The sequence below is a fragment of the Nyctereutes procyonoides genome, unplaced genomic scaffold (genome assembly GCF_905146905.1).
Source record: "Nyctereutes procyonoides isolate TBG_1078 unplaced genomic scaffold, NYPRO_anot_genome, whole genome shotgun sequence".
Classification (NCBI taxonomy): Eukaryota; Metazoa; Chordata; class Mammalia; order Carnivora; family Canidae; genus Nyctereutes; species Nyctereutes procyonoides.
The window spans coordinates 4,696,406-4,976,599 of NW_026575052.1; the positions used below are offsets into that span (position 1 = coordinate 4,696,406).

Consider the following 280,194-nt stretch of genomic DNA (forward strand, 5'->3'; position numbering starts at 1 on the left):
TTGTTCGGGCCTCTCAAGCCTAACCTGTTTTGGCCTCCTTGAATTGAACTCTTCCTGAATCAGGCTACCTACCCATCTCACAATGCAGAGCACCTCCTCCAGGAAGCCTTCCTGGACTGCCCAGGCGTGGTCAGGTTATTTCTCCTGAGCCTGTGCTTACCCCTCTCACTAATAGTCCATTTCCTTCCTATGCAGGGACTGTGAGCCCAAGGGGGGAAGGGGTGAGGTCTTAGCTGGTTGCTCAGCATCCTCAGTCCTCCCGGTGTCCTTTCCACTGAGGTCAGCAGATGGCGCCTCAGCTCCACGATTCAGCCTTTGAGGGTGCAGAGCCCCCACCTCCTGCCCTCAGGACGCCTCTGGACAAAGGCAGGGCTTCCCTGCCCCTTAGGAGCCCAGGACTTGGCCCAAACATTCCTAATTGCATGACCTGCGCTTGGTGATTTGCCCATCAGACCCTCAATTTTTCTCTTCTATAAATTGGCTGTAATAATGCCTCTCAGGAGTTTGCGTTTAATAAAGTGATCACGTGAAAGGCTTAGCCCAGGCTGGCCCAGGATTCGTGTGCCCACCCCGGACTAGCTGGGTGACCGTGAACCAGGGATCTCACCTCCCCGTGCCTCAGTTTCCTCCTCTGTGAAATGGGAGATAATTTTAACCACTTCCTCACAGGGCTGCTGTGAAAACTGAGTTGGTATGTACAGGACACCAGGAAGAGTGTCCCGCAGGGTCGCGCCCTATGATCGTTTCCCTTTATTGTGATTATTACTTGGCGATGATGATAATGATCAAGCTCCGGTTTTCACCTGTCACGTTCTGGCCGAGTGTGGGTCCACCCTGCATTCCCAAGCTCCCCCTGGCTCCCCCAGAGCCCAGGCTCCTGGTGGGGCTGGGATCTGTGCCCCAACTTTGTTTTGGGGAAAGGGTCAGTTTAGGCTTTTGGCCCGAGCTGGGGTGCCAGGTGGCATCTGGAAACTTGGCTGCCCCTGAGCCAGGCTGCAGCTTACTGCAGGAGTGGGGGTCTGCAGTGTCCCCAGGACGCCCCCACGCATTCCCCCCCAAAACCGAGGCTGCTCTGGATCCCTGAGCAAGCCCTACTCTCTGTGATGGGAGAGGAGGGCAACGGGGCGGCAGGGAGGCTGGTGGCCAGGTCAGCCTCATAAGCCAAACTGGGGAACGGCGGTGGGGCCGGACTACTGCTCTCTCTCCATCTACATAATGGGGACCAAAAAACCCCCCTATTTCGTTTTTCCCCCTCAGTGCAGGCTGGTTGAGCAACATCTCAGCCCCATCCATTACAGGCAGGGGAAAGGCCATGTTCTAGAGCCTGACGGTCTGGCTGTGAACCCTGACTTGACTTCCTACCAGCTGTGTGACATCGGGCGAGTGACTGAACCTCCCTGAACCTCAGTGATGCAGGGGGCATTGAAAACGTGATATACAAAAAAAAAAAAAAAAAAAAAAGAAAGAAAGAAAAAGAAAAAAAGAAAACGTGATATACATGCATGTTTTACTCTTGCTCTTGTTTTTGGTGTTGGAAACAAAATGCATTTCTGTGTCATCTTCAGTTAAGCAATACGAGGCCATGGCTGACCCTTGAGCCATGCAGGGGTTAGGGGTGCTGACTTCCCTCCCTGCACAGGGGAAAATCTGCCTATAACTTTTAACTCCCCCCAGACTTAACTACTAACCTCCTACAGTTAACCAGAAGCCTTACTGATAATATAAACAGTCGCCTAGCACATACTTCGTGTGTGCTATGTACTGTACACTGCGCTCTTACAGTGCACCAGAGAAGAGGGAAAGTGAAGGAAATCACAAGGAGGTGGAGGGGCCGAGGGCAGGCCGCCCCGGGACGGGCCACTTTGGCATGAAGCGTATTTTGAGCCGAAGGCAACTGAGTCTCAAGAGAAACTTTTGCCCCTCCCTTACTACATAGTAGAATCTAAATTGGGCGTCTTTCCAGAAGAAGGGCTGTTATCAGAGATCAATTTTATCCAAGTGACCCGTCTATACAGCGGGACAGACACCTACTTACCAAACACCTGCTCTTCTCATTGGCCTGTGAAATGCATTCCTTTCCTCTGAAATCCCAGACCCCGGCTCCCTTCTCCATAGTTCAGAACCCCATGGATACCTCATTTTGCCTGTCTTTGGAATTTCCATGTCCGTGTGGATTCCCTGTACATGCTCTATTAAATTCGGTTTTCTCCCGTTCATCTGTCTCATGTCAATTTGATTCTTCCCGTCCAACTGGAAGGACTCTTTCCTTTTTTTTTTTTTTTTAAGATTTTATTTATTTATTCATGAGAGACACAGAGAGACAGAGGCAGAGACACAGGCAGAGGGAGAAGCAGGCTCTGTGCAGGGAGCCGGATGCGGGACTCAATCCCAGGACCCCAGGGTCATGGCCTGAGCCAAAGGCAGACACTCAACCACTGAGCCACCCAGGTGCCCCTGGAAGGACTCTTGAAGAAGGACAGGGGTTCTTGCTCCTTGACGGAAGAAAAACACAGTTCTAGTGCCAGACTGTATTTATTGAAAAAAATATCCACCTGTAAGTAGATACATGCAGTTCAAAGCCTTGTTGTTCAAGAGTCAATCGCACGCTCTCCAGGCCAGCGCCGCGACACTAGCTGTGGACCTGACCCTGAGCTTCGTGTGTGACCTGACCCTGAGGCTGCTTGGATGACTAGTCCTTTACCTCTGTGGCTTCAGCAATGCCACATAGCAACAGGGAGAGATGGCTGCATCTTCCCAATTTAGAGGTAATAAAGCTGAGGCCCCAGGAGGTGGCAGGACTTGGTCAAGTCTACATCTGCAAGAACAGGTGGCTCAGAAGCTGCCCCTGGGATGGAGGAGGGGGCACAAGAATATGAGCGAAGTCTTGCCCTTGACAGTCCTGACACGCTGCTCAGTCAGTGCACGACGCCAGGGGGTGCTGTGTGCATCTCAGAACTCTCCTGTGGATCCCGGCCCCCCTCCCCCCAGCCCCCCAGGGCTGTCCTGAGCTGCTGCTGCATCTGACTACTGATTTCCGTGAAGACAGTTCCGTGAGGACAGCACTGTAGCTGGTAATGACCAATTATGCCCATCACTGGCCTCTTGGGAACTGGGCCCCCCCCACAAGCCTGTGGCTCCAGCACCACCCCCCCAGCTTGCTTCCTGTTTCTGCAATGTCTTAAGTGTGTCCCAGCTGTTTGTGCTATGAATTTAATCCCCAGGGTGGCCCTGAGCTTGGCAGAAGACAGGCATGTTAGGAATCTAATAAATGTGTGGCTGGCCCGGCAAATCGATGTAAGTAAGCTGTTTCTCGGAACCTCTCGGTGGGGCACCTCAACCTTAGAATCCTGTTGAAGGGTCTGAACATGAAGAGCCTCAAGTTCAATCCCAAACAAGTGTCAGTGATTCGAGCTGGGACAAGCGGTGAGGAGGACAGAATAGCGACGTGACAGGCCTGTGTTCAAATCCTGATCCAACCACTGTATAAGTGACAGGAACAGCTGTTGTGCTTCATTTCTCCCAGTGATGTGGAGTCTGGTTTTCTTTCTTTCTTTCTTTCTTTCTTTCTTTCTTTCTTTCTTTCTTTCTTTCTTTCTTTCTTTCTTCTTTCTTCTTTTTTTTAAGATTTTATTTATTCATTCATGAGAGGCATAGAGAGAGAGAGAGAGGCAGAGACACAGGCAGAGGGAGAAGCAGGCTCCATGCAGGGAGCCCGACATGGGATTTGATCCTGGGACCCCGGAGATCATGCCCTGAACCAAAGGCAGACGCTCAACCGCTGAGCCACCCAGGTGCCTGGAGTCTATTTTTCCACTGTTTTGCTTCGACTGATAGAACATGCTGGAAGGATGGACATGTGACTTCTACATCAGGGTGTCAGGAGGCCTTGCCCACTGGCAGGTTCTCTCCTGGAACTTTGTAGCCATCACATGCCATGAGCCTGTGCTAGAGCACTGGTGGCTGAGCACCACGTGGAGGACATTTTTTTGTCCCCATTTTTTTTATTCATGAGAGACACAGAGAGAGAGAGGCAGAGACACAGGCAGAGGGAGAAGCAGGGTCCCCAGGAAGCCCATCCTACTCCAGCAGACAGCAGCCTCGTGAACAAGCCAAGTCCAGTCGAGATTGACTTAGTGTGGTCCTGGCCAGAGGAGCCACACGACTGACCATGAGCTATAATTGAGGCATATTGCCTTAAGTCCCTAAGTTTGGGTTTGTTTATTATGCAGCAATAACTTGTTGATAGAGCCATATGTAGTTAGATGATCTCGGTCAGATTGCTTCTCCTCTGAGTCTCACTTTCTTTATCTGTGAAATGGGCATGATAACAGCCTTCGTCCCAGAGGACGGACATGGGGAGCGAATATACATCCAATACATCAAGGACCTGGCCCGATGCCTGACGTGGAGAGGTCGGCTGGAACAGAGGCTGTTCTGCTGCCATAGAAGCAACTCCCAAATCTTTTTTTTTTTTTTTAAAGTAGGCTCAGTCCAACACCAGAGTTGAACTCACAACCCTGAGATCAAGACCTGAGCTGAGATCAAGAGTCAGACTCTTAACTGACTGAGCCAGCCGGGTGCCCATCAACTCCCCAATCTTGATGAGGAGTGAAACAACAGAGGTCTGCTTCTGGCCCTTGCTACCTGTTGCTGGCAGCGGGGAGCGGGGGCGCCGCTCATCGAGGCTGGGTGGAGTCTCGGGCTGGTGAGGAGGTTCCCCACCCTGAGGGCTGTGCCGGTGCACCAGGGAGACCGGGCAGGGTCTTCTTCTGGCAACTGAACCCTCTGCCGAGAAGTGACACACGTGGCACTCGTGTTCACAGCTTGCTGCCTCCACCTGCCCGGGGCATCAGGACGCTCCATCCTTCATACCGGAGAGCGCCTGGGAACGGCAGGTGTACCTGTTACCTGTTCTGCTGCTCAAGCCCAGAGGCAGGAAAACCAAACCAATCACAAAAGCAGTGCGGATAGAAGGAATACAGCAGGTCCACTTACTGAGCACCTACTATGTGTCATTGAGCCCTTAGCTCCCTCCACCTGCCAGGGGATGGGGCTGAGAGCCCCAGGACCTGCCCAGCGTGACCAGGTTGGTGGCGGAGCCAGAGCCAGACTGGGCTTTCCATAAACAGGGCCCGCCAGTCAAGGCTGTGCCTGGACTCCTGTCAGCTGCGATCAGAAAAGCTGCCTGTCCTTGGCCTTTTAATCCCCTGTCCCCTCGGGTTTCATAACAGAACTTTCCCTTGAGGGATTCCAGGGTGGTGTGAGGTGAGCCGGGAGATTCGGGATCTCTTACCCCGGAGGACTGGACGTGGGCTCCTCCCCTTTGCACAGCCATTGGAGACCATCGCTGCCACTGACCGCACCCTCGCCGGAGCGGACGCACCCGTGGGCGCTAGGTGCTTCATGGGCAAGGCCTTGCGGAGTCCCATCCTAGGCCCTCTGCTGTCACCCGCATTTTACTCAAGTGAGAACAGATGCACAGAGAAGTTAAATGTCCCCTCCAAGGTTACGCAGCTGGTGAGGAACTGGGCCTGGACCCAGAGAGCGACACAGAGAGCTCGGCCCTGGGTCTGCACTTGTCATCTCTGTGCTATAAAGGGCTTTCACAGGGACGCCTGGGTGGCTCAGTGGTTGAGTGTCTGCCTTCGGCTCAGGGCGTGATCCCGGGGTCCTGGGATCGAGTCTTGCATCGGGCTCCCTGCGTGGAGCCTGCTTCTCCCTCTGCCTCTCTCTCCGTGTCTCTCATGAATAAATATATGGAATCTTAAAAAAATAAAATAAAATAAAGGGCTTGTCTGATCTTCCCCTAAACACCCACCTGTGTGCCTCCACACCCCCGCCTCCCCACCCCCCAACAAACGCAAGGGATGGGCAGGGCGGACTTACTACTCTAACTCTACAGGTGTGGAATTTGGGGTCTGGGGACAAGTTCCAACTCACAGGACTGGTCACCTGGTTTTAAGAGCAGTGCCCTTTCCACACCCCGGGGCTCAGGGGTGTGTGGTATGGGCAATCACCTCTTGCTGCCTCACCAACCACCCGGAAGCTTCTACTTTGGGAGGCTAACCGACTCTGGAATTGGACGAGGTGCAGCAGGGCTGCTCATCTCTGCTCCGTCATGTCTGGGGCCTCAGGGCTGGAAGACACAAAGCTGGAGGTGACTCAACGGCCCGGCCCGGGAATCCCTTGGAAGCATCTTTGCTTCCCAGCCTGGCCATTGACCAGAGCACCTGCACACGGCCCCTCCGCGTAGCCTGGGCTTCCTCACGTCCCGGTGGCCTGGGGGTCATCGGTGTTTAGACAGCGGCTCCCAGATGAGCATCCCAGCCGACAAGACAGGGTCACTGGGCCTGAGAGTGTGGGGCCCTAATGGGAACTGATGGAGGCTCCTGTTAGCACTGACCTCTGCCAGCCTCCCCACCCCTCCCCTTAGTAAAACTGGGTGTTGGGGATCTCAGAGCTTCCCGTCCTCATCTTGGAGGACGTGCTCCTGGTGGTCAGCAGGGGATGCCCAGTACCCCTTGGCGTCTGTGAGTGAGGAGGGGCCGAGGCAGGGGGACACCGGTGACCTCTGTGGACACAGTCACCCTCCACAGCCCAGCGAGGAGCCATCCAGGGGACCCCGGCTCTGTCCACACTGCTCGGTCCCGCCACCAGTCTCCCCAGCGGCCTGCTGCTGGCGTGCTGGCCTTTCACGGGCTGTGACAGCCCTACAGCACCCCCTGGGGGAGCGCGTGGGCCCAGCGGGACAGACTGCCAGTCTGGACAAACCCCGCTCTGCACTTGGGATCTCCCAGGCACGAGTCGGAGGGGGCTGGACCGCAGGAGCCCCGAGTTTCCAGAACTCCAACGAGCACCTGAATATCTCGAGAAGTGAGGCTCCTGAAGATACCCCTTGTCTGTACACAGTGCCCCGCTGGACTGGGGCCTGTGCCCCGGCTCCCCGTCGGCCGTGTGGGCGCCGTGTTGGTTGCAGCCCTAGGCGGCCCTCCGGCCTGGGCCTGGGCTCCTCCGGTGGCTCGGAGACCCAGGGGATAGGCCGCGACTTCTCACAGGAGCGGCCACCGCAACCCCTCCTGGGAGGGAACAGCGACTGTGGGCCAAGCTCCTCACTCTCCAGGCGGGGAGGGCACAGCTGTCTGGCAGCAAGAAGTTGAGTTTATCCACCTCTCCTGTTGCCTCTCTGCTCTTCACCACTTGGCCACACAGGAGCTGCCATCACTCCCGCCTTGTCCCTGCACTTCCCAGCCCGCTCCCCAGCGGGGACCCCACCAGGCCAGCCTTACTCACCCTCCTCTGGCTGGCTGACATTTGTCTAGATTGGGCAGGGGAGCAGGTAGGGTGTCATGGGGCCCCATCTAAAGAACTTTCTTGGCAATAGCAATCACTTAATCCTTTTTATTTATTTTTAAAGTTTGTATTTATTTATTTATTTATTTATTTATTTATTTATTTATTTATTTATTCATGAGAGACACACACAGACAGGGAGAGGCAGAGACACAGGCAGAGGGAGAAGCAGGCTCCATGCAGGGAGCCCAACATGGGACTCGATCCCGGGTCTCCAGGATCACGCTCTGGGCTGAAGGCAATGCTAAACCGCTGAGCCACCGGGGCTGCCCCACTTAATCCTTTTAAACATTCCTTCCTCTCAGGTTTGATCTGTGATCCTGGGCCCTGATTGTGTTTGAAGAAGGAACATTACCTCTGCCATCAGGACACATGGATTCAGAGGGCAGGGGTGAGGAGGGGAGGGGGACCTCTGGAAGGAATTAATTTTCAGTGAAACAGCATTTAAGTGGTCCAGGGCTCTGGGGAGTGTTGCCTTTGGTGCAGTCAGGGTGTCTGATGACAGGGAGGCCCCTACATTTGGGCTCCTGGGCCAGGCGCTGTGTGACACCAGGGACACTGTCGACAGGCTACACAAGGTGGGACCCCTCAGGATGTGCACTGTGCTCTGCTCCATGACCTCAGGCCGGCGGGTCTGACCCATGTGGGTCGGCAAGTCTCTGCTTCCCACCGACAGGGAGGAAAGACCCTCCGTGTCTCCCTTGCCCTAACGGTCCTATGTACCTGGGTACCTGCCTCAGTTTCTCTGGGCCAGGCCTAATACCCTGCTCATCTCTTACAGCAGAGAGGGACTGTATCCTCTTTCCTGGGCCCCCAGCAGCTAGAGAGATGGCCCCAAATCAGAGTGCCGCTGGCCTCCTAAGGCTGAGTCATGTGGCCACCTGGAGATCCCAGGTCTGGGATGGACCTCTAATGGGCTGATGTTTGCCCCAGTCAGGTCCAAGCTAGAACAGAACAGAAGCTTCAAATCCCAGCTCTGCCTCTTTCTCTCTGTGTGATCACAGGCATGCCTCTCAAATCCTTCTGACCCTCAATTTTCCATCTGCAAAATGGGCATAATGCTAATACACCTCTATTGAATCTGTGGGTGAATCCCGGGGGCTGTGCCATCGAACAGACAGATGGCAGTTGTCCAAATCTCTTGCCCTTGGAGCACTATCCTTCGAAGTAAGTTTTCCTCGCCTCTGAGCCAACCCAGACCTTAATGTCTCTCTCCCTCACCTCCGGACAGTCGGTGCAGACGGGGCCCCTGAAATCCTGAGCTCCAGGGGGATGGCTTAATCTCTGCTGTGCTTTTTATTTTTTATTTATGTTTTATTTTTTTCTGCTGTGCTTTTTAATTTTTTTTTAAAGATGTTACTTATTTGACAGAGAGAGAGAGAGGAAGAGAGAGCACAAGCAGAGGGAGTGACAGAGGGAGAGGGAGAAGCAGACTTCCCGCCCGGGGGACTCCATCCCAGGACCCTGGGATCATGACCTGAGCTGAAGACAGATGCTTAACCCACTGAGCCACCCAGGCGCCCCTCTGCTGTGCATTTTTTTTTAATTTTTAGTTAATTAATTTATTTTTTGCTGTGCATTTTTTAAGAATGGATTTGGCCTGGTAGAGGTTTTCAGTGGATGCATTTAAACGACAGATAAGATCACTTGACATCAGCCCGGCCATCATTTATGTAAATGGGGCTTTCATGGTGTTCGCTTTTGTTCTCTTAAATTTCTGACATTTATTTATTCATTCGGTACATGTCAGTTAAAAGCCTACTATGTGCTGGGTCCTGGGTTGGGTCCTGAAGATACTGGAGAATCAGGCAGGCAGGTTCCGCGTTGGTGCAGTTTATACACACTTGAGGGCACAGATAAGATCCAAGTAAATGCACCGACATGTTACATAAATTCAAATTGCATAAATGCTTTAGAGGAAACAAACTCATTCACTTATTCAAGCTTCACTGATACGAAGGTAAGTTTCCGCCTAAGCCCGTGGAATCTGAGGTTTTTCGAGGAGAATATGATGAACATGAAGCCACGGGACAGTCTCCCCAGGTCGCAGTGTCCTGCCGAGGCTACGTTTATAAACGAGCGCCTTGGAGAAATGAGCTCATTCACTCCTTTCAACAGTGCTCGTGGCTGAGTATCATTATCTCCATTTTACAGATGAGCACACAGAGGTCAAGGGGTCAAGCGAACTTGCCCGAGGTCACAGGGCTTGCTAAGGAAGCTGGATTTGAATTTGGGTTTGTTTGATCTGTGCAGCTGTAATTACAGACCCAGGCGGAGCAGCGTGGCTGGGCTCAGCTGCAGTGTTCCTCACGTTGGTAAGGCCGGGCAGGGAGTTCTTGAAGCTGGTGGCGGGAGGGCCCAGGGAGAGCTGGAGCAGAGAACCCCTGGGGACCAGGCCTCCCATCAGAGCCGGAAGAGGGGATGGGGGTCCTTGAGACCCGGAGCTGGAGGAGCTAAGGCCAATGCCCAGGGCAGAGGCCTGTCTCACAACAGATGGAGGCGAACGGGGTCCGTCTCCAGGATGCACTGTAGGCCGCCTTGGGAAAGGGCCTCTTGCCTCCACCTGCTTGCCTAAGCTGAATGCAGGTGATGCGGATGTGGATGGGGGCTCCCCTCTGTCTCCACAGAGCACCTGACGGCCAACCTGTCTCGTGGTCTTGACTGTCAGTACTTTCAGGGCTGTAGGCAGGTGGGTTAGGAGGTTGGGAGGAGCCCCGTGCCCGGGATCTGGACGCTGCTCCGGGACCACTTGCTACTGGCAGCCCCAGGCCTGTTCTCCCCGTGGGTATAAGCCTAGACTCTGGAAGTGAAAGGACCCAGATCCCAATTCCAGCTGTTCCACTCTCTAGCTGTGTGGCTTTGGACAAGTTATTTCTCCGATCCTCAGTTCCTCATCTTTCCAGTGGGTGTGATAAGATCCGCTTCTCAGATCTCGGGAGAGGAAATAAGATGATGTATTACAGGTGCACCTGGTTCCCAGGTGATCGTTCAGTGTCAGCTGACGAGCATAAAGCCAAATCCTCTTCTTCCCAGAACTTGGGGTGTCTCCATCTCCCCAGCTGATGGACAGAGTCTGCAAAACAAAGTATGACCCGCAAATGTGCTCTCTCTGGTTTTGGTCTAATGGCGTGGGTGCTTATCTGCGAGACTGTTGTCCCTTTGAAGTAGTCACCAGTCGGGAGGCTCTTCCTGGAACTTGGCTTTGCATGTGCTCAGTGGAAGTACTGCATCTTCTGAAGGTGGATCTGGCGTCTGGAATTAGCATGGAAACTTCTGGACCCGAGGCTGCTGACATGGGGTGGGGGTTTCCGCCGGGCAGTGCCGGCAAAGCAGAGAGGACGACAAGGCAACCGGGAGGGTGGGGAAAGGTTTTCTACTGTGGAGGGCTTCAGAGCAGTTTTCAAATCCATGTGTGGAGCACAGTGTTATTATGGGCCAGGAGGAGAAGCTCGGGGCACTGAGGAAGCAAGCCTCATTGGGCCCCCAGAAGCTGGAGAGATGGCCCCAAATGGCAGAGGGTGATACCCTCCCAGAAATAACTGTCCCCAGACATCCCATTTGAGATTATTTCCTTGGCAAGTGCGGGGCCCTGCTTGAGTTCATGTAGGCCAAACAGGGAATCTATTTGGAGGATTCAGGGGGATCTCAGAAACCCGGGGAGCGGCCCTGGCCTCAGGAGCGATCCCAGGAGCTGAGCATGGGATGGGGACCCAGGCATTGATTGCCTGCCCGTCTTTCCTATTCCCTATGGCCTGTCTCTATTTTTAATCGCCGTTACATAAAATCTATTACTGTAACCATTTTTAAGCTACAGTTCAGTGCCATTCGGGTGCATTTTATGTGTCTGTCCCCACCATCCGTCTCCGTTTTCATCACCCCAAACAAACTCTGCATGTGGATTATGCACATGCACCCCATGACCCCTGCTTCAGGTGGAGCCGACTCCGCTGGTAAAGTGTGGTGCATGGGGGCTCTTTGGGGCACAGGCTCAGCGAGTCAATGAACATGTGGCCTTGGGGGAGCCGCAGCCCCTGTTGGCAAACAGGTGCTTCCAAAATGCTTGGGGGAAGTGCTGCCCTGCAGCCTCACCCAGCAGAGCGATGTTGGGCCACCACATAGCATTGGGATGTGGGAAAAGTGGGAAAAGCGGGCGGCCCTGACCTCCCGGAGGGACCGATGGTTTGCGCGCAAGGAATGGAGGCCGATTTAGCGAGACTTTTCTGAACTTGTGGCTTCTTCTCAGCTAGTCTTTGCCTCCTGTGTCACCCGGGTTTGGGGGGGGGTGAGAAAAGGAGGGGCCAGAGAAGGGAAGACCCCAGAGAGCCAGAGAGGAAATTCCGGAGGGCTTTATATGCTGTAGAGGAGGGGAGTGGGTGGGTGCTGGTCTGGATTTCCAAAAGAAAACACCAAGGGTGACTCTGGCCCCTCCTGCCCTCATCTGACCTTGGGTGCAGCTTTCCTGGGGGTGGAAAGCCCAGGCCAGCCCTTCTGGGTGGGTGAGGTGGGCAAGGCCACGGCCAGCTGGGGTGGGGCTTTGGGAACGAGGCTGCGGCCTCCGCATTGTGGCAGCCTCTTCCCTGGTTGGGACGAAGGGAAGGTGCTGGAATGAAGGCGAGGGTGGCCTTAGTGGACAGCACTTCTTGCAAGGTCCCTGGAACCAGAACCCAGCCATCCTGGCCCGGCACCGGGCTCCCTAAAGGGAAGCGCTCTCCCCACTGCTACTTCTGCAGGTGGAGGTGCCGCTTCTCTGCCCTCCTGCCTCTCTGTTCTCACTTCACGTCCTAATAGTAAAGACAAGGAAGCTCTAGCTACGAGGAGGGCTTCCTGCCAGCGTCAGTGACGCTGTTCTAGGTGCTTTTCATCTCATCTGATTCTTCTGCACTCCTCCCGTCCCCCCTCCCTGCTGACTCTTGCTCAGCTGCCTCCCAGGTGGGAACCCAGTGAACCCAGGCCTATGTTTACTTTCTCCCGTGGTCCAGAACCTTTGGTCCTACCAGGGCTCGCTGAACCCTGCGTGCCTGGGGCCTGGGTGCTCCCTTGGGTAACCACTGGAACCAGAGGGGTTTGGTTTCCCTCAGCCCTTAACTCAAACTGGCCATCTTGTGCATGCTCAGTATGGCCTGGGCAAGTGTCTTATCTCTCTGAAAACTGTTTCCCTCTTTGCAAAACGGCGGTCACCTTGTTGTGAGGCTTCTGTGAAGTTATGCACAAAGAATTTTTAGATAAGGCCTGTAAGAGCCCAAACCCAGGATTATCACCACCGCCACCATCATCATCTTCATCATCCCAGGCAGGGCTCAGCCAACTGCCTCTGTAAGGCCAGAGAGCAAATATTTTTGGCTTTGCAACCCCCTAATGTGGACTGAATTCTGCTATTTTTCTCTCCAAAGCAGGCATGGACAATAAGCAAATGAGAGTGTTTGTGTTTCAATAAAACTTTATTTGCAAAAACAAGCGACGGGCCACATTTGGCCCGAGGACTGCCGGTTTGCTGACCCCTGGTCTAAGACCTTGCTTGTCTGCCAGTGTCCCCATAGCAGAATGTAGAGCAGGGCCCAGGCAAGGTTGGACGTGACATCCAAGTGTCCACGCGCAAACAACTGCCCGTGAGTGTTTTCAGGGCAGGGGCTCATCTACTCTTGAGACCGTGTCCTGGGTTTTCAGGGGCGCATGGTAAGGGCAGAGTGTTTGTGGGTACATCGCTTTTCCCGATGACCAGGCACTCACGCTCTTAATGAACTCAGCAGGTATGTGGCTAAAATCTAGGGGCGATTAACACGGGCAGTAAGAATCCAAATGGGGCCAGGCTTCTGAGTGTGCCATCCCGCTTCCCTGAACAGGTGTCCTTGTAATCAGAGCCACCCTTATCGTGTACCCCCCAGGAGCCAGGATGCCAGGGCCCTTTCCCTTTGTGCATTTAATTCCCACAAGAACCCCGAATTATGGGGACGATCGTTGTGACAGTAGGAACAAGGGGGATACCGAGGCTTGGAGACACGAGGTCATGTGGCTGGAGAGGGCAGGCATTCAAACCTGAAGCTTTCCAACTTCAAAGCATGTTCTTTTCCACCTTCCCTGGTGAAAAGAATCCCATCCCCTGGAAGAACCTGGAATCCTTCCTTTTACCATGCCCTGTGCTCCGTCCTGGGCCAGGCGGGCAGCTGTCTGTGGTTAACCCCTCTGCTGGCACCCCTGAGAGGCCCCCACCTTTGTTCACACTTCTCCTCCCTTCCCCACCCTGGCAACTTCCTGGTTCTCCGAGGCGGCTGACGGATTGCTTGGCCTGGCCTGGCCCGGCCCTGCCCAGCCTGCTGGGTCTGACTCAGGCTAGTCCTTCCTCGTGAGCTGCTGGGGCCGCCTCCTGTCCTCCTGCCTGCCCGCCTGGCAGGTCTGGCAGGTGAGTGACTCACAAGCCTGGGCCTTCTGCACGCCTGGCGCAGGGAGCTAGTGTACCCGACCCCTGGGCTCCTGCCTGCCCTGCCAGCTGCTGTGACCGACGGGACCTTTTCCTGGCAGCAGGGCCTGACCCTACCACCTGTGTGCGCCTTTCCCAAAGGGCCAGATTTGGACTGCACAGAATCCAGGTCAGATTTGGGGGGTTTTAAACATCTCTGTCCCTCCCAGAGGTGGAGGAGGATCCTTTAGAGGTCATAGGGTGTGTGTGGGGCTTCTGCTCCTGTTGACACCCTCAGGCCCCGGGCCCAGGGACACCTTGCTCCCTCCCTGTTGGTGGTAGGGCCCGGGGACACCTTGTGCCAGGCTCCGCAAGGGGAGCTCTGCTGGGAGCCTCGGTGGACCCGGCCCTGACCCTGGCGGCCACCTATGGGGCAGGTCAGAGCGATGTGGGGATGAGGAGCGCAGAGGGAGCCTGGCAGGGGTGTGGGTGCCGCGGAGGCTTTCCCTGCCTCCCTGCTCAGGGGTCACAGAGTTGACCCTTGCAGCCCGCTGTGGCCTTACAGGACTCCTAGTGCAATGGCATCATTTCAAAGCTGGGGAAGCTGAGGCTCTGGGTGCAGGGAGTAGTTCGAGGTCACACAGCAAATCGGTGGCAGAGCAGGGGCCTGGGAGCTGGACCCGGCTGCCTCCTCCCTGCCCTGGGTCCGTCCTCTCCCCCCAGTGCTTGCTCCCATGTTGCTGCCCCTGGGCCACCCGGTAGCCTTCTCCTGCCTCCTGCACAGGCAGGATGTTTACAGGCTTACAGGTGGCAGCGTTTTAAAGGTCACCCCGGCGGTCCTGGCCCGGAGTCCCCGACAGGTGGCTGTTTAGCCACAGCTTGGGTATCCAAGCTTGCTGCTCTCGGAGGCAGCCTCTTCCCTCTGCATGGCCAGTGTCCGGCCGCGATGACATGATGCTCACTTTGTGCCCTGCGCTCTGCTAACCGACGCACGTCACTTGTGTTAACTCGTTGGGTCCTCCCAACACCCCTGCGGGGTATTAGGATTATTATTATCAGTCTTGTTCACAGCTGAGGACGCAGGCACAGAGAGGTTAAGGAAGTTACGATTTCACAGCTTGGAAGAGGGGAGCTGAGATTTGCGGCCAGACAAGTCTGGCTCTGGAGCCGGCCTGAGCCCTTGGCCGCCTCGCTCTCTGCCGCCAGGGGCCCATGAGGCTTAGCAGGTGGGGGTCTGGGGGGCACGGCCGGGCCAGGCTTGGGAGGGGGCTGTGTGTCCCTTTGGTGGCCTCCCCGGCTCCTGGGGCTGCAAATGTCACTGCCCCAGCTTGTCTCCCCTCCCCTGCTTCAGCTCTGTGGGAGTCACTGCCCCGCGCGGTGTCCAGCACAAATGACTCTAGGGGCCCAGGGTGGGCTGTGCTGAGCCAAGAGCAGGGGTTGAAAGCAGCCGGTCCAGGACTTCAGCGCCAGACACCGCTGTCACGGGGTTGCCTGGAGCCGGGGCAACGGGAGGCAGGGGGCGCGGAGGGCCCCGGGTCAGCCTCCTTCTCTCCGCATCACCCCTGGGGCGGCCTCCGCTGGGCTCCCCCGGCTTTGTCTGTCTCCGGAGTGGCCTTCGGTGACTAACCAGGGCTGCGCCTCATCCTAAAGTGTTGGATGGTTTACAAATTGAGTCTGTGTCTGTTGTCCCCACGGGTCTCACGCCGGCCCGGGGTGCCGGGCGGGGCAGGAATGACGACCGAGACTGAGGGCAGAGGCTCAGAGAGCTGCTGCGACCGAGGCCACACAGCTGCGAGAGGGCAGAGCGGCCTGCTGTCCCCTGGGGGACGCTGGTGTGGCCCAGGCGGGAGCTTCCCAGGCAACGCTGCCCCCAGCTCTTGGCCCAGGGACCAGGGGCTCCTGAGGCCCGGGCTACTCCTCCTCTGCCCCTTTGAGGGCTGAGTTCCTCCAGGAGCGATGGCAGCCGTCCCTCCCCCGGGTCTGCTCCCTTCGTGGGACTTTGAGGTCTTCAGCGGGGGTGACTGGTCTGGCCTCATGCACATCCCTACCACCTGGAGGCAAGAAGAGTCCCTGACGCCTCCGTCCGGCTCGTCCCCTTTAGGACAGTCACGTGGGTGGCAGGTTCCCAGGCTGATGCCATTCCGTCCTCTTCTCCTCCTCCTAGTAATAAATCATCATCATCATCATAATAATAATAACAGCAACGTTGCCTATCAGTAGTGCCACCGTGACTATGCTTCCATTTATCGGGCCCAGCTCTGTGCCAGGTGTCCTGCACCCCGTAGCTCACTGCATCCTCCTGACAGCCCGCATTTCACCGATGAGAAAGCTGAGGCTCAGAGAGGTGGAGTAACTGGCGTGGGGTCACACAGCTGGCCAATGGCACGGAAGACACCACTCAGAAAGTAGAAAGCACCTGTCACCCAGAGTCACCACCCAAAGTCGTGTGCTAAGTTCCTGGTGCAGCCACCACCTGGGCCTGGCGTGGTTGCCTCTGGATTGTAAACTTCCCATCTGTGCCTCTGGCTGTGTGGGGACTTGAGACCCGTGGGGTCTGGTTGCTCTGCTTCTCCATGCTATGGGACTCTGCGCCCGCCACTCACCCTCTTGGGGCCTTGGTCACCCCATCTGGCTGCAGGGGCTAATTTCTTTCCTGTGGTCTATCCGAGGGCTGTGAATGATAGTCGTGGCCAGGAATGCCTGTAAAACGTCGCCACAGTACGCGTGCAGAGAATTAGCTCCAGGAGGGTAATTACCGAAGCAGCCTCTCCAAGTCCCCTCTGTGCCTGGGACAGCCTTGACCTTTAATCCCAGCAATTACCTTGGGATGAAGGAACTGGAGCTGAGCTCTGCAGCGGGAAGCTGAGACTTGAGACGCGACTCGGGGAAGCAAAGTCGCTGGCTCAAGGTCACAGGACTAGCAGGTGGGGAGGCAGGGATCTGAACTCGGTCTGTGTGTGCCCCAAAGTGAGCACCCCGACCCCTGAGGAGAGACAGCCTCCTGGGCATGGCCCGAGGGGGGATCTCAGGGTTTCAGAGCTAATTCAAGGTGGGGATGCTCCTGGGGGCAGCTCCCCAGGAGCTCAGCAGGTGGGCCCAGGCAGGTGGGGTGGTGATGCCGTGATGTGAGTTCCTCGCTGCCCTGGTCAAGCCTCCTCCCACTTTGCCCTTCAGCGGAATGAGGGAGGACCTCCTCCCCCAGCATTCCTTGTCTCAAAGACAGAGGTGGCTCTTGTACCAGGAGGACCTGGAAAATAGGGAGGTCTCCTGGCTGTGCTGGGACCTGCTCTGCAGGTAACCCTGACTCTCGTCTTGGACCAGCCAACTCCAGCTCAGCCACCAGACAGAGATGCCCCCGGCAGAGGGAGGGAGGCTACGGGCACCCCTGCCCCGCTCGCCCCTCCCCTCTCCCGTCTTATCCTATCCCCTGGATCTTCAGAGCATTGTCATAATTAAATCTGACAACCATTCATTCTATCTGATATAAGGGCTTCCAAAGTCATGGTTTGAGGCAGGCAGAGGGTGGGAAGGGGACCTTGGGCCACAGCCAGGAGGCTGCCTCTGCCCTTGTTCCATTTTTCACGCCCCGTATGACCTTGAGCAAATCCTTTGTCCTCCTGGGCCTCAGTTACCCCGCTGTGGATGGAGCGGATTGGCTTGGATCATTCCTAAGGGCCCTTTCAGCTCTGAAAGTCTCCGAATTGCTCAGGCGGAAGGCCCCAAGGTGCCCTCTGGGCTCTTTGCCAGCCATCCCTCCTCCCCAGTGGCCACAAGGCCCGGGAGCATAGGAATGCGGGGAGGCTCGAGTTCACTTCTGATGCGTGGCGGACTGGCAAGGACTGGACTGACCGCCATAAAAACCTGTTCCTATTGGGTCTGGCCAATCCCGGAATAAATCCGGGATGCCTGTTTGCCCAGCTGCAGAGAGAGCCCTCCCATGGTCCTTTCCACCTTGTTGGGGGCGGGGACTATGGACTTTGGAGTCAGATTGAGTTCAAGTCCCGGATCTGTCCCCTCTGATGTGTGAGCTTGGGTGATTCACTTGGTCTTGGTTTGTACATCTGAAATGGCAGGTAATAACACTGAGCTCACTGCGGTGTTGTGCAGGCCGTGTAGGCCGTGTGTCATCCCCGGCTGAGCACTTGGCCTGGAAGGGCATGTCGCTGACCTCAGTGCCATCCCAGTCCCTGATGTCCCACAAACAAATAAAGCTCCAGAATGGCAGGATGCCTCACCGAGCTGCCCAGAACCGTAATGCCATGTTCCACGCAGATGAGCAGATGTGTCCGGGCGTGCTTTATGATGGTGATGCAGTGCTTTATGGTCTTTTCTCTTTCTCTTTCTCAAAATTTCTCTGGAAACTACAAAACTGGGCCACATGTCTCAGTAGCTGCTCTCCTGAAACTTCTGGGTTCTTCATCTGTAAGCCTTGCTTTCCAAACCACAGGAAACTGGAAACCCTAGGCTCCGGCCAGGGCATAGGGGGCAGGAGAGCAGCCTGGTGCCCATGGATCTCTCCCTAGAATCCAGCTGAAGGGCTCTAGCCACGGAGCAGAACTCACAAGAGATGGGGGCTGGCGGGTCAGCCTGAGATCTCTTAAATTAACTGCAGAACATGAGCCCTAAAGCTCAGGGCTCCTGGTGGGTGCTCCACGATTCTGAGGTAGCACCCAGGGACTAGATTGGGGTTGACTGACCAGACCCCAGGTCTGGCACAGCTCTGTTCCTAGGCCCAGTCCTGGAGCCACAGGCCGGGGAGTTTGCTACACTGGGCACATTTTGCGGTTGCCCCTGATTCAGAGACATGTGGTTTGGGGATGGAGCAGATGAAATTCCCTGCAAAGTGGTGATTTCTGGGAAGGGAGAACATGCTTGATCAGACTACACACTCCTGATTTTATTAAACTGTCCAAAGCTCGTCAACTGGCACTTCTTTTTCCTTTTCCCTAAAAATCAGCATACCGTTCTCTGCTTTCCCTGGAGTCCTGGCCAGGGGATTTTCCAGTTAGCAGAGAAACTGTATCCGGCTTCCTCCTGCTTCACTGAGTGGGGGTGGTATTGTCCCCTAGCCCCTTTTTATCTTGTTTTTGTTTGTTTTAATATTTTATTTATTTACTCATGAGAGACACACAGAGAGATAGAGAGGCAGAGACACAGGCAGAGGGAGAAGCAGGCTCCATGCAGGGAGCCCGATGCGGGACTTGATCCCAGGTCCCCAGGGTCACGCCCTGGGCCGAAGGTGTGCTAAACCCGCTGAGCCACCCGGGCTGCCCTTATCTTGTTTTTAAATTATATTTGTCCATCCCTCCATCATTCATCCATCTATCCACCTCTCCATCATTCATCCATCCGTGTGTCCATCCATCCATCACCTATCCATCCATCTGTCCATCTATCATCCAATGGTCCATCGAACCATTTGTCCATTTATCTATTATCTATCCATCCATCTATCCAACCATTCATCTATCAAGCAATGGTCCACCCATCTCTCCATTATCCAATGAGCCACCCATCATTCATGCATTTATGTGTCCATCCACCCATCTATTCACGTGTCCATCCAACCATCATCCATCATTCAACAATCTATCCATCCATTTATCTGTCCATCCACTCTTCCAACCATATATCCATCCATTTACCTACAGACTGTGCATTGAGTATCTACTCTGTTCTTGGCACTGTATCCTAGGGATAACAACTTTGTGCAAAACAGACATGATCCTGCCCTCAGACAGGTTGTAGGATAGCAAGGGAGACAGACAATTTAAGAAGCAAAAGAATACTTTGTGCTCCAGCCTTATTGTCTCTGTTTATCAGTTTTCTTAGGTGCTGCATGGGATGATGGCAGTACCTGTTTCATGGGATTATTGTGAAGATTTGATGAGGTTATATGGGTAAAGTGTTGGCTCAGTGCCTGGCATGTAATAAGTGCTCAATAAATGTTAGCTATGATGATAATGTTGACCAGGGTCACAAAGAAGATGATGATGATTAAGGTCACCTAAGCAGTGCCTGGCACTAACCAAGCAACCACATGTATGCTTGAGCTGTTCTGGGCAGGCCGACATTCTTAGCAGCCACAGAAGGTAATAGGGGAAGGGTAATGAAGGACAGGCCCCATGCCAGCTTCTCAGGGTGGGGCATGGGTGCTGGCTGTGCCTTCTGGAGGCAGGAAATGTGGGTCTGAGGGCTCCCCGGGGAGTCTGAGCCAAAAATAGCTGCCTGGCTGGTTCACCCAGTTAGGAATTGGTAGTGAAGCTTCTCAGGGCAAAATAAGCCATGACACTAGGAACTGTAGTTTGCCTTTGCAGGGGCTGGGGTAGGCTGTCTGGAAGCTCCCAGAAGCGAAGGAAACCAGCAGAAGTAGGGATGCTCCCCTGCCCTGGAGTTCTAGGCGGGGGGTGGGTAGTCAAAAGTGGTCATGCCCCTGGGGCTGATGGGGGCCAGGGCACATCAGTCTTACTTGTCACTATGCCTCCAGCTCCTGCAATGGTGACAGGCACATCTCAGGCACTTATTTGGAGGCACATCTGGGAGTATTTGTCCAATGCACACCGGGACTCCATTGGGATCATCTGATTTAACAATCATGCTGGCTTACCTGGAAGAAGCAGTGATTCTGGTACCAGAGAGAAGTGGGTCATAGCCTGACACCCCCACTTACCAGCTCTGGGGGACCATTGATAAGACACTAACCCTGTCTGAGCCCAATTTCCCCATCTGCAAAATAGGAATTGCAATATTGGCATTGAGGGTTGTTGCGTAGGTGGGAGATGGTGAAGGGCTTGGAACGCCCCCAGTAAGAAGCACCTGCTGTGGTCATCATCCATGCATCTGGTGTGACACTCAGAGTTGTGAGCCAGGACTGGTGCAGCTTGAGTATCTGCTGAACCCCACATTTGAAGTTTTGGGAAGGGGTGGTGGGATAGAGTCGGATAGACCGGGGATCCATTGCTTACTTGTGTGACCTTAGGTAAGCTATTTACTTCCCAAGCTTCTGTTCCATCTGTCAGAAAGGGGATCTTTTTTTTTTTTTAAGTATTTAATTTACTTATTTGAAAGAGAAAGCCAGAGACAGAGCATGAGCAGAGGGGGAGAGGGAGAGGGAGAGGGAAAAGCAGACCCACTGCTGAGCATGGAGCCAGACACGATGCTGGGCTCAATCCCAGAACCCTGAGATCATGACCTGAGCCGAAGGCGGATGCTTAACTGACTGAGCCACCCGGACGCCCCAGAAAGGGGATCGTGAGAGCAGCCATTCTATAGAGTACCTGCAAGAGTAAATGGGATCGTGCATGAAGAAGAGCACAGGGAAAAAGAAGAAGAAGAAGAAGAAGAAGAAGAAGAAGAAGAAGAAGAAGAAGAAGAAGAAGAAGAAGAAGAAGAAGAAGGGGAGGAGGAGGAGGAGGAGCACAGGGCCTGGCGTGTTGTATGTGCTCAGGAAAGGGGGGCTGTGGTCACCAAGGGAAGGGGCTCTGGTCCCTCCCTGATAGGCTGGGGCTCCCTTCCAAAGTGGCCTACACCCACCGCAGCGTATCTCTGCTGACACATTGGGCAGGTCTCCGAAGGTGCTGATTTCCAGGAAAAAAACCTAAGGAAACCATTTGCCTTAACCTCTTGGGTTCCATGGGGGCAGGTCTCCAGTGATCATAACTGGGGGCAACGCGCTATGGGGGAAGGAACAGGGACGTTAGATTTAAATCCCAGCTTCTCCACTCTCCCACTGTGTGACCGTGGGCACGTCACCTCACTTCTCTGGGGTTTTTTTCTTTATTCATAAAATGACAAAGCTTGCAGGGTTTCCTGGAGGCCGAGCCCACAGCGGGCCTCTGTAATGGGGGTGATCTGTGCAGGCTCCTTGGAAGGCGAGGGAGTAGATGTTAATGAACGCTGGGGCTGGCCCAACAATCCAGTCTATAAACCTCCTGCCTGCAGCTTCTGGTGCGTTGCTAATGGGAGTTTATGTGAAGGACACAGTGGGATAAGGGCCCATTGTTCTGTGTGGGGACGGTTTTATGACTCTTAGAAAGCGTCTTTCATCTGGGAGACCGGGGAGCTTATGGAACCTCCCAGCCCTGGGCGGTGAAACTGGGGGACGCTGAAGGTTTCTGGGGCTGGTGCCAGGCTGCAGCCAGGGCCAGGCCCTCTTGCTGCAGCCGGGGCAGCTGGCGGGGGCTGAGGGCCCCCTTGGAGTGGCACTGCAGCGCCTCCCTGTCCCCAGGCCCGCAGGACCTTCCCTCCTGCAGATCTTCTTTCTGGCCTGGCCAGGTGTGCTTGGCGAGGCTGGAGGCTCCCTGTGTCCCCCGGGGGTTCCCTCCCTGCTCCCCCTCCTCACAGCCAATTTTTATCCTTATGGATGAAGATCCTTCCAGAATGGGCCTTGGGCCCTGTGTGCTGTCAGCTGACCAGCAACTCTCATGCCCAGATGCCTGGCCTGGCACCCTGAGCCTTGGGTAGGGGCAGTAACCTGATGCCAGGAAGCTAAGACCTTGTCTCCTTGTCCTCTCTGGCTCCTTGGCCAGGCCCCAAGCAGAGAAATCCAACCTCCCCTGGCTCAGCAGATGGCCCCAGGCCTTCTGTCTGTTTATCCCGGTGGAGGCGACAGATGCCCCGAGGTATGGGTGAGGCTGGCTTCCTCCTGTAGACCAGGCTTGTGCACCACGCCCCTGGGGTCTGGGCTGATGGGCAGGTATGGGGGTCACCCTTGCCTTGGATGCCTCAGGCTGGGACTCCCCTCCTCCCCTTTTCTACTTTGGGAGGTACAGGAAGGCTAAAGCAGGGCATTGGGGTATCTCGTGCCTGAAGTGGCCCCAGAATCCCCTTCACCCCGCTGCAAGGCCCTGCCTGAATAGCAAACCCTCACTGACTTCTCTGCTTTCAAGGGGGACAAAATCCTTCGGGCAAATACAAGTGAGGGGGCTTTGTCAGAACACAGGAGGCCACTCTGATGGACATTCAGGGCTTTGTGCCTCAGTTTCCTCATCTCAAAAATGAGGATAAAAGTAGCTGCCTTTTTTTTTTTAATTTTTAAAATTTATTTATGATAGTCACACACACACAGAGAGAGAGAGAGAGAGAGAGAGAGAGAGGCAGAGACACAGGCAGAGGGAGAAGCAGGCTCCATGCACCCGGAGCCCGACGTGGGATTCGATCCCGGGTCTCCAGGATCGCGCCCTGGGCCAAAGGCAGGCGCCAAACTGCTGCACCACCCAGGGATCCCTAGCTGCCTTTTTTTAATTTAACTTTTTGTTTATTTATTTATTCAGAGAAAATGAGCAGGGGGAGGGGGAGAGGGAGAGGGAGGAAGAGAATCTCCAGCAGACTCCGTGCTGAGCAGGGAGCCCGACGCAGGGGCTCCATCTCACCACCCTGAGATCGTGGCCTGAGCTGAAATCAAGAGTCGGATGCTCAACTGACTGAGCCACCCAGGCGCCCCTGAAAGTACTTACTTTATAAGGTTGCTGTGAGGATAAAATGAGTAAGGTGTAAGGTAACACACCGAGCCTGCTGTAGAAAGTGCTATGCAAGCGTTTGCTCTTATTTTTATTGTGAACACCGTCCAGGGCTGTATGGTCTCTGCCGCACTATCTTTTACTCTATACTCCTGATTTTTTTGTTTTTGCTTTTTGTTTTTTGGCTTTCCTATGACATTTCTGATCCCCCTCATTTCAACCCCCCCCTGGGTTTGAACACATGGCTGTCATTCCTTGCAGCATGAATGCTGGCTCTGGCCCTGCACGATTTTTCAGGGCTCAGCATCCATGCTCATTTGACTGACTCAGTCTCTCACCTCTCCCATTTCAAATTCCTGGGAGGAACGAGCTGAGTGGCCGGGCTTCAGTCAGATGTTCATCCTCTCACCCAATCAGCCGTGCTGGGCAGGAGAGCGCTGCCAGGACCCATGGGGGTGTAGGGAGGCACATCCTGGCATGTCTACCCCAGCCTCTTTGGAGGCTCTATCAGAGCAGCAGAAGAACTTTGGACAGTGGTTTTGGTTTTTTTCTCTTTTTTCTTTTTTTCCTGCCAACTCACAGGGGCGTTCCCGGGGGTGTTTCTAGGTGATCAGGACAAGCTTTCAGAACTCCTGCAGCTGGCACTTGGATCCTGTCTGGCTCACAAATTATCGGCCAATTTACAATTTGACATTGTCATCAGTATTAAAAATCAAGGGATAGGGATGACTGGGTGGCTCAGGGGTTGAGCATCTGCCTTTGGCCCAGGGCGTGATCCTGGAGTTCCGGGATCGAGTCCCACCTCGGGCTCCCCACGGGGAGCCTGCTTCTCCCTCTGCTGTGTCTCTGCCTCTCTCTCTCTCTCTCTGTGTCTCCCATGAATAAATAAAATCTTAAAAAATAAATAAATAAATAAAAATCAAGGGATTTGATATAGAAATCTGGACTTCTGGCTTCTCTTGGGGGAAAAAAAAAATAAAGAGAAAACTCTGGGGACACCGAGCATAGACACACAGCATCAATTAGAATTGCAATTGCCAGGGCAGCCCCGGTGGCGCAGTGGTTTAGCACCTCCTGCAGCCCAGGGCGTGATCCTGGAGACCCTGGATCGAGTCCCACGCCAGGCTCTCTGTATGATGCCTGCTTCTCCCTCTGCCTGTGTCTCTGCCTCTCTCTCTGTGTCTCTATGAATAAATAAATAAATAAAAAATCTTAAAAAAAATGAATTGGAATTGCCCCTTCCATTGGGGGCATGTGCTTTCCAGGCACTCGGGGTCCCCCCTTCACCCTGAGGTGTCTCCAGTCTTGAAGCTTAGTTGTTGGGGCACGTCCAGTCTGCTTCTCCCATTGCCGCATTGCCATTCCCTACCTGGCTCCCCCCCGGGGCGCTGGAATTTGCCACTTTACTCTATACTCCAGAAAGGAGAATTGCACAAAGAAAAAGAATTACCTAGCTCTCCGAAACTTGGGAACACAAGTATGAGCCCAGTTCTGTGCCAAACAGCCCACAAATAGGATCTCATTTATTCCACTCCACGACCATGAGGCAGGTATCAGTACTTTCACTCACTCCCACTCTACAGATGGTGAAACTGAGACCTTAAGAAGACACGATGTGCTAGAGATCGGCCCAGGCCATCTGGCTGTGGAAACAACTGTAAAGTGACAGACAGGCTGCGGGTACAGTGCATTTCATTTCCCTCGGAGGCATCTGAGAGGAAACTGCTAACTTGTCACTCCTTTGGGTATTTGGTGTGTATTTCCTACAGCCAAGGACATGCCCCTCCACCACCGTGCTACAACCGGCCACATCAGGAAATGCACACGACGCATTCCCACCATGTCATCCTCAGTCCCTGCTGAGTCTCACCAGCTGTCCCAGTAATGGCCTTTATGCTGAAACGCTCCAGTTCAGAACGACACATGACATTTAGTGGTCCCGTCTCTGATTTCCTTCAGTCTAGAAAAGTTCCTTGGTCTTTCCTTGACTTTTGTGACCTGCGCATTTTGGGAGACGTTTAGAGGAACGTCCCTCAATCTGGGTTTGTGTGATGTTCGCTCAGCATTGTGTCGCGTCCTTCTCCAACCACGGAAGGACGCTCACGGTGTCCAAAAATCCCCCTGCTGGTCATGTTCCCAGTTTGACCACTTGGGTGATGAAGGATCTGGGAAGCCACTCTTTTTCCATAAAAAAAAAAAAAAAAAAAAGTTGTGAAGAAGTATTTTGTGGGGAAGTGCTTTGAGACAGGGTAAATAGCCATTCCTAGCCTTCCGTGTGCTCATTTGCTTAGTTACTTGTCACATCAGTATGGACTCTTGGTTTCCCATTATATTCAATGGGAGGTAAATCCTAATCATCATTATTTTTTCTAATGGTCCAACTGCCCTCGGTTTGGTGAGTGGGAGCCTCTGTGAGCTGGTTTCTTTGTCATTCTGTTATGCTCCTGTCACTTCTTGAGCAATTTATCAGTTTCGGGCCCCCCCGCTATATTACTGGCTCAAATGTCCTTCCTCTGGGGATGAGCCATTTCTCCAAGAAGCTCTGGATCCCTTGAGTGGAGAATGGTATTTAGGAACCACGATCTGGCTGCTGAGTGTGCTCATTGCTCCCAGGCCTTCGTGGTGGACAGACCGAGGAGCTCACGCCAATGCTTCCCATTCCAGCCCAACACCACACAGGTCATTGGACTTTTCTTCCTTTCTATATATGTAATTTGCTTCTCGAACAAGGAGAATCCCAACAGTTGAAGCTCTTGACCACTGCTATATTAGGTTGCCTCTCATTAATAAGAGTTGGTATCAAATAGCTTATTTATCTAATTTTGTCAGTGGGAAGTTGAAAACTCTCTGCTAGGCTGTATTCATTTGATCCTTCAAAGTTCTGTGAAGATAGAAGAAGGCACTAGTAGGATTATTGTTCCTACTTTACGGGCAGTGGGACAGAGAGAAAGAGGTTGAGGACTGCTTTCCAGAGATCTTAGGGTGGGAGAGCTCTGTATCACATTTGTGTCCAGCCCCCTGGACATGAGCATCCATCCCCTTCCTGTGGGTGTTTTGGGAGAACTTTGAGAACACATCCCCAAGACAAGGAGCTGCCCAGACTGATCTGTCCCTGACACTCAAGCCCCATAAAGTGATAGCTCAGAGAAGTCAAGTTTCCTTCTTCACCTGGGTTCCCAGACCCCTTCTGCCTGTGGCTGTGCACCTTTGACCTCAGCTTGCTTCCCCACAAATGCAGGTCTTGGGTTGGGGAGGAACCTGGAAGGCTTGAAGAGGAGGTGGTTGCTCAGTGCATCCCAGCCCCTTTCAGGATGCCAGTCCTACCGAACAGGGGCAGGAGTCATGGGAAGGGAGTTTCATCTCGGTAAGGTAGATTGTATTGCCTTTTTTCATAATCAAAGTGTAACCCAGTCTCTCTTCGATAATAGCCTGGTCATGATTGGTTTGATGGTGTAGTACATAAGGACTGACCTCTTCCTGCACGCTCTCCATTCATACTTCCTGGGTGAGCGTGGTGTCTGGGCTTGGAAAGTCCGCTTTCCTATCTGCTCACTTCCTTTTTGACGTGCTATGGGGTTGGGCTGGTGGAAGAGGGGCCTGGGCTGGAAGGCAGAGGCAGGAACCCTGGGTTCCCACCCTGATTTTGCTACCGACTTGCTAGGCAACCTTGGGCATGTCACTTAGCCTCCCTGGCCAGTGGCAAACACCACCCCTGTCCTCCCTGCTTCCCTCTTCCCCAGGTCAACGGTGGAGACAAGGCCAAAGGGAGTCCTAGTCCCATCCAGATGTATCATTAATGGATATGCTTATACAATAAACCCTGCACCCACCAGAATGTTCAGCGAGTGGGAAATTCTGGTTAATTGAATATTCTGGGACATGGAAATGTTCCCAGAAATTCTTTTTGTTCCTTTTGTGGCCATTGAAAACCATTCACTGGTCTATTTAGCAAATATTTGTCTCGTGCCTGTGCTCTACCAGGCTCTGTCCCAGGTGGCGGGGAGGCACCGTGAATGAGACAGCAGAGTCCCAGCCTGCGAGGACTCACAGTCTGGGAGGAGACGTGCCCAAACTCAGTGGACCCTGGAACAGCACAGGGGTTAGGGACTCCGATCCCCTGTACGGTAGAAAATCTGCATACAACTTTTTAAAAGAGATTTTATTTATTTATTTGAGAGACAGTGAGTGAGAGAAAGCAGAGGGAGGGAGAGGAAGAAGCAGGCTCCCGCTGAGCAGGGAGCCGGATGCAGGGCTCCATCCCAGGACCCTGGGGTCACGACCCAAGCAGAAGGCAGAAGGCTCAATGACTGGGCCATCCGGGCATCCCCTGCATCTGACTTTCGACTCCCCCAAAACAACGGCCAACAGCCTACCATTGACCAGGGAACAGTCTTACTGATGACATGAACAGTCAACGTATTTGGTACCTTTTATGCATTATATACTGCCTTCTTAAAATTACGGAGGCTAGAGAAAAGAAATTTTTTTTTAAGATTTTATGTATTTATTCATGAGAGAGGCAGAGACAGGCAGAGGGAGAAGCAGGCTCCATGCAGGGAGCCGATGTGGGACTCGATCCCGGGTCTCCAGGATCACACCCTGGGCCGAAGGCAGGCACTAAACCACTGAGCCACCCAGGGATCCCCAAGAAAAGAAAATGTTAATGGAAAATCATAAAGAAAAGATATTTTTACTGAAAAAATTCATGTATAAGTAAACTTGCCCAATTCAAACCTGTGTTTCGCAAGAGTCGCAAGAGTCAACTGTACACCATGGACACGGTAGGATGGTTGCCCTGAGGGGACTGTAGGATGCTGTGGGAGGCCTGGAGTCCAGCCTGGGGCCCCTAGAGAAGAGATACTTGACCCAGAGAAGGTGTTATTGGTTGAGAGCCTCAGACAGCTTTAGCCAGTGTGTCCAGGTGGGGGTGGGGGGGGTGGGGGCGGGCGGTGGGAACACCATGGGCAAAGCTTAGAACACGAAGCTGGGGAGGAGAGAGAAGGGGCGTGTGTGTGTTGGGAAGCGAGATGGTGGAGAGAGCAGGGATGCAGGAAGGTGAGGCCTGCAGGCTCACGTAGGCTCCAGTACGTGTTTCTTGATGCAGTTCTCTCTCCTAAAAGTAGAATGCAGAGGAAAAACCATATAAAAACACTATTTCCAAAAAAAACAAAACAAAAACAAAAACAAAAAACCACTATTTCCCAGAGGAGGGGCCTCCAAGTTGGAGGGGGTACCCCAGGGCTGGGGGGGGGGGCGGGTAGCAAGCAGAGAAACACAGCTCTGTGTAAAGGGCCACGACTCCCTAGGGCTCGCGGGGTGTGGTCCTGGGGATGGGGGCCATCGAGGGCCTGGCATTATCAGATCTTCGGGTGTTTTGAGAAGCTAGCAATCTGTTTTTTTATGGGAAATCTCCCAGTTGTGAAATATCGGTGGCCAGCGACCAAAAACAAAACCACTGTGGGCAAAACACCACGCTTCTGCAGGCTCCGTTTGCTCTATGAGCTGGGGGGTTGCGACCCTGCGTCCAGAGGGGTCTATCTGATGAGGTTGAAGGTGTCCACTTAGAGTCTCTTAGGATCCTCTGATGTCGAGTGTGTCCCTCACTGGGGTGGGGGAGTATAATAGGGCCCTAAGGTATGACCCCGGCCCTCAGGCCATCAAGCTGAAGACAGCCCGAGTTAGAATATGTGTCCAGAGCTAACAAAACAACGGAAGCACCAACCAAAGCCCCAAGTGCCGTAGAGCTCAGAGGAGAGGCGGTCAGGGGACAGGGTCCACGTGGAGAGGTTTCCCCAGGGGATTCTGGGCCTTCTGATGGTTCCAGGAGGGAGGGCAAACCTTAGTGCAACCAGAGAGGGGGACGGCATTTCCAGGTTGGAGGATTTGGGGGTGGGGGCGGGGAGGGCTCAGGCCCAGGAAGCAAATAAGACAGAAGAGGGGAGAGGTTGGAGCAGATCCGAAAGGCTGCGAATGCGGGTCCAGGAACTTGTACTTGGCTCTGGCTGCGCCAGCAGGACCCAAAAGTCTCAAGTCTGGCCCAAGGCTTTTTTTTTTTTTTTTTTTTTTTAAGATTTTATTTATTTATTCATGAAAGACACACAGAGAGAAAGGCAGTGACTAGGCAGAGGGAGAAGCAGGCTCCAGGGAGGGAGCCTGATGTGGGACTCGATCCCGATCCCAAGACCCCGGATCACGCCCTGAGCCAGGGGCAGGTGCCCAACCGCTGAGCCACCTAGGCATCCCTGGCCCAAGGCTTTTTTTTTTTGCCCAAGGCTTTTAATGCTATGTCACTCACTGGACACCTGAAGATGTTCTAGCTGCTTCTCTGGTGTAGGGAAGGAAAAAAATCCTTGCGCTGTTCTTTGAGCTCTAACACCAGGACTAAGAATTAAATTCACGTGAGGCAGATTAACAGGAGAAAAAAACCCCAAAGTTCTTTAAATTAATGTTTAAAAAATATTATTTATTTATTTATTCATGAGAGGCAGAGACACAGGCAGAGGGAGAAGCAGGCTCCCTGTGGGGAGCCCCATGCAGGAACTCTGGGATCATGTCCTGAGCTGGAGGCAGATACTCAACCACTGAGCCACCCAGGCGTCCCTTTAATTTTATTTTTTATTTTATTTTTTAAAAAAGATTTATTTATTTATTCATGAGAGACACACACAGAGAGAAAGGCAGAGACACAGGCAGAGGGAGAAGCAGGCTCCACGAAGGAAGCCCGATGTAGGACTCGATCCCAAGACTCCAGGATCAGGCCCTGGGCTTAAAATCAGCAGCGCTAAACCGCTGAGCCACCTGGGGTGCCTTAATTTAATTTAATTTAATTTTATTATTTTTATTTTATTTATTTATTTATTTTATTTATATTTTATATTTTTATATTTTATTTTATTTTATTATTTAAAGAAATCTCTGCACCCAATGTGGGGTTTGAACTTATGCTCCTGACATCAACAGTCGGGGCCCTACCGACTGAGCCAGCCAGGCACCCCGAAACTAAAGTTTTATTACGTGCCTGTAGAGGCCCAGTCATGAAACTGAGACCTAAAGAAATGACCAATGCAGGCACTTTTTATACTTTTAGGTAAAGGGACAAAAAACAAAACAAAACAAACAAGCAAACAACCCCAACCAAACCCAACCACCCCAAAACAATAAAAACTGTGAAGAATTGACTGGACAAAGAAAACTTGATTTGGGAGGGCTTCCATTAGTAAGCAATTCTAAACAGAAATTGGGATGCGGTAATACAAATTGGTAAAAAAAAATAAGTTTGTAAAAAAATAAAATTAGTAACAAGGATTGTTTATACAACCTTCTTAGCTCTCCATTTTCCGTCTCTGGTGAGAGGGAAGTCTCTTTACCTCCCATATAGGGAGGGCACCTTTTCACACAGGAGATTTGTTTCCTGCTTTCAAGGGGGCCGAGAAGGGTCTGAGCGTCTTTCTTAAACAGGTTCTCCTTATAAGTAAATTATTTAAAATAATCAATATGGGGCACCTGGGTGGCTCCGTGGTTGAGCACCTGCCTTCAGCTCAGGGTGTGATCCCGGGGTCCTGGGATCGAGTCCCGCATCGGGCTCCCCGCAGGGAGCCTGCTTCTCCCTCTGCCTGTGTCTCTTCTGCCCCTTTCTCTCTGTGCCTCTCATGAACAAATAAATAAAATCTTGAAAAAAAAAATAATCAACATGCCTAAGTAGCACATTTTGGGTTGGCCTGCCCTGAGCGCCTACCGTGGCACTCCAGAAAACTTTCCCGTCTTGCTGTCACGGCCGCTATTTTTTTCACGCCTGGAGTGGGAGATCCAGCGGGGCGGAGGGCAGGCCCGTTTTGTTCACCGATGTCTCGGGAGTGCCTAGAATGGGACGTAGTAAGTGCTCAACCAAGAGTCACCAGCTGCTCACTATGAGCCTAGTGTTACCCCAGGCCCGGCGCCGCGGACACTCTATGAGCCACTCTTAGGACGGGCTCTATGGGGCTTATGTCCTTGTGTGGAGGAGACAGACAATTAACAAACACATCCACGAATAAGATGATTTCAGAGAGCGGGGGGCCTGAGTGTGGTTTGTGTCACTGCACTGTAGTGGCCTGTTTATTGCTGCGACCTCCTAGGCCGGGAGCCCCGAGGGGGGCAGGACTGGGGGCCGCCCCGCTCCTTGTCTCATTGCTAACCCCTAAGCTGGTGCCTGGCAGAGGAAGAGGGAGCAACGCGACACAATGTGTTTGCTGGCGCTGTTGCACGAGGCAAGGCTGACAAAGATCCCAGTGTACACACACCTGTGCCCTCTGGAGGCTGCAGGACTCCTAATTACCAGGCGGGGAGTCGGGAGCCGGGGAGCCGGCGCCGCCGATAAGCCCGCCCCGGTGTGTGCCTTTCTGGTGGCAAACAGAGAGGTTGCAGGGCACGGTTTAGTAACAACAGGGATAATCTTAATTAAGGACCTGATAACCACAATTAATCGCCTCGTATCCGGAGGCCCTCTGTGGGACTCTGGGAGGGGGTACCTCGTTTGCTTTGCGGGCTCTGGGAAGGGAGGCGGGTGGGTGGATGGGATGAGAGGGTGTGTGTGTGGGGGGGCGCTGGGATCTCCCGTGCTCCGCTTCCTTGCTGGGCGAGCTTCGGCCCCATCAGTCACTCCCAGCTGGGGGAGCCTCAGTGTTCTCATCAGGAAGGTGGGGCTACACGGCTGGGGGCGTGACCTCAAGGTCTCCCCGCCCCCAAGGGGGTCACTGGAGCCTCCGACAGGGGCCGGGGGGGCCCCCCTCTCCCCGCCCCGGGGAATGGCTCGGCCTCCCGCGGGCGCCCTGGCAGCCGAGCCCTGGAGGGGGCCTGGGGGGAGCAGCGAGGGCGGGGTGCGCGCGGGGGCGGGGGCGGGGGCGGGGGCGGGAGGGCGCGCGGCCCCGCCCCCGCGGGCCTCGGTTTCCCCTCCTGCGCCGCGCGCGCGGCCCGGCCGCCAGGGGTTAAGCGGTGACTTCAGCCGCGGGAGCGGGGAGCGGGGAGCGGGGAGCGGGGACCGGGCGGGCGGGGGCGGCGCCGCGAGGCGCTGAGCGCGGCGGCGGGACCAGGCCGCTCGGAGGCGGCGGCGGGCGCTCTCCCGGCGGGGCCGCGACCTCGCGGGGCGGCGGGGGCGCGGGGGCGCGGGGCCGGGGCCGGGGCCGGGGCTGGGGCTGGGGCCGCCCGGCCCTCCCTGGGCGCCCGGGCCGCCGGGGCAGCAGGGCGCGGAGCGGCCGCCGGCGCCGTGCGAGCGGCGCGGACAACAAAGGCGCGGCCGGAGCCGGTGAGTCGGGCCGCGGGCCGCGGGGCGCGGGAGGCCGGGGGGCGCACTGCGCAAGGCGGCTCGGAGGCGCTGGGGCCCCGCGGCGCGTCCCTGGCAGCGGGGCGGGTGTGTGTGTGTGTGTGTGTGTGTGTCCGGGCCCCTCCCCGCCGCCCCGGGTGCGGCTGCGGGTGGGCCAGGCGGGCCCTGGGGTGCGTGTGGGTCCCTTCGTCCCGGAGCCTGCGCGCCGTGGCCGGGACCTTGGAGTGTGAGAGGCCCCCAGCCTGGGCTGCCCTGCGCGTGCGAGTGTGACTCTGTCCCCCCCCCCCCCAGCAGGCTCCCTCCTCCCTCCCTCCTTCCCGGGGACTCCTGTGTCCTCTTTGTGCAGCAGCCTGAGAGGCAGAGACAGAGGGAGGGACAGGCCGAGGGACAGGCCGTTCCCCGGCCTTCAGGTCCTGCTGCTGCGGTGGGGCCACCTCTCCCTGCTGCACCCTGGGGGTCCCTGGGATTCCACGGAGTCTGGGGACACTCCCATCACCTCTCTTCTGGGCTGGGCTCTCCCGCCCTGGACCTCAGCCCAGAGGTGGAACAGGGTCACCCTCACAAAGGAGCGGGCGTGGGAGGAGAGGATGCCCCGGTCAGCCGGAAGGCCACGGCCAGCGGGACGAGGTCAGGCCTGCACACCCCTGAGGCAGGGTAGTGAGGCCGGGGTGGGCCTGGCTGAGGATGAAGGCGAGCCTCCTGGACCCCAGGGGTGGCCCCCGACAGGGAGCCCCCAGGCCTAAGGTAGAGTGTGGGGATGCTATCTCCTCTCTCTCCCGGGGCAGCGGTCGGGAATCTTCCTTCCTTTGGCTTCCTTAGCCTGAGGACCCGGTCTTGGGCCGCAGCAGGGGTGGCCGTACTTCCCACTGGCCCTGGAGCTGAGACGTCACCTCAGAGTCCTTGGCCTTCCCCGAGGGATTCAACTGGGGGAAGGCATGCCCTGCCTGCCTGGGGCCCCATCTGTTCCCCCGCGGATGCTGGGGCGAGAGGACAGGCTGTGTGGGCTCATTAAAATGTTCAGCCCTTGCCTGCAGGCTCTGCCCGGATGGCCATCAGCTGCGGCGTCCACCCACCCGTCCCTCCATCTGTCCGTCCAGCGTGACACCCCCACGGTGTCCGGGCCTCAGGCACACAGACTAGAAAGGGAGCTACAGCCTGGAGATCTCCAGGGGTGATCGTGGGGTGGGGCTAGCGCTCCCCTTCCTCAGGGTCTCAGGGTGATGCTCAGAGCCCTCCTGGTGCCTGTGACCCCCCCTTTGTGCCTGTGTCTCTCACTCTGCTCTGTCGTCACGCTTACCTTCCTGAGGTCCCCTGCCCTCCTTCTTCCCCCCCACCCCCCCACTTCCCTCCTTCCAGTAAGTTGGCCTCATCCTTCACCTCTTCATTCCTCATTCAGGAGCTTCTTCTGTGGTCAGCCAGGCTGGCTCAAGAATTCTGAATTCTGGTTCCTGGGGCGCCTGGCTGGCTCAGTCGGCAAAGCCTGTGACTCTTGATCTCAGGGTCATGAGTTCCAGCCCCACATTGGGCGTGGAGGCTACTTAAAAAAAAAAAAAAAAGGAATTATCATTCATGATGCTCTTAGAACCCTCATGTCAGTGGGGATGGTTTGTTTATACCCCCCCCCCCCCAGAGGGCTGATGCCTTCAGGAGCAGGGACCGTGCTTGTCCTTGATCGCCAGCCTAGTACAGTGGGTACCCAATAGATCACTGCCAGTTGAGTGGATATTGGTGTCTAATGGTTCCTAAATATTGCTGTTTCAGGTTTTCTGTTGGGAAGAGTCTAGGGAGGAGGGAAAGCTAGTGAGCTCCCTGGGGCCTGGGTACCAGGTTAGTGTAAGGGGGAGGCCTCCTGTTCATTAGACAAACTCTAAATTATTTGACAGATATTTTATATTTGGTAAATGCCAGATGCTGGGCCAGCTCCTTCACCACTGCACTCAGCGGAAAGAATATAATCTTCTTAGATCAAGTTTGAAAAGATAAAGGAGGTGAGAGTTATATACGTGTATAACATAAACACATGCCACATAAAAATATATACGTCCTACGTAAGCGTGATGACGGTATATTGTTCTTTCACATCCACTCTCTGTTTCTACGACAGCCCTGTTAATTATTGGGCAGGGAAGATGGGTTTGTACCCATTTCACAGATGGCACTTAAGTGACTGCCTCAGGTCAGTGAGTGGAGCACTCAAGCCTCCGTCTCCCTGAATGCCCAGTCCTTCTTTCTTCTGCAAGCTTGTCCTCAGTGCCCTTGTATTCTGGTCACTGGGCTTGACAGGGGCGAGTAAGCCCCTGTCCTTACCCTCAAAGGGTCCGAAGACCAGAAACGAGAATCAGAGTCATCCGTAGGGCGGCAGAGTGGGCCAGCGTTCTCTTTCCATCCCACTGTGCCTCCTGGGCCCCAGCCCCGCTTCTTTGCCTCGGGGGAGGGCCTCAGAGCCACCACCTTCCTTTGGGGTCCTGTTCCCCAGAGTGACCTATCCTTGCAGAGCCGGTGCAGGGCGCTGAGCACCGGTGTCAGCCAGCTTGTACTGAAGCACGAGAGCTGATGGCTAAAATTTAGGAATTTTGCGAGCCGCCCATTAAACGCAGCCGTTATAAAAATTGGTAATAAATAAATTTATAATTAAATTATACTAAAAACAAGGGTAATAAATAGTCAAGATATGGTACCTCCGTTGTTTTGCTTTTTGTTTCCTTCTCCAGTAAATGGTAGCGTTTTGCTCTTTTAAAAAAAAATATGGTACCTCCTAGTTATTTTACATATTTTGCCATCACCTGTGTGTTTGTGGCTGTGTCTTTTGTACGTTTGTATATCATATGCACATTACACACGAGTATGTGTCTACGTACGTACGTACCTGTATTTATGTATGCACCGTGCACACGGGTGTGCTCCTGCACATGCCTTCCCATCTGTGTTCACTGATGTCACCTTAGTAGCTTGAAACTGGCCACAGGGAGACTATTTATACCACAGGAATCGGCGTCCTGCAAGTCTGAGGTTTTTTCCTCTGCCAGAGAGCCAATTGTTAAACATTTTCCAGCAGGCCACGGGGATCTAGCAGTGAGCAGCGGGGGCACAGCCTTTCCCTGGGGCCTGCATTCTGGTGGGACACCTCCCTAGGGTGAGTTTAGGGTCCTCATGGTACAGGGTAAGAGGGGCAGCTGCTGGGCTGGGCCAGCCCTGGTCGTAGGGATCATAGGGATCGTAATTTGCCCTCCAGTGAGCTCTCCACTCCGGAAACTGAGTTGTTGTATTACAGTGCTTCGCGAGAGGGGAGACGGGATGAGGGTAGGATTCAGTTAATTGAGGGCCTGCTTTGCCATTGATTGAATAATTACACTTCAGGGTGACCCAGGCATTTGGGAGGCAAAGTGGCGGTGGTGCCCCGGGACCGTGGACAGGTCAAATGGCTCGGGGCTGATGAAGGTGTCATGTCCAGGGCACGGGTGGCTAGAACTGTCTGGGTCTGGTGTAGACACCAGTAGGCGTGACCCATCTGTATGGGTTCACTGACAGCGTGAGAGAGAGAGTCAGACTGTTGAAGGGACAGGCTGTGGCTCTTGTACGATCTCAGAGCTCTTACCTGCCGTGGAGGCGTGTGCGCGCCTAGCGGGAGAATGGGGTGGGGTGAGGGGAAGGGTCTGGATAGCAGGAACAGCACGTGCAAAGGCTCAGAGGTGCAGGCCGCTGGGAGGTGAGCCGGGCTCAGGCGTCAGGTGAACCCGAAGTGTGCAGGGTGGTGGCAGAGCACGGGAAGGGGGGGGAGCCCCGAGTCACAGAGCCCTGCGTCACCTGGGAACTGGCAAGGGCGCCCCGCCACACCTGCCAGGGGTGTCGTGCTCAGTGGACTGGAGCTGTGAGGTGTCTCGGTAGCTCCTCGCTATCCTCGGACCTTGCTGCTGCTCCAGCCTGGTATCTGTGGCTCGTGGAGCCTTCAGGAAGGTTTTCGTTTTGATACCAGGCGAAACAAAACGGGATGGAGAAGGTGAGTGTGCTGCTCATTCCCCACCCTCCATCATACCAGAAAAGCCAAAGATAAAAGTAACCGATCTTTCCAGAATCTCTGGTTGCCTCTGCTGCTTCTACCCTTTAGATAGAAGTTAATGGAGAGTTTATTTGTTTAAAGACCACTCGTGTTTATGCCTAAACGTGCCGGACATCCGTTCCTTTAATTCCCATACCGATGCTGCCGGTGGGTGCTTTTATCCCCCCTTACAGATGAGGAAACTGAGTCCTAGAGAGGTGGCTTGACTTTCTCAAGGCCACCGTGTCTTGAGTGACAGGATCGGAGCAGGTAGGCCGTGAGGTCAATGGATTTCCTCCTCTGTCCTGTTTTCTTCTTCCCTTTGAGGAGGGCGGGGAGGGAATGCACCGCAGGTCTGCAATCCCAACACACTTTACTGCTCTTTGTTTGAAGTTACTGCGTGTTTTTTAACCCCTGCAGTTGGGTTCGTCACCCTGTGGCTTCAGGGCAGGGCTTAGAACAGAATCGGGGCCTGGTGTCCGGAAGGAGCAAATAATAAAGGCTTGTATTTACGGAGGGAGCTGGTGCGGATGGCTCAGAGGGATGGAGAGCCAGGCCTGGGGCTCCGGGAGCTTGTGGCGCCCTCAGCCACGTCACAGGGGGCGGGGGGGGGGGGCTGTACCATCAACTCCGCTTGCTCCCAGCTCACAACCCCCCCGCCCCTTGTCCAGGCCCTGGCCTGGCCGTACCTTGAGGTCTCCGGGCAGCGGGGCCCACCTGCTGCGGGGAAATAGGGACGCGGAGCTGACCACCTGGCCCGAAGCATGGGTTGTGCCCACCTCTAGGGTAAGCCTGGCACTGAGCACCCCCCCCCCCCGGGATTTAGCTTCCCACGGACCTTTCTGTCGAGAGGGTGGTCTTGACCCAGGCCCACCTCCCACTTCTTTGCAGGTACAAGCCTGTTCCGGGCAGGGCAGGTGGTAGGGGTGGCTCCTCCCCAGGACGTTGTGTGGGACGCCGTGGGGCGGCAGGTCTGCGTCTGGCCTCCTCCTCCTCCTCCTGGAGAGCCCAGCCTCCCCCTCCCGTCGGTGTCCCCCTGGCAGTGGCTGCTGATTGGTATGCATCCCGCAACTCCAGCCATTAGCACACAAGGCGGGGACCTGCTCCCGATACTTCCCGCTCTTCATTGTTTGAAGTGGGCAGGCTTGGAAGCCGCTTTAAAAATGCGGGCTTTTTATTCAATTTCCCTAGAAAAACAATGGTTTAAATTAAGTAGAGGAGTAACAGTCTCTGGAAATTGAAGAAAAAGGATTCCTGAACCCGGACACTACCCAGAACCTTTGAATTTCTTTTGAAGCATGGGTTTATTTTACGTTAAGTGATGCATGCCTCGCATGACCAGCGAGGAGAACTTGGGAAACACAGAAGGGAATTAGGGTCACCCTTTGCTCCACCACCCAGAGACACCCTGTCTCTACACCGCGGCGCACACCGCTCATTTCTCCGGGGACTGGTTTGCTCATTCGGAAAGCCCTGGGTTTTCAGAGGTCAGGCCCGTGTTGGCCATGGGGTGTAGACAGCGTATAGACAGGACCCTGCTCCTGTCACGCCTCCTTCTGTGCCAGATGTCGGACAGCTCACCTGCCCCCTCTCTGTTCCAACCTCCTCATCTGTGAGATGGGCCAACCTGGCAGCTGTGGCCCAGGGTGGGAGGACCCAATGAGAGGGCGCTGGCAGGCCGCTGGGGACCTCAGCGGGGAGCTCAGCCTCTTTGGCTGTTGTTTCTATGGTGACCAGGCGGTAGCCTTGTCCTCTTCGGCCTTTCACAGTAGGGAGGAGACCCGTCCCCAACAGATCCAACAAATGAATGAAGTAACTGCACGTCCTGTTCTGTCGTTAAGTCCAAGGGAGCAAGCTCATGTGATGTGATGGGAATCACTGGGGGATCGCGTTGGTGGTGGAGGGGGTGTGTCTGGGGGGAAGTGGTGCAAGATTGTTGGGGGGGGGCAGTGGGCCTCTCTTAAGAGACACCTTTAAGCTGAGACTGAATGACAAAGAACAGAGGGAGCAGTATTGTAGGCAGGGACACAGCAGATGCAAAGGGCCTGAGGCCAGGATGATCCAGGCCTGTTTGAGCAGCACAGAGCCCAGAGCCTGCAGCGGGCACAGGGGCGAGGGCAGTGTTGGAAGGCAAGCAGGCAGGGCGGTTACTCTAGGTGCCACGGGAAGCCACTGGAAGTTTGTGTTCTTCGTTTCACACAGATCCCTTTATTAATAGGCTGCAAATCCAAGATTCCAGCTGTTAGTAACTCTGGTAGGAAATTTGCCTTTTTTCCAGATAATTTAGCAAAAAATGATGTACTCAGTGCCTATTATGTGGGAGCACTTGAGTAGGTGCTGTGAGCCGAGGGATAGTCACAAAGAGGAGCAAGATGAAGGAAGCCTGGCTTGCAGGTATCCTGTGGGGCCTGCATTCCATCTCCCTGAACCACCGCGATCAGGCTCTGATTTGGGCAGGGTGCTCTGGCTGGAGGGGGGAGCCGGACGCACGGGCCGGGCCGCCCACAGGCGCAGGTGCTGGCGGGTGGAATAAGAGGAGTGGAGTGTGTTCTAGAATCTTCTTCTTTTTTTTTTTAAGGACTTTATTTATTCATGAGACAGAGAGAGAGAGAGAGAGAGAGAGAGAGAGAGAGAGAGAGAGGTAGACACACAGGCAGAGGGAGAAGCAGGCTCCATGCAGGGAGCCCGATGTGGGACTTGATGATCCCGGGTCTCCAGGATCAGGCCCTGGGTGGAAGGTGGCCCAGAAGGCCCTGAGCCACCTGGGCTGTCCTGGCCTAGAATCTTCATTTGAGTATGTAGGTCGGTGCTGGTGGTCAAGAATAAGATGGTTAAGAGAGGGTGGGGAGCGCGGGGTTTTGAGGAAGCCAGAATCCAGTCGAGGACAGGTACAGGTGCTTTGCAGTCCGAGTGCCCGCCCCCCCCCCCCCCCAGAAGCGGTGGGGGTGCCATTAACACCTAGTGGAGGCAGGTGGGACCACCTGAGGGGAGGTGTGGAGGCACATCTGGTCCTGTGCATGGCAGGGAGCCAGGAGGGGAGCCGAGAAGGGGAGTCGGGAGGAGAAGGGACAGTGGGGTGTCTGGGAAGCCGGTGAGGGTGATGCTTTCAGAAAAGAGCCAGTGGTCAACGGGGCTGCGGGCCCCCGGGATCCACGTGGAACGAGACAGAGAGTGGCCACTGGGTTTGGCACCAGGGAGGCAGCGCAGGTCTTCTGTAAGCGCAGCTCCAGGGGACATGGGCTGATTCCCAAGTGACAGACAAGTTTGACAGCCTGTGTAGCATTTGGAGCGCTGGCGGGGTGAAGGGGAGTCAGGAAAGGCGTCTCGTTGCAGGGAAGGGCGGACCCGGGGCAATAGTTTGTGCTGCTGGCCAGGATGGCTCCCGGGGGTCAGAGGGGACGAGACACAGGGGCAGCTAGGGGCGCTGGCCCTGTGGGCTCACGAGAGGGTGGTACTGGTGTGATGGTGGGGGGCGGCGGGGGGCGCCAGCAGGAACGCTTCTCGGGAGATGGGAGACCATGGGGTAGGTGTGAGTCTGGGGACAGTCCCATCTGATGGCCTCATGCTTCTCAATGAAACCTGGACCTGGGGGGCTGGGGTGCACAAGACTGCCTGCCCCGGGGGTGTCATTGGGAGCCACGACAGGACAGGCTGAGGTTGCTGGGCCCCAGGAGGAGGGATGCAGGTGCTCTGCAGCTGGCCTTCGTGTAGAGGGGGAGATGGGACAGGAGCAGAGGGCTCGGGGTCTGAGGTGGCACAGCCGGGCCGAGTCCTCACTGCCCTGCTCTGGGGACCTCACACTCCCCAGGGCTCTGGGCTGCGGGGGCTGGGGCTGGTGCCGGTGGGAGGGGGGAGCATTGGAGCCATCAGAATGGGGAGTGTTGGAGCCGATCGGAGTGGGGAGCACCCGAGCTGGTGGGAGGGGGGAGCACCGGAGCTGGCCAGAGGGGAGAGCACTGGAGCACCTGGGAGGGGGGAGCAGTGGAGCTGGTAGAAGTGGGAAGCATCGGGCCAGCAGGAAGGGGGAGCATCGGAGCCAGTTGGTATGGGGAGCACTAGAGCACGTGGGAGTGGGGAGCATCTGGGCTGGTCGGGACTATGGTGCCGGGAGAACTCGGCCCCTGCAGCAGAAGCTCCCGAGGCAGGCCGTCTGTCCGTGGGCCCCTGCCCCAGTCATGCTCACCTCCCAGGTTCCCCCGGGGCACGGGCAAGGCAGCCCTCTCTACCTGTCAGGCCCAGAACTGAACACTCCGGAGGAGGAGCGCGCTGAGCCCTGGCCCCGAGTGCGGTGCAGGGGCTACCCTCACATCGCGGAGGGAGAGAGGCCCGAGAGGTGGGCAGGGTGCGGGGTGCGGTCCGAGCCCGGGCTGCCGGCCCCTCGGGCTACATTCCCATTTGGCAGAGGAGGCCTCCAGGGCGTGGAGGAGACCTCATGTTCTCACCCACCTGCCCTCGTGTTCCTCCTCACACATCTTTATGGAGCACCTCCCGGGCTACGTGAGTAAAACGTGGTCACCCTCCTCCTGGTGGGGGAGGCACAGGTAACAGGGAACGACGGCAGGTCTCGTGCCTAACCAGGTGTGGGGGCTCCGAGGGCTGTGCCGGGGGAGCGTCTGGGCCAAGCAGCCGGGGAGGGAAAGCTTCTAGGCGATGGAGGCTGGGGATGAGCATATAGGAGGGTCCCGTCCTGCCGGGAGGGAGCTCTGGAAGTTGCCTGGGCCGCTCTGTGTATCTCACTAGGCGGTTCCCTTTATCTTGAGCACCCAGGGAGCCAGTCAAGTGTTTCAGGCTTGGGAGGGACCCGACCAGAACTTTTTGTTCTGGGTGGAGACTGGGCTGGAAGGGACAGGAGACATCAGGGAGGCCTTAGGAGGCCGTCACAGGCCCTCTGATTCCTAGATCATTCTGTGAACCCTGCTGTTTCTTTTTTTTTTTTAAGATTTTATTTATTTATTAATGAGAGACACACACAGAGAGAGAGAGAGAGAGAGAGAGAGGCAGAGACACAGGCAGAGGGAGAAGCAGGCTCCATGCAGGGAGCCTGACGTGGGGCTCGATCCTGGGTCTCCAGGATCACGCCGTGGGCCGAAGGCAGCACCAAACCACTGAGCCACCCAGGCTGCCCTGTTTCTTTTTTTCAAAAAAAGATTTTCTTTTTAAGTAATCTCTGCCCCCACCATGGGACTTAAACTCAGGACCCCGAGATCGGGAGTCACACACTGCACTGACTGAGCCCGCCGGGCGCCCCAACCCTGCTGCTCCTTTAGTGCTCCCCAAACTTTGCTCATTTCTCTTTCCTGAGAAGGTTCCAGAGGCTCAGGGAGGTTGAGCAACTTGCCTGAGGTCACTGCATAACAGGGCATCCAGGCTGGGGGCCTGGTCCCTTGAGTGAAACAACCAGAGTCTGGGGGGGGGTGGGGGTGGAGGGGAAGCAGGCGGCGAGTAACATCCGGGAGGGGTTCTCTGGAGGCTCCTGCTCTGTGTCACCATCCACACATTCCCTTGTGCCTTCGGATCTTGCCCTTTTGCAGTCTCAGAGAATGGGCGGTGCCTCTGGGAGGGAGGAGCTGGCTTGTTGCTGGGAACTGGGAGTTGGCCTTCGGAGTCAGAGCCCCATGGGCCGTCTTAGCAGTTTCTGGGGACTGGCGTCTTCCCCAGCAAAAAAACTGGAAAACCCTCTGGGGCCGGGCCAGGTCATGCGCAGCCAGCCAGGGAGGTGGTCCCCGCGAGGGGGGGGGGGCAGCTGTGGCTTACAGCTGCAGGCAGAGGCCTCATCCTTGGGGGGGCCCCGGGAGAGATGGGGAGCCGTTAGCAGGGCCTGTCCCTTGTGGGCCCCAACCCTCTGGGCAAGTGTCTGTCCTCCCCGGAGTCTTGGTTAGGTCGGCGGTGAAGCCGGGGATGGTGTTAAATGTGATCGCCAAGGCCTGAGAAAATGCGCAGTGTTTGCTGAGGGCCCAGAGGATGCCACGCACCACGTGGTGGTCTTCTTTCGGTTCTTTGTGAGGTTCCTTGTGGGGTGTGCGTCGCTGTCATCGTCGTTTGACAGATGGAGCAGCTGAGGAACAGAGAGGGCAAGTAATCTGCCCCAAACCACATGGCTAATAAATGGCAAAACTTGAACCCCGACCCACCTGACTCTGGAGCCCTCCCCTGAGCCCCCTCCGGTCCCGTCAGACTCTGTTCAGCCGAGCCCTTCCTTGGTGCATCACCTGATAGAATCTTGTGGGGCTCCAGCATTCTTCCCACCCCCCCCCGGGGCACCCAGTCTGGTCCCTCCCCTTAAGTGTCATCACGGAGCCTTGGCCCCTTGCTCACCATCTCACCCCCACTGGTGGTGGACGTGGGATGGGAGCCCCAGCATCCCAGGCCACTTAGCCTGCTGCTCCTTCTACTACCCCAGGACCTGATGAAGAGCCCCCAGCCGGAAGCCGGGCACCCACCTCTTCCTCGAACCAGTCGGGACAGCTTGGGCTACGCCTCACCCTGTCCCTGACTTCACCCTGAGCCTTCATATTTCCCTCCTGCAAAACGGGCACGTTGAGAACCTGGAGTCTCTGCGGATTCTGATAACCCACGAGTCTAAGATTTCAGGTTTCTAGGAATCCACGAGTCAGACGTCGGCCCCTGTTCCTACTTCCTGTCCTCTGTCGCCTGGGGAACCAGGGGGAGATTGAAGGAAGAGACTGCGCAGCCCCAGTGAGAGCGGCTCCTGATGCAAGCACTGATTGAGCGCCAGTGTGTGCGCGGCAGGGAGGCAGGTGCCGTGCGGTAGATGTGAGGAGGGGGGTGCAGGGAGGCGGGCCCACCCTCCCGAGGGCCCAGTGACGGGGTTACCTGTGGGTGAGGCGGGGCTGAGGGTTTGGGCGTGGGATGCTTCCTCCTCCACGTGCCCTCTCGTGGGGCTCTCTGCAAAGCCGTCTCGCTGGGCTCCGGATGGAAGGATCCAGCCCGTCCATCCATGCTTGAGACACGGCCACGAGGGGCCCATCTGGAAAGGCAGGGTGGCTGTGGGGACCAGCGAAGGGACGGCGGCAGGGAGAGCGAAGACACTGCTTCGTCCACTGTTGGCCGCAGCTCGGGCCTGCCTGGCAGGTGGCCCGGAGAGTGGCCTCGGCTGTTTACAGAGAAAGGGACTTGGGAGCCCGGGGAGGTTGTGGTTGGCGGGCAGGGAAACAGGAGCTGAGGTAGGACGATGGAGTCAGAGACTCATTTAGGGCCGGAAGGGCCTTCTGGGATCATGTCTTCCAAGCTCCTGATTTTGTGCGTGGAGACGTCTTAGTCTGGAGACGGGCTGTGACTTGCCTCAGGTCTCACAGCCAATGGCAGCAGACCCGGGAACAGAAGAGGGAAGCTGGATCGTCAGCCTCTACTCCCGGCTGCTCTCATGGGCTTGACTTCCTGCAGGTCCTGCCCACCCCCCTCCCTCCCATCGGAACAAACACACCAACAACACTAGTCAGCGAAAGGAGCCATCTCGCCGAACACGAAGCACCTTGGGCTCTGGAACGGACTCATCCCCGAGTACGAGTTACCTTATCACGGTGGGCGGAGGCTTCTGTGATCGGAGCTACCCATGTCCTCCTTGGGCAGCAAGACCGGCTGGGAGGTCCTGGCCTGGCGGCCTGTGCCCCGCTGAAGGCTCTTCCCAGGGATCCTGGCTCACCTGGGGGCAGGTGCCGAGGATGCCAGGGAGGAGCAGGGCCCCCTGTGCCGACCCGGGCAGCCTGGGACCATGGAGGAGCCTGGGACCCGGCCACGTGGCCACTATCCTGGCCCCAGAACTCACTATTTCATGGCTTTGGGCAAGACACAGCCCTCTGTGGGCCTCGGTTTCCTCATCTGTGGGATGAGAGGCCGGCCTCAGTGATCTCTTGGTTCCTCTCAAGGCTGACATTCTGAGGGATGGGCATGTTCGGGACCTTAGCCGCCTCCTGCGGTTTGCTGGGGTTCTCGGTGTCATTGAAGATGTCCTATCAGGAACTTCCCTTCCTCCGAAGGCGAGGTGTGCGTGGAGGCGCGTATCAGGTGGCCTTAGCACCCTGGGGAGCCCATGAGCCAGTGATTCTCATACATTTGTGTACGTCAGGCTCGTCCAGACAGCCAGCTGAGAATGCAGATTCTTGGGCCCCACCCCCAAGAGTTCATAGATTGGGGTCGGACTTTAAAACCTACATTTTTTTTTTTTTAAAATAAAGATTTGTTTATTAGAGGGGGGAAGCATGGGCACGTGCACATGAGCATGGCCGGGGGGGGGGCAGGGGGTGGCGGGGAGAGGGAGAGGGGCTGGATCTCACGACCCTGAGATCACGACCTGACCCGAAACCAGGAGTCAGATGCTCCACCAACTGCACCACCCAGGTGCCCCCAAATCTACGTTTTTAAAAAGCCTCCCCACTCAAGTGGTTCTCAAGTTGTAGTTCAAGGGCCACACTTTGAAAAAGGCTGTTAGACTCTCTTTCAACCAAACAGGGTTTAGGACAATGGCTGCTTGGCCCTGTTCGGAGACATCCTCATCCGGGGCCACAGCCTTTAGTAGCTGGTGTTCCCTAAGCTAGTGTTCCCCAAACCTGGAATGCAGGAAGCTTTTGAACAAAATAGGAATTCTTGAGTCTCGCCCTTCCAGATTTTTGGAACCAGTTAGATCTCAACTGGGACCCAGAAATCCCTATGTTGAAAAACTCCCTGGGTCTTTGTGCATTTGTGTGTCATTCATTCATGTGTCGAGGCTTGCGATGGCCCGGCCCAGGGCAGGGCGTTGAGGACATAATTGTTAGGCCAGACGCAGTCTCGGACATTAGGTCACCTATGTTGCAGCCTGGTGAAGGAGATACACAGTGATTACATGGGGATGCCTGGCCAGATTGGGGAAATGTGTCTAGAAAATGGTTGGGCTGGACTAAATACCCGGGGCAAGGCGGCAAAGCTGGGATTCCTGGTAGCTGAGCTCCAGTAATTTCCAGATTGAAGTAGGGCCCTGAGCCCAGTGGCTTCTGGTCACTACTTATGGATTCCTGTCATTTTGTCACCACTTAGTCATTTGTTTATCCATCTATCCGTCCGTCCACCCATCCACCCATCTACACATCCACCCACCCATTCATCCATCATCATGCACCCACCTTTCCACCCATTTATCCATCTGACCATCCACCCACCCATTCATCCTTCATGCATCCATCCATCCATCTACCCATCTATCCATCTGTCTCTCCATCCGCCCACTCACCCATTCATCCACCTTCCATCCACCTACCCATTTTTCCATCATCTACCCGTCTGTCTGTCCACCCACCCACCCATCCATCCATCCACCCATCAATCCATTCATCATCTCTTGAATCTCTACCATGTGCTCTGTACTGTCCTGGGTACAGTTGGGACTGAAATGAAAGGCATTGTTTCTGTCCTCAAGGAAGTCACATTCCTCATTGGTCAATGGGGAGGCAAGGGTGGCCTTGTGCACCATGCTGAGTTGCTTGTGGCTGTGGGGTTCCGGACAGCATGCAGGCAGGGGGATGACACCCTCATGGGGGCTCCCTCTGCTGGGTGGGGGAGAATGGGGCTGGGGACTGAGGGGCCTCCCCAGCTCTCACCCTTCCTTGGCCTCCTCAGGCCAGGGCCATTGCACTTGGGAAACCGTGGTGAGCCCCTGACAGCTTTCCAGCAGTGGGTCTCCTGCAGCTCAGGGGCTCCGCCTCCATTTGGGATGGGGGGTGGGGGGTGGTGAGGGGACAGCATAATGGGGGGGTGAGTAGATGCAGGCACCGCTAAGAGCCTTGGCTCCTGGGGATCCCTGGGTGGCGCAGCGGTTTGGCGCCTGCCTTTGGCCCAGGGCACGATCCTGGAGACCCGGGATCGAATCCCACGTCGGGCTCCCGGTGCATGGAGCCTGCTTCTCCCTCTGCCTGTGTCTCTGCCTCTCTCTCTCTCTCTCTGTGACTATCATAAATAAATAAAAATTAAAAAAAATAAAAAAAAAGAGCCTTGGTTCCTGGGTTTGATTCCCACTTCTGCCTCTTATTCTCTGGGTGTCCTGTGTGTCCCTGGGTTCGGCTGCTTACCAGCCTCTCAAATGGGGATAGAGCAGCCTCTCCCTCGTCTGGTTCTTGGGCTGATCTGGAGAGTGGTCACACGTACAGCACTTAGAACAGTGCCTGGTGCACAGGAAGCATCCAACGAGCACTAGCTGAGATGTGGAGCCTTGGGGGCAGTCGCGCTGGGTGGCTTGAGTGGCTGGATATTTATTCTTCTTGCAGCTGGAAGACCTGGTTAGAAACCCATCTCCACCTCTGAGTAGCTGCGGGGATCTTGGCAAGCTGACTCAGGCTCTGAGCTCAGTCTTCTCATCTGTGAAATGGGGATGGACGCGCCACCGGGCTGCTGGCAGGAGCGCTCTATCTGACAGCCCCATCTCTGCATTGGGCTTATTGAAAATCAGAGAACCCAGGTCTAAACAGGTAGAGCGAAATCTCCATTTGATGAGGGTGGTGTGGACAGCCCACAGACTCGGGGGGCCTCTGTTGGGCTGCCTCTCAGCACTGGCCTTCCCCTTCACATGCCCTCTCCTTGGTTTCTGGGGTCGTCCTATGACTGGGGGTCTGGGTCTTCTGAGTAGGGTGCGACGGGGCAGAGGGTAGCACTTGGTCTGTGGGGGCGCTGGGTGCAGGGACTGTCCTCCCCCGGCCAGGCTGGATCTGGGTGCCCTGGAGAGACCAGGTTTTCTGATCCTTGCCAGGGGCTCAGCACCCTGCCCTCCCACCTCATGTTCCTGCTTCCTTCGAAATCTCAGGGCTGAGGGACTCCGTCCTGCTGAGGCCCCGGGAGATTTGGGTCTCAAGCAGGTAAATATTAACCTTACAAATCTAGGTCTGAATGTAAACCTCTCGGGCCTGGCTGCTTGGGGAGCTGCGGGGTCCTGAGTCCCCCACCCCCGCTGATGGCCAGGAGCAGTGGGCACCCTGCAGGGGGAGAGAGGGCACTGCTCTAAGCCAGGTGACTGCCTTCAATGGCCATTGCTGTCCAGTGGTCAGGAGCTGCCCTGTTTTACAGTGAGGAGGAAACGGAAGCACAGGGCAGGCAGGTGCTCAGGTTTCCACAGCTTAAAGGGATGGACCTGGGGTTGTCTGCCTGCAGAGCCCCTGCCCCACACCCTTGGTTTCTCCCCACCCCCAGTGGTCCCCTGGCTGCTGTTAGGACCACGCCAGCATGCTGGTGTGTCACAGGTGCGGAGATTTGCTCTCTGGCTCCCCTGAACTCGCACCTCAGATTCCCTGTTTGCGAAGCAGGGACATGGTTTGGGGTCCCCGGCGGGAGGGACCAAGCCCAGGACACCTGAGTGCAGCGATGCTGAAGGCACCCAAGGAGCTTTCTCTGCTCGCAGCCTGTGAGGCTCTCCTTGGGCCTGGGCTGGGGTTTCAGAGTAACCCTCCCCAGGCAACCAACCAAGCCTTCTCTTGAAGACCATGTATGATGCACTGCGGGGACACCCGGGGTCCAACCACAGTTTCTGTCCTCCTGGAGCTGTCACATGAGCAAGAAGGAGGATACGGATTTGGGTCTCCAGAACCTGAATTTGAATCCTGTGTCTTATTAGCTGTGGGATCTTGGGCAGGTGCCTTGGTCTGCCTGCATCTATGGCTCCCTGTGAGCCATAGGAATTCTAAGTCCTACTTCATAGGGCCATTGTGAGGATGATGCGAGATAGCATTTGCAAAGCCCCTAGCACAGTGAGCACGTAGTAGGTGCTCGGTAAGGCCCTTGCATGATTGTCTTCAGAGGCTGATGGTGACCAGCAGGTCTGCAGGGTGAGCGGAGGCTGCCTCCCCCGTGAGGCCAGCAGCCAGGAATAGCACGGGGTGGTTCTGCGGGCAGAAAGGGGCATCAGGTCCACAGTGTCGGGGGCTGGGATGTGGGGCTGAGCTTGGCTGGGGAGAGAGGGAGATGCTGGCTTGCATTCATTCTCCCCACCCTGCCCCCAGCCAGTAGGCGGAGGCCGCCCCAGGGGACTTTTCCTTGTTTGCCCACTGACGTGTCCCATACTCACCCCTCCAGAACCCTGGGAGGGGAGATGACTTGCTCCGTGTCAGTGGGACTTGGTGGAAGCACCAGGCTGACCCCAGCCCAAGGCCCACCCGATGCTGCGTCTTCAGCTGCCTGGGGCAGGTCCCTGGGGCTGTCAGGCTTCCTGGCCTCCCTGGCCTGCCCTGGAGTCTGCTCTGAACAGAATATTCTGTGTCACGTGATTCACTAGACTGGTCCTTCCTCTGCCAGGAGACTTTTCGTTTTCCTTTCTTTCACTTTTCCCTAATAAGGTCGCGTGTGGCTCTCTTATTTCTCCTTTCTGAGGGCCGGGAGGGCCTGTGACTTTGCTTTGGGAAGGCTGTCCCAGCTCCGTTAACAGCTGCCAGGCTGCAAGGGCCCAAATGTGGGAGAGTTCAAAGGGAGGCCGAGTGCAGGCCTCAGAGCTGCACAGACCTGGCTGGCCTGCTCTCCAGCTGTGTGACCTTGGGCGAGTCACTTTGCCTCTCTGAGCCTCAGTTTGCTTACTCAGTTCAATCCAACCCGGACTTACTAGGGCCTGTCAGATGCCAGGTGATGGCGCGAGCCACGTCAGGCAGAGCAATGAACAGACTCAGCCGCTGGCCTCTGGCTTGAGGCCTCAGGATCGAGTGGAGGATTTCCATGGGGACCTGGGTCTGCGTCTTGAAGTGTTGGAGACACGTGAATCACCACGCAGGGCTCCAGGTTTGAATGGAAGCTAAGAAATGGTGGTGAGTGAGAGTCGAGGCCGGGCTCTCGGGCGAATGACTGCCACGTGGATCTCGTGCTCGCCAGCAGGAGAGCGGGGAGGCTATTTCTAGAGACGCAGTGTTGATATTTTGTGTATGTTGCTCACACGAGCAGCGTCCCCGGTTGTCTGCTGGGGCTGCTGTGTTCCCGCGTGCGTGCCCTGAACTGTGCCAGGAGGAAATGCAGCCTGGGTGATGTCCCAGGGCAGCCCGCCCCCGGCACGCGGTGGGCGCCCAAGAGGTGTTGGTTGAGGTTAGCTCAGCGGTGGCACCTGGGGCACATCCTAGCGGGGGTGGGGGAGGGATGGCGCACGCAGGAGGGTGTCCTATGTGGGAGGGTGCCGGCCTTATTCTGAGCGACTCCAGGGGAAGAACGAGGGCAGGTTTTAGACCTTGTAATGTGGGACAAAGGAGGACCCAGGGATGAGCGTGTGATGTGGACAGTGACTCAGCTCAGCGTAGGGGCCCGAGCAGGTGGGGTACCCACTGTGTTCCAGGCCCAGTGCTGGGCTCGGCGAGCCCCGCCAGGGGCAGGGGGGCTTTTCCTTGCTTGTCCGCTGATGGATCCCAAACACTCGGAACAGCGCTTGGTTCACGGAGGCGCCTCATGAGCATGGGTTGAACGAATGAAGGAGCGTATTAGTTCACTGGGTCGCAGCAGTGGCGTTACGTCCAGTTTGCAGATGAGTAAACCGCCGTGTAGGGAGGTCAAGTCACACGTGGGTCAGGATTCCGAGTCCGGGCTGTCCGATTCCAAAGCCCGTGCTCTGAGTCACCCACTTGCCAGAGCCCTCAGGGAAAGGACTCCTGCGCCGGCTGGCGGGTTGCATTTCACCCTCGCAGAGACCCCTCTCTTGAGAGTGGCGGAGTGTGGGAGAACAGAACGCTTGATGCAGAGACAGTAGTGGGTTCGTGCTGCGGGTCCCCGTGGGTAACCCCAGCCATGAGTTTCTGCTTGGACCGGCGGGCGCTCTTTCAAGGAGCCAGGTCAGGAGGGGAATCGCTGCTGCCCATCCTCAGGTCCTTCCAGGCGTGGTCTGACGTCACGGTCATCCCGGGCCAGGGAGCAGGGTCGGAGGGCCTTGGCTCGGGCAGCAGCGGGCACACAGCCTTGCCTGCCCCGGTCTGCCCAGCGGGGCCTGCATCTGAGGCTGCCTGAGCCCCGGCGCCTTCTCCAGGGTGGTGGCTGGATTGGTCTGGATGAACCCAGGCATTCGTAGGAACACGTCCCTGCCCTCAGCTTCCGGGTGGATCCAGACGGGAATGCCCGGTGAGACTTAACGTGTTTGCATCCAGCTGCTCCGGGAACCCGGGTTTGGGACCTGGACAGAGGGGGCTGCTTGCTGGGGTCCTGCTGGGGGCAGAGCACTTAATCTGCTGGCCTCCAGGGTCTCCTCTTGATGTGCTGCCCCGCCGGCTCCCCAGGGTCCTTGGGGTCCCCTCTGCTCACCTGGCTGTTGCCCCAGGCAGCCCAGGGGCCCAGATGACTGGCTGGTGGCTGAGCAGTGAAGGAGCAGATGTTGTAGGGCTCCGAGGCACAGCCCCTGGGTTCGGACCCCAGCCCTCCCGCCTGCTGACCACGTGACCGTGAGCAATCTTCTTACCGCCTCTGTGCCTCTGGTTCCTGACCTGTACACGAGGATGCTCGTGGTTCGTCTCTCCAGGGGGTGGTTGTAAAGATTAAGTAATGATAGGAGCGAAGGGCTTGGGATAGGTCCGGGCACTTAGTGTGCGGTTAGTAGATGGGAGGTGTGGGGATGCTGATTTTGGCACTCCTTGGGGGCACGGGACAACCCGACGAGCAGTTGCCTTTTGTCTGCACCCAGTGCCTGCACCCTGACCCCCGCCCGTGCAGTGCTGCTGGTCGTGGGTGCATGAGCGCCTGGGCCTGGTCGCTGGGGAGAAGGAGCAATCCCTTGACCTCGCTGGAGGCTCCCTTCCTGCCTCCCTCCCTCCCTCCCTCCCTCCCTCCCTCCCTCCCTCCCTCCCTCTGTCCTGCTCAGGTGAGCCCACTGTCATGTGTCCCATGCTTCCATTCACTGTTTGAGGCGTGTTGACTGATGGATGACCCCCCTCCACCCCCCCGTCTACCTTCAGGCCTCTCTCAGGAGTTCCCAGAGCCCCCCACGGAAGCACTGCTGGTATCTATTGTAGGTACCCATTCCCTCCTCTTTCACCGGCCAGACTGAGCTCCACGGGGCAGGGACCCACGAATAAGTGTCAAGGGTTGAGCCATGTGCTAGACTAGGCTCGGGGACACCTCGGGATGGGGCACAGCCCCTGGCCTCAGAAAGCCCACAGTCTGGTTGCTAATTCATTAATGCAGAGACAGCTGCTCGGTGCCAACCACGGTGCCGGGTGCCCAGGGCAGGAGAGGCATCAGATGTGGTCCGTGCTCGCCGAGGTCAGGGTCCTGCCTCGCCCTCTGTCCCCACCTTCCATGTTGCAGAGGCTGGGCCGGGTGGCGGCGGCACACGGAGAAGCAGGTGTGTCTGCACCCCCTGGCCGGGTGGTGGGGGAGAGCCACAGAACCCAGTAAGCAACCCCAGCGAAGCGCAGTTTCTTTAGACTTGTAGCCTGGCGTTACCTGCCGTGGAAACCAGTGGCAGCAGCTTTGGTTTCCGTGTCCCCACGACTATTGACGGCTGCGTTAACAGGCCAGTATCCGCTCTAGATCCTCCAAGGACTTGACCAGACGCCCTAAGACCGGGGGCCTCCACCTGGGCACCATTGATGCAGAGCCAGGTAATTCGGGGTTGTGGGGTCGCCCTGTGCCCTGTAGGATGTTGGGCAGCATCCTGCCTCCACCCACCAGGCACCAGTAGCATCCTCCCTCCCCTGCTGAGTGTGACAACTGAAATGTCTCTAGCCAAAACTCCCTGGAGCGGGGGTGGGGGGGTGGGGGGGGGCAGGAGACAAATCACCCGCAGTTGAGAACCGTGGCCTTAAATGGATCAAACTAACTGCCCGATTCAAGGTGGGATGGAAATTTTGAAATCCAATACTGCCTCCCCCACAAAAAGAAGCAAAAGAGGAAAAAAGAGCCCACAACATCCTGTATTCCTTGGATGCACGGATGATCTGGTTTGGCTCAAAGAGCAAACATCCGCTGGAAGGTGGGAAGGCCCTCGGTGGCCGGAGCAGCTGTGCCTTGGCCCAGGCCACCTAGAGGCGGAGCCCCTGGCCGAAGTGACCTGGTCATTGCCAGGCCTTTGTGTGCCCTGCTCTGTGGTTATGACCGAGGGCAGGTCATCAAAGGAGCACGTGGAGTACACGGGACCAGCGTGGGTCCTGGGAGACGAGAGTCGGAATGGGCGACTGTCCCCTGGAGTTTCTGTCAAGCTCGCTGTCCCCTTACCTCATGGTGCATGACCTGGTTTGCGGTGATGTGCGTGTTCGCATAGTGTAGTGTATGCCCCCTTGCAGGACCGCGGCCTTCAGGAGGGCGGGAACCCAGCCTGTCTTGCTCATCAGCAAATCTCCAGAACTTTCCATGGCGCCTGGCATACAGAATGCTCAGTGAATATTTGTGGAATGATCAAGGGCTGTTTTTGGATGGCAGAGGGATCGAGAGATATGAAGACTGGCTTTTCTGGCCCCTGCCCCTCCCCCTAGAATGCCGTTGATCTGAAAGGCTCCCAGAGCGAGGGAGCGGGGCCTGGGGACCTCGGTTCTAACGCAGACGGGACATGTGTAGATGTGCAACCTCCGTCACTCACTTCCTGGTTTGCACCCTGATTTGGAAGGAGATGGTGTCCCTGTCCTCTGACCAGCCCCCAGGCCACTGGGACAGACCTTGGATGGACCTGGCAAAGGCTCAGTCTTGGCACGGAGTGGCCCGGTGTCCCGGCGTGCGTCTGCCCCCCGCCGGCCAGCCGTGAGCACCTGGTTGGTATTCCAGCCGCCAGCAGGAAACAGGGCCCCGGATCCCATTTTCCCAGGCCTGTTCCCTTTCCGTCGGTCACTTGAGGATACTCCTGATACGGTGTGAGTGACAGCCCCGGGCATGCTGGGCGTCACTGCAAGTTCCTGGCCTGGAGACGGACCGTGGTCCCTGAATTTAGCAGAATACATTTGAGGTCCAGCAAGCGAATGGAAGCATCCTGACGCTTGCAGCTCTCCCCGGATCTCCAGCCCGGGGGCTCTACAGAAACGGTACAGCTGTAGCCGGCCCGAGGCCCCGCCTCGGCTTGACCACACGAATTCGGGGAATTGGCACGCCTCCCTGGCACCACACGCTGAATTTCGGTTGTTTCCATGTTTCGCACCAACTAAGGGAACTTAGCATTGCTGTCTGGTTGGAATCCTTCCCCTTTTCTGACTTTCACCCCGTTTCCTGGAATCTTCACTTTCAAAGCAGCAGGAGGCGGTGGAGGCTTTGGGGAGCTTCCAGAGCTGAGTGTCAGCCTCAGGCTGGCTGCCCCAGAGCAAGTCACCGGTCATCCTTTGCCCCCCGTGAGGGCTCCGGGCCAGACACCGCGGGAGAGGCTGCGCCCCGGAGCCTTGCTTGCACCCCAGCTCTACGGCGGCACCACCCTTGTTGGCCAGGTCTGCTGTCCGGGCTGAAGGGAGTCGCTGTCCAATAATTCGCTCAACGGACGGTTCTCGAGCGCCTCCTCTGTTCCAGCCTCTCAGCGGGGCGCTTTGTGTGCACCACCACCTCACGTGATCCTTACAACAGCCCCATGCGGTGGGGATGCTTGGGGTGCTCCTGCGGGGACCCGGGGCCAGGCAGTGGAATCAATCTTACTGTCACGGCGAGGAAACGGAGAGTCGGGACCCAGGCAGGCTTGATCCCAGAGGTCCCTCTCCTCTAAACAATGCCTGGGGCATGATGGTGGCAAAAAGGGGCCCCCTGAGGACCCCCACCCACCACTGCAGGACCAGAGAGTGCTTTGGAGCAGGGGCTGCCCCCGAGTACCGCGGGGTCCCCCCATTTCCCACCGGGCAAGTGGCTGCCTCCCTGGGAGCGGGAAGGAGGTGGGGTGGGCTCGCAGCTCGGGGCGCCCTGCCTGGCTCCAATGTCAAGGGCGGGAGCAGTGGGAAGAGGGAGTTTGGGAATTCTCTGTGGGGCCAGGCTGGGGGCTGCATCGGAGTTACCCGTCCCTGCGTGGGTGAGCACCTGTCTGGGTCCTAATCACGCTGGTAACGGGTGCTTGGAACCAGCTCCCCTGTGGGTCAGCGTCCCGGCTCGGACTCCACCCCGGGACAGGGCCCGTTCACGGTTGACGCCTCCCCCAGTCTCTCTGCTCCCTTTCCACACCCCTTCTCCCTGGGGTGAGAGACCAGCCTGCTGGGGGTGGCAGCCAGCCTGTCTCTGGGGAGAAGGTCCGCACAGACCTCGGGTCTAATCGTGAAGCTTCTGGACCTCACACACATCTCTGTCTGTCTCTGAGCCTCAGTTTCCTCACCTGTAGGAGAGGCTGATCCCGCCCCCACCCCCAGGATGGGCCGCCCCTGGGGGCTGGCAGGAAGACTCGAATTTCTGCAGCCCCCTTGCAGGTTGGGGGGATGAGAGAGCAGCTGGGGGGCAGCTCGCTGTGGGGGTTGGATCCAAGTGCTGGCTGCTTTGAGAGCTCAGCCACCAGAGCTATCGTGGGCCGCGTGGCTGAGGCCTCCGGGTCCCCTGGGACGCCTGCAGGGCTCGTGTTTCAGGAGGGCTCCGACTGCCTGGCCTGCTCGCCCTGCCTTCGTTGGGTGGGCTGAGTATTTTTAACTCTGAGTCTGCAAAGGTTTTTTTTTTTTTTTTTTTTTTTCCCTGCCCGGACCTCTCTTGTGGGACGAAACAGACGGTGCCGTCCCTGACAGACAGAGCTTGGGCCTGAAGAAAGGGACCGGGGCCAGACTGGACCCCAGTGGCTCCGAAAGGGAGGCCTCCTGCGCTCTCCGTGCCTGCCCGCCTCTGCAGCAGCGCTGGGCCTTGCCCTCTGTGGCCACAGCTGGAAGGTGCCGGCCCCTTCCTTGGAAAGCTGAGTGTGTGCCAGGGCCTGTCACCTCCCTGCGTGGGGAAGGCCCGTGCGTGCACCTGCCCGCCAGAGCGGCTGAGGGGGGCGGCCCTTGCGGCCCTGGCGTCCTGTCCCCTCTCCTGGCCACATGCTTCTGACTCATCAGAACCAGAACGTGGATTTTTTTTGGGAGTGAGTTTTTAAAAATAGTCCAAGTCCTTCCTCCAGCCCTGCCCCACCCCTCTTCTGATCATACCCGGTGTTGGTCCCAGACCTCGTCCCACACTGGTTTTGGGGAACTGCCTCTTGCACAGCTTGGCAGTGGATCTGTTTGTGAAGCTCTCCTGGGAGGAACTGTCCTGGCCACAGGCTGATTTTGAAGAGGAGGCGGCACAGTGCTGGGAGTTGGGGCCCCACCGGCCGGCCGTGGCCACCTTCTCCCCGCCCCTGATGGTGGTGCTGGGACTGCCCCCAGGGCCGGCGTGGGACCAGGGATCCCTTCATTCATTCAGCAGGTGTGTGTGGAGGTGTGCTGTGTGCCAGGCACTGTTCCTGGGCTGTGGTTGGAGCAGTGAACAAAATGCTAAGGCTCCTGCCTTTGTCGAGTGCACATCCTGGTAGGAGGAAACTGGTAGAAACAACTCAAACAGCCAGGTGTCCAGAGGTGTCACATGCTGTGAAGATGGGGCAGCAGTGGGATGGGGATGTATGTGCGGTATTTCAGAGGATGGATGGGGAAAGCCTTTCTGAGCAGAGCCCTGAAGCGGGTGACAGAGCTGTCTATGGGTATGTCTGGGGGGTGAGCGTTCCAGGCAGAGGAACAGCAAGTGCAAAGGCCCTGAGGTAGGAGCATGTGCGGGCGTTTGAGGGGTCAAGTTGAGGCGGAGGCTTTAGCCCCAGCCCCTGGCAGGCTGGCGCTGCCCTCAGGTGAGCTGGGAGGCTGGGAGGAGTCGGGGAGCAGTCAGGACTCGGTGTGGATGCTGACTTCAGGATGCCCGGCAGACCACGGAGCGGACGTGCTGAGCAGGCCTGTGGGGAGAAGCCTGGATGGAGTTCAAGGGAAGGTCGGGCGGAGGTGTCACTGTAGAGAAGGAGTCCAGACAGGCGAGGACCTGGGAGGCAGCTGCAGTGGGCCAGAGTCACGAGGCCGGGAGTGGCCCAGTGGTTTGGCAGGGCAGGGGGAGGGAAGGGGGGAGTAGGAGCCTCCGGGAGGGCGGAGGGCAGACAGACGGCCGCGGGAAGGGAGATGGGGCCCAGGCACGTCCACGGGCTTTGGCATCTTGGAGCAGCGGGGGTGGACTCTCCCGGCCTTGATAGTTCGGCAGAGAATGGGGGGGTCCAGGACTGGGGTGCGGGCAGCGTTTGCCCAAGGGAAGCAGGGAATCTGGTGCTGGCTAGAGCTGATGTGGGGTTGGTGAGGTTTTTGGGGTTTTGATCTTTATATCGGCTGGGAATGATCCAGGAGCGGGGAGCTGACGTGTCCCTTGGCTGCCTCCAGAGAGACCCCCTCCTCACATCCTCCTCCTTCCCCAGCCCCCAGGTCCCTTGCATTCTGGCATCAGCTCCGAGTCCCAGGTCCTTTCTGTGGTCTAAGTGGGGCCCGTGTGTGTGTGTGTGTGTGTGTGTGTGTGTGTGTGTGTGTGTGTGTAGGGTGCAGGGGTTTCCCCATTTGAAGGCGCGTGGCCTGAAGAGATGTGGGTCCGTGAGCCCCTGGGTGGGACAGGCCAGGGGAGCCGCCGGCGTCACTCCCCACAGAAGGGTGGGAGGCACATGGCCTGTAGGGGGCCCCGCTGGAATCCAGGACCAGAAACCATCTCCCTGAACCGAACCCCGAAATCTTTGCTTGTGGAAGCCCATCCGCACAGCCTGGGGTGGGGTGGGGGCAGCATGCAGGGCCCGACAGAGGGGTGCTTGCCGGGTGCAGCTGGGAGCCTGGCACCTCCGTGGGAGGGTCAGGGCCGAGAGCCGGGCATGGCAGTGTGGAGGGGGTCGTGGCTGGAGGTCGCCTGCCCCTGTGACATCTGGGGAGCACAGTGCTTTGCTTCCTTGCAGCTGCCTGTTGTGTGGTGACGAGCTGCGCCTTCTGGTGAGTTCCTGCCCCTACCAGGCAGTGCTCATTGCCTTATTCATCCCTCATCCTAACCCGAGATACCTCCCTCCCTCCAGTGCAGACTCAGCGAAGCAAGTTCTAGCAAGTAGTGAGGCCAGGATTGGAATACGGTTTGACCCCAAAAACCCTGCCCTAGGCTCTGATCTGGAATGGAACGCGGGCCCAGAGTCCACTGGGCTCCTGTGGGGTCTCTGCCCGGTAGGCAAAGCACGTCCCTGCTCCCGCCGAGTCCCGTGGGCCACCCCTGCTGTGCGGGACTGGTGCGGACTCTCCGAGGACAGGAACGTGGGCCTCTCCCTTGTTCCTTTGTGCCCAGACCCGAGCTGGGGTCCTGCAGGGAGTCGGGGCGCGAACAAATGTTTCTCGAGTGGGGCAAGCACCGGCGGCACCATCACCGTGGAAGCTGCTGGAGGTGGGCCTGACTTGGGATCCCAGAGAAGCTGGGGGCCACTCAGGGACCTTGGGTGCTCCTGCGGCAGCAGCTTGATACCTGGGCATTTGGGGGTGAAGGGTCCTGCCCCGGCCCCCCCCCCTTGAGGCTTTAGGTCAGCTTGCTGAGTGGCCGGGAGCCACCCTGGCGATCTCGGCCCCTGCCCTTGGCTTCACTTGCGTGCTTGGGGTGGGTGGGTGGCTGGGACGTGCCCCCTGCCTGCGCCCCCACCCCCTTCCACCTGCAGGCTTCTCTGCCTTCCTGGGGAGGTGCCCGTGCCTGGGAGGCCTGGCTCTTCTGGCCCCTCTGCCTCCGCCTGGGCCCTTGCTGCAGCCTGGGCGATCCGTGCTCCCCCTCCTGCGTCAGCTCTGTCGAGGTGCAGGGAGCCACACACGCCTTCCTTTCCTGCTCCTGCCTTGGGCTTCCGGGGACTTGAGGCAAAAGCTTGGCCCGTCTGAGCCCCAGCTTCCTGAAAGGGAGGGAAGGAAGCCCGCCACTCAGGTTTGGTTCCAGCATGGAAATGCCCTGGTGCTAGAATGAGCGGATCGGAGCCTCGCTGACGCTAAGTTGCCTGAGACGGAGGCTTCAGGGGAAACTGAGGCTCGGGAGGGTGAAGGGGTGACACAAAGTTGATGCTGCCCCCTTCCGGCCTCCTGGCTGTGGGCCGCGGGGCCCCATCACGTGGACCACCCAGGACGTGGAGGAGGGTCCAGGACCCTCCAGGGGTGAGGGCAGGACAGTTCAGCCCAGAGTAGGAGGCTCTGCACCTGGCCCTTCAGCCTGGCGCCTCTTGCCTGGGCTGGGTCACTGCAGAGAGGACGGGTGGGACGGGGCCGGTCTGGGGCAGCCCTGTTGGTCCACATGGTTAGGCAGCTTCTCCAGGCTGGCGCTGGTCCACCCCCCCCCCGCCAGAGGGGTGCCGCACAGGTGGGCTCCTCTGGCCGGAGGCCTCCTCCTGGGGGCTGCTCCCCACCTGTCCTGCCTGGACGCCTAGGAAGTCAATGGGAGACGCGGGTTAGGGGGTGGGGACGCCTACTCTGGGCTGGGACAGAGCCTCCATTGTCTGAGGCTTCGGCCTTTGACCAAGCCTCACCCCTGCCTGTAGGCTGGAGGGTGCTCCTCTCAGCTCCCTCCTCCCCCTTCTTGCAGGAAGCCCATCGAGTGGCCCGGTGCCTAGTGGGTGAGAGAGCTGGCCTCCTTGTCCCTCTGGCATTTGGAGGCTGGGGCGGGGCAGGGGACAAGCTCCCCCACTCACCATGCGCTCACCCACCACTTGTTGCTCGCGGGGACCCTGGGCTGCGGATCCTGCCCTGGCTCTCCCGGCTCTCCCACCGCCCGGGACTCCCCGCTCAGCTCAGGGGCCGCGTGGGCACGTCCCTCAGTCTCCACCTCGTCGGTTAGGGGGACTAAATGAACAAAACTGAACTGCTCGGCATGCTCGGTGCACGGCTGCGGAGTGGCATCCGGAGGTGTCAGCTGTCATTTGAAGACGATCATTTCGTGACCTCAGGGGTGATGAGGGCCACGAAGGACAGGGCCGCTAAGTCTGGTGGGCGGTCTGCAGAAGGGGACGACTGTCTGTCCTCAAAGAGCAGCAGGACCTCTGGGCTGGAACTAGCAGGTGTCAGCAACCACCGGCGCTGTCAGATGTCATTTCACTTGCACCTGCGCTTGACAGTTGGGGCCAGAGGCGCAGAGGGTGAGCGGCGTCCTGCGGTGTGGCGGCCCGAGAGCTGGTCCAAAGCTTGCGTCCCCACCGCTCCCCCCGGGGTCTGGTCTCTGGGCAGAGCAGAGGATACCGAGGGGGCTGAGGTTTCCACCTGGGTCGCCCCCCTCTTTCCACCCAGCAGGAAGCCGAGCACCCACAGCTGCTCTAGGCCCTGCGACACGCCAGCCTTACTGGTTCCAGAGAGGGTAGGTCCCAGGCAGGTGAAGGTTCTCAGCCCCTGGGCTTAACTCAGCGGCTGTTGTCCTGTGTGTGGGCTGGTGCTCCGGACGCGGAGATGAAAAGAAGTCCCAGTCCACTGAGGGGGGCCGTTATAAGAGGGGCGGTACGTGTCCCAGAATCACTGTGCCCTTTGAAAATAGACTTTCCCTGGCTGCATCCCTGAACCATCAGAATTGTGGGCTTGGGACGTGTGTGTGTGTGTATATATATATATATATATTTTTTTTTTTTTCTTTTAAAGCTTCATGAGATGGGGCTGGGAAGGAGAGACTAGGTGTGGGTTTTGAAGGTTAAGTAGGAGTTTGCTTGCTGGTTGTGAGTGGGAGTTCTACTCAGAGGGAATAAACAGTCTGAGCAAAAGGCTCAGAAATATAAAAATATTTCTATTTTATAGAAATATAATACAGGTTGGCAAGGTCATGGGCCAGAAAACCCTTCCTGAGGGCTGGAGCCGAGTTTCCAACCAGACAGGGCCTGGGAGCTGCTGAGCCCCCAGAGAGGCCAGTGGAGGGGGAAGGCGCGAGTCATTGAGGCCCTTGCTTGGGTCCTAGACTTCGTCCTGAAGGCGACAAAGAGGCTGAGGGTGTGTGCTGTGGAATGGTCCCCGTGGCAGCAGGGGGCCAGGGGGCGGGTCAGCAGAGGGTACGCCTGACAAAAGGCCAAAAGCCACAGAAACCTCTTGGAGGGCCCGGAGGAGCCGTGGTCCTGACCAGCCCACTCACCCCGTCTTGCTCCGACGTCCCACACATTTCTCCCGGCTCCCAGGAGACACATACGGGTGCCTCCAGGCTTGAGGTGGGTGCACGGGCCAGAACCTACTTCTTGTTTGCCTCCAACCAAGGCTGGGCGGCCGTCACCTTTCCTGTAACAAGGCTGCCTGACTCCGTGATGCCAACATCTGCTGCTTCCCCAGCTTCTGGGACTGGGTTTCTTTTCTTTTTTTTCTTTTTTCTAAATTTATTTTTCATTGGTGTTCAATTTGCCAACATATAGAATAACACCCAGTGCTCATCCCATCAGTGCCCGTCACTGGGTTTCTGCCTCTCCGGACCCCTGCCCCCCCTCCCCTCCCCTCTCCCACGGGCCTCTCTCCCAGAGGCCAGCCCTTCCTGTCCTCCAGCTGCTGGCCCTGCTTCTACAGCCTCCCTGACTGTCAGGAGCCCTCCCGGGGACATTTCTGTAGGCCCCATCCAGGAAAGAGGGGTGGGGCCTCTCTCTTGATTGGGGTGGGGGTTGGCTCAGAGTCAGCTGAGCTAGTGAGGAGGGGCAGGGTTTCCTATTGGGCCTCTGGATGGACCTTGAACTCTAGAGGATGGAGGCACCGGGTAAGCTCTTTGATTAAATCAGAGCCACTGGGACACCTGTTTTAGTGACAGGGCTGCCGAGGGGGGAGGGAGGCGCTCACACTGGCTGCTCTGAGCAAGCTGGGTGGTCGGGTCCCTGAGCTTACCCTGCTGGGCCCACCTGCTGCCCTGGCGGGAGCCCCCCCCAACTCCTCTGTATCTCCCGCTGCCCCAGGGTGGCCCATGAAGGGCACAGCCTCCCGCCAGCCATTCTGCACACGGTGGCAGGAGAGAGCCCCGTTCAGGGGGCCTGCCCGCCCGCCCAGTCTTGGCTGTCGTTGTCAACGAGCTGGCCCCCAAGAGAACACAGTCCTCCAAGACCCTGCCGCCCAAGCTCAGGCCAGCGAATGTCCCAGCGATTGCGGCAGCCAGTGTTTCCCGGGAGCTCACTCTGGGGGCAATGCCTCATCTCCCTGGCTCAGGACCTCTGCGCGACAGGTGCTTGTGAGGTTATCAGCCGCCCTGCTCCGGGGAAGTGGCGGAGCCGGGATTGGAACTCAGATCTGGCAACACGTCCCACGCCCTTTACCCGCCTTTACCTCTGCAGCGCAGCAGTGCCGCGGGCCCTTCCCTCCGTGGCCCGGCTTCCACCCCTGAAAAGCCGGAGCGGTGCCCTGTTTAGGGTAGAGGCTTCCTGGTTCCGACCCGCTATGATGTTTTTGCCTCAATGTTCTTTTTTAGAAAGCGGGAATGGTTATTTTGTCGTCCCTTCTTATAATGCTCACCTGAGCCTAACAGCGTTACTGTCTACGTGGGTCTCCTCTCGGGCCTCTGCCTCTGTGCAGTTCTCAAGCACAATCCGAATCGCTTCTATACTCTGCTGGGCTGCTTTTGGTTTTTCCCCTGGCTCGCCTTCACCAGCCAGATGGCCTCTTTTGCCAGAGACTGTCATGGCAGGAAGGTTCTGGAGCCCTATTCAGAGAGAGGCTCACTTCAGGGACATCACAGCACCTTTCTTCCGGCTCAGGCTCCCACCTCAAGAGCTCCCAGACCATGTACAACTCAAGGAAGACTTAAAAAAAAAATTAAACAAGGGAAATAGTCAAATGACTCCACCTGTTTGCCTAAGCACGTTCACTCCCAATGACCTGGCTCCTTGCCTGTAGCAGCCTGGAAAATAGCCTGCACGGGAGCTTCATGCCCATTTTACAGAGGGGAAGCCTGAGGCTCTCAGAGGCTGAGGACAGGCCTGCGGTCACACGGAGAGGAGAGACAGAGCCCAGCCTGCAGGTGGCTCTGGCTGCCTCAGGCCACTTTCTCCAGATCCCCAGAGTGAGCCTCCCCCAGGGGCCCTACACTCCTGGGGTATGGAATCCAGACACAGGGTACGGTTTGCTGCCTCCCATCTTGGTGGCGACAGCTCCAAGTGTGAGCATCTTGGCACTGGGTGAGCCTGCTGCATTGTGTGCTTGGCCTCAGGTATGCTGCCGGGAGCCCCGAGGGGCAGGTAGTGGGACCCCCTTTGTACAGATGCGGACACTCACCAGGCTCACATCATCCCCTGGTGGAGATGCGACTCCAGCCCGAGTCCCCAGCTCCCAAGGCAGAGCTGTGCTCACTGCAGCCTGTGCTGTATTAATAAGAGCCACGTACCAGTGGGTCCCAGGGACCCTTCCACAAGCTTTACCCATATTTACTCCTAATTATCTTAATAACCTGGGGAGGTGCTACTTTTTAGCCCCCATTTTGCAGATGAGTACACCGAGGCTCTGAGATGGGGGCTAAGTAACTCATCCAAGGTGTCCTAGCTACCGAGTGGTGGGACCCCGGTGGTGTCAGATAGCCTGAACCTTTTCCTAACTGTGGCCCCATGAAGGTCTCTGGTGTCAGCAATGGGAGACACCCCTACTCCCTCACCTGCATCCTCCTGAGGCTAGGGGCACCTGTGTACAAATGGTGGCCACAGGGCTGTGGGCGTGCATGGGGCTTGTGGGTCCGTGTCCTTGCCTGGGGACCTCACTGCCCCAGATTAGTCTGTAGCAGATGCCCCCAGATTCCAGCCCCAAAGTCCAGAGAGCCATTGTGGTTGGAGGAGGGAGAGGAGGGTTTGGGGCTCAGCCCTAGTGTTGTCACCTGTCCCCTTGCCTCTGTGGCCTGGGCAGATCTCTCCTCCTCTCTGTGCCTTGGTTTCCTCATCTGTAAATGTACTAATGCAGATCAAGCTTTGGGCTTGGAGCGGAGCTCAGGGATCACCTCTGCTGGGTGAGGAGAAAGGGGAGGACAGCTTTCTGGCCTGGACGGAAAGGATCCTAGGTTTCTGCATCATCAAAAAATTGTATTTGAGCAGCAGTTTGCATAGGGCATGGGGCTAACTAAGCTCCTCTCCTTTCCCTCCTGTACACGGGGTGTCAGTGTTCCTGCTCTTTCCTGAGGGGTTCTGGGTGAACCCCAGGGAGGAGGCACCTGCCTCAGGGCTGTGGGGCTGTTGTTGGGTCTTTCCACTGGCAAGGGAATTTGCAAGCATTTTAGTTTGTTTCCCAAAGCCCTTTGCTGAAGTAACGTTTCTGTCTTGATGGCTTTGAGTGTGGGGCTCCCGGGCACAGCCACCGCCTAGGGGACACCGCCTAGGGGAGAGCAGTTTGCATTGAACCGAGTGAAAGTTGCCGTCCTCCTGGACGCAGCAGCTCCTAGAAGGCCTGGGCTTCTAGGCCCACGTACGGGCTCACGTACGCACTTGCTCGAGGCCCTCCACATGTCAGTTGCTGCTGCGTTCATAAGGCCAAAACCCCAGGAGCTCCTCAGTGTCCCCTGTAGAGAGTATATGTTCCACCCCTGCCCCCAACCCCCACACGACGCAGCCATTCAGAAAAGTGAGGCTGACCTCTGTGTCCTGGTGTGAAAGGTCACCAGGGTTCTTAAGCTTTAAAAAAAGGTGGTGCAGTGTGCTTCCCCCCCCCTCGCGTGAAACAGGACACGTGAACAGGCACAGGGATAAGCAGCACACCCGTGGGCCTTTTAGAAGGATCCCAAGGACCTAGTGAAGGCAGTTGCTTCGGGGTGGGACTGGGGGGACAGAGGTGGACGGGGGTGGGCTGGGGGGACGGAGGTGGGAGGGGGTGGGACTGGGGAGATGGGTGGATGGGGGTGGGCTGGGGGGATGGAGGTGGGTGGGGGTGGACTAGGGGGATGGAGGTGGGTGGCGGTGGGACTAGGGCAATGGGGGTGGATGAGGATGTTGGCGGTGGGAATGGGGAGACATGTGGATGGGGGTGGACTAGGGGGTTAGAGGTGGGTGGGGGTGGGACCCGGGGGATAGGGGTGGATGGGGGTGTTTGGGGGTGGGACTGGGGGGATGGAGACTTTGCTCTGCACCCTTACGTTGTCTGGGTTTTGAGAGGCAGTGGGGTGTGGTTACCTAATGGGCACGGCCTCCGGGGCCCACGGCCTGGCTTCAAACCCTGGCTCTGCCACTTAGTAGATGTGTGATCTCGGGCAACTTACTTACGCATTCTGGGCCTCGTTTTCTCATAGTTTGTCTGATTTCTAATAGTTGGATTAAATCTGTTAATATTTGTAGAGTGCTTAGAATAGCATCTGAGACATGGTAGGCACTATGGGAATGTTTGCTGTTATTAATTAATTGCCATTTACATGCGTTCTGTGCTTATTGGGGAAGCCGGTTAGTAAAAAGTAAAGGCTTTAGGATTGCAGAGGAAAGCAGGCACGCAGCCAGGGGGTGGCAGGGGCTGATTGGACTGTAGGGCTCGTGCTTCCCTCCAGGATCGATTCTCCCCTCCACAGAAAGGTCTAGAAGGACAGCACCCAGCTCAGAATCGGGGGTGCCAGTATGGAGTGGGGAGAGCCCTGTCCCTCACTGCCTGGACTTGTGGCAAGGTTGGCTGCAGGCCCTGGGAAGCCCAGGGAGCCCCCGCTTTGAGGCCAGGGAAAACTGCTCCGAGCTCTGAGCGTTTGGGATTCTCTCCCTATGTCTGGCCATCTGCCTCTCTGCATCCCTTTACTTCCCTCACGGCCATGTGCCAAGGCCAGTGGCCCCTCGCCAGCTGGCCAACTCCGTGGGGGCAGGACAGGGAGAGACAAAGAGTGAATGGCCTTCAGCGGGGCCGCAGGCGGGGCTGGTGCGAGGGGCCGGACTCCAGGGAGCTGCGGTCACTGGGCGGCCCGGAGGAGGAAGTGTCCGGCCACGTCCATGACAGTTCAGGCGTGATCCAGCTTCTGGAACACAGGAGCCCCAGCATGATCCTGGCCTCTGGGGCTGGGGTTCACCTGCAAGCCAGAAGGGATGAAGGGGGGTTGTCTAGCTGGACCTGCCGGGCTCCCCAGGGTCGCTGGGCACTGAGCAGAAGGAAGGTCTGTGGTGGCCTGGCTTTTCTGGGAAGATGGGGCGATAGCTCTGCAGCTGCTGCCTTTCTGGGTTAATGATTTATGGTGGGTGGGGGCTGGGCCCTTTCTGGCACCATCCTGTGCTCTGGGAGCTGCTGGGGAAGGAGAAGGCGAGCTGGCGGGCTGGAGTGCACAGGTGGTAAGCCAGTGACCCCTTTCTGCTTGATGAAACTTTGCCCTTGAACCCCATCTAATTAGATTTTTGGCCTTTTTTTCACAGGCGAGCGGCTGGGACGGTGCTGGTCTGAGCTGGACTTTGTCTGATGGCTTCCTCCAACCCTCCACCACAGGCTGCCATAGGTACCGTACCCCAGGCTTCCTGCTCGTCCCTCCTCGGAACGGGCCTCGGGGCTGGCGGAGGGATGCTAGCTTTGGAGCAGGCTGACCCTGGGTGAGAACCCTACTCTGCTGGGGGTTAGCAGTGTGCCCTGGGGCAAGTGACTGCACCCCTGTGCCTCAGTTTCCTGGTCTGCAACATGGAAGTCATAATCTGCTTCTCAACAGAGTAGGCTCCAGACGAGGGGTGATTCACCTAAGATCCCCTGGAGATTTTAGACTTTTTTTTTTTTTTTTAGATTTTAAACTTTTAGGACACTGTCCACCTGACACCAGGAGCGTGATGTGCTTGGGGGTGAAGCTCATGGATTGAGGGCGGTGACCCTGGAGGTGGAGGGGAAGGGCCTTGGGCCGTCCACCTACATCCGCCAACCTACGGGGGTCGGGTCATCTAGCAGTGGCAGGGTTGCCAGAGTTTCAGGGCGGGGGGTGGGTGTGGGGAGAAGAAGATGAGGAAAAATAGACACACGTGTGGAAACATTATTTGTTGTTAATCTGAAATTCAATTCACTGTCCAGCAGTTTACCTGGGAACCCTAGCAGTGGGGCCTCGGACACTGCAGGTGGAGTCCAGGCTCCCCCCCCCCCCGCCCACAGAGGAGCTGGACACCCTTCACCCACTGGGCCCAGCTGCCTGTCTTTGTACCTTCCTCTGAGAGAGGCCGGTGGCAGAGAGGTCCCATGTGAGGGCTTCTTCGCCAACCCTACCCTGCCACCGACACTGTGCGCTGAGTTGAGCCACTTGGTGTCTCTGTGGCTCCGCCTCATCACCGTACACGTGAGGACAGTAACGACACCTGCTCTGGTGCTGTTGCCAGGTTTAAATATACAGAGAGCCCTGGCTCGGGTGATCAGTTGCTCAATGAACGGAAACTATTATCCCCTTGCGAGGTGGACCACCAGGGACCAGGGAGGGGTCCCTTCCTCCCCGAGCCTTCGTGTTCTCCTCCGAAGGGTGGGAGACCAGCCCAGCGAGTCCACCTCGTGGCACACGGTGGCTGCTGGGGTCTCCTGCCTCCCGGGCTTGCTGGGGCTGGCTCTCCCAGGGCTGGGGTGTGTCCAGGAACGTCACGGGCAGCAGGGGCCGGCTCCGGTCATGCCACCTGCCCAGATGGGTGGGAAGGGCTCAGTTCCGGGAGGGGCCTCCTGATTCTTCCTTCTGATAAGGAGCCACGTCTGGCTGCCTGGGTCTCAGGAGCAGGGGAGCGGGGCTCCGGGGACGGGGCATCTCCTGAGGCCTGACGGTGCCTTGGGCCCCAGGATGCTCCCTGCTCTGGCTTCTGCTGCCAGGGGCATTTTGCACCTTCTCCTATTCACCAGAAAATATGAACAAAATGATTTTATGATTGAATCAATTCAGTTCCTTTCACCAAACGTTTGACAGACATTTACTATCCCAAGTATACCCCATATTGCCAGCCGGTGTCATATGGTTGAAACAGGCTCTTTGCTGTTTGCTGATTCTTTGAGAGCTTCCTGTTGTCTTTTTTTTTTTTTTTTAAAGATTTTATTTATTTATTCATGAGAGACACAGAGAGAGAGAGACAGAGAGAGAGAGAGAGAGAGAGGCAGAGACACAGGCAGAGGGAGAGGCAGGCTCCATGCAGGGAGCCCGACATGGGACTCGATCCCGGGACTCCAGGATCATGCCCTGGGCCAAAGGCAGGTGCTAAACCTCTGAGCCCCCCAGGGATCCCCAGCTTCCTGTTGTGTTAATTATAAAATTCAAATTCCCCCAAACACCTCTTCACGGTCCTCTAGTTCCGTCCCCCTTGCTCAGGTCTTGGGGGGTCCACTGGGTCTCATGCTGTTCGTTTCCACTCCTGCTACGGCTGCAGCCTGGGACACTAGCCCCACTCATCCTGCGAGGCTCTGTGCAGGGGTGGCCCGTGCCTGAAGCCACACCAGCGTCTGGCCAGCGTGAGCCCCTTGCTGTCCCTGGGCGCTGGCTCGGGCCCTGGGGTTCTGTGCTCACCTCTTGTGTGCAGTGAGCTCCTTGACACTGAGTGGGCGCGTCTTACTCCTCTTTGAACCTCCCAGGCCCGGGAGCTGCTGGGAACAGTCCCCTGCATGCAGGTGTGACCGTACTAATTGGTGTCCCTGCACAGGGCCTGTGGCCGGTTGTTCCACGGGCCTGGCCTGTGACTGGAAAGGCCTGCACATCTCCCCCAGGGCCTGGGGCTGGGCTCTGACTCAAGGCAATAATCATAATCATCATAATCATCATGGAGATAATGGTCATGATGCAATGGCCCTGATGATAAGCAGGACCAGTATCAGCAGTGAGCACGTGCCCTCACACCAGGCGGCTTCACACGGGCAGGTTCATTCCGCCCTCTCATCCAGTGTCCCGTCCTGCCCGATGGCCCGAAAGCTGCTCGCTGTTCTTGTCCTTGTCATAGGTCAGGGAGCTGCAGCCTGGGGGGTATAGTGACCCCCCCCCCATTCATACAGTCAACATCGAGGAGAGTTGTGGTTGGAGCCCGGGGGTCTGACTGTGACACCCTAGTCGTCACTCAGTACCAGCCATGCGCACAGTATCCCCACTGCCTCTCAGGTGGATTCAAGTGGGAGGGGCCACGGGCACTGAGTCCGGGGGTCAGGGTGGGGCTGTATCTGGTCGCCCTCAAATAGTTGGGGGGGGGCTTTGAAGTCATTTATCCCAGCATTTAAAACTTTTATTTTACTTTATTTATTTTTTTAAAGATTTATTTTTTTGAGGTGGGAGAGGGACAGAGGGAGTAGGAGAGAGAATCTCAAGCAGATGCCCTGCTGAACATGGAGCCCAACACAGGGGTTCGATCCCACAACTCCGAGATCGTGACCCGAGTCGAAACCAAGGGTTTCAGATGCTCAACTGACCGAGCCACCCAGGCACCCCAGTATTTTGAAACTTTTATTTTTTATTTATTTTTATTTTTTTTATTTTTTTATTTTTAAACTTTTAAAACCACAGCCCATAGACCTGAGTACAGGTGTGTGTGTGTGTGTGTGTGTGTGTTTAGAGGATACTTATTGTGTGCCTGCTGTGTGCTGTGCGCGGGGCACTACACCAGATGCCGGGGTGTAACAGTGAGCAAAACAGACTGGAATCCCTCATGAGCTTACGTTCTGGTTAGGACACAGTAAAATAAAAGCATCGGACATCACTGCTGATGAGGGCGATAGAGAAAAGTAAGGCAGGCAGGGTCATCAGGGAGTCCCAGGGTGTCTCTGTGGGCGGTTTTGGAGATGGCCTAGAGTAAGGACCTGAAGGAGGCGAGAGAGGGAGAAGATACCTGGGGAAGAACATTCTGGACCCCAGGATGGAAGGTGCCAAAGTCCCGAGGCAAGAGCACGTGGGGCACATTCATGGTGCAGCACAGAGCCCCGTGTGGCTGCAGTGGTGAGCGAGGGGAGAGCAGTAGAAGATTCTATACCACCTGTGTGTGTGTACACCTGTGTCAGCAAGCAAACAGAACTGTCAAACCATGGCAAAAGTCATACCGAATGTGACTTTATTAATATCATGATAAAATATTTAAAAATATCTCAAGCAGTTCATAAACAAAGCAAAATACTGCCTGGGGAATCCCCTAATTGATTTTGTGACCCACCAGCGGGTTGAGAACTGTCATTTGAAAACCATCGATCCAGCTTCCAACTCAGCCCCTGGACTTCCTTTGTTAATTCATCATGTCAAGTGTCCAACGGCCACTTCAGCGAACTTCCAGAAGGCAGCAGGGCTCAGTGGAGAATGTAGGAGGGGACTAAGATGGAACAGGTTCAGATCCGGCTCCCCGCCTCCCAGCCGCATGACGGGGGCTGCTTCGCTTTGCTGCTCGAACCTCTGTGGCCTCGTCGTGTCCAGTGGGGGTGGTCGAGAGGCTTTACACCAGGAGCGGCGCCAGCCAGGCTCTCAACCAGGAGAAGGAGCTTGTGCCATGGGCCACATCATAGCCCGGAGGAGTCCACCCCTGCCCATGTTGACCCAAGCTGTCCCCAAGGCTCCCAGGAGGAGAGGTGGGTCCCCACCTCTGGGGCCTCCGTTTGGTGGGGAGGGAGGCTGAGCTCTGGGCTTCAGCTGCACCCCAGCACCGGAGGAAGGGGCTCCGTGGATTTGGTACATTGGCACCTGGAATGTTCTGCTCTGCAAACTCCGAGGTCACTGTAGGGGAGGGACTGGATTTTTCTAGTCGTCAAGAGACTGCTGGAGTTGGATATGCTCGTCAGCCCCTGTGCTGCTCCATAGAGCCGTCTCTCTGCTCCATCCACCTTCCTGCCTGCCTACGCATCCTTCCACCTCTGAGCACCTGTTGGGGCTGAGTCCACAAACACGGGCTGGGCAATCCTGTCTTCAAGGATCTCAGGCTGGGAGGGGCCGTACTTATGACAGGTGCTGTTGTGTAATGTGTCTACACACTAGGCCAAGTATTACCCTGGCAGTTCCCAACTAGGGGTGATTTTGTCCCCCAGGGAACATTTAGCAATGTCTGGAGACCTTGTTGGTGTCGCAACTGGAGGGTGATATTCGTTTCTAACTGGTAGAGGCCAGGGATGCTGCTGCAGGTCCTGCAGTGGCCCCAGCATGAAGGCCCCGGGGAGCCAGCGCCAGTTGATAGTGGCAAGGCAGGGAAACCCTGACCTACTTCTTAGTTCACACTCACCTCGGCCTAATGGGGTGGGTGCTGTTTTTATTCTCCTGTTTACGGAGGGAGAAACCAAATTCCAAGAGGTGAAGAGACTTGCTCGGAACCACACAGCCGGTCTGGGTCCCAGGCAGGACCAGAGCTCGTGCTCTACCTTGTGTGGTGTGAGCTACAGCAGGACTGGAGGGGGAGTCCGCTTTGCAGACTTTTTCCCCCCAAGATTTTATTTATCTGAGAGAGAGACAGACAGCAAGCGAGCACGTGCGCACAAGCAGGGGGAGGAGCAGACTCCTGGCTGAGCAGGGAGCCGGATGCTGGCTTGATCCCCGGATCCAGGACCCCTGGATCGTGACCTGAGCAGAAGGCAGGTGCTTAACCGACTGAGCCACCAGACGCCCCAGCTTTGCAGACTTTTAAAACCAGACCACATTGCCCTTTGATTTTGGAGCAGGTTTGCGTGAAGTAGGGGGTTGGCGTAGCGAGCCTCCGGTGGTCCGTCCAGCCCCAGGTGCGAGGAAGGGAGTCCTCCCTGGAAGAAAACTGGGGACCTAAGCCTGGTGGGGCGGGTGGAAAGGTAGAGGGCCCGTTAAGCTCTTTAGGAGAGAGAACCCGTTCCTTTTCTTGTTTAACAGAAGTTGCTGAGCTTCTACCCTGGGCCAGGCCACCCTCTGTCCCCTTAAAGGGGACAGTTAAGAGGACTCTTAGGGATCTGAGATCGGCTGGGGAATACAAAGGAGCACAAAACACATCTCTGCAGGTTAAACGGGAGTGGATGGATGGAGAAAACACGGGCTAAGAGGGGGCATGTGGCGGTGGGGGGGGCTCTGCTTCAGTTGAGCTTTGCTGGATGGCAGGAGGACGTGGCCCCACGGGGGCCTGGGGGTGCAGGCTCCTCACCTTGGTCCCTGCACGCTGCTTCCCTTTGGGCTCCAGATACTTCCAGGCAGCTGCGTGCGGTGTGCAGGACAGGGGGGTGTGCTCACTTGCATGTGGTGAAAGCACACAGGCACACACGTACCGAACCACACATGAACCACATGCACGTGCATTTTAGAGGCCCCCTTGCAGGGCACCTGGGTGGCTCAGCAGTTGAGCGTCTGCCTTCAGCTCAGGCTGTGATCCCGGGGTCCTGGGATCGAGTTCCGCCTCGGGCTCCCTGCATGGAGCCTGCTTCTCCCTCTGCCTGTGTCTCTGCCTCTCTCTCTCTGTCTCTCATGAATAAATTAAGTATTTTAAAAAATAAACAAATAAAAAATAAAAAGCCCCCTTTCTTACAAAACGGGGAAATAGGAAACAAGAACATGAAAGGTGTAGGTCTGGGTGCAGATGCACGCCTGCTCGCCCTTTAGCCTTGCTCCCTCCCCTCTGTCCACTGCCTACCTGCTTGGAGCCCTCACCGATGACGGGTCACCTTGGGAGCCCAGGGGGGCCAGCTGGCCTGGGCAGGGGTTTACTGAGTCCCTGGGAACTGCCCTCCTGCCCTCACTCAGGCCCGCAGCAGCTCCCCCGTGGTAGCCGGTAGCCTTTTCCCTTGACCAAAACCCAGGCCCTGAGTCCGCTAACTCCTCCTCCCTTCCAGAAGATCAGCTGGTTCCCGGAGGCCCCGGCCCCTCCCCCGAGGCGGAGGACGACCCTGGAGAGGCTTTTGAGTTTGACGACAGTGATGATGACGAGGACACCAGCGCCGGCCTGGGTGTCCCAGGCCTTGCCCCAGAGAAGGACATCGAGGATGCCCCACTGATCCACTTGGACTCCGCCCCCACCACTGGTAAGGTGTTTTTGGGAGCCTTGGGTCCTCCCACTCCCCCGGCCTCTGGGGCTCTAGGCTCCCAGGGATGCCTCCCAGACCCTCCACTGTCCCCAGAAGCAGGAAGGGAAAAACCATTGAGAAGTTGCATTCCGTTGCTTCCCCTGGGAACTGGAGATTCCAAGCATTCCTGCAGCATCTGGTGCACTTTGACATGGGGTCATGGAAGTGGTTGGTTCCGGGTCCTGCTTGGATACAGTTGCTGCCCAGGGCTCGTGTCTCCGAAGCCCCTCTTCCCCAGCAGCTTCTCCCAGGGAGTCACACAGCCAGGGGAGCCACCTCCCGGAGCGGTGGGAGGGCCCTGATAAGGCCGTGTTAAATGGCAGCTTCTGGGCTCTTGTATTGTGTCATCTGGGAGAGACTGGGGACTGGACTAGCAGGAACTTCCTGCAGGCTTGGGGACTAGGGGCTCTCCTTGAGGAGCTGGGGGTGGGAGGCAGGCCCAGAGCTGGCAGGGCGGCTGTTCTGATCGGAGCTGGGATGTGGGCCATGGAGGTGGGAGCGGGCTGGTACAGGTAGGACAGGTAGGGAGCTTAATGACAGTGCGGTGGCTGGGGGAAGGGAGGCAGGAAGCCAGCAGGCACCCAGGTTGGCCAGGCTCCGTCTCTGGCACCCCGGGGAGGCTGGGAAAGGGGGCGGGGATGGACTGAGTCCGTAGGGACCAGCCTCAGGCCTGACAGGCTCTCCTCTGCTCTCTTCCCACAGACCCAGACCCAGCAGCCTCACCACCCCAGACAGAGTAAGTGCTTGAGTCTTGTTCCTTTGCTTTGGTGGTTGGAGAAAGAAGGGACGCTGGTCAGGAGGTGTCGGGAGGGTGGTGCTGGGCCCAGGACTGCTCAGACTTCGCCTAAGGATCCAGCAGCCGTTCCCTCCTGTGGCCTCCTAAGCCAGCTCGGGGGAGGGGGGGTGTGAGCGTCGGGGCGGGGGTTGGCTGCACAGCTGGGTTTGGGGGCTCTTAAAGCAGAGGCCTTTCAGGGTTTTGCTCACTGCTGCTTGCTGCCGGGCTTTGGGGACCTGGGTGCTTAGAGAGTCCTCCTCTAAGGGAATCCTTAGTGGTGGATCTAGGCCCTGGGGTCCTGGCTTTAAATCCTGGCCACCATGGCAGGAGGAGGGGCGTTTGAGTGTCCCTTTCTCTTCCTGGTGTGCAGACCCAGGGGGCCTGATTCTCAGGTGGGTGTCACCCAGCTGGAGAGCTCAGAGATGCAGCTTGCCGCCCTGGGCCCCTGGGGGGGCCATCCGGAATGGGTGGGCCCTGGAGGGTTTCTGCTGGGCCCGAGGTCGGGGGTCGGCCTCTCCTCCCTGCCCGGGGACCTGAAATGAATCAGCAGCCCTGCACCTGTGCGGGGGAGTTCTGATCCCCCAGGGGTTAGAGCCCTCCGGGGTGGGCCCGGAAGGAAGCTAGCCAGAAACTGGGCCTAGTGGGGGATGCAGATGCAGGAGAGTGGCCCAGAGAAGAATGCCAGGGTGCTGAGACACCACCGATGGGAAGAGGCCTGGGGGGAGAGCTCAGAGAGAGGGGAGGGGTGGGAAGGGGTGGGAGGAAGCTACTGGCAGGGGCAGGAGGGTGGGAAGGGGAGTGGGCCGTGAGCAAGCGCACCACTGCCCTCCAGGTCTGGTGCTCTTGTTTCTCTCAGGCCACCCTCCTGGAGAACCCCGTTGCCCACTCAGGGTCGGGATCTCGGCAGCCTGGCCCGTCCCTGCCCGCCTGCTCTCTGTGAGCCCTGGAAGCCGGGTTGGGTGTCTGGCTGGTGCCGGGGCAGTGCTGAGGTGGTGACCAGTGGCCCAGAGGGCTGGTGCCGCACCATGTCGTCTTCAGCAGCCCGCTGGTGGGGTAGCTCAGAGAGTGTTTCAGGGAGAGGGGCCTGCCTCTGCCCTGAACCCGCTGCCCACCGCTCCGCAGCTCCCTTACCTGTCCTAGGACTCACCCTGGAGCAGCCCCAGCCCCCTCAAACACCATCTCCTGGCGGCACCAGGGTGTGAGCTCTGGAGGTTTGAATCCCTACTCAGCCCGGCACTAGCTGGGTGGCTTTGGGCCGCCCGGCAACCTCTCTGAGCCTCAGTTTCTCTGTCTGTACAATGGGAGTAATACCCATGTAGGAGCATCGTGGGGACTAGGAGAGGCTGGTAGAAGGACACACCAAATATGCACCTGTGTTCGCTTCTCCGCCGCCTCCTGTCGGGGCTGGGTGTGTCCAGTGATGGGGCGGGAGGGACAGTGACTGTGCTGGGAGCCTCGGCCTCTCGGGCTGGACCAGGGCTGCCAGGTGAGTCTCGCCAACACCTGGCTTGAATAAATGTCACTTCTGAGTTCCCTTCTGGGCAAACAGTCATGGGACATGAGCTCCCTGCAGAGCACGGATCGTGGCAGGAGCCCTCAGGGACTTTACTGCTCTTGGTTTCACAGAAGCGGAGATTGGGAGCAGGACTTGTCCAGGGCTACGCTGTGAGACGCCGGCAGCCTCGGACTCGTTGTCCAGTGCTCTGTGCTCCCAGCTGCACCCTTCCTTGCAGATCTCTGTTTGCTTCAGTTCCAGCTCCTTCCCTGGGTGGTGATTTTCCACTCTGGAGTCCTCGGGGAGAAGAATCCATTCAGATCATTGTCCTTCTCTTTGTTATCCAAGAGAAAGGGGGGAAAAATGTTCTATCTTATTTATTTATTTATTTATTTATTTATTTATTTATTTATTTATTTATTTATTTATTTATTTATTTAGAGCCCTTCCTAAAGGTAGTCACTAAGCAAACACGGCTTTCAAAAAGCAAATCGCCAAGGGGAGGACACTTTACGGATCCTCACGGGGTTTCCTCCGTGGCCCCTGCCTGGAGGTTCAGAAATGGCCCCGGGCTTTGCCTGGCTGCCCACCTGGCCTCTAGAGGCTCCTGACGACAGGGGTAGTAACTGCCCAGATGCTGGGAGAGCTGCAGCCTCAGGGTTACCTCGCCCCCATCAGGGCCCTGGCCCACCGCTAGGGAGGGAAGCAGGGCCCATCCTCATCCCGCCTCCCCGCTGGTGAGCCGCCAGGTGGGAGCGTGTGGTGGTTAAGCAAGGGCTGGAGTGGGGTCCCGGGACACCTGGGAGCTTGGGCTCGGAGCCACATGGAGCTGGCTTCAAGTCTTTCTTGGCACTGGCTGTGCGTCTCTGTGCAAGCGGCTTCTTGTCTGGAGCCTCACTTCTGATCCGTAAGATGGGGAGGACTCTGGGGAGGACTCTGAGGCATCATAAGTTAACAGGTATCCTGTGCTCAGGCTGCTGGCATGTGCCCGCTGCTCCAAAGGTATTTGCTGTTGTTATTGGGGGTCCTGGTTTAGATGTGGTTTTGTTATTTTATTTTAAAAAAGATTTTATTTATTTATTTGAGAGAGAAAGAGAGAGAATGAGCAAGAGAGAGGGAGTACAAGTGGGAGGAGGAGCAGAGGGAGAGGGAGAAGCAGACCCCCCTCCCTCAGCAGGGAGCCCAATGTGGGGCTCGATCCCAGGACCCTGGGATCATGACATAAGCCCAAGGCAGATGCTTAACGAACTGTGTCCTCGGGGAGCCCTGAGGATGTGGTTTTGGAGGGAGGTGGTTGGGCTCTGTTCCCCAAGAGTCAGACAGACCTGGGTTTGACCCTCCTCCCTCGGGCCAGCCACCCCACCCCCCACCTGCCCCACCTCTCTGGGTCTGCCCAGGGGAGAGAATCATGCTTGCCAGGTGGGTGATGGTGGGGCTGACTGAAGCGGATTGGCCGTCCAGGTACCTTGGCAGGGGCATTGAGGCCCGTGGACTTCCTGGTCCCTCTACCTGCTTGGTCCCTCTGGGGGAGGCAGCCGGGCTGCTGTGCGTTGCTGGGTCGTCTGTGCCGAGGCCCCTGGGGTGGTTCGAGGGTCAGGCCACTCTGGTCAACAATCCAAGGCGTGAGAATGGCTGGGGGGTCTCGTCCATCCTCGCTGCTGGGCAAGAGCTACCTCCTCAGTGCTCAGCTTTGGTGCTACTTTCTCTTCTTGCAACGAGAGGCATCTGCTACCAGACAGCAACAACAACGGCAAAAATAAAAGTCACGCGAGTGGTTGTGTTTACTGGGTGCCACGCACGGGGCTAAAGGCCCAGTCCCATTGATGCCTCCCAGCCTCCCACCCCCCGGGAGTGGCTGTCCTTACCCATGACACAGGTGGGGAAGTGGAGGCTCGGGGAAGCCGCGTGGCCAGGGTTACATACAGGTAGTACGTGTTCATTCCGAATAGGGGCCGGAGCCTGGGCCTCTTCCCCCGGGGGCTGGGTGTTTGACCCCTGCACTGCCCTCCAGGGATGTGCTGGGGACTCCAGGTCCAGAACCTCAGACTGGTGGTGGCGCGGGGTGGGTGGCTGATGGAGGTGGTGGCGGCTGCATATGGACGATCAACTGTGTGTTTATTGGGGTGCGAATTGTGCCTCCTGAGAGATCTACCTTTGCCTCTGGGATCTTAGGAGAGTAGTTTGCAAGCGGTCGGTTCCATAGACTCCGCCCTGGGGAGCCCCACAGAGTGGCCTGGGCTCCTGCCTGTGTGTGATTGTGGGCAAGGCCCCTTCCGGGAACAAGCGGGAGCAGAGTCAGGGCAGCCCCTTCTGACTGGGGGAAGGGTGTGGAGGCATGTCTCCCCCTCCCCCCAGGGACCCACCCCCAGGCCAGCCCCCTAGGGCGTGGGTGTTTAAAGTGGGGACTGCCAGGCCTCAGGGGAGCCCTTAAGGCCTCCTATTGCATGAATGATGAGCACTGGACGACAGGACACGTTCAGTGTCTCCGTGAAGAAGAGGAGGAGGAAGAGTGTGGAAATGGGGTCTCTGAGCCTGGGCTCTAAGGGCCGGGAGGGAGGCCAGTGGGAGGCAGGCTCTGGGTGGCTGGGTGGCTGGTCCCTGGCAGTAATGACGAGCTAAGTGAGCCCCACATGTGATCTCTCCTGGATCCATAGCCCCAGGAGGTGGGGTGATTGGATTCACCCACTTTTTTTTTTTTTAAGATTATTTATTTATTCATGAGAGACACACAGAGAGAGGCAGAGACACAGGGAGAGGGAGAGGCAGGGTCCCCGCAGGGAGCCCAGTGTGGGACTCGAGCCAGGCATTCTGGGATCATGCCCTGAGCTGGAGGCAGACGCCCAGCTGAGCCCCCCAGGCGCCCCTGGGCTTGCCCACTTTTTAGGAGTTGAAGTGGCTTACCCGAGGACTTGGGGAGCTGCAGTGTGGCCGTCTGTTGGAGCCTATGGGGTTGGCCCTTCCTGGGAGACTTTGAAGCCCATGGGCTCAAGTACCCCGACCTCTCGCGGGGGGCGTCTGGCTGAAGAAGCAGCTCAGAGCACAGTGATTGCAGGAACAAGGGCGTGTGGGTCGCTGGCTTCCTGTGTTTTCCCTGGCCTCAGGCCCGCACCTCTTCCCTCCGAGGGCACTGGCCCCCTCTGGAGTTGTTTGCTTTTTCTGCCCAGCTTTGCTGCCATTCCCACAGGGCCCCCTGCAGCCTTAGTATTTCCTGCTGGGTCAGGCTTTTGGCTCCTGTCTGGGCCACAGGGATTCTTAGTGGCTCCCTGGAGGTACCTGTCCAGCCCCTTCCTGGGTATCCAGACAAGATGGACTGGGTCTCTCACCTGGGCCTGGCCTCTGGGGAAGCAGTTGGGCAGCTCGATTCCTGGAAGTGCCAAGGAGCCCCGTCCTCTCTGGGCACATCAGGTGCTGGGAGGGTCAGGCCAGGCACTGGAAGCAGCGTTCGAGCAGAATGGAAATGGTGCTCGAGGCCTGTGGCTTCTGAGGTCCATGGGCGTGGGGAGCGTGGGGGGGGGGGTCTTGGGAGGGTCAGCAGGACAGAACTGGAATGCCCCCAGCCCCAGAGGAACTTCTCCGTGGCAAAGTCCGTCACTGGGTTATCACTCAGGGCTTTCCAGATTGCTGAGCCCCAGCGTGGGGTTGTTTGCAATCCCACCCAGGCTTGCCCTTACTCTCACTGTTTCTCCAAATCCGGAGCATTGCCAGCCTCCTGTGTCCTATCCTGAGGGGTCCATGTGGGACCTGAGGCCTGGCGGAGATCAGCTCCCCACACTGGATTCCCTCGTGAGAGGGTTCTGGGGACCAGACCCCTTTACCATTAGAGTCCTCTCTGACTCCTTGCTAGTCCTGAAATGGGAAAAGCTGTATTTGTTTTTGTTTTTCTTTCCTCTCCACCTGTGGTTATGAGGGGGTTTCCGCATCTGAGCTGTGGCCTTTGGGTCGCAGTATAAAAATACCAGCACAAAAGCATCCAGGATAAAAGCCATACAGTCTCTCCTGGAAGAGGTACCTGTGTGCCCATTCGTTGCACCGAGTGCCCCGGTCAGCAACCTCGTGACGTCCGGCCCTGGCTCTCTGCAGCCATAGGATGCTGCTTTATCCGACTCTCATCCCTGATGGGGGGCACAAAGTAGGCCCAGTACTAATAGTTTACACGTGCACACGCGTTATAGTTCCTGTATATCTCACTATCTCACTGTGGTTCTCACGGCTGTGGTGGGGAGGATAATGCCACCCCCCCACCACCCCAAGAGCGCCAAGTCCTGATCCCCAGCACCTGTGAACACGTTACCCTTCTATGGCAAAGGGACCTGGCAAATGTAAGTTAAGGATCTGAGATGGGGAGAGTCTCCTGGATTCTCCGGGTGGGTCCAGTGCGATCACAAGGGTCCTTAGGAGAGAGGCAGGAGGGCCCAGGTCAGAGAGAGGTTACAGGGTGCCACGCTGTGGGCTTTGAAGATGGAGGAGGGACCGTAGGCCAGCGGATCCAGACTGCTTCCAGAGGCTAGAAAAAGCGAGGGGTACGATCCTCCCCAGCGCCCCTAAGGGAGGAGAGCCCTGCTCACACTTTGCTTATACCCCAGCGAATCCCATTTTAGACGCTTGACCCGTGCAACTGTAAGACAATACATCTGGGTTGTTTCAAGTTACTAAGTTGGTGGTAAATTGGCACAGCAGCAGCAAGAGGAGGCTAACACACCTGGAAAGAGGCAATGTTAGGGGTCCCACTGTGCAGACCCCGGCCCAGGGGTGGTGGTGCCTGAGCTCAAAGCCAGAGGGCGGGGCTCGGTTGGCGCTTCCCCCACTGGCCCAGGACGGTGCCAGGGTGACCTTGGCCAGTACCCCGCTGGCTGGCTGGCTGCCTGGGCGCCCCCTGCCCTTCCCCTCCACCCCCATCCTTCCATCCCACACACCATCACGGAGTGCCTCTGATGTGCAGTGACCCAGGCGCCGGTCCCTGCCCTTGGGGAGGGGGCGCTGACATTCTATGCCAGGCTGTATCATTTTCCTGTGCCAGACGCTGTTGCACGGGGCTACCTGCCTTATCTCGTTAATCCTGACGCCCTCGGAGGCGGCCGCGGTGAGAGTGCCCACTTTATGGATGTGGAAGCAGGGCAGAGGGGACACGGCATCAGCCTCACGTCGTCGCAGAGCTGAGATGACGCAGAGCCCGGGCTGATTCCCATTGGCTTCCAGAGCTGGTGTTTAGCCCGCCGAGGTCTGCCGCACGGATCCGGTTTGGGTCCTTCCCACCCTACACGTGGGCTCCATGACCTGGGACCCCCTTCTTCTTCCCTGTAAAGCGGGACGACGGACCAGCTGCTGGAGCCGTGGGGGGGGGGGGGGGAAGGAGACCCAGGGATCGAAGCTCAGTTGGAGAGCAGCTGCCCGCTGCTGTCCCCAAAGGGTGCTGGTCTGTCTGGGGCCGACCCAAGGGCACGCAGGGCCCACCCTGGCCAGCGCACAGCGTAAAGTATCCAGAAATACGTGTCCTTCCTCTTTTTCTTTCTTATAGTGGGCACACGTGTGTACTGTAGAAAAACAAGCATATAGAAGGGTGACAGGGCAGCCCGGGTGGCTCAGCGGTTTAGTGCCACCTTCGGCCCAGGGTGTAATCCTGGAGACCTGGGATCGAGTCCCGCGTTGGGCTCCCTGCATGGGGCCTGCTTCTCCCTCTGCCTGTGTCTCTGCCTCTCTCTCTCTCTCTCTCTCTTTCTCTCTCTCTGTCTCTGTCTTTCATGAATAAATAAGTGAAATCTTTTTTTTTTTTTAAAAGAGGGTGATAGACTAATGTGACCTTTAACCCCCCACCCCCCACCATGCGTCCCTGTCTGGCCTCTTCACTGCATAGATCTGCAAGTATATATATATATATTTTTTGAATTTTTTTATTTTTATAGAACTGTGGTTTTATTGCACCTGCTGCTTCTTGGCTCATTTTCTGCCCTAATTGCAGATCGTGAGCATTTTCCTGTGAGAACCTGTATTCTTTTGCCCCCCAGACTCTTGATAAGTTACTGCTGGGGGTGCAGTGCCTGCCCCCAGCTGCCCTGACCGCCGCACCCAGGGCCCTGCAGGTGTCAGGGAGGCGCGCGCACCCCGGAGCAGAAGGCCAGCGGCGGGGTCCCCGTGGGCATCCTCGGCTGTGTGTCGGGAGGGTGTCCCCGGGGGGCCTTGTCGCTCGCTCTGCAGGGAGGGCTGTGCTGTGGATACCCAGCTTCCCCTGGCGCCTCCCCTGGAAGTGGGTTTGTGACCATGCAGGAGGTGGCATGGGACAGACGGACTGGGTCCTGGCACCCTTCTGTAGGAGAGTGACGGCCAGGCTGTGGCTGCGAGGAGGCACATGAGTGCAGGTTGGGGGCGCTGGCCTGTGACCCACCGTCCGGGGTCCTGTAACTGGACCAGGGATGGAGGGGAGAGCTGGGGATGGGAGGCAGCACACCAGGAGCATTTATCAAGTGCCAGGCCTTCTGCTAAGTGTTTCGGGTTCTTTCTTTATTCCGTCCTTCCCAGCACCCCGAGAGGGAGGCATTGTTGCCCTGTTTCCCAGAGAAGTTATCTGGTTAATCCTCGCTGCGGGGAGCAGCGGCTGTTACTGCCCCCTCCGCGGTAGCTGTCCTGGCACGCCAAGCCAGGCGGCGGAGCTGTGGTTTGGTCCCCGGCCTGTCGCCTCCGGAGCAAAGGCTCCTTCACCCCTGAAGCCCGTGAGCCTGGTTCTCGACGCTGGCTGCACGCAGGAAGCAGCAGGGAGTTTAGGAACGCGGGTGCCCGGCCTCCTCCAGCCCAGCGGCTGGGTGTCCCCAGCAGGGGCGCCGGCCGGTACCTGCTGCGAGCTTCCCGGGAAGGCAGGGCAGCTGCTCCGAGTCATCTGACCAGACCATCTTTCACGCGTTACATAAACTGGAAAGTGGCCAGGGCCGAAAAGAAATCTGGCAGTGGGGTTAATCTGGGTTTAATATTTTGTCTTTCTTTTGTGGCTCTTGGACTTAGGGGCAGTGGCCATGGTGGTGGTAGATTTCTGGGGGTGGGGGTGGGGGGGTAACACTGTGACTAGGACCGTCCTGGGCAAGCCCTGCTGTCAGGGCCTCATAAGGCGGTTGTTATTCGGGTCCTTTCTCTTCCCCAAAGGTGGGATTCTTTCCTCCTTTGCATTTTCCATATGTTGTCCTGGAAAAGGCCCTGGAATGCCCCATGTGTGCACGTGGGTGCACGTGTGTGCGTGCGCAGGGGTGTGACCCACCCACCCCAGCCTGCCAGGAAATCCTCAGGCAGTTATGGTTCGGGTGGTTTCCCCCACCGTGTAGCCCCTGGGAAAGAGACCCTGTGGGATCTGCTGTCCCTAGAGATTCACTGAGAACCTCGGGGCTGGACCAGCAGCTGCAGGGGTGGGGGCACTGCCGTTCTCTGCAGTGGGGCTTTCGTCTAACACAGGCCGGGTGGGCATCGCTCATCACTGGGCGGGGCCCCCGGGCGCAGGGGCTAAGGGAGCAGGGCAGCCAGGACAGGGCGGGACCCTGCTGTCCCGGGGCACCCACTGCCTCGCCATCCCTGACTTTTCTCTGGAGATCGAGGAGGTGGGCATAGCAGGCGCTTGGAGCTGCGTGGTGGCCTTCTTGACCGCGGTCTGGCAGACGGTGGACACTGGCTTTGGGGGACCAGGAGGTGTAATTTCTTTTATCTCCCACCCGCTAGTTTTCAGCGAACTCCCTGTTCTCTGCTCCTCTCCGAGGACTTGGCTCCTTTCCCCTGCATTCGGTGGCAGTGGGTTCACCTTGTGAGACTTGTCACCTGTGTCGTCTTGGTGGTGGGCTTTTTTCTTAGGTGTGAGCTGAGAGGCATTGAAAGTGCAGGAAGCTCAGATAAGCCTGAGATAAACGGCCTCTTACTGCTTTTTATGGCTCTTTGATTATCTGGAAGCTTTGGGGAGGTCCCCGGAGGAGTGTGTGCTCTCGGGGGGTGGGGGTGGGGGGGAGTTCTGGCCAGGCAGCAGCTGGGAGAAGCTACCTCCTGTGGCTGCAGAATGGGGCGGTGGCCTCGCGCTTGGCAACTGGAGGGGACAAGGAGGAGGAGGCACCTGCCGCCCCATTGCCATGCGTCCTCCTTTTCCCTTGCCTGGGAGGTGCCTTTCCCCTCTCCTGTCTGCTGAGGACACCTGCTACATCTGGCGGGCAGCAGAGCGGGTGTGGAGAGCAGGGCTCGGCGGGCACATTGCAGCTCTGCCTCCTGCTGGCCAGGTGGCTTGGGGCGAGGCAGCCTCCTGGACCTCCATTTTCCCATCTATAAAATGGTCCTGATAATACACGTGCTTGTGCTCCAGGGGCCTTGCTCACGCATTCAACACGGCACAGGGCAGAGAGTAGGTCCCAGCCAAGTGCAGGCCAGGGGTGGGTGGTGGTCCCCAGCGGAGCCTAGGAAGACCTGTCCACGCACAGGCCCGGGCCTTTCCCCGCCCTCGGGGCTCCCAGTCTCTCTGCTTGCCTCAGCCGTGGAGGCAGTGGGGGTCGGCACGAGGGTGACTTCTCCACGCTGTAAGATTCCCCGCTCCCCGGCCCAGGAGGGCAGAGACTAGCTCCTCTCATCGTGTAGGTGGCTTGGATCTACACTGTCCTCTTACGGAGACCATTAGCTACAGGTGGCTGTTTAAAATTAAATTACTTAAATAAAATTAAAACATGAAGTTCACTGTGTTTTGGTGACGCTTAGCCCGGAGGCTCATGTTTCAGCCACTCCTGGCTTTTGGTGTGCCATAAATTATTTCCAGATCCTTTCTAAAGCTGCCTGACCTCACCCAAAAATACCCACTGCCCTTGACGTCACCTTCAGAGTTCACCCAGGGCCTTCTCGTGTGTTCTCTGGTGGAACTGCCCTGCAGCCTTGGAGCTGGCGCTGGCTGTGATTATTTCTCCTGGACAGAGACCTGAGCTTGCGTATGGCCGGTGCTATTTCTCTCCTTGCCTTTAAAAGAAGGATGTCTGAATAGTCAGGCGAGGTTCAGAGGCCTGATGACACAGCAAGTCTGGGATGTAGTAGAGTATCTAAGTGCCACTCCCCTCCCCCAAGTGGTCTGGTGTGAGAAGACGAGCTTTGTAGGCAGACAGCCCGGCCCGAGAGCCCAGCTCCTAATGCACCCAGCGAGCGACTTCGGGGAAGTATAACCGAGTCTCTGTGGAGTCTGTTTCTCCACCTGTGGAATGAGGGTAATGCAGCCCCTTCCCCGTCTGTGTTCCCGTGAAGTCTGAAAATACAACGCACGACAGGTGGCACGCAACAGGTGCTTCGTAATGGTCCCCGATCGTCATAGACGACAGGTCACGGCGAAGAGAGCCTGTGCTTGGGACCCTTTCAAGCCCAGCCGCCAAGCTCACGCTCACTTGGCCTGGAGTGAGCCAGGCTTTGGATCTGTCCTGGCTAGAGGACGTGGGGGCCCAGGGAAGCCGTTGTTAGGGGTGGGAGCTTAGGCGACTCCCTTCAGCCCAGCACACCCTCCCGGTCTCGCCCCGTCCTGTCCCTAGTTGGCTTGGGCACAGCGTAACTGGAACACGCTGTCGTCCTCACCCCGGGGTGACACTGCTGGCTTCCAGCAGGAAGACCGGAGCAGGGGATTTGCTCCTCAGTAGGGCAGGTCGCCTAGACCTGCGCTGTCCTGTACGGTGGCCACTACTAGCCAGAGGTGGCTCTTGAAAATTCAATGACTTAAGGTGACACAAAACTCAAAGTTAAATTCTTTAGTCATATCCTCTCCGGTAACTAACTTCCACAGGTCACATTCCTGGTGCGCAGGAGCCACAGGTGGCTCACAGGCTGGCTGATAGGACGTTCCCGTCGTCGTCATCGCCGCATCTGTGCTCTGCCACCTGAGCAGCAGTGCAGGAGGCCACTCAGGGGCCAGGCAGGCTGGCTCCGCGGTCTGGCTCTGCCACTCGGGCAGTGTGATCTGGGGCAGGATCCTCTGCCCAGGGCCCTCGAGGATGCAGGATCCACATCTCGGCCGCTCACGGGAGGTGCTCCCCGCCCCGTCCTCCCTCCAGGCCCCCCCCCCCCACGTCCTGGCGTGTGCCTCCCCTCCTCCTCCGGGACTCCAGGGTGCTCCAGCCGGCTCCTGGCAGCAGTGGTGGCTGGCTGTCTTGGGCTGTTCAAGTTGTCTCCCCTCCGATTGGCAGGTGTGGCCTTTGGTTTCTTGAGGCTGGACTTAAAAAAGTAAGCAACACCACGCTCATTCTGGAATAGTCTGAGATTTACAGAAAGGTCGTAAGGAGTTGCGTACACCCACCAGCCGGGTTTCCCCAAGGCTCACATCTTACACGACCACGGGACATTGCTCAAAACGGAGAGAGCAGGCTGGGCGCCGAAACTCCAGGCTTTATCCACATTCCACCAGTTTTTCTTCTTACCCCCTTTTCTGTTTTGGGATCGTTTAGTCTCCCCTCGCTTTTCATGGTGTTGGGAGTGTTGGGGAGTAACGGCCGGGTTTGCAGAGTGTCTGGGTCTGTCTGGTGCTCTCCCCATGATCAGACTGGGGATGTGGGTGTGGGGTTATAGCGCTGCCGAGGAGAGACGCCCTCTCATCACGTCCTGTCGGGCGCACGATGTCTGCACGACGCCGCTGGAGATGCTCAGTTGACCGCTTGGCCGGGCTGGTGTGTCGCCTCACTAGTTGTCCCTGTGTCTCTGCCGCTGGGCCTGTAGGTCCAGCCCATCCTCGCGTGTGGCGGGGACAAAGCTCTGCCTCCCTGTCTGGTCTAGTGAAGCTTTGCGTGACCTTGTTTCTCACAAGAGACAGGGGTCCCCCAATCCTCACCCCTATTTTGCATGGGGAGAATGGGAGATGGAGAGCCCACTGAGGCTGCCTGCCTGGGCAGAGGGACGGGCACCCTTGCTGGGAAGACCCCTGACTCTCATCACTGGTCTTCCGGTGCCTTCTCAGGATGGGGAAACTGAGAGGGGGAGAGCTGGCCTCCCCAGGTCTCCTGACTCGTGGCTTTGGGGGCAAGTGGCTCCTGGCCCTCCGCCCACCCTTGTGCCTCACGTTCCCTGTCACCCTGTGAGGGGCTGCCTGAGGCTTCACAGAGCCAGCTGGCCTGTCCCTCCCCGCTCAGCAGCACCATCCCGGTCCCTGCTGGCTCACTGACACCGTTTCTTGGCCCACACGCAGGGTGCCACCAGTGGTGAGCAACGGGGATGCTGCTTTCTCCGGGGTCCGGCGCTCCAGCTGGAAGCGGAAGAGCTCCCGCCGGAGTAAGTGCCCCCTGACCCCGTCTTAGCCCAGGAGGGTGGCACGGGGATAACCTCAGAGCCCCTTCTTCAGGCCCAGAGGGCCGACGTGGGCTCACACGTGCCACGGGGTCATCCTCACTGGATGGGCTGCTCTGGGCTCGGTGGCAGCTCTGGGGTGGACCGGCCACTGCCCATGTGGGGGAGCTGCCCCCATTTGTTGCCTGATGAGAGCCGTGGTCCAGGAGCTGATCATGTATTTGACCGTTTATCTGTTCCTCAAATACTCAGAAGCTCCTCCAGCAGCGCTGATGGGCTGGGGGTGGAGTGCCCTGGTGCCCAAGATGAGGTCCCTCTGGGAGCAGAACCAGCCACAGAGGCAGGCAGTTTCCTCGCAGAGGGCAAGGTGCGGGGTGAGGGGAGGGGGAGGGGGAGGTGGGAGTGAGGTGAGGAGAACCCATGAGTCCTGAAGCAGAGCGGAGGGAGCAGGGGTCAGGAAGAGAGCATCCAGGCAGGGGCCACCTGTGCAAGAGCCTGAGGCCCAGCCCCAGAGTGGAGAAGGGACACCTGGCACCTTGGGGAACAGCTGGTGGAGGGTAGCCCCTAAGGGGGGAACGGGGTGAGGGACGCTGCCTTGTTCCCAGCTCCCTCCGGGCCTCCCAGCCATGCTCTTCTGAAGGCAACGGGGAACCATGAGAGCCAGAGATGCTGTGGGGTGGGGGTGAAGCGGGGTGGGCTGCAGCCCAGTGAGGAGGCTGTCCAGGAGAGGAGGCTGATGGCCCGAACCAGGGACCCGGAGAGAGGGGAGCATGTGGGGGAGGGACGGGGCTGGGGGGAGGATTCACAGGGCTCGCAGTGGGGATTCCAGTGCTCATCGGCCTGTAGGGTGAAGACAGGCTCCCATCTGGGTGGGGACTGGTTTTCCAAACCCTAGCTCTGGGCAGGGTGTGCGGTGGCACATCCCTAAAGAGGGGCAGAGGTTGGGCACACGGTTTTGAGGGGTTGCACATCCTGGTAACCACTAACTGGGGGGCAGAGTGAGCACCCTGCCCTGCTCGTTGCCCACCCAGCAAAATGTTGGCTGAGGGATGTGTTCATTTGCTGAATTTTTCACCAGTCAGGACCCTGCTGGCTGAGTTTTGGGGAGCTTCTCCTTAACCCCACTTTCCAAATCTAACCCCCCCATTCTCTGTACTCTGTAGGGCTGCTGTGCCCGGTCCACCTCTGGGTGGGAGGTAGCTCCTTTGGGGGTAATCCTGAGGGTCTGGGCCGCTGAAGATGCTCCGGGGGCCAGGGCACAGGTGCTGGGTGGGCTCCATGCCCCCTGCAGGTGCCGGGAGCCTGTGCAGCATCAGCCAGCAGGGAGGCGGGTGGGGGTCTGCCATCCTCCCTGGGAGGATGCACTGGAGGGCGCCCTGGAGGGTGCGCTGGAGGGTGTCCTGGGAGGGTGCCCGGGAGGGTGCGCTGGAGGGTGCCCTGGAGGGTGCGCTGGAGGGTGTCCTGGAGGGTGTCTTGGGAGGGTGCGCTGGAGGGTGTCCTGGAGGGTGTCTTGGGAGGGTGCCCTGGAGGGTGCGCTGGAGGGTGTCCTGGGAGGGTGCCCGGGAGGGTGCGCTGGAGGGTGCCCTGGAGGGTGCGCCGGAGGGTGTCCTGGGAGGGTGCCCGGGAGGGTGCGCTGGAGGGTGCCCTGGAGGGTGCGCTGGAGGGTGTCCTGTAGGGTGTCTTGGGAGGGTGCCCTGGAGGGTGCGCTGGAGGGTGTCCTGGGAGGGTGCCCGGGAGGGTGTGCTGGAGGGTGCGCTGGAGGGTGCCCTGGAGGGTGTCCTGGGAGGGTGCCCTGGAGGGTGCGCTGGAGGGTGCCCTGGAGGGTGCGCTGGAGGGTGTCCTGGGAGGGTGCCCGGGAGGGTGCGCTGGAGGGTGCCCTGGAGGGTGCGCTGGAGGGTGTCCTGGAGGGTGTCTTGGGAGGGTGCGCTGGAGGGTGTCCTGGAGGGTGTCTTGGGAGGGTGCCCTGGAGGGTGCGCTGGAGGGTGTCCTGGGAGGGTGCCCGGGAGGGTGCGCTGGAGGGTGCCCTGGAGGGTGCGCCGGAGGGTGTCCTGGGAGGGTGCCCGGGAGGGTGCGCTGGAGGGTGCCCTGGAGGGTGCGCTGGAGGGTGCCCTGGGAGGGTGCCCTGGAGGGTGCGCGGAGGGCTGGGGGCGGGGAGGCGCCGCGGAGCCGCGTTCCGTTCCGGGAGAGCGGCCGCGGGCGGCGGGCGGGATGGCGGCTGGTGCGGCCCTGCGGTCCGCGGCCACCGCCGCCGCCTGAGCGCCCCGTCCCCTCCCTCGCTCGCAGTCGACCGGTTCACCTTCCCGGCCCTGGAAGAGGATGTGATTTACGACGACGTGCCCTGCGAGACCCTGGACGCCCATCAGCCCGGTAGGCGGATCCGCGCCGGGGCCTTGGGGGGGCGGGGGGCGGGGGGGGGGCCTGGGAGGGTCTGCTCCTCCGCCCCCCCCCGCCCCTCCCTGCCCCTGCCCCTTACCCCTGCTCCTCCCCCCTGCCCCTCCCTCCCTCCCCCTGCGCCCTCCCCCCTCCCCCTCCCCCGCCCCCTGCGCCCTCCCCCCTCCCCCCGCCCCCTGCGCCCTCGCCCCTCCCTCCCTCCCTCCTGCTTTCACCAACCGTTGCGGCGCCCTGGGCCGGTCCAGAGCCGGTGCGGGGGGAGGGGGGGGAGATTGTGGCTGCAGAGGAGGGGGTGGGGCAAACCTGCCTGCGCTGGGCGCACCCCCAGCCCCCATAGTCACCCAGCCCCAGAGCGCATCACCCGGCCCCAGGGGGGAGGCTAGGTCCGTGACTGTCCCCAGGGACAGCGGCCTTTGCCTGAACACATCAGGCCAGCGACGCTTCAGGTTTTGTTTGCTGGAATCTGCAGGTATCCTGGCCCCATTGTCCAGGAAAGGAGACTAGAGGCAGAGCTGGGATCTGAGCCTGGTTATTCAGACTCCCAAGTGTGCCGCTCTGTCCCCTGCCCCAGGAGGATTCGGGTGGCATCCTGTGACCCATGATGCCTATTTGCTCCCACTGTTCAGCCAACCCCTTGAGGTCTGCAGGGCAGGGCTGATGGCTCCGGGTGACAGTTGCATTGAGAAGTTAAGGCACCAGCTGCAGATCACACGGCCTGTTTTTGAGGAGCTTCTAGTCCGATAGGGGCGGCCGTCACCATCCTTGGGCTGTGCACAGTCCAGTGGGAGAGACGTGCAGACAACATCACAAGGCCCCAGGGCCCTCAGAGCCGCACGCCTGACTCCTGTTCCTGGAACAGGGACGGGTGGGCTGACGATAAGCACATCCCTTTAGCAAGCCCCAGAGGTTCCGGGAACATCCCTGCTTGTTGCTAGTTTGAATCCAGGCAGAGGAGGGGCAAGGGCACAGTGCCTTGGGGCAGTGGGGTCTGGTCGGAAGGTCCCAGATCTCAGAGATCTGAGTGGCTTGGATTTAGCTCCCTTAGGAGCTCCCCCCCTCGCCCCAAAATCAAGTCAAACAACTTATCCCTAGGCCCCAGGCTTCACTGGACACTGATATGTCATCCTGCAGTTGCTAAAGGAGGTGGCCGGGATGTCGGCTCTGAGCTTTCAAACTCAGGACGGTGACCCCCATCCCAGGGCCCCCGCCCTCAGGGCTGTGGGAGGGCTGGGAGCCTGAGGCTGCGGCTGGCCCTCAGTGGGTACACTGCACAAGCAAGACTGGTGCTATTTGTTCTAGACCTGCCAGGGCCCAACACCGACCTTCATGAACTGCTGTGGGCTCAGGGGGTGCTCGGAGAGGAGGCCATCAGGCAGGGAGCAGGGCCCCCCATACAGCCCTGGCTTCAAATCCCAGCTCTGCCATTGGTTAGGGCATAGGGCTTGGTTCCCTTGGGCCTTGGCTTCTTCATATAAATCAGAATATCATCCTGACCTTATGGAATATCATTCTGATGCTTTGGGGGGTGTCATACCAGAGAACTTCAGCCTCGTCTCTCTGGACCTCAGTCAGTTACATCTGTACAATCGGGGCAGTAGTGGGGACCTCCATGGCTTGGGAGGATGCCGTGAGATAACTGGCACAGAGCACTGAGCCGGTGGCCACGGTGTGCGCTTGGGGAAGGGGAGCCATTAGTGAAGCCTGAGGCCCCAGGAAGCAGAGGGTGGGAACCAGGACCCCTGTGAGGCCCCTGAAGGCTGAGGATTTGGCTCAGATTTGGAATCTGGTGACACTTTCTTTATTGGAGATAGTCTTTCATTCATTCATTCACTCATTCATTTAAGAGAAAGAGAGAGTTTACAGAAGCAAGGTGGGGAGGGACCAAGGGGGAGGGACAAGCAGACTTCACTCTGAGTGCAGAGCCTGACATGGGGCTCGATCTCAGGACCCTGAAATCATAACCTGAGCCAAAACCAAGAGTCAGTTGCTTAACCACCTGAGCCGCCCAGGCGCCCGGGGAGAGAGTATTTCTAAATGGGCCCAGGCGATGATCGGGCTGGGAGGCCTCAGCAGAAGGCGGTGTGGTGACTGGTTGGAGCCTGGCCTAGGAGTCTGCAGCCCCTTCTCCGTACTGTCTGACCTTGGGCCAGCCACCTGCCTTCTCCAGGCCCCTGTGTTCTTGTTTTTCTAATGAGGTGATTACTTGCACCCTATCGACCTTTCGGGCTGCAGGAAAATCCAGCAGGAGACGCGGCACCTGCAGATGTAGGCCGGGGTCATGGAAGTGTAGGGAGGTAGGCACTGGAGATGCTGCCTGGGTTCTTCCTCAGAAGGAGCCCCAGGAACTGGGCTCTGCTCCTCTGCTTATGGGTCAGACAGTCAGCCCAGGCTTGCAAAGGTCACAGCCTGGTCACCAGCTGTTCCAGTCCCTGGAGACATTCATTAGTCACTATTATTTTTGGCTTAAAAATAACCTTATGCTCCCTCCTCATCCTGAGACCTAAGTCCCCAGCTAAGCCTCATCGTGTCTGTTTGTTCATTGGGTGCCAACCTCCCAGACCCCCACTCCCTGGCTTTCATGTGGGGTGGACGTGGGGGCCCTGGGTCAGTGGGATGACACTTGGGCTCCCCCAGAGACCCCATGATCAAGGACCAGCTGCTCTTTGCTGAGTGCCTGCCATGTGCTAGGCTCTTTGCTACAGCTTTTGGTTCATATTTTATTTACTCGACCTTATGGCTTGCTATTATCACCATCTTGCAGAGAGGTCTCCGATAACCAAAGCTCCCTGTTCTGAGCAGATTTTTTTTTAACCCCTCATGCTATATTTCTTGTGCATGGACAAAAGCATCTTCATCTTTGCGTGCCTTTTGGGGTCTGGCCTCACTTTTGTGGGACCTGCAGTTCGGTTCTTCGGTGACAGGCCAGGAGGTGGAGCCCAGGGGGGTGAGAGTGAAGCCCGTCTCTGGATGGAGCTGGGGCTACCTGGACAGCGGCTTTTCTGCTTCTGCTTTAAAGCAGCCTCACTCCAGAGGTGACAGGGACCATGGGAGTGGCCTGACCCTGGGGGGGGGACCTGTCCCTCCTGGCCAGTGGACCTTTAGCTCTTGTCCCTACTTCCCCTGTGGGGCTTCGGAAGACAAGGGGACACTCCAGGATGCTGGGTCAGGCACGCCCCCTGCTGGACCATCCTGGACCCACATGGGAAACTTAGATTTGGGGTGAGGGGTCCTTCCTTCATCATTTAATGCTCCTGACAATTTCCATTTCGCCCCTGAGGATGCTGGGGCCAGAGCCCAGGGCCCGAGGCAGGACTTGGTTTTAGGTCTTCTCTTTCCTGCTAACACATTCTCAGAGGCCAGGATGAGCATTCAGATCCCAGAAGTGCAAGACTGAGGAGTAGCGGGAGGGAATTAAGGAGGTTTTTGTGTGCCCGACTCATTTCTTGTGCCTTTCCGCATTTTCTCGTGTCCTCCTCACTTACCGGGTGGATGTTGTGTGGTCATCACCTCTGTTTAATGGACAAGGAAGCAGAGACGGAGCCGCAGGGCCGAACCGCGACCACCCCCAACCTCCCACCCCCCACCCGCCTGCCTGGGGTAGAAATTGGGTCTGGTGGGCTTGTCACTGGAGCCTCGGCTCATGAGGTCTGTCCCTTGGCCCCGCAGGGGTGGAGAGGAACCTGCTCTATGAGGATGTGCACCGGGACGGAGGGCCCAGGGAGGCGGAGGACCTAGGCTGGAGCTCCAGTGAGTTCGAGAGCTACAGTGAGGACTCGGGGGAGGAGACCAAGCCAGAGGCAGAGCCTACCAAGCACCGAGTGTCCTTCCAGCCCAAGGTAAGGGGGTGGGCTTCTCTCACCCCATCAGGGCGCTGGGATGCCCTGGGGAGGGGATAAGGAGGGTGGTGAGGGCAGGCGCAGACTCCTACCCAATTAGTGACCCCCAGGAATGTGCAGTGATAGAGGACGCAGCCCAAGTTTCCTGAAAACGGGAAATGATCCCATCAGCATTGCTGTTTGACCTTGGAGAGCCCTACACCTGGAATGGGCGTGGCTACTACCTGGCACAGGTGCTCCCCCACCGGGTTCCCATGGCAAGGGACCATGATGCTCATGGGCTCAGGTCTGGCTGCAGAATCACAGGCTCAACACAGGCTTCAGGCAGCCCAGCCAACCGATGAGAGTTGGCTCTTAGATCAAGTCAGCTTGGTCTCCCTGCCCCGCGGGGTGCATTCTGAGAAAGGTCCTCGACCCGTACAGTCCTCCGCCCTGGGCAAGTGAGCAAGGGGGCAGGAGCTGCTGTGGTTAAGACACAGTTGCCCAGAAGGCCTCTTTCCGAGGTCTTTTAAAATGCCATCCGTGCATTGGTTTCTGCCTGGAACAAGGTTCATTCTGCTGGTTTGGATGATCCAAGGATGGATCGTCGGCTTCCTCCTGAGACAGGCTGCTCCTCCCATCTGTCCTGTAGAAGCCACCAGAAAGCAGATTCTGTTGAGGCTGAGAGTTGGGGTTTAATGAGAGCACTTACAGGCAGGCCCTGCCCAACCAGAGGTGACGGGGTCCCACCCAGCCTCCTTTTAAAAGAAACAGGCAGGCAGACACCCAAAGGAGGTACAGGGTTAGAAGGCAGGGGCCCCAGGACTAGGCTGGGGTTATGGGCACCTCCTGTCCGTTTCTGAGTTTGGGGATCCCCCCTGGAGGAGGATGCTGGCCAGAGCAGCACTCACACCTGAATCTTCAGGCAGACTTTCCTGAGCCCAGGGGGGCCTCCCAAGGCCTTGAGAAGCCTGGGAGTCGAGCACGTCTCTCTTGAACCAGTCTTAGGGCTGAGCCTCTGTGGACGGGGCCCTGGAAAACGGCTTTGGTGTCTTGCTGGGATGAAGTCAAGCATCCACGATACCTACTGTGTGCCCAGGCATTTCTTAGGGTGTGGGCGGGGGTGCATGGGAACCGGAAGACCCAGCCCAGGCCAGGCAAACCGGCATGGCCTAGGAAGAGATACCACATATGAAGCAGTTTGTCGAAAACAAAGCCCAAACCGCCTTTCTGTAAACGTGAGCCCAAGGATCTAGGGCCACATGCCTGACACGGGTGGGATCTAACAGTCCTGGTCAGAGCCGGGCTTCTCTGGCTCAGAAGCTGGAGGAGCTGGGAAAGCTGGCCCCAGCTGGAGTCATGGCCTGGGCGGAAGCCGAGGAAGGGCCCTGTTCCTTTCCTGTCCTGGGAAGAAGGGGCAGCCTGCACTGCTTTAGGGGGAAAGGGCTCTGGTTATGAAGCCAGCATGGCACTGGGTCACCCCTCAAGGTGAGGGCAGGACCCGCGCCTCTTGGCTTGGTTGGGGATAGTGGGCGCAGGAAGTGCTTGAGGCGGGGGCCATGCCTTATTCTCAGCCTCTTGGGTCCTCCTTAGTCCCTTCTTGGAGGCTTTCCCGGCCCCTGGCCTTCTTGCTGGGTCCCGGGAGGGAGCCATAGACGTCTCCCAGGGGGCAGGGGGCATGGAGATGCTGAATTTGGGCTCCCCAGTGCTGGTCCTCCGACTTGCACGGGCATCAGGATCACGAGGGTAGCCTTGTCTGCGGTGCTCTGCCCTCCTGAGCTGCTTGGGACCCACCTGCTTCCGTGCCTCGCACTGCAGCGGCTGCGTGTTTGGGGGCTACCTCCGCTTGGCTGTGCCTTGTGTGTGCTGTGGGGCCGCGGGCAGCAGAGATCTGGTGGTGTTTTACCCTGTCCTTGGGAGTCTGACGGGGGGCCTGGCCCCCCATCCAGCTGCAAGAGAGCTAGTGTAGTCCCTCCTTCAGGTGTCTTGGAGGCCAGGCCTCAGCAGGTGGATTTTTGCCAAAGGAGGTGCCTGAGGGGTCTGCAGAGGGACCTCCTGGGAAGCGCCTGACCTCCATGTAGGCAGGCGCCCGATCCTGTTATGTTAATAAATACCTGCTGGTTGCAACCCATGGTCAGTGGGATTTTTTTTTTTCCAGTTATGGAATGGACTGCATCGGACTTTTCCTTTTTCTGACTATGACCTCTTTGTAATTAAGGTTACTGTGATGCAGCTGGCCAGGGCTCTGGGCAGAAACACCAGCTCTGACCCCAGCCTTGCTCACTCCCCTGCTTGGATCTGGCCAGTCTGCAGCTGACCTCTGACCCTGGTTCTTCTAATCCTGAGCGAGGCAGAGGGGCAGTGCAAAGCCAGGGACTTTATGATTTTATTGTATCAATTTACAGATGGAACAAGACTCAGTTTGAACCCCAGACTCTCCAGTGTTGGGGCGCCTGAGTAACTCTCCGAAGGACCTCTGTCCTGCTGTTTCTTTGCATTAACAGTAGTGAGCATCTGCTTAGTGTGGCCAGTGTATAAAGCAGTTCATATGACTTTCCTAATACCCCAGAGTGGTTGGTTATTATTTGCGTTAAAAGTCATTTTACTCATCAGAGGTCAGAGAGGATAAACGATAAGGTTAGGGCCACATAACCAGTAAGCAGTAGAGCTAAGACTCAATGTCACATCTGATTTGAAAGAAGACACATTGTCCTTACATCCATGCATGCATGCATCTGTCCATCCACCCCCCCATCCATCTACTCACCCATCTATCCATCCATCCATTTGACCAACTATCCATTCACTCATTCATTTATTAAGATTCTGTGTATTTATTCACGAGAAACACACAGAGAGAGAGAGGCAGAGACACAGGCAGAGGGAGAAGCAGGCTCCATGTGGGGAGCCCGACGTGGGACTCGATCCCGGGTCTCCAGGATCACACCCTGGGCTGAAGGTGGCACTAAACCGCTGAGCCACCGGGGCTGCCCCAACTATCCACTTATTTGACAAATATTGAGCAGTTATAATTTGTAAGGTAGTGTAATAATAGCTTCCATTTTTTGGAGCACTTACTAAGTCCTGGACCCTACATGTATCGCCCATTTAACCTTCTCAGTAACTCTGTGAAGTAAGTTATCATCCTGGCAACTTTGCCGGTGAGGAAGGTGTCCCTCAGAGAGGTAAAGACATTTTTCCAGCTAGTGACTCGCGTGCGTGGGGCGATTTGAACGTAGGCCTGCCTGCCTCCAGAGTTCATGCTCTAGGGCCCTTTACTCGTCTGCTCTGGAAGTAGTACTGTCTTGGCTTTCTGTATGCTTTGCCAAATATCACTATTGCTCATGCTGCTGACGCATTTCAATGTCTATGTGTTTGTCTCTCCATCTATCCACCCATCCCTCCATCCACCCATCCATCCATCCACCCATCCACCCATCCATCCACCCACCCATTCATCCATTCATCCATCCATCCATCCACCCATCCATCCAGCCATCCATCCATCCATCCATCCACCCATCCATCCATCCATTCACCCGTCCATCCATCCACCCATCCATCCATCCATCCATCCATGCATCCATCCATCCACCCATTCACCCGTCCATCCATCCACCCATCCATCCATCCATCCATCCATCCATCCATCCATCCACCCACCCACCCATCCATCCATTCACCCATCCATCCACCCATCCATCCATCCATCCATCCATCCATCCATCCACCCACCCATCCATCCATTCACCCACCCATCCATCCACCCATCCTCCATCCACCCATCCATCCATCCATTCATCCATCCATCCATCCATCCATCCACCCACCCATCCATCCATCCATTCACCCATCCATCCATCTACCCATCCATCCATCCATCCATCCATCCATCCATCCATCCATTCACCCATCCATCCATCCATCCATCCATCCACCCATCCATCCATCCATCCATCCATCTTCCCAGATAGTATGTAAATTAGCCAGCCACCCATCCTTCCATCCAGTTGTCCACCTGCACTCCCCTATCCCCCCCACCCCGCCCCCATTTACTGGTTCCTTCCTCCAGTGGTGTGCCAGAGCCGGCTCTTCCCAGCTCCCAAGATCTAGGAACCAACTGTGTACTCTCTTTCCAACTCCACATTCCGTGATGTCACACTGGTAGTTTGAAGTTTGCCACGGCAGGAGTGTTCACACCATGGAAATACTACAAAGCAGGGCTCTTCCTCCCGGGGAAGCCCACGTCAAGTATTTACCAGCGCAGCCCCGCTTCCATCCGTCCGTCCACCAGTCCCAGTCATTCATCTGACTGTTCGTCTGCCCATCCGTTTACCCAGCTCTGCAGTCTTCCGACCAACTTTATCCATTTGCTCACCTATCCATTTATCTGTCCGTCTATCCGCCCATCCCTCTATTGTCCATCTGTCTGTCCAACCATCCCTCTGTACACCCAGCCACCTTCCTATGCATTTGCCCACCATCCCCCTGTCACCCATCCATCTCGTGACTCACCGAGGACCTCCTGTGTCACCAGCCCCACGCTGGCCCCTGGGATGGGGGGATGCCTGAGACATAGTCCTTGTCTCCAAGCACTCTTCTCTCTCCCTGAGCAGGGCCTGGTCAGTCCCTTCCCCCTGTCCTTCCAGCAGCTGGGACCCAGCCCCCCGCTGCCTACTGTGTGTTGGGGTGGGACGCTGCTGGAGCCGATCCCCGGCAGGGAGCCCTCTCCACACCCCACACCCCACACCCCACCTCACCTGGTCTCCTTTCTCCTCTGTTGCCCTGTTTGTCTTCTGCCGTCCCGCCTGCTCCTCGCACCCGCTCTCCCTCTGCCTGGCTGCTTGGGGGCTCCAGCTTTCTCCAGACCTGACTAGGCTAAAGGAGAGATGCGCCAGGACTAAGAAAGACATCTTGGCTTTAAGAGCTGGGGGGAGAGACATGCAGGCGCTGAAGCACAAGTACGATTGCAAGGTATTGTCTGTCCCCCCCACCCCCGTGTCCCGGCTGGGGCCCTGCAGGGGGGTTGCTGAGCCCCTGGCTGCATCGCACATCGGTGCTGGGGCCGGGGGTGCTGGGAGTCGGCACGTGTGCCCCTGCTCCCCCACTTCTTGTCTCTCTCTCTGGGCCAAACCTTAGCTGTCTTCTGGAGTTCCTGGGTGGGTCTGTGGACCCGAGGGCCTGCAGAATCACCAGGGTGCTCTGGAGCGTGCAGACTCCCGAGCTCCGTCCCCAGAGATGCTGGTTCTGGAGGTCCGGACTAAGGCCCAGGGATCTGCCAATTTGATAACCATGGCGGGGGCGTTAGGGTCACAGTCTGGAAACATTGGAGCAGTGAGCGATGCTGGACGTTCCTGCCCCTCTGAACCTTTCAGAGAGATCCAGGGTAAGGAAGTCTGTAGAGAAATCACAGCACCTTCTGCTCAGAGGGGCCTCAGACTTGTGGGTAATGATGACCTCGACAGCAGGAACTTCCCTTAATCGAGCACCTACTGTGTACTATGGGCTTTGGAGGCCTGCAGGCCTGGCTTTGAATCCCAGTCCCACCACTTCCTGTCTGTGTGATCCTGGGCAGGCCTCTTGACCTTTCTGAGCCTTGGTTTCCTCACCTGTGAAATGGGGGCATTGACAGTACCAGCCCCCCAGCTGGGTGGAAGAATTAGGTGAGCTCAGACCTGTAAGGTGCTCAGTGCTGCGCTTGGCACCACTGAAGAGCTCAGTGGCTGGTGGCCACTGTGGTCTGTGCATCTGACGGTTCTGTCCCTGGGTGTCCGGGAGGCAGCCGTCCTACTGCTGTCACTTGGCATCAGTGAGGCTGGTGAGTGAAGTACCTGGCTGGCGGTCGTGGCGCTGGGCAGCGGCAGAGCTGGGATTCAAACCCAGGTCCGTGCATGCCAAAGCCCAGTAGGCTCCATCCTGCACCACTGCCCGGTTTGTCAGAACCCACGCCCTCCCCAGAGGAGGGGCAGAGACACTTTCTAGTTTGCACGGCCTTTGTATGGACACACCACGGGGGCCCTGTGACCCGAGGCAGGCAGGCTTCACTTCTCAGAAGGCCAAGGCCCACAGAGGAGCAGGGAGCACGTGAAGCTCAGCGTCTCCCACCAGGGTTCTCGCCCTGGCCACCGCCCCTGGAATCAGACCCCGGCCCAGCCTCTGCGCTGTGAGGATAGGTGGAGGCTGCGGGCTGACTTGGGGGCCCCTTCCGGGGTGTTCAGTGGTTGCTCTTTCTTGCCCGGGGAAATGCCAAGGGAAGACCACTTGGGAGTTTGTAGGATAGCTTTCTGCCAGGAAAGGACTGGGGTCAGAGCAGAGGTTTCAAATCTGGGGGTTGTGGACCCCCCCCCCCCAGCTCCCCAGAGGAGGGCGAGCGTCTTTGTGCAGTCTCTGGGGTTGTCATCTGTCCTTCTCCCTAGGTTATCACGGGTGGTTATGACCCCCCCCCCTTCCCCACCCCAAGATGCGAAGAATCACTGCTGAAGAATTGTACCATTTAGATGCAGGGAGGCCCTGAGGACTTCCCCTTGCCCCTGCTGTTTCCAGAAGTCAGCATTGTTCCTGAAAAGCCACCACCCTGTGCCCTAGGCCTAATACCCAGTGGGTTTTTTTTTGCAAGCCAGAGGCCCAAGGGGTGCCAGGAGTGGGGCCCCGGGGCTTGTTTGGAGGACGGTGATAGCAAGGGCAGTGACCGGAGCCCCCCAGAGGAGTGCACCCACCTTCCTCAGGGAGCCTCAGGAAGGAGAAGAGTGTTCCAGAGAGCTGCAGGGGCCATTCCGACGGCCATGTGGCCATTTAAATTTAAGTCAATCACAATGAAATACAGTCAGGACTCTGGGTCCTCAGTTGTACCAGCTGCTTTTCAAGTGCCAGGGGTTCCTGTGGCTGGTGGACCCCAAGTGCACACAGACGGGAGGCATTTCCATCACTGTAGGAAGTTCCGACCCGTGGCACTGACCCTGTGTCGGGGAAGATCCGGAGGCTGGGGCTGGGGGCTGTGGGGTGCAGGAACCACCTAGGGGTCAGCGGCTCTGTTTGCAGGCCCTGGCTCCCCCCGGCGCTCGGGGGACCGGCCTCCCCGCGCCGGGCCCGCTGACCTCCCACGCCTCCCATGCTACTTTGCTTGCCGCTTGGTGTCTGTGGGTCCCTCCCCACATAGGGGCAGCTGTTCCCCACCCAGTGGCCGCTTCAGCCTCCTCTTCGCCTTCCCAGGCCTTGGCTCAGTAAGAAACTTGGCTGTTTGGGGGGCAAGGGAGGGAGGGTTCCTCACTTGGGTTTGGCAGATGGGATAGGGGTGTGTACTCACTTCCCCTAAAGTAACCACTGACATTTGCACCGGTCACTTTACTGCTCAGCATGCTTCCCTGGACCCTGTCCATTAGTCCTACAGACCCTGGCACAGCTCGGTAGGGAAACTGAGGCTCAGTGACGTTAAGTGACTTGTCCCGAGAGGTGTAGCTGGGATCTGAACCCAGGCCTCGAGTCTTTCCCCGAAAGGGAGATAGTCGGGTGAAGGCCCCTTCTTGCCGATAAAGAGGTTCCTCCAGGGTGATCCCTGGGGGCACAGATGCCCCTTCTCACCTTGTCCCGGGGTGTCTGAGCCTGGCTGTCCCTCTTGGCTTCTGCTGCCACCTCCTGGGAAGTGAAAGGGCCCTGGGGTCTTGATGTGGGCAGCTCCGGCTGGGAGGCCTGGGCGGGGCTGGTGGCCCTTGGTGGCAGATGTCCCGGGCCTCTCTCGGCTTCTCTGATGAGCCCCTCTGCCTTTGCTCAGATGACCCAGCTCATGAAGGCTGCCAAGAGCGGGACCAAGGATGGGCTGGAGAAGACGAGGATCGCCGTCATGCGCAAAGTATCCTTTCTGCACAGGAAAGACGTGCTCGGTGAGGCGCTGTGGGGCTGGCTGGCAGGAGGCTCGGGGCTCAGCTCTGTGACCCCAGGGACGGGTGGGCAAAGTCACTTGGGGTCTGAGATCCTCTGATGGTAGGGGTTGGGGACTGACCTCCCAAATATCACCGGCTGGTCCCAGCGCATTTCCCATCCTCTGGCAGGTATGACCCACCTCTTTTTGGGGGCGGTGGAGCGTCCCTGCCCCTGGTCTCTGTCCTGGCAATCTTGGCCTCCTGCCTCTCATGCTGCTCGGCTCACCCGGCCTCCTCTTTGAAGGCTCCCACTCTTCCCTTCCTTTATCCACTGTCCATCTGTCCACCGGCCAATATTTATTGAACACCCACTAAGGGCCGTACCCCGTGCTGGGTGCAGGGCCACCGAGATGAACGAAGCGGCTTTTCCTCTGGGACTTCCTGGCTCAGTGGGGGGCAGGCCTATAAACAGGAAGTGACCACAGTGGCTGACGAGCAGCGGTGAGGAACCATGGCAGGAGCATGGAGGAGCCCAGTGCACGTGAAGGGTCAGGGAAGGGCTGAGAGCAGGAGGACGAGGAGACGCAGGTCAGCCAGGTGGCAGGGAGGGGGGCAGGGACCGGGTGCCCCTGGCGGAGGAGCAAGCCTGTGCAAAGGCCCGGGAGCGGAGCAGTAGGAGACATTCGAGAGATGATCTTCGCATATGTCAACATTTATCGAGGATTCACCGTGTGCTGGGCGCTCTCTCGTGATCTTTACAGCTCCTTGCTTCATCCTTGTAAACACCAGACCGTGCATAGGACTGTCCCGATCCCATTGGGAGATGAGCCAGTAGACACAGGGAGGTTCAGTGTCACGCAGGCATGGAAAGGATGGCAGAGGCTCCAGGTGGCTGGAGTGAGGGGTGGGGGCGAGAGATCAGTGCCAGGCCAGCCCAGATATTCAAGCCAGGGAGAACTTTGAGACTCGGTGCCCTCCGTTTTCTCATCTGTACAATGGGGCTACTATGGCACCTCTCTCCGCGGCGGTGGTGCGAAGGCCCGAGGTAGTGCGTGGAAAGACCCTGGCGTGGCTCCTGGCTGCTGTGTGGCAGATGTCATCCTCCGTAGGCGGTCACTCAGTGGAGGTGTTTGGTGCTAGGACAGCCCCTTGCGGTGTGGGTTCAGACCCCGGCTCCAGGGCCCCCTGGCTACGTGACCTTGCTTAGTCCTTTCCTTCTCAGAGCGTCTGGTTCTTCATCTGTGAAACGGGTTTAACCCCACCCTTGCAGGCACTTGATGCAGCACTAAACCTCTGGGGGAGCCCTGGCCCCCGACGAGGGAGGGGACAGGCCGAGGAGCCCTTCCAGACTTGGTGGAGCGGCCCGGAGGCAGGACAGGGTGGCCAGGCTGGTTGGCTGGGAGCTGTTCCTGGTCACCGTCCCCACCCCCAGACGGGCCGGGCTGCCAGCAGGCTCTCCCTAAGCCCTCCCCACCCCGCCCGCCAGCCCGGAGCCTTGCCTAAAGTGACCCTCCCACCAGAGGCGTTATTAATAGCCACGGCAGGGCTCGGATCACTGGCCAAGAATGTTACCCAGTGGCGCATGGGCGAAGAGGAAGCCGCGGTGCCGGCGGCTGGGGTGGGTGCGGAGTGATGCCCGGGGTACCATGTGGGCCGGGCAGGAGGGCCTTCACCACCCCCACCCCCACACTGTCGTCCGCTGTCCCTCCTCCTCCTCCTCTTCTGTCTCCTGCTCAGGTAAGGGCCTGCCTGGGTGTCCCTGCCCCCGGGCCCTTGCTCAAGGGTCACCGTCACTTCTTTCTTCCTGGCTCCCCCTGCAGCACCCTGCTGGCCGCCACCACTGGGTTTCAGAGCACGAGCAGCTAGGGTCCCGTCTCCCTGCGCCTGCGTCTGTCTTGTGGGGACAGAGCCCTGCACTCACTCTCCCTGACCTCCGTCTTCCTGTCTGCCCCAGGCTCTGTCTCCTGCCCTCCGTCCCAGAGCTGCCCCCAGTCTTGTCTGCATTGTCTAGTTGAACTTTTTCCCTTTGGGTCGATCTACTTTTTTTTTTTTTTTTTTTTAGATAAAAACACACAGCCAAACACCCCGTTCTCTTGGGGCTTTCTTCCCCCTTTGGGCATCCAGAAGAACACTATTTTTAGTGCATAGTGATGGAGACACGGACGGCCTGGCTTTCTCTGGGCCAGAAGCGGGCGGGTCTGAGCAGGGACAGTGACTTTGGCAGAGTCCTTCCTGAGAGCTGGAGCGCCAAGGCATGCTGCTTTGTGCTCCCTTGCTCGCCCCCCTTTATTTTTTTAGTTTATTTTTTAGAAGATTTTATTTATTTATTCATGAGAGACACAGAGGGAGGCAGAGACACAGGCAGAGGGAGAAGGAGGCTCCCTGCGGGGAGCCTGATACAGGACTCGATCCCAGGACTCCGGGATCATGAGCTGAGCAGAAGGCAGATGCTCAACCGCTGAGCCCCCCAGGTGCCCCTTCCCTTTATTTATGGTCAGAGGAGCACAGCAGTGAGTGACCCTCTGTGGCCCCAGGACCCTGGCCCAGGGTGGTTCCCAGCTCCTGGGGTCTGAGCAGGGTATGTTATCCTTGCTTTTGTATGTGTCACCAGCCTGTCTGTCTTTCCAGGTGACTCGGAGGAGGAGGACATGGGGCTCCTGGAGGTCAGCGTCACGGACATCAAGCCCCCGGCCCCGGAGCTGGGCCCCATGCCAGACGGCCTGAGCCCTCAGCAGGTCTGTGGGCAGAGCCGGGGGTGGGGGTCTTTAGGGGAAGGGGTGGTTGGGGTCCCGCGAGTCCGGGCCTTGAAGGGGGAAGTGCCAAGCGGGGCCTCCACCAGCGTCTTCTCTCCTCACCAGCTGCACAGACTTCCAGATTAGACCCTGCAGGTCCCAAGCTCTTGTCCCCGGGGATGGTGGGCCTAGCACTTGGAGTGCTTGCTTCCCACCCCAGGGTGACCAGAGAACTCCCAGCTTAGCGTTTCACACGAAGGTGTCGTTTGCAGGAAGGGGCTGCAGTGACAGAAGGAGCACTGAGCTAACCCAGCTGGGGAGACTCGGGAGGGGCCGGCCCGCCCTCCGTCCACGAGCTTCTCCCGGGCGCTGGGGCCTGTGGGCGAGGCATGGGGACCCGGTGGCTGGGCTCTGGGCCCACGCAGAGGCATGTCGTCAGGTCGGCTGTGCCAGCCATGAAACGGGGTGGGGAAACCCCTGACTTGCCGCAGCTGCGGGGACGCTGAGCAAGTGGTGGCCGGGCAGCAAGCGCCAAGAAGGGATTTGCCCCTCCTGTGGTTGGCAGAAAATCCTGATGTTTGGCCTTTTTTGGAAAACCAGGGGGATGAGATGTGGCCACACCTCGTGGTCCCTCTGCCTGGCCACCCCTCCCCCGGCACTGAGGTGTGACCCCTGCCCCCGCGCCGCCAGCCCCTCGGAGCTGTTGGAGCCGGCGTGAGCTCCTCTTCCTGGCCTTGCCAGGTCCCTCTCCTCAGGAGCCTCTTGGTCTCCTGATCGGGCAATAGACACTGTAGGCCGGTGGCTCCCAGAGGGGAGTGTCCCCGCCGGGGTGTTCGCCGTGTCTGGTGAGGCTTGTGGCTGTCACAACTGGAGGCGGTCCTGGAGGCCTGTGGGCAGTGCACAGGACAGTGTCCTTCAGTGCACAGGACAGTCCCCACAACAGGGAGTTGCCCGGCCCGAGTGTCCGCGTGCTGGGGTCAGGAACTCTGCTCTGGGAGTAGCTTGGGCACCTGGGGACCGTTGACAACGCACCCGCCGGTGGGGGTGGCGGGAAGGCTGGTGGCCTGGCCCGTCCCAGAGCCACCGGGCTGTGTGGGCCGTGGGCAAGCCTGGGGGACAGTGGGGATTGCTGGGAAGGGCGTGCCGGGGGCAGGATGGAGGCGTCTGGGAGGAGCAGGGGGACGTAGTGGTGGGGACCTGGACCGATGCTCAGGGCGGCTGTCGGGGTGCAGCGGGGTCGGTCACCCTCCCAGCCACGGACCAAGTGGACAGGCTCCTGCCTCTGACACCTCTCCACGGCGCCGTTTGTGAGCTCTGTCCTGGCTCTGGGGGACAGCGGAATCACCTGGGATGCTCTAAAAACCCCGATCCCCAGGCAGTGCCCCAGACGGACTCAGTCAGGTTGTCTGGGGTGGCAGCTGGGTGACAGGAGTTTTAAAGATGCCCACATGCCCCCCCCGCCCCTGCCCCCTCGGCGCTGCCCACCTGTGCTGGTCAGGTGTGCTGGGTGGGCTGCACCTGAGGGTATGTGGGTTTGGGCAGAGGAGAGAAGGGGCCAGCGGGAGGGAGCGGGGAGGGGCGGGGTGTGTGGCTTGCGGCGGAGCCCCCTCGGTGGGTGGGAGGGCGCCCAGCCTGCCTGGGGCACAGGGGTTGGTGGAGGGGGGATCTACTCATCTACTCGCAGTGGGAGCTGAGATCTCTGTTCTACCTCAGAAAGGATTTTCTCCTCGAGTTGTCCAAGGGTGGGGGTGCCGCCTGGCCCCGTGGTTCCCTGTCCCTGGATGTACATGAGCAGAGGCCTGGTGGGGCACTCGAGCCCCGGCACCCCACAGCCCCCTCTGCGGCTGCCCGGGCTCTGGAGGGAAATAGGCACCTGTGGGTCCCAGGGGTCCCAGGGGCCGGCTCTGGGAGGGACGGGTCCCTTCTGTCGCTGTCAGCTCGCCTTCCCGCCGCACCCGGGCTCTGCACACATCGGGTGCGGGCACTGACCGTGCTTTCTGGCCCGAGCAGGTGGTCCGGAGGCACATCCTCGGCTCCATCGTGCAGAGCGAAGGCAGCTACGTGGAGTCTCTGAAGCGGGTGCTCCAGGTACCAGTCCAGGGGCCTCTGGGGGACAGTGGAGACGACCCCAGAGGGACACTTTATAAGGGGTGCTGGGGACTGCGAGCGGTTTTAAAGGGAAGGGGCCACAGGCCAGCACTTTTGTGAGGACAGCAGGAATTCCCGATGGGGGACATTTCAGAAGCAAAGCTGGGGGGCTGCCAAGTGAGGTGCACCCTGTAGAGCGGAGTGTGCCCCTCCGTTGTCCTCCCCTCTCCGGGAGCCCCGGGGCAGGTCATGTCTCCCGTCCTCCTGCGCCCCCACCCCAGGCCCTGAGGCTGGAGCTGAGGCTACCCCCCCGCCCCCCCGCCGGCTGCAGGATGCCCAGGCGTTGCCACGTCCATGCGTGCGTGACCCGGCTAACCGTGCCCACCTGGGCTGCGGTCTGCACTCCCGACGTGCTGAATCGTCTGGGATGCCGCGGCTCAGGGAGAGGCCCCCGCGGCCGTTGTTGGGGTGCTGGCGTGTGCGACACCCTCCTCTCCCCCTCCTGAGTTTGGGTCCACAGCAGGGGAACTCGGGGGGCAGGCAGGGAGAGATGGAAATGTCGCTGTGTTCCTGCTTGTGGCTCTGGGCCCGGGGGCCGAGGGAGCGGGCTGTGACCTCGCCGCCACCGCTCCGGTCTGCAGGCTGGCTCGGTCGGAGGCAGAGCTGGACGCAGCCAGCGGGGCCTCGGGGCCGCCTCCATGGGGCTCCTTGCAGGCGTCTTCCTCCCAACCCCGCTCAGCACCCACGTCATGGGGTGGGTTGTGGGTGGGCAAAGGCTGGGCCGGGAGTGGTATGTTCACGGAGATCCTTCCAGAAGGACAGGTGACCAGTGAGGGATAAGTGCCCCCCACAAAGGTCTACCCGTGGCCTGCCGAGTTCTGATGGGCCTTTCCAGGGTGCCATAGGGCAGGGGTGGGAGGGGCTGTGGCCTGCCTTTGGGGCGCTCACCCCGCTGGCCCCGCAGGATTACCGCAACCCCCTGATGGAGATGGAGCCCAAGGTGCTGAGCGCCCGCAAGTGCCAGGTGGTCTTCTTCCGCGTGAAGGAGATCCTGCACTGCCACTCCATGTTCCAGATAGCCCTGTCCTCCCGCGTGGCTGAGTGGGACTCCACCGAGAAGATTGGGGACCTCTTCGTGGCTTCAGTAGGTATCCCCACACTCTCCCTCCCCACTGCGCCCCCCCACAGGTGAAAACCACAGCTCTGACCTGGGTGTCCTTTGGGCCGCTTCCTGCCACCTCTTGGTCACCTGTCCAGGCCAGCGGGGTCGGGGGTAGCGGGGCCTGAGTGCCTGGCCGCAGCTGGGGTGGGCATCACACCCTCTAGTCGGTCCTTGGAGATGTCCCCGGGTGTGGTGCTGGTGAAGCCAACTGGCTGTCCTGGCCCTGCCTGGGGGGAGGGGGGCAGCACTGCACCCCCAGGAGGCCAGACACTGTGGGCAGTCCCAGCCGGTCTGCAGCCTCCCTGCTGAGCACTCGCACGGTGGCCACCATTGGAGCTGCTCACCCAGACCGAGGCCTTGGCCCCCAGGGGATGCTGCAGGGCATCGGGCAAGCGCACTGGATTGTGCTCCAGGAGGCCCGGCCGGGTCCCAGCTCACTTTTGTAACCTCGGGCAGCTCCAGGGCTCTCTCTGGGCTCAGGTCCCCATCCGAAGGGACTCTTGGGGTTTCCAAACTGATGTCTGTGAGCCCCAGAGAGACTCAGGGAGTGTGGGGGGTTATGTGAGTGGAACGCCACTTTGATCTGTTTTGGGTAGTTGGGTTCCCCTAAAAGAAAAAAATAATAGTGTTTGGAAAATCTCAGCCCTTGGCAGATCTGGGGCCCTGGTCAGTGTGCCCGGGGCCTGGGGGTGGAGGGCCAGGGCACTTTATTTCCTGGGGGTGGTGAGGAAGGGCATGTGGGACAGGGGGTCATGCCTGCCCCTGCCCCTTCTCCGTCCACTGTCCAGGGCTGCTCTGCTGCAGGAGGAGGGGGGTCCCCTGTCCCCTGGCTCCACCTCTTCTTCCCTGGGACCACGGGCGTCTCCCGCCTCTCGGAGCCCGGTTTCCTCCCCTCAGTGGGGTGATGGGTTTCCTCACCTCCGGGCCAGGCCGGCTGTGACCCTCTGGGGAGCCAGTAATCCCCTCCCCTTGCATTGAAGTGACCCTCCCTCCCTGCGCCCGCGTCCATTTCAGTTCTCCAAGTCCATGGTGCTAGATGTGTACAGCGACTACGTGAACAACTTCACCAACGCCATGTCCATCATCAAGAAGGCCTGTCTCACCAAGCCCGCCTTCCTCGAGTTCCTCAAGGTGGGCCAGCGGGGGTCCGGGGCCCCTCTCGGTGGCTTTTTCAGGGGACAGAGGGCACTGTGGCCCAGCCTTGGGTGTCAGTCACATCATTGCTTTGGCCTGGAAGCCTCCTCTCTTTTGTTTGGGGACATCCCCTGTCCCGTGGGAAAAGGATCCCTCTTACCCCCCAACCCCCAGGACGAGGGTAATAATGAGTCAGAGGGTCTGTGAGCAGCTTGGGAAGCTGGAGCTGTGCCAGGTGGAAGGGGGGGCTGGTGACCTCTTGGATGGGTGAGGTGACAGCAGGTGGGCCTTGCGGTGTTGGGGCTGTGTCCCTCTGTCAGCCTGGGCCTGGGTGGGTCTTCAGGTATGGCTCAGGTGGTCACCGGGCTGATCCCTCTTCCTCATCTGTGAAAGGGCGAGGGAAATCCCTCAGGGGGGTATCTTGGGGACTCTGTGGGAGAATGGAGGTAAAAGGACCAAGGTGTCAGGTAGCCATCAGGTGAGTTAGACTCAGACCTTGCTGTGCTCAAGAAGCGTGCTGCCTAGGGAGGGTGTGGGTGGGCGAGGTGCAGGGGGAGCCAGAGCCTCAGCCGAGGGACCCACTGCCCCAGGCCAAGAAGGTCAGGGGGCTTTCTCAGTGGAGTGTCCTCTAACATGGGTCCTGGTGGGGGTGGGGGGAGTGGAGGGGAGGGGACCATGGGGTTGTAACAGGTAGAGACCAAAAAGGGCGTTCCACGTCCAAGGGTCGGGGACAAAGGTTAGAGGCAGGAGGGTGGGGATGGGCAAGTCTGGTTGATCCTGGGAGCCCCGGGTGCCTATCAGGGAGTCCCAGGGGAGAAGGCCCAGACGCAGCTGAGTCAGTTTGGATGGTCCTGGGTTCTGAGGCCCCAGGGCTAGGCCCTTGTATTTCAGGTGGTGGGAGCCACTGAGGAGTGTGGGGCCTGGGCAGCTGGAAGTGGAGGCCGGGAGGGAAGCTGAGGCAGCAGCCTGGGTGGCAGGGCATGAGGGCTGGAATCAAGGTGGCAGGTGTGTGGCTGGGGCACTGGCCTGGGCTCCTTCCAGAGCTCCGGGCTCTTGGATAAACTGCTCAATCTCCCAGTTATGCTTTTGTCCAGAGGCCTTAGCATGACTGCTCCAGCCTCCCCAGGCCTAGGGGGCTGTGCGGGGGACCCTGGTGGTGGCAGAGAGCCCTGGCTGGGGAACCAGGGACGCTCGGGGGCTCTTCTCTCAGGCCTGAGGCTCAGCAGGGTCCTGGGTCCCGGGGAGAGCCCAGGACGGGCGGCGTCTGCCCTCTGGGCTGCTCAGCGCCCCGGCAGACGGGGGTGGGGGGGTCCGTGAATGATGCTGCTTCCCCTCCAACAGCGGCGGCAGGTGTGCAGCCCGGACCGCGTCACGCTCTACGGGCTCATGGTGAAGCCCATCCAGAGGTTCCCACAGTTCATCCTCCTGCTTCAGGTACCACACGGGATTCCAGCAGCCGCGGACCTGCAGGGTGTGGGCTGGGCTGGCGCAGGCCTCCTGGGGTGGGGGCTTCTCATCCGTCGTCCACAGCCGCCCATCTGCCGTGAACCGTGCGCAGGACCCACAGTCCCCTCTCCCTCTGCTCCTGGGGTGGAACGGGTCATGTTGGCTCCCCAGAGTGGACGGCTGGGTGACTGGTGATGGCAGGAGCCCAGCTTACAGGACGGGAGCCAGGGCCCATGGACACCCAGGCCCTTGGGGGTCCTGGCAGTGGGGAGATGCTCAGTAAGTGAGCTGACTTTGACCCCCTTCAGGCTTCCTGAAGGAAGCGTTAGTTAGAGGGAGCGTTAGTCCCGTCCCAGGTCCCCAAGAGCTTGGGACACCTCCCCTGATTGCCAAGGGCCCTCAGTGGGGGTGAGGCCCCCCTCCAAGCTGGGCAGGGGCCCTGCCAGGCCGGGGACCCCCGCCGCACTTCCCTCTGTCCTCAGAGCTGCCGGCTGCAGGAGGGGGCTCTCACCTCAGCACACTGCTGATCAGTGAATTAGAGCTGGATCCGCATATTTATTTTATTTTTTCGTTCTTTAGCTGTTTCTTGCGGCCTTGCTCTCTGCCAGGTACCATGTGTCCTGGCCCTTCAGCCCGGGTCTCTGCGGGAGGCGGGAGGGTGAGGCCTTGATTCCCAGGCCAGGGGAGGGCCTGCTGGGGTGGGGTTCTCAGCCCTGGCTGTCTCGGGTCCCGGCAGGACATGCTGAAGAACACGCCCAGGGGCCACCCCGACAGGCTCTCCCTGCAGCTCGCCCTCACCGAGCTGGAGACGCTGGCCGAGAAGCTCAATGAGCAGAAGCGGCTGGCCGACCAGGTGGCCGAGATCCAGCAGCTGACCAAGAGCGTCAGCGACCGCAGCAGCCTCAACAAGGTGAGTGCCGGGGGGTGGGGGCCCACCTGCCAGCCTTCACCTGCCCTGGCAGCCTGTGGCACCTGTCGCTCCGCCTCCTCCCACCTGGCGGTGCTCTCCGAGGGCGGGGACTCCTGGACTCTCAGGCCGCACACCTTGCCTTGACGGTTAGAGTCCCCACTGCGCCCCGGCGGTCATTACGATTCATGGTATTTTCGGATAAAAGCCAATTTTGTCCATCGGTGTCATTGCCAGGAAAGGCACCAGAAGTGACAGTCTAGCACTGTGCTTACACACGTAGGCTCTGGGCTCGGGATCTGGGTTTGAATCCGGATTTTGCCAGTGGTGCTCACTGTGTGGCCTCAGGGGAATCACCCAACCTCTCTGAACCTCACTTGTTCTCTCGGAAACGAGGAGAGCTCAGCGGTGCCCACCCCAGGGCTGCTCCGAGGCCAACGGGGGAGTCCTTGAGATAAGGGGACTGTCGTCGTCACCAGAAGAAAGAGGAAAACTTTCATGCCGTGTTTTGTCTGGGGTTGCAACTCAGAACATTCTAGTACAAAAAAAAAAAAAATCTTGCAACACTTTCAAACGAGTCCGTAGAGAACCTTGTTTTCAAAACACAAGGCCCGTGCCCAAAAACATCGTCACCTCGAGCCACCTGTTGGTCCCCGTGATGTGAGGCGCTTGAAGCCGTACCCAGACCTGGAAGGCCGTGTACCCTGGGTCCCTCCTGTTTTCACCTGCCGGAGGGCGGAGGTTGGTGGGGATGGCTCAGGATGAGGCACGGAGGCAGGGACAGTGGCTGTTCTCTGGGGCAGAGACATTGTACGGGGTCATCAGTGGCAGGTGTCCACATCTTTTGGGGGAAAACCGAGGGCCTCCTGGTTCTATGGGCCTCAAAAACAGAAGTAAGGCCAGTGACTAAGGCCAGTGAGATTTCAGCCACGTGGGCTGGAACTTTCTAAGAGTACAGGAAGCTCTGCCCAGAGGACAACAACCTTCCCAGGTGGACTGCACTTCACAGTGTTTAGTACTAATCTGTTCCGGGATCTTTGATCTTCACCACATGCCTGCCAAGTTGGATGGGCTCGTCTGCAGGGTCCCTTGCAGTTCTAAGCTTCAGGGGTCCTACAGCTTATTTGTTTTGTTTTAAGGTTTTATTTCTTAGAGAGAGAGAGTGAGTGTGTATGTGTGCATGAGTGGGGGGCGGAGGGAGAGAGGGAAGCAGACACCCTGCGGAGCAGGGAGCCTGATGGATGTGGGACTCGATCCCAGGACCCCAAGATCATGACCTGGGCCGGAGGCAGATGCATAACCGACTGAGCCACCCAGGTGCCCCCAAGAGTCCTACATCTTAAGACTGTCCCTCCTCAGGCCAAATTCAGGCTGTACACGTGCCTTTTGGCCCACACAGTATTTCTAAGAAGCTGCAATCAATTGCCATCCCTTAAAACTGGAAAGCTGTCCCATAAGATCCAGACCGGTAGGTCTTCTTAAAGGGTTGGGAGAGCTGGCACGCTGGTCCACCTTCCCGCAGGCCACTGGTCACCTGGGTAGCAGCTGCCCACGTCCCTTGGTCCCAGTCCCTCCTCGCCTCCAGGCAGACCTCCTAACCAGCCCCACACCAGCCCTCTATTGCATAATGTCTCTAGAAAAACAACCTTCGGGCCAATCTGGCACCTGCACGGATACCCCATGGTCTCTGCACTGGGGATGTGTCTCCTGTCCTGTCCTGTGGCCCCCTTCTCTGTAGCCGAGAGGGTTTCTCTTGCTTCAGCTCGCACACCTGTGCCGTGGCCAGGGGAAGAGCTGGCTCGGCAGGAGGAAATCCTTCTCCGCGGCCCCCGCTCCGGGCAGATCCACTGTTCTCTTCTGCTCTGTCCCCCACGGGCACCTGGGCAGTAAGGAGCCGTAGTCACTGGCTGGAGGTCAGGAAGCCCTGTTTGATGTTGGGCAAGGAACCAAAAGCTCTGAGCCTCAGTTTCTCCACCTGTCAGGTCGGTGTGCGGGGGGGCATTTCCTAGACATGTGGGGTGTGATGGTGGCAGCGAGGTGGCTGCACGCTGCACCCACTCCTGGCCACCCCCGTCCCTTGGGCAATCTCGGCCTCTTCTGAGACCAGTCCGGTGATTTTCCTCTTGCTGTCCGTCACCCAGGGGAAAGCGGAATTGAAACTGGGTGCGCCCCAAACGGAACCCTGCCGGCTGTTTCAAAATGTGCCTGCTCAGGACCCTCCAGGGAGGTGTTTGTGCAATATCCGTTTTTTTTTTTTTTCCCTTTTATCTGCCTATGGGGCAGGGACATGGTTGCCAGAAGCCCAGGGGACTTTCCTTCCAAGTTTTAGGTCATGGCACACTTGGCAATCTTCGACGGGGCCTGCTGTCCAGGGTTCCAGTCTTGTTTTCATGAGCTGGCGTCTGCTTGTTGGTGGAGGCGGTGGCGTGGGGCAGCCCGGCTTTAGCAGTCACGAGAGGCCTCCTGAGGGACCCTGAGTCATTTTTGTGTTGGGAGCAGTGGGGCCTCCCGACCCCTATCACACCCAGCTGGGTGCCCAGTGCTGGGACAGCGCGTGCGCCGCCGCTTGGCAAGCCACTCTGCCTCTGGAACCTTGGCTTCCTCCCCTGGGAATGGGGGTGACCTCCCATGGGGGCTGCAGAGCTGGTTAAATGGAAAGTGGGGTACCTAGTGCCAAGTGCAGTGCCCGACATGCCGTGGGCATTGGTGCCATTCAGGTTTCTGTATCAATCTGGGGAACATGGTTCTAGAAGAATGACAGGGCAGTGTCTCGGGGGAAGGGGAGGAGGCTTGGGGTGAGAAGGGAGGGGAGGATGCCTCTTGTCATTGGAGTCATGGGTTTTGGGAATGACTCTTGCTGAAAATTCTCTTCTCCTTTGTTTAAAAAAAAAATAAATCACTGTCAGTAAAAAGCTGTTTTCCCGGGAGGTCCCTGGGTGGGATGCTGGTCCCGGTGCTGGCAGGGGGGTTCTTGGTGTCCAGCCTGAGATCGGCAAACGCCTGCTCAGATGCCTGAGGCTTGAAGGTCTTCTGCGTCCTCAGAGGGTCACCTGGTTGAGTGGCGGCCGATCTGTGCGACCCCCCGTCGTGAGGCCAGGCTGCCCGGGGCTGTCCAGCTGAGGGTGCGGAGATGGGACGTCCTCCAGGCCCTCAGTGGCCCTGGGCAAGGCTGTCACAGGCAGCACAGCCACGGGCAGGGCCCGCTTGCTGGGCCTGTGAGCAGGGCCACCGCCCGGGGCTGGTGCTCAGGAGGGCCCCAGATGTGGCTGGATGTTCCGCTGTCACTGTCATGAAATCCTTAATGACATTTGAACGAGGGCTGCATTTTCGCCTTGCTCTGGGCTCGGAAAATGAACGTCGCCAGGCTCGGTCAGGCGTTACCTGGGTGATCTGAGCGGCGGATACCGCCCCACTTGACAGCTGAGGAAGCTGGGCTGTGGGCAAGTGCAGGGACCTGCCCGACGGCTTTGTCGCAGGCGAGAGAGGAGCCAGGGTGGGAGCCTGTGTCTGTGGCTCCGGAGCCTGCACCGCGGGGGGGAGGGTCGCCAGGCTGGCTCACCTGAGGGGGGTGCTGGCCGCGGGCGAGGGGCACGGTCAGAGAAGCCCCTGCGTGCGGCCCTCTGGCCTCCTCCCCGGGGCCCCTCATCATGCCGGGGGGGACCCCGTCCTCCGCCTCCCCCAGTCCTGGTCCCTTCTGCGCACAGCGAGAGGATGCGGGCTCTCGGGCACGGTGACGTCCGCGGAGCGGCCCGTGCGCGGGGCCGGCGTTGACTCGGCTCCGTCTCCCCCTCGCAGCTGTTGACCTCGGGTCAGCGGCAGCTGCTCCTGTGTGAGACGCTGACCGAGACCGTGTACGGTGACCGCGGGCAGCTGATCAAGTCCAAGGAGCGCAGGGTCTTCTTGCTCAACGACATGCTGGTCTGCGCCAACATCAATTTCAAGTAAGTGCGGTAGGGACCCCCCCGTTGCGCCGCGGCTCCTGGCCTGGCCTCTTGCCAGGGGGACCCACGTTTCAGACATTCCAGCTTCCACCTCCGTCCCTCTCGGCCTGCTCTGTCCCTAGTCCCCAGAGCTGGAGAGCACCCCGGGGGCTCGCGGGGAGCCAGCCCCGGCCTTTGGGCCAGCAGCTGCCCGTTGTGCAGGGTGATCTGTTCTGGAACGCCGCCGCCCTTGGTACCTGAACAGCTCCCGGGTTTCAGCCACACTGAGATTCAGGGGATTGGGCTCCCACGGCCCAGAGCATTGTGTCCCCCCCAGAGCCTGGCTTCCTGGTTCTGAGACCGAGACAGTAGAAATGCCCAGAGCTGGCCTTCCAGGCTGTGCATGAAAGCACTGGAGCCCGGACGGGTGAGGGTGATTGTGCTGTGTGGGTTTTGCACGAGGCCCCCAGAAATCTTTGATTTGGCCTCACCGGGAGTTCACGCAAACATGGAGGCGTGCGCGACTTCTCTGAAAAAGCGCAGGTCCAGCATTCTGGGCCCACGTTGCCCAGGGCTGCCGGGCCCGGAGCCGGGTCTCGTGGCCTCCTTCCGAGGGCTCGCGCTCTGCTGTTCCCCACGGTCCCCTCCGGGCCCCGCTCACTCACTTGTGTCCCCTGCTTGGGCCTGTGGCCAAGGGCTTGTGCCCAAACGAACTTCAGCTGTGACCCGTCCAGCTGTGACTCTTAGCCACTCGAGTGGAGGGGACCCTCTGCTCTCAACATTTGACGGCGCTTAAAAAATCGTGGCGGAAACACCAGTATGGCGACAATAACCGAGACCCAGAGGGATGTCACCTGCACCCCTTGGCGGGAGCATCTATGCGGTCGGGGATGCTTGCAGGGATTGATGTAAGCTCTGCACCCCACATTGGCTGGTGCGGGCACTGCCATGATCTGGGGACAGTCCCCACGGCTGTGGCTCAGGCTCCCCGTCCGGGGATGCGCATGCTCCCTCACCCCCCATCCACCCATCCATCCATCTATTAGTTCAGCAAATACTTCCTGGGCCCTTCCTGCCAGCTCACGGGTCTGGAGGGGACCCAGCACTGGCCGGGGACTTGGGCGAGGAAGCTTCTGCCCCAGATCAGTGTGGTGCTGTCTCCTTCCTCCGTCCCACCCTGATTCCAACACTGTGGTTTTTAAGGCACCATATCTGATGAGCACCTGCTCTGCCCTCCCCTGTTGCTCGGGGCCCAGCCCGGTGTGACGGGGATGCTAGTGGCCCACCTTGGGGGAAGCGGAAGATCAGCTTAGGTGATTTGGGGTGAGTCACGTGACGTGTCTGAGCATCGGCGTCTTTGTCTGGAAAATACAAGCTTCCTAGCAGGGCCGTTGTGGGAATCACAGGGGATTGGAGGCCAGCAGCCAGCTTGGGGAGACGGCCGTCCTGTGGTCCCCGATGCCCACGCCTGGCCCAGCCCAGGGGCTGGCCCCCACTGCCTCAGTCCCCTAGAAATCACTCAATAACAGGAATGACCTTCCCTTCTGTCTTGTCTTTTTCCTCAGGCCTGCCAACCACAGGTAGGGGTCTGGGGACTCGGGGCCTTGGGGCGTGTGATTCTGGATCTGGGCTGGGGCCTGGGCACGCCGGGGCTTCTGCCTCCTTGACGGCTCCCTGCTCTGCCGAGCTTGTTGTGCTTGCGTGGCGAGGTGCCTGGCTGAGCTGGTGTGCTGAGGAGCGTGCTCTGGGCTGGCCCTGGGCCTGGGGTGCGGCGGGCTCTCCAGGGCTTCCTCCTCTCTGTCCTGGCAGGGGCCAGCTGGAGATCAGCAGCCTGGTGCCCCTGGGGCCCAAGTACGTGGTGAAGTGGAACACGGCGCTGCCCCAGGTGCAGGTGGTGGAGGTGGGCCAGGACGGCGGCTCGTACGACAAGGACAACGTGCTCATCCAGCACGCTGGCGCCAAGAAGGCCTCTGCCGTGGGCCAGGCCCAGAGTGAGTACCCGACGGGCAGCCCCCCAGGCCTGTGGGCCCCATCAGGGAAGCCCAGCCCGACGCACCACGCGGCCAAGAGGCTCTTGCTGGTTTGCAGCCTCACACTACACGCAGATGCACACTCAGAACCCCACCTGCTCATGCGCATTCCAGAGTCCCACCTCCATCTCACACACCGGACACTGGCCCTGCCCACCCCACCCCTACCCCCTCCTGCATGTATGTGCCTACCTGAGCACGTGTGCACGATGCTTTTGAGTTTGCCTCTTTTTTTTTTTAATTTTTATTTAGTTATGATAGTCACAGAGAGATAGAGAGGCAGAGACACAGGCAGAGGGAGAAGCAGGCTCCATGCACCGGGAGCCCAACATGGGATTCGATCCCGGGTCTCCAGGATCGCGCCCTAGGCCAAAGGCAGGCGCCAAACCGCTGTGCCACCCAGGGATCCCATGCTTTTGAGTTTGAAAGCAGGACTTCCACCCCTGCCTGACAGTTGCCTGCCTCCACTCTGTGTCTCAGTTCGCCCTTCTGCACGGTGAGGGGCCCAGGTGACACCCCCTAGGCCCCTAAGCCCTCAGGGACCAGGCTCAGGGCTGTCTGGCTCCGACTTTATGGGCACGAGAGGAATGAGAACTCAGAGCGGCATCGGGCAGCCTCTCAGCCGTGCTCCTCTGTCCATCTCCATGTGGCCGCCACCATCACGCCCGGCGAGAGGGTGCTCTGCTCTGGCTCCCCTGCCTACCGGCCAAGCTCTGCCCAGGGCCTGACCTGGGAGGTTGCCTCACTGGGCTGCCAGCAATTCTGGGAACTGTGACGGAGGGATTGCGCCAGCCAGCTGTGCCCACTCCCAGATGTCCTGCCTCTTCCTCTGGGCTATTTTGAGGTTCCCAGGAGCTCCCCAGCAAAGGGCCCTGTTTGTCTTCCCCAGAGGCACTTCCAGGCCTAGCTTTGCCCCTACCACCCCAGTCCCTCCTTCACTGCCACGTATCCCAAACTAGAGGGCTATGTGGCCCTGATACCCTTCAAGGGCGAAAAATAAGAGATCTGGTTGAACCCTAGTTGGCCTTGAATGATTTTTTTTTTATCCTGTTGTTATTCACGTCTGTGCAGGTATAAGAAAGACGAGGTAGGATGAACTCCTCATGTTTACATCCCTTGAACCACTGTTAAACCAAAACAAAATCACGAGTGGGATGAAAATGAAGCTACAAAACAAAAAGTTAAAATTAACAGCGTTGATTTGATGTGATGGATGATGTTGTTTTGCTGGAACCAAATTGCTCACGATGTGGACGGGAGCGTCTGCTGGGGCAGGTTCTGAGGTCTCTGTACCCACACCATAGGGTGCCTTCCGGGGACCCGCGTTCCCCACTGGCTTACCCATGGGGGGGGCGCCCCAGGGTCTGTCTTTGCTCTTCTTTGGTGTGAGAGCATCACTTACCTGCCACGCCCACCTTGCTCCCTGCTCGTTACCTGGTGGCCATTCGGGCACTCCTGCTCATTACCTGCTCGTTACCAGGGTCCACAGAAGCCCTGACACCATGCAGCAAAACATGGCCTGAAAGTCCAGGTATCCAGGTGACTCAGGATGTACATCTGGCTTCCAGATGGTCATCACAGTGAAAACCCCAAATAAGCCCTCACTTGGGATTCCATAAGACCTCAGCCTGAGAGACCATGGCCTGAGAACACAGCAACAAACTCCCTAGCACGGCATTCGAGGACTCCTCCTTCCGGCCACTGCTCCTTCCTGCTCTGTCTCATGCCCCCAGTACTACATTTGTGACGTCACGAGAGATCTGGGCACCCTTACTGGCCCCTCGCCCTGATATCTTTCTCCCTGGCCTTTCATCAGTTGTGGTTGTTAACTGACTGCAGCCCCTATGCCCCCCCACTCAGGCCAGAAGCTCCATGAGAACAGGGATCCCGTCTGTCTTGTTTACAGCTGTCTCTCCAATGCCTGGCTTAGAACCTGGCGCATAGTAGGTCCTCAGTACATCCTCGAACACCTAGCTGCTTGTGGGCTTCAAGCCACAGTGCCTTTGCACATGCTGTTCTCCTTTATGGCAGTCCCCACCACGCTGCTGGCCCTGTGAAGGTTCCTCACTTCTTGCGGGCACAGTGGGCTCTTAGTCTTCTGGCCTCCTCTGACCCTTTGAGTGTGGCCCTGACCCCAGGCGCTAGACCACCTGTGATTGGCTCTGTCCCCCACTCCCGTAGACCGGGAACTCCACCAGGGCGAGAGCCTGGTAATGTTTCCTGCTGTGTCTGTGGTGCCATATCTCCAGGGCCACAGGTCTTTTTTGCAGTGACTGGATGCTCGGGTCCTTGTTAGCCCTTCCTCCACCCCTGAAGTTGAGTTGGGTCTCTTCTCTGCCCAGATAAGGTGTATTTCGGGCCCCCGCGCCTCTTCCAGGAGCTGCAGGACCTGCAGAAGGACCTGGCTGTGGTAGAGCAGATCACCTTCCTCATCAGCACGCTGCATGGCACCTACCAGGTACACAGCGCTGGCCTGGCTTTGTCGGGCTCCAGCTCCTCCCTCGGGCAGCGCCTGGACGCAGCGGGCAGAGCGGGAGAGGGCTCCTGTCCTAGCCCAGCCCCAGCCATGCTCCTGGCCTCTGAACCCCACAGGCAGAAGCAGCGGCTAACGTTCCCCATGGCTACCTAGAGCTCTGGTATGCAGCGTCTGGTTCGGGGTGAAGCTCCGGTTTGGGTTGAGCGGGGTCTGGCTGCATGGCGATTTGTCCTCTGCACAGTGACCTGTCTAGAAGCCCCTTCCTGGACCTCACCCCGAGGCTGGAGAGGAAGCTGGCTGGGAGGTTGTGTCCCTTGCAAATGAGGGATGCCACATGGGGTCTGAGTGAGGGCCTGCAGCCCAGGGAGCCGGCGCCTGCCGTGGCTGAGCACCTCCCCAGCTCCTCTCCCCTGGGGCGCCCCGAGTGCTCTGGGAGCCCGTGTGGCTCTGGGGGAGCCAGCAGGCTGGTGGTGATCTCGCCGGTCTCCTCACCCCTAGAACCTGAACATGACCGTGGCTCAGGACTGGTGCCTGGCCCTGCAGAGGCTAATGCGGGTGAAGGAGGAGGAGATCCACTCGGCCAACAAGTGTCGTCTCAGGCTCCTGCTTCCTGGAAAACCTGACAAGTGAGATGGGGGTGGCCACTGCTGAAGGAGGGGATGTGGAGAGGGAGCGCCTGGAGCCCACCTGTTCCTCAGTGTGGTCATGGGCGTGGGTGTGTACACACTGCGGGCCCTGCCCGGCACAGCACTTGGTGTGGAGTGAGTGCTCCTTGTCCAAGGAATGAGTGAATGAATGAATGAATGAATGACCAGTTCACACCCAGCTTCAGCCCATCCTGTTAGGAGACCCAGAACTCCTCTGATGCTCTGCTGTCAGTTGGTTCCTTTTGTTCCATGACCTTTTCCCTCCAGACCATGCGGAGCCCTGGGACCAGCCCAGGGCCCATCTCCTCATGGACCCAGGCTCCCCCCAGCATGTCCCCTGCTCCCAAATGCCCACCCTGGCGCTTGTGCTCCGTAGACGCTCAGCTCATGTTTGTGGAATTGATGACAGATTTCGCAGAGACGGGGAGAGCTGAGCCCCATTTTGCAGATGAGGATGGTGAGGCTCAAGGAGTAGTCGGATAGGCCCACGGCCACAGTTTGGGGGTGGAGCTGGGCTCTGACCTGAAGCCCAGGCTGGTGCAGCGCGGGGCTCACAGCCCAAGCCTGACCTCGAGGATGAGGGGACCCGGGGGACCAGGGTGTTACAGGCACATGGGCCGCAGGACCAGGAAGATTGGAGCGCCGTTGTTTGCAGCAGGGCCACGAGCCCAGGAGCCCCAGATACAAGGCTCCAGGCTCGAGTCTCAGAGGCAGAGACGCAGGGCTCTGAGCTGTCATCCCAAGCTGCCACTCCCCTGCTGAGTGGCCTCCCGTGGCCCCTTCCCACACCCGCACCCCCTTCTCCCGTGGGAGAGTTAGTGACACTAGCCCTGTCCCCCCCACCCCCTGCCCCATGGCCCCAGAGGACTCTGAGAGGCCTTGCTGCTCCTGGGTGAGAGGACAGTATTGTGACAACAGTGACCTCTGGCTGCCCAAGCCTGTCACAGCCTCAGCCACTCCCGGCGTCCTTCAGTCGTGTGTCTGTTCCGCAGACAGTTGCTGAGCACCTGCCCTGCTCCGGGTGCTGGGAGCAGGCCCGAGTGAGCCCGTTCCTCCCTGCGGAGGGCCCCGGTCGGATGTGGACGCGTGTCTGACAAGGCCCGTGGAAAGCTGGCCGGGGAGCCCTGGGCGGGGCCTCCCGAGTCGCTAGGCACCTGAGCCCAGGTGCCGGGGGTGGGCTGAGGAGCGTGGCCTGGTCAGTCTCGGGGGAGGCACCTTGGGCCACGGTGGGTGGAGGGACTCTTCCCCCAGGGGCCGAGGCTTCGGCGGGCCACCGGCCTCTCTGGCCCCGCTTTGCTGCCCTGAGCAGAGCTGGTGCTACAGCAGGTGCGTGCAGGTGGACGAGGGACCAGGCGCTTGCCCTCGGCGCTCAGCTCCTCGCCCTCTCGCCACAGGTCCGGCCGCCCCATCAGCTTCATGGTGGTCTTCATCACCCCCAACCCGCTGAGCAAGATCTCCTGGGTCAACAGGTTGCACTTGGCCAAGATCGGACTCCGTGAGTAAAGCGCTGGGGAGAGTGCCTCGGGACAGGGGTGCGGAGCTGGGAGGCTTGGGGTGTGCACATGTGGGTGCGTGGGGGCAGGGGGGGGCTTCTGATTGGGAGGGACAACCCCGGACAAGTCCCAGCCCCTGCCTGAGCCTCGGTGTCCCTGTCTGTAAGGTGGTGATATAAATATCAGGGCCCCCCCTCACTCCTGTAACCCGGCCTGGGGGAGGGTGGGAGCGCATGGCTGCTGGGGGGCTTTCTTTGCTGGGGGTGATGAAAATGTGCTAAAAGTAGATCGTGGTGGGGACGCCTGGGTGGCTCAGCGGCTGAGCATCTGCCTTTGGTTCAGGTCATGACCGTGGGGTCCCAGGATCGAGTCCTGCATCGGGCTCCCTGCGAGGAGCCTGCTTCTCCCTCTGCCTGGGTCTCTCTGCCTCTTTCTCTGTGTGTCTCTCATGAATAAATAAATAAAATCTAAAAAAAAAAAATAGGAAGTAACAGTAGATAGAGGTGAATATGCTAGAAACCTTGACATGAACATGACATTTAAAAGGGTGGGTTTTATGGGACCTGAACTCTGTCTCAATGAAGCTGTAACTAAAAGAAAAAACCAGCACAGTGCAGGGTAGGTTCAACTGGTTCACGGCCCGGGCCCCTTTGTTACTTCTTTGTCCCGTGTGCGCCGTCACCATCACGCAGATAAACAGGACACGCACGTAGGGCGCTTCCTACACGACAGACTTTTTAAAAGCATTTTTCACACGTCTCGTTCTTCCCACGTTGGCGATGACTCTGAGAGCCGGGTCTGTTGCGAACCCCCTTGTACAGTGAAGGGTCTGAGGCCCAGAGAGACGCGGAGCCTTGCCCGAGCTCACACGGCGGCAAGGGGCAGAGCTGGTGCTCAGACGCCGGGCAGTCGCCCCCAGAGCCCCCCGGATTGCTGTCCCTCTGCCTCCCACGCTGGCAGAGTGTCTGTCTGCAACCACGTTTGTTAGGTTGTGATTACTTTTTTTTTTTTTTTTTTTTACTTTTTTTTTTTTACTTTTTATTTATTTATGATAGTCACACACACACACACACACAGAGGCAGAGGCACAGGCAGAGGGAGAAGCAGGCTCCATGCACCGGGAGCCCGACGTGGGATTCGATCCCGGGTCTCCAGGATCGCGCCCCGGGCCAAAGGCAGGCGCCAAACCGCTGCGCCACCCAGGGATCCCACTTTTTTTTTTAAGACTTTTTAATTTATTCACCTTTGAGAGAGAGAGAGAGAGAGAGAGAGAGAGAGAGGCACCCTACCCACTTGGGGCTCGATCCCAGGACCCCAGGATCCTGACCCGAGCCAAAGGCAGGCATTTCACCGACTGAGCTAGCTAGGCGCCCACGTTGTAATCACTTTATTTGTACTTTTTTTGACTTGACCAAAGGCCGAAGTCCTTGTGCGTCAGGGCAATTTTCTGTGCTGTACTAGAATTCCCATTTGCTGCTTCCAGCCAATGGCAGGGACATTTTTTTGTGTTTGTTTCACCGTTGTTGTTTCTAGTGTGATCTTTTTATAGGTTTTGAGACATTTCTGGAAGGAAATCAGGACCTTTGTCACTGGCTTTCATCAATTAGAAAATGATTATTGAATGAGTTAAAAAATTTTTTTTTATTAAAGATTTTTATTTATTTATTCATGAGATACACACACACACACACACACACACACAGAGAGAGAGAGAGAGAGAGAGAGAGGCAGAGACACAGGCAGAGGGAGAAGCAGGCTTCATGCAGGGAGCCCGACGTGGGACTCGATCCTGGGTCTCCAGGATTACGCCCTGGGCTGAAGGTGACACTAAACATCTGAGCCACCCAGGATGCCCGAGTTAAAAAAAATTTAAAGATTTTTATTTATTAATGTGAAAGAGAGAGAACACACAAGCAGGGGGAGGGGCAGAGCAAGAGGGAGAAGCAGGTTCCCCGCTGAGCCGGAGCCGGAGCCCGACGTGGGGCTCGACCCCAGGACGGTGAGATCACGGCCTGAGCTGAAGGCAGACTCTTCACTGACTGAGCCCCCCAGGCGGCTGAGCGCATCACAGGTGCCCCTGAGCGAGTCTTCATTGCAATTTCAGATATTGGGAAAAGAGGACTGACAAAAGCTGGAAGATCCGTCCTCTCAAGGAAGCTATAACTTATGAGGGGCAGACAGACATAACACGAGGAGCAAATGAACAGGGAGAGAGGGGGACAGAGTTTAGGGGACAGAGTTGGGTGACGTGACTGTCACGGAGCTTGGGGGTCAGGACTGCTGTCAGGGAGGGCCTCTGGGAGGTGGCCTCTGAAGCCGACAGAGATCTATCTGGGCAAAGCAGTCTAGGCTTCAGAACAGCAAGTGCAAAGGTCCTGTGGTGGTCAGAGATGATGTATCCTGGGGAGAGACGTAGGCAGGTGGAAGGATGGGCAGCTTTTCCAGAAAGCCTAGGGGAGATATATGGGGCTTACCCTGAACACGGTGGGAAGCTGTTGTAGCAGCGAGAGCCGGGCAGCCCCCTGGTCTGGTTTCCGCTCGAGTGGGTCGCGCTGCCTGCCATGCGGAGAGGGCACGTGGAGGTGAGAGGAAACGGGGAGGAGGCTGTGGCTTTGAGGGAGCAGGGTCAGAGGCCCTCTTGATGCGGTGCTGACGTGGCACGAGCCTCGGCTGGATGTTTCTGGGCGGCCGAGTAGTGGCAGAGGGAGGAGGGAGGACTCCACGCAGAGGCCCCCAGGAAGGCTGACGGCTCCGCCCCCGGTGTGAGGCCCGGTGGGGTCGGCGTTGGGGGGCCAGCGGCTTGTGACACTCCGCCGCTTTGTCTCCACGCAGTTTCACTGCAGCAAAAGTTTTAATGGAGGGAGAGTCGTTTGAAATCTTATTGGAATGCCTGGGTTCCCCTGGGGCTTGAATAATTTGTTCCTTTTATTTTGCCAGTTTTTTTATTTTTTTTTTAATCCGCAGTGCCTGGTCGGGTGGGGTGGGGAATAACACGAGCCTATAGTAATAGAACATGTTAGAAACATTTATTCATAAAGAATGTGATTCCTTTTTTTTTTTTTTTTTTGTATTTCTCTTTTCCTATCATGTACGGAGATCATAATCCACTGAACGTTGAGGAAGGAGAGTGCTGGACTGGGGGTGCCCGGGGTCCAGGATGGGGGGGGTCAGTCCTGCCCCTTGGGAGGGAAGGGCAGGGCATCCTGGGGAATCTGGGGACCCACGTCACACCCCAGCGTGGCCCCCACTCTGCCGGGGGTCCGGGGAGAGGCGGGCTCCCTCCTGTAACTCAGCCTAGAGCCCCAGTGAGCCTCTCCGGTCTTACATCTGGGATCTTAGAGCCTCGTGAGATGGCCCTGGGCGGCCCAGGGTCAGTTCCTGGTCTGTCCCCTTACCAGCTCTGTGACCGCAGGTGAATCAGAAGGTGGGGATAAGGCCAGTGCCCCCCTCACGGGGAGACGGTGCGGGGAAGGCGCCTGGGCCGGCCAACACCTGGCACGTTGGAGAGCTCCTAGGACAGGGGTGTCTGCGTGCCACCGACGGCGGAGGGACCCCCTGAGGTCACACATGATTCAGAGCAAACAGGGCTAGGCCGGGCCACCCTCCCACTCTTCTTCCAATTAGTCTCCTATTCATAAAGGCTCCAGAAAGGGGCTGCAGATGGAAGGGCCCAGAGAAGGAAGAGGCGTGGTTGGGGGCTTCCCGCACTCCCTTCCTGTGTCCTCTCACCTGAAGCTCTTGGAGCGCGGCGTTCTGGCTCTTACACCCCACGGGGCCCTGGAGCCTCTCCCACCACAGCCCCCCTCACTCCCACGTTCCCAGAGCACCTGGGCCAGGTGGGCCATGGGTGGGTCCCAAGCTCACGGGGACACATCCTTGCAGGGTGCAGCGTGGGGCGCCCTCCCTCGCTGGCTGGGACTTGGCTAGTTCCCTGGTCCTCAGTCCTCACAGTGATCCCCATGCCCCCCCGATGACGATCCAGTGACGGGGTACAGCAAGGGCAGCGTGCCACATGGTACCGAGCATGTTCTAGCTGTCACACGTGGGTGCTGTGACCTCCAGGCCCTCAGGAGGCAGCAGGTGCCCTGCCCTCGGGAGCTGGGTGACCATTCGCCTGGCCTCTCTGGACACCAGGGTCTCTCTCTCTCTTTCTCTGCGAGGGGGGTGGTGCTCATGTCCTGCCAGCCCCCACCAGGCCAGGGGCACAGCTGGTGGAGGTGGGGTGGCCGCCCCCAGGCCTGCTGTCAGCCAGACTCCTCACCTCAAGGGCAGTGATCTCGCTATTTCTGGAGCACCTGGCATATACTAGGTGTTAAATCTTTTTTCCCCCAGTGCTCACAGTGACCCTGAATGGTTGGAATAATTCCCCCCATCTTCCAGATGAGGCAGCAGATGTAGAGAGGTCCAGGATCTGGCTGTGTGCCACGCAGGGAGCCCGGGGCCCTGCTGGCACAGTCACTCCTGCAGTGGGTGGGGCGCTCTGAGGGCACAGAGGTGGGGGCGGCCGAGGGGGACGTGGCCTCTGGCCCCGGAGCTTCTCCCCGCTGCCCCACAGGGTGCTCTCGTGTTCCACGGGGGCCGGGCGCTACATAAGCCCCCATTTAATGTCAATTGGAAATCACGGCTCTGCCGATGGTGCCAGTTCTTAATGTCACTTATCCCAAGCGGGCTTTCAATTTTCAACTGCAACAGCCTTCTAATTTGGTCTCAGCCGCCCTGGTTTTGTGACAGGAACAATGGCAGTGGCAGATGGGGAGCTACAACTCCATTTTACTTTAACGTTCCCGATCGCAGGCAGGGAAGGCACCATCTGGAAGGAGAAGGTCAGATCATTAAAAAATATATATCATAATAAATTGCCAGGACTTGATGGGCTGTGGGTGTGGGGGGAAGGAGAGGAGAGGCGCTCGGGCGGCGTGGCGACGGAGGGGGTTTATGTTCACAGGCTGAGCTCCGGGCTGGAGCTGGAGCCCCGGGGGTGGGGTGGGGTGGGGGTTGCGTTGCAGGAGTCTGTTGGGCCCTCGGGGGGTAGGGGCGAGGGTCTGTGTGATCGTAAGCTCCTTGAGAGCAGGGTAGGCTCAGATCCATCCCATCTTTATTTGCTGTCCAGTGTCCATCACGATGGCGGCCCCAGCCCGGGGGAAGGATGCTGCCCCGCAGGGCAGGCTGTCTGGGCTGTCACTCCATGCTGGGGCTGATCCTGGCCTCCTGGGCCTACCCTTTCACACCCCTCCCGGCCCCCCGGCCTCAGGTTCCCTGGGCAGGAGGGAGATGCAAGCTTCCACCTCTTCTGGTGGCCCCGAGGATGAAAGGAGGCCTCACGTGGGACACGGCTTTGTAAACCATGTAGTGTGGCGCACGTGGGCATTCTGTTATGATGGTGCCCGTCTTGTGCCAGCTGTCCTCTCCGTGATGGCCTCACCTCCTTGGTGACGGGAAGCAGGTTTCATGTGATGCTGCCTCCAGGACCCAGTGGGGTGGAGGGCACGATGCTGGGGCTGCCTCTGCGCCTGTTTAAGGAGTGAGCTCACCATGCAGCCGCCGGACTGATGGTGGAGTGGGTGCCCCCGTGAGCCAGCCGGTGCCGGGGGGGCTAGGGAGGGAGGTTGGTGGTGAGAGCACGGGCCAGAGCCTCTGCTGAAGCAGGTTGTTCACATCATAATGCCTGACATTTGTGGATGCCCTTTGCTTCTCAAAGAGTGTCCTCCCCTGCCACTGTGTCCCAGTGCCTCATGCCATGACCAGCACTGGGACGCCACCTTTCTCTGGTGACAGTGGCATTTTTAAAAGCCACTTTATTGGCGTATGATTGACATACCTCATACAGAACACAGGCAAGGTCAGGGAGCCGTGGGCACACACACACACACACACACACAAATATGTGCAACACTCATGCATACACACAAACACATGCACACACACAAATGGGCACACCTGCTCACGCAAACACTTGTGCACACTCATGTACAACGTGCATACACTCACGCACATATAAACATGCATACACACGCAAACATGCATACACAAATGTGCACACACGCACACTCATATATCCACACACTCATGTACACACAAACATGCATACACAAATGTGCTCATGTGCACACATATATGCACACTCATGCACACCCAAACACACACACCCCCACACACAAACTCATGCATGCACTCATGTACACACAAACACGCACACACACACTCATGTACACACACAGAGGAAAACACAGGCGGGCCAATGGAAGAGCCAGAAGCTGTGTTCAGAGCATGACAGACGGACAGGGGCTGAGACAAAGTGTTGGAGGGGAGGGGTGGGTGATGGTGGGTTGAGGCCGCTCCCGGAAGGGGCACAAGTAACCTAGACCTCGGGGAGGAGAGGAGTCAGCCCTGGGAGCGGGGAGGACGGCTCTCCGGGTGGAGGGGGCATCCCGGCTCGTTCGTATAAGCTGCAGAGGAAAGCCTAGCGCGGTGTAGCCCACGACAGGGGGATGGCGCTGGGAGGGAAGGAGCGTCCTTGCTGCTCTGGAAAAGTTCGGATTTGATTCCAAGTGGATGGGGCACGATGGACGTGGGAATGGAGAGGTCCAGCAGAAGTTGGCGGGATGGCCCTGGACGCTGGGGGGGACTGACCGTAGAGATCAGTGGTCCACGCGGGAAACCAGTCTGGAGGCCCCGTGTGGCTGGTGAGCCCTCTTGGGCCTGGGCTGACTCCTGCTTGGCAGGGCCAGGGTGGCCATGGAGTAGACACGTGGGGAGTGGGAAGGCGGCTGTCACGAGTGTTCTGTGGAAGACCTCTCCTCCCGTCCCTGAAGCTCCAGCCTGATGTCGTTGCGTTAGGTGGCCCCTCTCACCCAGGGTGCCCCGTCTGTGCCCCTGGCTCTCCCTCTCCAGGGCAGAGCCACCTCCTGGTGGTCCAGGGCCAGTCATGCCCATGGGCCCCAGTGGGGGGCAGGTTCTCAGGAGGTGGCATTGGAGTCCAGCAGACCTAGGTCCCCATCTGGACTCTGCCACCAGGCCGTACATGTGACCTGGTCAATCACTTCCTCCCTGAGTGTCGGTCTCATTGTCTATAAAGTGCAAATCACGGTTCTCACCGAGCTTTTTGTGAAAACGAGAACCCGGGAACCCTGTCCCTGTGCCCTGTCCCTCCTGTCGGGGTTCCTGGAAGGCGGGAGTGCTCAGAAGGGTGGGCTCCCGCACGGAGAACTCTCTGGGAGGGAAGGCAGTTTCCCCGCTCACTCGCGCCCCCCGTCATTCGTCCTTCCAACCCGTGCTTGCCGAGCGCTGCGTGCGGGCAGTGTGCTGGGAGCCAGGGAGCCCGTGGCACACGAGACAGGCTGGGCCCTGCTGCCCCGAGCTTCCACTCTAGAAGCATCAGGCAGACGGCAAACAAGGGAATAGACCGAGCCATTCTAGATTGTGGTGAAGGCCAGGCCAGGCGGGACATGAGATGTGGTCCTTAGACTGTTTTCCGAGAGAGGGCGCCATCGTAGCCAGGGTGGTCAGGAGGGACTTCTTGGAGGTGGTGGCGGGTGAGGGGGCCCTGACCCACATGAAGGAGACATTGCAGGTGTGGTTTAGCAGATGCTCGTGAGCACAGCGGTGTCCAGATGTGAGTCCGGGGTCTGGGCTCAGGTCTGAGCACCTGCACATCTCACAGGTCCCCTGGGGCCTCAGTGTCCAGCTGGCCTGAGAATCTGGAGGTAGATGACCACCCGGGCCTCAGAGTGGGTCTCAAAGGAAGCAGGAGAGAGTCACCCTCTTGAGCATCATCATCAGAGTCAGGCGTAGAGTGGCATGGCTGTGGCATCTCGTCTCTTGGCTCTAGAAGCACCTCTAGACCTCTAGGTCGAGGCAGCCAGACCTGGACCGTGCTCAGCATCACAAGGTGTCTTGACACCCTTTCTCATCTACTATTTCACTCTATCCTTACGGTGACCTCAGGACAAAGACATTTTTATGCCCCTGTCTCATAGGTGAAGAAATCGAGGCTTACAGTTGGGGGAATTTGCACAAGGCTGCTCAGCCAGTGCGTGTGCAAGCCAGGAGTCAAGTCTTAGGTTTCCTGACTCGCTGCCTGGGACCCATGGCCCTGACCATGGAGCGAGGCCGGGTTTCTTCTCGGCTGGGCAGGTGCGGGGCTGGGGGCGGCCCCCTGGGCTGGCAGGGCTGCTCACCCCCCTCTTGGTCCTTGTGCTCTGACCAGCCCCACCTGCCTCCTTTCTCCTGCTGTAGGGGAGGAGAACCAGCCGGGCTGGCTGTGTCCGGATGAGGACAAGAAGAGCAAAGCCCCGTTCTGGTGCCCCATCCTGGCCTGCTGCATCCCCGCCTTCTCCTCCCGAGGCCTCAGCCTGCAGGTGAGTGGAATGGATCTTGCTGAGCCCACCACGAAGGGGTTCCCAGGTTGTTCCCAGGTTGTGCCCGCAGGAGAAGAGGGCCAGGCTGCAGTCTCCACTTCTGCACCTCTTACCGATGGAGTTGGCCAGGACTTTTTGGCTCTCTAGGAGTCCACTTCCCCACCCAAATATGCAAACTACGGGGATAGATGCTCTTTGTCGGTCAAGTGAATGGAAAATTCTGTGATTTTTGAGCTAATGAATCACAGTGATCTCACCAGCTGATGGCATGACTCCAGCGCAGAAGAGAGGCTGGAATACGCCCGGGGTGGGGTGGGGGCTGCCAGACTGCAGCTCCGTGGCCGCCACGCCTCTGTCTGTCAGCCGCCCACTATGTCTTCCCACTGCTTTGCCTCCACCCTCTTGTTTTGATATTTAGAAGAACCCCATGAATAGATGTCTCTAGATCCTGTTTCCCAGGTTAGGAAACTAAGGCTCAGACAGGTGACGTGATTTTCTAAAAACACAGCCAATAGTGAGGGTCTGGGAGTTGGCACCGTGTGCCTCACCACTAGGACGCTCCCTCCACCGTCATCTGTCCCTGATGTCCTGGCCCAGCTCCCCCCTCCCTCTGGAGTAGTTACTGCGACTCCTTGTCCCTAGGAGAGGAGCTTGCGTGAGCTCTGGTGGGGGGCTGGGGGGGAGGAGGTGCAGGCTGGGGACCTAGATACGTAAGCCCTAAGGGACACGCTGATCGGGCTGCAGTGTAAAGTACGAACACTTGAGAAGTCAGTTCATTCATTGGTCTGTCTGTCCTGCCTACAATTTTTAAGCACCTACTACGCGCCAGGCCCTGTGCTGGACACTGGGTGTATGGTGGAGACCAAATCATACGAGGCCCCCCCACCTTCTATGGCTTTCACTCTGGAGAGAGACAGCAGTCGTCCCGCAAACAGAAGGAAAGTCAGAAGAGCGATGTGGGTCACATATAGAAAATAACGCAGCTGGGATACGCGGCTGGGGCTATGTGGTTAGGGGGCTGAGAGGGCCTCCTGGAGGAGGTGATAGACCTGAGGGGCTTGAAGGCTCCGATCCCCTGAGGGCCCAGGGGAAGAACATCCCACGCAGGCAGAGCAGCGCGGAGGCAGGAGCAGTCTGGGAGGCCGCAGCCCCGTGAGCTGGGAGGAGAGGCTGGGGGTCAGGTCCGAGGTGGGTGCGCTGGGCCATGCCCCAGGCTGGTCGCGGTTGGGTTTCCATCTCAGGGCAATGACACCCCAAGGATGGCTCCACACAGGGGACCAGCACCGTCTGGTGTGTAAGATCATCAGGTCCTTCCGGCTGTGTGCCGAGGCAGGACTTGGCGCAGGTGGAGGCAGGGCTGGGCGAGGGCGAGAGGGACACTCACCTAGTCCTAATGGTCAGGATGAGTGAAATTTTAATGCAATACTTACAAAACTTACAAAACCACAGCAAACCGTGGCTGTTTTTTTTGGGATAAGTAACGGGTTGGGATTAGGGGCAGAGCCGTGCGATGCAGGCTCATTTCTCTGTTTATTTAAAATCTTACTAATTATTCATCATGGATTTTTTTTTGCCTTAATTTTTATTGCCAAAAATTGTGTTACAATATTCCTTTTGCTGTTGGAGTGTTTTGGCACCACTGTGCTCCCTGTCATCCCGGTCCTAGAGGAGGGTACAGGGGCAGGGGACACAGGGGGACACATTTGGGGAGCGTGCCGGGGTAGGGCCGGCCACGGCCACATGGATGAGAGTTCAGGTGGGGGCTGGGGGGCGGGAAGGACACACCCAGGTCTTGGGCTTGTGCCCCTGGAAGTGGTGTCAGGGTGGTGGAATGTTCCCCGGGCCGCAGCCTGATTTAGGGGCGTGCTGAGGGAGACGGGTCAGGTTCCCAGCACTGCTCGGGGGACAGCGGCCGGGGTGGCAGCCTCACCAGTCAGTGGCAAGCCCTTTCAGGAGGTGTCCATGCCAGGCTCCGTTCTAGGCACTTTACCACCGTTAACCTTGGGCCTATGGTGCCCTCAGAGGCGGGGCTTGCCCATAGGGGTGGGAGGGTTTTCTTGACTCCGTGCCCATCCCCCTTTTTTCTGCCTCTCACTAGGGTGTCGGGTCCCCCATCAAATGTTTCTGGCAGGGAGGCCAGACGCTGTTCATTTCTGTAGGGCCCAGGGAAGGCAGCCTTTGTAGGCCTTCAGACCTTATTGGTGGGTTAATGGGGAGGCCTGCTGAGTCTTGCGAGCTCCGGCCCACATGAGGTCGGGGGTTCTCATGGGCATCAGGGCGGGCGGGGGGAGGCGGGGGCAGTGGAGTCCTTGGAGCGGGGATTTTTCTGGACTCAACCTGCCTGTGGCTCACCTGGCCCTAGGACATCCCATGGAGAAGGCTGACCCGGGGTGACCTCCGTCTCCCCCGACGGCCTTCGACTGCTCCAGAATATAGGCCCCAAGAAGTCACAGACAAGAGACTGCCTCCAGGGCCTCCCTGAAAGAAGCCGCCCAGCTGGGGAGCCGCCCTCCGTCTCACACCTGGGGGGCAGCACCTGAGCAGCTCCTCACGCGGAGCTCTCAAGGCCGGGGGATGTCTAGGCCCCTTGGGGGTCCCCCCGCCATCTCCTGAGCAGCCCCCTATGTGAGTGAAGAGAGCCCTGAGTCAGTGTCCTGGAGCAGTGAGCCTGTGGGGCTCCTGAGGGACGTACCAGGGCCTGCCTTTCCCACTTGCTGGGTCCCAAGACACCACTTCTGCTCCGCCTGCACCTGCCTCCCACCCCACACCCGGCAGATGTGCCCCCTCAACTCTGTGCGGGCGGCCAGATGAGTTAGGGCCCCGGAGCACCGGGGCCTGGTCCAGCCGCTGTAGGAACAGATGTGAGCGTGTTGGCCACTGTCCGGGCCTGCCTCCCGGCCCGCCACCTCTCCCCTGGCCCTGTCCCAGGGGCCCGGGACTTGGGCTCCGCAGCTGGCCTTAGGGAGCCCGTGACTAAGTCTGCCGTCCAGGAAAGGCTCACTGGCCCCAGCCGCTCCCAGTGTAGACAAGGTCAGTGCTGTCTACAGCCGGACGTGGGCGTGTGTTGGGTTCTCTCCCTCAAAGGAGCAGGGATGTGGGGGCTGAAGGGAGGAGCGTTTCTCTTCTCTGTGCTGATGGGTGGCTGGCGCCCAGGCTGGACCACACCACCACCTTCCTCGAGAGGACATCAGCAGGGTGCACCCATCCCTGGGCTTGCCGCTGTAGCTCGTGAAGTGATTCACACTAAGCACTGTGCACGCAGAGTGCAAGAGATGGAAGCAAAGCTCGGAGAACGTTTTGGCCCCCAGGAAGACAGGAGAGTCGGTTCCGGAGGATTCCTGAAGTCCCGACTGCCGCAGTGTCACCCCAGCAGCACCCCTGGCGGCACCCATCCAGGCTGGAGACCTGTCCCTGGAGGCGTGGCAGGAGGGCAAGGGGAGGGCTCAGTGCAAACCTGTCCCCCCGAGTCCAGCCTAGGGGCCTGCCCGGGGACCGGGGCTTGGAGAAAGTGGCGGGGTGCCACCTGCACCGAGGTGCTCTGCGGTGTAGCTCCTTGGGGGTCTGGGGGCTGCAGCCCAGATCTGCGGAGGGTCTGCTCCAGGCTCAGGCCTCAAAGTGCTGCCGAGTACCTCTGTCCTGGCTGTCTTTAGCCAGAACTGCTGACTATTTGTGGGATCCCCTGCCTCCTGGCTCGGCCACCACCTGCCCATCCTGGCATGGTGCTGCCGGTGGGATGAGGTAGACAGTAAAGGGGTAGCCACGGGAAGTCCTGGGTAAGACGTAGTGGCTGCCAGGTGCCCGGTCCTGTACCAAGGGCTTATGTCTGCCTCTCCAGTCCCCACGACCATCCTGACGAGGCGTCAGGATCTCCATGACCATGAGGAACTGGCTTGTGGGGTCACCGGCTGGTAGCAGCTGAGCTGGGACTAGAGCCCGGGCTGGCGGCACCCACAGCCACTGTCTCCCCCGAGCCACCGTCCTCTGCACTGCCCGGGGCCCTGGGATTGGGGAGAGTCGGCTTCCTGGCACAGACAGAGCTCCTGGGCCCGAGGAGCCACTTGAGTGTTTGCCGTCACTGTGGACTGGGCTGCCATCCGGGCCCCCCCGGAGCTGCCATGGAAATGTCTGAGCGGCTGCAGGTGCCCCCTCCCCGTCTGTGAGGACCGGAGCAGGAGCCTGGTGGAGGGGGCTGGGCAGCCTCGGCTGCATGTGGCCCTCCCTGGGGCAGCCTGAAGGGGGACCCGGGGGCCCAGGGCGAGGGCAACCTCCTGCTCTGCGCTCCAGCAGAGGTGGGGGCCGGGAGTACGGAGGCCGCAGGGCGGCCTGGCCCCTGGTACAATTTAACTGGAGTGGAAAGGGCACTGGGCTGGGACTTGGGCTCAGAATGCTAACCTGCTATGTGACCTTGAGCCAGTCGTGTCCCCCTCTCTATCCCCGTGCACCAAACTTCAAATTTGCCAACTCCTAAATGGAGGGACTGGATGAGGTGACCTCTCCGGCTTCCTCATCTTTAGCCATTGGACACTACTAGGACATCATCCCAGCAGGGCCGGGGCCAGCCAGGGCCTTCGGCACCAGCAGAGGGCAGCACCGGCCCAGCAAAGGTCCTGTGGTGGCTGCATTCCTCCGTGGGGCACCTGGAACTGTCCCCTCTTGGCCTCCTTCCCCGTCCTACTGGCCAGAGGTTCCAGCAGGGTCCCTGACGGGGCCTGGCCAGCTCCTCGCACTGCTGTCCTGGCCACAGAGGCAGACTGGCAGGGTCTAGCTCAGAGAACGGGCCCCAGAGAACCATCTGGAGTGGGCAGCAGGTGCAGGAAGAGCAAGCAGCCAGTGCTTCTTGATGACAGCGGGTTGCAGATGGAGCCTCTGGCCCCCGTGGGCAGCCTGTACAAGCCACTAAGCCCTCTGGTGCCAGCAGGCTTGTCTCCAGAGCGGTTCCGTTGTTGAGTGGGGTGGAGCTAGCTGTCTAGCACCCCTTCCTTCCTCCGCTGTGCTTCTCTGGAGGAATGCAGGGACATCTAGGAGGGAGGCTGGCCCAGGCCAGGCCCTGTTGTCCTCTTCCTGTGGCCTGGGGCAATCGTGTGCCCTCTGTGGACCTCATTTCCCCATCTGTAAAGTAAGTGGGCGAGGGGTGTTAGTGGTTTTCACCAAATCTTATCTGGATGTTGCGTAGTTTGAAGAATCGGTGCAGGCTGGCCCAGATTCAGGCACCTCCTAGGAGAAGGTTGTAGAAGGGCACTGGTCAATGTGATGCCTAGGAACTGCCTGGAGATCCCATGAAACCTGTCACTATCCTAGTCCCACCCTCAGGGATTCGCATTCGGGGCCTGCATGAGGCCCAGAAATCTGCAGGTTTAACACGCCCACAGGTAGTTCAGACAGAGGTCCTGCTGCCGGATATCGGCATCTTGGACACCTTGATGCTTAGCCCCGTGTGTGCCTTGTGTGTCTCCACAGCTTGGGGCCCTGGTCCACAGTCCTGTCAGCTGTCCCCTGCTGGGCTTCTCAGCGGTCAGCACGTCCCTCCCACAGGGCTACCTCTGGGTAAGTCTCTCCTGAACCCAGCCAGGGATCCCGGCACCAGGAAGGTGGTGCTGGAAAATGCTGCTTGCCTGCTGGTGCCCATTATGTGCACCTTCACCCAGGAAGGTCTTTATGGGAACCTCTGTGCCGGGCTCTGTGCTCAGAGTTGGCAGCCCAGCTTTGCCGGGGACAACAGCAAACCAGGGGATGGAGACGTGAGCATGACTCTCACAAATGGCCGTGTGCCATGAAGGAAATGAACGGAGCTGTACGGAGTACCTGGGTGGCAGGGTCTTCACCCTGGGAGCCAGGAAGCAGGGTTGGTTATTGCCCAGCTCTTGCAGAGCTCCCGGTCCACCTTTTTCTCCTGGGATTCCTGGCAAAGCCTCTCTTCATTCAAATAGGCACCCTTTGCTCTTTGTGGTGGAGACTGTGCTCTCCCGCAGACTCCTTGAGCTCCCACCTCCCCACCCCTCTGGCCACCTTCCAGCCACTGCTTATGCCTGCCTCCAGGTACTCAGGCAGGAAAACTGGCTCACCCTTCAGAGTCCAAACCAAATGTCCTCTCTGAGGGTTGAATTGTTCCTCACTGTTTCCCCAGTATCTAGCATGTGGTATATCTATCCATCGGTCAGTCCGTCAATCCATCCATCCATCCATCCATCCATCCATCCATCCACTTGTCCATAATAATCATCCATCCATCCATCTGTTCACCCATCCATCCATATAGTTATTCATCTACCAATCCACCCACTTATCCATATAATCATTCATCCACCCACCTACCCATCGTGCATCCACCCATCCACCCATTCATATCGTCATCTACCTATCCATCCATATACTTGTCCACAATAATCATCCATCCACCCATCCCTTATCCATATAATCATCCATCTACCCAGCTACTCAGCTACTCATCCATCCATCCATCCATCCATCCATCCATCCATCCATCCATATAGTCATCTACCCACCCATCTGTCCACTTGTCCATAATAATTGTCCATCCATCCATCCATCCATCCATCCATCCATCCATCCATCCCTATAAGCATCCATTCATCTGTTCATCTATCTACCCACTCTTCTATCTCTTCCATCCATCCATTTATCCATCTGTTCATCTATTCAGCAAGTATAAAGTGCCCACCACTGCCTAGACACAGAGGTAGAGTGATGAACAAAACAGAAGACATTGTAAAGAGGCAGATGTGTGTTCACTATTTGTTTGTTGAAATTTACTCTAAAGTTGGGGAGATAGAGAGCTGACGGGGTATCTGGTCTACCTTAGCTCCTCACTTGATTTCCTTTGGGCCCTGAATCTAACTCATTGCCATGGCAACTGGGAAAGAGTGACCTTCAGTGACAGCGGGATGCTTGGGGGCAGGAGAGGGGCTACTCCTCTGGATGTCTAACCTCAGAGTAGAATTTGGGACAGGTCACCAGGAGGGCAGGGGCTGAGCTCTGTCCCCACGCTGGTAGTGGTGCCTGATGGCCTCTCTGGGTCTCTGTGCAGGTCGGAGGTGGGCAGGAAGGTGCAGGGGGCCAGGTGGAGATCTTCTCCTTGAACCGGCCCTCACCCCGCACGGTCAAGTCCTTCCCATTGGCGGCCCCTGTGCTCTGCATGGAGTACATTCCCGAGCCGGAGGAGGGGGAGAGTGGAGACGAGAGCCACGTGGCCACTGAGCCCTCGGCCACAGTGCATCCGACCATCTGCCTCGGACTCCAGGATGGCAGGTGAGGGGCCTGGCGAGGAGGCACATCAGAGCTTTATTTCTTTTTATGGCCATGAGGCTGGCATCAGTTTTATGGGGGAAGCGGGGGTTAGTCAGCTGGAAGGCGGCCTGTCTGGGTTCCCACTTGGGTCTTTGTGGTCCTGAAAACCGTTGTCTTAGCATCTCTCCAAACCCCCACCCAGCTGTCCCTGGGCCAGGAGTGGGGAGGGCACCATCCTCCCTGGGAAAGCCCAAGGTCCCTAAGGGTGAACAGCAACCTGTTCATGTGGCCTGGGGGCCCGGCTAAGGGCATGTGCGGTAGGGGTAGGGGCTCAGGCAGTCACTCAGGTCTCTCCCCACAGCATCCTGGTTTATGGCAGTGTGGACACAGGTACCCAGTGCCTAGCGACCTGTAGAAGCCCGGGCCTGCAGCCTGTGCTCTGCCTGCGGCACAGCCCCTTTCACCTATTTGCCGGCCTACAGGATGGGACCCTTGCCGCCTACCCTCGGACCAGTGGTAAGGATGGCAGTGCTGGGGTTCAGGGAATCTGGGAGTACTTGGAGACCCCTGAACCCCACTGGGGTCCCTGCAGGAATGGGGTGCTCGCTACTATACAGACAGCTCACCCCATTGGCAGGAGACTCTATAAGAGCAGGGACCCTGGTGTCACATAGACTCTGGGGTCGGGGTCATGTCATGGCCCCTTTGACAGCTGTGTCCTGTGGTGAGCTTCTCGCACCTGGGTGTCCTCATCTACAGATGGGTGTAATTTCAGTATCCACCGCTCATGGACCCCAGTGGGTTAAACAACCCGATGAAGGCAAAGCCCAGGGCCTGGCACGGTGGGTGCTTACTGGTGTTAAGCATCTGAGCCTCTGTTATGTCATTGAGCCACGAGCCACGGATGGCACGGAGTCCGCTGCTGGAGGGCAGGTCCGGCAGCACTGGGCTGCTGTGCACAGAAACACTCGAGTGCTTGATGTGTGCACGTGCTCGGAATTCTCACCACGACCCGCGAGAATTGCCGCAGCTGAGACCACAGGAGGGGACGCGGCTCGTGCACAGCCACGCAGAGGCCCGATGTCCCTGTCCCCTTGTGGCTTTTTTCGCTTCCAGTTCCAAGATGTGTGCTGGGGGAAGGCAGCCCAGTGCACCCAGAGAGGGCTGGGGAGTCTGCAGCTCTGCAGCCCCTAGGCCCCTCCCTCCCCTCCCCTCCTTCCCCAATCCCTCCCTCCCCTCCCTCCAATGAACCTCTAATTGCTACGTCATCACTGCCTGTTGCAGGGTTATAAACGGATATTTGTACTGAGCTATTTTTTTTTTTTTGCCACTTGGCACTGTGTTGGTATTTTTAATTAGCTTTTGATAAGGCATTTATAGTTTTTAATTAAAGGGGGAAGAGGGAGGGAAAAAAAAACCCTCTCGCCGACAGACATGGCATGCGTGTAAATGTAAATATGGGCTCCGATCTTTGGAGATTTAGACGGGGGTTCCAAAGGGACTCCCACCCTCTGGCTCCCACGGGACCCTGAGAGCCCTGCCTTGCCCCGCTCCGGCCCCCTCCCGCCCCCTCCCGCCCCCCTACTCTGGGCTGCCCTGGACCCTTTGCTTCTTGGTTCCTGACTTGTCAGTTTGGTCACCGGGGCTGTGGGGAGGTGAGGGGGTGCGTCGGATGGCTGGGGCCACCGTAACATAGTGCCACTGAGTTTAAATAACATAAATGCATCTTCTCCTGTTCTGGAGGCCAGAAGTCCAGGGTCAAGGCGCTGGCAGGGTTGATTCCTTCTCAGGGCCGGAGGGAAGGATCTGTCCCGTGCCTCTCTCCCAGTTCTGGGGCTGCCTTGGCTTGTGGCAGCAGACCCCAGTCTTCACAGGCCGTCTCCGGGGTCCTGTTGGATTCGGGATCCACCCTACTCCAGGATGACCTCATCCTAACTAATTATATCCCCAACAACCTGACTTCCAAATAAAGTTGCATTCTGAGAGGTACCAGGGGTGAGGACTTGAACCTGTGAATTTTGAGGGAACATAATTAAACCCCTTTATAGGGGTTTTGGGGTCTAACATTGGCTTTCGGCCCAGGTACTTTGTCAGAACCAGAAGGGCCACTGGGGACCACTGAGGACTCCACACCCTCATATTCCAGGTGGGAAGGGACTCCCCAAAGTCCCATGAGTGAGTCGAGACCCGAACCTAGGTATCCTCTTTCCAGGGCTGGGACCCTTTCCAGACTTAGGGGATTTTGGCTTCTGTGGGCAGAGCTGGAGACCATCTGGCCAGGAAGACAAGGCTGAGGTACTCCACCAGCCTTCCTACAAACGTTTGTCCACTAGGTATTTACTGAGCACCTGCTATGTGCCGTGGAGGCGGTGCCCAGCGAAGCAGATGTGACCCTGGCCTCAGAGTTACAGTCGGTAGCGGGAGACCAAGTTAGTCAAGTGGACGAGCAGGGAGCTTATGATTACGCACGGTGCTGAGGGTCCTCAGTGGGGAACAGGATGGTCCATGAGAACCTGACACCCCGGGCATGGGGCAGGCTGGTCGGCAAGGGCTTCTCGAAGGCACAGGATCCTAAGGATCCTTCTCGAAGGCACAGATCCTTTGTCTGAAGAAGCAGAGGCCCCAGGCAAGGGAACAGTTAGGGGAATGGTGTTCTTGCAGAGGGAACAGCATGAGCAAGGCCTGGGGGCCGGGAGAGGGGCTGGTCTGGTGGGGAGCCCAGAGAGGAGGGCGTTGTGCTCGACAGCAGCCAGAGGGGGCGGCTGCAGGAGGCAAGGACCGAGCAGACGGCTGCATGGTGTGGGTTTGCCTTGGGTTTGTCTCAGTGGACAGGAAGTAGAGGGAAGCGTTGGACGTGGCCAAGGAGAAGAGGCAGGGAGGCTGGCTTGGAGGCTGTCCCAGCCAGCTGGGCACGGGAGTCTGGGGTCACTCTTTTTTTCTGGAACCTACCATCTGGGGCTTTGGTTTGGCCTTGGCCGGGGAGGCCTCTGGGAGAGGTCTTGCCTTGCTCACCTCCCCTTCCTTCTGCGGTTTCCTCTGTCGGTTGCCAGGGCAGGAAGGGGGCTCTCAGGACCTGCTGCACAGTGTGGGGTTGGGGGGCCTTCTCCCCATCACCTTTCACTTAGGCTGCATGTGGCTGGGTCTGGAACCAGCATCCTGGCGCGTGACAGCCTGGGGTCCACTCTGGACTCATTGAGGCCTCAGGTGCCACTCACATGCCTATGCCCCATGCCAGCCCCAGAGCTCCTGGGCCACCCTCCCCAGCCCTGTGCTAGTAGAACCCGCTCGGGTGCTCCTGGTGGCCTGGGGAGTCCGGGAATCGTGAATATTCCAGGTGAGAACACATGGGTTCGGGTCTCGGCTCACTCATGGGACTTTGGGGAGTCCCTTCCCATCTGGAATATGAGGGTATGGAGTACTCAGTGGTCCCCAGTGGCCCTTCTGGTTCTGACAAAGTACCTGGGCCGAAAGCCAATGTTAGACCCCAAAGCCCCTATAAAGGGGTTTAATTATGTCCCCTCAAAATTCACAGGTTCAAGTCCTCACCCCCGGTACCTCTCAGAATGTAACTTTATTTGGGAGTCGGGGTGTTGGGGATGTAGTGAGGTAAGAGGTGGTCGCGCCAGAGTAGGGTAGGGCCCTAGCCCAGGGATGTCTTTATAAAAAGGGGAAATTTGTACACAGACCCTTACGTGGGCACGGAGCCAGGATTGGATGAAGGACTCGCCAGTGTTTGTAGTCATAGGTTTACTGTCCTGCTGGCTGAGACCAAGACCCAGTAAAACTGGCATTCCTGGCCCACGCTTTGGCTCGTTGCAGAAGGAAAGGACCAGAAATATTAAGTAAGATGTGCAGAGCCACCCTGGGAACCTGCCCAAGTCCTGGAGAACTGCCGTGAAACCAGCAGCTGAGAGGTGACAGGACTCTGAGGCCACCAGGCCCCGCGGAGTCCCATCACATCAGAGCTGGAGGCGCCTCGGAGTCCAAGGCCTAGAGCAGTGCAGTCGTGGCGGCCAGCCTGCTGCCCCTAGGAGCCTCTGCTTACCCGCGTTCATTCGTTCATTCATTCATTCAACCGTTCACTAACTCCAATGTACCCAATGCCTAGGAGGCGCGAGCACTGAGCCGGGCCCTGGGACCCAGAGGTGAGCCAGGCGGCGGTCGTCCCTGTCCAGCCCTGTGCCTGAGCAGAGCTCCTGGTGCCCTCCATCGCCACATCTGTCAGCAGGCACAGGGGCATGACTGGGCCTGGGGGCGGGCAGGGGGCCGGGGGCCGGGTTCACCTCCTCGAGGAGGCAGATGATGGGATGCATTAGGGATGGACTGAGGAGCCAGGCTGCCTGGGATGGAGTCCCAGCTGTGAGCTCGGCCCGTGTCCTCACCTGTGAAGCAGGTGTGAGGTCAACCTCACCTCACAGCGTGGTTGTGAAGGCTGGATGTGAGGGGTCACACAGGTGCCCGGATGGAGCTGGGGGTGGGGGGTGGGGGGTGGAGACACTCGTCGTCATCATCGTCGTTGTCATTCCTTTTTATTTATTTATTTATTTATTTATTTATTTATTTATTTATTTATTTATGATAGTCACAGAGAGAGAGAGAGAGAGAGAGAGAGAGAGAGAGAGAGAGGCAGAGACACAGGCAGAGGGAGAAGCAGGCTCCATGCACCGGGAGCCCGATGTGGGATTCGATCCCGGGTCTCCAGGATCGTGCCCTAGGCCAAAGGCAGGCGCCAAACCGCTGCGCCACCCAGGGATCCCTCGTCGTTGTCATTCCTATTGTCATAAGGGGGCTCAGGCTGCCCTCTGGGCCTGTCTCAGCCTCGAGGGCTTTCAGTCTGTGCCCTTGCTCCTGGCTCGGGCTGGGGGTGCATCCCCGGGGGCAGGGAGCAGGGGAGCGGCTGGAGGGGAGGAGCTCCTGCCTCCTGAAGGTGCCTTTGCTGAGACAGGGTCTTCATCTCCCTCTGGCTGGTGTGAGAGCCGCTGCTGGGCCCAGACGGATGGGCTGTCACACGGGGCGAGTGTGTGTGTGTGAGTGTGCACCTGTGTGCTCGGACACGTGTGTGCTTACCCAGAGCCACCGCAGGGCAAGCCGGGCCGTGGGGTCAGCCCTGCCCAGAGCTCACAGTGGTGGGTGTTTAAAATCCTAGGGTAGTGGCTCATGAGGGCTGAGACGGGCCTTGAGCTCTGGCTCCTCGTGGTGCACTTGGGGAAACCGAGCCCTGTTAGACCCTCGTCCTCTCATCGGGGACACCTGTCCATTGTCTTTTTTGATATAAAAGTATCAATGTTATTAAATCTTACCAGTTTATGGTTCTGTTCCGGGGTCAGGACTTCTTGGGGGGGGGCGTCTGGAGACGCCAGCAGGTGGAGGAGCGGTCGGCGCACCTGTGACCCCCCCGGGGTATCAGTCCCGAGCCCCTGCCCCTGGCAGCCGTGACCATGCTGTGTGCCAGGAGAGCACAGGGAGGACGGTGCAGGGCTCCGGTGCTCAGTGCTGTGCCCACGGGGCAGGGCCCCCACCTCCCTGTTTCCGGGTGCCATCCCAGGGTCCCCAGCTGCGGCCTGGCCCGGAGAGGAGAGGTCACAGCACCACGGGAGCGGTGGTGGCTCCTGCTCCGCACACATGCGCTACTCGCTCGGGGCCACTGGGGGGCACCCACAGCCTTGCATCTAGTGGTTCTGGAGTCCTGGTGGGGGGTCAGCGTGCCCTGTGGGAGGCCAGGCCGCCTGGTGGTCACTGCCATCCTGGTCCCAGAGCCCTTCTGGGTCCCACTCCCCGAAGCTGAGAGGGCAGCAGGGCCGGGGGAGGAGCCGAGGGCCAGTCAGCCGGGTTCAAATCCCGCTGGGCCTGTCCCCTGGTTGGGTGGCGTTGTGCAGCCCAGCTCTCTGGGTCGGCGTCCTCACGTCAGTCAGGTGGAGTCAACACCTGCTCCGCAGACGCAGACGCTGTGTTGTGCAGAATGAGACCAAGCAGGAGGTAGCGCGCACTGGATACTTTCTATCCCTGTCACGGGGGCCCTTTATTTAAACTCTCGCTGTGTCTGGCTTCTCAGCGTAGAACAGGGGTAAGAATAGAATCTTCCACGGAGACTTGCCAGGAGTTAAGGAAATAATTCATGAAAAGAGTGCCTGGCGCGCCAGCGTACGGCGGCCCAGGGCGACAGCTGTCCGCGCTCGGGACCGTGAGCAGCCCCACGCCAGCCGTTCCGCACGCTTCGTCCGTCCGGTCCCCGCGGCCACGTGCAGGCGCTTGTGCGCCTTGTTGTGCCCATTGGACATGTGCCCAGTTGTGCCCATTGGACAGATGAGGCTCGGAGGGCTGAGGCCCCGGTCCAAGGTCTTGCAGACGTTTGGGGGCTGCCGTCAGGGCTTCCCACATGTTCATGTTCGCGGGCCGGGAGGACCCGGGTCCCCAGCCCCTAGCTGAGCGGGGAGTCTGCCCGTTTTGGGTAGAAGGGCCAGGGGAGACCCTGATCCAGAGCCAGGGAGGGCAGGGCAAGTGGGAAAGCGGGGGGGGGGGGGCGGCAGGCTATCTGGTCTGTCCTCCGACGGCGCCTCCCGAGGCACCCTAAGCAGTGGCTTCCACCGTGGGCCTGGTGGCCTCTCCAGCTCTGCAGACAGCCGGGCCCCCGCGCCCCCCCAGCGCTGGCTCCCACGGAGGGTCTGTGACACGGTTCCTGTGTGCCCCCCAGGAGCCTGCAGGGAGGACGTGAGGTGCCCAGGCACCGGCAAGCCAGCGGCAGGTGTGCCCCACCTTCCCTGCCAGCGCTCCCTCTCACCTGGCCCGCGGGCAGGACGGGGCGGCCGCCGGGGTTCTGGGTGGCGCTGGGTGCGACCTCAGGGAAATGCCCATCTCCGGGGCGCCGCTCACATGCCAGGGAACACCCCGGCACGTTCTTGGGCAGGCTGAGCCTCCGGGGGTGGGCGGGGGAGCCTCGTTCAGAGCCGGGCCAGGTCCCTCGGTGTGTCCTGTCTTCAGGGCTGGTAGCCTGGGGCCTGACTGCCTCTCAGACTTTCTCTTCTGCACCTGGAGGTGGTGGCGTCTCTGGATGGAGAAAGGTCATCAGCGGACTTGGTAAAGGGGACGGAGTGCCCTGGAGACGCCAAGGTCTCTGAGATGGCGAGGGTCAGCCAGAAAGCTGTAGTAAGGATCCTGAGGCAGTCTGGGTGGTCCCCCCATGTTACAGATGGGGACGCTGAGGCCCGGAGAGCAGGGAGGGATGTGCTCAGGGTCCTTGTTGGGTTTCTGGCAGAACCAGGGCCAGGTCAAGCCGCTCCCCGCCGTGTCACGCTGCCTCCTTGGCAGGGCCCTGTGGATGCTGCGTCTTCTGGGAAGGCCCCCCGGATTGCCCCTGTGCAAGAGTTTTCCATCTGTCTCAGTGCTTCTCAAGGCCTCCCGTGCACACCTGGTCGCCTGTGCTTGGTGTCGTGTGGGGACTGCTGATTAACCTTTGGGTTTCTCTGGCCAGTTGGAGGGCAGGGTCAGCGTTGGGTTTATTCCTGCCCTCCCAGTACCCAGCACATGGCCTGGCCTGGGGCTGGTGCTTACTAAGAGAGAAAGAGAGAGAGAGAGAGAGAGAGAGAGAGAGAGAGAGAGTGATGGGTGAACAGGAGAGAGGGAATCCAAGTGGGGAAGAGGAGGAGGGAAGGAGAGTGAATTGGGGGTTCAGCCCCCAGAGGGGGTGGGGCATGATGGAGGCATGGCCCTCCCCTACACCCCCTGACCTGTTTCTCTGCTCGCCCGCCAGGAGGTGTCCCCTGGGACCTGGAGAGCCCTCCCGTGTGCCTGACCGTGGGGCCGGGACCCATCCGCACCCTGCTGAGCCTGGAGGATGCCGTGTGGGCCAGCTGTGGGCCTCGGGTCACCGTGCTGGATGCCACCAGCTTACAGACTCAGGTATTGGCCCTGCTTCCTCGCTCACGCCCTCGCTGCCCCTTCTCGTGCCCTACCTGGCACCGTGTTGGGCCCCAGCTGTGCCTCAGGGGTCACTGAGAGTTTGTCGAGCAGCACAGCGGGCGGCGCATCGCTGCTGGACCCCGGCCTCTGCCCCAGCACGCGTCCCCGGGCTGCCTGGAGGGGAAGGGTCCCGACCACTGGGCCGAGCCATGATCTGGACCCTGGGCTGAGTCTCTTGCTGCCCGTGGAGCCGGAACCTGCCCCACACTGTACCCAGGAGCCGGCTGTGCTGAGGGGAGGCCGGTGTGGACGCCGCCACCCTGGGGGCTGGGCTCTCTCAAGAGCCTGGAGGTGGAAACCGCCAGGTCGTCCTTGCCCTGTTGTGAGCTGAGCACTGCCTTGGCCGCCGGGGTGTGGGCCTGGTCCTGGGCTCTGTCCTGACTCAGCCTGGGCGCATGCCCATCAGCGACCTACCGCATTGCCTGCCCTGCCTCCCCACACCCTCCCGGGGCCCATCCAGGGCCACAGGTGTAGACTTGGGCACGGCTCCGCAGTGGTACTTCAGTGAGTTTGCCATCATTCGGTTTGTTGGGATTATCATCTTGGAGGGAGGCCTTGGTAACCGGGCCCGGGGCAGAGGTCTGGGTGTGGGCTCGGGGCCGGAACAGACAGGTGCCCCAGGTGAGCTTCTGCGAGGGGGCGATTGCCATCTGCCCACTGGGTCATCTCTATAAATTGGCTGTGAATTGGCTACTTAATAGCCCAGCAAGAGCACCCAGGGGTTCCTGCCGTTGTGAGATCACAGGTGTTGAGGGCTGGATCAGGTGGGGAAACTGAGGCGCAGGGAGCTGTGGGCGAGCCCTGGGGCCCTGGCTTGAGTTTCAGGGACGTGGTGATCACTGTCCCAGTTTTGTTGGAACCTGAGGGGCAGTCTCTGCAGCTGCGCACGCCCGGTTCTGCATCCCAGCGCTGCCACCCACCTGCTGGTGCCGTTAGGGCCCCCCATACGTGACTCCTAGTTCCCATCGGTGAAAGGGGGTTCACGTCCCCTCCCCGGGGGCCTCTTGCTTGCTTGGGAGCCACAGTCCTGGTCAGCGCCAGCTTCAGTTTGATCAGAGGCTCTTCGGTGCTGGGAGGGTAGGAGGAGGGATGACGTCCCAGCCTGTCAGCCGGCAGGGGTGAGGCGGAGCTCTGGGCAGAACCATCAGGTTTAGGCTTTGAGGTCTCATCCTTCAGAGGAGAAGGATGTTGGGGGCTGAAGGTGACCCCTGGGCCCTGCTCTGGGGCTGTTTGGGCGGCAGCCTCCCCGAGTGCTGGGCATGCCCCATGAGGGCCTGTGGCTGGGCCAGGTGGAGGGGCCCCAGGGAGGGGCGGGGAGGCCTGGACGGGAGGGAGGCGGCTGCCTTTCTCCTGGGGGGCATCAGAGCTCAGGGTGGGGGAGCCTTGAGCGGCTGTAGCCACAGACCCCCTTCCCAGCCCCTGCTTTGTGTTGAGGGGCTTGCCTGCTACCTCCCACCTGCCCCAAGGGCCTCTCACATCCTTCACCTTCTGAGAGGAAGGACAGCTGCCTCCCCCGGGCCTTCCAGATCCCCAGAGCTCCTGGGTCTCAAGCCATTTGCAGGAGGAAGGACGAGGCCCATCTCTGACTCCTTGGCCTCACCCCTGTACGACCTCCCCCCCCCCCCGCCCCCGGTCCCTACATCGTCCTTAGGCCAGGCCCAGGTGCCCTCTTGGCCTCTTGCTGGCACCCTGTGCAGGCTCTGACCGGTGTGTGGAGGAGAGCCGTGGTGAGGGGCGCTCAGCCAGTGGTGGAGCCCTGGGGCCCAGTTGAGGGCAGCCTCCAGACTGATGGGGGAGACCCAGCCCTGCCCTTGGAGGGCCTCTGATCCAGTGGGGAGATACCACCTGCCCTTGGGAGGCCTTCAGTCAAATGGGGGAGACCCAGCCCTGCCCTTGGGGGCCTCCGTTCTGATGGGGGTGACACAACCTCTATTCTGGTGGGAAAAGTGAGCCCAGAGACATGAAGAAGGCAAGAGCAAGAGAGGATGAGATGGGAAGGAGCAGGCCCTCCGACTGTCCTGTTGGCCAAAGGACGCTCTCAGCACTCCACCAGGGGCAGTGGAGGGAGAGGGAGGAGGCGGCTGAGGACACTAGGAGGCAGGCTGTGAACCAAGACGTGTCTTCAAAGAAGAGGATCTTCTAAGGAAGGGCCCAGAGGACCCAGAAACCACGTGGGAGTCAGCGGCTGGTGGTTGCTGGGAGGGAGGTGTGGGCAGCAGGGCCTGGGCCCTGGTGAAAGCTGGGCCCCCTGTGCTCCCTCCACCTCCAGGGCCCTGAGACTTTCTGGAAGAGGGGATTGGGATGCATCACGGAGGGCAGAGGCCCCCGGTCTCTGTCCTGGCCACGCCCCCCGGGTTCCCTGGGCACCCCACTCTCTTGGAGGTGTGTGGTTGGCTGGCCGGCTGCTTCTGAGGCCCTGGCTCTGTCCTGCCAAGCCGTGCACCCTTGGACAAGGTGCTGAGCCCTCCTGGGAGAATGAGGTGATAACAGGACTTTGTAGAGGGTTGAATGAGAACACTTACTTAAGGGCTGTTCCACACAGGGCCTGGCACTTAGCAAGTGCTCAACGAACCTTAGTTGTCATTGTAATTATCTGCCTCACTCGAATCCTCCTCGTTACCTCGTGCATATGGTTTATCTGAGGGAGACTCCGGCTCCCTTTGAGTTGGGGCTGCTGGTTGGTGTGGGCCGTGCGTCCGCGTCGCAGGGCTGCCGTCCTCGCTGTGTGGGCAGGAAGGCTTCCTCTTGCCGACAGCCATCCTAGGAGCATGAGACAGATGGACGAAGGGAAGGACAGGGATGGGGCCGGGTCCTGGCCATCATTCACCCCATTTTGCCGCTCACCAGCCGCAGTGCAGTCCTGCCCGGGCCCCGAAGCTTAGCTCTGGCCCCACCGTCCCTGGGGCCGAGCAGCCACCAGGCTGCAGCTCGAGGCTGCGATGATTTAAGATTAGTTCTGGACCAGCTGCTCTCAAGAAGGGGATCAATATGGCCTTTTACCTGCTTGGCACGCCGCGGAGGGCGTCAGGAGGGCGATGGGTGCGGGGAGGCGGGACGGAGGAAGGGGTGGCGGGTCGGAGGGAGCACGCGCCCTGCCCTGTCTGCTGCGGGGAAATGGGAAAGTTTGCGTGCTGCACGGTGCGGGCAGCTCACCTTCAGTCACACGGCCCTTCGGCAGGGAACGAGGTGAGTGGCATGCATATCTAATAAAGCTGCACCACGCGCCGCTCGCTCGAAGAGAGGAAGCCTGCCCACCTCAGCGCGGGGCTCTGGAAGCAGCCTGGCCTGGCTGCTGCCCCTGCTGCCCGGCTCATGGTCATGGGCAGCCGGGCCTGGGGGTGCAGGCTGGAGACCCGGCTGCCGTCCTGGGGCTCAGCACCCGTCTCTGCAGAGCCCCTCGCTCCGGAGGGAGGGCATTGCTTATGCGCGGCGACGATGTGGTGCATCCTACCCCTGGCTGGAGAAAAGCCTCCGTGGGGATTTTTTTTTAAAAAAGATTTCTTATTTATTTATTCATGAGAGACACAGAGACAGAGAGAGAGAGACAGAGACACAGGCAGAGGGAGAAGCAGGCTCCATGCAGGGAGCCCGATGCGGGACTCGATCCTGGGTCTCCAGGATCATGCCCTGGGCTGAAGGCAGGCGCTAAACTGCTGAGCCACCCAGGGATCCCCCCTCCGTGGGGATTCGAGACACTTGGGTCTAACTGCTCAGCGCCCCAAGCCAGGTGGCCTAGGAGTGCGCTGGTGGCTGAACGCGGCCCGGCGGGGCTCTGGCCCAAATTGTGGAGCCATGGGGAGTTACTCTAGGGATTGCTGTAACTCTCAGGAGCCTCCCCTGATTTTTCCCACACCCAGGGAATAATAATAACCAACATCTATTGAATACTGCGTGGATCGGGTATGGATTTTAACTACTTTGCATAGGTGAACTTGCTCAATCCTCAGATCACCCTACGAGATAAGTATTATTTTTATTCCCACTTTATGAATGAGGAAACAGGTACAGAGAGGTTACGTGACCTGCCCAAGGTCACACAGCTAGATGTGAACACGGGCGTCTGGCTCCCGAGTCTGCTCTCAATCTGCGTCGGCTGCCTGGGTAGGCGGAAGGCTGTCTCCTTGGGGCTGCATTTGCTCCCCGCGGGTTCCGCCCTGAGATATGTCACTCCCGGGAACTCCCATTCGTTTACGTACCTGCTTTTTCCAGCAACACGTCTTCCAGGCCGAGGATGGCTGCTTGTTCATCCTCACTGCCCCGGGGTCGGGCTCACATGCAGTGCTGCGAGGCAGTAGTCATGGTGGGTGGGCAGATGGGCATCCCGATTCCCAGGCCCTCTGTGTGGGATGCTGGAGGGATGGACGTGAGCAAGACCTGGCCTCAGCTCCTGGGGAGCTCAGAGTCCAGTGTGGGGAGCAGACCTGGGGTGCTCAGTGTCAGCCCCGGGTGAGGAGACCAGGAGGGGGCAAGCCCAGGCCCAGCGGGAACACAGAGGGGGTACCAGGGGTGCCAGATCCAGCCAGAGAGGTTCCTAGAGGTCAGGACCCCTGAGCTGGTCTGGGCAGGTGCGTGGCTGTGGTGAGTGCAGGATGGGAGGGGGCAGGGAGGGTGCACGGTTTGGAGGCTCCCTGGGGACAGGCCTCTGACCCGCACCCCCGCCCCACCAGCTGTCCCCATTTAGGTCCACTTGGCCCCTGTCCGCTGCCCCCACCCTGCTGAGCCCGCCCCCTGTGGAGCCAGCACCCACAGTCCGTCTCCTGGTTTGACACTTGCCCCCGCCTGCTTGTTCAGCTCCTTGATCCCAGCGGAGCAGCCGCGAGACCTGTTAAATAATAACGCAGCTCGCCAGGGCCTGTGTCAACACGGCATCCTCGTGTTCATTATCTAGATCGGCACCTTCAAAGTCTAATCCAGTCGCATGGAGTTCATTTTCACCGATCGCTGGAGGGGAAGCCGGCTGTGGGATGATTGTTGCATCTTAATTAAAAAAAAAAAAAACAACTTATTGGGGACAGGTCGCCTGGAAAGCGCCGGAACAGAGGGCAGGTCGTGCCAGTGTTTGGGCACGGGGCCTGGCTCCTGTCCCGCAGGGCTGTTGCGAGGGTTAATGGGGGCAAGCTCTCCCTCTCATTAGACCCCAGCTCCCCTCCGACTACAGAGAAGTCGGTCTGGACCACCTCCCCTCCTCCACACGCACCGGGTCACAGCCCTGGGCCCCGCCGCCGCCGCAGCACCACGCTCCTTCACAGCGCTGGCCACAGCTGCGTGTTGACGTTTTGGGGACAATTACTGGATTAACCAGAGCGAGGCTGTGCAGGCAGGACCACGCCTGGTTGGCTCCCATCGCATCCCGGGTGCTGAGAGGCTGATGCGCAGCGGGTGCTCAGTGCAGGGCTGTGTCGGCCTGGGCCTTTCCCGCAGGGGAGTGGGCTCTGGCGGTGGCGGGCCCCCTGGGCGAGGAGCGGAGCCCTGGACGGTGTGTGCTGGTGACCGGCTTCAGGGCTCAGCGCCGGGCACGTGAAGGGCCGGGGATCCCACCCCCTGCTGTCGCCGCACCCTCAGCGCCTGGGCGCTGGCCTCTGAGACGGGCACTGAGGCTTGTTGTCACCGGGCGGTGCCCGGAAAGAAACTTCTCCAGATTCCTGAACACCGGCAGCCCCCGGATGTCCCCCTGCCCGCCCCCACATACAGCCGCCTTCCCCACCCTTAATTTTCACGTTTAGCGCCCAAACTTAGTTTGCATGTATTAGCTGTTGTAAATCTATCATAACACTGTGACGTGGCATGAATAATGCATCACTGGGCTGTATTAGTTTTCTGTCTTCTATCTTATTTATGACACGAAACGGGTGGGAATTTGCAAAAGCAAAATCTAGGCGCGGGGTTTCCTGGGTAATGGTATGCAAATTGGCGTGAAGGCGGAAAGATTCACCGGGTCCTCGGGGTGCCCGAGCCCCGGGGTGCGGGCCACCTGAGCAAGGAGGGCAGGGCTCGCATCCCTGCACGGAGTCATCTCTGCCCCACGGTTTTGTCTTCATGTTTTAAGTGTGTGTGTGTCATTGCTGTTGTCATCCTGGGTTTTTCTGTTTCTGTTTTTGTTTTTTTTTTTTTTTTTGTAAACCGAAAAGTTGGCAGGGGAAACTTGAGACGTAGATTTTCTAAAGGTTGTGGAGACTTCTCGGGAGGCTCAGACAGTGAGCGTTTTCCAGCAGCGGGAGGAATTGCGGTTAGACTTACAGAAGGACTTCCTTCCAGAAGGCTTGTGAAGGACGGGGTGGGGGTGGGGTGGGTTTGGGGATCCCACGCGGGGGGGGGGGTGGCCCTGGCCCTGTCTTGAGGGGCCAGGCGTGGCTCAGTGCCAGCTCTGCTCCAGGGGCCTGGGGGTGGTCGTGAGGCCGTATCTCTAGGGACGCGTGGCTAAGGGGCAAGGCTCCAGGCCCCTCCCTCCTCACCGGGAAGAGCTCACCTCTTTCCTGTATCCCATATTTCATCTCCCCCTGTCCTGGAAGATTTAGGTCGCTGGAGGGTTTCATGCTTTAAAAACAAGTGGTTTGAAGCCGTTGGCTCAGGGAGCAGGCCTGGGAGGCCGTGGAGGAGCAGGGAGGCGGTGGGGGGGCCGTGGAAAGGGGATACTGTGGAGACGGCAGGGGGGCCAGAGGGGAGGGAGCGTGGACGCCAGCGGGGTGGGGTGGTCCTCCGTCACTGCGTACCTGTCCCCCAGCGTCCGGTTGGCAGCCCTCCCCTCCCTGGGACTCCCACGTCCCCCCGCGCCTCTGCGGCTACCCTCCCTGCAGCCCTCCTGCGGGGGGGGGGGGGACCGAGCCTGGGGAGCAGCTGCCCAGCCCCCTGGAACCTGGCTGAGCCACGAGGAGCCACGGGCGGCCCCCCAGTGCCGGGCCCTTCACGCACTGGAGGCCGGGGCCTGGGCCCGGAACCGGACTCCGGTGTCGCTGCACGGGCCTGGCACGCTCGGACCCTTGCACGGAGGCCACGCCAAGCCCGGCGGCCGGGCCAGAAGCTCCAAGGGCTCAGTCCTGCTGCCGCATCTCACCACCTGCTCACGTGTCTGCTGGCGCCGTGGTCAGTGTGGGCTGGGAGCCGGGCGGTGGCTTCGGGCCCTGGCCCCGCCGACCCAGGGCCTCGGCTTCCCTGCCTGTGAAGTGGGGATGATTATGGAACCTACCGCAGGGCTAAGCAGCTTGACAGCTGTTTTCCAGTGCCAGCCCTTGGTCAGGGTAACGTGGGTCACCTGGTGGTAGAGCCAGGGTCTCCAGCTCCTTCTGACTCGAATGCCCGGTCCTGAGGCCCAGGGTCCTCTGTGTGGTGGATGTAGGTGCCGCATCCTCCCATAGGCCCGCGCTTTGTCAGCAGGGGGCCGTGTCTCCCTGCCTGTTTTCCTACAGTACAGGTACAGGTATGGGTACAGGTACGGGTACGGGTACAGGTGTTGGGACCACCTGTCTGTCTTCACCTTTCCTTCTCCCTCTCCCTGGGCCCCGCCACCCCCTCCCTCCCTGCTGCCCCAGCTCCTCTCCTCTGCCTGGGCTCCGAGCCTCCCAGGGCTCTTGGCTGCTCCAAGCCTGTCACCCATGGCCTTCACACGGCTTCCCTTGGGCCCTGGGCTCCGATGGCCAGAAGCAAAGGGCCGGGTGTCCGTCACCTCGCCCAGACACCTGGGAAGAGAGGGCAGTGAGGTGGGACGGTGGCCAGGGCAGTAGCTGTCCTGGATGCAGGGGCCTTACCCCGGCGCCCGTGCTCTGCTGTGGGGCAGACACCCCTTCCATCGAGCCGGGGAGCCCAGGAGAGGAGTGACAGCGTGGGGGGGCGGGAGCCAGGCTTCCTGGAGCGGAGTCGGTGAGGATGGGTGTGTGGGAAGAGGCTCCCGGGAGTGTGAGCAAACACATAGAGGTGAGGACAGCTTGCGTGTGCACGTGTGTGAGCACGTGTGCGCACGTGTGTGCACGCAGGTGAGGGGGGGATCGATGGATTACACTAACATCGTTTTGTCCTTGACTGTAGCTTGCTTGAATCCTGTTGACAGCATCCGTCGGGCTCTGGGGATCTGGGCCAAGCCTGGAATCGTTTCCCTATCCCCGCGGTTCCCGCGACCCCTGCCCAGCAGACTTGGGAGCAGATCTGTGCCCGGAGCTGAGCCGTGACCCTTCCTGGTGCGTCCCCACCCTCAGCAGGAGGGCGGCACAGCCTCCTCGGCCGCCTGCTCACCTCTGCTGCTGTGGCCGAGGGGCGTCCAGAACGGTGGGGGGTAGGGCTTATGTGCGTCGGGACAGGCAGGTTTAGTGTGGGGATTTTTAACTTTGGGGGGGCGCTAAGGGCGGTTGCAGACTCTTTTGAGGTGTCGGCAAAGGCGATTGACTGTCTTTCTAGAAAAATGTACCAAAGGTGGACATTTTTTCACAGTTAATTCCAAGACAGACTGTTAAAAGTTTGGGACAGGCTGTCGGTCTTGGAGCTGGCGGGGCCATCCATCTGTCCGTCCCTCCTGGGTTCCCCAGGTGGCTCCAAGCTGGAAGAGTCCAGCACCGGGTCAGGTCCTGAGAGCCAGGAAAACGAGCCCTCTGCTTCTGGCCGTCATCCCTTGGCCGCGACCAAGTCAGACCCCAAAGGCAGGCACGTGGGGACAGGAGGGAGCCCACACCGCGGTGTCTGTCTGTGGCTCGGAGACCGGGTGTGGGCTGTGGAGTCCCCCCAGGGTGACCTTTTGTCCCCGCTTGCCCGGGACAGGGCATCGGGCTCTGGTGCGACGCCTCCCCCGGGGTGGCTGGTCACCCTGAGCGGAATCCTGACGTTCCCCTCCCCGTTTCCTGCACTGTGACTTTGTGAGTGTCATTCAGCCTCTCTATTTGTTTCCTCGGCTGTGAAATGTTGATAAGAGTAAGACAGATAAAGAAAGGGAGCGGAGTTGTCGTGCCCACTGCCTTCCCGCCACAGGCTGTGCCTGCCCACCTGCCCAGGGAAGCCGCTCGGGGCGCGACCGCTGCGTCTCCGTCCCCAGCCCGTCCTCTGGCTGGCGGAGTGAGCCCGCGCCATGGCTCTCCCCAGGCCTCGGTGTCGTGCCCGCTCCACGAGGATGGCAGGCTGGTGCCCTCGTCCCAGGCGGCCAGGGCATGATGCGGAGGCAGGGGCAGCTGAGGGGCTGGCATGTGCCCTGTGGCTGAGCTCTGGAGCAGGCCGCCGGCCCGGTGCCCGAGCAGGGAGGGAAGGAGAGCCCTGCATGCTCACACCCTTCTGGGGTGCTTGGCAGGAGGTGCCCGGGGGGCGTCCCGGGCTTGGAGTCCAGGGGGCAGGCCCATGCCCAGCTCTGCCCCTGCCCCGTGGGGCCACCTGGGCTCGTACCCCCCCTTTCTAGGCTCGGACCATCTTCTCTCGTCAAGGTCTCTGCAAGGATGAAATACTGTGGCGTGGGGAGGGCCTGGCACACAGCAGGTGCCCAGCAAGCCGCAGCCAGGCCAACCTTCTGCCATTTCCTCGGCAGCCCCCAGCCAGCCCCAGACGCCCCAGCGCTCATTCCCGGCTCCTTGGCATCCTCTCAGCTCTAATGACTTTGAGTGCTGAGCTGCTCACCCTGGGAATTTATAGAAACTGAGCACAGAAGCGTCACCTGGAGACACATAAATATTGTACGATGGAGGCTGGGCTGTGTCAGCAGTATTTGGAGCGGTGTCACTCACCTGAAGCCTTCTGTGCACCTGCCCGCAGCGGGGCGAGGGGCACGGGCCGTGGTGGGCCCGTGTAGGACGCCTGGTCTGGTCCCAGCTCCCGAGAAGCTCCTAACTGCGGGTGGCGTGCACAGAGCCCTGGCAGTGGCCAGCCCTGCCGCGGAGCCAGGGCCCCACACGGAGCTGGAGCCCCACACGGCAGGTTCTCCTCCTGGCCCCGCTGACAGGTGAGAGAGGAGAGCCACTTACCTGGCCAGAGATGAGCCGGGGGCTGGGGTCACACCCAGGCCCTTTCCTCTGGCTGCCAGCTTTTTTTTTTTTTTTTAAATAATTTTGTTTCCCTCTCAACTGTTTATTTAAAGACAATTCAAACTACCTTAAAGTTGAAAGACTAGTACAACACACAGATATTCTTTAACCAACTGTCAGCATTCTGCTGTCATTCCCCCCCCCCCATGTTATACTTACACTCCTTTTTTTGGCTGTACCACTTAAAAGTGGGTTGCAGACATTTTTATTCTTCGCCCCTAAATAGAGAAGGGTGGCATGGCTGTCCTATACATAACTTCCACAGCATTATGATACCTGGGAATTCAACGTCAAATTGTGTCTGCAGGTGCCTTTTCCCCAGTCACCACCCCCCCCCCCCGAAATATAACTTTTATAGCTTCTCTCCTGACCCCACGCAGGATCCAGCTGGGACTGAACATTGCATTTGGTTTTCATGCCTCGTTAGTCTCCTTTTAATATAGAATAATCTCTCTGCCTTTATTTTATTTTATTTATTTTATTTTATTCATTTTAATTTTATTTATTTGATTTATTTTATTTGATTTATTTTAATTTGATTTATTTTATTTTATGTATTTTATTTTATGTATTTTATTTTATTTTATTTTTTATATTTTATTTTATTTTATTTTTTATTTTATTTATTTTATTTTTTATTTTATTTTATTTATTTTTATTTTATTTATTTTATTTATTTTATTTTATTTTATATTTTATTTATTTTATTTTATATTTTATTTTATTTTATTATTTTATTTTTTTGTCTCCATGATACTGACTTTTTTGAGAAATCCAAGCCAGAGTCTCTTGAAAACTTCACAACCAGGAGCTAGTCAGTGTTTTCCTGGACGGACTTTGAGCCTGTGGCTAGATTCTCTGTGGGGAAGCTGTACACTTCTCACCGGATCTCTTGGTTCAGGGGTCCCCGTCCCAAAGGCACTGGTTCCCCTTTGTAATCACTTGGTCACTGGCAGGTGATCCTTGCAGAACAGGTGTATATCCTGTTCCTCAGCAAACTTTCACCCCAAACTTTCATAAATTAAAGAGGAGTTCCCCTTACCCCAACCCACCCCGCTTCTAATACCACCTCTACACATTTATAGACTCTTTTTAAAAATCCAGTGGGCTATAATCCAGGGCCGTCATTACTCTTGATACTCAAATTGCCTCAAATTTGGCCAACAGGAGCCACTTGGTTTTGGCTCCTGGGTCCCTTGGACACTTACTTCCATATTATTTGTTGGGCACGTCCTCGCTCTTCTGCCTCGGGGGAAGCTCTGGGCTCCTCTGCCACTTGCCCTCTTGCCCTGCCCGGAGGGGCCATTTGTCTGGGGTGACCCAAGCCGGTTCCCTCTCGGGAATGGTGTCTTGTGTGCTCCCCGCCCCCGGCATCATTGCTTCCAGACCCTTTGAGTGCACAGGGCCAGGAACACAACTTAGGTTCACACGGACAGCTCCAACTCAGATCCGAGGCCCTGGACCTCCACCCTCACCTTCTCTCACTCCACCTTTGACTCTTCTCGCTGTGAGAACCCTGGCTCCCGAGAGTGACATCAGTGAGCTTCAGCCACACCGCAGGGTTTCCGAATCGCTGCGCCCGTCCCACCACCCACAGCAAGCCTACTACTTAGTAGTAGGACTTCTTTGCAGATCTTTTTGTCCCTAAGGACCCAGGGTGCATAGTCAGAATGCTGAGTCCCCAAGCTACCGGAATGGGTTCTTTCTACGTGGGCATGGCCGTGCTCCAATAACTCCTAACTTAACCAGAACAGGTGGCAGGCGGGTGTAGTGTGAGGGCCACTCTTTGCAGACCACTGGTCTAGAATATCATCCTAACGGGGCGGCTCCCAGGACAGCGTAAGCAGCCGGCGGAAGGCCCTGCAGAGGAGGGGCATGACTTTGCTGGTGGCAGCCGGGCAGGGGGCGCCTTCAGAGACAAGGTGGGTAGAGCCGTCTGGGAGGGAAGGAGGCCCCCCACTCCTGGGCTCCAAGAGTGGCCAGGGACTAGAGCAGGGATCCGGAGGTGAGAAATGGGAAGCCAGCACTGAGCCCAGTGGGCAGTGAGGGCTGGGCCTCGCTGCCGCCCGCCCCCAACCGGGGGTACTGGGACCCATGCTGCCGACATGCCACCTCCTCTGCACTGTGTCCCTGGCCCGGCCTCCGAGGACCTGGCTCCAGGGACAGGCTCCCAGCACGGGGAGGGGGCCCAGGAAGCTGGGAGATCATCAAGGAGGGAGGTGCTGGAGCTGCTGGCGTGCATCCTGCCCTTTCCCCCGCCCCAGTACCACTGGGCTTGGCAGGTTTGCACAGGCTCTGGTGTAAAGCCCCCCAGGCCCGGGGACAGGCTTGTTATGCCTCTGGAGAAATGAGCCCGGATTTCCACCGCTGACTTCTCTTGTAATTGGGTCCTGACAGCAGCTCACAGGGCCGAGCGGCTGCAGACTCGGGGCGGCCTTGCACAGCCCTAAGCCCCTTGGTCCCAGCGCGGCCTGGCTGTCTCGGAGGCAGGACACGTTCTGCACCCTTCCCCAGGAGCTGGGCGGCCGTCCTGCTGCACGGGGGTGAGCATGCGCACGCCTTCCCGCCGGCTGGTGTGTGTTCGTGCATTCCTGTGCAAATGCGTGCCTGCTGTCCTGGGGACAAGCTGGCGTGTTGGGTGCCCCCTTCCAGCCTGCCGCCCCCTCTGTGCATCCGTCTGCTGTGGATGGCGGGCCCTCTGGGACGTCAGGTCCAGCCTCAGTGGCTCGTCTGCAATGTGCTTGGTGGGGCCTCCGCTGGCCTGTTTGGACGTGGTGTTCTGTGTGGTGGGCCTGGGCTTCAGGAATGTTCTTGAGTGCAGGCTGGTTCAGGAAGATAAGCACCCCTGAACCCCCTCGGCCGGGTTTCCAGAAGGACTAAGGAGAACAGAAGGCCAGTGCGGCCAGAGGTGTGTGTGGGGGGGAAGGGCCGGAGGGCTGGAGGGCCTGTCCCGTTGTCCTGCATGGACTGGGCCCAGCTTGAGGCTGCGAGGGGCTTGGCTTCCCTCTGAATCCCAGAGGCTCACTGGCTGAGCCTCCAGTATCTGGGCCTCCACTGGGGTGCGGGGGGAGGGGGCGAGGAAGGACGAGCAGAGACCACTGCCCGCCGCCAGCCCCTTGTCTGAGCAGGGGGCTTCCCGTCCTCTGAGTGTGCCACACCTGACAGGAGGCCCCCTCGTGCCCCTGAGGGCCCCCACTTTGATGGGGACGACATGCCTCTGCCCTTGGTGAACTTCCTGTCTGAGAGGCAGCTGCGGCTCTGCTCTCGGGGTCCCCCCAGTGAGGGGGGTGCCCTGCCTCCCAGGAGCAGCCTGGCACGCAGTGGGGGGAGAGCATGTTGCTCGGGCTCTACCCCCCTTCCCCTAATCTGGGGCCCTGGAGGCTCCTGAGCCCAGCAGCCTGTTGGGCCACCCTGGGCCACATGCAGAGCTCAGCCACAGGGACTGGCTGGGAAGAGCAGTTTTGTTGGCCGTGTCACAGTCTCGCCCTCATTGGCTTGGCTCCTGTGCAGACCCCCACCCCCACCCCCACCCGCCAGCTTCCTTATCTCCCTGGGTAACCCCTTGGGGATCTGAGCCAGGGGACCGGGGGCCACTCCTCACTTGCTCAGCCCATACAAGGCCCACAGCCCCAGCCCCTGCCACACGGCTGGCCGTCGAAGCCAACGTCCTTCAGAGGCAAACCTGACCGTGTCACGCACCAGCCTAGCCGCTCTGGCACTTAACTGTCGCCAGCCTTCCCCATGGATGGCAGCGGCCTGGGGCGATCCGGCCCCTGCCCGCCTCCCCCTCCGTCTGACCACGGCCCCACCCTGACCCCTTTCTGATTCTCCCCACCCCAGCCCTGCTCCCCGGGACAGAACGCACCTGTTCTGTTTCTAATCTCCAGGACCTTCCCCCCCGCACCCCGATTCCAATGTGTCTACTCTGCTGTTTCTTTGCCCTTTTTTTTTTTTTTAAATCAAGCCCAGAGTCCAAGCGAGAGGCCTTCAACCTAATAAGTGCCTGACATCCCATGATTGTTTCGTTCCGTAAGTTTCAGGCGCACAGCTGTACAATTTGACATCTGTATATGTCACAAAGTCTAGTTACATCTGTCACCGTACAGCTGACCCCTCACCTGTTCCGCCCGCGCTCCCAAACCCCCTTCCCCTCTGGTAACCGCCAGTCTGTTCTCCGCATCTGTGAGGTTTTTTTTTTTTTTTTTTTTTTTTTTTTTGTGTGTGTGTGTGTATGAGTTTGTTTTTGTTTTATATCATTTGTTTTTGGTTTGGTTTTCTAGATTCCACGTAGGAGTGAAATACTGCAGTATTTGCCTTTCTCTGACTTATTTCACTCAGCATAATGCCTCCTAGGTCCATCCATGTCGCCGCAGATGGCATGCGTCATCCTTTTGGTGGCTGAGTAACATCCCATGGTATCAGCACACCATATCTTCTTTATCCACCCATCTGCCGACGGACACTGAGGTTATTACCGTATCTTGGCGATTGTAAACACGGACTTCAGTGAGCATAGGGGTGCACGCGTCTGTTCGAACACAACTGTAGTTGTGTTCTTTGAATAAATACCCAGAAGTGGGACAGCGGAGTCATAAGGTAGTCCTGCTCTTAATTTTTTGCACAACCCTCCATACTGGCTTCCACAGCGGCTGCACCAGTGCGCATCCCCACCAACGGTGCGTGAAGGTCCTCTTATCTCTGCGTCTTCAGCACCACTTGATGATAGCCGTTCTGATAGGTGTTGAGACGATAGGTTGCTGCTGTTTTGATTTGCATTTCCCTGACAACAACTGGTGATGTCGAGCATCTTCTCATGCGTCGGTTGGTCATCCGGATGTCTTTGGACACGCGTTTATTCAGATTCTCTACCCATTTTGAAATTGGGTTGTTTGGGGGTTTTGTGGTTGTTGTTGAGTTGTGTGAGTTCTTTATATATTTCGGACACTCACCCCCTCTCCCGTTCAGCAGGTTGCCTTTTTGTTTTGATGATGGGTTCCTCTGCTGTGCAGAAGCTTGTTAGTTCACCTTGTTTATTTTTACTTTTGTTTCCCTTGCCCCTGGGGTCGGATCCACAAAGATATCACTAAGACCCCGGCCAGGGAGCTTACCACCTCTGTTTTCTTCTGGGAATTTTATGGTTTCAGGTCTCACATTCAAATCTTGAATCCATTTTGAGTTCATCTTTGTGTCTGGTGCAAAATGGGCGTCCAGTTTCTTTCTTTTGCATATGGCTGTCTAGTTTTCCCAGCACCATTTATTGAAGAGATTGTCTTTCCTCCGTGGTGTGTTCTGGGCTCCTTTGGCAGAGGTTCATTGTCCAAATATGGGCAGGTTTATTTCTGGGCTCTCAGTTCTCTTCTGTTGACCTGCATGTCTCTTTTTGTACCAATGCCATACTGTCTTGATTACTGTAGCTTTGTGGTATAGTCTGAAATCAGGGAGCGTGATACCTCCAGCATTGTTTCTCTGTCTCAAGACTGCTTTGGCTATTTGGGATCTTTTGTGGTTCCATACACATTTTGGAATTATTGGTTATAGTCCTGCAAAGCGTGCATTGGAACTTTGATAGGAATTGCATTAAATCTGTAGATTGTTTTGGGTAGGATGGACATTTTTGCAATATTCTTACAATCCATGAGCCTGGAAGATCTTTCCATTTATTCATGTCTTCTTCAGTTCCTTTAATCAATATCTTATAGTATTCTGCGTATACGTCTTTCACTTCCTTGGTTAAATTTATTCCTAAGTATTTTATTCTTTCTGATACAATTGTAAATGGGATTGTTTTCTTATTCCCTCTCTCTGATGAATCATTATTAGGTCCCAGAAATGCCACAAATGTCTGTATATTGATTTTTGTATCTTGCAAGTGTGCTGAATTCATTTATTAGGTGTAGTGGGTTGTTATGGTGGTTGTTGGCTTTTTTTTTTGGTATGTTCTTTAAGGTTTTCTGTATATAATATCATGTCCCCTGGAAATAGTGACTGTTTTACTTCTTCCTTTCTGATTTGGATGCCTTTTATTTCTTTTGTTGCCTAATTGTTGTGACTAGGCCTTCTAGTACTATGTTGAATAAAAATGGTGAGAGTGGGCATCCTTGTCATGTTCCTGTTCTTACAGGAAAAGCTTTTAGCTTTTAACTGTTGAGGATGATGTTATCTGTAGGATTGTCATATATACAGCCTTTATTATGTTGAGGTACATTCCCTTTATACCCACTTTGTTTTGAGAGTTTTTCCAACATCACAAATGGATATTGAATTTTGTCAAATGCTTTCCCTGCATCTATTAAGATGATCATATGATTGTTGTCTTTCATTTTGTCAATGTGCTCTTATGCATTAATTGATTGGCAGATGTTGAACATCCTTGTATCCCCGGAATGATCCCACTAGGTCATGGGGTATGGCCCTTTTAATGTATTGTTGGGTTCAGTTTGCTGGTACCTTGTTGAGAACTTTTGCATCTATGTTCATCCAGGGTATTGAGTGGCCTGTAATTGGTATCGGGGGTGGTTTTGGTATCAGGGGTAATGCTGGCTTTGTAAAATATGTTTGGAAGCTTCCCCTCCCTTCAATTTTTGGGAAGACTTTGAGAAAGGTAGGTGTCAAATCCTCTTTGAATGTTAGTAGAATTCACAGGTGAAGCTACCTGGTCCTGGCCTTTTGTTTGCTGGCAGGTTTCGGATTGCTGTTAAAAATCTCTTTGCTCTAATAATCATTTTGCTCAGATTTTCTATTTCTTCATGGTTCAGTCTTGGAAGTTTCTGATTTTATTTATTTGAGTCCTCTCTCTCTCTCTCTCTCTCTCTCTCTCTCTCTTTTCTTGGTTAGTCTGGCCAAGGGTTTGTCAGTCTAGTTTATTTTTTCAAAGAACCATCTCTTTGTCACATTGATCTTATACATTGTCTTTTTTTTTTGGTTCCCATTTCACTTATTTTTGCTCTAATCTTTAGTATTTTCTTCTATCTACTAATTTTGAGGTTTGTTTGTTTCTTTTTTCTAATTCCTTTAGGTATAAAGTTATATAATTTATTTGAGATTTTTCTTGTTTCTTGGGGTCAGCCTGCATCACTTAGAACCGCCTCTACTGCTCCCCAAGATTTTTGATGTGTTGTGTTTCTGTTTTCATTTGTCTCTAGGTATTTTGGGGGGTTTCTTCTTTGCTTTCTTTTTCAACCCATTGGTTTTCCAGTAGCATGTTTTTTAACCTTCCTATTTTTGTGATTTTTCTCATTTTCTTCTTGTAATTAATTGGTGGTTTCATACCATTGCGGTTGGAAAAGATGCTTGATAAAATGTCGGTTTTCTTGAATTTATTGAGACTTCTTTTGTGCCCAACATGTGATCTATCCTGGAGAATGCTCCATGTGCCCTTGAGAAGAATGTGTTTCCTGCTGCTTTTGGGTGGAATGTTCTGTAAATATCTGTTGAGTCCATCTGGTCTAATGTGTCCTTTAAGGCGGATGTTTCCTTATTCATTGTTACTGTCTGGATAATCTATCCATTGATGACGGTGGGGCATTAAAGTCTCCTACAAGTATTGCATTGCTGTCAATTTCCCCCTTCAGGTCTGTTAAGATTTGTTTTATATATTTTGGGGCTCCCTGTTGGATGCATATGTATTAATGAAAGTTATATCTTCTGGATCGACCCCTTTATCATTGTGTCATGCTCCTGTTTGTCTTCTATTACAGTCTTTGCAAGTCTATTTTGTATGAGTATCGATACCCCAGCTTTCTTTTCATTTCTATTTGCACAGAATATCTTTTCCATCCCTTTCACTTTCAGCCTGTGTGTGTCCTTGCCTCAATTCGATGTCAGTCTTCTGTAGGCAGCCTATAGGTGGGTCTTGCTCTGTATCCATTCAGCCACTCTGTGGCTTTTGATTGGAGCATTTAGTCCACCTACATTTAAAGTAATTATCAATAACATGTATACGTATTACCATTTTGTTAATTGTGTTCAGGATGTTTTTGTAGTTGCTGTCTGTTCCTTTCTTCTCTTGCTCTCTTCCCTTGTGGTTTGATGGCTTTCTCCTGTTATGTTTAGATTCCTTTCTCATTTTCTTTTGTGCATTTATTATAAGTTTTTCCTTGTGGTTTACCTTGAGGTCCACATAAAATCTCCTATGACAACAGCAGTCTGTTTTAAGTTGATATCAATGTAATTTTAAACACATTCTCAAGCTTTGTCCTTTTTACTCCTCACCCCTGTTTTACATTTTTGATGACACGTTTTACATTTTTAATTTTGTGCTTCTCTTAACTAATTATTGTGATTTTAGTTAACTTTACCAGTTATATCATTTCATCTGTATGGTTGCTTTATAAGTGATAGGCTCACTATCTTTGCTATACATTTACCTTTTTTGGTAAGGTTTTTACTTTTGTATGTTTTCTTATTATTAATTTGTGCCATTTCTTTTAACCATAAAGGGGTCCCTTTGACATTTCTTGTAGGGCTTGTTTGGTGGATGAACTCCTTTAGCTTTTGCTTATCTGGAAAGCTCTTAATCTCTCCTTCAGTTCTGAATAATAACCTTGTTGGGTAGAGAGTCCTTAGTTGGAAGATTTTTCCTTTCAGCACTTTAAATGTGTGTCATGCCACTCCTTTTTGGCCTGGAAAGTTTCTACTGAGAATCTGCTGATAGCCCTGTGGGATTTCCCTTATCCATAACACATTTTTCTCTTGCTGCTTTTAGGGTTTTTTCTTTATTCTTAACTTGTATCATCTTAATTACCACATGTCTTGGTGTAGATCTCTTTGAGATCATCTCTCTTAGAACTCTCCAGGTTTCTCGGACCTGGGTATCTGATTCCTTCTCCAGATTAGGCATGTTTTCAACATGTTTCAACATGTTTTGTGTTTCATTATTTCTTCTTTTCTGGCCCTTTCTCTCTCTCCCCCTCCTTCTGGGATCCCTATAATGTGAATGTCACTCCACTCGATATTGTTCCAAAGGTCCCTTTGGATGTGTTCACTTTTCTTCATTCTTTTTTCATTTTGCTGCTCTGTGTGGGTGTTTTTCATTGCTTTGTTTTCACTGATTTGTTCGACTTCATCTGGGCTGCCACTGGATGCCCCCAGTGGTATAACTTCTGTTTGGTATTTTCTTTCTTTTTGTTGAAGTTCTCACTGTGTTCTTCCATAATTCTCCTGAATTTAGAGAGCACCTTTATGACCATCACTTTGAACTTTTTATCAGGTAGATTGCTTATCTCTGTTTCATTTAATTCTTTCTTTCAGGGTTTGTCTTTTTTGTTTGTTTGTTTGTTTTTGTTTTTGTTTTGTTTTTTGAACATATTCCTCTGTCTCTTCATTTTGCCTTACTCTGTGTCTGTTTCGATGTATTAGGTAAGTTGTCAATCTCTCTCAGTCTTTTTTTTTTAAGATTTTATTTATTTATTCATGAGAGACACACAGAGAGAGGCCCAATATGGGACTCGATCCCAGGACCCTGGGATCACAGCCTGAGCCTAAGATAGATGTTCAACCACTGAGCCACCCAAGTGCCTACTCCCAGTCTTACATGAGTAGCCTTATGTAGAGGATGACCTATGGGGCCCAGAAGTGCACCTTAGTTACCAGAGTCACGTTCTCAAGGGATATCTCCTTTGTGCGTGTACATGCCCTCCTGTTGTGGTGGGGCTGTGGTTGTAGCACTTTGGGGGTGGGGCTGACTCCTGGCCTGGCTGGGGGCATGTCCATGGCTGCCAGGGTACATTGGTGGACAAGACTCTCAGTGGAGTACACCCACGGCACTAGCAGGTCATAGAGAGAATCCCAAAATGGTACCCACCAGCACCAGTGTTAGTAAGGGAGGTGGAGATGCTCCTACCAATGTCTCGGTCCTTGCGGGTGCCCCTGTTGTTTTCTACCCCTCTAGCAATCCTTTAAGATGGTTAGTAAATGGATCTTCATTATCAATGGTATATGCTTTTTTCAAATTAGTATTTTCAACTAGTTTCCAGGTTAAATGAGCAGGTGTAAGCCCCTTAAGAATGAGTTTTCTGTTCCTTCCAGTTTTCTGGTTTTCCTGAACATAATGCCCATTGATTTTCAAAACCTGGTATTTCAGGGGCTCATCAGTCCTGTGGAGGATCTAAGGGTTGGGCCTGATGTGGAGCTTGAATTCCACATTCCTCAGGGAAGTTCTGTACCTTGTATGCCTCCAAATCGTGACGTGCCATGGCAGGGCTGTTCCCTGGTGAGTCTGTGTCTCTGCCTCTCATCTCGTCTCATTGCTGTCCTTTTATCTTTTGTTGTGGAGGTTCAGTTCACTCAATTTTCAGGTCCCTTTCAGAAGGAATTAGTCCAAGAGCAGTTGTAGATTGTTGTGTGTGAGGGAGGAGGTGTGTTCAAGATCTTGTTGCTCCACCATCCTGAATCCAACTCCCAAATGTTTCTTGGTTTATCAATTTTTGGACATTCCTGCTGTAAAAGATTAGAGTTTGACTCACACTGCCCGCCTCCCTTTCCTGATCCTTCTGTTTGTTGCATTTGTAAATCTAGATAATGTACATAAGCTGTCATCTCCTCTTGCATTGACTTTTGGCCCTGACTTTCCCTTGTGTCACAGGGGCATGCTAGAGCCTGGCCTGTCAACTCCTGAGAGCGGGGTGTGTACGTTATCTCTTTCCTAGCTCCTTGTTCAGTAGTGCCATGTGGGTAGCTTGCGATGGGCCGTGTTACAAGTATTTACACCCCGGGAATTGGCAGACATGACAAACCAGGATTCCCCACCAGTTGTTAAACATTTACCAGCCTGCCCCTGCTGGGCTCCTGAGGTTCCCTTCTAGCCCTGAGTCTGGTTCAGGCAGAGGCTGGATGAGCTTGGTCCCCCCGAGGCTCAGCCAGCAGGCCCAGCCCAGCATCAACACCCTTCTCTCTGTGCCACAGCAAAGCTTCGAGGCGCACCAGGATGAGGCGGTGAGTGTGACACACATGGTGAAGGCAGGCAGTGGTGTCTGGATGGCTTTCTCCTCTGGCTCCTCCATCCGCCTCTTCCACACCGAGACACTGGAGCATCTACAGGAGATCAACATTGCCACCAGGACCACCTTCCTCTTGCCAGGTGAGTCTGCTGCTGGCCATCGTGCCCTGCCATCCCGGGCCTGTGCTGGGGAGGAGCTGACCTCCGTGGAGCACGTTCCACACCTGGCAGGGGTGTGTCCTGGTCCGTCCATACCATTAAGCCTCATAGTGGTGTTTGGCCAGCTTTGAAAAGTGAGCCTCTAAATGGGGAGGTAGCAGGGCTGGATTTGAACTCAGGGCTGTCATTCCCAAGCCTCTCTTGCCATCATCACTCACCTCTTGCAGAAAGTGAGGCTCCAAGCTCAGCAGACTCTCCCAAGTTGGGCAGCTACTAAAAAGTCATGCTGGGTGGGAACCCAGGCCCGTCCACACCAGCCACTCCTCAGGCTAACCAGAAACCTGGTTCTGCCTCACATCATGTACAGAGTGTGAGGTGCGGGGAACGAGAGAAGGCTGACCAGGGGTCTCTTTCTTTAGAGGTGTTTCTAAGAAAGGCGACTGGCTTGGTTGGCTGGTTGGGGTGTGGAGGCAGGGGGAGAGCAGAGGGCTAGGACGTCATCCCCTTGGGGCCCCACTCCCTCCTGCTGGGCTGTTGGTGGTACTCAGTGGAGAGGAGTAAGACCGGAGCTCACCTAACTCTCTGCTTGCTCCTCCCTGCATCTGCCCGAGACCTCCGTGGAATCAGCTGCAGGCAACCTCCTTCCCATCTGCTGCCCAAGATGCTGCCCATACTCTGGTGGCTGTGCTGGAGGGAGCCAGGGCCGACACCTGCTCGGAGCCCACTCCTACCCCCAGCTGGCTTTAGAGCTTGGCCCAGCTTCCACCAGACAGACGACTGGTCTGGGACGATGTAGGGGCTCCATCCTGTCCAAGCTGGGCTGGGTTTGGCAGCTGGGAGAGCCGAGGGGCCCTGGGGCTGGGGACACAGGCCTGGCATGGCAGGTGGGGAGCTAATTGGTACAGGGACTCAGCAGATGGGCCATGTAGAGGCCAGAAGTGGCCGTGTGCTGAGCTGGGGGACTGATCGCTGGGCTGGGCTGAGGGCAGGCACCTTAGCCAGAACCTCAGGGGCCATGGGGGTCTCCGTCTTACCACAGAAGTCTGGTCCCTAACTCCACTAGGGGACCCAGACACCACCCTGGCTCCTGCTTCCTCCCAGCCAGTCAAATAGTGATCCCTGAGTCTGGACTGGTGGTGATGGTGGGCCGGTTACTAACCCCAAGATCAGCGGCGGTAGTGACAGTGAGTGACTGCTGCCTGCCACACACCTGCCCTGGCCCTGCAGGGAGCTGGGTTCCGAGGGTTTTATATACGGGGCCTCGCTTCACTGTAGCCCACAGAGTGGGGTCATCCCCGTCGTACACACACAGAAGCTGAGGTTTACTCAGCTCGTCTCTCGTCGTGTGGTGGGCCAGAGGCCGGGCCAGGAGTCACCTGAGACTCCCACCGTGTGGAACAGGGAAAAGGTGGTTTCAGAGGTGCCCGGAGTCCTGGCTCGGCCACTGTGGGGCTCGGGTGGGTCTCTCTGCCTCCTGGAGTCTGTGATCCCTGTGAAACCAGGCAGTTCTGGCTCCAGATAGATGCCTGCAGGCCTGGGGAGACGCCTGGGCCAGGCTTGGAGTGTGTGTGGGGGTGTGAGGACAGTAAATGCTTACGTAACACGCTTTCAGGCCTGTGCCATGTGGGCTCGGGGACCTGGGTCAGGGCTTTCCTCCTCCTCTTCTCTTTTCCCTTCCTCCCTCCGTCCCTCCCTCCCTCCCTTCCCTCATCCCTCCCTCCCTCCCTCTCTCCCCTTCCAGTTTTATTGTATTCCACAGTATTTAGCCGTGATACAGGGTAAAGGCATTTTAACTACGATAAGGATTTCTCTATATCACAGAAATGTTTCCACATTTATGCTGAGAGCTATATTATTTCAAGTTAGTGGAACAACAAAAAAAGTGGAGCTTTTAAATCTCCTGGGCCTCCTCTGCAGGGCAGGGGCAGGGGAGGGGAGAGAAGGGTCAGCTTGTTGCAGGGCCAGAGGTGGGACTGGCGGGCAGACCAGCCGCAGGGGACAGCCGTGGCCTCTCCGGCACAGCTGTGGCTTTACCGTGTCAGCTTAAGACGCACCTGCTCGTCCGCTGGCTTACTTGTCCTCCTCAGGTCTCCTTTAAGGAAGGAAGGACACTTGCTGTCCTTCTAAGATGTTAGAGCCAGGTAAACGGAGATGTAGGTGAAATGACCCAAGGCCAGAGCCAGGACCCTAATCATAGCCTCTCACAGGCTTCTCGTTCAGCGTCCCCGGCCTCAGTTTCCCCATCTGGACAGGGAGGGGCTGAGATCTGAGCGGGATCTGGCTGTGCGGTGCAGGCAAGAGCTGGAGTCGGCCTGGCTCTGCCCCCCTCCAGCCCCGTGACAGGGTCCCCGCCTCCCAGGGAGGTTGGGTCTCACCCAAGGCAGTGCACGGACAGCGGCCCACAGTCCCTGGCCGAGGGAGGCCCAGGCCACGGTGGCACCGCCCACCGGCATCATCCCTGTCCTCATGATGATCCCTGCCCCTCACCGCGCCAGCCCTGCAGGCCACACGTGCTCTGGGGGTCCTGCTGCTCGGCCCCAGTGTCCCAGCCACGTCCTTCTGGCTGCACCTGCTACATCCGGCAGACAGATGCCACCTCTGGCTGGCCACACCTCCCTGGGCTGGGCCCTGGCACATCTGGGGGGGGGTGAGGTTCCCGGGTACAGGGCCTCCCGAAGGTTCCCCAGGACTTCCTGCCCCGGGCCCCCTTCCCCAAGCCCCGCAGTTCCTGGTCAGCAACACCCTGGAGCCTGGAGCTCTGGCCGGCCAGGCCCCCCCACACCCGAGAGGAGGCGGTGAGAGCTGCCTTGGGGGAGGGGGGCGGCCTCAGACCACCTCACGTCGTGCCCTGGCCGGGGAACAACAGAGCGGGATCCTTCAGTTCTTTATTAGAGATATTTTTAAAAGGCTTTGAAGTATTTTTCTTCCCCCACACCACCAAATGAAATAATTGCATAATTAGTAATAAATTTGTTCCTCTTCCAAGTGTGGATTTTTTTAAGGGCGTGTTAAAAATTTATCACGCTTCCTTCCCCCGACCCCTCTTCCACGCATTCCACGCATGTACCCGCCTGGTATTAATGCATTTTTGAACCTAAGCTCCCCCCTCCTCTTAACTAGACAGGTCATTAATAAAATGTTCTCCGAGCGCCTGAGCTTTTTAAAGTTGTATATCTCCAGATAGATGGCCTGGGTGAGCTGCTCGCTGCTGCATTAAGTCTCTGTGATAAAATATTTATCCACCATTAGAATGTTTTTTTTTTTTTCCCCTTTCGGACTGTTTGTGAAGTATCTTGCTCTTTTCCTGGAGGCAGTCGGTGAGGAGGAGGGGCCCCAGAATGAGGTCCGCGGATGAAGTCGGTTCTCAGTTCTGGCACCTGCTTGGGGTTCCCGGCGCCCTCCTCTCGCCGGCTGCGGCTCGGTGTCCCGTGGGGGCCGGAGGGTGTGGGGGCCGCCGGGGAATGGTCTCTCCCTGACTCAGGCCCCAGGGGCCCCGGAAAAGGAGGTGACGCAGTGAGATGAAGAATTTGCCACCGTGCGCTCGCTGGGCTGAATTATTTCTGGGGGTTGGTGGGTCCGATGGAGCCGATCCCAAGCCACGGGTCCGGGTCCTTTTCCTGCTCACCGGTGTCACCCTAATGGCCTCCTGTATCCATCGTCCGCTCTGCGCTAAGGGCCGTGTCCCCCGGCCGCTGCGTCCTATACACGCGGAAAATTCTAATGATCAGAAGATGGAGCGAGGTAGGTGTGTGACACTCCCTGATAGGTGAGACGAGGAGGACACTTGTGACGCCACACGCCGAGGATGGGCATCACGCCCGTGTCCTTTTTTGCTTTTTGGGTTTTCATTCATGTGTCCTTGAACTCACACTGGGGCCCGGGGCACAGGCGCTCGGGAGCCGGGGAATCTGGGCCCAGACCAGCTGCAGCCCTGGCAAGGCTTATGTCGGGGAAGGCAGGTGGGGGACAGAGACCTTGACCTGGGCCAGGCGGGGGCCGGGTGGTGGTGGGGGGGATGGCAGCCGGTGCCACACGCAGCACTGCTGAGCTCGGGAGGCCGGGGACCCTGCGGGCCTGGGGTGGCACCGTCTGAACCGATGCAGGTGTAGGGAGAGTCCCCGCTCCATGAACCCAGACGTCGTGGGAAATGGCTTCGGGGTCAAGACATGGACCAGCCTGTCGTCCTGGGGTTTCATTCCTGCCCCGAATCCGAGCAAAGTGGGACCCTCAGGGTTGGCATCATGCGGTCTGGCTCTTCCAGCCCCATCCTGCTGACGGGTCCATGTGCATCTGGGGCTGCACAGCCACCAGAGGGGGGGACCTCAGGGACTTCCTCTGTGCTGGGTTATTGTCCTCTGTCCCCACCCACTCTCCTCTGTCCTGGGTTCCTGTCCTCTGTCCCCACCTGCTCTAGTCTCCTGGGTGTGTTGATGTGCATCAAGAGGATCCCGGATGGGCTGTCACTCCGCAGGCCAGCATGACATCTCGCCACCTGGGTCTCTGCCCTGCTGGTCTGCTCTCTCCCCTCCCTGTCGTTTACCTCACTGTGGCGAAAGCCCTCTTCCAATCTAGGTCATCCACCCTCTGCTCAGACCTTCCAGTAGCTTCTCACCTTGTTCCGAATAACAGTCTGGGCCTCATGCTGGCCCCCCTGCTCCCCTCTGTCCTGAGGTTGCCCTCATCTGGTGCTGGGCTGGCTGTAGTTGATCCTGCCCCCCACCCCTCCTGCCACAGGCCCTTTGTATATGCTGAACCCCCTTCCTGAGCCTGGGGCTCGCGTGGCTGCCTGTCCTGGGCCCCGGTGCTCGCATCCCCACATCTGCTTCCCCATTCTTCCAGAAAGGGCGAGGCAGGAAGCTGGGGAATCCTCACACCCACTCCCTGCACCTTCCCGCATCTGAATCCTCTGCCTGGTATTTAGTTTCCTTGTTCATGTTTTTGCTTTCTCTTTCCCCCTCCTGGCCACGCTAATAAGGGAGCCGCTATTTCAATGGAAACTGAGTGAAATGGCACATTCAGTGCCTCCGTGTCCCCCGCCCCATCCTGGGCTCTGCAGCCGCATGTGGCGAACGGCTACAGACCTGAGCGCCGTGATAGGTAGCATTTCCATCATCACGGAAGGTCCCAGAATGTCTGCTCCCCAAGGGCAGAACTTGGTGTGTGCAGCCCCCACCGTGCCCGTGCACAGCAGGTGCCCGAGCGTCCCAGGGCGCCGGCCGCGTGTGCCCGTGATGGTAGGGGCCACTGTGTGAGGCGGCGCTGCTCGGACCCCAACATGCTAACCCGGGGAGAAACCCGTTCTGCTCCGAGGAAGCCCGTTTCCCTGCCCGTGTGGAACTGCTGTGATTGCTCCAGAGCCGAGGCGGTGGCAGCGTGGACTGTCATCTGCAGGCCTGAGCTCGGCTCCCCGCCTCGCCCAGCAGCGGGGTGACCTCTGGGGACCTGGGTATCCCGCCCTGGAAATGGGACACGACATCTGCATGTTGCATCCCTCCCAGCGGCGGCCACGCTTCCGTCATGCAGGAGCAGGTTGGCGTGAGCTCTAGAAACTCCGGAGCAGCGTTTCCCCAGGCCGGTCCCTGGACCAGTGCATTGAGGTCACCCGGGTCCTGGCTAGAGATGCTGTGAGCCCTGCCGGGGGTGCCCGTGCACGCCCAGGTTGACCGCCACCGCCCCAAGCAGCATTTCACACGTCACGGGGTGTTGTCATCACCCTGATACGTGGCGTGAATTTGAATTTCCCCTCAGGGAAGAACTAGCCCCTGTCCGTGAGGCAGAAGGACTCCGGCGAGAAGCAAGCCGGCCCTTTAGGGACGGGGTCTGTGCGCAGGGCCTGCCTCCCGCCCCCTCCCGGTGGCCGGATCCTTGACACACAGCGACCGTCATAATGGCCCACAGCCCCTTCCTGTGGGTGCCGTGGGCCAGGCTCCGGGTTCCGCGATTCACGTCCACTTGTCAACCCATTTCATCCTCAGGATGAGGCTGTGGAATGTTGTCATCGTCCCCTTTGGCAGGGGAGGAAATGGCACGAGAGGTTTAGGGACAGGCCTGGGTCGCGCGGCTCCAAGTGCCGGAGCGTGGGTTCGAGCCCAGTGTGGGTCCTGGAGCCCTGCTCGGACCCCTGCCTGTGTGGCCTATGCGGTGCACCCTCCCCGCCACCCCCGGTGTCACCGACGCGGAGAGACAGCGCCAGGGGCAGCCACGCGAGGACTGATCTGGGCCGACAGCAGCCACACGCAGCCCCGAGCGCGGGGACCGCCTCGCTGGCCGGCCGGGGGCTGCCGGGAGCAGGGATGGCCCCCGCGGGCAGGACGGCAGGCCTGGCTGGACACTGAGGCCTGCAGCCGACCGCCGGCTCCCCTGCTGTCCAGATCCACGCCGGCCCCCGCCCTGCATGTCCCCTGGGCCCCAACATCTGCGTCACCCGCAAACTCGCACCGTCCACCGAGCTCCCCCCGCGTCCTCACGCAGCCCCACTGTATCCAGGTGGAAACTGAGGCTCGGGACCCAGGGGCTGGACCCTCCCAAACCCACGCCCTAACCACAGCCCCGTGCAGCTTCCCACTTGTCTCCCGGGGGGAGCTGGCCCCTGCCCCTTCCTCACCTTGAAGCCCCCACACCCCAATGCCGTCCCCCCGGGGGCTGTGCCGCTCATGCTGGCTTCCCTCTCTGCAGGCCAGAAGCACCTGTGCGTCACCAGCCTCCTGATCTGCCAGGGTCTGCTCTGGGTGGGCACCGACCAGGGCGTCATCGTCCTCCTGCCTGTACCTCGGCTGGAAGGCATCCCCAAGATCACAGGTGAGGCGCGGGAACTGGCCATGGCGGGTGGGGTGGGGGTGGGGTGGGGCGCTATGAGTCAGCTGCAGGTGGACAGGGCAGGAGGGTCGTTCTCCGGTGTCTTCTGCCATCACAGGTGGCACAGGGCATTATGTCATCCTGCCCCAAGGTCTCCCACCTGCTTTCTGAGTCTCAGTTTCCTAATCTGGCCGATGGGCACAATAGGTGGGTGTTGGTCAAGTGGCTTCAGGGTTGGTGGAGACCCATGACCCATGGCTGGGTTCCCCCCCCCCCATTGCTGCCTTCAAAATGTCCAGACTCTGGAGACCGACGTCATGTAGGGCTCCTGGGGATGGAGTCCGCTTGCAAACGTGTTCCTGTGGAGTAGCGGGAGGTCCGCCCGGATGGGTAGCACTGAGGCCAGGAGAGCAAGCGTGGGGTTGGTGGGGCCCCAGAACCCTGGGGTCCCCTCTGCCTCTCCCCTGAGAGTGACGATGAAGGGGTCTTCTCCTGCAGCTGCTGGAGGAGGGGTAGGGTGGGGTTGGGGGGGTGGGAGGCGGAAGCCCCGCGGGTAGACCAGCCCAGCCGGAATGGGTGCCCCTGCTAGAGAAGGCCGTCTTCCTAAATCCCAAGGTCGTGATGGTCCCCCCAGCGATGGTCCTTGGGTTACTGTAGGGATGCATCGGGCAGAGACCCTGCCCCCCACGCTGACAGTCAGGTGGAGGAGCTGAGGTCCAAGGTGGCAGGTGCTTCAGGACCGCGGGACACAGAGCAGGGGTGCTTGGCAGTCTGTGCGTGGAGGCGACAAGGACGTGCCCTGGAGGAGCCGGGACTGGGCTCCAGGGGATGGGGTGTGGCCTCGGGGGTGGGGGGGTTCTCTGGGCAGAGCCAACGGCTCAAGCAAAGGCACAGACACGTGTGGCTGGCCTGGGAGGGGGCTGCGGGCGCTCACACTGACCGGCTCCCACGTGCTTTACAAGGTCACCCCTGTCCCGCAGTGTGGGAGAGCCCTCCCCAGACCCAAGGCCTCCCGGGAAGGTTCCAGTACAGATCGCAGTCACCAAAGCAATGGCCACCACCCAGAAGGTTCTCCAAGAGAGACGCGTGGGTGCCTCCCCTGAAGCTCTGGGCCTCTGGGCCCCGACTCCCTCCCTTTTCTTGCAGGGAAAGGCATGGTGTCGCTCAACGGTCACTGCGGGCCTGTGGCCTTCCTGGCCGTGGCCACCAGCATCCTGGCCCCCGACATCCTGCGGAGCGACCAGGAGGAGGCCGAGGGGCCGCGGGCCGAGGAGGACAAGCCGGACGGGCAGGCCCACGAGCCAGCGCCCGCGCCCGCCAGCCACGTGGGCCGAGAGCTGACCCGCAAGAAGGGCATCCTCCTGCAGTACCGCCTGCGCTCCACCGCGCACCTCCCGGGCCCGCTGCTGTCCGTGCGGGAGCCGGCGCCCGCCGACGGCTCGGCCCTGGAGCACAGTGAGGAGGACGGCTCCATCTACGAGATGGCCGACGACCCCGACGTGTGGGTGCGCAGCCGGCCCTGCACCCGGGACGCGCACCGCAAGGAGATCTGCTCCGTGGCCATCATCTCCGGGGGGCAGGGCTACCGCAACTTTGGCAGCGCCCCGGGGGGCAGCGGGAGGCCGGCCCCGTGCGGGGAGACGGACAGCGCCCTCCTCATCTGGCAGGTGCCCTTGACGCTATAGCCCCCGCCCGGGCGCCCAGCCGCAGGCCTGGTGGCAGGGGTGCGCGGCTCTCGGCCCCGCTGTGGGCCCCTCCCGCCGGCCGGGGTGCCCCCTGGAGCGCTGGGGAGACTGGCCTTCCAGGGACCTCGACGATGGGCCTGGGTCTCCTGGAACTACCTTGGCAGCACAGAGGAGAACTTCTTCCTTTTTATTTAAAAAAAAAATATATATATATGTATATATATATATATATATATTTTTTTTTTTTTGCAGAGTGCTTGGGGGAGGAGTTTGGGTTTGGGGAGAGGATACCTCTGGAGGAAATGGCCTTCTTTTTAAAAGCAAAAAAACCCACAAACACAAAACCTCACGACTGCCTGGCAAGCCCACCCGAGCGGGGCTCCGAGGCGGCCACGCGCCTCTCCTGGAAGGGCGTGTGCGCGTGAGTGTCTGAGAGCGTGCGTGCGGGCTGGTGTGTGAATATGTATAAATACGTACATATGGTGTATATTATGTGTATAAATGAAGTCTGTACATATTGGAGCTCTGGGAGATGCTGGAATAAAAGGCAAGAATAACGTGAGTACCTGGGTTGACTTCTGTTTGCTGAGAGGTGACGGGGAAGAGAGAGCCGCTGTCACGAGATAGGGCTGTCCCGGAACCAGCAGCCGCGGCCCCGGGAGAGCCCGCCTCCCCGCACAGGCCCCGCAACGAGCTGTCTGGGGCACTCGCAGATCGTTGGCCACTTGCAGTTTCTACTTTTGTAATTAATTCACATGAAATAAAGTCACAAATTCAGTTCCCAAGTCCCCTAGCCACATTTCTAGTGTGTCTGGAAAAGCCCCACAGCAGCCTGTGTGTGCCGACCGTACTGCACAATACAGATCTATTTCCGTCATCCCAGAAAGTTCTCTTGTGCTTGGGAAGGGACCCTGGGGAGCTTCTTTTTGGAATAGGTTAGGTTTTTTTTTTTTTTTTTTTAATTCATGAGAGAGAGAGGCAGAGACACAGGCAGAGGGAGAAGCAGGCTCCCTGCGGGGAGCCTCATGTGGGACTCGATCCCAGGACTCTGGGGTCATGGCCTGAACTGAAGCCCCCCAGGTGCCCCTCGGAGTCACCTGTCCCTGCCAGCCTGGAGGGAAGACACAGGAAGGGCTTCACTGCGCCGAGGATGGGGGCCCGGGGGCTGTCGCTGCAGGCGGCAGGGCGAGGCGGGGAGGGGACGAGGTGGGGGGTGAGCTCCAGATGGTGGCAGCAGAGCCCAGGCTGTGGGTGGGCTGGGGGGTGGGGCTGCTGGGGGCCCTGGCATCATTCTTCTGGCTCAGAGTCTCCATCCTTAGATTTCTAGAGCTGCTCGCAGGGGGAAAAAACCAACCATAGCCAATACCCACCACCCAAAAGGGAAGTGTTTTCTCCGTCTTCCCACCCACCACTTTGCTGGCACCTGTCCCGTGTCTGTCCACCCACCACCCGCCCACCTGTGTGGCCTCCCTTTCACACTGACTGTGGCGCCAGGTGGCGGGAGGTGGGGAGGCAGAGATCAGCGGGGGTGGGAGGCAGGCCTGTCAAGGCGACCCAGCTGTGCAGCTCGATGGGCCTCCGCGGATGCTCTGGGGAGCTCGGGGTGGGGGGCACCGTGGAGGGGGAGGCCCCTTCAGCCAGGACCCGCCCCCCAGTGGGATCTCGCCCGCGGACGAGCCATTGGCTCATTCACTCTTTCACCCCCAGCCCCGGCCCCCGAGCTCCTTCTATCCTCAGGCACCGCGCTGGCTCCCGGGGCCGTGGAGGGGGGCAAGGCAGGGCCACCTGCGCCCCCAGGAAGTGCCGCGCAAGGGGAGGGCAGGTGTATAGGCCAGCGGCTGAGGGCTTGGGGGACGTCAGGGGTGCTGCCAACAAAGGGGCAGGGCCTCCAGGAGGGAACAGCCTGTGCCAAGGTGGGCTGCGCAGAGGTTGGTTTACTTCCTTTGGCAAGGGATGCAGCTCAGGTCCCCGCCCAGGAGGGGGAGCGGACAGCTGTGTCCCCACCTGGACTCCGACCCCAGAGGACACCGGACATTCTGTTCCAGATGAGCCCTTCCCTGAACCCCCGTTCCCCTTTCAGCATCGAGGGGAGACTCAGCACTGTCCTGCCCGCTGCTCGCAGGAGGGGAACCGAAGCACACGGCGCCCGAGCTCGCGATGGAAGGCCGCCGAGTGGGCTCCGTCCCCTGAATCAGATGCCCGGTTGAGACTTTTCCCAGGACAGTGACTGGGAAGTAGCAGCCCCTGGGGGCCCTGGGCAAGCCTGGGGACCAGGATCTCACAGGTCTGCATCCCAGTCCAGCTCTACGGAAGCCCTGCCACGGGGGGCCTCCCCGCGCGTCCCTTCACCGCCAGGCCTCGGTCTCCCCACGTCTAGGACGGGGACCATGACGCCTCCGTGAATCGCCGAGGACAAGCGGCCGTGCGACGGTGATCCCTCACATCACACTAGGGACAGACTGTAGTTAAGGAGGCCCCGGTGTGCAGGAGCAGGCGTCCGAGGACTCTGCGGGTCTGTAGGACCCACACCTACGGATGGCTCCGCTGGCGGGGACCCGGAGACCCGTCCCCGAGAAGCTGGCCGCCTTTGCGCTGCCGTGACATTACCCATCCGTCCCCGGTCCCCCTCCCGACTTGAGGGCCGGCCTGGGGCATAGGGAGCAGCTGTGGGACCTCGCAGAGGACGGGGAGGGGGGCGGTGTTAGGTGCTTCAGGGGAGCCGCGCTGGGGGCGCTTGCTCGTCCTCACTCCGCTGGCGAGGGGCTGCCGCTCGCTCGTTCTGCAGGTGGGAGAGAGGCTCGAAGTTAAGTGGCTCCTGGGGGAGCATCGGGGCCCAACGCTGCCCCCAGTTCGCCCCGCCTGACCAGGCTTCCCGGTCTGCCCGGCGGTGTCGGGCGAGACCTTAATGTCTGTGTCTCGGAGAGGACGACGGTCTAGGCCACGGGAGCCGAGCACTGATGGGAAGCCACCGCGTGCCTGGGCGGCTGCTCTGGAGAGGACAGGAGGGCGGGCACAGGCCGGGGCGGGGGTGCCAATATCAGGCATGTGTCGGGGTCGCACTGAGGAGGTGACATCTGAGCAAAGGCCTGAGGAGAAGCAGACATCGGGCCGCAGAACATTCTGGGCCAAGGGAACAGCACGTGCCAGGTGCCGAGGCTGGTGGTGGGGGCGGGAGGGGGGGGGCTGGTCACGAGTTACCAGGTTGGGTGGAGGAAGAACTGCCGTCCCCTCAGGGACATGGGAGGCCCCCCGAGGGCTTGGAGCAGAAGGCCGACCCGTCCGTCCTTTGTGTTTCCAACAGTCACTTTGGGCTGCGAAGTTGAGGCAGGTAGGATCCTGGAGCCGGAGGCCACCGAGGACGCTGTCACATGTCCTGGGGCAAGGTGGCCACGGGACACACTGGGTTCTGACACCGGAGCCCGGAGCCCGTAGGGTGTGCAGGGGGGCGGGCAGGGGAGAGAGAGGGGGCGTCAAGGACCCCAGGTGCCTGGCCTGAGCCACTAGAAGGACAGAGTTGCCTTTTCCTGGGGCAGGAGGTTGGGGAGGCGGGGAGGCCAGGGCACAGGGGAGGCCGGGGTTAGGAAGTGGGGAGGTCACCAGGCAGGACCAGGGAGCCAGGGGAGGCAGAAAACCAGGAACCCTCCACATCTGGAAGCTGCGTGGGGAGCGTGGGAAGCGTGGGAAGGAGGAGGGAGCCATCGCCTGTGTCCCGGCTGGTCAGCCGTGGACAGAAGCAACCTTAGGAGCAGCGGGGACCTGGGGGGTTGAGGCCCTGGTGCCCTGCCCTTGCCTGAGAGGGAGAAGGGCTCTGGCCTCCCCCGGGAAGCTGGCCCAAGCCGGGGCCGGTGGTCAGGAGGTAGGCGTGCGGGATCCTGCGCAGCCGAGGATGGGGGATCTCAGGCCCAGGGTGGGTTGCCGGCCCCCACCCCGGGCACCCGTGGGCACCCCAGCCGTCAGCCCCCCTGCCACCTTCCGCACCCGCATCCCCAGCACTCTCAGCAGCTGGGCCTCTCGCAGCCACAGGCCCAGACCCCCCTCTGCCCGGCTCTCCCGCCCCAGTGGCTGCGCGTGGGGACACAGCACTCGTCCCTTGGTGCTCTGGCCCCCCTCAGGCTCCCTGACTTTGTCCTGGACCATGAGGGCCACCGGGGTGGGGCGGGGGCCCCGTCCTGTGCAACCTTAGGCTCATCCCCTCCAGTCTGTCCTGTTGCCCACTTGCCACATAAACTGGGATTTCTCGTGGGGCCTGTGGGCATCTCTGTGCTCGGACACGGAGCTCTGTTCTCGCTTTGCGAAGGGAAGCAGCTTGGCCTGTGTTCCCCCAGAAGCAGGTCCTGAGACAAGGATTTTGATTCTGGAATCATCTAGTAGGGAGGGGAGGCCAGGGACCAGCAGGAGGGGGTGTTTGGGGGACAGGGAGGGGAAGGGAGCCGGGACAGGGCACGTCACTGAGCAGGCGACCTGCCATGGGGGGCTCTGGGGACAGCACACAGCATGCTTCCACATCACCCGGCCGCGGGGTGAGGACGCTGGGCCATTTGTCCCCCAGCTGCCATCGGGATGTCCCCGGCCGAGGCTTCAGCCACAAGCATTAGTTCCTGGTGCATCAGCCTGCCTCCTGGGTCAGCCCGAGAGCATCCCTGTGGCCCCCCGGGAATGGCACACGCTGCGGGGGGAGCATTTGGGAGAAGTGGCTTATATGACTTTAAAGTGTTTTCTTCTCCAGCGAAGCCAGGCTTTCAAGGGGGTGGTCTTTAATTTTTTTTTAAAGATTTTATTTATTTATTCACGCAAGACACACACAGAGAGGCAGAGACACAGGCAGAGGAAGAAGCAGGCTCCATGCTGGGAGCCCGATGAGGGACTTGATCCCGGGACCTCAGAATCACGCCCTGAGCTGAAGGCAGATGCTCAACCGCTGAGCCGCCCGAGTGTCCCTCAAGGGGAGGGTCTTGCTGTGGACACAAGACTGTTAATCTGGAACGCAAAGCTGGGTGCCTGGGCCAGTCAGCTGGGGACGCTGTAACAATCCCGCAGGCTGGGCGGCTGACACGTTCGTTTCTCCCAGTTCTGGGTGCTGGGGAGTCCCAGGTCAAGGTGCCTGGCCTGCAGACGTCTGCTGTCCTGCTTTGTCCTCTAGGACGGAGACGGGGAGCTCCGGTGTCTCCTCCCTGTGTTACAGGGGCGCTGATCCCATCCTGGGCCTCCACCCTCACGACTCATCACGTCCCGAAGGCCACACCTCCAAACACTCACCGCGGGGGGTCAGGACTTCAACACACGACTTTGGGGGGTGGGGGCATGAACATTCAGACCATGACATGTGCATATGCTCGTGCACACACGCACATGCACACACGTTATCCGGCTTTGGTTCAGTGGGGTGGGGACCGGGGAGACATCCCCCCATCAAGGCCTCTACGGGCTGAAAAGAAACCTCCGGTTTATATTGCAAACAGATCACCGCACTACATGCACCTCTGCTGGCTTGACACTGGGCTCGAGTCCCCGGAGAGGTAAGTCGGCCCTGTCCCCGTGGAACGTGCAGTCCGGTGAGCAGGATGCTGGGGCGGAGGAAGCCTCCCTGGAGGCAGTGACGTGGGGGGCACAGCAGATGCGGGCTTTGGAGCGATGCAGATTTGGGTTTGTATCTTGGCTCTGTCACATACTAACCGTGTGGCCTTAAGCCATTGACAACCTTCCGTGTCTCCGCGTCCTCAACAGGGCAGCTGTGGGCTCTCAGCACTTAGGTACCGGTCGCACCTGTGACCCTGCTACCTCTTCCAGTCCTGCCTTGGCTCCCAGAAGCACTATTGCAGCGGCTCCTCAAAATTAGCCAGAAAGGAAGGCAGATGAAGGAACGGAGGCTCAGAGTGTGGAGTCACCCGCCAGGGTGCACCCAGCTTGGGGAGGGGGATGAGGCTGGCAGGAGTGGCTGTGCCCCCAAGACCCCCCGGGAGGGGGAGGGGAGCTCTGGGTGTGGGGCTGGCCTGGCTGGTTTCCAAACCCTGGCCTCGAGGGGAGACCCCCCGCCCCGCCGTCCCTCCCTGGGGTCAGAGCGATGTCAGGCTCCTGGGGACACAGGCTTCTTGTCCTGTCCAAGAGGGACACCGACACGATTTGTGTGAGCCCCGTGTGGCCCCAGCCCTGAGAAAGCCGTGCACGCTCACAGGACAAGGAACGGTGCCCTCGTTCTGTGGGGTGACGGCCTCCGCAGCCTGCCTTCCGTGGGCCTGATACCTGCTTTCTCTGGATTGCAGAGCATGTGCACGTGCTTTTCCACTGGGGGGGGGCTCACCCGAGCGTCAGCTGCAGACCAGCGGCGGGTGGGGGGCGGATGAGGACGGCGCTGGCCCTGCTAGTCTGACGGGAGAGACGGACTCACTAACCCGGAACGTTCCAAGTCTGATGGGGGACAGGTCCTGGTTCTCAGAGAACCCCCAGTCCGCTGGAGGACTCAAGCCCCTATTGCCTAGATTGACAAGGAAGCTGCTAGTCTGACGGGGGAGACCCAGCCCTACTCTCAGGGACCTGTCAGCTGGACGGAAAAGACAGTGTTTCTGCTCAGAGGAGGCCCTCGCTGGGGGAGATGCGTGCCTGGCCACAGAGGGTTGTCTAATCTGATGGTGGAGACTCTGGGGCTGCGGTGGGAGATCCGGCCCTTGGCCTTGCCGAGCTCCCAGTCCAAGAGGGGAGACAGGCCCCTCACCGTGACGAGACCTAATAACGAGACACACAACGGGAACTTTTTTCTAACAATGCCTTCGTAATTACAGCCCTGCTGAACCACTCCAACTCCTCATTTACACATTCCTGGGGAAATGGCAAATAGCAAGAATGTGTAAATTGAGGAAAATTAATATAATTACCTGAGCTATTGCTTGTCATCTTTTCACATCAACAGAAACCACAAACCTTTCCCGGTGAGAAGCGTGGCCGTTCCAGGCTCTCTCCCGGCAGCAGACAGCTGGCTCCCCCTCCACAGGGAACAGGTGCTCACAGGTGCCCCGTGCACCTGTAAGCTGGTCCCGACAGATGCGCCAGGGTGCGTGCTGGAGAGGGCTCCGGGCCTCGAATCGGGAGGCGCGGTCCGAGCTGTGGCTCTGCCGCCGGTCTGTGTGGGACCCGCAGGTCCCTGCACCTCCCAGAGCTCAAGTCCTGCCTGAGACCAGTCCAAGCGTCCTCGTCCCTCTACGGGGTCCGGGCCCCGTGTCAACCGCGTTGTGCCCTTGATCACAGTGAATCATCCCAGCTACGCCGAGAGGGCTTCTTTATTACCTTCGCTTTACAGGCGGGGAAACCGAGGCTTGGGTAGGTGAAGTCACTTGCCGAGGGTCACACAGCATAGGAGAGGACCCCAGGGCTACAGCCCCAATGCCCACACCCTTAACCCTGCACTACCTGCCCCCCATCCTCGGGGGTGAATCGGGACTCATTTCCTGGCCCCACCCCACCCACTCCACCCCCTTGGGGATGCTGTGTGAGGACAGGTGCACAGGTGCTGATCCAAGCCACAGAATGGTTTGCAAACCTTAGCCTTGGTCTGCTCTTCTAGAACGTGGGGATTTTAACAGCCTTGTGCACATGGGCTGTTTTGAGGATGAAATGAGTTAATTCACGTCAAATATTCAGAGCAGCCCCTGGCCCACACTGAGCCCTCATTCGCTTGATTATGGTCACGGCACAAGGAGCCCGGCCAGGTGTCTGGGTCCCAGATGTTCCTCCTCAGAGTGGTAAATGCCCAGGCACGCCGGGAAGCCCTGACCACCTCCTTTAGAGATGCCCAGAGGCTTTGACCAGCTTGAGGAGCCCAGCAGTTTGTGCAGAAACTTCTATCAGTTCTGCTGGCTGAGGGAGCACAAACACCAGTGCTGCTCATCAAGCTTTTTTGGAAAATAATGGCAAGGGGCAGTAAACACCATACTAATAAATCGGCATCCCGCAGTGGGCCAATTAGTGGGTCCAGAAAATAGACCGCGTACGTTTGCAGGAAACGTGCTGTGGTTTGAGCAAGCGGTCCTGGAGCAAGCGTCTGAGGCTGCGTCCCGACCCCCCAGGGCGGCGTGGAGCGGGTGGGGTCTGAGGCCGGGGCCGCGGAAGAGCCGACCCGGTCCCTGCCTTCCTGGAGCTGAGACCCCAGCCTCAAGGGCAACAAAGGTTTGAAAAGATGAGGTTCCACGGGTCCCCCGGGGGGCTCAGTCGGTTAAGCATCTGACTCTTGATTTCAGCTCAGGTCATGATCTCGGGGTCCTGGGATGGAGCCCTGCATCGGGCTCTGTGCTCAGCGGGAATCTGCTTGAGATTCTCTCTCCCTCCCCCTCGGTCCCGCCCCCGCCACTGTTTGCATGCGCTCTTTTTCTCTAAAAGTAAATAAATCTTTTTTAAAAAAAGAGATGAGTTTCTTGGAGGTCCAATGTGTAGGGAAGAGATAACTGGTTTTGGGGTCTCAGAGGCCCCACTCACTGGCCTCTGTCTCTCCGGTTGTAATGCTGACAGTCCCCTATCCCAGGCGGCTGCCCTGAGGCAAGGCCAACGTGTGTCAAGTGTGTAAAGTGCTCAGCCCAGGGTCTGCTCACTCAGGGTGGGCTTTTTTTTTTTTTTTTTTTTTGAGAAAGAGAGAGAGCATGAATAGAGGGGAGGGCAGAGGTAGAGGGAGGGAGAGAGTCTGCAGCAGGCTCCATACTCAGTGCAGAGCCTGACATGGGGCTAGATCCCAGGACCCTGAGATCATGACCTGAGCTGAAATCTTGAGTCGGATGATTAACCGACGGAGCCACCCGAGCGCCCCCGGGGGAAACTCTTTTTAATTGTGATGCTATCGATGTTGGGCCTGAGCAGCAGTGGGCAGGGGGCTCTACGTGGGTAGGGGCGGCAGGGGAGCATCCTCTCCTAGGGCCCCATCTGGAGACAAGGGAGATTCAGGGGGCTCAGCTCCGGGGGTCCTGGGTGGTCTCACTCGAGACCTACGTGGAGCGCATCTCTCTGGAGCAGCTGGAGAGAGTCACCTTGCCGCAGGTACGGCTGGGCCCGCGCGATCCGGTTCTACTGTGGTGACGACTCTCCCCGGCCCGGTGGTGGTGACTCTCGACTTGGATCAGAGGTAGATGTAGAAGCGCCAAGAACTAAGATCTTCAAACCCTCTGCCCCAAGTCCTATTAGAACTTGTGACCTCTCCTCAGAAGGTAAGGTGATTAAAAAGGCCCAGCTTTAAAAACAAGAACAAAAACAAAAACACGGCTCCATCCACAGTGGCACCCACTGTGAAGCTAGACTCTGTTGTCAACCCCTGGCCTGGGGGCTCCTGGTTCCAGGGATTGGGGCGCCGGTGGTCCAGACACTCTGAGCTCTGCTCCAGAAGGCGCCCCGAGTTCCTTCTGGCCTGACCCTAACTCAGACATGATGGACAGGCACGATCTTCTTCCCCTGTTGTTTCTGCTAAATTAGGTGACCAGGCCCTTTTCTTTGGCAAATCTGGGGACATACATTTGCATGCTGTTTTGCATAAATCAGGGACTCATTTGCATCCATTTGCATGTTTCTCTGGATATAAGATGCAGGGAGCGCAAACTCAATGTGTGTGAAATGAAATAAGTATGTTGAGTCTGGCTCTTCGGCTCCTGTAAGCCGGTCTGCACCCCCCAGGCTGGGACGGAGGAGCTCAGAGGGCTGGCGGTCTCCTGGGATGGTCAGGCCAGGGAAGGGCTCAGGCTAGCTCTCTCCAGGGGTGTCCGGGACTGAGGGGGAAGGGGAACTTTGGGGACTTGGAGACGATGAAGCTAAAGAAGCTGAGATGACACCATGGGGCAAAGTGTCCTCAAAGGCCCAGAGCAGCCCCTCAAATAGGTGCACCCAGTGGGGAGTCACAAAAACCCTTCCACAGTGTCCTCATCATTCAGTTGATACTCGTGTCGGGCACTGCGCTAGACCTCTCCTGCAGGTCGGCCCATTTTCTCTTTGGGTGAGCCTGGGTGACCCATTCAAGGCCCCGTGACTGGTCTTGGGAGGTCCTGGACTCAAACACAGTCCCGTTTATTTCCAGAACTTTCCTACCCTGGTTAAGGAGAGCGAGAATCCCAGCCTGTGGCAGCTCCAAGAGCATCTCTCTCTCCCAAAGTCTCTCCCGTCTTCCCCGTCTTCCCCGTGTTTCACTGGATTTTCTCCTGAGGAGGGAGGTGGAGGGAGGGCACCTGGGCCTCCAGAAGGGCTTGGTTTCCATAGCAACAAAGATACACAGGTCAGGCCACAGGTTGCCCCAGGGAGGGGGTGGGGGGCATCTCCCTTTGAGGGAAGGAACCTCAGCCCCTGGCACAGACTTGGCCTCGAGCAGGGCCCCTGCGAGTGCTTCTTGAGTTCACCCACAGATGGATGGACCGTGGGGGTCACCCCTGCTGCCGCTCTTTACTCCACCCTTGGGGGGCGGTGGATAAAGATGGTGAAGATTCTTTGTCACTTCCCCATTGGGAACTAGAATTTGTTTAGCTTCTTCGAATCTGGGTTTGTCTTCATGCTTTAATGAGGGAATATGATGGCAGTGACACTGCCCGTCGGCCTGGTAGCAGCAGGGTTCATGCTTTGGGGGGCTCTGAGTTACCACGTGAGAAGTCCAGCCACCCCGATGGAGAGACCACGGGGACAGACCTGTGGAGACAGATGGGGTCTGAGAGAGCATCCCGGCCACAGGCACCACACACGCCCCTGAGCCACCTCGGACGTGCTCTCTTGTGTCCCCAGGTAGCTACAGATCCAGACCATGTCTGGTCCAGCAAAAGAAGTCCCTGCTCCCGGCAATCCCCAGCATCATGAGGGATCGTAGCTTTTCTTTTCTTTTTTTTTTTTTTTTTTTAAGATTTTACTTATTTATTCATTAGAGACACAGAGAAAGAGAGAGAGGCAGAGGCACAGGCAGAGGGGGAAGCAGGCCCCATGTAGGGATCCTGACATGGGATTTGATCCCGGGGCTCCAGGATCATGCCCTGGGCCGAGGGCAGGTGCCAAACCGCTGAGCCACCCGGGGATCCCTGGATCATAGCTTTCAGATGCTAAGTTTTGGGGAGGTTTGTTTCATGCAACCACACACCTGGACACTAACCCGGAAGGTGTCTGTGGTCCCATTCCCCAACCCGCCCCCATCCCCACGTCAGAAGGAGGTGAGGCAGGGAGGGACAGACGAGCGGGTGTCATGTCATCTTTGGGTTCTTGGTGTCTCTGGGCAAGCTCTCCCTCTGGACCTCCTGGTTGCATGAGCCAATAAATGTTCTCTTTCTTTTAAGGTGGTTTGAGTTGATTTCTGTCACTTGAACTGATGGGACACGCATCACCCTGACTCTATTTCCTTGCCTCATCAAACTTAGAGATAGCTCGGGCTGCTCGGTGCCTCAGCCCTGAGGTTCAGTTCTCCTGGGAAAAGTAAGGAAAAAAATGCACCTGCTCTGGCCGAGGCTGCGGCGCGAGGTGCAGGCCTCTCTTCTCCTACTGAACTCCAACCGCTGGCTCTGAGGGGGGTGGCTCCTGACCGTCTTGCAGGGTGGGGGCAGGCCAGAGGCCCAGCGATCCTCTTTCCGTGTGGCAAAGCGAGGCAGGCAGAGACCAGGTGGGGAGGAGTGGGGAGACAAGTCCCATTAATTTTCTGCAGTCCTAAATCAATTTAATGGGAGCCTCCGATGGCTCTGATTTGATTTTTCATTTTCGGTATTAAAATTATCAGCCAACAGTACCAGCAGCTCAGGCTTGCAATGGGCCAGCACAGTAGAGGCTATCAAGAAGGGAATAGTCCCAGATTACACCAATTACCTAATATTTTCCTAATTAGACACCCAATGCATCTCTCCGGTTTACAGCAAGGAGGAAAATAAAATCAGTGGGATTTTTCACACGATCATTGGGATTCTTTGCTGCTCAGTGGTTCTCACCGACCCCAGCTTGAGGGTTTTGCATCCTGAGGAGAACTTCTGTGTCCAGGATCCTGCATCCCCATGACGCCGCCTCGTGCAGAGCTGGGGAACCCTGCTGCCTACACTTGGTCCTCCTTGCTGCTCTCTGCGGGTTCGGGGTGCAAGTGGTTTTGTGCACCACAGCCGCCCCCAACCCCTGTGGGATGGCACTGTGCCAGGAGGCAGAGCACGTGGGGAGACTTTTCAGGCCGAGAGCAGGTGGTTCAGAGGAGGACCCATGGAATGAATGGGGCTGAAAAGGGGATCAGAGTTGGAAACCTTGCTTCCCCTTTACAGATGAGAAGGAGGCTCGGAGAGGGGCGCAGCTTGGCCACGGAGCCCCAGAGCAAGGGCAGTTCCTCAGGTCTCCTGACCCCCCATCCAACACCCCCAACGGCCGGTGCTGTTAGTCTCCTGTGTGGCTTCCTGGATAGGTAAGCGAAGCTGGCTTGGATGGAACCCAGAGCATCGGATGTGTGCAGGCAGGGGGCCAGCCCGTTGGTCCAAAAGGCTTGCTTGTGGGCACACACGCCCCTCCTTCACTTGGGGTTCACACCGTGCGCTCACCGCGTACCAGCTGGGTGACCTTGACCACATCCTTCAAATCTTTGAACCCCAAAGGGCACAGAAAGCCCGGAAGGAGAGGGGGCCTTGTGAAAATCAGGAGTTAATGATTTATCCAAAAGAACCATTTTCCAGAAGGAGACACATGAGGTCAGGGAGTGGGGGGGCTTCTGTTGTTTTGTTTTGGACACGTAAATAACTGCTATTATTTACTGAGGCTCCGCTGGGAGCTCCAGGCTCCACGCTCTACAAGGGTTACCTCCCTGAATCAGTCCCAGGAGGCAGGGCGGTCGTGCCCATTTTACAGGTGAAAAAGCTGAGGCTGGTTTGACGCCTGCGCCACGTGGCAAAGCCAGAATTGGAACCAGCTCGTTCCCAGAGACCTTTAGGACGAGAGGCTGAGAGGCCAAGGTGCGGGGCAGGGGAGGGACAAGGAGCCCTGGAGGCACTGCCCACCCACCCCGTGGCCCCTCCCCGGATCCCGATTCCTGGAGCTCAGGCCTCAGGGCAGCTGCTCTCAGAAACGTGGTCAGCTCTGCTCTGCTGAACTTCATTATCTTTATCAAATTAATTTACACAAGCCAGTGTGGCCACCTAATGAAGACGTTTCCCAGGGCCCTGTGCCGGCTGCTTAATGAGGCAGGAGCGGCTGGACTCAGGTTCAAGCGTCCTGGGTGAGGACGGGGAGGTGCCGGAGTGTGACCTGGTGGCTGTGGGGCTCCTGCTGGGCCGCAGCCCCGGCTGGGGGTGATTGCCTCCGGCTACTCCGTCCATGCCCCTGCCACCGTGCCCCGTCTGCACTCTGGCTCCCCTGGGAAGGAGGGGGCGCTGGGGCCCACAGGGCCCGGGTTCCCCGTGGTTCCTGTTGTAAGCAACTAAGATAAGACTTTCTCTGGTGCCCCATCATGGGTCAACCCTGCGGTGGAATGCCCTGGATTTGGTTAATGAACTTCTCTTCTTTCTGCAAATGAGATTTTTGAGAAGGGAGGGGAGGGTGAGCTGCTGAAGAGGCTGTGGCGGCTCCAGGGGACCGAGTGGCTGCTGCCGGGGGTCGGGTGGGGAGGGTGCTGGTTGGGGAGCTGGGATGCAAGACAGCGAGGGACGGCAGGCGTCCTCCTTTCTGGTTTGGGCAATGGGACGCAGTGGTCATTCCTTCATTTGCTCATTCATCCCCCCCCCACACACACACAGAGCTTGCTCACCTATATGCCAACCCCTGGCTGCCAGGCACTAGGGGGTAAAACCAGGAACTAAACAGACCAAACCTCTGTCCTCACAGACCTGACATTCTAGGACCGTGTGGTCTTCACCTCGTCAACATTTAGAATCTTAAAATAAATCTCGAGTGTTGGCTTCGCTGAATCTTAAAGCCAGAGACTCGTCACTGTCATTGTTATTAATGTCCATCAGGTGAGTGCTGACTTCATGCAACATCCCTCTCCGTTCTTGCCACGCCCCTGAGAGGAGGTGGGTTCTGGGGTTATTACCCCCATGTTACAGATGTCGCCAGTGAGGCCCCGGAGCCCCCGGCAGCTTTGTGAGGCTGCCCCTAAGGGGCTGAGGCCAGGATGGGCCCAGGCCTATCTGACCCCTCCCCCTCCTCTGTGGTTGTCTCCCTGTGGTCACTGCCAGCAGGCATCCCGCGTGCTGATCCGAGCCCCTCTGTGGCCGGTCTCGAATGAAACTGGGCAGCCTCACTAGGTTCCCCGTACATCCGTGCCCTGGCCCTTCATCCCTCAAGGTCCCTCCTCCCCTGCTCACCACCCCCTCCTCACCACCCCCCCTTCTCCGCCTCCCGTTGGTGGGCTGCATCTCATCCTGTCTCAGCCAGATTCCTGTAGCCGGTATCCCCGTAGCCCCCACCCTTGTCCCCTGCTCCCCCACCTCCTCCCCAACCCCTGGGTCCACCTATGTTGGCTGGAGAGCTGTCTTGGGTCATGGTGAGGAGGGGGCGGTAATGATAAACACAGCCAGGATCGCCAGCCCTTACTGTGGGCAGACCGCGTGCGTGCCCTGCCCACTACCGGTGACTTGGCCACGCGGGTACTGCCGTTATTTCCATTCTCAGGCCTAGAGTTGAGGTGTAGGGGCCTCGATTGACACCCAGAGCTCCAGAGCCCACACCCTTAGCTGGTGTTGTGCAGGGTCAGGAAGCTGGGGGAGGGATCCCAGCGGGTGAGGCTGGGCGACAGGACCCTGAGCTGTGAACACCCGCTTGGTCTGCAGGGCAGGGAGGCAGGGCAGGGAGGCAGGGGAGGAGGCAGGGGCGGCCTGCTGACCGGGCAGCCAGCCTGTGTCGGCCGCAGACTGTGGCCAATGCCACCTCCTCCTACAGAGGCTGTTGGGCTCTCACCCCACTGGGCTCCCCCAGACGAGTGTGGGCTTCCTTCCCACTGATTTTTTTTTAGGAATTTTTTTTTTTTTAAATTTTAGAGATAGAGAGGGAGAGAGAATCTCAAGCAGGCTCCATGCTGAGCGCAGAGCCCAACGTGGGACTCCATCCCACGACCCTGAGACCATGACTCTTGAGAAGTCCGATGCTTAACCCACCGAGCCATCCGGGTGCCCCAGGCTGTATTCTCTTTGTTTTATTTTATTTTATTTTTTATTTTTTTAAAGATTTTATTTATTAATGAGAGACACAGAGAGAGAGGCAGAAACACAGGCAGAGGGAGAAGCAGGCTCCATGCTGGGAGCCTGACATGGGACTCGATCTGAGGTCCCATGGGGTCCTGGGCCGAAGGCGGCACTAAACTGCTGAGCCACCAGGGCTGCCCCTGTATTCTCTTTGAAAGAGACAAAATATCCAACCCCCTTGACTGCAGAACCGTCTAGATGTGGGGTTGCTTCCATCGATCCTTTCAGAGCAAATGGTTACAAACAAAACAGAAGCAGCCTTCAGCTGGGGCCGGATCCCCCCTTCTTTCATCCCAGACGCCAGGCTGGCAGGATCCCCCTTCCACCTGCTGCGCAAAGCCCCGCCCCCGCTGCTATGTCAGGGCAGGTGCCCCTGCGAGCCCCACCTGAGCTGCCTTTAAATTTTACAACCTGTTTACACAGCTCAGGGCTTGTGGACCGAAGACCACATGCTTCACTGGACGTTTATGGCTGCAAATGGCTCTGGCGTGGGCAGGGCCCGGGGGGGGGGCACCCGGGAACGCCGTCCAGCAGTTGCCCGTGTGGACCGGCGGCCTGTGTCTGGGCACCGCGCTGAATGTGCGGGTGGAGGTAAGCATGACACCCGCCTGGGTGGCCGCAGAGATGGAGATCTGGGTGCAGGGCAGGGTGAGAGAGGACGGCGGGGTGGGGGATGTGGGGGGCACCAGGCTGGCGTGTGGTCTCAGGCAAAGCCCCGCAGCTCCGGGGGCTCTGGAGCATAAGTCACACCCAGAGTTGTGACCTGCCTCACTGGCGACCTGTCTGTCGCTGGCCAGGGACCAGCCTTGGGGCTGTAGACTCCCAGGCGGTTCAGCCCCCGTCCCCTTCTCTGCGGAGGGGCTGCAGGTGCAGACTCTGCGTTGCGGGGTGCGGGGGGGGTGCAGAGTTGGGGCGGCTCCCAGAAGCAGTAAGAGGTCCCCGGGGGGCTTCTGGGAAACACCGGGCGGGCTTCCCCACGGGTGTGGCTGAGTTCACGGGCAGGTGGCGAAAGGGAGGTAATGGAGACAGCATCTGGAGACTCTCGGGGCTGCAGATAGAAACCCCCCCGGGACGTCCCCAGTGCCCGGCCGTGCGCGGGCCCATCTCCTGATGCATCACAGACATCCTGCCCGGCGGCTGTCGTCACCCTCGTTGTACAGGTGGGGACATGGAAGCACACAGAGGTTGTCACTTGCCCAAAGGCAAACAGCTCGTCAGTGTAGAGCTACAGCCTGAGCCCTAGAGCCTATACTTTCTTCTGGACGTTTCCGGGCTTGAGGAAGCCCCTCTGAGGAGCCCTGAGCTCAGCCTGGGTGGAGGGTCATCTCTGGGAGAGGCGGTTCCAGGTCGCCCCTGGCTGGACCCTGGCTTCTCTGCGGGCCGGTCCGTCATTCACTGAGTCTCCCCTGAGGTCCCAGAACATGCCAGGGCCAGCTCGAGGGCCCGGGGGACAGCAGAGAAAGCCGCTTGGACACGAGCCCCGCGGGAAACGGACGTGCCTGCTGCTGGGTTCTGGGAAGGCGACGGGGCCTTAATTTAATTCCCCCTGGAGCCTCGCCTTGAGGCCGGGGAGGGTCACAGGCTTGGTGTGTGGAGGGGACCCTGAGCCTTCGGCTGCCTTTTTTTCCCCCTCGGTGCTAGGAGCCATCCTCAGAACAGTCCCGTGGGTGTTGCCCTCTGCAGTTCCAGATGAGGGACTGGGGCTCCGAGGAGAGGAGGAGGTGCCCCGGGGGCTCGGCAGGCCTCTGGGCGTCCTGCTGGGAGGGCCCCGGGGTGCATCGGGGCAGAGAAAGCCTGAGCCAGGAAGGAGCATAAAGTCAAACTGCTCTTAGAGGCGCTGGGTGTCTGCAGAGATGGTCCTGCGTCCCCAGGGCTTGTCGCCTCTGCCTCTGTCAGCCTCGGGGAAGGAGAGTCTGGCTTTACTCCCCGCCCCTCCCCTCGTGCTCCCAGGTCCAGGGAAGCTCTGGACCCTCCCTGCCTCGTCAGACCCTCAGGCCCTGCTGGGAGGTGCCTGTGGGCTCCCCTTCGTAGTGGGAGGTCAGAGTCTGGGTCACCCAGGAGGGACCAGGGGTAGGGACAGACTGGGTCCTAACATCTATGCTGCCTTCTGCCAGCGGGGTGGCCAGGACAGGCTGTGGTCCTCTCTGATCCTCAGTGTCCTCATCTGCTCAGCTGATATCTGGGGCCTCTCAGGCCCGCTCCAGCCTCGCTGGGGGAGCAGGATCTCCTGTCTTGGGCCTCGGAGACAAATGTGGGAACTACACACCGGCAGACTTGGTGCAGGTGCCCTGGGCAGGGCCTGTGAGGACAGGACCCTTACCCCCCCCCCCCCGCCACACACACGCATTCACACAGGTTCACGTGTGTGTAAGACTTAGGGTGAATGAATTGCCGGGAAGGGAGGCAGTGAGGCCCTGTCACAAGCCTCACCCTGCTGCCCAGCGTCCCAGGAGCCAGAGACGCAGAGCCCCCCACCAAGAGCCTTGACCCCTCACTCCCCGTTCTCCTCTGCCTGGCCCCGTCCGCACTAACACTCCTGGCCATTTGCTTTCCCCTTGCTTTATCATTTTTCTCAAGCTACAACAACCACCCAGCGTCCTAGACATAAACCGCCACCAGCCGCAGTGCTGAATGCTATGTTGATGATTGTCCCCAAACCATAGTCCAGTCTGCTCTGGGGCCTGCCTTTGCCACTTCACCCACTGGGTGTGGCTCAGGCTCACTGGTGCCTCTCACTGACACGAATGCCAACTCATGGGCCCCGGGGTCCTACAGATCTGAGTTCAAATGCTGGTTCTTCCACTGCCGCTGTGGCCTGGGAGCCTGCGACCTCCCCATCCCCGAGGCGGGCCCCAGCGTGTCATCCGTCCAAAGTGGAGAATGATCGTGACCTCCTCGGAGGTAATTGCAATTCTTAGACACGGCAGGTCTCATGATTCACTGATGCATTTGGGGCACGTGGCTTCCCCATGCGCCCTCTGCGGAGCACAGAGGGGGATCCCAGCCCCTGCTTGCGGGGGGGAGCTTGCCATCGGGTCCGAAGAGGCCAAGGGCAATGTGCAACCAACGAGTAAGTGATGACTTGGGTTGTTGCAATAGACACACAGGGCGACGCAAACTTGGCCCTACCCCCAAGTTGCTCACCGCCAAGCCTGGGAGACAGGTAGTAATAAACATAGCTGTTACAATAATACCGTTAATAAATAATAATCGCCTGTTGAGTATTTACTATGGGCTGGGAACTGGAAAGTGTTTTCACGGATTTTATTTTAATTCTCACAACAACCGGAGAAAGCAGATGTTATCACCCTCAGGGAGGTGAACTGCTTGGGTCACACAGCAGAGCTAAGAGGAGGTGAGGCTGCGATCGAAACCCCAAGGGATCTGTTCTATGCCCATTGTGCACGAGGCTGTGGTCTCCTGCACGCCCACGGTGTGCCAAACCAGGCACTGTCCCTGCAGTAGTGTGCATCTTCAATACAGTAATTTGCATTTTAAGTGAGCCTAAATAGTAAAAGGGATTGATTGGCTTATATAACTAAAAAAGAGACAGGGCCGGCTTCAGGTGAGGATTGATCCAGCCTCTACACCCTGATTGGTAGACATAGGATCAATGTGTTTTCCCTTGACCCATTTATTGGCTCCACGCCCTCAACATCTCATCATTCACAGATGTCCCTTGGCCCCTAGGATGGCTGCCAGCAACTTTCTCATTCACGTCTCTCAGTAAACAAGAGACGGTGTTACACAACAGCTCAAACCAAGTCCCAGAATGTGGCCTGTGGGCCTTTGGGTCATGTGCCCACTCCTGCACCAATCACCATGGCCAGGGAGATAGAAGACATTGATTGGTCTAAGCCGGTCAAACTCTCCCGTGACCAAACAATATTGCCAGGAAATTAGGCCAAAGGGGAGGAGAGGGAGGAGAAAAAGAGACAGCCAAGGAGGGAGACTACGAATAAACACTGACTGCTTCCTTCCTAATGAGACGGATGTCTTTGTCCCCACTTAATGGATTGGGAAACTGAGGATCTGAGCAGCCCAGCGACAGGAGGATGCTCTCTGACGGGGGACGGGGCATTCCCATATGTCAAAAATCCCAGGCAGAGGCATGTGCTTAACAAGAGGTCGTGTTAACCCCAACACTCTGGCTCTCACGAAGCACCCCTCAGTCTAGCAACCAAAGAATGCAGACGGAGACAGCGAGACTCTAGTTTTCGGCCCATCCAATTGGCAAAGATGGACAAAACGATGCTCCTTGAAGCTGCAGAGTGAGGAGGGAGGCAGGCTGTTTACTCCCAGCTGGTGGAGTAGCACCTGCTGCGAGCTTTCTGGAAGAGAGTGCTTCTACATGGCGCCAAGAGCCTCGAGTGGTTAGGACTTTTAAGTCGCGGTGATTTTACGTCCAGGGACCCATCCTCATGTGAAGGGAGACAGGCCTCTTCAATACTGATGGATGAGGTTGTCCACAGCCGCCTTCCTTGCAGCAGGGATCACCTGGCAGCACCGTGATCTCAAATCTTTACCTTTATTTGTCTTTGTTGATAGATTTCTGGTCTACCAATGGCGTCGTGCAAAATAAATAAATAAATAAATAAATAAATAAATAAATAAATAAATAAATAAATAAATAAATAAAACCTTCTTGGGACACCTGGGTGGCTCATCTGCCTTCTGCTCAGGTCATGATCTCAGGGTCCTAGGATCGAGTCCCGCATCGGGCTCCCTGCATGGAGCCTGCTTCTCCCTCTGCCTGTGTCTCAGCCTCTCTCTCTCTGTGTCTCTCATGAATAAATAAATAAAATCTTAAAAAAAAAATTCAGCCTTCTTTTTTCTAAGACTGAGCTTAAATTTCTATTTCAAGTTTCTATTCCAACCCAGGGCAGAAGCTTAATCTCTTTGACTCGGGCTTCCCGCGGCCCTCCCCCTCCCTCCACCCCTCCCCCCGCCCCTCGTTCCTTCCTTGGGAGGCTCTTGGGCTTGTGTGGTTGTTAGTTCAATGATCCATTTAGTCACTGCCTGTCCCCTCCTCGCCCACATTACTTTTTTTCTTTTTTTCATTTATTTTTTATTTCAAGAGTTGCACGCTCTGCCGGCTGAGCCAGCCAGGCGCTCCACCCCTCCCCTTGCTTTCCTGATCCTACTGGCTCCCCTGGTGGCCTTAGGTAGGCTTGGGTAGGAATCCTTGGTTAGAACCCCAAATAGCAGCTAATATGGGGGGTGGGCGCCTGGGTGGCTCAGTCAGTTGAGCATCCGACTCTTGATTTCGGCTCAGCTCATGGTCTCAGGGTCATGAGACTGAGCCCCGCGCTGGGCTCTGTGCTGGGCATGGAGACTGCTCAAGATTCTCTTTCTCTCCCTCTGCCCCTCCCTCTAAAAAAGAATAGCCAGGGTGTACTGAGTGCTTACTCTCCCGGACTCTATTCCCAGGGGTGCTAGCTCCCCCCACTTCTGGCCATGCCTCTGAGTCCTGCAGCAGCTCCACAGGAGGGGCACAGGAGGAGCTCAGCATCATCAGTGTGGTGAGGTGGCCCCTGCACGAAGCTGCTGGAGTGGCTGGAGAGGGGCTGGGGAGGGGAGGTCTGGGGGACCTGCAGAGACACTGAAGGAGTGCTCGGTACTGCCATCCCTGCCCCACCTCCACATCCCCTGTCCCCTCACCAGGCCCAGGGGTACTGAGGGGCCCCTGTTCTGCCAATGCTCTGGGGTCAGAGACCATAGCTGAGCTTCTGTTATTTCTCTTCATGTGCACCTGTTCTGTTCCAGCTCCTTGCTAATTTGGTTCTCACAATTCTATGGCTGTATGCAACCCCATTATTTACAGGGGAGGAAACAGGCTCAGAGAGGTGGAGGTTTGCCCCAGATCGCCGGCTGGGAAGAGGGGGGACCCGGTTGGTAGCCAGACCTCGTTCCTGCTGTACCCATCCACCGGCTGCCTCATGCTCCCTGCCCCTGCAGCTCAGCCTTCTGGGTCAGCACCCTCCCCCCTCTTCCCACCCCCATCCTCCCTGTTGCTGGGCCAGACCACCTGGGGGGGCAGGTAATGGATTTTTCAAAGGAAGAAGTCACAGGGGAGGCACTGGGGTGGAAGGAGGTGAAGTGGGTTGGTATGAGAAGCTGTGCCAGGTGGGGCCACATTCTCTCTGAATTCTTGCCCCCCTCCCCATCCTGCAGCCCTCCATCCCGCCTCCCTGTCCCCCAGCCTCACCCCCTTAGTCTCCTAGAAGGGGCTTCACGGCTCCTCTAGTCTAGGCTTTCTGCCGCTTCCTGGGAAGTGGTGAAACCCGTTGTTGAAATGACATCACACATGGAGCAGGTCAAAGTGTGCAGTCTGGATGCCGCTGGGGATCAGGGCCAGGATCCCCCTCGCTCCCTCCCCATCAGTGATGCCCCTGTAGCCCCTCCAGGGAACTTTGGGGGCCCAAGGAATGCACTTTGAAAACCCCTAGTCTGGGCCGTGCCCCCGTTGAGCAGATGGGGTGAAGGAGGCCTGGGGATGTCACCTGACTTGCTCAAGGTCGCTTGTGGAGGCAGAGGCGGAAGCGAGGCCTGGACCACGAGGCGTCCACGGCGTGTGTCCTCTGCGTCCTCTGCGCTGCCGGGGGCTCCACAGAGCCTCCCCCAGCCGCACTTTGTAAAATTCCCTATGCAAATGCCATGCGTGCCCCTGGCGCTGTGTTTGCTCAAGGCTGCGGGGGCTGGCGCTGGCAAATCCTTATCGCCCAAGCAGGGATCGGCTTTCTGGGCCTTCCCCCACCCCGCTCTCCAGGCTGAGATAAGGGGCATTATCTGTCTCGGAAAACGGAGCTCCAGGAGCAGCAGAGGTAATAAATGGTGTTTGCTGATCAGCACCGTGTTCGACTGAATCTCCTTGAAGAAAAGACACAGAAATAGCTGAGCGGGCCCCGATTGCCCCAAGACCTGACACTCCCTGGAGACGTGCGGCCATTGGAGACCCCAGGCTTCTCAGTGGGAGCCTGTAAGGAGGCCCCCGACGACTCCAGGAGGAGCTGGGTCACCAGCAGGCAGGGAAGTACCCCGTGCCCACTTGGCCTCCATCCGGTTGTGTCTTCTTAAGCCTCTGCACCCCCGTGAGCCTCAGTTTCCCCACCTGAACCATAAGCTTCTGGCTTGGTTCATCCCCAGTGCCTTAGTGGCTTAGGCAGTCTCTGTCTTCTAAACCCCAGGCTGCCTTGGGCTCCCCGGCACCCCGCATGCAGGAGAAGCCTGCGGCTCCCCAGCTGGGCCCTCGTCTGCATGCCCAGGGGCCTGTTCCCTGCCGCAGCCTCCCCTCCACCCCCGTGTCTCACACCTGTTCCTCTCCTCCTGGAGGACCGACTCTAAAGCCCGTCCTTTGTCAGCAGAGCTACCTCGCCTGGCAAAGGGGCTTTCATCTCTGTGAGCAGGCCTTCCTGCCGCATCAGCAGAAGCTTCTGGCTGGGGAAGAAACTGGCTCCTGCTCCGATGGGAAGCTCCGGGGATCCCGGGCTCTTGTCCTCTGGAATACCAGAGCTGGAGCCGGCTGCAGGAAGCTGGCGCGCTGGCGTGGCTCGTGGTTAAGGGCATGAGCCTCGGAGCAGAACAGACCTGGCCTTGAATTCTGGCTCTGCTGCTTCCTTGCCGTGCGACCTTGGGCTGGTGGCTTCATCGTCCTATGACTTAGCTTCCCTAACTGGATCGTGGGGATCCTAACTAAATTATAGGAATGGTTTGAGAAATAAATAACAAACAAAATATTCAGCACGTTGCCTGAAACGTGGCAAAGACTCTGTTGTGATAGATCATTAACAACTCCGATTTTTCCATCTTTCTTGTACTTCCGTCCTTTGTGGGGAGACCCTGCAGCTGCCCCAAAAGGCAGAGTCTCTAACTCCCTCCCTCCTTTCCCTTGTTCTCGGTCTGGCTTTGGGATCTGCTTTGGGCAAATGGGAGTGACCCTGCACCAGTTCCAAGTCTAGTTCTTGCATGTTGCTCCCGCGCTTCTGACCATGACCATGCCCTGGCTAGGCAGCTGGAGGATGGGAGACGCCCAGAGGGGGTACTGAGCTGCCCTGGTTGCTCCACTAACTGGCAGCCGACCCCAGACACGGGAGCCCAGCCCAGCCCACAGCCACTTGGCTGACCCACAGGCTCATGAGCTAAATAAATGCTTGTTGTTTTAAGCCGCTGGGTTTGAGGACGATTTGTTACACGGCATTAACGTGACACTAGCTATCGCGGATACAGGCGACTGTATGATTAAACATAGAATGTCAGGCAGCCCCGTGGACTCACTTGCTGTGTGGCTTTGGGGAAGTCCCAGCTTCCTGAACTGGGCATTCTTATTTGCTAGATGGTAGCAAAAGCACCCAGGGCGTTTGTGGTTGTGGTTGTGGCCTGGATGCTGGAGTTAGGCTGAGGTTTGAACCTTAGCTCTTCTCTCCTTTCCTCTCCTCTATTCTCCTCTCCCCTCCCCTCCCCTTCTCTTCCCTCCTTTTCCTTTCTTTCTTCCCTTCCCTTTTCTTTTCTTCTTCTTCTTCTTCTTTTTTTTTTTTAATCTTCACAGTGTTATTTGTCACAGGACTCTTCACTCCTCCACTTTCTTAGCCCCTGACCTTGAAACCTCACTTGACCTGTCTGAGCCTCAGGCTCTTTCCGTGTTGAGTGATAAAACCACCTCAAGGCACGGCCTGGCTGGCTGGGAATGAAGAGCGTGTGACTCCTGACCTCGGGGTCGTGAGTTCAAGCCCCAGGCTGGGCAGAGAGATGGTGGGGATAAATAAATAAACAAACTTAAAATAATAAACCATCTCAAAAAGACTGTCATGAAGATCAGAACTTGTATCAGAGCCTGAACTTACGTGGAGTGCTTGGCGCATACGAGGGACCTGCTTTGGTTATCTGTCGCTATGTCACAAAACACGCCCAACTCAGAGGTTAAAACAAATGTTTATTTACTGTTTCTCTTGACACCACGAGTTGATGGGTTGGTTTTTCTGCTCCATCTGTTTCTGGCAGAGTGACTGCAGCAGGGGCATGTTCCTGGGAGGGGGAGTCCTCTGGGCTGAAACCAGGAGGGTCCCAGGCAAACTGAGACGAGCCGGTCACTGCTGCTCTCTGGGTCACGCATGCAACTGCAGCCGGCGGTGGACTTGACCGGCTGGGACGTCCCGGATGGCTTCACGCACAACATGGCTGGCGGAGGCTGCTGGCTGGGGGCTGGGAGCTCAGCTGGGGTTCTCTGCTGGGGCTTCTAGGTTCTTCTCAATAGCTTGGGCTTCCTTTTAGGCTGGGGGTCTCCAGGTAGCCCTCCGGGAAGGGGTGTTCCAAGAGAAAAAGCCCCAAAGAGCAAGCTCCCGTAGAGCTTCTTCTTGCTCATTCTTGTTCCTGCCCCATTGGCCAAAGCGAGTGGCATTGGTCTAACCCAGAGTTGGGGGGTGGTGGGGGGGAGACAGGAATACGAGGCAGGAGCACAGGAGCCGGGGTCACTGGGGGCCGCCGACGTCCTGGTCTAAACACATTGGTTTGGGTGGTTGCTGCGATTCTCACAGATACAGTGTAAGGCCTGGATTGATGACCTCTGAGGTCCCTCCCACCAGCTCCCGCGTCTGTGACCCACGAGGATGAATGACTCGCCCAGGGCCACACAGGGGGGTGGGGGGCAGAAGCGGATAAATCATGGAACTCACGTGAGCGGCGCTATCGATAAAGCAATCAGAAACGACAGAAACATAAAACATCGTATGCATCGCAGCATTTGTTAAGGGGTTTAAACGGGGGCAGGGCCAGCACGGGGGCCAGCCACCCTGTACCCGCATCATTGCAGACAGTGAAGTGTTGGGAAAAGAGTCAGGGGGCCCGGGGCAAGGAGGGCGGTGATTGTTACACAGACAATAGCCCCCTTCCTGGAGGGGCTGTGTTTTCAAACTGAGACTCAGAGAGGTCAAGTCACTTGCCCAAGGCCACGTAGCTAGGACAGGACAGAGCAGGGATGCGAACCAGGACTGTCTGGTTGCAGAGCCCGGGGTGTACTTGGAGAGACTTTCTCCGGGAGGCTGGATGGGGCAGACGGTTGGCGCTCAGGTGGGCACCAGGCTTCTGCCTCTCGTCTCTGAAACGAGGCCGTACCCAGTGGGGGCTACAGGTCAGGAAATCCCAATTAATTGCATTTTTTTTTCTTTTTTTACCCCAAAGCCCTTCTGACCAGCAGCCTGGTGGGTGGTTAAGGTCACACATTGGATTGGGGTAAGTCCCTTACCAGCCGTGGGACTTTGGGCAAGCACCCTAAGGTCTCCGGGCCTCAGTTTCCCCAGACAGCTGGAAGGATGAAATGAGAGGCTGCGCAGTGAGCCCTGAGCCTGACCCAACTCCCGGATAACCCTCTGTAAATCTCGCTGCTATCCTGCATCGAACCTCCGAGATCCTACCTGGCAGCGGCGGAGGGGACAGGATGACGGACGACCCGGCCTCTTTCAGACAGAAATCTCCCCGCAAGGCCCAGCCAAGCGGGTGCAGACATGCCCGCCTCCCCCACCCCTGGAGCCCCCGGCAGCAGCAGACGATCAAAAAGGAAACGTGAGCAAAACCGAACGGTTGGCCGGCGGCGCCAGCTGTTGATTTATTCTTGGGAAGGGCCCCACGTCCCCCGGAACGGTGACCTCTATTAATGTTGACGTGTTCAAAAGCCGCGTATTGGGATGCAGCGCGCCTCTCCTGTCCCTTTAAAGAACCTGCCGTTCGGTTTCAAAGCCCCTGGCCGAGCGTGAGTAGTGTCTGGGAGTGCAATTCCTCGAGGAGGAACATTCCATCAAACGCCGCGTGATAAATGGGGGCCCGAGCCACTGTAGACACTCACTTTGGACGAGCGGCCCCGCGCCGGAGACTTCACTCGCAGGGATGAAAGGAGATTCATTGCAAACGGAATGGCTGAGCAAACAGCCGGTGCCCCTGTGCCCCCTCCTTCGCTGCACCCCACCCCGGCCCCCCGGAACAGAACCCACGACAGGGCCTCGGGGGGCCTCTGGGTGCCCGGGGCGAGCGGGGTGCTTCGCAGCCTCCGTCTCCTTGCAGGCTCACCACTTGCAGCCTGGGGGGAGTTGGCACCCACCTCCTGCAGGAGCTCACGAAGCCCAGAGGGGCTGGGACCTGCCTGAGGTCGCACAGCCCAGGAAGCCTCCTCAGGATGCCAGCCCTGGCCAGACTCTCGAGGGCAAGCAGTACCAGCCGCAGCACCTCACAGCGGGGAGACAGAGGCCCAGGTGGGCGGACGGGACTGCCCCAGGCTCCAGGGCCAATTTAGTAGAGAGAATTTTCTAGAATCAGAGAAAGGAAGCGGAGCCTCTGGGCCATGATGGGTGGCACTTTGTGGATTTCCATTTTGTGGAAGTCCGTTTTCTTTGCTCTCTCCTTCCTCCTTTCTGTAGCCAAGGGCAGAGGAGGGAGGGGGATTCACCTGATGAGAGCAGAGAAGTCGCCAGGGGAGAGAGCCTGTGGGTCACGCAGCCGCCCTGGGGAGGAGTCGGGTAATGCTGAGTCTCCCTTTCATGCACGTAAGTCCTGTGGCCAAAGGTCAGCCATGGGGACAGTGCCGGGGGGGGGGGGGGGGGCTGGGGGTCCAGAGTGGGGCTCGGCACTGTGGGTTCCCAGCAGAGGTCCTGTGGCTTCCCGAGGGCTAGGCCCCGGGGCCTCCAGAGAATGTGGGGTGATTGCACCAGCCCAGAGTCCATCTCACCCACTCTCCCCTCCGTGACTCATTCCAGTCAGAAGGTCTAGAACTGACTTAGGTGCCTTTGGCCCTTCCTCATTGCTCAGAGGAGAGCATGGTGGGGTGGGGTCTCCCTCTTGCCCCTGGAGGGCAGCTGCTGGTCCCTGCGCACACACCCTGCTCCTTCCCGCCCAGCTCTTTCTCCCATTGCTGCCTCTGTCTCGAGGGATGTCCAGATGCGAACCAGGGCTGTCTGGTTGCAAAGCCCGGGGTGTACTTGGTGAGCCAACCTGCCTCTGGGCTTCATGCTCTAGCAGCCTTTCTCGGGGAGGCTGGATCAGGCCAGATGACCGGAACATCTCTCTCCATCTCTGCCTAAGGCCTACCTCAGGGCTCAGCGTAAGGGTTACTTCCTCCCTGGCTCTTAGCCTGGGCCTGGCCCCTCTTCTGGGCTCCTGCAGCCCCGGGGCTGGCTTCTCTCACAGCACTCATCCCCCAGGTGGTGATGCCCTCCCTGTTCCCCGTCTCCTAGATGGGACTGTGAGCCCCTTGTGGGGGGGCCTGGCCCACAGCAGATGCTCCATAAACACTAGTGTAACTCCATGGAGTTGGGGAGCTGCGACCCCTCAGCCTGCAGCGGTGCATGGGATGTGGGCATGGCTGTGCGAGTGTGCAAGTGTGCAGGTGTGTGTGCATGCAGGGCCCTATCAACCCGGCCGCTTTTTTGGCAAAAGGTCCAGGAGTCATGGTTCAGGACCTGAGGGTCCTATAGGTTCCTCTCCCGAGCCTCCTGCAGGGAACAGTCCGTGGGGGCCCGGCCGGGGTCGAGGCCCGTCCCTTTGGCCTCCGTTCATCACACCCCCGAGCTCCCCATCAATCCTGCTCCTAATATGCCTGAGGATTGATATTCTCTTCCTGGCTGGCCAAGGACCGGGTCGATTCCTGTCTTAAAGGCACCAGCCTCCCTTCAGAGCCATCAACTGGGCATTTTGTGGAGGTGGTTATTTAAAAATATAGCACCTTTCATTTTGTTCTTGACTCAGAAATACCATGGGCCACCCCTTATTGGTCCTGGGCGCGGGTCGGCTCGGTGCTCGGGGCTTCCATGGATTATCTCATCTAATCTCTCCTCCACCACTTGAGATGGGTCATTATGATCCCCTTTTGGATGCAGGCATGGAAGCCCAGGCTGATGCGGAAGCTCGCCCAAGGGGCAGAGCTGGGACTGGAACCCCTGATAGCAGGTGCATAATAAGCATAGTGGGGACCCGGCCTAGCTTGGGTGAAACCCCAGCCTCCCCAGGCCCACGAGGGCTCAGCCCCAAAGCCCTCCATCCTCTGCCACCCACTTCATCAGTGCCACCTCAGGTGCTGTGGCTGTCTCACTGTCCCTCTGCTCCTCGCAGCCTCCCGCCTGCATAATTGCAATTACGGATAAGCACCACCGAATAGGGCTCAACTGGCAAATTAATAACCTTATCTCGCTCCAGCCAATTCTGGGGCCACGGCACCCCCGGCCTGGAGCGAGAGACGCCTTCTTTATCAGGCTGCAGGCAGCTCTCGGGTTTTCCCTCTTAGACCAAGCACACAATGGTCTCGCCTGCTGGCGGCTTCCCATCTCTGTCCTCAGATGCTGTTGCTAGGCCCTGACCGCGGCCCTGGATCTCCCCAAAGCCGCGCGCTTCTCTTCAGAAACGTCCTCTGAGTTGCTGGCCTGAAATCTCCGGGCTGGATTGGCTCCAGGGATCGCTGGGTGCATTTTTCTGTCCCCTCGCAGGGACTGACCGTATTGCCTTGGGAGGGATGTCTCTTTCCCCCGCCTTGTTTCCAGTGGTGGTTGTGAGTCCTTGCAAGAGCCCCTGCCTGTCTGTGGGTCCCACCTGCAGAGACGGGGGCCGTGTTGGACCCGGCCCAGGACATCATTAGTGCAGGGAAACCTGGAACGGCCCGGGCTCCTCTGTGGTGGCTGGTTCACTGTCCTTCCAGCTCTGGGGCCTCGGTGGCAGTTGGGGCAGGGGCGTGGAGACCCTTGTCATGGCGAAAGGCACCAGACTGGCCCTGGTGCCGAAGAGAGGAAGACGGCTGAACCCTGAGGCCCGGGCTCAAGCCCAGGGTGTTCTTTTAGGTGGCTCGAGGCAGTACGGAGCTCGGAGTCCAGAGTCGGCGGGACCTCGTCGAACCCTGGCTCTGCCACCGGGAGCCAGTGTCTGTCTGTGGACAAGGGGTTTGACTTCATGTAGCCCACGTCCTCCTCTGTGAACCGTGGCCTCTGGCAGGAGTAGGGACGTCATGAGTTAAGGGAGAGGAAATGAGTCCGACTGTGTAGGTGCCTACGATAGGCCCGGGCCAAAGTCGGTGGCGTGTGAGTGTTCGTGGTCGTTATTTCATTTGATCTTCATGTGAGAATCCTTTGAGAGGTCACCGGAAAACGGAGGCTCAGAGACGGGGAGTATCTGTCCAGGTCCCACAGGTGTCAAGGGAGAGCTCCGAACCCTGGCACCTTGTACGGCGCTGTCTCTCTGGAGGCCCGGGGCCAGGGCTCTGGCTCTCCCCTTGGTCTCTGACTCACCCCGTGACCTTGGACAAGTCACTTCACCTCTTGGGGTCTCAGTTGCTCCATCTTTAAGATGGTCATATTCCTTTTGTTGCAGGAGGGCCGTCGGCGGAATTGGACAGAATGGACTAGAGTGGAAGAAGCAATCCAGTCTCATTCTGTTCTTTGGGGTCAGTGAAGTCCAGAGAAGAGCAAGCATTTCTAGAATCACACAGCACTGGGGATGGAGCCAGAGACAGAGGAGTCCACCATCCAGGGCAGGAACCCAAGAGATGACACCAGGTGGCCCTCCATCCTGCTGAGAGCTCTGGGTGGGCCCCGGCTGGCAGGTGTGTCACCCCCGGACCAGCCCAGCTGCGGGTTTCCTGAGCTTGCCTCTCCAGCCCCCTTTTGCCTCTCCCTCAGGCCCAGCCAGTTAGAGACCATGCCTTTCTGCCCAGGGCTGGGGTTCTAGTGTCTTCACCTTCTCCTTCCCTGTCTCCACCCGAGTGGGAATGGACACCTCCCCCGCTCCCCCCCGGAAGCTAACGTTCTGATTGGATCATCATACACCAGGTAGACTTACCCTGAGGGAGACTTGCAGCTTCCCCAGGTGACCACCCACTCCTCCCCTGCTGCTTTGGGAGCCTGTCAACAACACCCGGGGGTGGGGGCGGGTGGGGGACAAAGGAGGAAGCGCTTTTGGAGCCTCACCCTCTCCCCAAGTCTCAGGGGCTCGAGGCTAGGCCTGTGGAACATTGGGCAAATGGGACGGGAAGTATGGAAAGGAATCCCACAGGAAGTAGAGACAAATATCCTGGAAATAAACGATGTCCCACCAGACCTGTACTGAGGGGGGAGGCTGGAATCCCATCCCAGGAGATGGATGTTCCAATCCCGCTGGTCTCCTGTGGATACTGGATTATTGATACCCCAGAAAGTTAGCAGCCTGGGAGTACTGATATTTAAGGATCGCTGGAACCCCGATCTCTGGGGACTGTGACTGTCGCCGTGTTAGTTGTCCAAGAATACCGCTATTCGGGAACCGCCGAGACTCCCATGCCAGAAAGCCTATGCTCCCAGCGTGCGAATTCGCTGTGCTGTTGATGCCTCAGGAATATTCCTTTCTCACGCCCAGGCTCGCAGCATCCTGACTTTCCCGGGAGCTCATTCCTGGGCTGCTGGCATCTCCGCCCTGGAGGGGTTTTGGAGAAATACTTCTAGAGCATGACCCTCTCCCCGGGCTGGATCACAATCGCCCCAGGTGCCCCTTAAAGCCCATGGCTGGGCCCACCTCCAGAATTTCAGGCTCAGTAGGTCTCAAGGCCCCAGAATCTACCTTCCTAACATGTTTCCAGGTGCCTCTGATGTTACTGGTCCAGGGATCTCAGTGTGAGCATCAGCGTTCCAGAGTTTAGATGCCAGGTCCTTGACTCCGGCTGCGTCTTAGAATCACCTACGGAGATTTCAACTGCTGTCAAGGTCCAGGGCCCTCACTCTGAGAAACTGGTTTAATTGATCTGGGATGGGACAGGTAATTATAAAAGGTCTCTAGGTGATTCTGGTGCATGGTCAGGAGCTGAGAACCACTGGTCTCAGCCAAGCTTGGGACAGAGTGAGTAAGTGGCAGCTGCAATCTGCTGCATGTTCTGGGATGAAGGAGACAAAGACACACCCTGGGGCTTTGGGGCAGATCCTTGGGCCTGGGTCCCACCAGAGGCCACCCCAGACCCAGAGCCCAGGCAGCCCCTGACCTTCCTCTTGGAGCTCCTGGGATGACTTCTCCTGGATCTGGCACAGCTTGGGGTCTGTTTGTTCATCCACCCATATTCAATAGACACGTTTAGGGCACCCACTAGGAGCATGGTTTAAACCCCTGGGGTGGATGAAACAGACCCAGATCCCTGCCTTCAGGAAGCTCGTGTCCCAGTTCACAGCACCGATGCTGCAAAGTGTGGTCCAGAAGTGCTCTGGCACCTGCGCATCTCCGTTCACACTCACCCCTGGCAGGGTGATGGGCCCTGAAGTTTGGACCGGGCAGTGGGGTCAGGGGTACGGGGCAGTGGGGGAGGCCCCCAGCACACTCTCTGGGTAGATTCTCCAAAACCTGGCCAAGCAGGGGGGCGGTCAAACTGTTTCCTGGGTTCTGACTCCTCCTGGCGGACCTCGGTTCAGCTTCTAGACTGTAGGCGCCTCAAGGCCGTCCAGACGGCAGCCGGTCTTCCCGGGGGCCTGTCCCTTGGTGGTGGGACTGGGAGCCCCTTCTGTCTCTTGTCTGCCCCATTCTGTTCCTTCTTTGGTTTCATTTCCATTTTTTCTCTACCCTCTGTCTCAGCCTCTTATTCCCGACCCCTTCTTTCTGCTGTTCTCTTTGCATTTCCTCTTTGTTTGCCTGTCTCGTCCCTCCAGGAGCGATGAGACCCCTGACCCCCTTAGGAGGTTGAGAAGCATCTCGCCTGATTGGACTCCTCTCTGGCTCCATCCCTTTCCTCGATGACCGTACTTGGAGCCCCAAACTCCAGGACCCCTGGGGCACCTTGGCTTGTCTCCGTCCTAATGCTGGGAGTTGCAGAATCACCTCTGTGGTCAGGGAGCGGAGAGCAGACTGCGGCACCCACCCCGCCTTTACCCCTCTGCTCAGGCCTGGAGGTGGTGCTGGTGGCGGGGGGGCGGGGGGCACCACACAGCGGTCAGAGTCCCCATGAGCAGGTTCCAGTCGTGGTTGGGTCAGGAGGCCCAGCCCTCCAGTCTGGTTAGGGCAGTGTTTCTGGCTCGTTCTCTGATCCATTAATTCAATGAACATTTATTGGCTGCTTATGACGTTTCAGGCGCTGAGACATGGAGATAAATACACCACAGTCCTTCCCCTAAGGACTCAAGTGAATAATGTTTAAAGTGCCATCCATCTTCCTTTCTGTTCTTTTGTCACTCATTCATTCACCTCTCCATTCACTCATTCGCTAACTACTGACCGCTCCCTGCGGGACAGATGTCAGGGGACAAAAGAAAGAACCTGAGACCTTCTTTGCCCTGCAGGTGCGCCCCCCCTCAGCCCACCCCTGCCTTGTGGGAAAGACAGATAAGCAAGGGGACAGTTAAGGGGCTCTGAGCAATCACTGGATTCCGGGTCTGGGCGGCCAGACCTCTTCTTGAGTGGGTGGTGGGCCCGGTGGCTGGGTGGGGACAAGAGGTGCTGTTCTGGCTCAGGGCCTGGGTGGGGCTGCCCTGACCCAGCTCGGGGCGTGGGAAACGGGGTCCGTGGTCTCGCCGTGCTGCTCCATCTCCCCGAGCTGGGAGAGGGCTAGGGGCTGCGCCCAGACCCGGCTCTGAAGTGTGCCCCCCCCCCAGTCCCTTGATGGTGTCGCGCATAAGAATGCACACCGCCTGCCATGGGGAAGGGGAGGAAATCCATTTCCCAGCTAGGAAATTATTGAATATTTAGGACCCGGAGCAGATCGTTTAGAGGGGGAAATGAATTTCTCTAGCTTCCGCTGGCTGAGATAAATCAGTCCCGGTGCTCTTGTGCTTTCATTTACCCCCGTGGAACGGGTCTGGGTGGGTGTTTATACAGCGTTAATGTGATCGTTCTTCTAGAAGTGCTAACAACTGCTTCCGAAGCCATCAGCTGCCTCTTAATGCTGGAGCGGTGGGCCCCGCTGGTCGGCCCCTGCGAGCGCGTGTCCCTGGGGCCTGGAGCCCAGGAAGGGAAGGGGCGGGCGAGGCTGGCCGGGCACAGGGCCACCGTCTTCCCAAGCGACGGGTTCGGGTCTTGCTGGCGTGCTGGCAAGATCCAAGACTCAGCCCATAACAATGGGAGACCCAACCAAGTGCCCTGCAGGGAGCCAAGGGTCTGAGCTGTGAGGCCGAGGATTAAGGGGTGCAAGATTTAGGTTAGATTTAAAGAAGGACTCATCTTGTCAGAGAGCGATCGTGGTACTCGCCCTCCCTAGGTGATCAGTCGGAGCGGAAGAGACTATCGATGGGGAAAAGAGGCGGAGGATGGGCTCAATGGCCTCTGAATCCTGAAAGACCCGCTTTTCTGTGATGCCCCGATTACCAGCCGGTAAACATGTTAGAGACTCCTGCCTTGGCACTGGACGCTAATTTTTCCTTCACAAAGTCATGTTTTTCTAGACCAGGGCAAACCGTTTTTGGAAGGGGCCAAATAGTAAATATTTTTGTTTCTGCAGGCCGCAGAATTTCTGTCACAACTGCTCAACTCCAGGGTTGTAGGGCTAACGCGACCACCGGCAACAGGCAAAGGAATGGGTGTCGTCGTGTCCCAATAAAACTTTATTTATAAAAACAGGCAGCGGGCCGGATTTGGCCCCCCTTGCCATAGTTTACTGACTTCTCTCTCTAGACTGTTCCGTCGTCAAACAGAGGAGTTTCTGGTGCTTGTCTGTTTTTTTTTTCTTTCTTTTTTTTCTTTTTTCTTTCTTTTTTTTTTTGAGACAGCTGTATCTCATTTTCCCGATGCAGAAGGAAATGTTTACTTACGGAGAAAATTTATATATAACATAATATATTAGAGGGTGAAAGTCCTCACTAACCCCCTTCCTTCCCAAAAACTGTTCCCAGTTTAGCGTCTGTATATATTTTTATCCTTCGCGCCGTATTCTTTCTAAAGGTCATCTTGCGCAGACCATATTTACGGAGTTTGTGATATTTTGAGTTCTAGGTTGACTCGTGTTGATGAGAAAACTGGAGATGGCCACTGGTTAGATGAGCCCAGGGAGATAGGAAATGGACCACCTGGACTTTTTTTTCCCCCTGGGAATGTCCCCTCCTGGGACCCACGTGGCGTCTTCGGGATGTCTGCTGTGTGCCAGGCTGATGGGGGTGGGCCGGTGGGGGAAGGGGATCCGGGGAGGGAGCCAGGCCAGCTCTGTCTGGCCAGTGGGAGGCCTGAAGTCTCCAGGGAGAACTCGCTGAACCCAGCAGAGCAGCAGGGCCCCTCACACACCCTTGACCTCAGTGTTCTTGGCAGTGGGAGGAGGAATCTCGAGCTCCTTACCCTCCCCCACCCTTTACCTTGAGCAAAAATGCATTCAAGAATGGAAAAAGAGAGAGAGGACAAAGAGGGGGTGGGAAGTGTGGTCTCCTAAAAGGGGCTTCCGTGGTCCCCCAAGGCTCCCGTGCTCCCTGGGGTGGGGGGGACAGGGAACCTGACTCCCCTTGGGGATCTTAATGCCATCCGCGCTCTGAAACGGCTGCCCACGTCCCCAAACACCGGCTTCCTTCAGCCTCAGTTCCACGTTTCCTCAGTTCCAGTTTCTCAGCAGGGGCAGGATGGAGAAGAAAGGAGAGAACAAAGTGCCACCGAGGAAGCTGCGTGCCCCCACTTGGCAGTCGGGGGGCTGCTGCCCCCGCCAAGGCCGGACTCGGGGTCACCGATCCCCGTGGCTGCCAACACACGCCCCGGCCCTCACTCGCTCATTCCCGGGCCCCAGCATTCTGGGTCACGCTCGGGTCTGACCCGGGGGCGGGGAAGGGCCCGGGGTACCACAGTCCTCTGTGCAAGGCAGAGCAGCCTGGTGGTGACCAGAACAGGCTCGGAGATCATTCAGGTCTGCGTTCAAGTCCCAGCCTTGTCACTTCCTCACCATGGGCAACTCTTATCCCTTTGAACCTCAGTTTTCTCATCTGCAAAATGGGTATAATATCAACACACTAAAGATCACGTGAGACGATCCTCAGACAGTGCCCGGCCCCTGGTGAAAGCTGTGGGTCTTGTCTTTTCTGTCCTTTGATAAAACGCAATCAGGGACACTGGCCCAGCCTTGCACTAAATCTCGGGCTGATAGGCCCAGAGAAAACCCCCGCTATAAACAGTCCATCCTTTTTTTTTTTTTTTCCCTCTTCTAGAATATTAAGATTCTCAGTGAGTAAGACAGATGGCCAATCCCCCCCGGACAAGAAGCCTGACCGGCTTGTTCTGGGCTGTGTCCCTAGTGCGCAGCCAGGGCCCAGCTCCCGGAGGTGCTCGGAGCGGCCACAGGAAAAAAGAAGCTGTTGCAGGTGCCCAGGGAGGGGCTTCTCCCTGGGGAGTGTGAGGGGTAGAAGCGCTGAGTGGGGGCCCTCACCCCCCCCCTGCCCCCCCCCCCCTTCATGCTGCTCCTTTCCTGAAGCCCGGAGCAGATGGCCGGGTTTTCTCTGCTCCAAGTGACGACACAGATGAATTTCAGGGTGGCTGGGTCCAATTTGGTCTCTAGTTAAAAAATAAAAAAATAAAAAGGAGGTGTAATTAAAACCCAATAATAACCATGGAGCGCAAGTTCACGTCACGGTTGAATTTCGTAGAAGCTGGTGATGGAGAAGCCAGTGCAGCCCCGCGTGGTTCTGGAGGCTGGGCCGGGGCCTACCCGCCCCCACCCCGATCCCGAGCCTGTGTGGTCCCGAGAGGACACTGAGGGTCCACACCACCCCGCTCCCCGACCCTTAGCACTCCGGCCTCTGGGACCAGCTCTTAACCCTTGTCCCTCTGTGTCCTGCGGGACAATCTCACCTCAGCTCCCTGCTGCCTTGTTCTGCACTCCTTTCTCTAGGACCACCAGGCACTGCCCCTCCCCTCCCGTCCCCACTCCTGCACCCCTCACCTCCCGTCCCCTCTCCTTCACCCCTCCCCTCCCGTCCCCTTTCCTGCACCCCTCACCTCCCGTCCCCTCTCCAGCACCCCTCCTCTCCCGTCCCCTCTCCTGCACCCCTCACCTCCTGTCCCCTCTCCAGCACCCCGCCCCTGGCAGCAAGGCTTCCCCCCTGACCGCCCCATCCCTTGGGGAGCACAAGGTAGGCAGTGGGAATGGGTGCCCGCCCCTGGTCCTGGCTGGTGGTCACAGTTGGCTCTTCTCCTGCCCCTGCTGTGTGCCCCCTTCGCCTCTTCCTCAGGACACTGGGAGGTAGGTGCTGTTACGCCCTCAGTTTTATAGATGGAGAATCTAAGGCCTGGAGATGTGAGGTGCCTTATCCAATGGTACAGCCGGGACAGGGTTACCTGGGGTGAGACTGTGAACCCTGCAGCTGGGTGGCAGGTAGGAACACAAACACAAGTGAGGCAAAGCCCCTGATTTCAGGGAGGCCACAGGCAGGCCTTGCACCAGGCTGACTGGCCAGCTGAGGGGATGGACGGATGGATGGATGGTTGGATGGATAGATGGACAGCCAGGCAAATGGATGGAAAGCCATACTCAAAAAAAAAAAAAAAAAGCCATACTCAGAGACATAGAGAAAAAGAACGAAGAAAAGCTGCTCAAGAGCCCCCTTTGTCCTCAATTTGACGGGTGACCAGTGAGCAGGCCTCGCTGGCCCTGTCATTAGCCTGCTGTGTGACCTCAGTGATCCATTTGACCTCTCTGAGCACAGCGGTGCCAGTTACGAAATGAGGGCTTGGAGGCTGCAGCCTCTGAATTCCCACAGGGCTCCCGTGTCCTCTGCTTGGCCACATCTCTTGACCCCGCCGCTGGACGAGCCACGCTCCCACCGGAGAGCAGAGGTAGTCGTGTGGCGGCGGCGGCAGTGGACAAAATTTTAATTCTGACTTGCTGAAATCCTCCGCGAGCAGCAATTACAGGCTGGCAGCTGAGAGTTAGACACTTTTGTTCATGCCCATAAATATTATTTTTTCCTTAATTAGCAGCCGGCATTTGGAAATCGGGCAATTTTTCAATTTCCCCGGGCTCGCCGGGAAGAGTCAAGCTCTGCACTGGGCCCGACAGGGGTTGAGATCCCAGAGCTGAGCTTTCTGAGCTGTGAGTCTTTGGGGAAAGTCCCTGAAACTCGGAACCGCAGTTTCCTTCCCTGTGACATGGGGATGACATAGTACCTACCTCATGGGCTCTTTGTGAAGATGACGTCAGCTAACACGTGTAGAGATTGAGAACCGCGCCGGGCCCACCGCGAGGGCTGCTAAGTGTCGGCTTTGGCTACGATTCGATTTTTCTCCGCGTATATTCGTGCGCTCAGGCGGCCGTAACAAAATACCGCTTGTTTCTCTCAGTTCTGGCGGCTGGACGTCCAAGGTCGAGGTGCCAGCAGGGTTGTTGCCTCCCGAGCTCTGTCTCCCGGGCTCGCGGAGGGCCACCTTCTCCCCGTGTAATCACGTGGACTCCACTCCTGGTGTCTCTTCCTCTTCTTAGGAGCACACCCGTCCTGAGGATCAGGGCCCATCCTTAGGACTGCATTTAACCTTGATTACCTGCTTAAAGTCCCTTCTCCCAGTGCAGCCCCATCAGGGTTCGGGCTTCAACATGTGATGGGGTGGGGGGCACCCTCCCGTCCACAATACCACGTGCCAGCCATCGGGCTGGGAGTGGCTACCCCGTGCCGTCTGCCCAGGACAGAGGCGGCCCCCGGGACACCGGATTCTCAGTTGTAGAATGAGGCAAACCAGCATGATCCGGGCGTCCAAGGCCCGATTACAGCCTCTGAGTTCCGACCTTGCCTTGGAGGGACACCTGGACCCAGGAAGGCCGCTAGGAGGTGGGCGACGACGGCACCAGCAGAGCTTCTTGGCCGAGGGAGGGAGAGAAGGTGGCCCTGGGGACTCTGGGAGAGCCCGGACCCTCCGGGGTTAAAACTACCTCGAGAAAGAGCATCCGCAAACACCAAGGGAGGGAACCAGCAAAGCATTATCATGATTAATGTTATTTCAAAGACTTAATTTTTCCCCCTCTTTCTGAACTGTTTGTGTGCTGTTGTGCCGAATGCTGTCTCTTGATTCTGAGTGTCCTTCCCCGGGAGTAATTTGGAACAAGGTCAGTGTTCACCAGACAGGCTTCCTCGCCTCTGATGTGCCCGCTGACAACCCTGCGAGGTGGGGGAGTGGGGTGGGGGGGGGACAAAGCTGTGAGCGTCAGGAGGTTAGACTGATGGAGGAGGCATGGACCAGGCCTGATGGAGGAGGCGAGGGACCAGGCTCTCAGGCTGTAACCTCCCCTCACCCAGGGGCCGGAGTGGTGAAGGGTCGGGGTGAGGATGGAGACCTCTGTTCAGGCCCAGTTCCCGTTGGCTGGAAGTTCTCCATTTCTTTACCTGCAAAGTGGGGGCAAGGATGATCCTTCCCCTTCCGGACGGCTGTGCTAGCTCTTGGTTCTGAGAAGTTTGCACGCTTCTGAGACTCAACTGTGCATGCCCATTCCTTGGGGTGGGGGCCAGACTCGGGATGTCTAGCTGGCGTGAACGTGGTGCCCATGCTGCTGGACGAGGGAAATGTAAGCTCTCAGCTCCGTAGGACGTGCTCCAGGGAAGTGTCTCCGCTCATCATCACTCCCACGACCACTGCCATCATTTTGTTCTCGTTGTCTTTCTCCCTGGCACCACCGCCCTCTTTATCATCCCCGTCCTCACCTGCTTCCTGCTTGGCACCATCATTAGGTCTTGCCTCCCCGCCCCCCTTCCTTCCATTCTCCAGAAGAGGCAACCGAGACCCGGACGTGGTCTGAGACTGGGCCGAAGGCCGCTGTGTTGACGTGGACGAGACCTGGCGGTTGGAAGTCAGGAGGCAGATTCAGGTGCCACTCTGTACCTTGCTAACGAAGGCTTTGAACTTTCCAAATGGATGAGCCCTTAAAGAGCATCCAGTCTGACTTCTCACCCCTCTAACATTTGGGGAAATGTTAATATGCCAGAGGGAGGAGAAGCCACAGAGCGAAGGATATGCATGTGGGCGCTGGGCCGTCCTGCCTCCAGACACCCACTTGTCACTCGCTAGCTGTGTGACGCCGGGCCAGTCACTTCATCTGAATCTGTTTCTCATCTGTAAGATGGGGTGTGAGAGCCGGTTTCCACGACGGCCCCCCATGGTCCCCACGGCCCGGTGTTTACAGCCTTTGTCGGCTGTACTGGGCTCAGACTGTGTGACCAACACAATACAGCAGAAGGGACGGTGTCCCCTGGCGAGGCTGGGAGACGAGGTTATATAGGATGCTGCAGTTCTGGTCTTGGGTCCTCTCTCTCTCTTGTCCTCTCTCTCCCTCCTTTTGATGGGCAGCTCTGGGGGAAGACGGCTGCTGTGTCCTGAGACCACTCAGGCTGCCCACGGAGAGACCGGGTGGTGGGGAATGGAGGCCTCCAACAGGTATGTGGACAAGCTTGCAAGTGGATGCTCCAGCCCCAGGCGGGCCTTACACAGCAGCCCTGGCCACTGCCTGCTGAGACCTCGTGGGAGACCCAGAGCTGCCCGGCTAAGCCACTCCCGGGTTCCTGACCCTCTTACGCTGCACAAGATGACAAGTGTTGTCATTTAGGGTCGCTAAGTTTTGGGGTAACTTGATACCCAGTAGTGGATAAATAACAACTGGGGATGACAATATCTGCCTGTGGGTTTGGTGTGAGGATGAATTCAGGGAAGCACTCCACATAGTATATGCTACATGTTGAAGGCCGCAAGAAATGTGACAAAGTGGTGACAGTATAAATAAGAATATCATTGACAGCCTCCAGGGTCACCTAGCAGGGGTGTGACCGGGTTAATCATCCCGTGGTTCCCAGCTGCCCGGTCGTAACCATCTGTGCCTCCTGAACCTTGCTGACCTTGGTGGGCACCGAAGGATTTGCCAGGAGGGAAACAGAGTCAGAGGGGGGAGGGGCAGAAAATGGGATAGTGGTGGTGACAGTGACTGGGCTTCCCGGGGAGGGTGCAGCCATGGCAGGCGTGGGGTGGTGAGGGGCTGAGGCACAGGACCAGTGTGTATGCACACGCATGTGCATGTGTGTGCGTATGTGTATGTATATCTATGTGTATGTGCGCATGCATGCGTCCATATGCACACATACACGTATATGTCTCTGCAAACATGTACACGTGATTCATGTACCATGGATGTGCAATACATGTGTGGGTGCACGTGTGGATGTGTGCTTGCAAGTGCACACACGTGTGCATACACGTTTGTGTGCACGTGTGTGTGTGTGTGTGTGTGTGTGTGTGTGTGTAGGTCACCTCTGGGTCCCCTTCAGCCCAAGACTCGTTGATTATCTGATTTGCTACTTGTTTCTGGGCTTGCTGTCTGAGGAAGGCTCAGAAAACCATGGCAACAAGGGACTAGTTAATGAGCAGGGCTGGGGGAAGCCAGGAACCCGGGCGCCTCTGAGGCCACAGAAGGACAAGTTCAGGGGGAAGGTCTACTGGGGTCTGCTTCCCTGGCCGTGGCCCCGTTGGGGCTTCTTTGGTGCAGAGCTGTCAGGAGGGTCTGGGTGGGAGGGAAGCCCCTGAACCGCACATGTCAGGAAGCACGGGGCTCTCGGGGCCCTGGACCGCTCCTCCAGGGGCACCTGCTCTGAAGGCCTGGACCCTGGTCGCTGCTACTCCACAGCTCCTGGGAGGCGGTCCCCAGAGCCCCCAGACTCCAGAGGGGGAGGGTCTCTGGCCTGAACCGTGGAGACGTTCCAGATACATCTGTTGCAGAGACAAGATGAATGGAGATACAGAGAGGTTAAGGGGCCGGCCTGGGGTCACAAGCAGGCTGTGACAGAGTCAGTGCAGGAATCGGGGGCTCCTCGCTGATCACTCTGTCCCAGGGTGGGGCCTGTGGGGGGTGACCTGGGACACGCTGGTCCAGAGGGGTCCTGTCCCTGTGGTTAGCCGATCTGCCGCCAGGAGAGCCGGCCCTCCCCGACCTGCGCATGGATCCGACGGGCAGCCCTTCACTCCCTGGGCTCCCCACTCTTGCCTTTATCACGGGGAGTAAGTGGGGCAGAAAATTCTGGGGGAGCACAGAATCCTCCAAATTTGAGCCTGGCACCAGCCAGGCACTCGGATGCCAAGTGGGATGGAAATAGAATTGGCAAAGGGGGGGCCTCTGGGCATGGGAGGGGGCGAACCGCTGGAGCAGCTTGGCAACGCCTGCCCTTGGCTCCTGCCAGCCCTTCTATCCCGCCAGATCCTACCCGCCATGCGCCAGGAACATCTGGAAGGAAGTTTTCTGGCAGATTCTGGAGTGCAGAAGGGGGTCGCGGGGGTCCCGGTCACGTGTTCACTCACAAGCACCTACTCAGGGGTGTCCTGAGCGCCCGGAAGCACAAGGCACCGAGCAGAGCCCCTGCACCCCCGTCGCTGCCCCTCCCCTGCTCCTGTGATTAGAGCCCCATTTCACAGGTAAGCACAGTGAGGCTGAGGAAGTAGCAGAGCGGAGGCTTGAGGCCAGGTCCGCCTGACTCCCAGGCGGGCCTTCTCCATCTCTGAGCATCTCTGAGCGCCCTCTCCACCTGCTGTGTCCAGGGAGCGGTCGGGATACGGAGATTCAGAGGTAACGGAGCTCGGGGCCTGTCCCCGAGGCACACAGTTTAGCGGATGGATTAGCTACCGCTACTACGTCCGATAGCACCCCCAAAACTCAGGGGCTCACAAGCACCGAGGCCCCTTGCTCACAGTGGTTGGGTCAGCAGTGGGGGGCTCTGCTCCAGGCTGCAGCTTGGGCTATACCTGTCCCCTGCTCCTCTCTCACCAGGGGGGTTGGCTGCCGTGGCCGGGCCGAAACCCGCCACGTGTCCCGAGGCTTCAGTTTGGAGCGGGTCCCTGTCCTGCTGCTTGCGTGGCCGGGCCCCACGCTGCCGGGAGCCTCTGCAGTCACGGGACAGGGGCAGGGCTGTCTAGCCGTCTGAGGGCAAGGCAGGAGGAACAGGGCACGTAACCGGACTGTCCGCAGAGGGAGGACGGGCAGCGAGGACCACCGGGGGGGCGTCTCATCAAATCCGAGAAACCGTCACATTCCGCTAATTTGCGCGCCGCGAAGAGAGACAAGCCGCTGCCAACGGAAGTACCACGGAAGGCTTTCTCCGTGCCTCATATCTTTATTTTATTCTCGCTGAAAGCCATTTGCTGCTAAGACACAGAGGTGACACCCCCATGAACGGTTTTGACCGGGTTTGCCCTCGCATGGGCGCTGATGTCCGGGTCGTGACCGGCACCGTCCGGGGAGACCATGGGATGTCATTGATAGATTCTGATTTCAGAGACGCTCAAATGTGAAAACTTGTCTTGTATGTATGTATGTATGTATGTATGTATGTATTTATTTATTTATTTATTTATTTATTTATTTTTTCGTGTCTTGGTTTTTAGAGTTGATGACATCCGTCCTTTACTCATGGCAAGCGCTCCCTCCGGGATGGACACACGGCGACACGTTCTCTGTGGGTAAACTCACTTGCGTCTCCCGGCAACAAGGGGCAACCATGGTTCTCCCTGTTTTAGAGATGAGTGGAGCAAGGCTCAGGGTGATGCGCTGTCTCGCCGGAGACCCACAGTCCGCAAGTGGCCGAGTCGGGATTTGGACCGAGCACTGTCCGACTCCAGAGACAAAGTGGTTAAGAGCGGTCTTTCTCTTCCTCTCAAAATACCCGGTTGTGCTGAACTCACCCTTCTTCTTCTTCTATTTTTTTTTTAAGATTTTATTTATTTATTCATGAGAGATACAGAGAGAGAGGCAGAGACACAGGCAGAGGGAGAAGCAGGCTCCATGCAGGGAGCCCGAAGCGGGACTCGATCCTGGGACCCTGGGGTCGCATCCTGAGCTGAAGGCAGATGCTCCACCGCTGAGCCAGCCCGGTGCTCCATGAACTCACCCTTCCTCTTTGGTGATGTGAGCTGAGAAAATGCCTGAGAGGAGGCGAGGTGCAGGACAGCGATACCGCAGTGTAGTGCTAGGCTCCTACTGACCCGACAGTATGTCAGAAGGAAGGTCACCTGCTTCCAGACCGGACCTGACCATGGGGAACTGGAACCACCCAAAGTGAGAATACAAATGGTGGGCAGAGGGACCACTGAGCTTAGTGAATTGGGGGTACCGTCAAGTTGTTTGACACGAGGAAAGCAGAGTGCGTGATTCACACCTGTATTTATTTACTCAAGCGTACTTGTGTATCTACTGTGCGGAGATTGTACGCAGTGATGACCTGAAACCGAAACTTTGGGGGCCAATTTTTAAGAATTGAGTTCTAATTGATCTGCCATGAGATGCACAGAGCTTAAATATTTTTTTAAAATTATTTATTTGTTCATGAGAGACACAGAGAGAGGCAGAGACACAGGCAGAGGGAGAAGCAAGCTCCCTGCGGGGGGGCCTGATGTAGGACTCGATCCCAGGACCCCAGGATCACGCCCTGAGCCGAAGGTAGACGCTCAACCGCTGAGCCCCCCGGGCGTCCCCAGACCTTAAATATTAAGACAAATGTCTACACCTGTGTTACCACTGGCCCACTCATGATGGAAGATATGTCCCTCACCCCAGAAAGTGCCCCTTTCCACAGAAACACCTGCCTCACCACTTTGTTTTAAAATTTCTGTCATTAAAAACCAGTTGGCCTGTTCTGAACTTCACATAAGTGGGAATTTACAGAATGTGCTGGTTTTGAGTCCGGCTTCTTTCATTCAACCTAATCATCTAGAAGATGAATCCACATATCAGTGGTTCCTTCCTTTTCATTGCTGAGCAGTATTTCTTTGGATGCTGCTTCTCCTCGATCGCCGTCACGCTCCAGACCACCCTTCCTGCCCGCTGCATGGAAATGGATCTGGGCCCTTTAAGCTTCCTCCCCCGCCAGCCTGCTGAGCTGGGTCAGTAGAGGGCGCCCCGGAGCCCATGCGGCAGCTCAGGGCCCTGCTTCCTGGCTGGGGTGCTCCCAGGCTCCTGCAGCTCCCCGGGGCCCGCAGCTCCCCTGGCACCGCTCTGGAGGCGGTTGTGTCGTGAGGTGTCTCACCAGAGGCGGCTTTTGTGGTATCGCCCTCCCGCCCCGTGCACGGGCAGATCTCTGGTAAGTGCCTCAGGGTGGGTTTCTAGCAAGTTCCGCAGGTGTGGCACGAGGCCAAGTGCTTGCCATGTGGTGGGCCGCAGCCAGGTCTTGTTCAGCAACGTCTGGGTGGCCGTCCTGGAGTGTGTGTACTTTGGGGGACCCTTCCTCAGCTCACGGGCTTTTCCTTGCGAAGTTTTCTTCAGCCTGAGGAGGTGACTCTGTTGGGGCCTATGTCAGCCCCGGTGGGAGTTTCTCCTTGAGGGGGAGGTAGCTCAGCCTCATGGTGGGGGGGGGGTCTCTTTTTGTGTGTGGAGGTCTCTATCGACCCTAAGGCTCTCTTCTTTGAGGCTCTATATCAGTCCTGGGTGAGGGGGGCTCTTCCTCAGCTCTGGGGGGGGGGAGCTCCTCTTTGAGGGGGAGTCTATCTCACTCCCCATAAAACCTTTTTGGGCGGTTTTATGCTCAATCTCAGCCCAGGGTAGGGGAATCCTCCTTGAGGACTCTATCTCAGCCTGATGTGGGGGAGGGTCTCTTCCTGAGAGACTCTTCTTTGCGGGGGGGTCTCTCTTGGCCCCTGAATAGGGGGAGATTTTTCTTGGGGGCTTTACCTCAGCCCTAGGGGACTCTTTCTTGATATTTCACCTCTGTTTGGGGGGACACTCATCTTTGAGGGTCTTACCACAGCCCCCAGGAGCTGTTCCTGGAGTGGAGGGTGGCATTCTTAGGGGCTCTATCCCAGCCCTGGGTGGGGCCTCTTCCTCAGGGGGCTCTACCTCAGCTCTGTGGGTTGTAGCTGCTCCCTTAGCTGCTATTCTTACATTAATTACAGTTCTCTTTATTCTTTATTAGCCAACGCCGCATTCATTCAATCCCCTGTTAGAAGCTAATTTTTCATGTGGAACTTTCCCTGTTGGAATTACTGTGTGGTTCCTTTTTCTTGATTAGACCCAAACTAGTGTAGAATTGGTGTCAGCAGTGGTACCAGGAGATTGGTCTGCAGAGATGAGATTTGTGGACTGGTTTTCCTGTGGGCTGGAACACGGTGCTGAGCGACTTGCTGATGGGAGGCAGGGTGCGCGTCCCCCAAGGTATGCAGTGGCCCTGTAATTAACCAGGCTATCACCCCCAGTTGATTGAGCTGGAGTGCCACCAAGGCACGTCCCTTGGGAGCCAGAGTGATGCTTCCCTTGGCTGCTAATGGCAGTGGTGATGACCATAAGGACTGCAGGGGTGAGATGGATCCTTTTGAGGGCTCTAGAGCTTGCAGAGAGGAGATGACAAGTGCAGGTCCATTGGCTCAGCTCATAGTCACAGTCCCAGGACTAGAGAGCTGTCATGACAGCCTTTACAGGTATTATTATTATTATTATTATTATTATTATTATTATTATTATTTTTACAGCTGCAGGGCTGGTATTTGCTGGAAATCAAACATAAAATTTAATTGTGTTGGTTGCTGAATTACAACCACAATGGAATTCACATCTTGACAGAACTCTCGTGTGAAAATTAGGGCATTGGTTGGGAAAGAAAGGGACCCTGAAACACAGAACGGGGACATCTGTTGGCCCCCGGTGAAACTGACCATCATAAACCCCACGTGGCTCCAAGCCAGGCCCCCCTTATTGGAGGTGGTGGCTTTTCCACCCATGTCTGAGGAAGCTGTTTCCCCTCTGTGTAAAAACCCTGTGATGACCTCAGCGGGGGCAGGTATCTTGAGAGGGGTTGCTCATTCTCCTCGAGACTTAACCAAAACTACCACTATTGTCACTAACCTCTGACAAGGGCCAAATCTCCGCATGGTGGCAGTGACACACTAGGACACGAGAGGAAGAATCCAAAGCACTGCAGGGCTTCGCTAATACAGGTCAACAGAATTCTGGGGGCCCCGTGTAGGAGTGGATTTTAAGGATTTTAGACCAAAGAGGGCAGGATAATAGCACTGTGTTGGGTAGAATTAATTGTCACGGATGCACTTCCTGGAGATTTTGGATTCGGTTATTAGCATGTGCCGCTGGCGGAGGCTCTAACAGCTTACTTGGTTGATTAACTGACATTTGGACCCAATAGTGGCCTAAGGTTAATGAAGCCGCGACGTCATGATGGGAAAGAGGGAGTCCAAAGGTGTGGGGAGACAGGATTGCTGGGCTGGATGTATTACGTGCGATCTGCACCCCCCTCCCCGCCCCCCTCCCCACTATGTTCCATAAAAAGCAGCAGAAGACGGCGGCATGGAGATGAGTGTGGGGAACATCCACGAAATGCTCCATGGCCTCTCTCTTTTGCAGGCGGGACATGACTTGAGAGGCTGCTTCCACTGAGATGGGCTCCCTGATTGCAGTGGGCATAAGGGCAGGCTGGAGTCGCAGAGACCAAGGGGCAGCACGTCACTGCCAAGGGCAAGGTGGGCACGTCTCCTGCAAGGCAGCAAGGATGGATGGGCCATCAGAACGCCTGGGCCCATAGGGATTTTGATAGTGGCTAGTAAGTCACAGTGTCACGGGAATGAAATGAATTGCAGCCCACTGCAGTGCTGCTTGATGTATATGACATAAAAAGGTCTGGGTCTGGTGGCCAACGCCTGACGTGCATCGCCAAGACGGTCTCTGCCTCTCCTGCAGTTTCCACGTCTAAGGCAGCTCACGACCTTAGAAGGCCCTTGGGAGGCCAGGTCCCCTTGAGGAAGAAGCCTTATCGTTGTTGCAAGTCCTTAGTTTAAATATCCCCTCCAAACCCCCCCAAAGGGACCTGGGGCCATTTATCCGAGTGACTGTGGACTGGGGCAAAGGAAATAGGCAGACGGGTCAGGGACCCACAGTGCCACTCTGGCCCAGGACTCAAATTGGGGCTTATGGGAGTCAGATAATAGAAGGTGGAGCCTGACACACAGGGGTCCAGTCGGCCCATGGACCCCCCTCCCAGGTCACCGCCCCCCCCCCCAGTTCCCGAACGAGTAATGACAACACCTAAATGTATTTAACGATGAACCGTTCTCTCCCCTTTCCATTTTTATTTTACACACAAGTTTTGGGAAGCGGATTTTATGATTTTGTCGTTAGGTGACAGAAAATCCCGTGGAACTGTGATGGGGTCCGAGGAGTAATAAATACAGTCAGCGGTGACTTCTGGGGCTGTTGGTTTCATTTAAGGGAAGCTATAAGGATGGGAGCTGTGTCTTCCTGGGGAGAACCACGGAGCTGTGGAGTGCGGGAGCTCCAGACCACCCTTCCTGCCCGCTGCATGGAAATGGATCTGGGCCCTTTAAGCTTCCTCCCCCGCCAGCCTGCTGAGCTGGGTCAGTAGAGGGCGCCCCGGAGCCCATGCGGCAGCTCAAGGCCCTGCTTCCTGGCTGGGGTGCTCCCAGGCTCCTGCAGCTCCCCGGGGCCCGCAGCTCCCCTGGCACCGCTCTGGAGGCGGTTGTGTCGTGAGGTGTCTCACCAGAGGCGGCTTTTGTGGTATCGCCCTCCCGCCCCGGTGCACGGGCGGATCTCTGGTAAGTGCCTCAGGGTGGGTTTCTAGCAAGTTCCGCAGGTGTGGCACGAGGCCAAGTGCTTGCCATGTGGTGGGCCGCAGCCAGGTCTTGTTCAGCAACGTCTGGGTGGCCGTCCCGCAGTGTGTGTGCGTGTGCATGTGCGTGTGTGTGCACTGCCTTGGGGGTTCTAGCTCTGCCTTGGGGGGCTCCTCTCAGCCTGGGGGAGGGGGATGCTTCCTTGGGGGGCTCTCTTCAGCCCAGGTTTGAGAGGGGGAGAGTGGCTCCCTAGTGGCTCCGTGTCAGGCCCAGAGGGATTCCTCCTTGATACTATTCTCTAGGCTTTTCTTTAATCCTTTTCCTAGCCAGTCCCTTGTTAATCGAGTCTTTGATTATAGCTATATTCTTTATACGGAAATTTTCCCGTTCAAATTTCCATGTGGGGCAGGCCCCGGTGGCCCAGCGGTTTAGCGCCACCTTCAGCCCAGGGTGTGATCCTGGAGTCCCGGGATCGAGTCCCACATCGGGCTCCCTGCATGGAGCCTGCTTCTCCCTCTGCCTGTGTCTCTGCCTCTCTCTCTCTGTGTCTTTCATAAATAAATAAAATCTATTAAAAAAAAGAATTAAAAAAAAACCCCAACAAATTACCATGTGGCTTCTCTTCCCGATTGGTTGCAAAGGGATTCACCTTGCGTGTGATAAATCATCGTTTGTTCATCCATTTTCACGATGGTATTTCCAGTTTGGGGCTGTTATGAATAATTTGCTCTGCATATTCTCCAGTGGACCAGCCTTTCAGTGTAATATGTTTATATTTCTTGCATAGATACTTGGAATGGGGTTTCTTTGTGAAGGCCAGGCCAAGGGGCTTTCATTTTGCCTGGCGGGTGCTGCGGGGTTACTGGGAGTTTTGTGGGCCTGATTTTTTATTTTTTAATTTTTATTTATTTATTATTTATTATTTATTTTTATTATAGCAGTGACAAAATTCTGTGTGGGTTCTAGAAGGATCTCTTGGCCTCGGGTGAGCAGGGGGAGGGGCAGCAACTCTCAACTCCCCACATGGAAGTGCCAGCTCAGCCTAGTGACTCTGGGCCTGTGACTTTGCTCCATCATCTGGGAATCTGTGAAATGGGAACGTTCTCATGCGTCCATAGGATTGTTGGCAGGACCGGGTGGGATAATGCATGTGGGCACTTGGCACAGGGCTGGCGTGGAGTTGGTGCACGGTGGGTGGCAGCCGACATGCATTATTGGGTGCTTAAGCCAGGATGTCCCAGTTTCTCCCTGGCTCCAACCATCATGTATCTAGAGCCCGAGGGCCTAGAGGGGTGGGGCCCAGCTGCCCAGTGCTGCCCGGTGCTGCCCAGCGCCTGGCACTTTCGGATGCCCTCCTCTGCCTTCCCTCTGAGGAGTGGACCCTCCAGGTGGCCCTGGGTTCGGGGCTCTCTGCCCAGCCCCCTGACAGTCACCTCGGTGGGCGCCCTACCAGATGGGGCCCTGAGCTACCGCACCTCAGCTAGTCAAACAGCCATGATTAGTCAAATAAAATTTCCATCTGTTGAGGAATTTTCGAGAGTTCTTACTGGCTATAAAAGTGATCGGAAGAGAAGGATGGATCTGAGGGGGTAAGTGCCTCTAATAATGTGGAGTGGTGACTTTTAAGTAAGATTGCAGATGTCCTGATCAGAGTGGGCCTGGTCCCCGTGGGGTCTGAAAGGGAGGGGGTCGGGCCCCTGGGGTTGGGCCCTTCTCTGCAGAGGGAGGAAGAGGAGGGACGTTGTATTTGCAGCGCGGGGATCATCGTGGCATTTAGGAAGATCCTGGAGGCAAAGGGCCTGGGACGGTGTCTGGCACACTGCAGGCGTTTAATGGATGCGTTTCTGCTTTCTCTGCTCCTCTCCTTTCCTCCCCTGGGGGCCAAACCAGGCTCCCGGACAGAGCAGCGGGTGCTCTGGGCCAGGTTCTTGCTGTCCCAGACTTGGGGGGACCAGTTCACGTAAGGTCTGAGCCTCCATTGCTTGTCTTTCACATGGGACAGTTCATTACCAGGGGTCCAGCCCAAAGGAACACTGGGCGGGAAGATTTCTGGAAATGTGGGCCTGGCATCCTTCTGCTACCAATATACAGCTTTCCTCTAGTGCTTGGCTTGTTTCAATCCCCTCAACATCTGGGGACAGAGGTGACCTTGTGGGCAGGAGGACTTGGGTGGCAGGGCTGAGGGGCTCATCTGAGGTCACCTGGATCCCAGGTACTCCTGCTTTCGTGGAAGGGACAGACTTAGAAGTCTACTCCCTTTTTCATCTTCTTTCTTTTTTTTAAAAAAAAAGATTTTTAAAAAAAAATTTATTTGGAGAGAGAGAGAGAGAGAGAGAGAGCGCGTGAGCACATGAGCAGGGGGGATGGGCAGAGAGAGAGGGAGAAGCAGACTCCCCTCTGACCAGGGAGCCCATGCAGGGCTCAATCCCAGGACCCCGGGATCATGACCTGAGCTGAAGGCAGATGCTCAACCAACTGAGCCACCCTGGCGTCCTTCTTCATCTTATTTCTGATGCTTAACACAAGACTGTACTTTGGGGGTGACTCCCGGGGCTCCGGGGGCTGCAGAGGGCCAGTGAGGTGGGCGGTCTTGCTGGAAGGGACTCAGACATAACTGAGTTCCCTGGACTGAGGGTGGAGGTGAACTATGCCTCTCCGGAGAGAGGGGTTCTCAGGGTCCAGACCCTCGATCGTGGGGCTCTGCGGCCTGAGTGCCTGGAGGCACCAATCTCCTAGCTGCTGGGTGGGGGGGGGGGTCCTCTCATTGCTGCTCTGTCCCTCCTCAGCTGCCCTGTCCACCTCCCCTGCAAACACAAACCAGTCCCCCCAACCCCTTGGACCCTTTAAAACCACAGCGCGTGCCTAGGCCCCCACAGCTGGCCACACGTTCATTCCCCAGAATGAACAGCCCACATGTATGGCCGGGGCCGTCTGAATTTCCTGGGATGGCTGTGCCCGGGGTAGGGAACGCTCCCAAGGCCCCTTCTCCCGGCCAGGAGGTCCGGGCATGACCGCCAGCGGTGGTTTGCCCTGGGGCCTGGAGGTCCCTGGTGTCTGACTCTGGAGCCACAGGCCTGGGGCTGAGGGGAGCGGGCAGGGGGCTGGCCGAGCCGGGGGGCTGGGTTTGCACGCGAGCTGAGCCCCCTGGCCCAGTGGCGCCCCTGGGGGAGGCCTCCTGGAATATCCCTGGCCTCTGGGTCCTCCCTGATGACCCGCTTACTCCATCAGCTGTGGAGGGGACCAGCGGGCTTCCGGCTGTGCTGCTGTGTGGCCTGGGCAGGACCCTGACCTCTGGGGACTCAGTTTCCCTCCCTGTGAGTGGGGTTGATAAGGCTGACTCGCAGGGTCCGGGCGACAATGGAACGAGCATGGGGCTGGCCCCTCGCTCGCCTCTTCGGGTCAGAAGAGAAGGGCTGGGAGGCGTGTGCCTTGCTTCAGGCTCCTGTGTCTGAAGACGGAGACCTCTGCGGAGGGGAGGCTTTTGGGGCTGGAGCGAGTTGAGGTCCTGGAAGCCTCCCCTGCCTCCGTGATGGGGTGGGTACCCGGGAAAGGTGCCTGTGGGCTCCAGGACAACAGTGGGATTTGGGCCGGTTTCGTTCCTGCCTGGGTAGCATGATGTCGGCGGCGGGCCGTGGGTGGTGGGGTCTGCATCGGGCAGCTCCTGCGGCGGGCCTGGGCATGGCCCCTGGTCACTGGTGCTCCCCGATCCTCCGTTCCCCCGGACCCTTCCCCAGGTCCCACCTCCTTGGGGGGCAGGATGCAGACATAGCCGTCAGCTGTCCTGATTTTACCCGTGATGAACCGGGTTTAGGAGTCTGGGCTGGTGCAGCAGGTCCAGCTGGTGTCGGGCCGCAGCGCTCACGCTTCCTGTCATTGTGCCGCAGTCAGCACTTCCTCATCGAACCGTGCCCTCTCCCGCCAGATGCCGTGCCAGGGGCAGGAGACCCGAGGACGGCCAGAAGCCAGCCCTCCTGGTGCCTCTGCTTGGGCGGGGAGACAGACGATCGGCAAGCAAACCCAGGCACAGAAAGATTTCTCAGTGCTCAGCGCCCTGAGGCTGTGCCGTAGAAGCACTAGGTGTTATGTGGGGCTGGGGAGGGGGTGCGGGGGTCTTCAGGAGGGCCCCCTGAGCAGATGACATCGCTGGTTCCCTCCCGGTCACATGTCTATGCCCCCATCCCATGCTTTTCCTATTTCAAACCCGGGGAGGCTTGGGTCCTGTGCACCCGGCCTCCCCCCGGCCCAGGCATGGGGAGCCCCGGGGAGCTCAGAGGGCCACCCCGCCAGTGCCCCATGCTGCCCTCCCTGCCCTAGTGCTGAACCCTGGATGAAGGACCTGGACCCCTCTCTGTGCCTTGCAGGGTCTCTTGCTTCCAACCTGCGAAGAAGAGCGTCTGGTGACTTCCCTCCCGGAAGGAGGGGGGAGCCGTGAATCCCTCCACTGCCTGGAGAGGTATCCTAAGGGGCTGGTTACATTTTCCTCTGCCCGCTTCATTAGCCAGAGGCCTTCTCCCCGGGAGGGTTCCTAAGACTTACGGGTTCGTGCGCATGCCCTGGGCACAAGAGGGTTTAGGCGAAATGATCCTTAATGTCCCCTCGTCCCCCAACCCCACCAAGAATGAGGGGCTGGGAGCCTTGGAGCTGACAACGTATAGTGTGTGCAGAGGTGGGTGTCTGCCCTGGGGGAACTTTGAGCCCGAGCTCCACGCCTCGCCGGCTGATGGTCAGTCTGAGACTCAGTTTCCCCATTGCTAAGTGCAGAGGGTAACCTCAGTGTGGCCACCAGGGTTAAATGAGACCAGGGGGTCCTCTGCACCTCCCATCGTGGCCGTCACCGTTTTTGATGACGTGTCCCAGACCCAGAGGGCAGAGGATGGAAACAGCCACGTGGGTGAGGCTGCATAAGGTGGGGGAGCCAAGGGCAGGGCTCGCGGAAGGACTGGGCCCTCGACGTGTGCTCAGGCCTCTGGCTGGTCCTCCCCTTGGTGGGCGGCTGTGGGGCAGGCCTTGGGGGAGACCCTGAGGTCCTCCTTCCTGAAGGTCCCTCTGGCTTTCCAGGGGCTCGGCCTCCTGACGGCCCCCTGTGCACCCAGCCCGAGGCCCCGGGCGGCCTCCCCTCCTTGTCTCACCCACGTGAGGCCCGCAGCCTCCTCTCCCTTCCTGGCTTTCGTCTTGGGCTCCTGAGGACAGCTGTGGCCGCTCTGCTCACGCTCTGTGGCCCCGTCCGCAGCCCAGGACGGCGCTGGATGGTGTGCAGATTGCACCGGGGAAGAGCCGCCCCGTGGAGACTTGGCATCGCTGTGAGCGGTGGGCTGGGGGCTGCTGAGTTCTGGTCTGTTCTAGGGCGTGGTCATTTATTTGTGGGGCCACCTGCAACCCCCCAGCACTGCCACCTCCGTGAGAGAAATGGAGGGACGCCCCCCACGGCCATTCTGAGGACAAACCCTCAGATTTGCCCCCAGCTTCCAAGGCCCCGTGACCTGCCTACGCCCTGCCTTCCACTCCCGTGGCCTCTGGTTGATGCACCTAAATGCCTCAAGCCCTTGACGTTTGCTGGCTCTGGGCAGGCCCCTGTGTGCGCCTAATTTTATTTAATCCTTAAGGTAACCTGACGGGACGTTCCTCCTGTGATGCCCCTTCAGTCAGATGATGCAAGGATCAGCCTTATTCTGTGGGGTCAAAGGGCAGGACTGGGTTCCCAAGTGAGAACTTTGCAGCAGTGAGTGGGCCAGCCCGTCTCATGGCGTGATGGGCTTTCTAGTGAGGTGGTGAGCATCCCGTTGCAGGGAGTATTCAAGCAGGGGCCGATGGCCATTGTTCGGGTGGACAGAGATGACCGTTGTCAGGTGGGAGGGGCTGGCCTGGGAGGCCTCTGAGGGGCTTCCACCTATCAGATCACGATGCCTTGAGCCTTGAATTCTCTGCTCCTTACAGGAGATGGAGTCAGAAGCAGGTATTTCAGTGCCTGGATCTCCGGTCCTCCCCCTTTCTTCCACTTAGCCCAGGTGGCCAGGTTCAGAGCAGGTCACCTCTGTGTCTTGCTCGGTGGCAGCACGGTGGCCCATGGGTGACTTGGGGATGGAGAAGGGCTTTGATCTAGTTAAATATTTCTCCACTCGCTCTGCTAAGCACTTACCTTCCTTTGAGCACCTACTGTGAAAAGCAGCAGGTAAAGGGCAGCGAGCCCGGGGCTGTGCAGAGGGTGTGACAGGTGGCAGCCGCCTGTCCTGGCCGGTCCTGGACATCCCCTTTAGTTCACGGCCGTCTCCCAGTGGCCAGGGCAGGGGCTGGCAGGAGGCAGGGCTCACGCGATGGACCTGCCCCTCTCCGTGGCCGGCTCCCCACCACCAGCCCTGGTTTCGCCCCTTCGGAGGCTCTGCCCTGAGCCCAGGGCCACCTCTACGCACCCCGTCGTCCCTGCTTACCTCACAGCACGTGTAAATGTCCTGTGTCCCCTGCCCTGCCGGGTGAGGTCTGGCTCGTGGTGGGTGCAGCTGCCCCCAATGTGATGCCTCTGTCCTCAGCCGTGAGGCTCTCCTCCTGCCCGCCCGGCTTGGCAGCAGTTGCGAGCTCTCGAAGTGACACAGGCGTCGCTCCCCGGGGCCCCGGGGTGAGGCAGAGGTCCCCCCGGGCTTGCTCCCGCAGCTCCCAGGGCGCTGGAGCTCACCCCAGGTTTGAGATCCGCCCGAGTTCGCGCAGCCAGCCCTCCTGCGGAGTAATTACTATAATTTCCCTGCACAACCCGCAGCTCTCGGATGATATTGTGACCGAAGTGTGAGCAGCGGGAACGCTCCCTGCCCTTGTAATTGAGGGTTCGGAGGCATCGCTGACATCTCCGAAGGGAGCTGGTGCTTCGCCGCGTGTGGCGTGTGTCGGCGGCGTCACCTTTGAACTCTGGCTTTTTGACTCCTGGGCTTGCTCCGCACACGCAGCGATGACTCACGAGCGGGACGCGTTGCTCACCGTCCTCCCCGGGGTTGTGTTCGCATCCCTGGTCCGGTCTGGAGCCTCGTGGCAGCCCCCTGGGACCCGGCCCGGTCGGGTGGAGAGGCTGCAGGTGCGGGGAGGCTGTGCCGCGTGGACCCCCGTGTTCTCTCGCCGTCCCCATCCCCCTGCTCAGCTGCCCTGCTGCAGGGGCCCTCCTGACGACCCTGCCACCTGGCTCAAGCCTGTCACGCAAGAGCAGTAATAAAAGTGAAAATCATGACCTCGGGCACTCACGGCCTACAGGTGCTGTGGTCTCGCCTTGTAAGTGGGGGCGCATTTTACCTCCTGGCCGCCCGCCACGGCCCCCAACTTACCGATGAGGGACCTGCAGCCCAGGGAGGGGGTGCTGCCCTGGGGGCAGGGAGCCGGGAGGTGATAGAGCCCAGCCTGGAGCCCAGGCGGTCTGCAGCGCCGAGCTCCTAACCAGCCAGCATCCTGGACGTGCGTTTCTTGCTCATTAGCCCATTGGTTCCCTCACTCATTCACTCATTCATTCCTCACTCATTCGCTCACTCAGCCTTATTTACGGGCCCCTGGTCGTTGCCAAGCGTTGTTCTGGGTGTCAGGGATTCAGTCCTGAACAGAACAAATTTCCCACCCCCATGGAGTTCCGGTTCCAGTTGAGGGAGACAAATCACAAGCAGACAAATGCTGCAGATTCAGATTGGGAGAGCTCGGGAGGAAAATGAACGGAAAGGGGATGCAGAGTGATAGTCAGTGGGGTCAGGGATGGGCTAAGCAGAGACGGGAGGGAAGCGTGAGAGCAACATGGGGAAGAGAGTCCAGGCACAGGGAGCGGCGTGTGCAAAGGCCCTGCGGTAGGTCTGTGTAAGGCACGCTTGAGGACCTGTGCGGAGGGTGGTAGGAGGTAAGGTCAGAAAGCTGGATGGAGAGATGCTGGTGGTGGTGGTGATGGTGGGGGGTGTGTTTGAGTGCATCCCGCTCCCTGCACCCCGCTCCCCGAGGGAATGACATGATCTGGCTCCCCCTGTTGAGGACAGGCTGTTGGGGTGAGGCAGAGGCAGAGGGACAGTGCAGAGGCCATCGAGGTGGTCTAGGGGAGAGATGATACTGGCTGCTTCGACCAGGGTGGTTGTGGGGAGCCTCTTCTTTGAAATCTCTCCTCTTGACCCTTCCTTGTCCGGCTGACTTCTGCGTGTCCTTCCCTGGCCGCTGGACCTTGCCTGCGCTTGTGCTGGCGTGGGCTCGGCTGCTTCTGTGCCCCGGCCCCGGGGCGCTGCCCTTGTGCACCAGCCCCGGGTGCTTCGGAGGCCCTCTGCCCTTTGCGTGTTGAATGGAGACCCGCGCACGCCGTGTTTACCCGACTCAGGTGCTCACTGTCTATTTCTGGCATCTGCAGAAATACCTGCTTTCTATGTGATCTGCTCGGTTCCATCTGTTACCTTTATTTTATTTTTTTTTCCAGACAAGAGTCACCCCTGCCCCGTGGGGCTTCTCAGGGGTAGGGTGGGGGCTCACTCGGATTCTGTGGGCCCACACCGGGAGGAGCTAAGCCCTGTTACTTAATCGGCTGGCAGCTTGGCCTTTTCCTGAAGGCGTGAGGGTCGTGGCGTGTCTGGCTGTGCCAAAGTCCCTCTAACAAGACCGGGTGTCTGTGGGGTCGGTTCTGGGAGCTGGGTGTGCATGTGGATGTGATGTGAGGCTTGGAGATTCAGGGAGGGCTCGTTTCTTTGGGGGGGGCGGTGGTGGGGGAGCAAACCGTGGGAATAGGGATGCAGAGAAGGCCGACATCAGCAGGGAAGGAAGTGATTAGGAGGCAGCTCGAAGAATCTGAGGCTTGGCTGGGGGACTGGCCCAGAAAGAGCAGGAACCAAAAGTCGTCTGAGACCCCATGGGGATGGGTGGCCCCAGCCGGCTTGGGGTGATTCTGCAGGTCTGGAAGTCCGGGTCCTGGGAGAGAAGGCATCTAATGGACGGGGTTTTGGCCACGTGACCAGCCCTGGTTTGGAGGTGTTTGGGGCCTCATGATCAAGAGTCCCGCCAAGAGTGCATTTTGGAGGGGAGGTCGGTCCTGCAAAGGCATTTGGGTATGCCAGTGTCCAAGGAGGAGGGGACGGGTGCTGGGCTGTCCCCAGCAAGGATCTCAAAGCTGTGTGAGCTGTCCTGACCTTCGAGGTGCCAAGGGCAGAGTCTACCCACCCAGAATGTTAGAGTCCTCCAAGTGATTGGTGGAGCGGAGTTCGGAGTGGACAGGGGCTTCCAGGCCCAGGGGAGGTTGCAGCGGCACTAGGTCCGGTCCGGCTGGGCCCCGAGGGCCGAGGGTCTTGAGGTGGGAGGGGAGGGCTACTCCGTGTGAGGGTCCCTGCTCGAGCAGAGTCACGGAGGGAGGCTGGGGCGGGCCTGCTGGCTTTCGTGGAGGTGGACAGCTGCTGGTGAGTCACTGGTAGGGAGTGGGGAGTGCTGCTGGAGCCACAGGCCGAGCATGGTGCTGAACCCGGGTCGGAGGGGTTCAGACTTAGGAGGGTGGCTGCGTCTGGCTGGGCTGGAAGCGGGGTGGGAGGAGTGCATGGGGGGAGCACCCACTGTGTACCTACGCTCCACTGAGTGTTTTGTTGGGGTCTTATCTGCACAGCAATCCTACTCGGTAGTACTGCTGCTCACCCCTCCTGCACAGAGAAAGAGACAGGGGTCCGAGAGGTTACGTGACTTGGTCAAGGTCACACAGCCAGCAAGTAGCCAAGAAGGAGCTGGGTCCCAGGCCCGGCTGCCATTCTCTACTCATCCGGGTTACAGGATCATCAGCTGTGAAGCCGGGCAGCCCGCTGACCTTCTCTGCGCTTTAGCCCACTTGGTTTTCTCCCCCCGTATTCTCAGGCACCATGGAGCATGGCTGTGGGCAGGCAGGCGTGGCCAGTACAGGGAGGGGAGGGGGCTGCAGCGGTCCGAGGAGACTTTCTCCTTTTTTTCCACCCTCCCTCCCTCCTGCAAAGTGCTAGAACAAAGCTGGCAAAACTAGAGTCAGCAGAAAAATCTAATTTTCACCTTAGACACGTTTGTAGCTGACAGATATTAACCCAACCTCTAGACTTTCCTTCCAGACAGGTCTGAGCTGAGTCCTGCCCTGGACGTTGGGAGGCCAGCCCTGTCATGAATTCACTGTTGCAGCTGAGTCAAGGTGTCTCTTTTCCGTAGGCCTCAGTGTTTCTATCAGTAAAATGGGAGTGGAGGTACTCGGGGTGGGGTGTCACGGATGCAGACGCCTACAGGGGCCTTCCACCCTCCGGGGAAGACAAAGGGGTGAATGGGTGAGGTGCGGGAGGGAAGAGGATGCTGGGAGTAGAGGGGACCGGGATGGGGGGGGCTGCCCTGCCTATGGGGGCAGTTCCTGCTTCAGGCTAAGTGGCTGTCACTACGTAGGGCTGCTATTGCCCAATTTTTGGATTATTTTAAGAAAAACCTGAAATCTGAGCTGCGCTCCAAAATCTTTCAAAGTGTAAAGGTTAGCGACTCATTGATATATTTTTGGGAAAAAAGTCGTGCGGACCCATGAAAGCAGCGTCCTGGGCCGAAACCGGCAATGGGTCACCTGCCGGCAACGCCAGGGGCTGACTGGCTCTTTTGGGTTTCTTCTGGCCGGGGTGAGACAGAGCTACGTTTCATATGCATATAAATAAAAATCAAATATTTGCTTTCTAGATGTATTGATTTGTATTTATTGATGAGCCCGAGGTTTATAATGTGCATCTGAGCTGAGGAATAAGAACGGAGTAGAAACCTCTTGGAGAAACTTTAATCACAGAATAGGAGTTGCTGCGCCCGACTTGTGTCTGTCTGTAATCCTTCCTGGTGCAGACACAGCCTAGCCTGGTTTCCATGGCAACGGGGCATGCTACCTTCTGCCCCCGTAGATTTGGAGAGAGAGGAAAGGAGGGCGGGTGGCCTTGAGATTTCTCTTGCCTGGGGTGCAGACCCGGGGACTTCTTTCTACCTTTGCAAGATCACGGGTGGGACTTTGAAGCCCGTGGGCAGCCCGAGAAAAAGCAAGATGTATCGGCTCTCAGGAATTTGTAGGGACCTCTGGTTAGAGCTGTTGACGTCGTCACATCTGCTCCTGGTTCCCGGTTTGGAGGGTGCTGGTGGATCAGTTCTGTAGTCTTCAGAGAGCAATGGGTCTACTGGCCCTCTTTAGGGCGTGCTTGGGAAAGACCTAGAAGAGCCAACAGGGTCGGAAGGGGCTATGGCGGTGATAGCCGAGCAGGTGCTCTGGTCATTCCCACCATGCACGGTGAAGCCAGAGGGCCCAGGGGAGAAGGGTGACTGCCCTGGTGCTGTCAGCCCCAGGCAGCGACAAGAATAGGGCAGTGGGTAAGGCGCAGACATTGGGGTCCAACTGCCTGAGTTCGAATCCTGATTCCACCCGGTGAGGCTGGGGGACACGGACAATTTACTTAACATCTCTGAGCTCCTGCGTCCTTGTCTGTGAAATGACTGTAGTACTAACTTCCTCATAGGCTAGTAAGATAGCGATGGTACGTGCAGAACGTGTAGACTGTAAGTCAGCAAACTTCTTCTGCAAAGGACCAGATAGGAAACATTTCAGGCTTTGTGGGCCGTATCGTTTGCCAAAGTCATCGAGTCTGCCGCAGTGACTTGAAAGCAGCCACAGACAATATGTAAATGATGGACGTGGCGGGGTGCCAATAAAACTTTATTTATAGGTCCTGCAATTTGAATTTCATATACTCTTCGTGTGCCACAAAAGAGTCGTCTTTTTCTGATTTTTCACTCCCCCCCCAACCCTTTAAAAGTGCAAAAGCCACTCTTGGCTCGTAGACCGTATAAAAGCCGGCAGTGAGCCAGATTTGGCCCTTGGGCCGCGGCTTGCTGAGTCCTGGTGGAGAATGATGCCGGTTACGTGTTCATTAAGTGTTAGTCACTGATACTACCTTTATCTTCGCCATGATTCTTTTCATCCTAAGAGGGTGGATTGGAGGCCGTAAAATATTTGGCCCAGAAAGAGATGACTTGGGCTGGGCCGGGGGAGGGAGCGTGCATAATAACCATGCTCAAGAAGGGAAGAGCTTATCCCAGCGGGGGTACCCTCCGGTATTTGTAGGCAGAATTGACAGGGAGAGGGATTTTTGTTTTTTTTAATTATTTTTTATTTTTTTATTTTTTTGGAGAGGGATTTTTGGCTCTGAGGCCTTGCAGCTCGTTGGAACAGACTGCCTCGGGCGGAGCGAGCTCCTGTCACTAGAAGGGCTCGAGCGGAGGCCAGATGCCCCGACGCACTGCTGGGGGACACCAGCTCGCTGGAGGAACAGACTGCTGGGGTCTGAGCTGGGTTCCTGCGCTGGTGGGGAGAGCGGGGGTGGGGTGGGCGGGCAGTTCCTATTTTCCCACAGTCCCTGTTCCTCATACTCAAAGCCCCTTGCCCTCTTCCTTCTCGAATAATCCAGTGATGTGCACGGGGCCAGCATTGCCCCCATTTACCCGGCGTGTGAGCTGGGGGGAGAGAGGATGAGCGGGACACCTGGATACACCTGCTGGCTAGGCGGGGAGGCGTGCTCGGTGGTCCTGCATCTGGTCCCCGTCCCAGCTCTGCTGCTTTCTTCTTTTGTGCTCCAGGGTTTAGAGGGTATTTACCCTCTCTGAGCCTCAGTTTCCCCATCTGTAAAGCAGAGGTATATAAAGTGGTACCTGGTGGAAGGTAGGCTTTCAAGCAGTGCTCATTGGTGTCCCCTGGGATCCCGGCCTCCCGTCCCGGGGCTGGTGTGTGGCCCAGGAGGGTCAGGAAGGAGACTGGCCTCTGCGATGTGGAATGGCCACCGGCAGTTTGCGGTAGGGGAGCCCTCTCCCGAACCGGGGAGGAAGAGTCTGGGCTGCCCATGGGCCGGGGACCTTCTCCACCGAGATAGACAGACATCCACGCTGGTCAGGGAGTAGGTGCCCTGGGAATGACGTCCAGAAGGCCCAGAAAGCAGAGTGAGCTCTCTTCCTGCACCTGTGGGGCTACTGTACTCTGGGGCCCAGGGCAGGGACAGTGCCAAGGACAGTAATTGGGAGAACAGGGCAGCCCAGGGTCACACCTCCCCCCTTGCCCCTGCTCCGTGTGCTGGGCCCTCTGTGCTAGTGACTTGCACGGGGCACCCCATGAATCCTCATGGCCACCCCAGGAGAGGGCATGCAACTGCTACCCCACTTTGTGGATGAGCAGCCTGAGGCTCAGAGCCCAGACCACCTGTCTGGGGCCCCAGAGGAGGAAGCTGGATCTGACTGCAAAAGCCTCATCCCCCAACCCAACATCCCCATCCCCAGTCCCCTTTCAGCCAGCACAGGAGTCCACGCTGTGTGGGGTAAGCCCCAATAAGGAGAGTAGCCAACATTTTGGGGGTGGTTACTCTGCCCCAGGCCCTGTTCCAGGTCGCAGTGTAAAACAGCAGGTGCCCTCTTAGGTTTTTAAATTTTGTAATCCTTACAACCTCTCTATGAGCTATTCCCCTTTCACAGGCAAGAAAATGAGGTGCAGAGAGGTTACGCAACCTGCTTGAGGTCACAGAGCTAAACTGTAGAGCTGGGATCTGAACTCGGGAACTTTTAACTCCGAAGCCTGTTCTCACTCTGTCCTCTTGCCTCGGACTTGACCACAAAGCGCTCTGCATAGTATCAGACACAGAACAGATGTGCAACAAACACGGAAATCCAAGGCCAGGGGCCAGCGTGACTTAGTGAGGGGATTGGTGAGTCTGGAATCACTCTGGACTTGACGTTCCCTTCTGTGCAATGGGGACGTGATCCTCCCAGCACCCTTGCCTTGTAGCGTGGTTCGCGTGTGTGAGGCTTTTGCGTGTGAGCAACAGCCCCTTCTATCACCCGACAGTACGCGTGCCTCAGAATCACTGCGCTGTGCGATATTGCTCAGTAAAATCCCCCAGGGCTGGTGGGAAGATGGGGTTAGGTACCGCAGTCACGCACTTTATCGGGGACACACACACTGAAGGGTGGCCGAGTTCTCTCTGTGTTTAAGGCTAAGAAATACACACCTACTGAAAAGACCTGAGGTGTGCACGTGGGAGTTACGCTCCCCCTACCTGCCGGCGGCCTGCCCGGTTCCCGCACCTGCTGCCTTGTGACCCAGAGGAAGAGAAGAGACATAAAGGGAGTAAAAACCTGGTGGGTGGAGAGAAAAAAAAATATATATATATAGAACAGGCTGGGGGTGGGGGTGGCGGAGGGGAATAGGGTGGGGGGTTAGGTTGCTGGTGCAGTGGCAGGAGGGAAAGAAAGTCCTGGGACGCAGGGTGGAGCGTTGTGACGGCAGGTGCAGGTGGGCGGGGCCGTCGTCCTGGGTGGCGGGTGTGCCTCGAGGGTCCCTCGGCTGTCCGGCCCTGCCCGGCCCTGCCTGGCTGCTGTGGTTTTCTGTGCGCCCGCCGTTTCTGGTCCTGCAGCGCTGACACTGTTCCCTGAGGAAGGGATCCCAGCAGAGTGTGTTTGCGATTTCAAAACCCGTGTGACAGCAGGATGGACTCCACTGGGGAAGGTCAGGGGTCAGGAGGGGCGGCGGGGTCCTTTCTAAACAGCGGCTCCTTCTAGTAGGGTTGGCCTCACCCTGGGAGATGGGCTTATGCCCTGCAGTGTGGTGGCTAGGGTGGCCTCTGGGGCCTAAGTGAAGCTGCACCTTCTCTGAGGTCTGTCCCCCTTGCTGAGCCCCCCAAGCTGGTCTTTTAGAATCTCAAGGCACCGCCCGGGGCGCTATTATGAGCCCCGCTCCCATGTGCTCCCATGCATCTGCAGCCGCCTGGGCTGTCTGCTGCTTGGCCTTGGCCTAGGGTCCCAAATGCTCCGCTGTGGGAGCCCAGGGGGTCTTTGTGCGGCCAGACCTGGGGGGGGGTCTGAGAATCCGCTTTCCTTTGCAGTCGCGCCCACGGCGGGGCCTCCTGGGAGTAATGAGGTCTTGTGTGGGGCTCCTCCTTGGAGTAAAGAGAGAGAGTGAGGGGAGCAAAAAAAAGATTGCCTGGAATTTATTAGTCTAATTACATTTTCCTAATGTGGTTGACCCCCGCTCACAGCAGGGCTCTTATCAAAGCCGCAATCATGCCAACATTATTGGAGTTTTAATAAGAGTCAATTGGTTATTGTCCTTGCTGCGTCGGACACTGTAGACGTAATCCCCGGAGCCCCTCGGGGAGGCAGGGAGTGCGCTTTCTTTGCCGCAATATTATTTACATTAATAACACGGATTAGGGACTTGTTTTATGTGTTTAGGAGACGCGGAGGCTTTCTTTGTTCGGGAGGCTCCGGGCCACCAGCCGAGCGCCCCTCGCGGGCTTGCAAGTCAGGGGAGCACTGGGCTGGGAGCCGGGGTCAGCGCCCACCCCACCTTGCTGCGTGCGCTCGGGCAAGCCGCCTCGCCTCTCCGGTCCCTCCTGTTGTGGTCACGTCGGAGGGGTGACAAGGCCCGGGAAGCGCTTGCTTCCTTGTGGAAGCGTCGCATAGGTTGTGTGGCTTTGGCGTCCTTCTTGGCCTCTCTGCACTCGAGTCCCCTGACCCCCCATCTGTAAAGTGGGGGTGGGGGTTAGCGAGAGGATTCACTGAGGGGATCCCTGCAAAGTGTGCAGGGCAGGGCCTGGCCCGTGCCGACAGACGCTGCTTACTGTGGGGTGGACAGGACGTCAGGGGGGCCCCCGCTTTCTATTTTATAAGGCGGGGGACGTGACGCCGCCTCCACAGGGTCCCTTAGAGGGCGCAGCGGGCTGCCCGGTCCACAGTTGCGTCCTCAGGGCCAGACGCAGCACCTGGCACATAGTAGGTGCTCCGTGAGTATCACACAGATGCCTCTGCCTGCGGGGGGCTTGTGGCACACAGATGGCACTACACAGGACGGGGGAAAATACAGCAAGGAACGGGGATAGGGAGACCGCAGAATAGTCAGGGAGGTTTGCAATTTCAACTCCCCAGGGGCCAAGGAAGGCCCACGGGAAAGTGCCGTCCGAGTAGAGACCCTAAGGCGGTGAAGGAGCAAGCTGGGCTGCTGTCTGGGGGACGGTGTTCCAGCAGCAGGAACAGCAAGTGCAAAGGCCCTGAGGTAGGCACATGACTGGAGTGTTTGAAGAACAGCAGGGAGCTCGAGATCCTGGGGTCCATGAGCAGGGGCAATAGAGGGTGAGGCCAGAGCCACCCTGTTCCGACATCCGCTGAGGGCACCAGGCTCTAGGCCAGATGGAGGCAGCCGGGGGGGAAGCTGAGGGAGACCGTCTTTGGGGTCTCGGTGCCACTGTCTATGTCCCCTCTCACTTATTTGGGTGCATCTACCTCCCCCTGGGACCTGGCCTGTAGGCCTCCTCAGGCCCTGTTCCTGGGCAGGGCACCTGGCCCAGGAGCTTGGACGTGAGGTGCGAGGCCTGGAGGTTCCTGGGAGGTGCTTCTCTCCGAAGTCTGGGGGGCGGCCCTGCTGGCTCCTCAGAGGTGACCTGTCAGGTCAGAGCGGAATTAAGTCTGACTCTCAAAATATGGGGGTCACACTGAGGCCAGAAGGGCAGGCAGCGGTCAAGGCCCCCCCCACCCCCAACTGGGGTAGAGACTGGGGACTGACATCAGGGAGGAGGTCTGGGGCCCAAGGGGTCCAGGTGGACAGGGCAGGAATGGGGGTCCTGGGAGAAGCCGACAGAGGCTGCCCCTGCCCACCCTGTGGGCCCCTGTCCACCCTGTGGGCCCCTGTCCACCCATGGATCCCTGCCCACCCATGGATCTCCTCCCACCCATGGACCCCCTCCCACCCATGGATCCCCGACCACCCTTTAGACCCCTGCCCACTCCATGTGGACCCCTGTCCACCCATGGATCCCCGCCCACCCATGGACCCCCATCCACCCTGTGGACCCCTGCCCACCCCATGTGGACCCCGGTCCACCCCATGGATTGGCTTCTGTGGCCTGACTTAGCTCTGCCTGGCAGTGGAGGAAAGAGTTGGCTCTGGGGATGAGAGTGACCGAGGGGGGGTCATTACAAGCCCTGGACTGGGGAGGCAGAAGGTTCTAGAGGGAAGTCGATAGACAGGTGCTAGAGGCCGGCAGGTGCCGCTGGCCAGGGCTGTGCCATCAGGTGGACGCAGAGGTGACATCCAAAGGGAAACCTCTGCAGGCCTGGACCGGGGGTATGTGCTGTTTGCTGCCGAGGTCACCTACCCCAGCGAGAGCTAAATCTGAGGGCCAGCTGGGCCCTCACCCTGATGCAACACCAAAGGTACACCCTCCATCTCCGGCTTGCCCCGGTTCCACGTCTCTGTTTATGCCTGGAGCTCCTTGAGGCTTCTCCCTTCCTCTCTCTTCCTCCTTCCTTCCTGACACTCACCCGTGCCTGGTGCCCTCAGTCTGGTGGGTGGACAGACCAGGGCTCATGCACCCAGCGTGGTGCGTGGAGGGGAGGTCTTAGAGCTAGGAGAGGAGATATCGGGGGGGCAGGGAGAATCAAGGAGGGCTTCCTGGAGGAGGCGTCACTCCATGAATGATTGGAAGAGGAGCATGGGAGTCTAAGGTGCCTGGAGTGGACGGCCGGGCTCATGTGCTGGCCCTGAGCTCTTCTTGCTCCTGTTCTGGACCCTTCCGCTTCCCTTGGTGCACGGGCAGCTCCCGGAGGTGGGAGGGAAGCTCCCTGCGAACCCCCACTCATGGGGGCTTGGGCAGCTGCATTCTCCCGAGCCGACTTGGCTTCCCTTCCACACTCCCCGCTCCACTTGTCCCCTTGTCCCTGTGCCCCTGTCCCTGCCGGCCTCATATTCCCTCCCAGGCACCCAGTGCCATCTGCAAGCTTGGCAGCCTCACCTACGTTCTTCCGCTCAGCTCCCTTGAAAGGATTTTAAAATAAGACTGGTTCTAGCACCAATCCCTGGGTGGCCTCACTCTTGAGGCTTTTCCTTCCAGAGGGACCTATCTGTCCTTTTCCTTTGCTTTCTGTTCCTAAGTCGGGAACTCACTGACTTAGAGCAAGCAAGCCCAGCTCCTTAAAAAGAAAAAAAAAAAAAAAAAAAGCAAATACGGTGCATGTTGTGCTGGGTCAGAACCTTCAGGAAATCTAAGCTACCGCGTCCTGGTTCTCCAGGAACCTCTTAGCCTCTCCAGAGCGCCGACCGGTTGTTTACATCCTGGCCCCCCAACCCCCCCAAGCGACTTCTGTGTGCCCAGCATCCCTTGCTCGGTAAAATGCCTCTTGAAATTCGTGATCCCCGGGCCCTCGGCATGCGGCATTCCTGCTCCTCAGTGTGTCCTGATTCTTTCACTGATGCCACCAGATAAACGCGTGCCCGGAGGTGGAAGGCGGCCCCGTGTCGAGATCCTTGGCCGGCGACAGCAGGTGCGGGGAGGTGCTCTCGCCCCGGGCACCAGCTCTGATAGGCGGCCGTGGGCAGCCGGAGTGGGGCGCACACAGATCCCGGGCTGCGCTTGGACTCGGTGGGAAGGAATCTGGTGATTGATTAGTGATGTCTGCTGCGACGGGGAGAGAGCAGAGCGGTGGGGTCTGTGCTAGAACATTCCATCTGAGGCCGCCAAGTTGCCTCTTGCCTTTCCCCCGCTCGCAGCGCCGTGTGCTCAGGAAGCTGGCGGAGTGGGTGGTGGTGCCCGCTGGTTGCCTGGAGGGCTGAGTGGGCGACAGGGTGGTCCCACCGGGTCCGGGGAACAGTTAGAACTGCTCCATCTGGAGGCATGTGCTTATCCAAGGTCACGTGCCTTGCCCACAGCAAGCCAGGACGTGCCCCCTATGCCAAGGTGGGCTGAGGCAGCTCTGGGAGGTTGGGGATGCACAGGGAGGGCTTATCTGGGCACCAACCTCGAGATTCTAGCTGTGGTGCAGAGGGCTCGCTCTTTCTTCATTGGAGTCTCACTGGGCTGAGGGGCTGCAAGGCTGGAGCATTTTGGGGCCATACCCTAGGAAGGAGGGGGATGGAGGGAAGGGACACAGGGCTGGGGTCTCACCAGAATGCATGAAAGGTACCAAGCACAGCTGTTCCCAGGGAGACCCTGAGCCCTTTCCCTTCCTTCCTGCAGGAAAAGTAGAAGGGACGTCTGGTTGGCTGGAGGTTTATGGTTGGGTGAGCCTGCCGATTCAGGGAAGGGCTGGTTTCCGGTGAGACAGAAATCCCAAGGGCCCTGGGATCTTCCGAAGCAGAGGAGTGGGAGAAAGAGCAGCACGCTTGAGGCCTGGTGTGCATTCTGGGCACAGAACTGTGCTGTGGGTTTGTTGTGGGGCTTTAGGCAAGTTGCTTCCCCATTCCGTGCCCATGTTCTCGGTACAAGGAAGGGGGATGACTGGAGACCTAAGGGCCTTTTCTTGTCTAACTGTGGAAATGGGTTGTCCTGGGAGCCACCATGTGTCTGAGGAGCCTTGGGCAGGGAGCATCTGAGGGTCGAAGGCACCCCGGGGCTGTGCATCTGGGGCCCCCCTCCCGGGTCCTGCTCGTGCATGCGGTGGCGCGTGGGCTGCCCTAGAAGAGGTGCTGGTGTACGATGATAGGGGGCCTGCTGACCGCTGCCTCCTCGGGGCCCGGAGAAGCTGGGCGTGTTTCCAGCCCTGGCTGTAGACCCACCTCTTCCCAGGGCTGGTTGTGCGAGGGGTGGGGTGGCCTCACAGGAGCACCTCCAGTCGCTCCCCATCCCCGGTGCTCTGTTCCCTGCCTCTCCAGCCCCAACATGCCCTGAGATGCAGCCACACCGAATGGTTCCGTGCAGGGCTTCCTGTGGGATTTCTCCTCTGGGCATCTGCACCTGCTGACCCCTCTCGTGGATCCGTTTCCTTCCTCTGCCCTCTCTCCTCCTTCAACGTCAGCCTGGGTGGATCTCTGCGGAAAGCGGTCTCTGCCCTGTGCCCTGCACCTGGCTGGTGTCAGAGGCAGGCCCAGACCACCCCTCCTGCCCTGCACCGCACCTGTCGTGTCCATTAAATTCTTTGCCAAGCCCTCTGAGCTTGACTGCTGAGTCCACTTGTGAGTTCAGGAACATCCCATGTACTTTCTGCCCTGATTCCTCATCGTCACATCCTTAAAAGGAAATTGTACTTGTGTTAGTCAGGCTAGGCCGGGCTGTGCTGCACTAACGAATATGTCTTGAAATCTCAGTGGCTTAAAACAGGCAAGTCTATCTCTTGCCCATGCAGAGTCTGAGATGAGGGGGGCGTCTCTCCAGGATGGCTCCCTTCTACATTGTGACTCCACCCCAGGGTGGATCTGTGGCTCCCCCACCTTTCTGTTACTGCTAGAGGGGCAGCCCATGGAGATGGACCCTATGCCTTTTATTTTTTATTGTTTTAAAATATTTTGTTTATTTATTTATTCATGAGAGACACATAGAATCAGACACACAGGCAGAGGGAGAAGCAGGCTCCATGCAAGGAACCCGATGTGGGACTCGATCCCAGGACCCCGAGATCACACCTTGAGCCAAAGGCAGATGCTCAACTGCTGAGCCACCCAGATGCCCCTTAAATTATTTTTTAAAGATTTTATTTATTTATTTATTTGAGAGGGGCAGAGGGAGAGAGAGAATCTCAAGCAGACTCCCCACTGAGCGCAGAGCCTAACATGGGACTCAATCTTATGACCCTAAGATCGTGACCTGAGCTGAAACCTTTTGAAAAAGGACTAGAACCTCTGGTTTCGAGACTGGCTGTATCCAAGAGGTGGCATCAGCCTGGACGGACCTTGGAATGCCTCCGGGGGTATTGCAGACAGCAGAACGGAGGTCGGGGAGTGCTGGGTCTCCCCAGAGATGGCTCCCAGTCTGCAGGGGGGTCGGAAGCAGACCCCACTTCTCCCACCATCCAGGCACTGTCCTTCCTTCCTTCTCTTTCTGATGCTGCAGCCCGGACTCCTGCTGTCGAATCCCGCTGTGCGATGCAGGCGGGGGTGGGGGTGGCATCGCCCGGGCTCTTGTGAAATTATTTTAAGACCTTGGAAAGAAAATTAGAATTTCAAGCCATCTAGCCCTCTCGAAAGCAGACCGGGGGTGTGTTAGAAGTAATTTAATTTTTACTTTGTTTTATTAATAGGACGTGGGAGGTGAGCGGAGGGTGTGAGATGTGGCGGAGGGTGCTGGCTGCCGAGCCTGGCTTGATGGAACTGGTCTCGAATCCGGAATTTTGGAGAAAAGTAGGGGTGGGGGTACCCTGAAGATGAAGGGTGAAGGATGTCCAGGGAGCACATGCACACTTGGGGACTATTGCTCATACCAAAGAGACTCTAAACGGGCGTCTCCAGTCTCTCTGGGGTTGGGGGCTGGGTCCATTTCCCAGGGTTGCCGGACAAATGACCACAAACTTGGTGGCTCCAACAACAGGAGGGTACCCTCTCACAGTTCCAGAGGCCAGAAGTATGTATCACTGTAGTGGAATCAGGTGCGGGCAGGGCCACGCTCCCGCCAAAGGCTCTGCAGGGGGGATGTAGGTACTGGCTCCCCCTGAGGCTCCATCCCTCCCCTCTCTGCCCCCATCATCCTTCCCATGTGGCTCTGCATCTTCTTTTAGGACACCAGGAACTTATAAGTCATAAGATTTAGGCCCTCTCCGAAACCCAGGATGAGTTCATCTCGGGATCCTTAATGAATTACGTCTACAAAGACCCTATGTCCCAATCAGGTCATATTCTGAGGTTCTGGCTGGATGTGACTTTTTAGGGGACCCTATTCAGGCTACTACAGAGGCCACCGCTGGGTGGGATTCAGGTAGGCACCCACCACCCAGGTCTGTAACAGGACTCACCTTGTGCATTTCCCCCCCACAAAGACACAGAGCTTGCTTTGATTTGTCAGAGACCCCGAGGTAAGGGACAGCACTCTTGCAGGACACATCGCTGGCAGGTGGGACTGTTCGGGCAGCAGATTGGTCATGGGGAGCCCAGATAGAAGGGGGGACAGGATCTGGAAAAAACGAGCACCAATGAAGGAGCTGGCTGGAACAAAGAGAAGTGGGCAGAGGGCTGTTCTGGAGGGCGCAGGACACCGGGTCGCACCTCTCAGGGGTCACAGCCATTTTTTTTTTTGAGTGGGGAGGGGTAGAGGGAGAGGGAGAAGCAAGTTCCCAACTGAGCGGGAGCCCGATGTGGGGCTCCATCCCAGGACCTGGGATCATGATCTGAGCCGAAGGCAGACGCTTAACCGACGGAGTCACCCAGGTGCCCTAGCCATCTTTAAGAATATAAAATCTGGGCAGCCCCGGTGGCTCAGCGGTTAAGCACCTGCCTTTGGCCCAATTGGGCATGATCCTGGAGATCTGGGATCGAGCCCCACATCGGGCTTCCCGCATGGAGCCTGCTTCTCCCTCTGCCTGTGTCTCTGCCGCTCTCTCTCTCTCTGTGTGTCTCATGAATAAATAAATAAAATCTTAAAAAAAAAGAATATAAAATCTTTCAGATTCTTCCCCAGAAAAATGTGCATTATGAACACACACACCTTTGGTGGACAACTCTGGGGGCATGTGCCTCCTGTGTCCCCAAAGCCCGCCTCTGGACCCCCAGAGGCTCCAGTTGGTACCCCCGCCAGAAGAGAAGGATTTCAGAAATACAAATGGGAAGAAATAGCTGGAAACGCCGTGGATGGCGCCGTGGATAGCGCCCAAGGTTTGGCTCAGATGCGGCACTTAGGCGGGGCCGGAGCTGCTGCATCTGCTTCTGGTATGAGGATTACAAGAGATCATGCGGGTGAAAGTGCACCCTGGTTGTAAAAGCTAAAGTACTTACTTCGTCTTTTTTATTATTATTATTATTAAACCGTACAAAGCAGTATCTGTTCGTGGGAGAGAAAATGAGGAATGCAGATAAGCAAAAGGCAAAAATCCCTTTAATCTCCTTACGCAGATGGCCACGGTGACCGCCTCGATCTATGACCTTCTGAACCTTCTCCTCCGTATTTTACTTGACACGAAAGGGATGATCATACCCGAAACAGTGAAGCTCACATTTTAACCTAAAGTGTTTAATACCTTCTCGTGCGCAGAAGCGCTCACGAAGCGTCTGTGCTGGCTGCACGGAGGCCGGTGGTGCGGAAGCTCCCTAACTTAACCAATCTTCTGTGTTTTGGACAAAGGGCCGTTTCCTTTCCTTCTTTGTAAACAATCCTTGCCGCTCCTGCTGTACACCTGCTGTCCTCCTTCCGTGGGGGGAGTGTGTCGTACAGCCTAAGGCGCAGAGCCTTCCGCTGATGCCAGGCTTGGGCCTCGGGTGCGGGGCGCCTGGAGCCGAGGGTGATGCACCTGCTTTCGTGCTTTCCTGTGATCCTGGCTGGGTCCCGGTGTCAGATGATGCCTGGGGCTCTCTGTGAAGGTGGAGCTCGTTAGTGAAGACTTTCACTACTTCATGCTGTGCCCTGGACTGAATTGGCTTGGAATTGAGGGGAAGGAATCCTGCTCCTCTGCCCATCGGCTCTCTGCAGCCCCTGCACCCCTGGCCCTCGGACGTGTCCTAGAGATGAGCTCTCTGTCTCTGGTGAGCTCCAGGGGACCCAGAATTGCACAGCCATGACCCGGAGGTGTCATCTCCTGGGGGCCTCGGCAGGCAAGTGTTCACCTCCGTTCTAAGAGGAGCCCTGTTTTCTGGGGGATGCATCTCTCAGGCCCCACTGGCCTGGAATTCTGGAATGACAAAGCTCTTGGCCTGGGCTGGTCCAAGGAGTTGATGTCCTGGCCCGTCGGCTGGAGCTTGGGGTGTCTGCGGCGGGCCTGGGTCCCCCTGTGGGTCTGAACAGGGGTCTGTCCTCCACCAATCAGCCTGCCTGCCTGTAACTGTGCAGGTGGGTCAAATGCTGAACGTGTCAGGACCTGTTGTCCTTGATACGGGGAGGTGGCCCCCTACTTACGTGTCTCATTAGGGACCCTAGAAAATTGGTTCTATTGACCCCTGTGGGTGAAGGAAAGGTACCATGTGTTTGGGAGAATGAGTTTAAAAACCTGTTTCCCCAGGAGTTGTTACTATTCAGAAATTAAACTTTTGTTCTTGTCTGAAGTTTTAAAAAGATTTATTTATTTATTTTAGGGGGGAGGAGGGGCAGAGAGAGAGAGACAGAGAGAGAATCTCGAGTAGACTCTTCCCTGAGCATGGAGCCCGATGAGGGGCTCGATCCCATCACCTTGAGATCACGACCTGAGCCAAAATCAAAAGTTGGATGCTCAACCGACTGAGCCACCCCAGCGCCCCTCTGTTTGCATTATTTTGACAAAGTATAGAACAATAGCAAAGAGAGTCGGCACGTCCCCTGTCCTGCCGGGCACACATTAGCTGATTTACTCCCTGGGAGACAGGCACCATGTTTCTTCCCATTTTATGGACGGGAAGGCTGAGGCCCAGAGAAGCCGTGTGGTGTGTTACAAGAGTGTGGGCTGTGGAGTTAGAGGAGACACAGCCCAGTGTGAGCAACCTGCTGGCTGTGTGACCTCTGAACCTGTTCTCTCATCTGCGAAGTGGAGGTAATTCTGCACTTGGGGTGTGTGTGTGTGTGGGGGGTCCTGTCCGTTCCATGGCAGCCCTGGCCCTGAGGGCTCGGTGTGTGCAGCAAACATGGGGCTGGGCAGGCTCACTGGAAAGGTCTCGTTGATTGTGGATGAGAGGATCTGCACGGGCCCCTTCCGTTCCAGAGGGGTGAAAGCACCCATCCCGCAGGTTGTGACGGGCGTAGTTGGGAGCTCGAACATCCCCGTCCTCACCTCCTTCCTGGTCCTTCGGGTTCTCAGATATCAGACCCCTCCTGGGCCTGGATGCCTGCAGGGTCCTTGGCCCTGACGCTCCAGGGCCCCAGACACTTTTTGCGGGTTCGGGTCTCCATTCCTTATCCCAACGGCCACGTCTTAGGGTTCTTGGTATGTTCTTCTCAACTCAACCTTTTCTTTCTTTTTTTTTTTTAAAGATTTTATTTATTTATTCATGAGAGACACAGAGAGGGAGGCAGAGACACAGGCAGAGGGAGAAGCAGGCTCCCCGCGGGGAGCCCGATGCAGGACTCGATCCCAGGACCCCGGGATCACGCCCTGAGCCAAAGGCAGATGCTCAACCATTGAGCCTCCCAGCTGCCCCTCAACCTTTTATTTCTTAATTTGACGAGCGTATTTGTTTTCTCTTGCTGCTTACCCCATTACGACAGACGTTGAAGCAGAAGCAGCACACGTTTACTATCTCACCATTTTTGCGGGCCTGGGGCCACACAGCTGGGCTGTGCCCTCTGCTCCAGGATCCAGGATCGGACAAGGCTGCGGTCAAAGTGTCGGCTGGGCTGTGTGCTCAGTGGGAAGCTCGATCAGGGAAGCATCTCCTCCAGGCTCACTCAGGCTGTTGACAGCATTCATTTCCCTGTGGCTGTGTGACCCAGGACACACGCTGTCTCCTGGCTGGTGGCCGGGACTGCGCCCGGGCCCTGTGGGCCACCATCCCGCTCCTAGCGGCTGCACACTGACCTCTGCCTCGTGGCTCTCTCCGGAGGCAGCTGGCGACACAGCGGATTACTTCTTCAAGGCCGGCAGCAGGGCCTGTCTTCAGCCTTCGAGGGCAGAGTCTCAGGGAGTGGAACAGGATTGCAGGGAGTCCCATCACCTTTGCAGTGTTTTGTTGGGTGGAAGCAAGCCACGGGCCCCACCCCCGTGCAAGGGTGGGGGGGATTATACAACGACGTAGATCGTCAGGGTCACCTTCAGGCTTGTCTGCCACAATGAGCTTAATAAGCTTATTTAAATTGTATAAAATAAGAGTAATTAGCTCAAAGCACTTCTCTCCTCGGAGTGAAGAATATATAATCCGTTTTGGCTATCAGATCTGTTTTGCTTTGTAGTCGTGGGCTGTGTTCTGGAGCATTACGGGTGCCAGCAAAATAAGGTGTTTAGCTTCTTATTTTGAAACGTTTTTTCTCTTTCTTTCTTCTTTCTTTCTTTCTTTCTTTCTTTCTTTCTTTCTTTCTTTCCTTCTTCTTTATGCAAGGCAAGAAGAATTATGCGAGGCAAGAAGAAGAGTGAAAGATTCAAAGTGTGCACGAGGTCAAGGGCGATAAAGGAGGGAGAGGAACATGTATGTGGGCTTCCTCTGCATATACTTGTCAGTGTCCTTTTTATTTTATTATTTTTATTTTATTTATTTACTTTCTAGAGAGGGAGCATGAGCGGGGTGAGGGGAAGGACAGAGAGAGAAGGAGAGAGAGAATTTTCAGCAGACTCCCCCCCCGAGTACGGAGCTTGACCTAGGGCAGGATCGCATGACCCTGAGATCACGACTTGAGCCAAAACCAAGGGTCGGATGCTTAACCCGTGGAGCCACCAGGTGCCCCTATGTCAACGCCTTTCTAGGCAGTTTTATAGAAATGCATGACTCTTATACATTTTAGCATACTTTTCCTGCAGTGTGTTTATCCCCTAACCCTCCTTCAGTGACATCATCCCCTCCCACCCCCACTCTGAGACCCTCTAGTATAGATCTTTTCATATTTTCCCCACATTCTTAGAGTCACATACAGACCTATGTTGATGTTTCCCCATTCCTGAGTCATCTCTCTCTCACCCGTGCCCTGTGGAAGCCCTGCCCCTACGGAAACAGCTAGAGCTGTAGTTCTAGCGCATTCTTTTTTTTTTTTTTTAATTTTTTGTTTATTTATGATAGTCACAGAGAGAGAGAGAGAGAGAGGCAGAGACACAACACAGGCAGAGGGAGAAGCAGGCTCCATGCACCGGAAGCCCGATGTGGGATTCGATCCCGGGTCTCTAGGATCGCGCCCTGGGCCAAAGGCAGGCGCCAAACCGCTGCGCCACCCAGGGATCCCTAGCGCATTCTTTTTAACGACCATATAGTATTCCAGAGTGCGGATGTACCGTCATTGACCGGCCATTCCCCGGTCGGATGTTGTTCCTCGTCCGTTTGTTACCGTCATCAGCAGCAAGAGGATAAACCTCTGCGCACACCTACATCCTTAGGCGAATCCTTAGATCTTATTTCTCCGGGGTATGATTCCAGGAGTCGAATCCTGCAATGGGCCGGAAGGTTTATGGGCTTTTCATTTTAATAGCTGTCGCCGGCTTGATTTCCCCGGAGGCCTAACAGGTCACATTTATAAACCCTAGAAATGTGAGACCTGTCCTTTCCCTGTACCCTGCCAGCAAGAGTCATTGCTGGTCCGGTTAGTTTTGACCACGTTGAGAGGTATCAAGTGAAATCGCATCCTTAACGTTGAACTTGCATCTCCCCGACCAGCCGCGGGTCCGAGCGGCTCTGTATCTGTTTGGCTCCTTGGACGCTGTCGCCTGTGAATGAGCTCTGAGAACCGTGCACCTGTTCATTTGTCCGGAGCATCATTCGTCCCCACCTCGTGGGCCTGTCAGCCTTCTGCACCGTGTAGATACGGAGCCTCTTCTGGCCTCTGCAGAGCGGTCCCCTTGCCCAAGATCCTCCGCCGTCTCTTACCTGTTCGTGGCTCTGAATTGTGATGTGGTTAGAAATTCCCACCTTTTCTTCCGTGGTTGCTGGGTCTCCGGAGTTAGAAGGCTTTCTCGCCCTTGCCTGTTCACGTTACCTTTGCCATAACTCAGTCTAACCGACGTTTGCCACGCTGTAGGACCTGTGCCAGGCCCTGGGCCAGACACCCGAGATGTGGGACCAATAAGAAGCGGTCCCACCCTCGGGGGGCTCAGAGGAGACAATTATAACCAGCGTGGCAGGGAGCAGGTGGCCGCGGTCAGGGGGCTAGTCAGGACACAGCCACGGGGGTGTCAAGGCCGAACCCCTGAGCACAGAAAAAAATGTGGCCTGGGAGGTTGCTGCCGGCCATGGGCATCCTCACCCACGTACCCCCTGCAAGTCGTGGGGCTGCCTGCATTGGGGGTGCCGGCTGATTTGGCCGGGTGAGGCTAGGGGGTCGGGTTGGGGGAGTTCCCGGAGGAAGACAGCCGCAGGGAGGGGCGGCAGGCTTGTCCTCCTGAGGAGTCCCCATCTGGGCCATAGGGAGAGATGAGGGGGCCGGGGGCAGGGGGCCCCCAGAGCTGATGCGCCCTGGCAGCGGTGCCCCTGTGGGGGGGAAGGGAGGCGAGCGGCGGGCCACCTCCGGGCTGCGGGCAGCTCTCGACCAGTGGCCACCAGAGTGGGCTCCGTGGGTCCCCAGGTGGGTGTGGAAAGCCGTGGAGCACCTGCGACAGCAGCAGAACCTCACGTCCTCCGCTAAGGTGTGTTTTGGTGTGTGTTCACCGAAGACCACGAAGTCAGGGAGGCAGCGCGCATTTATAATGATCAACAAATGCCTCCTGGGACGTGTGCACACCGAGGAGTCGGGAGACCATGGATCCCAGGGCACAAGCAATGCCAGCCACCCACCCCCCGGGAGGGCGGGCACCCATGTCAAGGGAGGCAGGGACGCTGGTGTGTGTGGCGCGGCCCAGGCAGGGTGGTCGCCGGGCGGGAGTGACCGCCCCCATGCTCCTAGAAGCGCCGGGACCTCCTCCCACGTCCCCCCGTGGAGCAGCCCCTTCCAGTCCCACTTACCTTTTATTTCAGCCTCTTTAATTCCCTTTAGAAAATACTTAATAATGTGTAGTTACTTCATCTGTTTAACCTACCACCTGTTTCGCCCTCGGACTGTAAGGCCCCCGGGGGCAGGGGCCGGGCGTCTCCGGCACTGGACTCTCCCCAGCACCCAGGACGGCGCCTGCACAGGGTCGGCGCTGCCACCTGGCCCCCGCGCGGTCGCTGCATGCGAGAGCACATCCTAGGTGTCTTCCAGGCCCCACGGCAGGAGACGTCGTTTTGTAGGTGAGAAACTTGGATTCAGAGAGGCTGAGTAATTTGCTCGAAGTCCCACAGCCAGTGGGGTACGGGCGCCAACATTTTCTGAGTGCCCGCCACGTGGATGTCTGGACTCCCTGTACCTCGATGCTCCCTATTGGCTGCGAAAAGTGAACCGAGGCTCAGGAGTGGCAAGGGACTTGCCATCTCAGCTAGGAGATGGAGGAGCTGGGATTTGAACCCAGGTCCACGTGGGTCCTGAGCACAGTTTCTTTCCAGCGCCTCAGTACCAGTCCCTTTATTCTGGGTTAACTCTGGGGCCCGGTGGTGGCTCCGTCCACAGGGGGCACGTGAGGCCGCTCGCCGCACGGTAGGCTCCCCGGCAGACACCCACGGGCAGGGGGGCAGCTGGCTCGGGCCGCCTGGTGGCGGGTGCTGGTGCACGGCCACCAGGCCCGGCTGATCCGCCTGCCTGACGAGGCGACTGATGTTTTATGCATGGCGCCTAATTTTGCCCTGGCGGTCCCTGGCTATATTTAACACCATTAATCATTATTGTTGGCTCCCAGGGGGATGGATCCCTGATTAGTGTCAGAAGCACATCACACGAGGGAGAGAAGGGGAAAAAATAAGAGCTCCCCCCTCCGCCCGGTTCTTCCTAACTGGAGCCGGGATGCGTGTTCGCCGCGCCCTCCTCTCTGCCATCTGGGGGGTGCGTGACTCCCACACCTCCAGCCCTGGGCCTCCCCCCCCCCCCCGCTGCAGGCCCCCTCCGCGACCCCTCCTCTTTGCATCAGGGACTGGGCGGCTCAGCCAAGCGAGGACCGCTGCTGCCTCAGTCTGAGTGCAAGGAAGGGCCCCCTGAGCACTTATTAGGCTCCTACTGTAGGCAGATGTCCCCGCCCAGTGCCTTAGAAGACGGGAGACACCAGGGAAGAGAAAGTGAGGACTGAGGACCCTGTCCTGCCATCACTAGTCACCTAGGTGGCGGCAGCCTAAAGGTCAAGGAGAGTCAAACAGAGGTCAGCAGGGGGCGGGGGGAGGGGAGACGCACCCAAGGGACAGGTGCCACCAGAGGACTCCGTGTCTTCTGCTGTAGGAATGTTCAAATCCAGCAGCTTCCCTGGAGAGGGGCTGGCCCTGAGGGGTCCCCAGTTGGGGGGAGGCTTGCAGTGGCCAACTGGGGCTCCCTCACCCTGGTGTGCGTGACGCATGTGACCACCTGCCGTGCGCACAGACCCTGTGCAAAGGTCTCTATCCGTAGAGTATTATTACTACGTGGGTAAAGACCGGAAACGGTTTTGATTTTTCCACTGGTTGCCTTTAACACGATTTCTTGGAATTCTCCTTTCTTGGACCTTAATGTCTTCAGGCAGTTTTCAGTATTTTCTGGCCCCTTCCAGTTATAGAACATGGTCCAATCTGTATTAGGACCTCAGCTCTTCTATCCCATCTAAAGCTCTCTACTCAACAACCACCCCCAAGCTTCCCCAGGTCCTCAGGAGGGGCAGAGGGCGGGGGGCTCACTCCTGAGTGGACTGGGCAGGTGGCAGAGGGTGGGGGGCTTCTACTCTGTGCATTCTGGGGGTCCTGCTGCTCTGATCGCACCTCCAGGTTCCTGCTCTTTGATAAAGCTCCCATCTCTGCGTGCATCACCTCTCCATGGCCAACACTCTGTTCTCTGTGAGGCCGACCTTCTGTGCACAATATGTGGGGGGAGAGTCGGTATTTAGGGCTGGTTCTGGTGCCTCCTGGTAAATCCTGGCAGGGGACAAAAGGGGGTAGTCTGACCCCAATTTGGGGCCATAACTTGTCAGTGCCCTATGGACTCTCAGAGTCCTTGACCCTCCTCATCTCTCATTTGGCCACAGGTGTAATCCCAGGGCAGCCGGAAAAGTCTCATCCACGTTGGTTACATGCATATTTCTCTTGTTGTCTTCTCGAAACCACCCCATTTGGTTTATGGGATTATTCCCATCTCAGGTAAGGAAACAGAAGCTCAGAGAGGTGCAGTCCCTCGTCCAAGGCTGCTCAGCAGTGGACAGCAGATGAAATTTGAATCCAGGTCTGGCTGGGGCACCTGGGTGGCTCAGCCTTGGTTTCAGCTCAGGTCATGAACTCAGGGTTGTGAGGTGGAGCCCCGCGTCGGGCTCCATGCTCAGCGTGGAGTGAGCTTGACAGTCTCTCTCTCCCTCTGCCTCTGCCCCTCCCCACCACATGCTCACTCGCTCTCTCTCTCTCTAATAAATAAATCTTTAAAAAATAAAAATGAGACCCTTGCCTGAGAGCCTGGATTACGGAGTCCAGCTCCCTGGACTGGGATCTCAGGTCTGCTGTTTCCTAGCTGTGTGGCCTTGGGCAGAGTGACTTACTTCCTTTGCCCTAGTTTCCTCATCGGTTAAACACAGTTGACAGAGAACAACACCCAGTGTTGTTGGGAGGGTTAGATACATTATACCCTAGACTCATTATTCCATTTGCCACCAGGACTGTTGCTGGCATTGTCCACTGACTGCACTGGCCTTTCTAGGTCCCACAGGAGAGGTGGCTTTCAGGCCTCAAAGCCCAGAAAATAGATAGGAAGCAACCAACATTCACCATAAGTTGTGTTTCCCTCTTTGCTTTGGCTGCTAGGAAGCTCAGTCAGACGGCTGCCAGTATGTAAGGCCTTCCTGGTCTCATCTTATTTTTTCTACTTTTCTTTTTTTCCTGTAATTTTTTTAAAAAACGTCATTGTGTCTTACTACCTACTGTATGAAGTTATAGGGCATTTTCTTGGTTGTCACAGACTGATATCGCCATCACAGGGGACGTTGAGGACAATGTAGAGATCCTAGAGAGTTGTTCTTGCAGATGGTGCCTAGTCAGGGAAAAGCATATTTGAAAACCAACCACTCTGGTGCGTGAGCAATACTAGAAATTCCCTTTAACCCTTCGAATGCTGAGACAGCAGGACAATGCGCTGATAAGGTCTGCAAAGGGAAGATTACCGCATAGGGCCCTGTATCAGCTTAAGGTTGTTGCAGAAAAGCCACAGTAGAGGCCTAAGCAAGAGAGAAGTTGATTCACTCCCTCCTTCAGGTAGTGTAGAGGTGGGGTCCGCCCTGGCCTGGCATTTGGCCCCGTCTTCTCTCCGTTGCTGCTGTGTGTAGCTTCCATTCTCCAAGTTGTTCATGCTCCCAGATGGTTCCTAGAGCTCGCCAGCAGGTCTGCATTTCAGCCAGCAGAGGAGGAAGGATGAAGAAGGGCACCCTTTCTCCCATGAAGGTCACTACCTAGAAGCTGCAGATAGAACCCCCGCCCCTCCCCTCCCCGCTCACCAGCTTTAGGGCCATGCCCAGCTTCTAGGGAGGGTTCATCCTTGCAAACCTGGCTTCCCCTGAGCTCCTTCCTTTGTTGCAAACACTCCAACCACCTCGCAGGGTTCTTAGGAGGATTAAGTAAGAATGTAGTAAAATATAACAGGTGCTCTGCAAATGTAAATTTCCTTCTATTTTTAGGTTTCTCTTCCCTCCTTTACTTGGGAGGAAGAGGGAAGCTTTAGCTACACCAGGAAAGATATAGGAGCAATAAAGAAAAAAAAAAAAAAGAGCACTCTTTGGGAGACGATGTTGCAACACACACACCAGAACTGCTGGGGGAACAGATTCCCGTTGGCTCCTTCCCGCGAGGCTATAAAGTGGAAACCAAAAAAGCACGGCCAAGGTCCCGGGTCGAGCACTAGAGGTTAGATAGGTGTAGACACAGGGTGTGGAGCCAGTGAGCTGGGAAGGGTGGTACGTGCCCTTTGGTTCCCGAATGCGGCCGTGATTGCCTTCCTGATGTGCACACTGCTTGTGCAGGGCGGGCTGGGTGTGCATGTGTGGTTCTATTCCTCCTTGAGATGAGCTTGGGCAATGCCAGGACTGCCCACCATGCAAACTGGCACGGGGTGCAGCACTGTGCAGCCTCTCATTCCCCTGACACCTGCTTCCTGCGGGGGCTGAGCCCCCAGGAGCCCCTCCGGGGCCTTTAGGAGCTGAGCTGGTGAGTGCGGGAGCCCAGCAGGCAGCTGGCTCTGCGCAGGGGAGGCTGCTGGGCGTGCAGGGGAGGCTGCTGGGCGTGCGGCTCTCCAGGAGTCTCTCACCAGGGTGGAGATGTTGAAGTCAGCAGTGGGGCAGCACATCCTGCAGACCCCAGCTGCCGCGGCTCCTGAGCATGCCCAGACCGACTCAGCAGCGGATGGTTTGGTTCCCTGGAGGGTGAAGGGGGGAAGAACCAGAAGTGGCCTGGGTGGGCTTTAACTTGATGGAGGGGTGGGGATGGCTGTGTGTGTGTGTGTGTGTGTGTGTGTGCAGATCCTGGCACAAGAGATGCTAGAACTTTCCAACCCCCAGGCGCACACAGCCACCATGTGGCTGGCCCAGGATTCAAATCCCAGATGCACTTGGCTTCACACACGGATGGTGTGCTTCTTGACCTTGTCTCCTAAATTCTTCCAGGTGGACCCTTCTGCAGCTGATAAGATGCTCTAGATTTAGCCTACTGGGCACGGAGGTTTAGGTGCCAGCTTTTTGGAGTGTTAACTCATGCTCCTAGAGTTCGCGCGCTAGTTTCCAAGGTCAAGGCCCTTCTCTGGTTTCACTTTTTGCAAATCTTTCATTCCCAACCTTGCTGACTTTCCAGAATGAGAGAACTGGCACGTCTCCAGCACTCCAGTGGGAGCCCACCAGCCCTGAGGACCGAGGTTGTTGGGGGGTGGGGGGAAAGCCCACTTTGGCCCCTGCCCAGGTGCCTCTCTGCATGGGCCTCTCCAGATTGCAGCCAAAGGCAGCCTTCCCCAGTAGCCATACTGCGGGCCCCACACACCCACCACCCAGGCTTAGAGCCCAGGTCGGGGGCACCTGTCTCGAAGAAGCGCTTGGTTTAGCAGAAAGAGCAAACTTCCGACCAGACTGCGTTGAGACCTGCATCTCTCCTGCCTCGCCAGTGGCCCAGGGCAAGTCCTGTTTCGGCACCTCTATGGGCAAGGATGGCTGTGGCCACCTGCCCTCACCCTGCTGGGATAGGTGCTTGGTACAGTAGCCGTTGGCGTAGTGCTGGGCCCCCTGTCTCTCCTGGGGACCGTGTGCTGGCAGCTGAGTGGGCCCATTCGCTGCCAAGCTGACCTAGTGCCACGCTGGCATTTCCCTGGGCCGTGTCCCAGGAAAGGAGGGGTCTGAAACCAACCTGTGCAGGAGATGCCGCACTGCACAGGCTGCCCCGGGGTCTTCCATATGCCAAAGAGCCTTGAGTCTCCAAGAGGGACAAGGTGAGGTAGGGAACAAACTTGTTGGAGAATAGGAGCTTCCTCTCATCCCTTCCATAGAACGCCATGTGGTGCATGGCCTGAGAGAACATTCTGGACACCTGGGGCCTGGGCAGGGGTCTAGCAGCGTTCCCTTCTTGCTGGTCGTCTGTGACCTCTCTGAACCTCAGCGTGCTTATACTTGTGAAGGTGAGAGAGGGACCCCCGCTCCTGGGTAGCTGCGATGGTAGGCAGAGCTGTTCGTACAAACACTCCGAGCATACAGTGGGTACCCAGCAAACAGGAACTATTATTACCAGCAGAAAGGGGGGTGGGAGGCAAGAAGCCGAGGATTTGGCCCCATGGGAGACAAGGTGGGACCTGGAATAATTAAGAGACCGAAATGCTATCAGATCTGAGCAAGGAGAGGACAGAAAGGGGGCAGTTCCTTCTCCAAAGATGCTTTTTGTGTAGCCAAACCCTGGAGTGGATTCACGGTCCAGCTCATCCCCCACCACGACTTTGCTTTAGGGGCACCTGAGTTCTCTCTGGATCTTAAAGAATTAGCTAATTAGGCAGGTTCTGCCTAGAAGGCAGGGGTCGTGTCGGTTTGTAATCCTGTGAAATGTGCAGTGGAGCTAAGCCGCCTTAATCAGCCCTGGCTCTGCCTGCCGCCTCGTCCTGAGCGGCACAGGCGTGGTGCTGCAGGATGGAGCCCAGGGCCCCGCGTCCCTCCACCCTCGTGCCACCTGCGGGGAAGGCGCGGTGCCCACAGGGCTCACTGACAGGTGGGGGAGCCGGGCTGCGAACGTGCGTGGTTAGGATAGGCAGCCCGGGGGGGTCTGCAGGGGCAAGGGGATGCTCTGATCCTGGGAGGCAGGACTGGACAGCCTCTTGGTGGGGGGTGTGGGCTCTCGGGGGAAGATTAACAGCTTACCTGGGAGGTACCGAGCACAGGAAAGGGCATTAAGCCAGCAAAAAGGGGCAGAGAGAGAGAGCGAGAAAGAGAGAGAGAGAGAGAGGAGGGGAGGGAGGGAGGGAGATGGAGATCTGAAAGGCCCATCGAGTTTTCTTGGAGCTCTAGTTTCAAGATTTGTTAGTCTGAGTCGTGCCCTAATTTCTACCAGGACGATTGAATCTCGCGTGATTGCCTTGCACTCATTCCTCACACGCTTTTCACGTGCCAAAACTAGGTTAGCTTTAAAAAAAAAAATAAAAATCTTCTATTTTTGTTCCCCAGGTAAAGCAAGTTCACATCATCCTACCATTTGTCTGGTCAAGGCCCTTCTCTGGTTTCACTTTTTGCAAATCTTTCATTCCCAACCTTGCGGCCGTCCCCTCCCCACGGGGACGCACGTGCCTGTTGCCTGTCCTGCGATACGTGTGCATCCATATAAAATATGTAGGCTTTTGTGTTAACTTATGCCACCGGTATCGTGCTACTGAGGAGCTCGGTTTATCTTCGTGAATCGTTTCAACCCAACGCTCTTGCAAAGTTATGTCTGTGGCCTGGATGTCCAGGGACAGGCCAGCTCTCCATAGATGTGTCCGGGGCTCCGTCTCCCCTTGAGTGGCACCCACATTGGTGGCATCTCCAGTTCTTGTTCCACAAACAAGGCTTCAGGGAATGTCCTCGTAAAGCCCCATCGGAGGCCTGGAGGGGGATGTTTCTCTGGGGGTGCAGACCAAGGAGTGGGGAAGCCCAGGCACCAGGTTGCAGCGGTGGTCCTGCTGGGCTCGCTCCCACAACTGGGGCCGAGAGCCACCCAACCCCTGCCTCCCCGTATCCTCCCCTGCCCCTGTCGGTAATTTTTATTGTCGCTAAGCTGGTGCATATAGAACACCTCCTTGCTCTACTACGTGTGGTGCGGACCCAGGTGTGGTGGACACCTCTGCATGCTTGCGGGCTGTTTGGATTACGGGCCCCTGAACTGGCCAGTCTTACACTTTGCCCATTCCTCCATTTGTTGGTCTTTTTTTCTCTTGTTGGTTTGTAGGATTTCCTTACTTGTCACTGTTAGACGTTGCTGGGTTCTTCTGGTGTAGTGATACGTATCTGTTAAATGCGTCTGTGCTTTCACGGAACAGGAATCGATCACTTTTATGTTGTTACATCTCGCTCCAGTTTTTTTATTTACTTATTTTTTATTTTTCTGCAGTTGGCCTTAGAAATTGTGTGTGCGTGTGTGTGTGCGTTTTAAAAGCCCATCCCGATGCCAAGGCCAAAAAGACTCTCCTATGACGTCTCCCTTAGCTTTATAGTGGCACTTTTTAAATTTAGGACTTTGATCCGTCGGGATCCTGTCCTGTGTTCTCCATCTGGCGAGCAGGCCAGTATAAATCAGTCCCACCCCCTGCCCCCAACCACCACATTTTATCCTTTTTCCTCCAGTTTAGGGACCACCTTTATCAGGCTTCACCTTGGCACACAAAGGAGGTTCCCATGTCTGATCTCTCTTAGCTGTCCTGCTGTTCATCTGTTTTTATATGAGCATTATAGCTGTTTTTATTGCCCTACGTCTGGGAGAGTCCTTCCTTTCTCGGAGGCTGGAGGCTTTGTTCTTCTTCTTCAGGACGGAGCGATTTTCTTTGTCCAGATTATTTTAGAATTGCTTGATCGAATTCCGGCTGTAATTTTTACTGACGTTGCATTAAAATTTCTGGATTAATTTGGGGAGTTAACATCTTTTAACAATATTCACATGACATTTAGGGTTCCTTTATTATTTTTTTTTCCTTTTTGGTCATTTGATAACTTAAAACTTTTCCTCATCCAATTCCTGGGCATTTGGGTTGATTCTAAAACAGGATATATCTTTTAATTGATGACACGAGTGGTGTCTCTCTTTGGTTATTGCCAGTATAGAAGGATGCTGTTCATTGTTCTGAACATGTTTCCACTCTGGTTGACATTTTTTCTGTCGATGCTGACATTATTATCTTAAATGTGAACAGTGTTAGTTTTTTCTCTCTTCTTCCGATTATTTTTTTTAATTTTTTAAAATCTATTTATGATAGTCACACAGAGAGAGAGAGAGAGGCAGAGACACAGGCAGAGGGAGAAGCAGGCTCCATGCACCGGGAGCCCGACGTGGGATTCGATCCCGGGTCTCCAGGATCACGCCCTGGGCCAAAGGCAGGCGCCAAACCGCTGCGCCACCCAGGGATCCCCTTCTTCCGATTATTTTATGTTTTATTTATTCTTGTCCGACTGCGTGGGCCAGCACTTTTAGTGCCATATTGAATAGTATAGTAGCCACGACGGCAGGCTCTTTGCCTTATTCCCAATATAAAGAGGAACAGGGCTAAGATTTTCACCTAAGGAAGGATTTGCTGTAGGTTTTATGATGTAGCATTGATCCAGTTGAGGGAATTCTCTTCAATTCCTTGTTGAGTTTTTAAAAATGGATGTTAAATTTGATCAAAGACGTTTTATCAGTCTATTGTTAAAATTCTTGCACTTCTGTGCTAGACACTACTGTCTAAAAGTGATTATAAAGTTTCTATGTACCAGACAGTGTTATAGGTGCCTTATAGGCATTAACTCAATCCTTGCAAAAGCTCTGAATGAGGCAGTATTTTTTTTTAATTTTTTATTTATTTATGATAGTCACACACACAGAGAGAGAGAGAGGCAGAGACATAGGCAGAGGGAGAAACAGGCTCCATGCACCGGGAGCCCGACATGGGATTCGATCCTGGGTCTCCAGGATCGCGCCCTGGGCCAAAGGCAGGCGCCAAACCGCTGCGCCACCCAGGGATCCCGAGGCAGTATTTTTTTATCCCTTCTTTAGATGAGACAAAGGAAGACGTAGAGAGGCTAATGAACTTGCCCAGAGTCACACAGCTAATCAGGCCCTATTGTAGCATTTGTAGGGCCAGGGAAAGAGTATAAAAGAATAGTCCTATATCAATTCTAAATATATAGACAATGGAATATTAGTAAACCATAAAAAAGAATGAAATATTGCCCCTTGCAGCAACATGGATGGATCCAGAGAGTATAATGCTAAGTGAAATAAGTCTGAGAAAGACAAATTATCATATGATTTCACTCAATGTGGAATTTAAGAAACAAAGCAAATGAACAAAGAAAAAAAAGAGCCAAACAGTCTTTTTTTTTAATTTTATAAATTAATTTTTATTGGTGTTCAATTTACCAACATACAGAATAACACCCAGTGCTCATCCCGTCAAGTGTACCCCCCAGTGCCCGTCACCCATTCACCCCCACCCCCCGCCCTCCTCCCCCTCCACCACCCCTAGTTCATTTCCCAGAGTTAGGAGTCTTTATGTTCTGTCTCCCTTTCTGATATTTCCCACACATTTCTTCTCCCTTCCCTTATATTCCCTTTCACTATTATTCATATTCCCCAAACAGATAGTCTTAACTATGGGGGACAAACTGGTGGTTACCAGAGGAGAGGTGGGTGGGAGGGATGTTAAATAGGTGATGAGGATTATGAGTACATTTATGATGAGGACTGAGTAACGTGTACAACTGTCAAGTTACTACATTTTACACCTGAAACTAAAATAACGCTGTATGTTAGCTGTACTTCAATAAAAAAAATTTAAAAACTCTTCTAAAACAAGCAAAAATCCCCTACCCATTCATTTATACCTTAAATTTCATTTCGATTTAAAAATAAAGTTATAAAACAAGTTAACAAACTGTTAAATAAAATATTCTATCCTCCTGTCTCAGAAATATACCTTGATAAAGATCAAATCTACAAGATACCAAGATCACCGAATTTAATTATTATTACCACACATTTCATTATTCTGTTAATAAGCCAGAAATATTTGGATGAGTGATGAAGTCATACATAATTCATAAATTGCATATTTATTCCACAAAACTGACTTATCTGGCCTCCGATTCAGTGAAATAACTAAATTTTGTTGTAATCAAGGCTTTCCCATAATTTGTGTTCTATTGATAGCAGTGAGATAAGAGATGAAAAAAATAAAACATAATTACGTACGAAGTATACAAAATTAAACTTTTATGAACTATAAATTAAATGTAAAAAAAATAAGAAGAATTTCTTAAGCTTTCCAAAGTCTTTCATCTAAAATTCAAAATGGTCTGTAAACATTACAAGGCAAAGTATGCATCAATAAAAATTTTAAATGCAAAATTATTTGAAGAATGAACGTGCCTGTCCTTTGAAGACATGATTCTAGCATCCACCGTCCATGTAGTTGCCAATGTAAATAATTGCCTGTAGACCCAGGTCCATATAAATGTTAAGGGTCATGTGAATTGTTCAATGTTCAGATGTCCCCGAGCTGCCACACGAGGCGGCTGGGAATGCGGTTCCAGTCCGGCTAATTCACGGGTGCCTCTACTCCCGCAAATGGGAGCCTGCGGGAAGCGAGGAAATGCTCCTTCCTTCTGCGAGAGTCTGTTGCAGGGGAGCTGGGAGGGAGGTTTGAGACAGTGGTTCCTCTTTCCTCTTTGCAAAGTACCTCTGCTGCCCCGTGCCTCCTGCAGCTCAACGCGGGGTCCTCTGAGTCCCCAGCCTTTGCTCTCCGGTGGCCTCTTGTGTCTGTGATGTTGAGTAGGAGCTTCCGCATGTGCTTCGTCTCTGGGGCCCGAATGGCCTTAGTCATGAGGTGGATGTTGGCTCCTGTGGCCGAATGGCCGAGGGTGTGTGTGTGTGTATGTGTGTGTGTGCGCGCGCGCGCCCATGTGTGTGGCACATAGTCATCGGGGGTGGAGTCCAGGGCCCCGGGCAGGGTTCAAGGGAGTTACGCAGCTAGTAGCAAGCAGTGGAGGGGTTGTCATTCGAAGGCAAGCTGTGCCACCTGACTGACCCGGGCTGCCGGCCTACCGGGTTTCTTTAACTCGACTCTTACCCTGGTTCGCTGATCCTTTATGTCGGGGCTTTATCACTTCTGTTCATAAGTGGATGCGCTTATGGGTTCCCTTGCTCACAGTATCCTTAGTCACTGTGGAATTCAGGTTATACTCAGTTCATAAAAAGAGATCGTGCTTTCCTTTTCTCCTCTGTTCTGTAACGGAGGGATAATCCACTTGGCAGAGCTCACCTCCGTGCTCTCCTCCGTGCTCTCCTCCGTACTCACCTCTGTGCTCTCCTCCGTGCTCACCTCCGTGCTCACTTCCGTGCTCTCCTCCGTGCTCACCTTCATGCTCACCTCCGTGCTCACCTAGGTGCTCTCCTCCGTGTTCACCTCGGTGCTCTCCTCCGTGCTCACTTCGATGCTCACCTCCGTGCTCACTTCTGTGCTCTCCTCCGTGCTCACTTCGATGCTCACCTCCGTGCTCACTTCTGTGCTCTCCTCCGTGCTCACCTCGGTGCTCTCCTCCGTGCTCACCTCCGTGCTCACTTCCGTGCTCTCCTCCGTGCTCACCTTCATGCTCACCTCCGTGCTCACCTAGGTGCTCTCCTCCGTGCTCACCTCGGTGCTCTCCTCCGTGTTCACCTCCGTGCTCACTTCTGTGCTCTCCTCCATGCTCTCCTCTGTGCTCACCTCTGTGCTTACGTGGGCTGATGGCCCTTTGAGGAAGTATCTTTGATTACCATTTTGATTTATTTAATAGATTGGTCTGCTCAAATTTTTTGTTTCTTCTTTTACCTATGTTGGGATTTTCTATTTTTCTGGGAGCTTCTGTTGGTTTTCAAATTTGCAACCTGCCCAGGGCAATGTGGAACACAAGTGTGGTCCCCTGGCCTCCCCTGTGAGCGGTGCTCCAGAGTTGCCCTGAGGGCTGTGGTTTCCCCAAGAGTCCTGGCCACTGCCAGCTCCTGGTGGCATCTCCTGGTTTTCGGCATTGATGTCAGTGTCCTTCTGTGGCCTCCTTAGGATGGGGCCGGGGAAAGGGTGGCTCTTATGGGCTTGGGAGCCATGGCTCAGCAGCCAGGGTTAGTTCTCGATCTTGTCAGGACTGTGTTCACTTATTATGCCACGTGGGACCTCCAGGTGGCTGGAAGCAGATGGAAAGAGTCCACACTGCATCGAGACCCTGCAGGAAAGCATCCTTAAGATGCTGAGCGATGCCCGTCAGCGATGACGTCTGCTGAGGGTGTGAGCAGGGGGCAGTGTATGCTGCCTCCGTGTTCCCAAATTAAGTCATTCGGCCCAGCTGAAGGTCCCTGTGGTTTTAGAGATAGACTAGAAGCTCAAGCCAAGGATTTTAAAGCCAACAAGACTTGTGTTCGAATTCCAGCAGTGTGCCGTTGGGCAATTTTTCTGGATGCCCATTTTCTTATCTACAAATTGGAAAGTTGGATATAATCCTTATGTCATAGGGTATGTGTAAGCCTTGGTGAAACGATTCCCACAGCACAAGAACTCTGTGTCAGTTAGGATTCTAACCTACCTGAAGCGGCTCAAACAAAACAAGGAGATGGATTGGCTCAAAGAACTGAAAACCCCAGCGGGGGTCTGGCTTCAGGAGCAGTTTGATACAAAAGTTCATTTCATTGACCCCCGGCCCCCCGGCCCCATTTCTCTGGGCCGTTCTTGGCTTTGCCTTCTCCATGGGCCCACTTTACCCTCAGGGGGTAGCTGTGTCACACTCAGGACCGTGGGAGTTTCAGATCTGACATACCCATGCTAACATGGGAGGAGGCCTCTGGGAGAAGAGGAAAAAAGGTTCTTTTCCAGAGGCCCTGAGTTGACGTCTCCTCATCATTGGCTCAGATGGAGTCGCATGTCCCTCCCTGAACCAGGGGTCAGGGGTTCGGGACACAGCCCTGAGCTGAGGGTTAAGTAGAGGGCAGCCCAAGGCCAGATGCAGGTGCTGTTGACCAAGTAGGGTGATGCGTACACAGCAGAGAGGCCACGGTGGCGCCCTGATGACGGCGGCCACCTCCCAACTGGCCTTTCTGCTTCTGCCCGTGTCTCCCACCCAACCTGAAGCCAACTGCCAGCATGGTTCTTCTTCTAACGTGCCAGAGGGATGACCCCTCTCATCCTGCTCAGAAGCCTTAGTGGCAACGTCTTCCTTTAGGATTTCCCAACAGGACCTTTGATGCTCTGCACCCCGTGCTCCCCACTAAAAAGCACCCCACACGTCTGGGTCACTCCTGTCCAGCCATGCTGTGTACACCTCGGGGTCTTTACACCCGGCTTTGCCAGACATCTGTAGGCCTTGTGCCCTCACCACCTGTTTGCATCTTGGTCACACGGCACCTCCTCAGAGGGGCCTTTTCTGATCAGCCTGTTGATAATAGGAATTTCTTCCCACATATCTACCCTTGTCCCTTGCTTTCTTTTTCATTATAGTGAGTGTTTTATAAAACGAGTGTTTCCTGCCTCCTCTAATGCATAGGCACCCTCCAGTGACAGCTCCGTGGTCTTCCAGTTCACTGCTCTGTCTGCAGAGCCCAGCACCATGCCTGGCACACAGTAGGTGCTCAATAAATTATCTGTCAAAGGTTGTAGCTCTAACCCTGCCACCTCCTCTTACCAGCCCATGAGCACGCCTCTCTCTCTCACTGGTCTTGTCCTAGTGCAGAGGGGAGGGAGGAGGCCCAGGGACCAGATGGCACGTGCCCTGGTGATCTGTGACATGCGGCCTGGACATCCATGTGTCCCCTCTGGTCCTTGGGGACACCTGGTTGAAGGCAATGCTCGCCCCCTCCCTTCCCTCTCACTCTAGGCTGCCAGGATCTTATTAGCCCTGTTTACACGGCCAGGATGTCGAGCGATTAATTTTTAATGGCTTGGTTTATTGCATGTTTGAATGGTTTATTGAGTAATTCCCACATTTAAGTGATTAATTCCCCAGAGTTCAGAACGACTGGTTAGTTTTACATTAATCAGGGTTTCTGAATGCCAAGAGACAATCAATCAATCCTCCCTGCCAGGGAGAGTAATGTTAAAATACCTCAAGGTACAATGGAGTTAAGAAAAGGAGTAATTAAAACCCTGTCTTCCCCTCATGCAAATTTGATGTCTCTCTCTGTCTCTGTCTCTCTCTCCTCCACCTCCCCACCCCCTCCCTCAGGGAAGGCGCTCCCTGAACCCAGCTGCTCTTCGGGAGGAGCAAGTCTACCCTGAGCTTAGACTTCCTATGATGAGGTTCAGCCCACCTGCCTCCAGAGGTGGGATCTACTCAGCTCCCTGCCCCCCAGGAAGGGGTCTCGGGAGCTGATGAGGCCTGTTGCAGGGCCCCTGGCTTGTGTTCCCCAGGGAAGCTGAGAGCCTCATGATAACACATCTGGTCTCACCTGGTAGCCCAGCAGGTGGGATCTCCCTCCAGGAGGCAAGGGGAGGATGTTTGGGATGGGATGCCCTGTGGCCTGGTCAGCCTCGAACGGAAAGAATGGGTTGCATCTGTATGGGTTCCCTATGGCTGCTGTGACCAATGACTGCAAATTTAGTGCTTAAAATGAGGCAGATTTAGTACCTTATGGTTCTGGAGGTCTGAAGCACAAAGGGAGTCTCATGGGCTCGAATCAGGGTGTTGGCAGGGCTACGCGCTGCGCTCCTCTCGGACGCCCTCCAGAAGGATCCACCTCCCTGCCATCCCAGCTTCTAGAGGCCACCTGCACTCCTGGGCTCGCGGCCCTGTCTCCTGCCCCGGAGCCAGCAGTGTCGCTACCTATTCAGATCATTCTCTGACTCTGGCCTTCTTCCTCTCTCCTCTGCATTTCGAGGATCCTTGTGATTCCCTTGGGCTCCCCTGGATAATCCCAGGTATGTTCCCTATCCCAAGATCAGATGTTCAGCAGCCTGAATTCCACCTGGAACCTTAATTCCCCTTTGCCACATAACCTAACCTGTTCGCAGGTTTGGGGATCGGGACACGGACATCTTTGTGCTGTGCCTATCACAGCATCGAGAGGCTGAGAACCATGTCACGGTCGGGTTAGACGCACGGACTCTGGAGCCAGAGACTTTGGGTTCATATCCTAGTTGAGTGCTCAACAGCTGTGGGGACTTGGTAAGTTTCCTACCTGTGCCTCAGTTTCCTTACCTAAACACCTGAGGCCAGTGATGGTGTGTAGCCCACAGGGTGGCTGTGCTCATGAGATGGGGAGTGAGATGCTCGTGTAGGGTGGGGATCATGGGACCTACACTCGGGAGGTGAGCAGAGGTCAAGTGCTGATATCCAAACACGGAGTGAGGTTCCCTATGTCACGAGGGCTCCTAGGGTCCAGCGAGAATGCAGATAAAGGTGCCGAGGTCCTTACAAAATGTTTGCAACCAAACATAAAGCATTTTGTAAGGGCCCCTGGGGGAGCCAGAGTGCCCGTGTGCACACTCGCCGTGCAGACCCCGGGGGAGCAAAGACCCCTGGTAGACAATTAGCAGTGAGAGGCTCCACCAACTAATGGGAGCTGAAGCAGCATCATTCCGCGCCACTTCCTTTGAGTGGTATTGCTCGTCCTTTCAGCATCCGTGAAAGGTAATTGTTCTCATTTGAGAATGAAGGGTTAGAGAACTGGTTAACCCAAGCCCCCTGGTTAGCCATGGCAGTAGTTGCCCTGGGCTCTGGAAGCCACGGGCCTGGATATGAATCCTGATCGCCCTGTGGACTGGGTGTCTTAAAGCCAATGCCCTCACCTCTATAGACCGTAATCCCTGCCTCCGTACACCGGAGATGGTCCTAGGCCCTTGTCATTGGCTTGTTGTGCCGTTTAAATGAGATGATACATGGAAAGTGCCTTACCTGGAGCCTGGCCTGGCCTGGGGTAAGCCGCAGCAGGTGTTCTGGGTCCTGCTCATCCCCTGGAGGAATGAGGTCCCACATGGAAGTTGTCTGATGCTAGAAGCTTTCTGGAGTAAAGGCTTGATTTGGATCTTCAAGGTCAGAGAAGTGTCGAGAAAGGGAATTTCGGGCTGAGAAGAGATGTGGAACGGACAGATTTCTCAAGAAGCAACTACTACACTGCGGCTCTCGCTTTAAGTGCATGGAGAGGGGAGGAGGGGGGAGGAGAGGGGAGGCCAGCCAGCGGCCAGAGCCTGCTGCCTTCCCAGGTCAAGCAGAGTTCACACTCCCTTTTGTTCACAGTGGAGCTGGTGCAGGGTTTGGGGCAGGAAGTCAGAGGCTGACAGAAAGAAACTAATGTTTTAGGCACATGGGAATGGAGTCCCTACGGAACCATCACGCTGCCAGCAAGCCCATGTGATTGATTGATCGATTGATTTGTAAACTTCCTTTATTCATGAGAGACACAGGCAGAGGGAGAAGCAGGCTCCCTGCGGGGAGCCCGATGCGGGACTCGATTCCAGGACCCCGGGGTCACGCCCTGAGCCAAAGGCAGACGCTCCACCACTGAGCCACCCGGGTGCCCCGAGCCCATGTGTTTTAAAAACCGTATCCATTCAACACAAATTGATTTAACAAAAACAGGCCAGTTATCTGGTGGGACCATGGATGTGAAAGATAAAAACTTGTCCTCCTTGGAGCCTAGATTTTGGTGACAGTCGGAAGACAGACAACAGGCTAGAAGACACGTGGCGTCCCCGTGTATTGGGATAAGTGCTATGGAACTAGTAGAGGTCGCCGCTCTGATAGTGGCTGGGAGCCGAGCGAGTGGCCAGGGAAGCCTTCTTCTGCGGCAACCCCTGAGCTCAGCCCGTCACGACGGGAAGCAGCCGTTTCCAGAAGAGTCGGGACAGGTGTTCCAGACAGGAGGCAAAGGGAATGCAAGGCTCCCGGGGAGGACGGCGTAGGCTGTGGCCCAGGGAAGGAAAGAACAGAACAAGGTCAGTGAGGCCGGAGGCCCATGCGCCGAGGGAGATGGTCCGATATGATGTTGCAAAATTTTCATAATACAGGATCTAGACTTAAATGTGGTTTGTTCTGATTCCATTCAACTTTTTCTCCACTGGATTATTCTCATCAGCACACAAAACCTTAGCATATTATTTCTCATCTCTTAAAAAAAAAAAAAAAGCCCAAGCCCCCTGGGGCCCCATATCTCTCCACATCTATTGTTGTATTTCTTTGCTTCTTTTCATAGCAGAACTCATCAGGATCGTCTATACGCACCGTCTCCAATTTCTGTCCTCCCATCCTTTCTTTTCCTGAAAGCTATTAATTTTAAGAACTGTTCATACTTAGAGAAGGTGCGAGAATGGTTCAATGCACTCTCAAAAGCGCGTCACCTCCCTACGGTAGCCGGTATCTTCTGACCACATCTGCTTTGAGGATTCTTCTATAGACACGTGCTGGGTTATTTCCCCGTCTGCTTGGAGGTAAATTGTATGACGTTTTACTTGAAATACCACTTCATGCATCCCTTTAGTATCCAGGCTATTCTCCTTTGAAAGCACAATTTAGTGATCGAGCGCAGGAAATTCGATGTTGAGGATACGACCCATATTCAAATATCACCGATAGTTCCCCGAATATTCTTTTTAAGAATTCACTCAAAAGATTTGCATGCAAATAAGATCACCCTTTGCTATATTTGATTCTACACGTGACCAAGATATAATCTGGTTCTGTTGTTCCCCCAAAATTCCTCTATGCCTCTACGTCATCAACCCTTCCTACCACCTCCAGCCTCTGGCGACCACCGGGCAGTTCTCTGTTGTTTATAGTTTTTGCCTTTTTCCAGAATGTCCTAGAAATGCAAACATACAGCCGTAGGCACTTCGCGGGCTGATTTCGGAAGTCACCATACTGTTGTACAAACTATGGACCCATAGTCTTGTGGCTTTTTACTACTGAGTGGTGCGCCGTTGGATGGACATACCACAGTTGATCCATTCCCCGGTTGGAGAATATTTAGGGTTGGTTCCAGTCGTGGGTGATTTACGTTGTGGGGTAAAGGCTTTCGTGTGAACATAACTTTTTATTTCTCTTAAGAGTCATGTTGCTGGGTTGACTGGCAGGTGCATGTTTAACTTTATAAGAAACCAAGCTGTTTTCCTGATTAAAACTTTTATGTTCCTATCAGTGGTATATGAGAGTTTCAGTTTTTTCACATCCTTGCCAGTGATTGGTATTCTTCTTTTTTAAAAAAATTTTTTTAGCCTTTCTAATATGTAGTAGTATGTCATTGTGGTTTTACTTGGCATTTTCTTAATGACTAATGATGGTTAGCATCTTCTCATGTACTTATTTGTCATCTATATGGCTTCTGTGGTGAAGCATCCAAATTTTTGTCCATTTTTTTAAATGCTCATTTTTTATTATTGATTTGTGATCGTCCTTTATATATTCTGGATATAAGTCCTACATCAGAAATGTGGTTTATAGGGATGCCTGGGTGGCTCAGTGGTTTAGCGTCTGCCTTCAGCTCAGGGCGTGATCCTGGAGTCCTGGGATCGAGTCCCACATCGGGCTCCCTGTATGGTGCCTGCTTCTCCCTCTGCCTGTGTCTTTGCCTCTCTCTCTCTCTCATTAATAAATAAATAAAATATTTTTTTAAAAAAAGAAATGTGATTTACAGATATTTTCTACCAGTCCTGTGGCTAATGTTTTTCATTCCCATCGTAGTGTCTTTTAAAGAGCAGAATTTTTAATCTTGACAAAATTCTTTTAAAATCTTTTAAAATAAATTCTTTTAGGGCAGCCCCGGTGGCTCAGTGGTTTAGCGCTGCCTTCAGCGGGGGGTGTGATCCTGAAGACCCGGGATCGAGTCCCACGTCAGGCTCCCTGCATGGAGCCTGTTTCTCCCTCTGGCTGTATCTTTCTCTGTCTCTAATAAATAAATAAATTTTTTTAAAAAAAGATTAAAAATAAATAACTTCTTTTAAAATCTTTTCTTTTATGGATTGGGGTGTTGTATCTAAGAACACCTAGATGTTCTTAGATGAGGTCACAAGACTTTCTCTTACAGTGTCTCCTATAATCCTTACAGTTTGGGGGGTTTTGTTCTCTTCTTTTTTGTTTTGTTTTGCTTTTTTATTTTTTATTTTTTTTTTAGATTTTATTTATTTATTCATGAGACACACACACACACACACACACACAGAGAGAGAGAGAGAGAGAGAGAGAGAGATGCAGAGACACAGGCAGAGGGAGAAGCAGGCCCCATGCAGGGACCCTGATGTGGGACTCGATCCTGGGATTCCAGGATCACGCCATGGGCCGCAGGCAGGCGCTAAACTGCTGTGGCGCCCAGAAATCCCGTTTTGCTTTTTTAAGTAGGCTCCATGCCCAGCATGGAACCCAACATGGGGCTTGATCTCACATCCCTGAGATCAAGACCTGAGTGGAGATCAAGAGTCAGATGCTTAACCACCTGCACCACCCAGGCACCCCCAGTTTGGGGTTTTATAATTACGATTTGTTGCATGATCTACTTTGAATTAATTCTTTGTGTAACAAGTGAGGAATGGGGCAAGGTTGTTTTGGTTTCCGCGGAGAGGTTTAATTTGATTCCAGCACTGTTCATTGAAAAGACGACTTTTCATTACTACAATGTCCTACGTGGCCCCTTTGTCAGAACCCTGGCCATACTTGTCAGAGACTGCTCCCTCACCCTGTTCTTTCCCACTCGTCTGTGTGGCCACCCATACACCAATATCATAGCATCTTGATGACTGTGGATTTATAGTGGGTCTTGAAATTAGATAGTGTGAGTCTTCCAACTTTGTTCTATTTCAAAATGTTTTTTTTTTCGGCCATTCTCATTCCTTTGTCTTCCTATATACCTTTGAGAGTCAGATTGTTGATACCTTAAAAAAAATTCTTCAGGGATTTTGATTGAGATTGAATCAATAAATCAGTTTGGGGAGAATTGACATCTTAATGATATCGCATCTCCTCATCCATGAACACGGCATCTCTCTATTTACTTAGATTTTCTTTGGTTTCTTGCATGGATGTTTGTAGTTTTCAGCATATTTTATGACACATTTTGTTAGATTTATGCCAAAGTCTTTTACGCTTTTTGCTGCTATTATGAATGGCACTGTTTTTAAAATTTTGACTTCTAACTATTTGTTGTTGTATGTAAAATAAAACTGATTTCTAAAATATGGAACTTGAATGATATAAGTTGGCCAAGCTCATTTATTAGTTGTAGGATTTTTTTTTGTAGGTTCTTTGAGATGTTCTATATAGCTAATTATGCCTTCTGTAAATAGGGGCAGTTATATTTCTTCTTTTGCAATTTGTATATGTCTTTTCTTTCTTGTTCTTGCCTCATTGAAGTGGGTAGGATGTTTGGTTCATTGTTGAATGGGAGTGGTGAGAGATGACATCCTTCCTCTTCCACTTACCCCCTTAGGGGGAAAGTGCCAGTCTTTCACCATTATCTGTAGGTTTTTTCCTAGATGTCCCTTATCAGGTTAAGGAAATACACTTGTAGTCCTAGCTATTGAAACTTTTTATTATGAATGGACACTGAACCTTATCCAATTTTTTTTTTTTTTTACATTGCGATAGTCATGGTTTTCTTCTTGGTCTGTTGGTAGGTTAAGTATATTGACACTAAAGTATTGAGCCAGGCTTACATCTCTGAAATATACTCCATTCAGTTGATGTGAATTATCCTTTTTATATATTGCTGGGCTTGCTAATATTTTATTGAGAATTTTTTTGTGTTTGTGTTCACGAGGGATTTTGGTTTGTAGTTTTGTTTGTTTTTTTTTTTTTAATTTTTGATTTGGGTATCAGGGTAATGCTGCCCTCGCAAAAAAATCTGGGATGCATTCCCTCTTCTTCTGTTTTCTGAAAGACATTGTGTGTAATGAGCTTTGCTTCTTCCTTCAGTGTTTGGTTAAATTTACCAGCAAAGCCATTTGGGACTGTCGTTTTCTTTGTTGGAAGGCTCTTGAACTGAAAATTCATCTCTTTCATGGTTCTAGGGCTATTCAGCTTATATATTTCTTTTTGAGTGAACCATGGTAGCTTCCGTCTTTGAAGGACTTTGTTCATTTCACCTACACTGTCAAATTGATAGGCAGGAAACTGTTCATGATATTCTCTTTTCATGTCTGTTGAGTTCCAAGTAATGTCACCTCATTCCTGATATCAACCCTTTGTGTCTTTCCTCTTTTTTTTTTTCTTGGTCTGACTGGTGGTTTATTAATTTATTGATCTTTTCAAAGGACTGACTTTTGGTTTTATTGAGTTTTCTCTATTGGTTTCCTGTTTTCAGTTTCAATGATTTTTGCTCCTTATCACTTCTACCCTCTGCTTGCTTTAGGTTTAATGCATGCTTCCTTTTCTGGCTTCCTGAGGTGGATGGTTAGATTATTGGCTTGACACCATTCTTCTTTTCCTAATATGAACATTTAATGCTATAAATTCCCTCTGAGCACTGCTTTAGCTGCACTCCACCCATTCCGATAAGCTGTATTCTTATTTCCATTCATTTCAAAATCTTTTCCAACTTTTTACTTTGATTCATGAGTTATCTAAACTCGCATTATTTAATTTCCAAAAGTTTGGAGATTTACGTGTTATCATTCTGCTTTTGACTTCTGGCCTAATTCCTTTGTGATGAGGGAACATTTTTTATATGATTTCAATTCTGTATTTGTTAAGGTTTGTTTTGTGGCTCATAAGGTGGCTTATCTTGGTGAGTGTCCCATGCGCTTTGGAAAAAGAATGTTCATTCTGCTCTTGTTTAATGGAATGCTTTATAAATGTCAGTTGGAAAATTAGCAAAGATATAGAATTCCTAAATAGCCAGCTTGGCTTATCTACTTTTTCTCTCAATTACTGGAGTCAAGGCCTACAGGTTGGAATGGTGGATTTTTCTCTTTATGCACCTTTTTAAGTTTTTGCTTAAAAAAAGAAAAGGTTTGAATACCTGTTCGATGCATATATATTTTAGGACTATTATGTCATTTTGGTGAACCGACCTTTTACCATTATGCAACACCTGTCTTTGTTCCTGGCAATATTCTTTGTTCAAAAGCCAACTTTGTCTGATATTAAGGTAACTACTCCTGCTTTTATTTGATTAATTCTTACTTGCTTTAGTTTTTTTCTATTCTTCTACTGTTCGGCTAATCTTTCTTACTGTATTTAAAGTGGATGTCTTGTAGACAGTCTACAGTTAGGTCTTTTTGTTGTTATTCCAAACTGACAATCTCTGTCTTTCAATTGGTGTGGCTTGAGACACGTTATTTTAGTATAATTGTTGATATGATATAGGGTTACTATTTGTGTCTCTCCTTCCCTGCTCTGTTCTTTTGTTTTTCTGTTCTTTCTTTCTTGCCATGTTTCAGATTATTTGAATTTTTTTGGTATTTAATACTACATTTTAATATTAAATTTTAGTATTAATATTTCATACAAAATACTATTTAATACTATTTAGTATTAGTTATTTAGTGGTATTGTTTTACTTTATCTATTGGATTTTTTGGGTTTGTCTCTTTGTACTTTTTTTTTATTATTATTATTGCTTGCTCTTGGGATTGCCATGGACATACCTAGCCTTTAACAATCTAGTTAGAGTTAATATTCATGCTTCACTTAGCATGTAAAACTTGCAACCACATAGGTCCCTTCCCCCACCACGTTTCTCATAGGACTTACATGCATTACATCTGCGTACCCTGGAAATGCCACCATATGTTGTTATAACATTTTGCTTCCACTGGCCATATCTATTTTTAAGAGGAAAAAAATCCTTTTATTATTACCGGGATATTTACTAAATCTGCTCTTGTTTCTTCACTCCTGGAGATCCAGATTCTGGTATAATTGTCCTTCAACCTGAAGACCTTACATTTGCATTTCTGAAAGCAGTGCTGCTGGGGGTGAATTTTTTTGATTTTCCTTCAACTAGGAATGTCCAACTTTGTCTTCATTCCTGAAGGATACTCTTGGAGGGTATAGAATTCTGGGTCAATATTTCTGTCTGATGTAAAGTCTGCAGTCAGCCTGATTTTTGTCCCTGCTCCTCAACCCCATCTTTATAATGCTTTCATTTTTCTCTGGAGGCTTTCAAAATTAAGTAAGAGAAAAAACTTCAGTATTCGATAGTTGACTACACTGTCTACACGCGTGTTTGTGTGTTTTGTTTCTTAAATGTATTCTCTTTGGGATGTGCAGAGCCTCCTTAATTGTCAGACTTAGGTCTTTCACCAAATCTGGGAAATTTTTAACCATTATTGCTTCAAATATCTTGTACTGTGCTTATACTTCCTTCTCTTCTTGTAAGACGTCAATGGCATGAATATTAGACATTTTAATATTGTCCCCCGGGTCTCTGAGGCTCTCTTTATCATTTCCTTCCTGTTTTTCAGATTGGATAATTTCTGTTACTATCTTAATTCATTTTATTCATTGCTCCACCACCTCCATTCAACTACTGAAAAGATTTTTTACAAAAACTTCAGATATTATGCATACCTCTTGGTTCTTTTTATAGTATCTACTTCTCGCTGAGAACACCTGTCTTTTCATTCACTTCCAGCGTGTCTACCTTTATGTCCGTTACAACAGCTGCTCAGACGTCTTCAGTAATTCCCGCATCTGGGTCATCTGAGGGTTGGCATGTTTATCTTTTTCCCTGAAGGATTAGTTAGGTTTCTCTGATTCTCTGTGTAATTCAGTAATTTTGGTTTCTATGCTGGATATCCTGAATATTCTGCAGCGAAATCCCTCTGGGGAACTCTTGTTTTCATTGGTTCTGTTTTAGCGTGCAGCAGCCCAGCTCACACTGTACTTGGTTTTCCTCCGTGGGTGGTGGTTCCAGTGTTCACTTTACTGCTTTGGGTCAGTCCCTCCCAGGCACAGGCGAGTCTGGGCCTTGAGCCGGTTCTTACACAGAATGAGGGGAGCCCCTTCTCTGCTTTCTTCTTTCCATGCTCTTTGACTTACAAGGGCCCCCTTTCCTGATGTTCTGTCCAGAAAAACAGGTCTTCCTTGCTCTTATTTTTCAGCTACCCACTCCCGAAGGTCTGCTGGGAACCTGCCTCAGGCCGACACTGCAAAAGAAAAAGGGAAATAGACGAGAACCTCATCCCTCTGTGGGTTGCTTCTCTAAGTTTTGATTCTTCTCCTTAATCTGCTTGTTCTGCTTTTTCTTTTGCTTTTTGCATTTTGTCTGACATTATTAGTTATATTCGGCGGGAGGCAGGGCTGCGGTACTCTCTGCTGACCAGCACCAGAAGAAGCCCACAATAACGTTTTTTTTGGTAATTTTATTTCTCTGATCCAGGATCAGAAAATGTACATCGTGTTGGTGACCCTGTCCGTGAATTTTGAACACTTAATGTTCCTTTTTGTTATGGACACTGCTGATGTTTTTGCAGAGTGGGGGCTAGTTTTGTAGAATCTCTGTCTCCCATCCCTCAGGCTTTTCTCCATTAGTAACACTCTGAGGAAACTCTTTTGCCAAAGCTACTGGTGATTTCCGTGTTGCTAAATTCCACGGATATTTCTCAGTCTTCATCTAATTTCTCTCTTCTTGACGAATTTTTCCGCTTGGGCTCTGAGATGCCCTCCTACCCCTTAGCCACTCCTTTTCATCCCCTTTACTGGTTCCTTCTCAATGCCCAGCCTCTAGACCTTAAATTACCCACAGCCGTCGGGCTTGATCTACCCCGAGTGTCTTCATGAGTTCCTCCATCCCCAAAACTTGTAATTTCATCCACTCAGTAAGTTCCAATTATATCTTCAGCTCAGACATCTGCAGACTCTGCCTCCAGATATCGTCATTCATGCGTACCTAATAGGCATTGCAAACTTTATCACGTCCAACATACAAGTCCCGATTTCTTCCCTGCCCCAAACCTGCTCATTCTCCAGTCTTCTCCATCTCAGTAAGAGGATGCTTCATTCTTCCAGCTTTTCAGGCTTCAGATCTGGGTGTTCCCCTTCATTCTTCTCCTGGTCTCACGCTCCACTGTAACCGTCTTTCCTAAATACATCTAGGGTTCGACCATGTCCCATCCTCTTTCCTCCTGCCACCATCACCTGTCCTTTCCATCCCCTGCCTCTACCTTGACCTCTTGCAGTCTGTTCTTCATATCAGCCCAAGTGGTATGTGTACGACTTGAGTCAGATCATGTCATTCCTCTGTTCAACCCCTGCAGTGGTTTCCCGTGTCTCTAAACAATATGAAGGCCTGCAAGGCCCACCCACAATCTTCAGCACCCTTTCCCACCCGCTCCATCCATCCCCAGTCTACTGGTTATTCCTAGAACACATGCACCAATTTCTTCCCCAGGGCCTTTGCACTTGCTCTTCTTTTGGCTTAGACACTTTCCCAGGTAATCACATGCTTTATTCTCTCACGCTTGTTCTCTGCTCAAATGTCACCTATAGAGAGGCCTCTCCTGACTGCCCCACCTAGAACACCAGCACACCTCTGTGCTCCTAATTCCCTGTCCCTCTCACCTGATTTTATTTTTCTTCACTGCACGGATTCTCCCTCTCCTTCCCTGGCATGAGACAGTCGATCTGGTGCTTACTGACAATCTTTCTCAGTCTAGAATCGTTCTTGGTACTCTGTCCAAATTCGTAGAACAGGTGACTCAGTAAAAATGCTTCTGAAGACATACGTTCTATCTCTGTCCTCAGAGCTGGGCTCCTGGGTGTCACCCAGACTTTCTTCCCACGTCATGACCCAGGAGAGGAATGGTACACTGCCTCCCCGCCTTCTGCTCCCAGGCCAGGTCATGCGGGCCACCGGCCTGGAGTTGCCCCTCAGTAGATGCACAACCACAGTGGAGGTCATCCTACCAGCCTGTCCTCTGACTCCGAATGCCAGGACCAGTGAAGCCTTCATCAGCTAGCCCGCTCTTGTGACACGGGGAGGTCAGTGCACCTGGTTCTGCATCACTGGGTGATTCGGTGTGAAGAATCTGTCACTCAGCCCGCCAGCGTGCCAGGGAGGCCAACACCCCAGCTCCATCTCTCCTCCTTTTTGCTTTCCCCCATCTGATGTCAGAGCTATTTCAAGGTGGTGGAGCCTCGTCACTGCCCCAAGGTTGGTGGTGGTGGGGAACCACTGGCCAGGGGCCAGGCAGTGGCCGTCCTGCTCCATAGAGATGTGCAGTACAGCTGCTGCCTAGGACTGAGGCAGAGTCTAGAGCCGGTGGGATGACAGCCCCAGAAATAACCTTCGGGCCAACCACCTTCCTGGATGTCTCTTACAGGAAACGCCCACGTGCCTTCTAGGCACCGAGTCTGCTGTCTGTGTGACAGTTCATATTCTGCAGGGTGACTTCATCAACTTTCATGTGTCCCCCCACCCACGGGGTTTTTTTCCCCTTAACATTTTTTACTTAGAGTAAAAGTCATTCTTCTTAGTGTATAGTCGCTCACACAGTCACATGCTCACTCACCCTCACAACCCAGACCTAGCCCAGAGCCGTCATCACCCCAAATCCCGCCATGACCCCTCATGGCCACCCCTACCCCCATCTCTCTGCTTCCAGCCGCTGGCACCCACGGATCTGTTTCCTGTCTTTATACATTTGCCTTTTCCAGAATTGTTATGGGAATCGAATCGTACAGTTGCTGCCTTCTCAGTCCGGCTTCCTTCCCTCGGTACATTTGAGATTTATTCATGTTATTACAGGTATCACTTGTTCGTTCCTGTTTGTGGCTATTACGCCATCGGATGGAGACTTGTGTATCCATTCTCCAGCCGGAGGATCTTCAGGTGGCTGCCAGGTTTTGACGATTATGAATAAAGCGACTATAAACGTGGGCATAAGGGTTTTGGGGGTGAACGTAAGTTTTCGTTTCCCTTGGGGAATCCCTAGGAGTGGCAATCCTAGGTCCGGTGGGTGGATATTTACCTTTATATAAGAAGCTGCCAAACTGTTTTCCAAAGTATGTTATTTTGCCTTCCCACCGGGAGCACGCGGGGACTTCAGGTGCACCTCCTCTTCGACAGCGTCGGGGCCGCCTCTGGCCTTGGGTGTTCTCGGAGCCGTGCGACACCGTCTCACTGTGGTTTTAATGTTCATTTTCCTAATGACTCATGAGTTCGGCATCTTTTCCTATGTTTACGTGCCATCCGTATATCTCCTTTTGTGACATGTTTGCATCTTTGCCCGCCGGAACGATTGGATCGTTTTTCTCATGCCGCACTTTGTGAGTGCGTTATAGTTTTCGGACGCAAGCTGCTTCTCAGGTATATGATTTGCAAATACTTTCCACGCAGTCCGTGGCTTGTCCTTTTGTTCCCATCACTGTGTCTTTCAAAGGGCAAATTTCTTAAATTTTGGCAAAGTCCAGCTTATCATTTTGTACTTTTGCGAACCAGGCTAATGATATTCTACGTACGGAAATTCTACTTTGTCTAAGGTCACAGTGAACTTCTCCTCTGTTTCTTTTCAGAGCTGTATCATACTTTTAGGTTTTATGTTTAGATCTATGATCCATTTTGAGTTTTTTGAGGTATGGGTTGAGGTTCTTTTTTTTTTTTTTTTTTTTTTTTGCATGTAGATACCAGTTGTTCCCTACCGTTTATCGTAAAGACGGTTCATCCTCCCTTTCTGTGTTCTTGCACCTTGTCAGACTTTGTGAGGGTCTCTGTCTGGACTCCTGGACTCTTCATTCTGTCCCGTGTCTCTGTGACTAATCTTTCACCAACGCCCCATTGTCTTGGCTACCATAGTTTTGTAAAAAGTCTGGAAACCGGGTAGGGACCACACCTACCTTCCCAGCATAACTTCCCAGTGGTTATGATTCTACCCACTTTATGGGGGTTGAAACGAACCGTGGTCATGCTCAGATGTCCCATGTACAGTCTCTCTTATGTAATAACCTAGCTGCCTACCACCTGCTCAAAACCCATTCCTCATGCTTAGCCTGATGCTCAGAGTCTTTGGAATCTACTTTGGGTATAATTGTCAGCCCTGCTTGTCAGTTGTGTGGCCCTGGGAAAGTAACTTCAAGCCACCGCCCCCCTATGCCTCAGTTTCTCCACCTGCAACATGGGGACAGCAGTGGGACCTGCCTTACAGGTTGTGGTAAAGATGAAACGATCACCAGCTCAAGCCATGTTAAACTGCTGTTGAATGAATTTTTTTTTGACCAGCACGAATGGCAGTGTTACATAGTTCAGCCTCCCGTGCAAGGTGTTCCTCCTAGCGCTAGACGGGGGGCGTGTGCCTCGGAAACGGTAGCTCCGCTGGTCCTCATTGTCATCGTCATTGTCACTGTGGTTGCCACTGCTCGTGCTGCTGTTGCTCCTATACTATTATCGTGGAGGGCGGTGGCTCCCGAGACTGATGTCCCCGAGTCCTTAGGTCGGGCAGCCAGAGCCATCAAGTGCTTCCTGTGTGAAGTCGGTGGGAAGGAGGGCTTGGCACGACTTCCAGAGGGCCTTGTAGGATGATGAGGAGTTAAGGATGGGGGGAACACTGCAGGCACAGCTTGCACAAAGGCTTGGGGAGGGGGCGATGGACACACTCTAGGGTAACATCAAACATAGGGGTTTGATTCTTGGGTGGAGAATGGGAAATAACCGGCCCTGTCTTCTCCCTCCACAGCCAAGTCCAGAAGCCCTCGCCCACCTCTGTCTTCGCCATGGCTGCAAGAACCATTATCATCGACCACGGGTCTGGCTTTCTGAAGGCTGGCTTTTCTGGGTGGAATGAGCCCCAGATGGTCTTCCCGAGCATCGTGAACTATATCCCGTGCAGAGAGAACCCTGGGCCCAGCTATGCCCAAAGGCGCGTGAGTCTGGGCATCGACATTTGCCATCCCGATACCTTTAGCTACCCCATCCAGCGCGGCCGCATCCTCAACTGGGAGGGCGTGGAGCACATCTGGTCGTTTGTCCTGGAGAGACACAGGCGGGAGCATGAGGACTTCCCAGTGATGGTCACAGAGTCCCCCATGAGAGAGCCCATAGACCGACAGAAGACACTGGAGGTAAGGCCACAGGACACAGCCCGGCACTTGGTGTTCAGACGTGACTGAGTGTTGGGGACTCTGCTTCCTAAATATTTTGCCCCCTGGAGGTTTGCTGAGTACCTAGTGTGTGCCTGGCACCTGTTCTCGGCAAGAATGGGGTTCCCGGGCTTTCCTCCAACAGACGAAGGGAGGACACAGGATACTTTGTTTGCAGGTTCCATAAATGTTCAGAGATCATATTCCACCTTAAAGAGCTCATGTTGTCGGGGAAGACTTGACCGGGAATAATTCCAGAGAGCGACCGGTTCTAGAAGCAAAATGGGGCAGTGGCTGGCTGGTGGGGAGCAATTAGGGAGGGCTGCTCTGAGGAGGTGGTTTCAGGGGCCAGGGAGGCTGGGAAGAGGGGGACCGGAAGGTGAAGTCTCGGGGGTTGGGTCTTGCAGGCCCCGGAGGCAGTGGGAGTGCTTAGACGTTACTCTAAATTAAGGTTTGGCAAACTACGGCCAGTGGGCCACATTGGCCCACCATCTGTTTTTATAAATAAAGTTTTATTGGAACATAGCCGTGTCCACCCATTTCCATATCGTTTTTGGCTACTTTCACACCACAGCAGCAGAGCTGGGTGGTTGCGGCAGGGACTGCGTATAGGCTGTGTAAGGGCTAAAAAACTTACTGTAGGTTTGCTAGACAGAACGCATGGTGCCCGGTTAGAGCTGAATTTCAGATAAGCAACAAATAATACTTTAGTATAAGCAGGTCCCGAGTATCTCATGGGACACACGTATATGAAAATGTTATTTGTTGTTTGTCAAAAAGTCAAATTTAATTGGGCAGCCTGTATTTTTATTTGCTAAATTTGGCCACCCCAACTGTCTAGCTTTTGTAGAAAATGCTTGCCAACCCCTGCTCTAAATAAATCGGAAGATCCTGGAGAGTTTTAAGTGGGATTCATATTTCATTTCCTATTTGAAAAAGAGGGCCTTGGCTTCTATTTGGGAAGTGGCTAGTGGTGGGACAATATTCTGCGTTGTGGGGGGATGGGGAGCTCCTTTCCCCACTCAGTGGGGAAGATGGGCCTTGTGGGGTCCGAAGAGGTGGCCCCCATGGAAGGGCGGACTAGTGCTGCCTTTCTGTGTCTATAGGGTCAGAGATATGGGGATGCAGTCAGAGCTGGGGAATTAGGAAGGTGGTGGGGTTGCTCAGTGAAGATCGGGGGGGGGGTGATGGGTGTGGGAGAAAAATCAGCCTAGGGACTTTGCCAAAACCTAAATGTCAGAATTCCAGTTTTGTCTTGATGTGTGGGGGGAAAAAAGGCTTCACTTACCAGGAGGTGAGAATATGTATCTCCCTCCTCCCTCTCTCCCTCCCTCCCAGGCTCCCTCCCTCCTTCCCTCCCTCCTCCCACCCCGACTTTTGGAGGCAGTGGTAGATATGATGCACTTGTTTCTTGTCTGATTTCTTTTTCCCTCTTTTAAAGAAATGGGTCAGGCTGCAGGTCTGTCCCTTGGCCATGGCCCCCACTGGTCCCCCACCGCCCGCACAACCAGGCATCTTGGGACCATCTCATACATGCAGCTGACAGCTCTTCCCACCTTGCCACCAAAACAATCTTCTGGACGGTGGTGGTCCTCAAACAAACTCCCGAGGGCAAATCCCAAATCCGACTGCTAATCCTCTAGAGCCTCCTTTGTTCCCACAGCATGAGCTCCAGGAGACCTGTGCCCCATCTCCTCGGGGCAGCTCCCCAGTCCCTTGGGGACACAGGTGTGCACCGACTGCAGTTCTGAGAGCTAAGCATGTAGCTGAGTCTCAGGGAAAACAGAAAACAGAAATGCATCGGGGCCAGGACACCTGGGTGGGTCAGGGGTTGAGCATCTGCCTTCAGCTCAGGTCGTGATCCCGGGGTCCTGGGATCGAGTCCCGCATCAGGCTGCCTGCAGGGAGCCTGCTTCTCCCTCTGCCTGTGTCTCTGCCTGTCTCTCTGTGTCTCTCAAGAATA

General features: G+C 56.9%; 2 protein-coding genes across 14 annotated transcripts in view; both read left to right on the top strand.

The window, feature by feature from the left end:
• The first annotated feature begins 13,729 nt into the window (after positions 1-13,729).
• On the top strand, positions 13,730-173,512 carry ARHGEF10L (Rho guanine nucleotide exchange factor 10 like). Of its 13 annotated transcripts, XM_055332268.1 has the most exons (29): positions 13,766-13,934; positions 65,662-65,741; positions 71,984-72,172; positions 72,917-72,950; positions 85,637-85,719; positions 88,018-88,101; positions 91,792-91,961; positions 96,798-96,914; positions 99,709-99,817; positions 102,425-102,531; positions 104,539-104,616; positions 105,581-105,760; positions 106,793-106,909; positions 108,254-108,346; positions 109,095-109,268; positions 113,061-113,206; positions 114,751-114,765; positions 114,995-115,176; positions 117,558-117,673; positions 118,190-118,317; positions 119,733-119,833; positions 128,067-128,188; positions 133,646-133,732; positions 135,234-135,454; positions 135,795-135,949; positions 143,181-143,329; positions 164,278-164,452; positions 171,146-171,268; positions 172,412-173,512. In XM_055332268.1, exons 2-29 carry the CDS (start codon positions 65,705-65,707, stop codon positions 172,948-172,950), a joined length of 3,831 nt encoding a protein of 1,276 aa, XP_055188243.1. In that variant the 5' UTR covers positions 13,766-13,934; positions 65,662-65,704; the 3' UTR covers positions 172,951-173,512. The 13 variants fall into 13 exon arrangements, with proteins under 13 accessions (XP_055188237.1, XP_055188243.1, XP_055188232.1 ...); XM_055332262.1 differs by lacking the exons at positions 13,766-13,934; positions 96,798-96,914 and adding an exon at positions 13,730-13,747; XM_055332257.1 differs by lacking the exon at positions 96,798-96,914 and having other exon boundaries at positions 13,767-13,934.
• A 104,353-nt stretch (positions 173,513-277,865) lies between these two features.
• The window catches only part of ACTL8 (actin like 8), a 3,163-nt gene continuing 834 nt past the window's right edge, over positions 277,866-280,194 (top strand). The window contains exon 1 of the mRNA XM_055331742.1: positions 277,866-278,213. Within this exon, the coding sequence (XP_055187717.1) occupies positions 277,866-278,213 (348 nt within the window). The remainder of the gene's footprint in view (positions 278,214-280,194) is intronic.

Bases quoted from the DNA above. Each gene is read 5' to 3' on its own strand.
- ARHGEF10L (XM_055332268.1), top strand. From the start codon at position 65,705: ATGGCTTCCTCCAACCCTCCACCACAGGCTGCCATAG. The intron at 102,532-104,538 runs GTCTGTGGGCAG...TGGCCCGAGCAG, and splicing joins ACGGCCTGAGCCCTCAGCAG to GTGGTCCGGAGGCACATCCT. The intron at 128,189-133,645 runs GTGAGTGGAATG...GTGTCTCCACAG, and splicing joins CCCGAGGCCTCAGCCTGCAG to CTTGGGGCCCTGGTCCACAG.